Source organism: Miscanthus floridulus, chromosome 19 (assembly GCF_019320115.1).
Source record: "Miscanthus floridulus cultivar M001 chromosome 19, ASM1932011v1, whole genome shotgun sequence".
Taxonomy (NCBI): Eukaryota; Viridiplantae; Streptophyta; class Magnoliopsida; order Poales; family Poaceae; genus Miscanthus; species Miscanthus floridulus.
In genome coordinates this window covers 7003099-7289973 of record NC_089598.1, presented here as the reverse complement: position 1 = coordinate 7289973, position 286875 = coordinate 7003099, and the positions used below count along the sequence as shown (strand labels likewise).

Here is a 286875-nt window from a genome sequence, read left to right as displayed (position 1 = left end):
CGACCAGACACATCCGGTTGCCACACTGGACGTGTCCGGTGTGAATCTGCATGGTTGAAGTTCTGTGAACGGTCGACTGAACGCTGGCAGCATCCGGTCATGGGTGACCGAACGCGTCCGGTCGGACCTAGGTGCTTACTAGACTCGACCAGACACAGTGGCTCAGCATCCGATCATGTCTGCTTCTACGTTCGGTGTGAGCGTCCAGTTGGACATGTTAGAGAGCCGTTGTGGCAACGGCTAGCTTGAATGGGACATGTGGCGGTCAGGCGCTACCGGACGCGTCCGGTATGCACGTCCGGTGCATCCGGTGCTATGTCCAGTCAACCCGAAAAACGCCCAGGGAAGGGGTAATGGCTAGTTTACCCCTTGGGCCTATAAATAGAAGTGGCCCTCAGCCATGGCTGGTGTTGAGCACCTTGGGGGACTTTGTGTCCATGCTTGAGAGTGCTTAGGAGCCCTCCATCTCACACATACTTGATAGTGATCATTCGATTGTGTGAGTGAGCGATTCTAGTGCGATTGCATCGTGAGGTTGCATCGAGTGGCACTAGGTGATCGAGTTGCAAGCCGGTGGTGATTGTTACACTTGGAGGTTGCCACCTCCTAGACGGCTTGGTGGTGGTCTCCGTCGAAGCCCGCAAGAAGATTGTGCGGCGCTCTGGAGAAGAGCTTGTGAGGGGCATTGTGCTCGCCCCACGGGAGTCGCGAAGAGCAACTTTAGTAAAGCGTGTCATTGAGCTACCCTCACCTTTGGGGTAGGTTCTTGTGGCGCCTGACGTGCGGGCTTGGCGGGTGATGCCAATTAGCCGCCGAACCACCAAGTGAGCGGTCGACACAATGGGGACTAGCGTGTTGGCAAACACGTGAACCTCGGGAGAAAAATCATCGTGTCAACCTTGTTCTTCCCATTGGTTTGCATCCCCTTTACACAAGCTTGCGATTACTTTCATATACATTAAGCTTATGTTGTTGCTTTTGTAATTAGTTAGCTTGTGTAGCTTGCTAGTTACCTTCTTGCTTGTGTAGCATAGAAGTAGCTCCCTTGCATGGCTAATTTGGTTTGTGTAACCTTGTTAGTCACATTGCTTAGTTTGTGTAGCTAAGTAATTACGCTCTTTAATTTGGCATTGGTTGCCTTGTTATTGAGCATTGCTAGTGAGCTTATGTGGCTTTGTGCTTTTGCTTACTAGCATGTGTAGGAGCTCCCTTGTAGCTTAAAGCACTAGTGGCATAGGTTTGTGTGACCTTGCTTCTAGAATTGGTTAGGAGAGCTCTAGCTAGCCCGACACCTTTGTTGCTTGATAGTATCTTTGCAAGGTGCTAGTGAACATAGATAGAGGGGTGTAGTCTTGGCTAGACCGATAGTTTTAATTCCACACTTGTTTCTGTTAGCCAACGTGATTAAGTTTTAAAAATGACTATTCACCCCCCTCTAGTCGCCATCTCGACCCTTTCAATTGATATCAGAGCCCGGTCTCTCATTTGTGGTCTTCACCGACCTGAGAGGATGCCGAACTTTGGGCTAGAAGTTGTTTGTGACACACACATTTTTTATGGCACACACTATGCACGGTGGAAACGTCATATGCTTGATCATTTCCATGAATTGGGTCCCAAGGCATGGCGGATCATTGTTGTTGGTTTTTCTCGTGATGCCTTGGATAAGGATAACCTCACCCAAGCACAAGAGGATTGCTTACAACTTGATCATCGTGCTCTTTATTATCTAACGTGTGATATACATGATGATATCTTTAGACGTGTGTGGGACTTAGAGAGTGCTCATGATATGTGGCTAGCACTCCAAGCCTTTTACGGTGACTCCTCCACATGGGATGATGGTAAATTCAAGGAGGATGAACCAAAGAAGGAGGCGCATGAGTGTGTTGAGCATAACCACAATTTGGTGATTGTGGAAGATTGCTCCACCTCATGGTCAAGTGATGATGATGACGATCGATCAACTACAAGTTCACTTGACAAGGTTGATGATGCTACCACAAGTGTTGCAAGTGATGATGCTACCCCATGCACACTTGATGGTGATGATGGTTCATGCTCAAGCCATGATGATGCTACTACAAGCCCATCCACTACACCACATTGTCTCATGTCACAAGATGACACCAAGGTATCAAATGATGATGTGGTTGATCATGTTGATTCATATGATGAGCTTGTTAGTAGACTTGCTAGCATGACCATGTCTTTGGAAAATGAGAAAGCTAAAACATTGAAATTAGAAAATGAAAACTCATTTCTAAAGAACTCTTGTGAAGAACATAAGAAATTACTTAATGCTTATAAATCTTCACTTGATGAGCTAAAATTGAATCATGAGACACTACTAGCATCTCATGATGATTTATTAGAAAAACATGCTTCTCTCATTAAAGTGTTTACAAAGAAAACTAAAAATAATGAGAGCTCATCACATGGATCGAATGATAAATTGCATATTAAACCCTTGTGATGTAGGCAAGAAGCATGTATCCACCTCTTGTGATGATTTATTAGATATGCCATGCTCTTCACATATAGATGCTTGTTCTACTTCTATGTCTTGTGAGACCAACCTTTTGAAGGAGAACAATGAGCTCAAAAATGAAGTGAAGAAATTGAGCAACAAGTTAGAGAGGTGCTACAACTCTTAAGTCACCTTTGAGCATATGTTGAAGACTCAAAGAAACTTTGGTGACAAGAGTGGAGTCGGCTTCAAGACTAGCAAAGTCAATCATCAAGAAAGCCGCAATGACACAAGTGACATTAGCTTCAACAAGAGCAAGATCAAGGGCAAAAGATGGGGCAAGAGAAGATATGAAAGAGAGATGAAGAAGCAAGAACAAGAGAAGCTCTCTCATTTCATGTGCTTCAAGTGTCATGAAATGGGACATCTTGCAAATGGTTGCCCCAATGAAGAAAAGCTCAAGTTGAAGAAAGAAGAAGAGAGGCTAAAGCATGTCAAGTGCTTCAAGTGCCGCACTTGGGGTCACCTTACCTCAATATGCCCAACCAAGCAATTGGTGAAGCAACTAAAAGAGCCTCAACCAAAGCCACAAGTTGAGCAAGAGAAGACACCCCAAGAGCAAATCAAGATCAACCATGAAGATGGTGATGCTTTGATGATAAAGAAGAAGAAAACAAGAAGGGGTGGAAAGGCAAGGCATCCAATGCAAACTCAAGATGCCAAGATGGTGAGCAAGAATGAAGATGAGAAGAAAGATTATGCTCACATCAAATGCTTCAAGTGTGGAAGTACGGGACACTTTGTCTCTAAGTGTCCTACCAAGCTTGAGAAGAAGGCTCAAGCAATTCATGAGAGGCAAGGCATTGAGAAGCACCACATGAGCAAGGAAGAAAAGGCTCAATCAAAGAGAAAGTGTTACTCATGCCAGAAAAGGGGACACATGGCACATTCATGTCCCCTAGGTAAAATTTCTAAGCCTATTTCAATTGATAATCATGATATGCTTAGAAAGGATGGTGATGGTACCTCTATGGTTGCTATTGCAAAACATCCCGCTACTCATACTAAAGCATCGCCTAAGTATGTTGCTCCTAACTTGAGAGGACCCAAACTTGTTTGGCTACCATCAAAAAGTGGATGATTGATTGTAGGTACCATCGGCATTGGAGGCTTGGTTCAAATGATATTCATCTTGTTGATCATGTAGTTGAGCCAAGTATTGCTAAGTGATGATCATTATCCCAATGCCATGACAAATTGAATGAAGTCCAAATATGCTACAACATACAAGTGAAAATTTCAAGTTGTTGGTGATTCATTGGATATATTTGATGACTTGCAAATATTTGAGTTGAAGCTTGCTAATTAGATGATCATGAGCTAACCAAGGTATATCTCTTATTGATCATTTCATTTGGGTGCATATGAGTTGATTGAATTGTATAAATATACAATGTTGCTTGCTATGAGAGGTTTGAATGGATATATGTCTTATGGAAGTATTCAAACAAGTTAGTTTCAAGTTTGATTCATATTTGATGAAGTATAGCTCAATTGTTGAAATCTGTCCTATATTGCAAAATCTGAGCTAGCTGTGATCTTTGCCATGTTTGAGTGATCAAAACTTGTTGGATCGGCATGAAAATTGGTGTACACGCTCTAGACTTATGGTATAAGATGCTGTACAGTTTTCATGAGAATTAGATAAGAAATGCTTCTGTTTTGGAGTTGATCTTGTCAGCTATAGTGCAGCAGTTTTCAGCATGTAAAAGTGGTGGAAGAATTGAAATATGGCAGCAATCTAGAAGTCAAATGAAGCGAAAATTTTTACAGCTGCTAGATAACTTAGTAAAGAACATCTCCACCAAATTTCATGGTATTTGGATTTGTACTTTGGAAGATATGCTCATTTCTTTGAAGGGTACAAAATCTATCAGAAAAGTGACAAATGTTGGATTGATCTAGAGTCACTTTGATTGAAAGGTCCTCAAGTTGAAAACATGCTTACAAGTGTTTGAGGTACCTAAGTTTGGTTTTGAGATGATCTAGAAGCATGACAATCAAAGAGTACAAGGCTATTTGATTGTAGAAGTGTACTTTGCACACATTCGGTACTCAAGATGAAGATCAAGATCAAACTCAAGTTGAAGATAAAATTTAAGTTCTAGATATGATTGGAGATCATTTAGTAGAAAGAAAAGGACTTAAAGAAGGAATCAAGGTTACTCACCAAGTTAATTCCATCACTTGGATCAATCAATCAAGTCATTTCAAGTGAGTATCAAGAATGATTCTTGGAGAGAGGTCACTTCTCCCTAGTGTAGGGGCTTGCCGCCTATGTGTAGCTGAACCAAGTGTGGTACTTGGAAGGCTAACATGGAAGTGGTGATCCGAGGAACATTTGAGATGCTTAGTTGAAGCAATCAAAAGGGTTGATCAAGAAAAGCAAGCAACACCCAAAAGAGAGCTAATCATGATATTTCAAGTGGTATTCTCAAGTTAATGCTCTCATGCAAGCAAAGATCAAAAGATAAAGCAAGCCAACCACAACAAGAAAGTGCACTTGATCATAAGTGGTATTCATTCCATATGGGTGAATAATGAAATTCAACATGGTATCTATTGGTCTTCATCAAGCTTATAATTGGACTTCACATTGCTATTGGAGTAATGAATTGGAATCTATGTGACTATCCTCTACTCCAACATAGCAAAGGTATCATTGTAATGTGCATGATTATTTCATCCCTTACTAGTATGCGGTTAGTGCATATAGTACATGCTTTATAGGATCATGCATAACAAATAAAATGTTTAAATTCATAGCCTACCACTATTGTTTGAATGATTACTTGATCTAGTGGTTAGTACATGAATTTGTTCATGAGCTAGTGAACTCAAGTACTTGACTTAATTTGGATTGCTAACAAGTGACAAGTACAACATTGGCAAGATAACCCTTGCAAGAGGTGTGAAGAAGCTTGTCATTGGTTCAAACCGGACTTGGAAGCTTAGGCAAATCAATTTAGTTCAAGTCAACCATAGAAGCTCATGATAGTAATAAGAGTACAAGCACAAGACAACAATGCAAATTGATATCTAGTTTGTTTGTTTCAAATAGTATCTAGACTCAAATATTTTATCAAGAATCTACAAATGATGTCTAGATCAACTCACAAGTGATATCCTATAAGTGGTACTCATGAAGATAGCAAATGTTCAAGAAATGGTTTTTATTGAAAAATCCAACAAGTGGTTCCATACTAGAAGATTCTTTCAAGTGATATCACATCTACACATAATATCAATCATGCAAGAAAATGGTTCCACAAGTGATCCTCAACTTTAAGTGATCATCAAATGAAGAATACATCCCTCACCTACAAGAGCTCAAGTGTATCAAATGGATGACCCATGCTATTACATAGGGGGAGGTGTACCACAAATTGATATCAAGATCAAAGATCCTATGTGTGGTATCTCAAGAAGCCCTACACAAGATACAAGTGGTATGAGTTACAAGTGGTATCTATAAGTGGTGTCATTCCAACAATCAAGTGATGTCCATAAAAATGCAAGATTCAAGCCTCAACCATCTACCCCAAAATGCATACCTTTGCATCAATGAGAAGCACACCTTTTATGGAAATTGATGACAAAGGGGGAGAGATTGTACAAAGATATGAAAGCTTGATTGAATGGGGGAGAGATTAAGATTGTACAAGGGGAGAGATGAGATATAAAAGAAATAGAGGTTGGCTATGGACATGGACAAATAGGGAGCAACATTGAAGAAAATAGATGGATCAAAATTCTTGGACAAGAGAAGCACACAAGTAGGGGGAGCAAGCTCATGAACTTTGATTGATTGCATTTGATATGTGCATATTCATGTGCTTGCTTGCATTGCATAAGCTTTCAAATTCAATATGCATGCTTGTGTGGTGTATGCTAGTTGTAGAACTTGAATGATGATTTGATAACTAGCATGCATAGGATGATAGCTAGACACTTGATATGCTTTTCAAGTAATGCTAGTACCTTGCTTTTAATGTTGATCTCACAAGGTATCTAGTGCTTTTATTTCCAAGTGATATCTAGCTAACCATGGTGCTAAGGATGAACTTAAACGTGCAACTCCGATTGGTACACGCTTCAAAGGTTTATTCTATACACCTTAGCATCATTTAGTAGTAATTACTCTCCCACAATTTTAATCTATGCATATGTGCGAGCTTCAAATCAAACACTCTAGCACATATGTAGGGGGAGCTAATACTACCATCTCGGGTTTGTGGTACTTGTCCAAAATTATTTACATATGGTAAAATTGCTTGGGCAAGCAACATGAATCCAAAAGAGCTTAATTTATATATCTTTGTAGAGTTGTCATCAATTACCAAAAAGGGGGAGATTGAAAGGTCCTTGTTTGGTTTTGGTAATTGAGTGACAACTTAGATGGACTAATTGTGTTTATGTGAGATACACAGGTGATTAGTCCATAGGTATATGTGTGTGAGCAACATATGCCATGGAGGTGAAAATGGCTTAGAGATGTTGTAAAGCTCACACATGTGATGATGAAGGAGCTTAAATGCACATGAGACATGACATTGAGTCATGTGATCAAGGTGGAGAAGATCAAGACAAGACTTGCCTTGATGGACTAGTTGCAAGCGTGAAGGGCAAGTCGAAGGCTTTGGAGTGATGGACTGCGTGGCGGTGAAGCTTGAGCAAGACTTGGCGCCGATGGACGATGGCAACGGTGAAGAGCAAGTGAAGTCAAGATCGATGAACCAATATGATCACGTGATGATATGAAGTGGATTATATCATTGTTGATCATGTTGGTGCATGTGTTCCATCGATGTTGGAAGAGATGGAATGGAATGCGCAAGGCAAAGGTATAACCTAGGGCATTTCATTCCACCGGTCATAGGTGTGTAGAGAAGTTTATGACCGGGTTTAGGATAGATGGCCGTACTATCAAGAGGAAAAAACTTGTTTGCATATCGGTCATCTAAGTGCCACTCGAGTGATCTAACTTTGCATCGTCGCTAGGATTGAGTGGCGTGGCAAGTTGAGTGGCTAACCCTTGGGGAAATGATTGTGAAAAGCTAACACACATACACATGGTGGTGTACACTTGGTGGTGTTGGCACATTTACAAAGGAGATGAAGTTGGAGTTGATGTGGATCAACTTGGCGAAGAAAAGGAGTGAGTCGCGCTGGTCAGAGAGTGAGTGGACGCATCCGGTATGGTGACCGGACACGTCCGGTATCAACAGGCGAACTCAGCGACCGGACGCGTCCGGTCGCCACACCGGATGTGTCCGATGTGAATCTGCATGGTCGAATTTCTGTGAACGGTCGACCGGACGTTGGCAGTATCCGGTCATGGGTGACCAGACGCGTCTGGTCGGACCTGGGTGCTTACTGGACTCGACCGGACGCAGCGGCTCAGCGTCCGGTCATGTCTGCTTCTGCATCCGGTGTGAGCGTCCGATCGGACATGTCAGAGAGCCATTGCGGCAACGACTGCTTGAATGGGACACATGGCGGTCAGGCGCTACCGGACGCGTCCGGTATGCACGTCCGATGCGTCCGCTGCTGCGTCCGGTCAACCCGAAAAACGCCCAATGAAGGGGTAACGACTAGTTTACCCCTTGGGGCTATAAATAGAAGTGGCCCTCGGCCATGGCTGGTGTTGAGCACCTTGGGGGACTTTGTGTCCATGCTTGAGAGTGCTTAGGAGCCCTTCATCTCACACATACTTGATAGTGATCATTCGATTGTGTGAGTGAGCGATTCTAGTGCGATTGCATCGTGAGGTTGCATCGAGTGGCACTAGGTGATTGAGTTGCAAGCTGGTGGTGCTTGTTACTCTTGGAGGTTGCCACCTCCTAGATGGCTTGGTGGTGGTCTCCGTTGAAGCCCACAAGAAGATTGTGCGGCGCTCCAGAGAAGAGCTTGTGAGGGGCATTGTGCTCGCCCCGCGGGAGTCGCGAAGAGCAACTTTAGTAAAGCATGTCATTGAGCTATCCTCACCTTTGGGGTAGGTTCTTACAGTGCCCGACGTGTGGGCTTGGCCGGTGATGCCAATTAGCCGCCGAACCACCAAGTGAGCGGTCGACACAACGGGGACTAGTGTGTTGGCAAACATGTGAACCTCGGGAGAAAAATCATCGTGTCAACCTTGTTCTTCCTATTGGTTTGCATCCCCTTTACACAAGCTTGTGATTACTTTCATATGCATTAAGCTTGTGTTGTTGCTTTTGTAATTAGTTAGCTTGTGTAGCTTGCTAGTTACCTTCTTGCTTGTGTAGCATAGAAGTAGCTCCCTTGATTGGCTAATTTGGTTTGTGTAACCTTGTTAGTCACATTGCTTAGTTTGTGTAGCTAAGTAATTGCGCTCTCTAATTTGGCATTGGTTGCCTTGTTATTGAGCATTGCTAGTGAGCTTAGGTGGCTTTGTGCTTTTGCTTACTAGCATGTGTAGGAACTCCCTTGTAGCTTAAAGCACTAGTGGCATAGGTTTGTGTGACTTTGCTTCTAGAATTGGTTAGGAGAGCTCTAGCTAGCCCGGCACCTTTGTTGCTTGATTAGTATCTTTGCAAGGTGCTAGTGAACATAGATAGAGGGGTGTAGTCTTGGCTAGACCGATAGTTTTAATTCCGTACTTGTTTTGGTTAGCCAACGTGATTAAGTTTTAAAAGGGACTATTCACCCCCCCCCCCTCTAGTCGCCATCTCGACCCTTTTCACAGAGGCAGTGCAAGTGGAACCCCCTGCTATCGCTATCGTCGCCTCCCCATGGTCCGACGAGTCAGAGGAAGTGCCACCCCCTCCTATGTGTAGGCCCACCGCCTGGTCGTCCTCATCCACCGACGGGGTGGCAGCCGGCTGCACCCTCGTCCTTGGACAGCCACGAGGGCGGCCGGTCCTCATCCTCCTTGCCGGCAGCTCTGGCAAGGGGTCCTCCTCAGTGTGGGGTGGTGAGTGCTCCCTCATGTAGAGGGAGTTGACCCCTCGACGGGCCTGCCTTCCGCCCGGCATTTTGTCGAGTGCCTGCAATTTCAAAGAGTAAACCAATTAGCACAGTTAAATTACAAGTACTTATAAAGAGATGCAAAATGAACAAAACATAATTGCAATAATAATAATAATAATAATATAGTATTACATGAATTAGAAATATTCTTCACGATCGGCAGCGGCTGGATCATAGGTGTCATCATCACTATCAATATTGTCGAGTAAATCGGGCTCATCGCCATCGTTGTCATCATTGTCATCGCCTAATTGTAATCGCTCAAGCATGCATTGTAAGTCCTTAGCATTTTGCACCACTTCTCCATCATCCTCATCTCCATCATCCTGATCAATGTCATTGTCTACTTCCATGCCCATCAGTGAAAACATGTCTATGTCAAACCTCCCTTCTAGCCCCTCTGGTTGATAGAACTCCTGTGTGTTTGGGTCAAAGTTGTAATCCTCATCGTTTGGGACAGGCAGTTTACCATGCGGCGATACCAACTACACAAGGTACCAACCGATAAGATTGGGGTCTTTTTGGCACACCCATGGGAGATAATAAACTTGCGTGGCCTGTTGAGCCACAATATAGACATCCTCTCCTTGATAGACAGAATCCTGTCGAATTTCGACTTGTCCAATTGCAGGGGTTGTTCTCGTGACATTAGGATCGAACCAATGGCATTCGAATACGACTAGATTAGGAGCTTTGCGACACTCAAAATTGAGCTCGTATATTTCTTCTACTATGTTGTAGTAGTCGCGCTCATCGGTGTCGGGCGTACGAACTCCGGTATTCGTGGTTTTCCGATTGGGCCGACTCCGCTCGTAGTTTCTTGTGTGAAAGCGATAGCCATTCACATCATAAACGGTGAATGACTTGACCTTGTAGGCGAAGCCTTTGGCGAGCCCTTTCAACTCAGCATCCATTTCCGCATCCTTGCGGGCCTACAAGGTGAGGCCGGATAGACCGTTACATTACTCGCTCGTAGGAGCAAAGTGGGATGTCAAAGATTGAACGAGGTAAATTGGACAGTACCTTCATATCGAACCAAGATATGAAATCGGGCACACCATCTTTGAGAAGACTATCTTCTTCTTGAGGGGAAGGAGCCATATTCCCTCTCCAGTATTTATTCAGAAATTCCCTTAAAAACAAGAGATAAGGGGGTTGGATAGATGGAGGATAGTGACAAGGGCGTATGTAACAAGCTCATTGAGAACTTACTGCACATAAGGCTTCACTTCGTCAAGGTTCCACAACACATACAGCATGATAGTGCGCCACTCATCATGCCGCAAGGTCTTGGTGCCTGATGCGCTTGCCTTTCCGAGTTGCCCTTTGAAAAGGCTAAGGTTCGATGAACTCTCATCCGCGTTGTAACGAGGGGGACGATTGTGCACGCTGGGAAGGCCATCCTTATAGTATGTTGTTGTGAAGTTTGACACCTCCTCCAGAATGAATGCCTCTGCCACAGAAGCCTCAATTTTGACTTTATTTCTACACTTTTTCTGAAGAATCTTTAGACATCTCTCAATTGTATAGCACCAACGGGCTTGCATGCCCTCCCCCATTCGTGCCTCGTACGGTAGGTGCAAAATCAGATGCTGCATCGCTAGGAAGAAGCCGGGTGAGAAGATCTTCTCCAACTTGCAGAGCAACACAGGTGCCACTTTCTCCAAGTCATCAATCACGTCCTGAGATAACTCCTTGGCATAAAGCTGGTGAAAGAAATAGCTCAACTCTGCCAGCACGTGCCACACATGCTCAGGGGCGTATCCCCGGGTCATCGTAGGAAGGAGCCGCTCAATCCATATGTGGTAGTCATGACTCTTCATCCCTAAGACTCGCATAGTGGACAAGTTCACTCCCCTACTCAAATTCACCGCATGCCCATCAGGTAACATTAACGTCTGAATCCACTGCAGTACTTCCTTCCTTTGGTCCTTTTTTCAAGATGAAATCGACCGGAGTCCTTCTCCATTTCTTGCCGGGCGCGGGAGGCTTCATCACTTGCTTTGGCCTATCGCACATCGTTGCCAGGTCCAGTCTAGCCTTAACGTTGTCCTTTGACTTATCATGAATGTCCATGAGTCTAGGCTTCATCACTTGCATTACATCAATGTTGTGTGGAAGAAGAAGGTCATTGAAATAGGGGAGCCTAGTCAAGCCCGATTTATGAGTCCACTGGTGTTCCTCACCATATCCAATAAAACCACCTTTCTCTTTATCATCTTTGAGAGCCTCTATCTCAGCACGGACCTCGGCACCAGTCATCATCTGAGGTGCAGGGTCGATGACTTGAACCCCTTTCCTAAAGTTCTTGATGTCTCGTCTGAATGGATGGTCAAGAGGGAGGAATTGATGATGTTGGTCAAACAAAGAAAACTTGCCACCCCTCTTTAGCCAAGTGAACCTCACAGCTGTCTTGCATATTGGGCATGGGAACGTCCCGTGAACACACCACGCGCAGAATACGCCATACGCTAGGAAGTCATGTAGGGAGTAGTGGTACCACACATGCATTGTGAAGTTCTTCTTTGTAGCTTGGTCGTATGTCAGTACCCCCCTTTTCCCAAGCAAGGATCAATTCATCAATGAGAGGCTCCATGAACAAACCCATCTTGTTCCCTAGGTGTCCAGGAATTATCAGTGACAAGAATATGTTCTTGGGTTGAAACATGATGCCGGGGGGGGAGATTGAGGGGGATCACGAACACGGGCCAACAAGTGTACGGGGCCGCCAGCAATCCATAGGGGTTGAACCCATCTGTTGCCAGCGCTACATGTACATTCCGAGCCTCCTCAGCTTTACCATGATGTATGCCATCGAAATGGGTCCATGCATCACCATCCGATGGGTGTACCATCTTGTCAGCATTGTATATTTTGCCATGTTTGTGCCATGTCATCTGTTTCGCGGACTCCTCTGTCATGTACAGCCGTTGGATCCTCGATATGATAGGAAGCTATCGTAGGACCTTCGTGGGGATACCAAGCTGTTCCTTCTTGCCATCACTAGTGTCGACCTCCAGATACCTAGAGGATTTGCACTTTGGACAGTGCGTTGCTTTCTCGTGATCTTTTGTAAATAGGACGCAACCATTCGGACAAGCATGGATGTGCTCATACGGCATCTTAAGGGCACAAAGAAGTTTCTGTGACTCGTACAAGTTCTTCGGCAGAATGTGACCCTCCGGAAGGAGGGATCCAACAACTGCCAACATACCATCGAAGTTGTCTCGACTCATGCTACACTGTGACTTGAATGCCATTAGGCGTCCAATGGCATCTAGTTGCGAAACCATTGTCTTTTCGTGAAGGGGCTTCTGTGCCGAAGATAGCATATCGTAGTACGCCTTTGCGGATTCCTCTGGCTCGTCCTCTAATCCTTCACCGAACCGTGCCTCCTGAAAGTCATCCATCCAGTCTGCTACCCCGGCATCTCCATCAAAAGCCTCGAGGCGTGGTCTCACCACCTCCTCTCTAATACGATCGGCTTCACCATGGTGGATCTAGCCGGTATAGTTTGGCATGAATCCATACTTGCAAAGATCTTCCCCCATGTTCTTCCTATTCTTTCTTACACGGTTGTCACATTTGCTGCAAGGACACGACATCCGACTCGACCCTCTAGCAGCCTCGCCAAATGAATGCTCCAAGAAAGCATTAGTCTTAGTCATCCATTCTGAGGTCATACTTGCGTGGCCCGTGTACATCCAATCACGGTTCTCCATCCTCTGGCATATACATATGTAAGCAAGTAATATAACCAGCAATTGCATCTGCACGGCGTTCCTACCATCTAATAGGTGAGGATAGGTCCTAATCCCACCTGCGGATGCGTAGATGAGGTCAGTTTCAATGCTCCGCTCCTATCCGAGATAGAATTTCGGCAGCACCTCCCCGCTATTCTCTCGATACATGTCCTGCAAGGGAGAGTGTGTATCCGGAGAACAACAGGGAGGTGATACCAAAAGTCTGTCTCGGACCGGAGCGAACCATGGAAACTAACCTCATCTACGCATCCGCGGGCTGTCCAAAATATGTGGACAATCCGAAAGAGATACGGTCGTAGATATGCAAAGATCTATATACCTCCGACCGTATCTCTTTCGAACGGGAGACGCCTAACTGGGCTACGTGACCATATAAAACATGCATGCAAAGGAGGAGGGGGTTATACCTAGGGTGGCAGTGGAGTCAGGCTAGCGGGGCAGTGGCATGTCGGTGCAGTGGCGAGGCGATGCGGTGCAGGCAGACCAACAGCGCCGATGAAGACGATCAGGGTCGTCGAGTCCCTCCCACGGGTCCTTCTCCTACATAAAAAGGCAATAGGTTAGAATCCATTGAAAATTTCGGCAGCACCTCCCCTGCACGGGGAGGTTTCCAAAACCTGCAAGAAATGTAGGCACGATGGCCAACAACCACATATATGCGCGATGGCCAACAACCACATATATACCAAACATAGGCATGAAGGCCAACAAACATATATATACCAAGACGAGCCATGTACTTTAGTTCTCTTTCCATGCAGATGAAAGTATCGAAGTAGTACAACAACAAGTACTACTACTACCACTACCACTACAACTACTACTAACACTAACACTACTACTACTAACACTACTACTATCACTACTTACTACTAACAATACTACTAACACTACTAACTACTAACTACTACTACTTACTAAGTACTACTACTAACTACTACAGGTGTAGGGCATACCTTCGCGACGAGAATGGCAACAACGAGGGTCGGCGACGACGGCGGGGACGACTGCAGCGGCGTGAGGGTCGACGGGCCTAGACCGGCACCTTCCTTCTCCTCTCCTTCTCCTTCTCCTCCTCTCTTCTCCCCTTCTCTTCTCTTCTCCCCTGCCTCCTCCTCTCTTCTGTAGTGGCGCGGTGGCCGAGGCGGGGAGGCGCGGTGGCCGGGGCGGAGGCCGCGGGGGCCTACGCGGGGAGGCGCGGTGGCCGGGGCGGGGAGGCGCGGTGGCCGGGGCGGGCGCCGCGGGGGCCCGCGCGGGGAGGTGCGGTGGCCGGGGCTGAGGCCGCGGGGCCCGCGCGGAGAGGCGCGGTGGCCGGGGCGGGGAGGCGCGGTGGCATCGTACGTGACAACGTGCTCGAAACTTTTTCAAATTTTTTCCATGGCATACACATACGATACGGCGACAACTCGACAAGTTTCATGATTTTCAGAATTCGTTCGCATTTTATACAATTAAAAAACCACTCCCACGCAAGTTGGCGGCGTTGCCCCGTGAGCACGTTGATCGAAATTTCGAGACAGATCCTAGATTTAGCCTAAATTTACACTAAGAAACAAGGATAACATTTTTTGAACGAATGTAATCTATTATTCGATGCACCTGCAGTTCAAACTTACATTTTGTGGAAAAATTCAACAAAACAAAATAAACTATAGAAATATGCCAAAAGCCAATGAAAATGTCCCAAATTTAAACATGTTGTTTGTGGTAGTGTACTAAAGCTTCAAAAAAAAATTGGTGGCAAAAAACCAAAAAAAAAATTTTGCCGAGTGCCAAACGGGGGGCACTCGGCAAAGAGGACGCCACTGGATGCCGTTAGAACCCTACCAATCTTTGCCGAGTGTCTACCTTTGCCGAGTAACTGGCACTCGGCAAAGGCCTCTTTGCCGAGTGCCATATTTTGCCGAGTGTGGCGCTCGGCAAAGAAGGTCTTTGCCGAGTGCCCGAAATTTGGCACTCGGTAAAGATTTTTGCACTCGGCAAATCACGTTTTTCCCGTAGTGTGGATTAGATGGGCTAATGACCCAGTTATCTTTATTTGCTATTTCTCTCAATAGGATATTTGTTTCTTAAAATAGAATTATGTAGAGAGGCTATTATATATATATATATACATATATATATATATATACATATATATATAGATACATATACATATATATATATATATATATATATATATATATATATATATATATATATATATCTTGTAAACAATTATTGGAGAATTAAGCAAGGCAAATATCTTGCCTGGCCTCAAGGGCTATCTACGTGACTTTCCTGCCTCCCTTCTCTCTCTCACGTGAGCTCCTAGGGCAGCCACAGCAAGCAGCCGCCGCCGCTCCTTCTCGCCGCCACGGCTCCACGCCGCCGTGAGATCAAGCCCCGACCTCCCGTCTTCCATCTCTCCGCACTACGCAGCCAGGGTAGGATCAAGGATCCTATCAGAACGGGTGCCAGAGTGCAGAGTAGGTGTACCAGGGACTCATCTCCTACTTTTTAAGTAGGAGAGATAAGCGAAATCGATAAAAGTATTCAACTTAAACATAGTCACCAGGCAGCGTAGGATGGTTCTTAAAGCATGCTTTATACGTATTGTGCTACACTCAGTTACTTGGAATAATGTGCTGTTGAGGAAATGAGAGCAACACATAAACTTTCCTCACCCTTTGGTTTGTCTGCACATGCTCTCCGGTTGCAACATACAGCTGCCTGCCTAAAAGCCTTTTGACAACTGCATGCGCTTCAAGTGAAGCTCTCGGCAGTCTCGGAAGCGCGGTGCCAGCCTTTTGCTCTCTTTTTCATTTCTTTTCTTCTTTCTTGTTTACTGTATTTATTATTCTGCTATGCAATGTCAGTATACACTGCTCTGAACACATAACTTAGCAATCAAAATTCCTCCGCTTGTATTGGATTTGGACGCAGTGAGCGTGACGCCTTGCTCATGAGGAAAGCCCAAGATGCTCTCTGCCACTACAATGCCAGGCACAAGGTATGCGCTTACTTCGAATATATATTTTTTTCATATGGTGACTAGGCTACTGCTTCCTGCTGCACCAGCAACCTGGATGACATGCATGCATGTATTATCTCTGCAGGGTGGCGAGTTTGATGCTGTGAAGCCCCTGATGGAAGCCGTGTTGGTTTCAGGGACCAGGTGTACGTGGTTCCACCTCAACTTCTGGGCTCGCAGCCGCAGCGCCAACAAGATCAAGCGCTTCTTCGCCGAGGTGCACTATAAGCCATCCTCTGATTCTGATGACGCCACCATCAAATACCCACCTCTAACTCCCATCGTCGAAATATATGTACGTACACTTCCGTGCTAGCTTGACTCCCTTTTATTATTATGTTTCTCTTCTTAAATCTTAACCACTAACTGGAATGCATGCTTCTATACATGTTAACCATAATGCATGTTACTTAGTGGAGCAATAATCTGATGTTAGTGTTGGTTCAAACATAATACAATGCCTGCAGAAGATCCTCTTTCCCAGTACAGGAGGGCGTGTGCGTTTTGTGCCGCCAGTTGCGACACTTTGCACCCTATCATATCAGGGGTGCCGCAAGTTTGTTTGCGGGCAACGACAAGGACCGGTTCGAGCAACGTCTCTTGCGATGTGCATCGAGCCACCATTCAGTTGCCCCGCCAAGATAGAAAGGCAGGGCCTGCCTCATCGCTCCTCATCGTACAATAACCTCCCACCCCACTTCAGATTGATGTCCCTCTTCTCCAATGTACGTCAGTCCGGAATTACCTTTGAACAATCATAGCTGATCTTACCAGAAAGTAGGGGTTGTATATATATCCAATCTTGAGAAATGTCATAAATTTTGTTTCCGTGTGCTTGATTGATTACTATTACTCTGCTCCGACGGCAAGAAGGAAGTGTCTAAGTTAGACCTTGTCCCATGCAGTACGTCCCTTGTTTAAATTTTGACATGGCGCCCAGATTTCGTTTTTGCGAATTGGTGAGGCGGTACAAACTGATGGAGAGGAAAAGGGCGCTCAAATTTCGTTTTTGTTTCCATCGGTTAGAAGGGGTAGTACGGAGGGAAACAGAAGTGCGAGATATCGGCGGGAAGCAAACTGGGCTGCGGAATCCTAACCGAAACCGGGATTAAGAATGACTCGTGGCCGGCGGCGCGGCGCTATTCGCGACGTACGTACTTAATGCGCTTCGCATGCATACCCCCGTGTACTCCTTGGTATCTGTAATCCGGGCTCTCACACCGGGTAAAACACTTACATATTGCTGTGTTATGTTATCTCAAAAAATATATACATACATACATCAAGAGTTTGCTCGCTGGCGTGGATGAATCTCTAGTCTCGACATTGTGCATATTCTGAGCTATGGCGGTATCTTATTCACTGTAAACTCAATTGTTATCTGTGACATCGTTGGTGCTACTCATCCCCACTGTTGGAGATTGCCACCGCTCGGGTCTTGCCTCAGTCGCCTGCTAGATCATGGTCAAACGCATGGGCATGGGGTTGCTGTGTAAATTCAGGAACAGTTCGAAAAAAATTGAAGATGTTCTGGTTTATAAGCATCGTACGTGACAACGTGCACGAAATCTTCTGAAATATTTATCATAGCCTCCACATACGTGCACGAAATCTTCTGAAATATTTATCATAGCCTCCACATACGATATCACAACATCTCAACAAGTTTCATGATTTTCGGATTTCGTTTGCTTTTTATAAAATTTAAAAACACTTCGCACGCAAGTTCGCGGTCATGTTTCGTGAACAAGATGTCCGAAATTTTGGGTTCGTTCCTAGATACAGCCTCACACTACACTCAATAACATGACTATCATTTTTTGAATCATTAAATTCCATTATTCGTACCACGTGCGGTTCAAATTTATATTTTTTGAAAAAATTCAAGTAAACGAAATAAAGTAACTAAATATATCAAAAAGCCACAAAAAATCCTCAAATTCTAACGAGGAGTTTCTGGTACTTTAAAAAGGCTGCACAAAAAAAATTGGAGGCCAAAAACAAAAAAAAACTTTGCCGAGCACCAGGACATGGCACTCGGCAAAGAGGGTCGGCAAAGGGGTCTTTGCCGAGTGCTAAGAATAAGGCGCTCGGCAAAGAGGATTTTTGAATTTTTTTAGAAATTTCCTCTTTGCCGAGTGCCTTCACAGGGGCACTCGGCAAAGTCATTTAAAAAAAGTAATTTTTTAAATTCCTATCTTTGCCGAGTGCCAAATTAGTGGGCACTCGGCAAAGACATTTAAAAAAAATATTGAATCTTTGTCGAGCGCCGTGTTAGGGGCACTCGGCAAAAAAAAATTCCAAAAAAAAAACGTTGCCGAGTGCCAGATCTAGGACACTCGATAAAGAATTTTTTTAAAAAAAAAAATTCTTTGCCGAGTGCTAGGCTAGGTGACACTCGGCAAAGAGGCGGTTAAAAAAATTTAAAAACCTTTGCCGAGTGCCAGATCGGGGGCACTCGGCAAAGGGGGGATTTAACCCCGCTGGCTGGGCCGGCCCATACACCCCGCACACACGCTCGCGCCGCCCGCCACCGCCCGTGCCGCCCGCCCGCCACCTCCTGCGCCGCCCGCCACCTCCCGCGTCGCCCGCCACCGCCCACGCGCCCGCGCTGCCCGCGCCACCGCGACGCTAGGCCACCCGCGCGCCCGCCAACGCCGGCGGGTGGAGGAGGGGAGGAGGAGGAGAAGGATGGGGAGGAGGTGAGGAGGAGGCGAGGAGGAGGAGGAGGAGGAGGAGTAGGAGCCGGCCCTGCCCCCGGCCGCGCACCGTGGACCGCCCGCCCCGACGCCGCCCGTGCCCGACCCCGTTCCCGACTCCGGTGACCCCGACCCCGACCCCGACGCGGCTCGCCCCTACCCCCGGTGCCAGTCAGGTATGCCCTCTCTCTTGTTGTTGTCGTGGTAGTGATAGTTGTAGTAGTATTAGTTGTAGTAGTAGTGCTAGTGGTAGTAGTAGTATTAGAAGTAGTGATAGTAGTAGTATAACTAGTGGTAGTAGTAGTAGCAATAGTGGAAGTAGTAGTAGAAGTAGTGGTACTACTTGGATATATTCTTCTCCATGGATTGATATCCAAACTACATGGCTTCTCTTGAGACATATGTGCTTGTCGGCCATCGTGCCGTTGTTTTTTTCAGGTTTTGGAAACCTCACCGTGCAGGGGAGGTTCTACTGAATTTTTTTAAATGAAAGTTTTTTGTTCCATTTTTGTAGAGAAGAGCCCGTCGGAGCCGAGTCGGAGTTCCCGTCGCCGTGCCGGTCTGCCTGCACCGCGTCGCCTCGCCACTGCACCGACCTGCCACGGCCCCACTAGCCTGACTCCGCCGCCACCCTAGGTATAACCCCTCTTTCCGTATCATGGTCGTAGATCACATAACCCAGTTAGGCGTCTCCCATTCGAAAGAGATACGGTTGGAGGTATGCAGATCTTTGCATATCTATGACCGTATCTGTTTTGGATTATCCATGTTTTTTGGACAGCCCACGGATGTGTAGATGGGTTAGTTTCCATGGTATGCTCCGGTCCGAGACATAGTTTTGGCATCACCCCCCTGTTGTTCTCCAGATACGCACTCTTCTTTGGCAGGACGTGTATCTGGAGAACAGCGGGGAGGTGCTGCCGAAATTCTGTCTCAGATAGGAGTAGAGCATAGAAACTAACCTCATCTACGCATCCACGGGTGGGATTAGGATCTATCCTCACCTATTAGATAGTAGGAACACCATGTAGATGCAATTGATGGTTACATTACTCGCTGATACATATGTTAGAGGATGGATGACCGTCAGTGGATGTACACGGGCTGAAGAAGTCAGAGTGATTACACCACGGAATGGATGAACAAGACCGATGCTTTCTTGAACAATGCATTTGGCAAGGCTGCTAAAGGACATTGCCTAGTTTTGTGTCCCTGCAGCAAATGTGGAAACAGGAGAAGGGCAAATAAGGTGGAAATGGGTAAACATCTTGTGAAGAATGGATTTACGCCGGACTACACCCGGTAGGTCCACCATGGTGAAGCCTATCATATGAGAGAGGAGGTGGTGAGACCACGGGTGGAGGCTTTTGATGTTGATGCTAGGGTAGCAGACATGTTAGATGACTTTCACCAAGGATAGTTCGATGAGGGACGTGAGAAGGAGAAGATGGAGGCAGTCGCACAGGCGTTCTACGACATGATGGACTCGGCACAGAAACCCCTTCATGATCGGTCAATGGTGTCTCAACTGGATGCCATTGGATGCTTAATGGGGTTGAAGTTCGAGTTAAACTTGAGTCGAGAAGGCTTTGATAAGATGTTGGCCTTGATTGGCACCCTGCTTTTGGAGGGCCACATTCTACCAAAGAGCATGTACGAGTCACAGAAACTCCTTCGTGCACTTAAGATGCCGTATGAGCAGATACATGCTTGTCCGAAGGGGTGTGTCCTATTTAGGAAAGAACACGAGCATGCAAAGTTCTGTCCAAAGTGTAAATCCTTCAGGTACCTAGAGGTAGACTCTGATGATGGCCAGAAGAGGCAACTTACGATCCCCATGAAAATCCTATGGTACCTTTCGTTCCTACCGAGGATCCAACGGCTATACATGACCGAGGAATCCATGAAACAGATAACATGGCACAAAAATGGCAAACGGTACAATCCTGACAAGATGATACATCCATCCGATGGTGAAGCTTGGATCCGCTTTAATGACAAACATCATGACAAAGCAGATGAGGCTCGTAATGTACGTGTCGCACTGGCAACAGATGGGTTCAATCCTTATGGAATGATGGCTGCCCCATACACATGTTGGCCCGTCTTCGTTATCCCCCTTAATCTCCCCCCCCCATGTCTCCTTTCAACGACATAACGTATTCTTGTCGTTGATAATTCCTGGACACCCAGGGAGTAATATGGGTGTGTTCATGGAGCCCGTGTTTGATGAATTGGTCCATGCTTGGGACAAAGGGGTATGGACATACGATCGAGCTACAAAGACAACCTTCAAAATGCACGTTTGGTACCACTACTCCCTACATGACTTCCTAGCGTATGGGATATTCTGCACCTGGTGTGTTCACGGGAAGTTCGCATGCCCAATATGCAAGGAAGGTGTGAGGTTCATTTGGTTGCAGAAGGGTGGCAAGTATTCGTCGTTCGACAGACATCGTAAATTCCTACCTCTTGACCATCCATTCAGACAAGACATCAAGAACTTTACGAAAGGTGTCAAAGTGACAAACCCTACACCGTGGATGATGACTGGTGCCGAGGTTCATGCTCAGATAGATGCTCTCGTGCCCAATGAAGAAGGTGGTTTTGTGGGATATGGTGAGCAACATATGTGGACTCATATCTCGGGCATGATGAGGCTCCCCTATTTCGACGACCTTCTTCTGCCACATAATATTGATGTAATGCACACTGAAAAGAATGTTGCCGAGGCACTTTGGGCAACACTCATGGACACTAAAAAGTCTAAGGACAACCCTAAGGTTAGAGTGGACTTGGCAACGTTGTGCGATAGACCAAATCAAGAGATGCAACCTCCTAGTCGTGGCAAGACCTGGAGAAGGCCTAAGGCCGATTTTGTCTTGAAAAAGGACCAAAGGAGGGAAGTACTTGAATGGATCAAGATGCTAATATTCCCTGATGGGTATGCAGCGAATCTAAAGAGGGGAGTGAACTTAGGCACTCTGCGAGTCAATAGGATGAAGAGTCATGACTACCACATATGGATTGAGCGGCTTCTTCCGGTGATAGTTCGAGGCTATGTCCCAGAGCATGTCTGGCAAGTGCTGGCGGAGTTGAGCTACTTATTCCGCCAGCTTTGTGCCAAGGAGCTCTCTTGGACCATCATTGATGACTTGGAAAAAGCGGCACCCGTGTTGCTCTATAAGTTGGAGAAGATCTTTCCACCCGGCTCCTTCTTGTCGATGCAGCATTTGATTGTGCACCTCCCGTATGAGGCACGGATGGGGGGCCCGTGCAGAACTATTGGTGCTATCCAATCGAGAGATGCCTAAAGACTCTTCGCAAAAAATGTAGAAATAAAGCCAAAGTTGAGGCTTCCATTGCAGAGGCATACATTCTAGAGGAGGTGTTGAACTTCACAGAGAAATACTACACTGAGAACCCTCCTAGCGTTTATAATCTACCCCCTCGTTACAATACTAACGAAAATGAATCGAACCTCAACCTTTTCCAAGGGCAACTTGGAAGCGCAAGTGCATCGACCACTAAGCAATTGAAAAATGAAGAGTGACGCAGTATCATGCTATATGTGTTGACCAACCTTGTCGAGGTGCAGCCGTTCATTGGGTAAGTTCTGAATGAACTTGTTTCATTTCACCGTATGTCCTTGTTTCTTCGTCCAACCCCCTTGTTTCTCGTTGGTACAGGGAATTTCTTCGTCAATCCTGGCATGGATCAAGGCAACCTACCCTGCAAGAAAATGATACCCTTCTTTCACAGGGTGCAGGACCAGAGAGCCCCGATTTCATTTGTTGGTTCAAACAGAAAGCCTAAACTGATGCGCCTATAAGTGATGAGCTGAGACAGGTTGCAAATGGCTGTGCCATTAGGGTCAAGTCATTTACCGGTTATGACATGAATGGATATTGTTTTCACATAGCAAGCTACGAGTAGAGTCGGCCCAATCGAAAAACCACTAACAGTAGAGTTGTTACGCCCGACACTGATGGACTCGACTATTATAGAAGAATTGAAAAAATCTACGAGCTATCATTCTATGGTTCCAAACCTCTTACTCCTGTCATATTCAAATGCCACTGGTTCATCCTGGAGTAACGAGACAGACCCCTAAGCTTGGTCTAGTCAAGATTCGACAAGATTCCGTCTATCCAGAAAAAGATGTCTACATTGTGGCTCAACAGGCCGTCCAGGTTTATTATACGTCATACGCGTGCAAAGACGCCGAGCATCTTAAGGGTTGGTCTATTGTGCACAAGGTATCGCCACACGGTAAACTACCTATCCCAAATGATGAAGATTACAACTTCAACCCAAACACATATGATGGAGAATTCTATCAAGAAGAGGGGCTATAAGGGAGGTTTGACATAGACTTAACCGAAGAGATAGGAATGGAAGTAGACAATGAAAGGGATGATGACGAGGACGCTGGAGACGAGGTGTGAAATCTGAAGGACATACAAATGCTTGAGCGATTATGTTTAGGCAATGACAATGAAGACAACATTCCTCCTTTGGATAGGGTTGATGAGTTGGACAATGTTGATAGTGATGACGAGACCTATGATCCAGCTAATCTCAATCATGAAGATTATTTCTAATACATGTAATACTATATTTTTTGTAATTATGTTTTGTTCATTTTTGCATATATTTATAATACATGTATTACTATGTTTTTGTAATTATGTTTTGTTCATTTTTGCATATATTTCTAATACATGTATTACTATGTTTTTTGTAATTATGTTTTGTTCATTTTTGCACCTATTTCTAATTACGTCTTGTTTTTCTTTTTTATTGCAGGTGATTGAACAAAGATGGCGGGCGACCATCATAGGTCCACGAACTCGATTTACCAAAGACCACGCCGGCTACAGGAGGAGGTGGAGGGGGCGGCGGAGGGATCGGACAGGAGGAGGAGGAGGACCGCCAGCCGTAGGATTGGGCCATCTCCTCCCATGACGCGTGAGGAGGAGCTGGAGGAGGAGGTGGCACCCATGGACGAGTTGGACAAGGAGCTGGTTCGACAGATGGACGAGGAGGAGGAGGAGGGGGAGGCGGCAGGCACGGGTTTCGCTTCCTCCGACTCCTCTCGAGTGTCTACTTGCGAGGTCCCACGAGCCTTCCACAGGTTCCGCTTCCTCACCAACGCCCAGTGATTCGCCCTGAAGGGCAAAAGTAAGTAACTTTATATGTTATCACCACTACTTCATATGATATGATGAAAAAAACTAATAATTTTTCTTAATCACTTATGCAGGAACCGGGTGGTTGTGTTGAGGGGTAGCGCACGGCTAGTCAACGGCATCCTGGGTCTTCTGTGCAGGCAACACTTCCCCGGCATTGTCACGTACGCATCGAAGACGGAGCCGGCCTACTCGTTTGACCACTACGCCGTCGCCCTCGATGCGGAGTACCCCAACAAGGCAGCGTGGGTGAAGGCAGAGTTTTGGGTAAGTCTCCCTCGTACAACATTGCTCAATACGTCTCATTCATTGGACTTTTCTTGAAATAATTAATGGATACATCGCTTTTGTATACAGACTTATTACAGATGCAAGGAGGGATTTGAGGCCAGGGCGGAGCAGGTGACTACCAAAGCCTGTAAAAAACTCGTCGCCGACATGCATCATGAGGTGCGCATCCAAGCCATCGTAACCTACTACGGGTCGAAGCTTGGAGAGAGGAAAACCAAGAAAGACGCAAGAGAGATGTAGCTGACCCAGGAACAGTACCTTGAGGTAAATGAAGAACATCAATATTGATTTGTTTTGAGATTAAGTTGGTCAAATTTGATCTTCTTATATGTCCAATACTTGATGATGTGTAGATGATTCCCTGGTGGTGCCAAGCATATCCCGAGTGCTGGGCGATGATGGTGGAGAGGTGATTCACGAAGGAGTACCTCAAGATGCACAGGGATGCCCGAGACCGTCGTTTGCAGATGCAAGGTCCAGCACACCATCAAGGTAGCCGCAGCCTCGCCGGATACAAACAAGTATGGGTATGCGAATTCATTTATCTATTGTGATGCTCAGTTCTGCCTGATTTCTAATCATCATGCTGTCTTTCTCGCAGTCGGCGTCACATAGTGGTCAGGCCTGCTCGAACTTCCAGGCATGGTGTATGGCCCACAAGGGCAAGGCTACGTCCGACGTCTCCTTCAACCTGGAGGACCCGCCTGAGGCATACATGAACCCGAGCGTCCACTCTCGCATCAGTGAGTACACTGAGGTGGCGAGGTCGCTCCATGGGTTAGACCACGATCCGAGCACCCAGGACTTCGATGGAGAGGCCATCATGAGGGAGGGGCAAGGTAAGAAGCATGGGCGGCTCTGGCTTGACGACGACGTCATCGACACAGCCTCTACTCCCTCTCTCTCTCCTAGATCCGAGCATGGAGCACGAGCGAGAGCATGGCCATTCGCACACGCCCGACCGCTGCACAGCACCGGGTCGATGCACTCGAGGTTATTCCTATTTTACTCATCATACATTGATCTTTACACACCTTAATTAGCTTTGTATTACTAAAACATTGGAGTGAAATATTGCAGGCCCGGCTGGAACAAGAAATGAAGCAACATCAGGAGCTAGAGGCCGGGCAGCAGAGGCTGACGGACATTACGGAGTTCCTACAAGGGCTTGGGCAACGTGTGGGCTTCTCTCTGCCAGCTGGGCTATTGGTTCCACCTCTGCCTCCGCGTCCTGCAAATGCAGCTACTCTTGGGAGTATGAAAGTTTTTTACTTTCGCTTGTGCTTTGCTTGTATGGCCTCTACCTTCCTAGATTAGCTATCCAAATAATCTTGTCTCACATGCAATCTTTTCTCCTTTGTGCAGTCTCCATCTGACGGTGGTTCGAATAATCCACCTCATACACCTCCGAATGATGGAGCTATTATAGCCCTATTTATACCCTTTCTCGGGGACGGGCCTTACAAGCTCAATAAATTGTAATTCTTCACCTTTTCCTCAGACAGTGGGAATGAATTTTCTTACTTGATTGACATTGACAGATATGTGTACCACACCGAACAAGCAATATGTCATATGCTTGATGTACCGGCCAAGCCAGCTCTTTTTTTCTCCGTTCCCTTATCCTTAGCGCTAAAGTAAAAAGAAAATGCAAGAGAGTTTGTATTTGCAAATGAAAATGAATATGGATCTCAAAAAAATGATATAATCAATCAATAAATAATAATTGGAATAATATAAAAAAATATCCTTCGCCCCTTATGGTATTCGTTTATGGCCTTCACCACAGTCGCAGTGGCCGAGATGAGTACACGTTGTATTTTTTTCATTTGTTGTTCACTTGGTGATGGACCTGTGATATACTTGTGATGCACTTGTGGACTTTGATGGACTTGTGGATTTATTTGGATGGATTTGAGCACTTATTATTATATATGTGATATATATTGTGATGGATGTGATATGTGCGGATGGATGTGTGGATGGATGAGATATATGTGATGGATGAGATATATATGTGATGAATGAGATATATATGTGATGGATGAGATATATATGTGATATATGTTTGTATGAATTTATTTGTCATGATGGAATGTAAAAAAAATTAAAAATTACCGTTTTGGGACACTTTACCGAGTGTTGCACTCGACAAAGGACCCCGTTGCCGAGTGACATGGTCACAGCACTCGGCAAAGCTGGAAAAATAGGCGCTCGGAAAACCATTTTTCCAGCTTTGCCGAGTGCCATGACCATGGCACCCGACAAAGATTTTTTTAAAAAAAATTCAAACTTTGCCGAGTGCTGGCCAGAGGGCACTCGGCAAAGATTTTTTTAAAAAAAATTCAAACTTTGCCGAGCGCCGGCCAGGGGGCACTCGGCAAAGAATTTTTAGAAAAAATAAATAAAACATCTTTGCCGAGGGCCGGATAGAGGGCACTCAGCAAAGATTTTTTTAAAAAAAATAAAAAATCTTTGCCGAGTGCCTGCAGGGTTGGCACTCGACAAAGCGACCGTCAACGGGGCCGGCGCCGTGACGGTCGCTTTTCTTTGCCGAGTGCCCCCGGGGCTCTCGGCAAAGAGGGCTTTGCCGATCAATTTTTTACCATGTATTTTTTGCCGAGTGCAATTTGGCCTTTGCCGAGTGCCTCAGGCACTCGGCAAAGAATCTGAATCCAGTTGTGGATGTTGGCCTTGTTCTAAGCAACTAGGTAGGTAGGCGCGCTCCGCCGCGCTCGTATACTCTAAAGTCACGGTGATAATCCTTTGTTGCATGCTATTTGGCGTTGAGTATCTTATGAAGAGCTTCAGCGGCACATAGACCTGGCATAGCTTGTTTCACTATTGCCTTGTACAACATTGAGATGAGTAACAATCAGAAATTGACATGAGAACAATGCAAGAGGAAAATAGTACAGCTAGGCTAATCTATTCCACAAGGAGCATCAGGCATACTAACCGGGAAATGCAGATGCCTGATATAACTAACATATACACAACAGTCGCATGCTTAGCCAGGCAGTGACAATACATGATATAATTAACATATACATAGCAGTGGTTTAGCCAGGAAGTGCCTACTTGAGTCAAACAAACGCAAGAAATGGATGGTCTCAAGTCATCTGTGAAGCTTATCAGGAGTGGTTAGCATTATTTGACCCTGTGTGAACCTTGCAAGCTATGCCGACTTAGCCATAGCAACATTAGGCGCTATCTGCATATGTCATATCTGCACGAATAAATCAGGAAATGTCATTTGTTTGATGACAAAGTTGAAATAATATTCAAGAAAAAAACTTACTATATATAGCTTGGCATGCATAGTTATGTTCGGAGAAATCCTATAGCTGAGCCTTTTCCTAGTGTGAGGTTTCCTATGGCCATATGTAATCCCTGCAATTGGCATGCAAGTGCAAATCTCTGAGTGACTAAAGAAGGAAGCTATGAGAAACGGTAGAGGTTAGAAAATGAGCACATATGGTGCAAGAAGTGATCTGTATAGACTCCCAAAAGGACAGATATAGCAAAAAACTTATAACCAGTGCATTAGAAAATATATAGGATAGTTTGGTTTCCATAGAGATAAGTTGCATTAGGAACATTTAGGTATTTTAGGCTGTGAAAAATCATAATCAGATGACAATGTCTGAGCATAAAGCAAAGTGGGCAGTTACAGTTTTTTTTACTTTCAAACTTAACATGTGCACAGTAGAAGGTATTGAACAATAGAGGCTAATTTTGTTTGTGGTTGAGCTATGTGAGTAGTCATAGGTAGGAATGAGACACATATTGGAAAGTATCACCAGCTTCGTTGTGCAATTTACATAGTGGATGCCTCAGGGGAATAATGTAGAGAGGCATAGCTAACTATCTCTATGGGTATGAAATGAGCCTGTCATGAATATAAGGGCATAGGTACATGACCTACTAGTTGGATAAGGGCAGATGGCAGGAGGGCTCCATTATTGGGACTGCCAACAATGCCATCAACTTAGTAGGCTTCACTTGGTGATCACTGCATTGAAAGAAAGTAGACTGAAGCAACTGGAGGCAATATTGAGGAATTTGACACTACGTTGGCCTATACAATTCTGAAATATTGAGGCTGTGTAGAGCATGCAGAACAAAATTAAATTTTAGATTAGGCTAACGTAAAATTTAATTACAGATCAGGTTAACATATAGAATCCTATAGCCTATAATTGTAAAACTAAAAATAGCTATTTAATGTGCATACTTTGGAATATATACTTTGGGAGATAGAGGTGGACATGTCTTTTAAATGTTGTTTTCACTATTTTGTAAGCAATCGTGCATTTATGCAAATAAGCTGATCCGTAATGGAAAAGAATAGTTCACAATGAGAGCAATTAAGGTAATATCACTAGAGGCTAAAGAAACTAACGGCGAAATTTTGTAGGGACAACCTTTCAGTAAGGCTACATCCTTTCGTATTAAAGTTTTCCTAGACAAATTTTACTGATTAACATTAACATGGAACCTAGGAAAATTTAATAGCCTGTATCTCGAATTTGTATGAAAAAATGGTGGTCTCAAAATCATGTAGCGTTTTTAGCATGATTAGTAAATGGAACAACGCAAGCCGAAAGCAAATGCAATATATGCCAATAATTTACACAGCAAGAATCCTTACCATTCCATAATGTGTTATTATGCCTTTTAGTGGATTCATTCAGTGGAGCATATTGTCATCCATATATTATAGAAAAGATTAGCAGCAGCAGTAGCTCCCATATTAAGCTGCTAGCCTGAAAATGAAAGACGTACCAGACGCAGTAATAAGGAAATAGCCAAAAAAAGAAGGAAAATGGACTAATGTGACAATAATGATGTAATATATGATCCTACTGCAATTCATATAAAAGGCACCAAATATGTGGGAAAATACATCTAGGGCCCTACGATTACAACGACTTCGGACACACGAATTGTGTTTGACCTGACCAGAGACCATTCATGAGCCACGCTCGTCCGTCAGTCCCAACCGGTCTACCTGGAGACGGAACCACGTGGCTGACAGGGGCTGGACCCACCGTACATAAACAGAAAATAGGATTGTTGTAAGATCTCTTGAGTTGAGTTTGTCATTTGGAGGCATATAATGTAAATGAACCATTCTGTAAGAACCATCTTCAGTATAGTAAAGCCCCATATTAGAATCCAGACTGCACCAAAAATGGGTGATAAGTTTACTTACTTCAGTAATTAGGCAAGACCAGAATATGATGCCTGTTGTTATACTTATTGGATTTGAAGGAACAAAATGTATGTTGAGTAGGAATTGCACTTGCCTACCAACTTCCTCACTGTCTCCAGTTTGGATGCAACCTTTTTTGCAAACTGTGAAAAGAACAGCATTGCCATCAATTCCAAAAGAATAAGAGCATGCTACAGCAAAGATGAGGAAACTTTAGGATGCATTTGTGTCTTGAGGTGTACACGTAGCTAGTAGGGATATCTATTTTTCAAACAAAGGAATAGACTGATAGTATAAGGAAAAGGGGCCCTATAAAAACTTATTACTCCCTCCATCCGTAAGTCTCCATCATCTGAGAAAAAAAAATTCCAAGAATCTCCATCATATTAGCTCGGGACCACGGTTGGCCTCGTCTACGCGTGCCCGCGACTCCTGGTACGCGCTGCATATTTATTGCTTCGTCCGTTCTCCAGTCACGTTAAATGTCTCTCCGTCACCTCCCGTTAGTTATCCAGCCAATGATGCCCTCCACCACTATGTACGTGAGTGGGCTAGATCGAACGGACGTGAGCATGCAGAGTTACGTGGGTCATTAAAAGGACTGCAGTCACTGTGCCGAAGGCTAAAACGATAAAGACAGACTTGTTGACGGAGGGAATATGTAATAACACAGAATCTGTTTTTCCTTAAAAAAAAGGTACACTACGCTGTGGAAGGTGAACACCATAATCCGAGCATATCATGATAAGGATACTGAAATAAGTAGAAGGAATGAGATTTGCAGTCATAAGGAAAACATATACTGATACAGGCGAATCGACGCGGAGGTCACACTAAGGGCCCGTTTGGCCAAGCTCTTGTTGGCTCCGGCTTCGGCACTGTGCAGGCACTGTATGTCAGAGGAGCCAGATCCGACGGAGCTACAATTTCGGGCTCCGGTGGCTCTGTGAGTGAGGGAGGGATGAGAGAGGAAAACAGCTTCTGCAAACAGTACACATATAGTACATGAACAGTAGCATGTCGGATGGAGCTGGAGCCATCCGAAGCTCCACCAAAGAAGCCCTAAAACACTCCATGGTACTGTATGGCCCACACCAAACATAAGAAAAGAACAAAGTCAGCAATGTTTGGTTGTTTGATAAAAAAAGTATATGTATACAACCTAATAACGAAGGAAAATGCATGAGATGTTCAGGACTTACATATACAGATTGGTCATGATGCGACCTATGTATTGTCTATTGCTAAATAGGTTGTCCTAACTAACAGAAGCATTCATTAATTATGGGCAAATGCCGAGTAATCAAACTGCATCATGTATATAAAAGCCCAAAATGAGAATAGAGATTTATACAGGGAAAACTGACCTTCAAATTTGGAGGGAATAGGCTGCACAATGAATAGGTTGGTTCATATGAAACAAAGTAAAATAAAATGAGGTCTGCAGCTCCAAATCCAGAAGTAGGCAACCTGTAAGAAACCAAATGCTCTCTGCATTATGGAATCAAGTGCGACCTCTCAATGTACTGGTACAAAAATACTGTTGAATCTATGAACAATTGGCATCTAACCATAACAAAAATTTAATGCAAACAGAAATGGCAGGATGAGTATCTTAAATTCTAAAAACACTATTAGTATCACTGTCAGGTACCATAAAACGGGGTACCCCGAACGTTTACCGAAATAATCACTTAAGCCCTATCAAAGACAAAGCCAAAAGGTAAACCATCGGTTGACCTCCAGCATTGTCCGAGCCCACTGGCTCTCCGCCTCGCACGAGGCCTCGCACGGGAGGCCTCGACGGCCTGCCAAATCTCTGCCTCACGCGAGGCCTCGCACGGGAGGCCTCGACGAGGAACCAAATCTCCGCCTCGTGCGAGGCCCCGCGCGTAAAGCCTCGAATGAGACAGCGATTCTCCGTATCGCTCGAGGTCGGCTCGGCAATAACCCGTCGCTTCTGCCTCGGCAGGGCTCCCCGACAGAGCGTCACGTCCCATTAATGCGCCAACCACTCCCGCAATCTCAGCCGGACGACGGCTCGACAATGCAGGGTGGCCGACGAGACAAGAAGTCGCATCAACGCCATACCGACTAGGACAGGGCGCGGTTGGGATTACCGGCCACTGTGCTCTGGTGCTGTGCCCACGATCAGCGCCTGCACTGCACTGTGCCACGTAACCCCCGCCTTGGAGACAACGCGGCATGGGGAGTCAAGTCCGGGTCACCATAGCCTCGGAATCAGCGTACGAGACCAACCGCTCCTTCCAAGCCTCGACAATCTACTCCAGGGTCTCGGCAACCTCGGGATTCACGTCTACCGAGACCCCCACGATGGCTCGGCCTCGGCACCAACTGAGCCTCGGCCTCTCACGCAGTCAACACACAGTGACTGGCACGTCGACCGCCACGCCCCGCTTCAAGATAACACTGGAGCCCCACGACGCACAGGATCGGATGTGACCGGCGCGTTGCCCCAGTACTTCAAGGACGAGACCACTCCGTCGCCCATGCCGCCATAGTAACAGGCTACAGGGCTCGAACATGCCGCCTCCGTTCGCACGACGCCATGTAGCTAGCGCATGTATCACCCTTGTCTCCCCTTCAACTATAAAAGGGAGGGACCAGGGCCGTTTCTAGGATCAGACACTTACGATTAGGCTACGCCCACACGACGAACTCACGCATAAACGCACGGACGAACACACGAGCTTCCCCGTTGCTTGAGATCAACATCTCAAGCAATCCACACCGCTCCACACGGAGACCTGGGACAAGCTCCATCTCTCGCCCTGCTTGTAACCCCCTACTACGAGCATTTCAGTGCAAGGAATATAAGATCGAACTCTCAGACTAGACGTAGGGCACCCATTGCCCGAACCAGTATAAACCTTGTGTCTCTTTGCATCACCATCCGGGATTGGGAACACGCAGTACAAATTTACTAGTTGGTTGAGGGCCCGCCGGTCCGAAACACCAACAGTTGGCGCGCCAGGTAGGGGCCTCTGCGTGTTAGCTTCGCCGTCCCAACAAGTTCCGGATGGCAGACCCCGTACGACCATTGCGTCTCAGCATAGTGATCTGGTTTGGGAGCCTAGAGTTCATATCTCTAGGGCATGAGTACGACATGGTACTCCTCACACCCTAAGCTCCACCGACCGACGACGACGTCACGCACCCGCAGCCCAGGCGCAGGCGACGCCCGGGCGACCGCTCTCATCGCGCTCGCCAGGCACGACGCGAGCGGGGCCACCCCGACACCACGCGAACTCAGGACGACACGCCGCTCTCCACCAGTATCCCACGCCCAGCTGTTGGCACAAGGTCCTTGGTTGGGGACCAGTCTAGCCTGAGCCTAGACTGGGGAAAGATGCCGGTGGCGCACGACGACGCCTCAGCGTCAAGCTCTGCCCCGCCATGTCCTGAGGAGCCAGCTCCGGCGGAACAGAACCCGACGATGGCACCATCCCCGTACCCCTTCGGGTTGAGAAATGCCGCCGCCTGCTACACTTACGCCTACGCTTCCGCTCACACGGATCCCTCAGGACGCCGCTAGCGCTTCGCCCTCGACTTTGACATCACGGCTCCGACCCACACCCACGCTGACTCCTCAGAGGAGGACGAGGCATGGGCCAGAGCAGATTTCTCTAGGCTTCGCGACCCTGAAGCCATGCGTCGCTTCCTGGCCGCGAGTGACTATTGCTTTGGCTACTCCGACTCTGACGGCGAAGGCACTAACGATCCCACTCGTGAGTGTTTCCACGTCGGACTCAAGATGCCAAGCACGGGCGATGAGGACGAGGGGGCAGGCAACCGTACCCCGCTTCGCTAGGGAACAGGTGATGCCATGCCCTCACGCATTGTCCCACCAGCAGCGTGGAATGAGAACCTTGCCCTCGGACAACTTCGACGCCCAAACCTGGAGAAGCTCCATGAGCTTCAGGCCAAGGTCGAGCAAGACCGACTCCTTCTACAGCAGCTTTGAGACACTCTCAAGCAGGAGCAGCGAGGTCGCGGCGATGGCAGAGGAGCCCGACGGAGGGCCCGTGATGTCCACCACCGCATCAACGACAACGAAGGGAGTGAGCAACCCCCAATCTTCAATCGCGCTAGCCAAAACGTCGCGGCTGCGGTGATGCTAGTTCGCACGATGCCTGAGCCCTCTACCACGAAGGGGCGACGGGTCCACGGCGAGCTTCGGGATCTCCTTGAGACCGTCGTGGTGCAGCAGGCCGAGAGTTCCACCTCCTGACGGCGTGGAGGCACCTCGGACCTTCCCACGGCACCGCATCGGTAGGATAGGGAGGCCTCGGTTTGCCCCAAGCCTACTTGGGCGCCGACAATCAATAGGGTGCCCTTGCTGCACGACCGCCTTGACAACCGACGCGACGCACGGGACGACCACGAGGTGGTCAGTAGGCGACAATGCCACGACAATGAGGGGCCCGCCCACAGCTACCATCCACACTGAGGCAGCCGCTATGACAGTGGGGAGGACCACAGCCCTTCCCCCGAACCGCCTGGCCCCCGAGTTTTTAGCAGGGCCATCCGCTGCGCTCAGTTTCTAGCCTGGTTTCGCCAACCGACCAACCTCACGAAATACAGCGGCAAAACCAACCCCGAGCTTTGGCTGGCCGATTACCGCCTGGCTTGTCAGCTAGGTGGCGCGGACGATGACCTGCTCATCATTCGCAACCTCCCCTTGCTCTTGTCAGACTCGGCATGAGCCTGGCTCGAACACCTTCCTCCCTCATAGATCCACGACTTGCACGACTTGGTTAGGATCTTCGTCGAGAATTTCTAGGGCACATACGTGCGCCCTAGAAACTCCTGGGACCTTAAGAGCTGTTGCTAGAAACCAGATGAGTCTCTCCGAGACTTCATCCGGCGCTTCTCCAAACAGTGTACCGAGTTGCCCAGCGTCGGCGATTCGGAAATCGTCTAGGCTTTCCTCTCCGGCACCACCTGCCGAGGCTTGGTCCGAGAGTTAGGCCGGAACGTGTCGTGCTCGGCTATCGCGCTCCTCGACATTGCCACCAACTTTGCCTTGGGCGAAGAGGCAGTTAGGGCCATATTCCCCAACAACAACGCCAAGGGGAAGCGGAGGGACGAGGCCACCGAGGCCTCGGCTCCCCACCTCCCTAGGAAAAAGAAAAAGGGTCGCCAGGGGAAGCAGGAGATCCTTGAGGCTGACCTAGTCACGGCCACGGAGCGCAAGAATCCCCAAGGCCCCAGGGGCCCCGGGCTCTTTGACAACATGTTGAAGAAGCTCTGCCCTTATCACCAGGGCCCGGTGAGGCACGCCCTCGAGGATTGCACCATGCTCTGGCATTATTACACCAAGCTCAGGCTCCCCAACGACGATGCCAAGAAGAGGGGCGCCGGCGACCAGGACGACGACAAGGACGAAGGGTTCCCCGAGGTGCACAACGCCTTCATGATCTTTGGTGGACCCTCGGCGTGCCTTATGGCGCGCCAGTAAAAGAGGGAACGCCGAGAGGTCTTCTCGGTTAAGGTGGCCACTCCCCAATACCTCGACTGGTCTCGGGAGGTGATCACCTTTGATTAGGATGACCACCCCGACCATGTCCCAAATCCCAGGCAGTACCCACTCGTTGTCGACCCGATCATCGGCAACACCCGACTCACCAAGGTGTTGATGGACGGAGGCAGAGGCCTCAACATCCTCTATGCCAACACCCTGGAGCTCCTGGAGATCGATCGGTCGCGGCTCTAGGGTGACACCGCGCCTTTCCACGGCATCGTGCTAGGGAAATGCATGCGACATCTTGGGCGCATCGACCTTCCTATTTGCTTCGGCACACCCTCCAACTACTGCAAGGAGGTCCTTACCTTCGAGGTGGTTGGGTTCAAGGGAACCTACCATGTCGTCCTGGGGCGGCCGTGCTACACCAAGTTCATGGCGGTCCCCAACTACACCTACCTCAAGCTCAAGATGCCGGGTCCCAACGGCGTCATCATGATTGAGTCCACGTACGAGCATGCATACGACTGCGACGTCGAGTGCATCGAGTACACCGAGGCTCTCGTAGAGGCCAAGACCATCATTGTCGACCTCGACCAACTCGACAGCCAGCTGCCCGAGCCCAAGCATCGAGCCGGGACTTTCGAGCCCATGGAGGCCGTCAAACTCGTCCCAGTCAACCCCGCCTGCCCCGATGACCGGGCACTGAGGATCAGCGCCACTCTCAACATCAAATAGGAAGCTGTGCTCGTCGACTTTCTCCGTGCAAACACCGACATGTTCGCATGGAGTCCCTCGGACATGCCAGGCATACCGAGGGAGGTCGCTGAGCATGCCTTGGACATCCGGGCCGGCTCCAGACCAGTGAAGCAGCGCCTGCGCTGATTCGATGAGGAAAAGCGCAGGACCATCGGCGAGGAGGTGCGGAAATTTCTAGCGGCCAGATTCATCAAGGAAGTATCCCATCTAGAGTGGTTAGCTAACCCTGTGTTAGTCAAGAAGAAAAATGGGAAGTGGAGGATGTGTGTAGATTACACTGGTTTGAATAAAGCCTATCCATAAGTCCCCTTCCCATTACCTCGAATCGATCAAATCATTGACTCCACTGCGGGATGCGAGACCCTGTCTTTCCTTGATGTGTATTCCGGTTACCATCAAATCAAAATGAAAGAGTCCAACCAGCCCGCGACCTCTTTTATCACACCATTCAGCATGTACTGCTATGTGACTATGCCTTTTGGCCTCAGAAACGTAGGGGCCACATACCAGCGGTGCATGACCCAGGTCTTTAGCGAGCACATCGGGCGAACCATCGAGGCCTATGTGGATGACATCGTGGTCAAGTCCAGAAAGGCCAGGGATCTCGTTGATGACCTAGAAATAGCCTTCAAATGCCTTAGAGAGAAGGGCATCAAGCTCAACCCCGGGAAGTGTGTGTTTGGGGTCTCCCGAGGCATGCTCTTGGGATTCATAGTCTCAGAACGTGGCATCGAGGCCAACCTAGAGAAGGTCTCGGCCGTGACTAGCATGGGACCAATCTAAGGCCTCAAGGGAGTGCAAAGGGTCATGGGATGCCTTGTGGCCCTGAGCCGGTTCATCTCACGCCTTGGTGAAAAAGGCTTGCCTCTGTACCACCTCTTGAGAAAATCTGAACGCTTTTCTTGGACCCCCGAGGCCGAAGAAGCCCTCGCCAAGCTCAAGGCACTGCTCACCAATCCTTCCATCCTAGTACCGCCAACCAAGGATGAGGCCCTCTTACTCTACGTCACCGCAACGACCCAAGTGGTCAGCGCGGCCATGGTAGTGGAGAGGTAGGAAGAGGGGCACGCTCTACCCATCCAACGACCTGTTTACTTCATCAGCGAAGTGCTCTCCAAAACCAAAACACGCTACCCCCACATCCAGAAGCTGATCTACGCCGTAGTCTTGGCTCGGCGCAAGCTGCGTCACTACTTCGAGTCCCACCCAGTAACCGTGGTGTCGTCTTTCCCCTTGGGAGAGATAATCCATAACCAAGAGGCCTTGGGTAGGATAGCCAAGTGGGCCATCAAACTCATGGGGGAAGCCTTGACTTTTGCGCCTTGGAAAGCGATTAAGTCTCAGGTCTTGGCCGATTTTATGGCTGAGTGGACCGACACCCAACTGCCACCTGCTCAAATTCAGACAGAGTGTTGGACCATGTACATCGATGGGTCCCTGATGAAGACTGGGGCAAGCATGGGTCTGCTCTTCATCTCGCCCCTCAGAGTACACATGCGCTACATGGTTCGGCTCCACTTCGCCGCCTCCAACAACGCAGCCGAGTAATAAGCTCTCGTCAACAGCTTGTAGATCGTCATTGAACTTGGAGTACGGTGTCTCGAAGTCCGGGGCAACTCGCAACTCATCGTCGATCAAGTCATGAAGGAGTCAAACTACCTCGACCCCAAAATGGAGGCATACTGTAAATTGGTACGTCGCCTAGAAGACAAGTTCGATGGTCTCGAACTCAACCACATCGCGCGGAAATACAATGAGGCCACGGACGAACTGGCAAAGATGGCGTCGGCACGGGCTCCGGTCCCCCCAAATGTCTTTGCTAGAGACCTCCACAAGCCTTCCATCGACTACGCCTCGGCAGCAGAAGAGGGCCCACCGGCCGAACCCATTGCAGGGCTCGACGCCCCCTCTACCGCCGAGACTCCTTCGGCTGAGCTCGAGGTCATGGAAGTAGACATGGAGCCTCCCTAGACTGACCAGGACATGGACTGGCGAGTCCCGTTCCTTGATTGGCTCGCTCGGGAAGAGCTTCCTACTGACAGGACCAAAGCCTGGTGGCTTGCGCGACAAGCCAAAACTTAAGTCCTCTACAATGGCGAGTTGTATAGGCGAAGTCCATCTGGCGTCCTCCAAAGATGCATCACCACCGAGGTAGGTCAGGCCCTACTTTGGGACTTGCACGCAAGGGCCTATGGGCACCATGCGGCGCCTCGGACGCTCATCAAAAACGCCTTCTGCCAAGGGTTCTATTGGCCGATGGCGGTTGCCGACGCCACCAAGTTAGTACGCTCCTGCGAGGGATGTCAGTACTACGCACGGCAGATGCACCTCCCGGCCCAGGCCCTCCAAACCATCCCCATTACATGGCCGTTTGCCGTGTGGGGGCTCAACATGGTCAGGCCTCTACAGAAGGCCCCCGGGGGCTACACCCATCTGTTGGTAGCAATCGATAAGTTCTCCAAATGGATCGAGGCTCACCCGATCAATCAAATCAAATTAGGGCAAGCGGTGCTGTTCTTCATGGACATCATCCACAGGTTTAGGGTTCCGAACACCATTATCACCGACAACGGGACACAGTTCACCGGCCAAAAATTCCTGACATTCTACGATGACCACCACATCTGTGTGGCCTAGTCGGCCGTAGGACACCCAAGGACAAACGGTCAAGTAGAACGTGCCAACGGCATGATCCTACAAGGCCTCAAGCCAAGAATTTACAACCAGTTGAAGAAGTTTGGCAAGAAATGGCTTGCCGAACTCCCGTCAGTCATCTGGAGCCTGAGGAACACTCCAAGCCGAGCCACAGGGTTTACTCCAAGCCGAGCCACGGGGCTAGATGGGGGATTCCCCCCTAAGTCCCACACACCATTTTTTAGTCGTTTTTCAAAAAAATTCCTACGCCAAAACTCTCTAGCACGCTCTGATGAATCGGTTGTGAAAAACCCAAGGACCGAAAGTCTGTCGCAGGGCCAGAAGGCTGGTAGAGTTGCGAGACGGCCTACGCCTCTGGGCTACGGCACTCCCTCACCACCTTTCGCCCGAGGGACGGCTTAGGTTCCAAGGGGGCTTTTTTTGCAAAAGAAATCTAGTCAGAGACAACAGAGGGCAGAGGCTCGGAAATACAAGAAAAACGATTAAGAAGCACGAGTACTTTAAAAAAGGCCTCAACGGCCACAAGCGTTATGATACAAAGTTAATCCCTATTCTATTTACATGGCCTCTTGGGCCTAGGTCAAGGCTCAGGGCCTCTAGCATCGGCGGACGGCGGGGGAGGGATCACCTCCTCTTCGAATAGCTTGGCCAGCACCGTGCTGGGGGCCTCCGCCGCCTCCATCAGCTTCGTGACCACCTCATCGGCCTCCTCGTCATCGTCGAGCAGGACGTAGCCATCACTAATGGCTTGGAGGTCAACGCCGATGTAGTGTGAGGCGATAACGGCCAGTGCGCGCTTGACACCCATGTGCAGTGCTCCTCGGAGCCGCTCGCGCACTTGGCCGCTCAACGTAATCAGGCGGCTCTCGAGGGAGCTGCCTGACTGGACCCCCTCGACTTCTAGGGCCTTGCAGGAGGTATGAGCGGCACTTTTCAGCGCGTCATGCTCCCCAATCTCAGTCTCGAGCACCACCTGCATCACGACGGAGGCCTCGGCTGCCCGGGTGACCTCCGCCTCCAACTCTGTGCCAAAGGAAATGGAATGGGGTTGAGCGCAAAGGAAAACAAGCTAAATAGGGATGAAAGCCTACGGGGCTCACCCTTGGCCTTCTGCTCCTAGTGTCGGGCCTCGACCCAAGAGACCTCGGCGTTCTCTCCGCAGCACTGGGCCTCGACCCGAGACACCTCGTCCTTCTCCTTCAGGCGCTGGGCCTCAACCTGAGAAGCCTCAGCCGCCCTAGAAGCCTCTCTCCCTAGCTCTGCATCACACTAGGGAGTTAGGGAGCGAACACAAGAAAAGCGAATAAAACGAGGGGAATAGGACTCACCCTCGGCCTTTCCCTTCCAGACCACAGCCTCGGTCCAGGAGGCCTCAGCCACCGTAAGGGCCTCATCCAAGGCGCCTTTCGTCAGCTAGTGTGCATTCTGCTCTGCCCCTAGCTGCCCAGCAAGGACCTTGCCTGAGGCCATGGCTTCTCTAGCCCAGGACCTGAAGGCGTCCAGATCGCTAGCCACCCGAGCCAGCTCCTCCTCCAACTCCTTGACCCACGCCGCCAAAGGGGTGGCCTGCTCCTAAGACGTGGCCGCCTCGGCCTTCGTAGTACTCTCCAGTCCCTCTAGGAGCGACTGTAGCTTGGGCTGATCCTCCCTCGGGATGCCATACTTCCACCTCTCCGGGTAGCTCCCCACGATCCGCCCGGTGTAGGGGGGAAGTCCACTGTCATCATTGCGAAGATAGAACCAGCTCGTGTACCAGCGGCGATTGGTTGACGCGAGCTGGGCTGGGATGTAGAGGTGCTAACGATCCTGGCGCACTTGGAGAGTGTAGCCGCTGGCCCTCACCGCCTTCCTCATGCCTAATGTACCCGTCGGCTTGGTGGTATGCCCCGCCCAGAAGAGGTGGAGCCACAGCTCCCAATGGGGAGCAATCCCCAGATACCCCTCATAGACGGCGACGAAGATGGCCACCTATGCGATGGAATTAGGGTTGAAGTTGTGGAGCTCCACACCGTAGTAGTGCGGGAGAGCCCGCATGAACCGGCCCACTGAAAGGCTGAGGCCATGCTCATGAAAAGACACGAAGCTCACGATGTAACCATCGTGGGGCCTCAGCTCCGGCTCGCCCGATGGAGCGATCCACTCCGGCCTGTTGGGGTCGGTAATTGGATGAAGAAGTCCGCCATCGATGAGCGACTGAAGCATCTCCACGGTGACGTCGGACGGACCCCAAGGGTCCGCCTTGATGACAACGACATTGTCGGCCATGAGCACGGTGGAGAATTTGACTACGGCGGTGAGTCTCTCCCCCTCTCTCCTTCTATGCCTCGCCCTTCTCCCTTCCTCTTCCTGGTGCTCTCTGCTCTAGCGACGGCTCAAGGGCGGCAAAGGCTAATGTAGGCAAGGTAAGGGGGAGGGGGGAGGCTCGTCGTGTATTTATGCAGGAAGAAGGTGAAACAGACAGGTGACGAAATCGGAGAAGTTTCCCTTAGATCCGGCACAGTTAATCTAGATCTGATTTTACCGCCCATGTGCCCACCTTTTCCTCATTAATCGCGCGAACAGTTATGTTCCATCCGCTGACACGATGTCACATCCAACCGCTGCAGCGATAGGCGTCGTTCCGCCTCCCCGAGAAAATCGCCTCAAAGGGCGTGCCTGCTGTTGTCAAGCCAATGGGGGAGATATCCCCCCACCCTATTCCTTTCAGACGAAGGAACTAGGCACCGAGCCCGTTATAGTCTAGGGGTTTGAAGGCTGGGCCCCTAAGGGTTTCGACAGCCGCCCTAGGGCAACAGAGTCAGGGACGACCGCAGGTGAGCCCATATGGGGCCGAGGCCCACGCAAGCGAAACGCTTGGGACGCCCAAAGTCATGTTCGAGACCGGCAGGGAGGTCTCCGAATGGGATCCCACCGTAGGGAGGCACCGAGCCATCGGGGCCTAGCGAATGGCCTCAGCACCCACTAGAGAAACCCTCTAGTACTCTTAGAGTGTGTCTCTGGACCGCTAGCCGACCCCTAGCGAACAGGGCATGGGCCTCCACTCGGACTTACCCGATAACAGCTCACCAGAAGTGCCACCGCTCGCGCCCATCGAGGGTAGCCCGGCATATTCCACCCCTCCTTCTAAACAAAAAGGAAGCGCGAGGGTCGTACAAAAAGCCAGGGGAACCCCTGATAGCCCTCTTGCTCCATGCAGAGGCTAAGGGGCTCTTCCAGCAACCTTGCCGAGACCCAGCGACCTAGGCTCGCATTCGAGGGGGCTCGGCAAAACAACCCCTCCTTCCGAGCAAAAAGGACGTGCGAGGGTCGTACAAAAAGCCAGGGGAACTCCTGACGGCCCTCTCGCTCCGTGCAGAGGCTAGGGGCTCTTCCTGCAGATATGCTGAGACCCCGCAACCTAGGCTCGCACCCGAGGGGGGCTCGACAAACAAACCCTCATGTGCGAGGGGCGTACAAAAAGCCAGGAGAACTCCTGATCGCCCTCTTGCTCCGTGTAGAGGCTCGGGGGCTCTTCTTGCAAGTTTGCCGAGACCCAGCGACCCAGGCTCGCACACGAGTGGGCTCGACAAACAACCCCTCCGTCCGAACAAAAAGGATGTGCGAGGGTCGAACAAAAAAGTCAGGGGGACCCCTGACTGCCCTCTTGCTCTGTGCGGAGGCTCGGGGGCTCCTCCTGCACCCAAGACAAAGACAAGCGACCCAAGCCCGCACTTGAAGACTCAAAAAACATGATAAAGGGCATCGAGCCCGTTACGGTCCAGGGGTTCAAAGGCTGGGCCCCTAAGGGTTTCAACAGCCGCCCCAGGGCAACAGAGTCAGGGATGACTATGGGCGAGCCCATATAGGGCCAAGGCCCAAGCAAGCGAAACGCTTGGAATGCCCTAAGTTGTGTCCGAGACCGGCAGGGAGGTCTCCGAATGGAATCCCAACGTAGGGAGGCACTGAGCCACTGGGGCCCAGCGAACGGCCTCGGCACCCACTAGAGAAACCCTCTAGTACTCTTGGAGTGCGTCTTTGGACCGCTAGCCGACCCCTAGCGAACGGGGCACGGGCCTCCACTCGGACTTACCCGATAACAGCTTACCGGAAATGTCACCGCTCGCGCCCAACAAGGGTAGCCTGGCATATTCCACCCCTCCTTTCGAGCAAAAAGGAAGCATGAGGGTCGCACAAAAAGTCAGGGGAACTCCTGATCGCCCTCTCGCTCCGTGCATAGGCTCGGGAGTTCTTCCTACGATCTTGCCGAGACCCTATGACCCGAACTCACACTTGTGGGCTCGGCAAATACGATAACATCCCTCGGTCAACATGAGAAAAAGACCCTAGAGGAATGAATCCACTCCCCCAGGGCCTCGGGGGCTACACCCGGCGGGTGCGCTCGCGCGCACCCACCGAGGCCTCGAAGTATGAAACACTATTCCACCAGGAGCTACCGCAAGTCAAGCCTCGTCAAAACCTCAAGAAGAGCGCTCACACTCTCCCTGAGGCTTGGGGGCTACTGTCGAGTACCATAAAACAGGGTACCCCGAATGTTTACCGAAAGAATCACTTAAGCCCTATCAAAGACAGCCAAAAGGTAAACGATCGGTTGACCTCCGGCATTGTCCGAGCCCACCGGCTCTCTGCCTCACACGAGGCCTCGACGGCATGCCAAATTTCCGCCTCGCGTGAGGCCTCAACGAGGAACCAAATCTCCGCCTCGTGCGAGGCCCCGCGCGTAAAGCCTCGAACGAGACAGCGATTCTCCGTATCGCTCGAGGTTGGCTCGGCAATAACCCGTCACTTCTGCCTCGATCGGGCTCCCCGACAGAGTGTCATGTCCCATTAATGCGCCAACCACTCCCGCAATCTCAGCTGGACGATAGCTCGACACTGCAGGGTGGCCGACGAGACAAGAAGTCGCATCAACGCCATACCGACCAGGACAGGGTGTGGCTAGGATTACTGGCCACTGTGCTCTGGTGTTGTGCCCACGATCAGCACCTGCACTGCACTATGCCACATAACCCCCGCCCCGGAGACAACGCGGCATGGGGAGTCAAGTTCGGGTCACCATAGCCTCGGAATCAGCGTACGAGACCAACTGCTCCTTTCAAGCCTCGGCAATCTACTTTAGGGTCTCGGTAACCTCGGGATTCACGTCTGCCGAGACCCCCACGATGGCTTGGCCTCGGCACCAACTGAGCCTCGGCCTCTCATGCAGTCAACACACAGTGACTGGCACGTCGACCGCCACGCCCTGCTTCAAGATAACACTAGAGCCCCACGATGCATAGGATCGGATGTGACCAGCGCGTCGCCCCAGTACTTCAAGGACGACACCACTCCGTCGCCCACGCCGCCACAGTAACAGGCTACAGGGCTCAGACATGCCACCTCCGTTCGCACGACGCCGTGTAGCTAGCGCATGTATCACCCTTGTCTCCCCTTCAACTATAAAAGGGAGGGACCAGGGCCGTTTCTAGGATCGGACACTTACGATTAGGCCTACGCCCACACGATGAACTCATGCATAAACGCACGGACGAACACACGAGCTTCCCCACTGCTTGAGATCAACATCTCAAGCAATCCACGCCGCTCCACACGGAGACCTAGGACAAGCTCCCTCTCTCGCCCTGCTTGTAACCCCCTACTACGAGCATTTCGGTGCAAGGAATACAAGATCGAACTCTCAGACTAGACGTAGGGCACCCATTGCCCGAACCAGTATAAACCTTGTCTCTTTGCATCACCATCCGGGATTGGGAACACGCAGTACAAATTTACTAGTTGGTTGAGGGCCCGCCGGTCCGAAACACTGACAATCACGTTCTCATTACTGAAAGAAGAAAAGTGGAGACCATAACCAGCATGAGGTTTCACTGTGAATCAAGATCTTGCAAATCTCCATTGGCATATAACTGTAAAGATAAAGGCCCTGTTCGTCTTTTTTAGCTTGTTTTTTCAGCTGAAACAACGTTTTTCTCTCACAACAAATCAGTCGGAATAGTGTTTTGGCTTGTTTTTTTAGCGAAGCGAACGGAGCCAAAGTGATTTGTAGCATAAACCAACAATAGGGAAATGCTATAAGTTGCATTGTACATATAAATATGGCATGTACATACATAAATATGGAAAAATAGTATAGGAGATAATCCAAGTCAAATTGGTATGCAGCAACCGAACCATCATTGATCAATGTTTTCTGAAAAAATGGAAATGGTTTGGACAGTGGCACCGCTGCCTGGAAGAGAGGGCATCAAATCAGAAAAAACGAAATCATGTAGCATATTTGCATATTTGCCTTGGTGCCGTGGTTGCTCACGTTTTTGGCTGATCATCGCCCTGTTCGTTTGGTTTATAAGCCGTACTTTTTCAGCCAACGAACAGTATTTTTCTCTCACAACAAATTAGCCAACAATACTTTCAGTTATGGCTTATCAGCCAAGCGAACAGGGCGCATATCGGGCTGACATCTGAACTGACAACTGCATAAAGTGCAATTGGGTATATGTTCATCCTCAGCTCGCTGCTCGAACACTAGTAGAAAAAAGAGCCTTTTGCCGGTGTGCCATTATAAAAGATGCTCCACACCTATAGGCCACTAATAAGTTCGACAATAGCACCTGGGTGCTATCGTCGAACTTTTTTTTCCTCCACGCCATTCTGTCCACTTTGACCTCTGACAGTGTCAAACATACAATTGAAATGACCATTTTACCCTACTGTGGGGCTAGTTTGTCAGCCACCCAAACCTCCCTCTTTCTCTTCTCTTCAGCGCCGCCCCCGGCCGAATCGACGGCGCCCGAAAGACGCAGCGCGGCGTCGTAGAAGCGGCTGAGCCCGTCGCTGTAGTGCTTCGTGCCGTGGACAAGGAACTCCTCATCTTGGCGTTGGTGTCCAGCTCGAAGTCGGCGTGGAAAGCGTGGTTAACGAAGCTCTTGAGTTTCGGGCCGGGGCTAGAGGGGCTGTGGAGGTGGCTAGCCAGCGCGCGCGAGGTTCCGCACGGCGGCGCGCGCGGTCCAGATGGCGCGGAGGAAGGAGTCAACGTGGAAGGCAGTGGCGACCGCGGGTGTCAGGAGCGTTCCGGCCCTCAACAGCACGCGAGCGAGCTTCGCTTCATGGCGGGGGGCGCGGCCGGTGGCGGGACGCGCAGGCGGAGGGGGGCGCGCACCGGCGGCGGCGCGCATAGCCGGCGGTGCGGCGCATAGGGGCGGCGGGCTCTAGGGCAATGGGCATGGCACGGAGCTGCGTGATAGCCGTGGCATGGTCCCCCGTGCGAGCCAGCGCCGAGAGGATGTCGTTGTAGCCGGAGACAGTGAGCTCGGCGTCGTCGCACGGCAGGAGGTCGAGCACCTTCACCGGCTCCTCCACGGGCAGCTCCATTCCATGATCCGCTTCGCGCAATCCCGGTCGTAGAAACACGATCTCTTGCTCCTGCCGTCGCTGCCCTGTTCGTCGGATCGCGAATCGAGGACTTGGGGCGGTGCTGCGTCTCCGTGGAGGGTGCCGTTGCAGTTGGACTGTAGAGCGCGGCGGAGCTCCGGCGGCGGGGCGCGCAGGGCAGGGCTGGAGCCAAGGATCCCCAAGCTACCGGCGACGAGCTATGAGTGGGCAGCGATGGCAGGATGTCGCTCCCCTTTGCAGTTTAGCGCGCTCGTGCGGTCCGCCTCTGAACATGGCCTCTCGGCTTCGTCGCCCTCGCCCATCCACCGCTCCACCTTCCCTGATCCGTGGCGGCGCGATGTCGCTCCCCTTCCTCGACCTTCGGCGAGGCTCGGCAAGGGCCACGACGGGAAGGCAAGGGCGGCGAGGTTGGGAGATTGCACGAACTTTTTAGTGGCACGTAGCTCTGGAGCATCTTTTATAATGCTCTAGAAAAAACTAATTAGTCCAGGGAAATTTGACAGAGAGCATTGGCGAAGGAGCGATGAAGGGATCTAGCACCTGAGAGAGAGGGGATGTTGAGCCTGAGCACTTCTCGGACGTGGAAACCACACAAAGGCAGGTAAGTAAGACCTACCCAAACACCGAGTAGATGAAGATCGGACAACAGATCGAGATGGAGGAGGAGGAGGAGGGGGCGTGAACCTCAGTGTTAGGACGGCGGCGAGGTACAGTTGGGGAGCCCATGCTTGCTGGCAGAGATGAGGACAAGGGCGGCCTCTTATCGTCGCTTCTGCCCCGCGGATGCTGTCATCCCAAGCGCACACGCACGAGGCCACGTGGTAGTAGGAGATTGGTGAACAGTAACTAACAGTAGTCAAAGCATTCTTCTTGCGCGGATTCTAGGAGCTATATGTAGTTTAATTTAATATATACTGGAATATTGTGGGGCCTAGATATAGTCAGCCTGTTCGGCAGGCCGTAAACGATCGTGGATTATTTACTGCTGGCTGGTTTGGTGTGAGAGAAAAATATTGTTCTGGCTGGAAATTTACGATCGTTTACGACCAAGCGAACAGGCTGAGTAATGCGAGAAGGCAAACAATTCCTTACAGGTGGGGGCATGCCAGATCCGTGGAATGAGACTGACTATTGCAGCGTTAATTCCAAAGATCCCCGGTCCAGAAAAAAAAAATTGAAGGACCTGAGACCCATTAATTAGATTATGCAATGTGGTGCCTCAAAAGTACTTGCAAATCGTCTTAAGCAAATATTAATTCTCGGACGGACGGCTTATAACTGATAATGTCTTGTTACTCACCTATGAATCTAGGTATTACATGCATTATATTTATATTAATCTACTACATGCATCACTTGACCCGACATATATACGATGGTCTAAAACTAAATAAAAACGACATGATAACAGGAGGTCTCTACTGATAAGGACTAGCATTCCCTCTTCTCTTCTTGTTTTTGCCCCTCCTGAGTGGTGGCGGCCGGTGAATGGCATCCCCACAGACGGTACACCGTACCGGCGTTGCACTTCACAAGCCGTTGATACGACATCTTGTCCTTGTCGTTCCCACACACGAACTTGGGGTGTAAGATGTCACAGTGGCCGGGACAAAAGGCATATATGATGGTGCATGTTTCAGCGATAGGAACTGGAGCTGCAACAAGTGGCGAGTCGGCGAAGCTGCTCAGGGGTAGTGGCTTGTAGTGGACCTCAGCAAAGAAGCGCTTGATCTTTTTGCTGGTGCGGCGGCGAGCCCAAAAGTTGACGTGGTACCACACCTGGCCCTTGAATCCCACGCGACACTCCATCAAGGGCTTCACTGCATCGAATTCGGCACCCTGCGTGCACCATGGCGCTCTTAATCCAGAAACTATTAGGATAGTTTCTTATGTTCATTAGTTAAGATGTTAATTAAGTATAGAATAGTGATATGGCATTGGAATTAATTAAGAAGGGAGACAGTCTTCGATAATCAAGAAACTATATCTACACAAGAACTAAGACATGAAAGAGGTCACTACCGGATTCAACTTCTTTGCCGAGTGCCTCAGGCACTGGGCAAAGGCTGATATACACTCGGCAAAGGGCGCTTGGTAAATAGTTTATCGGCAAAGACCTCTTTGCCGAGTGCACTTTATCGGGCACTCGGCAAAGCCTTTGCCGAGTGCAAATCTGACACTCGGCAAAGAAAAGTCGCCGTGACGGCAAGCGCCACCGTGATGGCGGCTTTGCCGAGTGTCAAGGTCAAGCACTCGGCAAAGGTCGCCGCTTTGCCGAGCGTCGTTGACTCAGACACTCGGCAAAGGTGGCCGTTGTACCGAGTGCCACCAGCAAGACACTCGGCAAAGGTAGCCTATAGGAGACCTTTGCCGAGTGCCTTGCACGTGGCACTCGGTAAATCTGTGATTTTTGCCGAGTGCAATGGCCTTTGCACTCGGTAAAAGCATGTTCTCAGGTAGTCACTTTGCCGAGTGTCATGGCCATTGCACTCGATAAAGTGACTGAAAACAGTCTTTTTATTTGTTTTTTACATCCCATCCAAACAAACAGAATATATATATAACAAACATCACCAACATCACATATATATCATCAACAGCACATATATATCACCAACACAACATATATATATTATAAACGTCACATATATATCACAAGCGTCACATGTCTCACAATATAACACAAATAAGTTCACAAGTAATCCAAGTGCTCCATCATCTACAACCACAATTGCAAATAGAAGTACCATTAACAACTACAAGTATCATCATCAAGATGGCCAATGAGACTGATTTGGTGAAGGATTTGCTAAAGCATGAGGATCGTTCGATGCCACTCGGCAAAGGGTTAACGGCGGCTGCCAGTCGTTAACGGCGGCGGCCCTTTGCCGAGTGTTCTGGTTTGCTGAGTGTCGGGCACTCGGCAAACCTGGTCTTTGTCGAGTGTTATTGTTTGCCGAGTTCTCGGCACTCAGCAAACTACCTCTTTGCCGAGTGTCAGTTGTTTGCCGAGTGCTTTCTCTCTGGCACTCGGCAAATAGCCTCTTTGCCGAGCGTCCGATAAAAAACACTCGGCAAAGAAGCCGTCTCCGGTAGTGGGTATGCATGATAGGTAGATAGATAATAATGGAAAAAGAAGACATGATTTCTTAGATATATGTCCATTAGATCATTGACACGGTTCACATTACTGTTAATTAGCACTTTGACTTGCTAGCAATATGAATAAATAAAAGTGTGTACATATTATCTTGAATAGAAATGATGCACGGTATATTGTGAAATTGTTCTTCATCATTCAGGATCTAGTAATACCATGCAATCCTTATGTATTGGCGGTCAAAGTTTGAAAAGCTTGACTTAGGCCAAATCTAATGGGCTATTTATTTATATGTATATATATGAATAAAGAGAAGGACGGAAGGAGGTGAAGTGCAGACTACATGTACGTACCGGGTGTCTGACATTGTAATGGTGGCGAGCATATATAGTGGACGTGATGGACAAGTCGCGCTCCCTGCATTGTTTGACATCCAAAACATGCCATTTGAGTTAGTAATTAGCTAGACTGATGTCAAATTTTGATTAGTTAATAAGTTTGCCGCTCAAAGCAACAAGCAAATTAAATAGAGAACCCTGGACTTGTAGTGGATCGATGGAGATTAGATTTTTGGAGCTAAAGATAACTATATCTCAGTATATAAAATTTACTGGACTTGATTGAGAATTCAAAACAAAATATCATAAACAAGTGTGTGTGTGTCTTCACTGCATCGAATTCGGCACCCTGCGTTGCATGCACAAGTTATGTTATGTAAGACCATCCGTTTCTGGATTATGCTTCGATATATAGTTGCCCCTTATATATTGGTTTCAGCCAGGACTTATTAGCCAATCAATAGTGTTTTCCTCTCACAACAAATCAGCACCAATCGAGTTTATCAGCCCAGAAACCAACCAGCGAACAGGCTCAGCAAAGGCAAAAGTTATAAAATCTTGACTTTGTTCAAATCTAATTGTCTTATATTTATGATTAGAAGAAGTATATACATGAAACGAAGTGAAGGTTCAGCTGGGACGTACCGGGTGTCTGACATTATAATGGTGGCGAGCGTAGTGCACCTGCGGAATGATGAACGAGTCGTGCTCCCTGCATTTTATACCATTCAAAAAAGCATGCCATTATATTGAGTAATTAGATTGATGTCAAGTTGATAAGTTATACTAATTATAGTAGACCCAGGTAACAAGCAAATAGAGAAACCCAGACTTGTAGTGAATGGAAATTATACTTTGTTGTGGAGCTAACAATTTCTCAGTATAACAAAATTTATAGGACCCAACTGATAAACTAAAATAGTTTAACTGTTTTTCTAAGAAAAGAAATAAATGGTATGATATCGATCGGTATAAATTGTCCATACTCCTTCTGTCCCTAAATAAATAGATTCCTAGAGTTATCCTAAGTCAAACATTTTAAACTTTGATAGAATTTCTAGCAAATCCCGTAAAGATTTATAAACTAAATTATTATTATTATTATTAGATATACCATCAAATATATTTTCGTAATGTGCTCAATTTATGGCAAATATGTTGTTACCCTCACTACGTAGAAAACGATTTGTAGCAACGGTTCAATTTTTTTGTAGGAGCGGCTGGTGATGGAGCCGCCCCTACAATGACATGCTCGGGTGCCCAGACACCAGCCGCCCCTACAAATGGAACAGCAGGGGCGGCTGGTGATACGAGCCGCCCCTACAAATGGAGTATGATTTTTAGGGGCGGCTCAATCACCAGCCGCCTCTAGAAATGGTATTTGTAGAGGCGGCTGGTGATTGAGCCGCCCCTAAAAATGGCCCGTATTTATAGCTTCTATTTGTAGGGGCGGCTCAATCACCAGCCGCCCCTACAAATGACCCCCATATAAAACTGAAGCAGCACCTTCTTCCTCCTCGGGTCATTCACTCCAACCCGTGAAAGAAAGTTGGAGAGGACTTGGGCACCTCCCAAAAATTGCTCTACTAAGGGGGGAAGGTTTTGGTCTCAAATCCTTTGGTGGAGAGGTTGTAGAAGGTAAGAAAATACTATTCCACACTTTTTTTTGAAATTTTAATGGTTGATTAGTGAATAATTAGAGTTTTGTTTTTCTCTCTCTTCTATGGTGCTTGAGCTATTTATGAGCAAATTAGACCCAACTTTTAAATGTACTAGGGTAAATTAGGGAGGGGAACAAGATCATACCCTTATTTGGTCCATGTTTCTTGATTTTAGTGAACCATTAGTTAGTTTTATGGATGTTTTATGTGCATGTGATCTAGATCTAGGGTTTGGTTTTTTTATTAATTTCGTTTTTGTAAATTTATGTTTGATAAAATTGGACTAGGGTTTATACGAAAGATATTGTGTCAAGTATAATTATTGCTAATTGTTGTCTTTGAAATTGTTTATTGTAATCAATAAATATGTATTTTAATTATTTATGGATAAATGGGCCATTAATTAATTTTCCTCTACCATGGTGTGTTTGTATGCTTCATGTAATTATATTAGATTTATATTCATATATATCTGAGGTATATACAATTATTCTCAAATAATTATTACTTTGATTAATTTTTATATATATCTGAATAAGTAGTCCTTTAATGTTTATTTTGTTGTTGTTGTAAAAGATGGAGTACAGGAACTCTTGGATGTATGGTTCGTTAAGGTTCAAGGTAGGTTTCCGTAAAGAGGTGGATAAATTTATTAAAGCCGCAACGAAGCATGCAACGACATTGAAAGAGAATAAGGATACAATTATTTGTCCCTGTAAAGATTGCAAGAACCGTATGGCATGGACAGATGTGACTATCATCAGATCACATTTGATTATACGAGGATTTGTTGAGGACTACACAGTGTGGATTCATCATGGTGAAACGGTTATTGTTAACGACGAGGATGAGGAGGAATACGATGATGAAACCATAGAATCCCTATCCCAATATTCAGCCGAGCTTGATGCACAAATGGATTTTGAGTTTGGCAATGAACAAGGTGGTGATGCTGGTGGTTGGGATGGTAACGACGAAGGTGGTGCCAATAATGATGGTGGAGCACGTGTCGGAGTTGAAGATGATTTAGATGACATGATTCGAACCCTTGGACCAGAGATTTTACTAAATAGCCTGAAAGGTCTAGAAAATTTGGAAAGAGTGACAAAAGCGTCGAAGGAGACTGTGTATGGTGTTGAAAAGGGTTGTCCGACACATTGGACATTGCTACGTTTCGTGCTTGAGCTGCTCATCCTGAAGGCTAAGTACGGCTGGTTAGACTGTAGTTTCAATGATCTATTGCATCTCCTGTCATGGGTGCTGTCACAACCAAACTCAGTTCCCGCCAACACATACCAAGCGAAGAAGATCATAAGTCCATTGACAATGGGGGTTGAAAAAATATATGCATGCCCCAACCACTGTATACTTTTTCGTGGTGAAACATTCAAGTCATTGGATAAATGTCCCCGGTGTGGGGCCAGCCGGTACAAGAACAATGACCTTTACGGTGGGGACGAACCATCCACGGGGAAAAAAAGGAATAAGAAGGGTACAAAAAATGTGGTACAAGAATCTTAGCCCCCAGAGGACACTCCATTAGGCAACGATGCAAAGCAGAGAAGAATTCCTGCCCTGGTAATGTGGTACCTGCCAGTGACTGACCGCTTGAGACGTATGTTCCTAAACCCTAAAGAAGCTGCACTCATGACATGGTGGGATGATGAGCGCAAGATGGATGATGATAAGATTGCACACCCGGCTGATTGTAGTCAGTGGCAAAGGTTTGATGAGAAGCACAAAGAATTCAGCGATGACCCAAGGAATGTACGGTTTGGCCTGAGCACCGATGGAATGAATCTCTTCAATGAGAGGATGAGCAATCATAGCACATGGCCAGTGATCTTGACCATGTACAACATCCCAACATGGTTGTGTCAGAAGAGAAAGTACCTTCTCCTCACTATTCTTATTTCTGACCCTAAATAACTAGGCATTGATATAGACGTGTTCCTCGAGCCCTTGATGCAAGAAATGGAGAGACTATGGAGGCATGGGGAGTAGATGTACGATGCGTTCCAAAAGGAGGACTTCATATGTAGAGCAATAATATTTGTTACTACCAATGATTACCCCGCGTTGTTTACTTTGTCTAGACAAATCAAAGGGAAGACAGGATGCTTGGTTTACTTGGATGGTACTACATGGGTGTACCTGGATGCATCCAAGAAGATAGTTTACCTAAGGAACCGACGCTTCTTAAAGACAAGTCACAAGTACCGCAGCAAATTATTCTTTAGATTTTATGACAACGCCCTGGAGATTGAACCCCCTCCGGAGAAACATCATAACGGAGAACATGTGTACAGAATGGTGAAAAATATACGCATCGTCTATGGAAAGAAGAATCCAGATGGGACGAACAGAGATAGAAGCACACCTCCTATCGAAGGCGTACCTTTCAAGAAACAATCGATCTTCTTTCAGTATCTGCGTTATTGGCCAGACTTGGAGGTCCCCCATGCCATTGATGCTATGCACGTACAGAAGAATGTCTTTGAGAGTCTCATTGCTACCTTGATGGACACAGGCAAGTCAAAGGATGGTCTGAAAGCACGGAAAGACATGGTGCAGCTAAACATGATGCCACAGCTTCACCCGATACCTGAGGCTAATGGAAAATACACTCTGCCCACGGCGTGCTTTAACCTAACACCAGACAAGAAGAGAGCTATATGCACTTTCCTGAGGGGGATCAAAGTCCCAACTGGGTTTTCAGCAAATGTGAAGAAGCTAGTGTCGATGAAGGACTTGTCAATAACACACTATAAGGCTCACAATTGCCATGTGATGCTGACAGTGTTTCTACCTATTGCAATCAGGGCTATAAAGCCAGAGTTCTTGAAAATGGCCATCACCCGCATGTGCTACTTCTTTTCAAAGATCTCACAGAAGACGATTGGCAAGGAAGAGCTGAGTGACCTACATGAATTTGTGGTGGAGACACAAAACCAACTGGAGATGTGTTTACCTCCTGCTTTTTTTATATAATGCCATATCTCATAATTCACATGGTTCACCAGATACAGGCGCTTGGCCCTTGCTACTTGCATGAAATGTGGTCCTATGAGCGGTTCATGTCGGTTTTAAGTCGATACGTGCATAATCGAGCATACCCAGAGGGCTCCATGATAGAGGGTTACAGTACTGAAGAAGTCGTCGAGTGCTGTCAAGAGTACCTAAAAGTACAGAAAGGGATTGGTAAACCCAATTCTCGTCATAAGGGTAGGCTGGCTGGGAAGGGCACCAGTGGTAGAAAAGTGTTCATCGACTATGATTACAAAGAGGTGAGTCGAGCGCATTACAATGTCTTGCAGAGTACACAACTGATGCAACTGTATATTGATGAACACTTGGCTATCATTATGGCAGAGAGAAATGGCCGTTCGGATGATTGGGTCATGAAACAGCACAAGCAACGACTAACTATATGGTTGAAGGACCAAAACATACCGCCTGGAGAAACCATAGACTCTATTACCATCAGTAGGTTGGCGGAGGGGCCATCGAGACAAGTTACATCTTGGAATACTTATGATATCAATGGGTACACGTACTATACCCACGCAAAGGATAGTAAATATATGAACCAAAACAGCGGCGTTCGAATAGAGGCTCTCGATGGATTAGGGCGAAAGATCCAATACTTTGGCATCATTGAAGAGATATGGGAACTTGACTATAGAAGGGATATAACGGTGGCCCTGTTTCGATGCCGCTGGATCAAACAACATCAACTGAACGAGATCGGATTGAGAGTCCTGGACCACGAGAATCTAGGCTACCAAGATGACCCTTGGGTGCTCGCTTCACATGTCGCATAAGTTTTCTATATGTCTGACCCACAAAGTAACCTCCCCCCAAAGAAGAAGACAAAGCACGTGGTTGCCTCCGGGAAACAATACATTATTGGAGTTGATGGCGTGGATGATGTTGAAGCTTACAATAACTATGATGAGATGCCGTTATTCACAGACTTTCCTAAGAAGGTCAGTGTTGTGGAAAAGAACATCCCCAAAGATATAATGCCATGGGAACGAAAAGGTGTCAATGGGAAAGTCATTACAGCAGGCTAGCTAGTTGTGTGTGTTTGTAAGGCTTCATTTATGCATGCGTGTGAGACTATATATTTGTGTACGCGTGTAAGACTACATATTTTTGTATGTGTGTGATACTACATTTTATGCATGTGTGTGAGACTACCCTTTGCAACATCCAGATGACTCTATTTGAACATCCACTCTATTGCAACATCCAGAAGTCATTTAGAGTTCATAATGAGACACTAATTTGACCAAATTTGACTTGGTCAAACTTGCTCAAATGAGACACTAAATGACCTCAGATGAAAAAACTCTGAATAACAAGGTTGTTCATCTCATCAAGATCTACAATCCTTACATAGCTTATTTTCCTATTTGAGAAAGTTTTATCAAACACTAGTCATAAATTCTTGAATCTCATATAGACTTTCTGAAACTATGTCACACACTTGTGAAATTTGATCTACATTTTGTTCAAACTTTCTCAAATGAAAAAATGGACTATATAAGGATTGTAGATCTTGATGAGATGAACAAACTTGGTATTCAAAACTTTTCAATTTGAGATAACCTAGGGTTCCGAAAACTAGTTTGTAGGCGTCGAAATTTAAAAATCACAAATTTAAACCATCCAAACTTTCTCAAATGGAAAGTTGACCAAAACAACAATTGTAGATCTTGCTGCGATGATCAAACTTGGTATTCAAAACTTTTCAATTTGAAGTTATTTAGAGTTCATAATACTAGAGTCAAAGTGTTGTTTTTTCATTTGACCAAATTTGACTTGGTCAAACTTGCTCAAATGAGACACTAAATGACCTCAGATGAAAAAACTCTGAATAACAAGGTTGTTCATCTCATCAAGATCTACAATCCTTACATAGCTTATTTTCCCATTTGAGAAAGTTTTATCAAACACTAGTCACAAATTCTTGAATCTCATATAGACTTTCTGAAATTATGTCACACACTTGTGAAATTTGATCTACATTTTGTTCAAACTTTCTCAAATGAAAAAATGGACTATATAAGGATTGTAGATATTGATGAGATGAACAAACTTGGTATTCAAAACTTTTCAATTTGAGATAACCTAGGGTTCCAAAAACTAGTTTGTAGGCGTCGAAATTTAAAAATCACAAATTTGAACCATCCAAACTTTCTCAAATGGAAAGTTGACCAAAACAACAATTGTAGATCTTGCTGAGATGATCAAACTTGGTATTCAAAACTTTTCAATTTGAAGTTATTTAGAGTTCATAATACTAGAGTCAAAGTGTTGTTTTTTTATTTGACCAAATTTGACTTGGTCAAACTTGCTCAAATGAGACACTAAATGACCTCAGATGAAAAAACTCCGAATAACAAGGTTGTTCATCTCATCAAGATGTACAATCCTTACATAGCTTATTTTCCCATTTGAGAAAGTTTTATCAAACACTAGTCACAAATTCTTGAATCTCATATAGACTTTCTGAAACTATGTCACACACTTGTGAAATTTGATCTACATTTTGTTCAAATTTTCTCAAATGAAAAAATGGACTATATAAGGATTGTAGATCTTGATGAGATTAACAAACTTGGTATTCAAAACTTTTCAATTTGAGATAACCTAGGGTTCCGAAAACTAGTTTGTAGGCGTCGAAATTTAAAAATCACAAATTTGAACCATCCAAACTTTCTCAAATGGAAAGTTGACCAAAACAACAATTGTAGATCTTGCTGAGATGATCAAACTTGGTATTCAAAACTTTTCAATTTGAAGTTATTTAGAGTTCATAATACTAGAGTCAAAGTGTTATTTTTTCATTTGACCAAATTTGACTTGGTCAAACTTGCTCAAATGAGACAATAATGACCTCAGATGAAAAAACTCTGAATAACAAGGTTGTTCATCTCATCAAGATCTACAATACTTATATAGTCCATTTTTTCATTTGAGAAAGTTTGAACAAAATGTAGAATTTATAATTGTGTTTTTATGATATAAAAAATATAGAATTTATAATTTAAAAAAAATATTTGTAGGGGCGGTTGGATCAGGAACCACCCCTAAAAATGTATTTGTAGGGGCGGCTGGATCAGGAACCGCCCCTACAAATGATACCTAGTATAAATTGGAGGGTAGCGCACGGGAGTCATTGTCTGGGCGCTGTCTTCTTCCTCCGACGCCGTCAGGCTGCCTAGGGTTTCCACCGCTACCCACGCTGCCGGCCCCGCCGCCGGTCCCGCGCCCGCCCACACCAGCCCTCGGCGCTCGGCGTCCCGCCCCCGGCCCCTGGCGCCCGCCCCCACGCGCCGACGACGTAGGCTCCCGGTGCCCCGCGCCCGGCCCCGACGTCCTGCCCCCGCACGCCGACGACGCAGGCTCTCGGCGCCCCGCGCCCGGCCCCCGCACGCCGACGATGCCGGCTCCGGCGCCCGCCTCCCGCACCGCCCTTGGGCCCCACGTGTCGCACGGATCAGCGACAGTGAAGGTCGCCCACCTCCTTCCCCTCCCACTTCCCCTTCCCGGCGCTGAGGAAGATAGGCTGGCACCATCCCCTACTGTTGTCTTCGGCGTGACTTCCCCCGGCAGTGCAGACTCACCAGGCCCCTATGACTTTCCGGCAGCGCAAACTCCTCCAGCGACCTCGTCCTGTCTCAGTCCCCGCTCTCTGCTCCAGGTATGCCTCCGCTATCTGCTCCAGATCTGAACACGACAATATACTTGAGTGGCATTTAGCTTATTTTCCAGCCATTTATATATTACCTGAGTCAACAGGGACTATGATATATTCATATATCTATCATGAATCTCCTTGGAGAAGTAACTGCATCAACTTAAGTAATTTCTGAGGATTTTGGGCATGTTTTGTTTTTTTGGTTGCTATCTTATAGTTAACACATGTTGTTCTCTCCCACTTGGTATCAGTTTTAGTTAATCTGGATAATAGAGCGTAAAATACTGTGAGGATATTTATTTCAATTAAGCATTGCTTGTTGGCAAACACAGATCACTTTCAAGCAAAATAAACACAAAAAACTTGCATATGCCTATAGTGTTGTACTTATATGCTCAAGGTTTAGTAGATTGAACTAATGAGTCAATATATTGATCCTGAGTATACTGATTAAAGCATCTGAGTTCATGCTGACATTATTGCCATGCGTGACAGAGTGCTTGCTTTGAACGGCAAACAACTGTAACATTCGTGCATTAGCAAAAAAAGATAATTCAAACTTTCAATTCTGAAATTTCCCTTAGGAGATTATTGACAACCAATGCTTTTATTCAGTAAGCCATCCATTTCAGTTTTACTAGTAGCCCCTGATAAACTAGCCGGTAATCATATGAAAAAGGTAGATCAACAGTAAGTGTTTGTGTTATGATTTGATCCCCTGTTGTTAATTTCTGGTATTCAGTTAACAATCTTTAGTTCCTCTTGTTATACTCCGGTCTTTCTTTTGTGAATTTTACAGCTTGGTATTGGGTTAACAATCTACCAGCTTACTGTTGTATGGTACAAGTAGAAGATCTCTCTCTTTTTCTCCATAGGTCACTACTACTACTACTACTACTCCTACTGCTGCTCCTACTGCTGCTCTTCTTTCATTGATGCTCCTACTACTACTCCTAAGTGGCTGCTTCTCTTACTCTACTACTACCACTCTACTGCTACACTTACTCTACTCTACTACTTTCTACTTACTACTACTACTTGCTACTCCTAAGTGGCTGCTGCTCTTACCCTACTACTACCACTCCTCTATTTTTTTGCTTATATACTGCTGGTGTGTAGTGGCTGCTGCTGCTGCTACTGCTACTGATACTACTACTCCTACCACTACTCCTACTACTAATCCTCTTACTACTTTCTACTTACTACTACTACTTGCTACTTCTAGCTACTAACTATTGGCTGCTGTTGCTTTTTTTGCCAAATCTCCCAGGACTCGCCCAGGACTTGTTGTCCTGTATTTTTCCATCAGCTGTTGCACTATGTTTGTTAAGCAACAGTTGCTTTTTTTTGCCAAATCTCCCCTCTCCTCTCCTCTCCTTTGTTTTGTCGATGATGAAATTATCCAAGTCCATACATTATATGGAATATGAGCTGATGATCAAGAACTTATGAGGAACTTGGCATCACTAGCAGCCGCCCCTACATTACCTTCTCCTCTCTTCTCTGTTATGATGCCTTGATGCTCCAAGTTCAAGATCAGATGATGATTGACATGTTTCTGAGGCCTCTACCACTGCTACTTCTCATTTTTTTATATTGTTGTTTTATAGGACTACTTTGGTTTATAGACCTTTTTGATTTCTTATACCTTCTCGCGTACCTAAAGCACACTTTCTTGCATCTTTTAGAACAAAGCGCGAAATAATATCGTGGACAATAGACCGTGTAGCTCGATGCCCCGAGCATGATGAGTAGCCAACCCTTGAGGAGCAAGCACTAGAGGACCAGCTTACTCAGGAACAGTTCGATAATGAGGTAGAAAAAGATCTAGAAGTGATGCTTACTCAGGAGGAGTGTGACGAGGAGGAAAGCCCTGAAGGAGAGGCTGCTGAAGGCGAAGAAGAAGAGGATGATGAGTCAGAAGAGGGATATGAAAGTCCCGAGGATCCTTTCCCACCTGAAGCAAGAAGGAGGCCAACGGAGGAAGATTTGGACAAGGATTTTGACCCGAACGAGGAGGTAGGGAAGAAGCCTTAGCTTATAAATTTTGCTAAAGCTTTGGCTGTGTTACCTCTGCTAACACTTTGACCTGTCCTATATACAGGTCCCTCCTGAAACTTAGAAAAGACGACATCGACGTCCGCGACATCTCGCTGGACAAGACGGAGTAGAGGAAAGGAGAGCAGAGGCAACAACCACAGAGACGAATCACGATGCCTCTGCTCCACAAACTCAAGACACAACCATGACTACCAAGCCTAAGAGGAAACGAGAGGATAGAAAAGGAAATCTATATCCAGATAAGGCTTGCTATGTGATAACGGAGGTTGGGCCAGCAGGGGAGATCCTTGAGCCGAAGGAATTAAGAGGACGATTCTGTAATGCGATCGGGGCCCTAGTAAGAGATAAATTGAACCCAGCAATCCCTAACTGGAAAGAGGTACCAGAGAACATAAAGAATGCACTATGGGATAGGCAGCTGAAGGTCAATTTTAGATTTTCGGAGGGTAAGCACGAATTGGTAAAAAAAATGCTATCAAGATGATGGGAGAGTCATTGCGATGTTGGAGGTCGGAGCTTAACATGAAGTATATCTAAAAGGGGTTAACTTCCTTCAACGAGTTCGGCAAAATAACTCCTAGTCAATGGGAGGAGCTCGTGGCTCAGAAGACTTTAGCGGAGGCATTGGAGCTCAGTGCTCATAACACCAAGCTAGCGAAGAGGAACAAACACCACTATCATCTAGGCCCCGGTGGCTACTATGCCAAGGAAGAGCAATTTAGAAAGATGGATGAAGAGGCCGCAGCTACTGGGAATATCGATGTGACGAAGTTGAAGGTACGCTCAAGGAACTGGATATATGCGAGGAGTACAGAACCATCCGGCAGTAATCTTAAGTTTGATAAGCCAGAGACCCAAGAGGCGGTATCAAGGATACTGAAATATGCTGAAGACAAAGAGAAGGGCTCATTCAATCCTTCCAGAGAGAGGGACGAGCTTAGCCTTGGCTTGGGAAATAAGGAGCACACAGGCCGCACCAGGGGGCTAGGGAAAAGGATGACTTGGAAGCAAGGATTCGAAGAGGACAGGCACATGTACAAGAAACATGGCCGAGACCGGGAGACTAGTCTTGAGCTCCAAGTGAAGGCTCTAGTTGCGAAGGCGCTGGAGGAGCAAGGAATGTCTATGGAGCCACGTATATTAGTGACGCCACCGGGAGAACTGGCATTAGTTGGCAGCCCTCCGAAAGTTCCTAGCAGCCAAGGTTCCACTGCAGCCACAACCTCAGTCGATCTCATACGGGAACCTACTAGTTGCACCTTGGTGTTTCTCAGCGGCCGGCAGAACACTGTGATGGAGGTGGCAACGGGTGTTGCACATCCTCCCGGTGGCTTACACCACAATAATAACATATCGCCGGACTACACTAGGGTCAAGGTGCATATAGTGAAGCCCGAGTTTATGCAGTGGAGGATAGACTACGCAACTCCCGAGGGGCTGGTGTAACTCGGAGACGTTATGGGGCAGTTCATCCTCTGGCACAAACGGGACATTATATTGACTGCTTCTTCGTCGTCTCCCCCTCTCCCAAATTTGGAGCGAGTTATTGAGGCCGAGGAGATATTTTCACCATCTCGTGACCCCCACATTCCTGAGATGCCACATTCTTCCCCGCCTCCTATCGAGCATGTGCCTGATGAGATGCCACAACCTTCTCCAGCTCGTACTGGGCAAGTGCATCATGAGATGCCACAGTCTTCTCAACAAGCACAACCGATACATGAACAATGAGTGCCTCCTGAAGAAGGTGATGCACAAGAAGATGAGGACGTGCCTGAATGGGAACTCCGAAAGAAGATTCCAATCCACATAAGGCCAGTTTATGTTCTGATCAAAGACGTCTCATCGGTGTCCAAGTGGTATTCCCATGATCAGTTCAAGCCTGAAAACCAAGTTAAAAAAGTCCCATTACGGGGTTCTGAGGAGGCCGTCAGTAGCAAACTTCACCAAATTGCAAAGCAGTATCTAAATGTTGATGCCATCGAATGATCAAAGGATTGCCCAAAAAAATATGAAAGAGGCAAGCCCTTCCTACCAAACCAGGACATCCAGCGCCTACCACTTGGAATGAGAAGGTTCCATGATTAGTACTTGCGTGTTCTCCCAACGAGCATAGATATCATACAAGCATGCTTTCCCACCGGCACATTTGGAAGCCCAGCCGAGAAAATTGTCTTTGACTTCAATGACATGCACACATGCTTTCACCTAGGAGAAATGGAGATGAATCTAATTCGCACGTGGTGCCTGTAAGTCCTTGTCCTCCCGATATGATATGAATGTAATCTTTGAATTTTGTTGTAACTAACCCACGCCGTGATTTGTAGAATGCAAGTGCACATTGTCAAACAAATGCCAAGTGTGAAAGCCGGGTATGTAGACCCTCAAGCTATAGCCTAAACAAATTTTAATTACCCTAAACGGTAGACACTGGATGCCAAAGAGCTAGCAGCTGCAAAGACTCTTTGGGAGAAAGAGCGCATCCGTAGTGCGAAGCTAAGGGAAGAGTCCCTTAAGGTTGCGACATACATTGCTCTGGCTTTCAAAAATCTCCAACAACACTGTACTATATGGCTACCATACAACTTCGAGTAAGTTCAACTATAACTTAAAGCTATGTTCGATATATTTTATTCGATGTAAAAGAGCTTATCTAGTTCTATGATTAAATCCATGCAGCAACCACTGGATTTGTATAGCCGTCGATGTCGGGAAGAGCATGGCATGGGTCTTTGATTCAATAGATAAGGACCCGGCGACATACAAAGACTTCATATTGATTCTCAAGACGTATACATATCGACAATCCTCATTAGCTTATATGTCTGTATACATACTTGTAACGTTCACTTATGCATACTAACAAGTTGTATTTGCTAAAATAATTCGAACAGGGCATTTAGGTTCTATGTCTCTCATCATCACGGAAGGCATGATCCAGCGAGGAAGGAAAAGCTGGCTATAAAAACATTATGTGCGGTAAGTGTAACTTACTTCTTCAGTACTCCGTTACATGGCTGTCAAAAGCATTACCTAATATTTTCATATGCAAAACACACAGTGCCCCAAGCAGAGGCCTGGGAGTGTACATTGTGGATACTATATATGTTCTATGATGAGTAACACCGGTGCCTACAGGAGACACCCCTTAAGGGTAAGTTTGAACCTCTTCACCCGTAGTATAAAAACTTCATAAATGGTATGAAATACTAAACTGAAACTTGTTTTCTTGTAGTGGAGAGAAGAGAAAGGAATGAAAAGAGACCCATACAAGGATAACCAACTCTTAGAGCTCGTCGGCGACCTTTGCAACTTCATATTGAACCAGATTGTACACGTCAGAGGCGCCTACCATGATCGAGAGTCTGACTTAGGTACAAATCCTCAGTACCAACACCTTCGTGAGACTGAAAGGCTAGCTCTAGGACATTGATAACAATGTGTATGAAATTTGTATATTTAATGATGGATTGTATATATATATCATTACGAATTGGACTTGTAATTGTACTTTATATAATACTATTGTGCTTGTAGTCGCATTCGGAACGTTGGTCGCGTGGCGTTCGGCAACGCGAACGCGGTTCGAAACGTTGGTCGCGGGGCGTTCGGCAACGCGGATGCTGGATGAAATACGCAGAAACAAACAGTTCTGGTCGAATTTGAATTGTAAATTTGAATTTTTTTTTGCGGGAAAACGTACTGTAGGGGCGGTTCTAGATTGAACCGCCCCTACAAATAGGTATTATAGAGGCGGCTGGCACTACAGCCGCCCCTACAAATAGATTTGTAGGGGCGGTTGGTTCTTGAGCCGCCCCTACAAATAGATTTGTAGGGGCGGTTCGTAATACCAGCCGCCCCTACAAATCTATTTGTAGGGGCGGCTCAATCACCAACCGCCCCTATAAATCGATTTGTAGGGGCGGCCTGGGAACCGCCCCTACAAATGCATGATTTGTAGAGACGGTTCGGTAGGGGCGGCTGGCCAAACCGCCCCTACAAAGGGTTACCAGCCGCCCCTAAAAATGCTTTTTGTAGTAATGCCTGTTTCTTATAAAGTTAGTCAACGGATTTTAGGAATTGATTTATTTAGGAACAGAGGGGCTATCATACATCAAAGGGAACTATACATCACAAAGCAAGCGCTTATATACGACAACAAAGCTTATATCAAATAAATTGAATAGAGGATTCATTCAATCAGAGAATATATGACGATTTTGTTTGGAGATAAAACTTATCAGACGTACCTGATGAATTTTCTTTGTGCACAAGAAGAAGAAGAAGAAATCGTTCCTTATTGACCAACTAATTACCAAGCAATCAGATCAATCAAAAAGTTGAGAGGGCCTACTGTTGTTACCGTTCCGAGGACACGGGAGGTAACGGAGGAGATTGCTTGTTAGGCCACTCTCAGTGCAGAGTTTTATTGTTCAAGACTGCCGTGTCATATAAAATGAAATGAAACTTGGACTAAACATTCACTTTTAATGCAAAGTTTTATTCCATGGTTTCATAAACATTTAATTTTAAAACTCATGGAGAGTTGGTAATCTTACCAAGAGAATTTCATTTCCATGAAACTCATTTCTTCTCTCTCGTTAAAATATTATCATGTTATCAAAAATACATATGTCGCAGGGTACTAGATGCAAATGAAACTCTCCGCTGAGATTGGCCTTATTCACTTCCAGATGCGCTTGTGCTCTCACCAGCGGAATTGGTTTTGCAACCGCAGCTGCTCCTTGCGGGACAGATCCGGCAGCAGCTCCTCCAGCGGCAGCGCCACGAATTCCATGGCCATGGACATCGCCATCGAACTCATGCTTTCCTTTTGAGCTAGTTTTTGACTGGAAAAAGGCACTTTCTCTGCTGAATTCTTGTCTTGTTGCCCGTAGCAACTAATCCTCTGATGGAGACGAGACCCCTCTTTCAGTTCTCCCTCTTTCTGTCCTCGAGGCCGGCCCCGTTTCTTTTTCTTTTATTATATATTCGTTAGCCAGTTACAAAATAAGTTATTCTATAGTCACCTTTATTTACGATAATTTTATATATTAATTTACGATAATGTCTATACATATTTACGATAGTTGGGTTACTATAATACATGGGGATATTTACCATAACGTTATAGTAAACCACCTAGTAAGGAGTTACTATAATCTCATAAATTAATATAGTAATTATCGTAATTTAGAGTGACTACAGAATAAATTATTTTATAGCTGTAATTATATATATACTTCGCAACCTCCTCTCTCCGGCTGACAGGAGAGGAGAGAGGAGGTTGCGAAGTACATAATCCCGAAACGGAAAAGAAATCCAGGGAATGCAGCGTGACCAGCCCAGCAAGAAAATGCGTTGGGGCCCAACCAACCCAGCCCAACAGGAACAGCAGCTCTGTTCTCCTCAGTCCCCAATCAATCTCCTTCACGGCTGGCTACACGCTGTTGGCCGGAGCCCCGGCGCCAGACTCGCCGAGTGCCCGAGCCACTGCAGACCCCTCTGCCTGCGCTTGCTGAGCCACTGCAGCCAGCCACCACGCTTCTCCACCGCCCGGCCACCGAGTTCTTCACCTCCTCCACCGCTCGCTCGCCGCACTCCTCCAAATCACTGTGCGGCCGCGCCCACGCCCAATCCCACGGAGAAGGCAAGGCAGCAGGCTGCGTCTGCGGCCCTCGCCCTCCAGGCTCTGTGGCGCTCACGTTCACCTCCTGGCTCCCTCCATCCCTCAGTCTGCTGCGTCGTCGGGTCGGGTCGGGTCAGGCTCAGGCCGCTGTCTTTGCTGTCGGGCGGGCTCTCCACGTCCCGACCCCAACTTGCATTTGCATTGCAGGGACCAGCAATCGCAGCATCCGAGGGAAAAAGGAAGGGAAGATGATGACTGCCTCTTGCTACTTCTGCCGCTCCGTCGTCCGAGCTCCTCTGCTCAAGTCCAGGAGCGCAGTGCGCTGCCAAAGCGCCGCCCCGCCAGGTGCCAGCGGTGCCAAGGTAACCCAAACGGCCACACCCACTACGTGTGCTTCACAATTTTTATACCTGGAGCCACCAGCAGAGGGAAATGTCATACGTCGCTTCTTTTGGATAATAATAATAAAGAGTGGGGGATCATGTATAAGCTTAAACTACTGATTCACTTGTCTATCTGGCGCTGGTCGGTTCTCGTGTGTGAAGCTTGTCCTAGAGGTGAAAGAACGGCTAGCGAGGGAGAACCCAGGCCTCCCCACGGGCAGGAATGGGAGAGACGATGACGACATGGTCCTCTGGTTCTTGAAGGACCGCAAATTCTCCGTCGATGAAGCCGTCTCCAAGCTCACCAAGGCAATTGTATCCTCATGTTTGAATTTATTAGATGTTCTCACACATTTTTGTTAGAGGGGTTTTCATCCTTGGTCTTTGAACCAATATGCAATTTTGATATATAAAGTTATACCCTTCACACCTCATTACCTCAAGCTGATATTTACCAATATGCAGTTTTGATATAAACTGATACCCTTCACACATCAAGATTCATGTTTTGCCACATCAAGATTCATGTTTTGCAAGATCATGGGAAACCTAATAATTTACTCACTAAATTCCTGGTATTGTAACAGAATCTATATAAGCATTGGTATCTTCAGTTTTCCTTTCAACTGCATTAGAAATGGCGCCAGGATTTTGGTGTTTCAGAGTTATCAGAAGAATCAGTGAAAGGCCTCTACCAAACTGGCAAGGCATATGTACATGATTCTTTGGACGTTTACGGCAGACCTGTGCTAGTTGTAGTGGCAGCCAAACATTTCCCTTCGGTGCGTTCCTTTTGTTTCCCAATCTTGATTTGGAAATGTTCAACAGGGATAGTGGCTACACCTACAGTGTTTCCAATTTTTAGAATAGCACAAAGAACAAAAGAAGGCAGTGGCATACTATCAGTATTACTTCATAGCAGCTCCAAAATTAAACTACATGGCTTAGCTAGCTGACTTGTAACTTAAAGATATCTCTTGTATTCGATAAGCATTTGCTCTTAATAATACTGATGATCCATGTATAATATGCTACTGCAGACACAGGATCCAGTTGAAAACCAGAAGCTATGTGCCTATTTGGTTGAGAAGGCAGTAAGCAGACTTCCCTCAGGAGCAGAGAATATACTTGGAATCTTTGATCTGCGAGGCTTTCGTGTTGAAAATGGTGATCTCCAGTTCCTAAAGTTTTTGGTAAGTTTGATAGCTTCAAGGCATGACTAAGCATCTCTGATTACCTTTTGTGCTGTTCAGTGGCAGACATGCATACTTTTATTTGCGATGATATAAACAACAACAACAACAACAAAGCCTTTTAGTCCCAAGCAAGTTGGAGTAGGCTAGAGTTGAAATCCAACATGAACCCCTAGTCACGGTTCAGGCACGTCAATAGCTGTTTTCTAAGCACTCCTATCCAAACAGAGATCTCTAGGTATATCCCAACCCTTTAAATCTCTTTTTATTGCCTCTCCCCATGTCAGCTTCGGTCTTCCTCTACCTCTCCTCATTTGCGATGATATAAAAGAATGTGAAAAGAGAGCAGTGTAATGCCACAGGAAAACATTAGTAAATCATTCATGTAATGTATACATCATCCATTGCAAGGAGTAATTCCAAGCAATAAACTATTTCTACATAAGCCAATTTTCATGGAGATTATCATAGCAATGTTCTGGGCAATCTGGACCCTCCGAAATGATGCTATCTTCAGGAATGTTCAACACTCAATTCAGTCTTGCAAATTCATCATCAGACGGGAGTTAGCCTGGGTTAAGCTCAGAGCTAAGAATGCTCACAAAGCTTTGATAGATCTATGGCTAGACAACTTTGTGTAATTCTTTCTATTTTCTTTGTATCTTTCTTTGTTTCTTGATTTTTTGTATCTGGAACCTTTTAGTTCAGTTATAATAAAGCTCAGTAGGGGGAGACCCCTCCTGTTTCCTTAAAAAAAAACTATTTCTACATACGAAAACTGTGATGAGGCACACCAGTTAGAAAAGACAAATGGCGTGTTCATGATCTCAGATGGCAAAAGAACAAGTTTATCTAATGGATTAATTCAAATCACATATGGATTTCCTGCTATATGCTGCAACTATTATATATATATATATCTAAACACTTTTTTTTTGGTATATGCGTCGCAATTAATGCCCCCTCCCCTTCCCAGATTGATGTTTTTTACTATTACTACCCGAAGCGGCTTGGCCAAGTTCTTTTTGTCGATGCTCCATTTGTTTTTCAACCAATGTGGCAGGTTGTCAAACCTCTGTTGAAATCTTATGCCTCCCTGGTATGCTCTCCCTCTCTCTTAGGTTAGTGCTTCATCAAACGATATGGATAATCTTACAATCTACTGCTATGTTACCCCTGCTAGGTAAGATTTTGCGATGCCGAGACTGTGAGGAAGGAATACTTCAAAGAAGAAACTGTGCCTCTTGATTTCCGCAATTAGGTGCCACGATTATTTCTTCAGTAACTGCAAGTCAGTTCATCGTTAAAGAGCTCTTGTGCCTCACGTGTAGTAGTCTTTTCATTCCGCTTGTCTATTGTGGTTTCTGCCACTTCTTGCCGGGGTGTCTTGGTGGTGGTGTTGTTCCTTCCTAAACATTTGTAAAACATATAACCAGCCGTTTTGGGCTATAATATATATTCAGGTGGGGAGTAATTCCCCCGGTGACATTTCAAAAAAAAAAAAAAAACTGCAAGTCAGTTCTACCTATGCCTTTGTGCCACGATTAAAGATCAAAATTGTGCAGATTATTTTTAGTTCTTCCAATCTCTCCTAAAAACTATTTTGCAGAAATGTGCAGGTGGTTTCGGAAACAATGGCCTTTAATTGATCGAGAATGGATTTGGCACCCGGGGGGGCTGGCGCCTTCCCTATCTGTTCCGTTGGATTAACTTCTCAAAAGTTGCTGAGACGGAGACTAACGGCAGCAAACGTTTGGAGGGTCCAGTAAAAGAATGGCCCCTGTACTTGTATAACTTCTGTGGAGCAGAATGCTCTGTTTTAGGCTGCTATCTGGAATGGTCCTGTACCATATTTTTCTGGTTCTGGATGAAGCTATATATGGACTTCATTCATCTCCGTTGAACAATTGCCAATTACATAACTTGTGTATGCCCAATTCCATGGTGTAACTTTTCAGTTGCAGACAACACATGTATTCCATTTTTTTCAATCAAAGTTCTATCTGCTATAAAATTGAATCATGGCTTAGTTTGTAGACTTCATAAAGAAACACAAACTAATCAAACCAGCTTTTGAAGAGTCTGCTATGGATAGAAAAGTTTCAAAGCAAAATAAGATACAAAGTTGTATTACATAAAAACCAGGTATGCATCAAATCAGTTGCATTCATAAAAATCAGGTTTACATCAAATCAGTTGCATTCTGGAAAACTAATCTGCAACAAAAGAGAAAAAATCGAGCAAGTGGGTCCGGTGGCACGAATCATGGAGCACAGAAAAGACCAATGAACATTGTTGCAAAAGACCACAACCACTTGCTTCTCATCTCCTTTCTCCTCCGCCTTCCACTCATCTTTCCCCCTGCCGTCGTGTATCATCTCCGGCCAGGCCGCCTTCATTCCTCTCCCCTCCCCTCCGCCTCCGGTCCGGCCGCCTCCACTTTTCGCACCCCAGACGTACGCCACTGTGTAGCTGCTGCTGCTGCTGGCCGCCATGGCCACTACAGTCATGGCCGCGGCCGTCTCCTTCCCGTCCTCCTCGGCCGCCTCTGCGGTCGTCAAAGCGTCGCCAACGTCGCCCTGTACCGCCCCACACTTCCTCTCCTACCGCCCGAGGGCCGCGCGGGCCGCCATCCGGGCGCAGGCGTCCGCCACTGACACCGCCGTCGAGGCGCCCGCCAAGTCCAAGAAGGAGTCCAAGAAACAGGAGGAAGGCGTCGTCACCAACTTGTACAAGCCCAAGGAGCCGTACGTCGGCAAGTGCCTCCTCAACACCAAGATCACCGGCGACGACGCGCCGGGTGAGACGTGGCACATGGTCTTCAGCACCGAAGGTAGGTTACTCTTGTAGTCTTGTTGGTTTGTTTGTTCTCAGTTCCTTCGTCCCATGATGACAGGTGCCCAACTGTTGTACACGCACTGCACGCAGGCAAGATCCCGTACAGAGAGGGCCAGTCCATCGGCATCATCGCCGACGGCGTCGACAAGAGTGGCAAGCCGCACAAGCTCAGGCTCTACTCCATCGCCAGCAGCGCTCTCGGCGACTTTGGCGACTCCAAGACAGTCAGTAGTCCTCTCCTCTGCTCTGCTCTCTCTGAACCAACCATTCTCCATCATTTTCTTTGTGAGCATTTCTTTCTGGCGAGACGAGCAAGACAGAATTAATCGCCTGACTTGTGCTTCGTCTGCAGGTCTCGCTGTGTGTAAAGAGGCTCGTTTACACCAACGAGGCCGGAGAGATCGTCAAGGGAGTCTGCTCGAACTTCTTATGTAAGTCTCGTCACTTTCCGCCTGCACTGCGCTGCATTGCATTCTTCTTCTCTGCATCTCCTCCTTCTCAAGAATTGGTTTCTTAGAATACAAGTCGTCAGGATTCAGATTTTGACTTCTGATTCTCATGACACCGGCTTTTACTGAATGTGGATGACACTGACTTTACTAGCTGCTTCATTATCTTCTTCTCTTTTTTTTTTTCTGAAAAGAGTTTTCCTCTGCTTTTAAGAAAGCAATATAGTTTGATACAAAGTCTGCTGGGACTGCCAGCTCTCCAAACAAAACCAAAAGAAGGACCCTGTTAAACCTTAGATTTCAACAGTGTCTGAATCTAGAACAGCCAGAGGGTCCACTCCAACACGATCGCCATTATCTTGCCAATCCTGTCTTTGTCCACCGGCTTAAGCAGTACCAGCCACTTCTACAAAAAGATTAAAGCATGAAAAATAATCTCAGAAGGCTTATCCATTTTTTTTTCAATAGCCATCTTATTCTGCGCCTCATTATTTTCTTCTTGTGCATAGTTACTGTCCCATTAAATCAATGGTACCCTTGGCCTTCACACATTACTGTTATATTTAATCCACTAATCCTGACCTGACTTCATTGAACTGACACGGTACCAAACTGGAAACCATGAATGTGGTCCTATACCAGCACCTTGTTGTGGCATCCATCCATAATCCTCATTTCATTGACATGTATCTGGATCTACGTATTATATATGATCCTTCACTTTAAAGGTTGACACCTGAATGCCTGATCCAACTTGTTCCCCTGTGCTCATATCATAATGCAGGTGACCTGAAGCCAGGTGCTGACGTCCAGATAACAGGACCAGTTGGCAAAGAAATGCTCATGCCCAAAGACCCCAACGCTACTATTATAATGGTAAGCTTGAGTGCCAACTCCTGTTGATCAGCGCCTAATAACTGACGACAGCCAGAGATTTCACAGTCATGCCAATTTCTTCCAGCTTGCCACCGGTACAGGTATTGCTCCATTCCGCTCGTTCCTGTGGAAGATGTTCTTTGAGAAGCATGACGACTACAAGGTACAGCAGTGTTCTACTTTATCCCGGCAGTATCAAACTAAAATCACCCATATCTCTTAAAGTAAAGTTCACAGAGAAAGACTAAACAAACGAACAATGTGTGAACTCTTGTGCAGTTCAACGGTCTGGGATGGCTCTTCCTGGGTGTTCCAACGAGCAGTTCATTGCTCTACAAGGAGGTCAGTACATCGATCTCTGCTGTTTTCATGAGGAACTGCACAAGTGCTACTCTCCTCTTATTTGTTTTCATGCGGCACTCAACCTATGTAGTTGCACTGCATTTGTGAATGGACATTATTCAGGAGTTTGAGAAGATGAAGGAGAAAGCACCGGAGAACTTCCGGGTTGACTATGCCGTCAGCAGGGAGCAGACAAACGCGGCGGGGGAGAGGATGTACATCCAGACCCGGATGGCAGAGTACAAGGAGGAGCTGTGGGAGCTTCTGAAGAAAGACAACACCTACGTATACATGTGTGGGTTGAAAGGCATGGAGAAGGGTATTGATGACATTATGGTGTCACTAGCTGAAAAAGACGGTATATATACTCTATAGATAATATTGTGAACCTGTTCTCCTTAATTTGAGCCGTTCTTGCTGTGAAACTAATGGTGCTGACTTGTGTTGCATTGCTTGCACAATGTTAGGAATTGACTGGTTCGACTACAAGAAGCAGCTGAAGAAGGGAGAGCAATGGAATGTGGAGGTCTACTGACCGTTCAATTTTGCATCTGACATTTGTGTTGTGTCATTGTGTGTATCTGTACGTGAGGCCAAAGTGTACTGCGTATATAATGTAGATAGTGAGTTTGTTCTGTGTATTACTATGGTTGTTTCTTTGGGGTTTTATATGTACTCTTATATTATGTCTATTCCATTTTTGGTATGAGCAATGTCATCAGTACACATGAAAAGAGTGATGAAGTGGCTCAGAATTTCTGTCCCCACAAAATTTTTTTTGTAAAGCTCTTGTAGATCTTTTTAAAAATTTGGTTTATGTCAAATGCAGGAGAAGTTTTATTTTACATTGAAATTGATATCTACACAATGAACATTTGCCCCTGACAACCAACAAAGTTACACAACAAACTTACAATACATATCCGTACTGTATTTTCTGCACATTTCTTGGACCATTTTTCGTGCAGTAAATAAATATACTAATGCAGAAGTATACATACGAAAAGGTGAACAACTGCTTATATTTGCAGAAAATTTCTGCTCTCCGGTATTGCCCACACTCTACTCTGTATTTCTCCAGGGGCCTACAAAATGGCTTGCTGGTAGTGGTGGTTCAGTATGTGATGTTGCTATCATCAGTAAGTAGGAGTACTGTATTTAAGACCATTCTACTGTTTGAATTAGAATCTAAACACTTTGTTGGCACCAGACTGATCGATCTGAGAAGGAAGGAAGGAACATTGCCCACCCTGAGACACCAAAAGGAAAAAAGAAAAGGAGTCAGGCAGAGATCTTATTGCTGGGACTGTTACAACCAAACGACCAACAGTCAGAGGATGCTGCTGTCCGTCTTCAGTTGTGCTGCACTTGCTGCTGCTCTTTGTCAGCAGCGTCTTCTTCGGCAACCTTTGGAGGAGGAGGACAGTGCAGGGCCTCCTGCCTCTTGCCCCACAGCAGAAGATACAGGCCACCTATCACTAGCACTGATCCCAGCACACTGCATGCACAAAGGGCACCGGAGGAGCAGAGCAGAGCAGGTGACTTCACTTTCGATCAGGTGGATTGGATTCAGATATTCAGTGATGGCATGGCATGGTACCATCAGTGTCCGTCCGTACCTTCCGAGGTAGAGCTGCTCGTGCAGGATGGAGAAGTCGATGGCGGAGACGATGATCTGCACCACCGGTATGAAGGCGGCCACGAACACGGCTCCCCTCTTCTCGATGCACCATGTCACCAGCACGAACGAGACGCCGCAGCCGACGATGCCCTGAGGAAGTATGAGGATCATTCATTTATCAGAATGATAAATTGATAATGGAGCTAGTTGAGAGTTTCAGACTTGATAAATGATGAAGCAGTGATGCATGGCAACGAGGAGACTGAAATAAACAAGGAACAGTGAGTGAGCAAAGCAAGCAGGTACGGCGTATAGGACGGTGAGGATGTTGAACTTGCTGGTGATGATCCAGGGGGAGATGCTGCGCTGGGTGCAGAGGCCGACGACGGCGACCTGGAGGAAGCTGAACAGGGACATGAGCGCGTTGCAGGAGTAGACGTGCGGGTACTTCTTGGCGAGCCGGCCGTGGAGCAGGAACCAGCAGGAGAGGCAGATGCAGTTGCCCAGGATGGCCACGGTGCCCAGCGTCCACTTGCCGCGGCTGGCGGCGTCGTCCGCGGCGGCGTGCGTCGGCCGGTGGGACTGCTGGTGCGAGGCCGCCACCGCCGCGTGGGTGAGCGCCACGCCCTTGTAGATGGTGAGCACCATGGCGCCGGCCAGGGACACCAGCGTGCCCAGCAGCTTCGCCATGCCCGTCCTGCTCTTGAGGTCCAGCGCCTCTGACCGCGTGGCGACGGCGAGGAGGAAAGTGAGCACGGGGGCGATGTTGGAGAAGGCTGTCACGAAGGTGGCCGTGGTGTAGCGCAGGGCCACGAAGATCATGTACTGACGCAGAGCTGCCCTGCAATGGCGCAGGTTGGTTCATCAATGTGCTATAGCTTCATGAGATGAGCTTCGTTCTCGCTTTTTGTTTCAGATTCAGACATGGTGGAATGGATGGTTACTCTCGGAAGAATTGAAGCAGCTTCTTCATGAAGATGATAGGGATACATACCCGAGCGCCGCACTGACGAAGATGTAGGCGAAGATCTCCAGCGTCAGCTTCGGCCTCGACTTCCTGAAATCCAAATCAATCGAATTCAGGGAGACTTGCAGTTGCAGCAGCAAAAGACAATCTCATGAAAACAAAAGACATGCTGAGCTGAGCTTGCAAAAAAATAGTACATAAAATAGAATGCATATATACCCATGCTGCCCTCCTCTAGGCTCTAGCTTCTTTTTCTTGAAAAAAAGAAAAGAAGATTACTTAAAAAAAAACGAAGAAAGGTGAGTGGGTCACAGCCTTGGATCATCTTGCTACGATATGCTGCTTACCTCTCCTTGAAGAATGCGATTGGCGCGAGGAAGACGGCGGCGGTGAGCTGCTGCAGGGTGACGATGACGAGCGGGTTCATGCCGCCGTTCATGGCCACCTTGACGAGCGACACCATGACCGCCGCCACCACGTTGAGGCAGAGCATGACCACCACCGGCAGGCCGCCGCCGAGGCAGGACCGAATCATCATCATCATCCCCACTCTCCACTGTCCACTGGATTGCTTGCTTGCCTGCCTGCCTGAGAGCTCGTTCATCAGACAGGGATGATCCCAGTTCGCAGGCGGCGGAAGGTCTTTTATAGTGTGGCTCGCCGGCCCCGAGTCCCCGACCAGGCGATACAAATTGCGATGCGATCCGGCCAGCGAGCGGCGAGGTAGCTAGACACGATGGCTGGAATGGATCGGTGAGGAGGAGGAGAACGCGGCAGGACGGATGAGATGCAATGCAAGTATGCAGCGGAATGGAATGCGGTAATGCGATTATGCAGGGAATCGTTTCAGGTACGCCTTTTTTCTCATCTTCTGACGAAGGGAAGGAAAAAAGGAAGGAAAGAAAAGATGGGTGAGATTGGTTACAGAAACCTAGCTGCCATAGCTGCTCTGCTGCTGCTGGGGTAGTGCAAGGGAGCTGTAGCACGTCTCCCTTTATTTCTCTCTTGCTGATTAGCTTTTGGTGTGTGGGCAATGATGCAGTTGCCAATGGTGTTGGCCTGCCTGGCCACACACCCAGACCCAGCAGCAGCAGCACAACACTGAACACAAATGAGGATGTGGCCACCTCTCTTTCTTTCTCAAAGGCGCCCTTGCGCCTTTATTTGTCACTGTTTGACATGGTTGATATACATATATGCCTTTATCAGCTGCACTTGCAATGATAAGTATACATAGCACTTTGTGTCTTTGAGAGAGAGAGATACCCAGCAGGTTATTCTCATTCCAGCCCGGTACTCTAGATTGTGCTCCCTGAACTTATACACTTATACTATTGAACTTTTTAAACTTATTCTAAGTTCTCGTCTCGGTCCCGATACTTGCAAAATACGCACTCAAATCTCTAAATTTGTACTATTCTACAATCCCAACCACCACCACACCCCACCACCACCGCACTGCGCGTGGTCGCACTACGCAACACCGCGTTCGTCCACCCTTAGCGTCGTAGGTCATAGCGCATGGGGGCTGGGACGTGTGGCTGGGTCTTAGGCACGATGTACCGCCCTATAGTAGTGAGAAGCTAGAGGAAATTAGAAGGGGTGTCCTTGCCCTATAGGTGCGAAAATTCGAGTTACAACTATGGTGACCCTAGTATTGGTTTTTTTTTGCATCTGCATTCACAACCAACAACGTAGCTTCACCATAGCCAATCTAGATTTCTAGGACCGCCACACACACTTGGCCGCCCATACCATGCTTGTCCTACTACATGTCACGGCCGAGCCTTCATCGTCGTGGCCCTCCTTGCTTCCGCTCGACTCGCTCCTGCTCCACCTTGCTGCAGTGCTGACCCCCACACCGTGGTAGATGCACTTGACTCGGCCACCATTACCACCGCGCTCCTTCCTCTTCCCCATGGCGCAGAAGCTCGTTCTCGTTCTCGCCATCTCCTTGCACTCGTTTCCCACCCTCCCAGCTTTCTTCGCCTCCCTTGACAAGGGCAAGGCCGTCACTGTGACCAGGTAGGGCAAGTGTAGCGCATGGCATGGCGGCGCGGACGGGCACAACAGGGCCTAGCGTAGCAACGTGGGTGCAGCATCACGCCGAAAATGCAATGCTAGGAGGCATGAGGTGATAGGGCGAGCGGTTGCATGGGTGAGGCGTGCGTGTGCGATTTGGTGGAGGCAAGGACGGTGCGGTGCAGGGTTGAGTGTACAATTTTCAAGTACTACCAGCGCGCAAACTCGGGATAAGTTTAAGAAGCAGCAATTTGCAAGTACCAGATTAGAATGAGAACTCAAGACAAGTTTAGGGATCTGAACGTGCAATTTACATAGCAGCGCCTGAATGGGATTTTTTTTTTGAACGAAAAGGTAAAAGCTCCGCCGCTCAATTAAGAAGAGCACCTAATCAGAATTTGGGAGAAGTTTAAGTAACACTAGTGGTATCTGCTTTGTATATATTATACTCCTCTTTTCACTAACTCTGCCTGACATGCAGAAGCATCTGTACTTGATGAGGCAGAGAGGCACACGCATCATCACGTATATAAGAAGCGGTTAAAGTGAGCGAGTGAGTGAGCAAGGGAATATAAGCATAGCATTTCTGCTCTCCTGCATGCACTCGTGGAGCTGGAATAATCAGCTGAAATATAAAAACCTTAAACTACTACTAGTAACATTTACCAGAAAACTTTATGAATGATTCGATCCCTTGTGGCGTCATGTTGTCGGCGAAACATTAGATTATTGTTATACGAGCAGACTGGACTGAAGATGGAATTGTCCACCTCAAGGAGGAACCAACTGTGGATTCATTTTAGGGAGAGGTGAGAAAAGAATGGTTGGAGTGGAGAGGAAAAGGAGAGCTAGCTAGTGTATGACCTCGCAATTGCTGCCACTTTAGTTTGTGTGTGTGGAGAACTGAAGATGAGATGACCTGAAACGAGATGAAAACAACCCCTTGAGGTGAAGGGCTCCGTTATGGGCACGGGGCAGAATTGCGGCTCTCCTTTTTCCCTGGGCTGGCTGGGGATACGATAGTGCTAGACTGCTAGTGCATGAGAGAATCAATCATCGGTCAGTCAGTCACTGGCCGCAACTAGCTCAGGCTCAGCTAGCCGCACCTGCTGTTTTGCTGTCACTCAGTTCCATCGCGGCTGGCAAATTGCCATGGAAAGAAGGAAAGAAAGAAAGAAAGAGATAGCGAGCGATAGATGGGGACGCCATGGATGGATCTGATGCTACACCGTACTCTCTTTCTCTCTCTGTCTCTCTCTTTCTTTAGCCGAGATTATCAGTCAGGGAAAGGAAAAGGAGGATGACGAGTCAGCCGAAACGACGTCTTCGGTCCATGCTTAAATCGCTGTACTGTCATCCATCAGACTATCATTCATTTTCATTCATAAAAACACACAAAGATATATGGATGTGAATGAATCCGTCTCTCTTCTCCCCCTGCCCCCTTTCCTTTTATTAACACAGAAACTTAACTTCTTGATCTTGATTGCATTGCTGTTGAGATTGTTTCAGGACTAATAATTTGATTCGAGCTAATTAAGCTGCCACCTTTGATGTGTTGCTGTATGAAAGCAACTTTTTCGCCGCCGCCGCTCTGATTCAGATTCACCACCGACTCGACTCGACTCTTGTAATGTCAGCTTGCCTTTCCTCAACCTGATCTCTAATTCAACAGCATGGAACAGCAAACAGTGGTGATGTGAGATTTCCTTCCTTTTCTTTTTTCTTTGAGGGAAAAGATTTTATTCTGTCTCTGTCTGTCTAATAGAAAAAAAAAGAGATAATCTCTGAATTATTGGAGTTATGTTTGATGACTAATAATTTAATTTCCACCTAACTAAGCAGTACCTTTGATTTTTCTTTTGGGTGTATACTATATAGAACTTGGCCATCATAGCATATCACCTCTTTGATCTGGTTTCTGAAAGCAAGCAGCTACAGGGACACTCTTCTATCTCTCTCCTCACCGACGACCCTTGTCAGTTAGCCTTTGCTCTCCAGTCTCCTCTTCGAACTGAATCCAGCGAGCCTGCTTCCAGTCCTGGTGGCGTGTACGGTTTGCAAACACAGGAGAACCGCTGTGTCTTTGATGGAATCCAACCGGAGATCAACATGGTGCTTCAAGCAAGCAGCAGCTGAGCAGCAGGCTTTGGAGCAGATAAGGCAGTAGTTGTCTGTTTGGGCTGCTCAGTGTCTTTCAAAGGGCGCCAATGTATCTAAAAACAACTAACCCGAGCCATGGAACCACCATGTAATCTGAGTATCTGACTGTTTTTGTACTTGTAATAGCGCAGTTCTCAAACACTTCCACCCACTTAATTACTCTGCAGATATGCTATGCAGAGCCTGAAACTTCAGACATGAAACGCGTGGGAGGCAGGACCAGGAGAAGCCGTGACCAACACAAATGCTAAGCTCTTGTTACCCTGTTATCATGTTCAGACCATGCATGCATATCCATGAGAGCGACACGTGATCTCTTGGATAGCTAGCTAGCTAGTCCAGCATGTACATGGGGCAAGTCAAGTTCTTCTCCTCTAGTCCCGTGTGCATGACCAGCAGTAGTGCCTCAGCTCCATCGGTCGCCATTCTGCATCTGTGTGTAGGAGTTCTTCTTTTGCGACTCCGATCGATCCTCTTTTGCCCAGCAAAATATCCTGGGTGGATTCGGCACACAAAGACAGCTACCTGTGCAAAGAACATGCATGCATGTGTAGGTAGAGTTGCTGCTGCTTTGCCTCCTACTCATCGTGCTGTGCTGTGCAATGCGTAGTTAGCTTGTATTGGTATTGCAGAGTTGCATGCCGTGGTATAGGTAGACGACCGACCCATGCCATGATCGTCCAGCGCACTCTCTTCCATCAGCAGCAGGTTCAGTTCAGGGCCACCTCGCACTGTCTCCTCCTCGATCGCTCCCTCGTTTTTCCAGCGAGACATCAACCTTCGCTTGTTGCTTTTCGCGTGCCTGCCTCGCTAGCTGTACGTACGTACATAAAGTCATGCGCATAGTGTTGCCAAACCACACACCCAAAAAAAAGTCATGTATACTATCAGGCAAAAGAGAGAGTCGTGTATATAGTCTCCCTCAAATGATATGCACTGCTACTCAAAGTGCATAGCCTTTTTTTTCACAAGATTTGTTTTTATTTTGTTTTTCTAATCTATCGATATCATAAAAGTATAGCGATTTCGAAAGATTTTCTCCTTTTCTTTTGTACTAGGAAAGAGATTGTCTTATACAGTAAGAAGGTTGCCTAGAATCCTAAGAAATGGTATTGTAATATGGTAAAGTTGGGGTGGGGATGGGGTTTAGAAACAAGCTATAAATATGTCAGTACTCCATCACGTAAAGGTAGAGAAATGAACATTTGGACGCGAAATGTGTCCACAGAAGAGTGATTGATTGGTTGAGATTTGCCCTTTGTCTTGGACTCAGAAACTCTACTTTTTAGTTTTCGTCCGAAACTCTATTTTTTAGTTTTGGTCCAATTATTTTGGTTTGATCGATAAACACTTTTTTGCACTTTTAAATCTAATAAAATCCTACATGCATAGCCTTTTTCACAAGTTTTGCTTTCATTTATTTAAAAAAAAAATAGGTATCCTAAAAGTATAGTGATTTTTGAAGATTTTTCTACTTTTCTTTTGTACTAGGAAATAAGAGATTGTGCTGGAAGCCTATAAAACAGGAATATTTACTTTTATCTAACTCCATGCATGTACATGTCTATGTTTTTTTACTTTACTCTCAACAGTGATGAAGGTGAACGTCGTTTGTCGAGATTGATGGTGATGACTCATACAATGTGAACCTCAAGGAGTGAAGGTATTTAGAGAGAGAGAGAGAGCTTGTCGAAAGGCCCATATGCTACAGCTCCCCTTAACGACAGGTGGCGCCTCTTTTTTAGCTGGATGTGCATGTAGAAAGCCATATACCAACAGATAGACTATGATTGTCGTATAAAGTAAGAAATTGCCTAGAATCCTAAGAAATATTATTGCAATATGACAAGAAGGCGCTATTAACATTACTCCATAATGTAAAGATAGAGAAAGTAATATTTGGACGCGACATGTGTCTAAAGAAGAGTGGTTGATTGGTTGAGATTTGCCCTTGTCTTGGAACTAGAAACTCTACTTTTCAATTTGGGACCAGTTATTTTGGTTCAATAAATACTTTTTTGCACTTCTAAATCTAATGATATTGTTCAATGTAGTGTAAGGAATCATCCATATTATCAAAAAAGAAAAGAAAACCCTACCGTTCAATCGGAATTGAGCGTCCCCAAACTCTTTCGAGATGAGTGTCTTTGTGACCATAAGGATGAAATCGAGTTGGGTAACTAGTCATGAGCTTGATTCAATTGGTGGTTGGGTTTGTCGTTACCACTAGGGTCATTGGTTTACTATTGGTGTTATAGTTAGGAACAGAGAGAATGGATGACAGCAGGAGATAGAGATATGGATCAAGGGGATAGGGAAAACTTAGTTTTGATGGATTGGGGAAAAATATGGGAGATGTAGGGAAGAGGTGGCACCCGCCACCATTGATGTGGTTTATGCAGTTTAAGGTTGAATGGAATGGTAGATGTAGGGAAGAGGTGGAACGCGAAAGAGAGGCTTGGGAAGGTAGATGTTGAAGCGAGTGTGTTCACCTGTGATCCATCGTTGTTAGATGATTAGCAGTGAAATATCTGTACTAGTAGCATGTTTTGGTAGGAGGAAAACAAAGAATGAATAGACCGGGAAGGGTTGCTACTTCTAGAGTGGGGGAAAGGAGCTCTGGGGCTCGGCGCAGTGGAGGTGTCGGGTTCATAAACCGGGGGTCCCTCGTGGACTGGCTTCCACGCCAGGGCTTGGCTCAGGAAGACGACTTCTTTTCTTCTGGACCGGCCCGAGAGTCTAAATTTGACAGACCGAAGCACTCGCTTCGGGCCCTGGCCGCCTTCGACCCATCTTACAGACCGGAGCGCTCGCTTCAGGCCCTGGCCGCCTTCGACCCATCTTTCCGACCGGAGCACTAGCTCAGGCTCAGGCCAACTTCGAACGGCCTCTCCGATCGGAGCGCTAGCATCAGGCCCCAGCCGCCTTCGCACGGCCTCCACTCGGAAAGCCTGACCCAAGGACCGCCTCCGATTCTGACCCCGTGTCTCCGACCGGGGTTCATAGAAAACCCTGCCCATCGCTATTCTTCGACTGGCGCATCAGAACTGACTAGGGCCATCCGACCGGGGATGCCCGCTCAGGAAGAACCAGAAGGCGTACGAAGGAAGGCAAGACGGGGCTCACAAGTCAAACCACGGCACCAGGGACCATACCCTGTGGAACAGTACTTTACAACCGCCCTGCCACAAACAGTATTGTAGGCGCCAATGTTTACCTCTACAGTATTATAGGCGCCGGTCAAAACACCCGTACGGTAAGACCCCCCATGTGCCTCTGGGCATCAACAGTATTGTGGGCGCCGGAATTCACCGTACCAGTTGAACGTGGTAAAGCCATGCCTCCAGTCAGTGAGACAACATTTTTGCAGGTACCGACGTCCTCCAGTCTTGAAGAAAGCAGCTCAACCTCCCACATGTACCTAACATTCTGCAGTGACATCAATAGTATCGCGGGCACCCACCATTGTCCCGTCCCCGTCGGTGTGGGCAACAAGGCTTAGAAACGTCCGTACTCTCTCTCCCTCTCATTTGTAAAGCCATCCCCTTCTTCTATAAAAGGGGATGTGCTCCCTCCAAGCACAGGCAGTTCACCCAAGTCAACCTCTTCAAGTTCAAGTTTAGGGTTGGACACTTCGTTCATAGCATAGCTCCTATCGATCTCGGCCCTTCCAACCGGACCGACCGGACACCCCATATATCTCTCTCTCGTTTGTAACCCCACTACAGACTTTGAGCACCTAGGCTCGGAAATAAAGTCACCAACCGACCCACACTGGACGTAGGTGAAAGGTCCTAATGGCTAGAGGGGGGTGAATAGCCTAATAAAATTTCTACAACAACACTTAACAAAGTGGTTAGACAATTATGAGGCGAAATGAGTGTTGCGCTAGCCTACTTAAAATGCAAGCCACCTACCACAATTCTAGTTTAGATAGTGTCAACACACAATAGCAAAGACACTATTCTATGTTAGTGTGCTCTCAAAGACTAACTAAAGAGCCACACCAACCAACCAAGCAAGCTCTCACAACTAGCTACACTAAAGAGCTTGTCAACTAGTTTGCGATAAAGTAAAGAGAGTGATTACGATAGTTATACCGCCGTGTAGATGAAGTACCAATCAATCACAAAGATGAATAACAATGGAGACCAATCACCTCGGAATCAAAGGATGAACACAATGATTTTTACCGAGGTTCACTTACTTGCCGGCAAGCTAGTCCTCGTTGTGGCGATTCACTCACTTGGAGGTTCACGCGCTAATTGGCTTCACACGCCAAACCCTCAATAGGGTGCCGCACAACCAACACAAGATGAGGATCACATAAGCCACAAGCAATTCACTAAAGTACCTTTTGGCTCTCCGCCGGGGACAAGGTCAAGAACCCCTCACAATCACCACGATCGGAGCCGGAGACAATCATCACCTCCGCTCGACGATCCTCGCTGCTCCAAGCCGTCTAGGTGGCGGCAACCACCAAGAGTAACAAGCAAAATCCATAGCGAAATACGATCACTAAGTGCCTCTAGATGCAATCACTCAAGCAATGCACTTGGATCACTCCCAATCTCACTATGATGATGAATCAATGATGTAGATGAGTGGGAGGGCTTTGGCTTAGCTCACAAGGTTTCTATGTCAATGAAAATGGCCAAAGATGTGAGCCACAGCCGGCCATGGGGCTATAAATAGAGCCCCAATCAAATAGAGCCGTTATACTCCTTCACTAGGCAAAATGCGCTCTGACCGGACGCTCCGGTCATACTGACCGGACGCTGGCCCTCAGCGTCCGGTCGCCCGATGGATACCACGCGTCACCAGCTTCAAACGCTGTTCATCAGATTCCAACGGCTACGAGGCTGACCGGACGCTCCGGTCAAAACTGACCAGACGCTGAAGCCCCAGCGTCCGGTCGTTTCCAGTAAGCTCCCCGAGGCATGTTTTTTCGACCGGACGCGTTCAGTCCACCTTGACCGGACGCAGCCAGCGTCCGGTGCTCAACCCTGGCCTACTGTGCCGTCTAACAGCTTGACCGGACGTAGCCTTTCAGCGTCCGGTCGCTGAGTGACCCAGCGTCCGGTCAGTAGACTGACGCCAGCATCATTTCAACCAACTTCATTTCAACTCTAACTTCTTCACCCTTGCTCAAATGTGCCAATCACCAAGAATTTTGCATCCGGCACAATAGAAAATAGACATTTTATTTTTTCAAAAGCGCCGAATCCCGCCGAGTTTGCGAACACCTTGTGCACATGTGTTAGCATATTTTCACAAATATTTTCAAGGGTGTTAGCACTCCACTAGATCATAAAATGCATATGCAATAAGTTAGAGCATCTAGTGGCACTTTGATAACCACATTCTGATACGAGTTTCACCTCTCTTAATAGTACGGCTATCAAACCTAAATGTGATCACACTCTCTAAGTGTCTTGATCACCAAAACAAAATAGCTCCTACAAGTTATACCTTTGCCTTGAGCTTTTTATTTTTCTCTTTCTTCTTTTCAAGTTTAAGCCCTTGATCATCTCCATGCTATCACCATTGTCATGTTATGATCTTCATTTGCTTCTCTACTTGAAGTGTGCTACCTATCTCATGATCACTTGATGAACTAGGTTAGCACTTAGGGTTTCATCAATTCACCAAAATCAAACTAGAGCTTTCAGTAGGGCACGTTGCCTGAACCAGTATAAATCCTGTGTCATTGAGTGCTAGGCCACCTCCGATCACAACGTACAACAAAACTACAAATATTTACTAGTTTGCCACTTTCTGTACCGACAGGAGGAGTTTCTTGATGGCACACTTTAGTTGTGGCGGGTCAATGAATCAGGTAGTGGAGGAGTATGGTGGTGCAAAACCAACAATGTCACAATGCTATGTCATTTCTTTAGTCACGCATGGGGCAGATTATTTTGTGTGTAGGGTTTTTTTTGCTAGGTTTGCGTTGTTTTTATTGATTCATTTGTTATTTCTCAAATAAGGCCTTGTTGGTCAAAACACTTAAAATAACTAATGTCCTGGCTCATTTCTTTAATGGTCAGCTGATTTCCTCTGTGGTGGTTGATTTCTTTGATGTGAAGACTAATAGAGTTCCTCCGTAGCTGATTTCTTTGATGTGTGTGAACACTAGTAGTCTAATTTTGCGCCACTCGTTAGTTGGCATGCTGAAACACACAGGCGCATGTGGTGGTCAGCTGTGGGTCAAAACAATTACTCCTGTAGGTTATACATGCGAGTGGACAGTTGCCGCTCCTTTCCCTTCCCTGGCTTTGTTTCCGATCCCCTTGTGCCTTTGAGCTATTCGCTCGGCTATCTGCTAATCCCACCTACACTTCCTCGCCTCTTCTCTAGAGCAATGGGCGCCTCCTCACCTACACTTGCCCCGCCTCTTCTCTAGAGCAATGGCCGCCTCCTCCTCGGGCGCCGCCGCTGCCGACCAGCCGCACCCACTCCAGATCACCAGCATGGCTCACTCACTCAGCCTATGTGAACTCCGCTGCGGTAGGGCGGGGGGCTCCTGCCCCCTCCACGCCCACCGCTAGATTATGCAATCAACAGCGGGTGCGATATAAGTTTGATGGATTCCACGTGTCAGCCTCACAAATAAACAAAATTGCATCCATTCATACAGTTCACCGAACAAAATCTCAGTATTTTTTTACACCCATCCGCTCATATATCTCACCAATCACACTCTCCTTAGATTTTGTACACCTTATAAGCCTGTCCAAAATAACAAGGTACAAGTCCACGTCGAGCAACCTTCTTCTCTGAGGAATCCACTCTGCGGCCCATATGGTCTGAAAGCCCATACGAATGGCCCAGTAGTAGTAGTGGCCCACCTGACCTCTCGGCTCGCAAACAAACCCTAAGCCACCGATCCGACGGCGGGGATCTCCCGATCAACCCACAAAACCCTACCCGTCACCGCCCCCTTATATAAAAGGCTCGCCCCCAGCGCGCCGCCGTTCCTTCGCGCACACAAGCAAACCCTCCTCCCCTCCGCCGCCCGCCGCCCGCCGACCGCCCGCCCGAGGAGGAGGAAGAGAAGACGAAGGAGCAGCATCACCGGGCAAGATGAAGACGATCTTGGCGTCGGAGACTATGGACATCCCGGAGGGCGTCACGGTGACGGTGGCCGCGAAGCTGGTGACGGTGGAGGGCCCCCGCGGGAAGCTCACCCGCAACTTCAAGCACCTCAACCTCGACTTCCAGCTGCAGGAGGGCGGGCGCAAGCTCAAGGTGGACGCGTGGTTCGGCACCCGCCGCACCATGGCCGCCATCCGCACCGCCATCTCCCACGTCGAGAACCTCATCAAGGGTGTCACCAAGGGGTACCGCTACAAGATGAGGTTCGTCTACGCTCACTTCCCCATCAACGCCTCCATCACCAACAGCAACACCGCCATCGAGATCAGGAACTTCCTCGGCGAGAAGAAGGTACCCATCTTTGTTTCGCGTAGCAGATCAGATCTGGGAGGGTTGTGGTGTGTTCTGACTGGTTGGTTTTCCTGATGAACCCGGGATCAGGTCAGGAAGGTGGACATGCTTGAGGGCGTCACCATCCTGCGGTCCGAGAAGGTCAAGGATGAGCTCGTCCTCGATGGCAACGACATCGAGCTCGTCTCTCGCTCCGCCGCCCTTATCAACCAGGTGAGTACCTACCTGTTGATTGCATCCCGTCTGTCGTCCCTTATCATCTCTTACTGGTACATATACGAGTTGGCTGCTATATGTAGTGCCAGATGTGCTTTGATGTGGTAGATCATGATCCTTGCATTTATTCCTCATTATTGCTCTGTTATGAAGCAAGTATTGCTGGTGTAGATAAATTTTACCAATATCAAATTATAGGGTTTTATCACATTGGCTGTTCTTATATGGTAGGAACCACAGGTGGTTTCTGCTTGAAATGTCCAGGTAGATCACATTTTAAGTTCATATGACACTAGTGCTGTCAAATACAAACTAGAACTGTAGTCCTGCATCTCGAGATGTATAAATATCCATCATTCATGTGTTCAGCAATTTCAGTTTATGATTTTGTGCTCTCAACAAGTGTAGCATTTTAAGGCTCTGTATTTACAACAACAACAACAACAAAGCCTTTAAGTCCCAAACAAGTTGGGGTAGGCTAGAGTTGAAACCCAACAGAAGCAATCAAGGTTCAGGCACGTGAATAGCTGTCTTCCAAGCACTCCTATCTAAGGCTAAGTCTTTGGGTATATTCCATCCTTTCAAGTCTCCTTTTATTGCCTCTACCCAAGTCAACTTCGGTCTTCCTCTGCCTCTCTTCACGTTACTATCCTGACTTAGGATTCCACTACGCACCGGTGCATCTGGAGGTCTCCGTTGCACATGTCCAAACCATCTCAACCGGTGTTGGACAAGCTTTTCTTCAATTGGTGCTACCCCTAATCTCTCACGTATATCATCGTTCCGAACTCGATCCCTTCTTGTATGACCGCAAATCCAACGCAACATACGCATTTCCGCGACATTTAGCTGTTGAATATGTCGTCTTTTCGTAGGCCAACATTCTGCACCATACAACATAGCAGGTCTAATCGCTGTCCTATAAAACTTTCCTTTTAGCTTCTGTGGTACCCTTTTGTCACATAGGACACCAGACGCTTGCCGCCACTTCATCCACCCTACTTTGATTCTATGGCTAACATCTTCATCAATATCCCCGTCCCTCTGTAGCATTGATCCTAAATATCGAAAGGTATCCTTCCTAGGCACTACTTGACCTTCCAAACTAACATCTTCCTCCTCCCGAGTAGTAGTGCCGAAGTCACATCTCATATACTCAGTTTTAGTTCTACTAAGTCTAAAACCTTTGGACTCCAAAGTCTCCCGCCATAACTCCAGTTTCTGATTCACTCCTGTCCGGCTTTCATCAACTAGCACTACATCGTCCGCGAAAAGCATACACCAAGGGATGTCCCCTTGTATGTCCCTTGTGACCTCATCCATCACTAAAGCAAACAAATAAGGGCTCAAAGCTGACCCTTGATGTAGTCCTATCCTAATCGGGAAGTCATCCGTGTCTCCATCGCTTGTTCGAACTCTAGTCACAACATTGCTGTACATGTCCTTAATGAGCCCGACGTACTTCGTTGGGACTTTATGTTTGTCCAAAGCCCACCACATAACATTCCTTGGTATTTTATCATAAGCTCTGTATTTAGTGACAGCGAGAACCTAATGCCCGGATAATGTTATGATTGATCTTAGTCCTAACTGTGGAAATGCACGTGTTGTAGATTACCTATGTGATGAATTCAGTGAGAAACTATTGTTGTCTTATTTCATTTTTGTACTTGTTGCTGACATTGTGATATTTTACACATGGTATGTCACTTTCTAGTGCAATGCATATGTCAACTATTGTTCCTGCTTCTATCTATTTTGATCTTTGTTTTGCTCTTTGAAGCGCATCTTGAATTTACTAGTTTTGTTGATTTTTGTTATATAATTCTCATTACTACTGGTGGATTGGATTGATGTGCTATGATTTGTGTTACTGAACGAGTTTTCTCCATTTCTCTACAGAAATGCCATGTCAAGAAGAAGGATATCAGAAAGTTTTTGGATGGTATCTATGTCAGCGACAAGGGTGTGATCGAGGAGGAGCAGTGAGCGACAAAGTAGCTAAAATGCCTGGAGATGATCCAGAGGTGCTACATCTGCCTGCCGTGTTGCTATTATCGTTTGGGTTGCAATTTTCCGAGACTGAATTTTGTACTTGGTTAGGATGTGTTATGGAGCATGCTATCTTATCCTACATATTGTTGTCTCTGTTTAAGAATATGAACCTTGTTTCTCATTCCCTAAAGATAGTTGACTGCCAGTGTTCGTGGTTGAAACGAAAACCGGAGGTTTATTAACTGAATTTGCGTATTCGATTGGATTGCCATGCTGACTGCTATGCTTTTATCTTGTTTTGAATTTTGCATCTCAGTTTAAATTCTATTATCCCAGGAAAGGCTTAGCCCTTGCTGTTTTTCTATTTCATGTTACACCAACACGCTGAATGCGGTTGGAACTCGGATTGAGATTCTGAATGGGCACTGATATGCTGTTTTACTTTGATTTGATTCGTTTCAAATTTCACATTCACATTGAATGTTTTGTCTAAATTTCCTAATTGTAACCTGTACGTGTATTCACACTTTCGTGCATAGCAATATTGGCAAAATATTTCATGTCCTTAAAAGGTATGGACATTGCTAATGCAAGATTGCAAATTACTAATGTCTAAATGGGTCCACCTATCATTAGCAGTTCAAAACTTCCATAAGGCTCTGTTCGGCTTACCTAACATCCGGCTTGATCGGCTTTTTTTTCAGATTTTTTTTTCAGCTAAAACAATGTTTTTCTCTCACAATATTTTCGCTGTTTTTCAGTCAATTTCAATCAAAAGATTCAGCAAGCGGCCTTAGTTTATGAACCCTAGCGAAACCTGAGTTTTTTCAGCAACTCTATAAAGCAAGCATTCTTCTAGCGAGTGTGCGCCAGAAAAACACAAAGTTCATGTTGAGTTCAGCCGCAGATTCTTCTGAGCACGAACATGCCATATCCGATGCCAAGAAACGTGGCAATGGAGATCCCGAAGATGCCGACGAGGATTCCGGGCACGACGAGCGAGGTCCAGCCTTTGGCCGTGGCCATGGCAGCGGCCGTGGTGGGCCCGCCGACGTTGGCGTTGGAGGCGATGAGCAGCGGCTTCCTATCGATCCCCATGATCCTGCCGGCGGCGAGCACGACGGCGAGGTGGACGGACACCTGCACGAGCGCGAAGGCGAAGACGCTGGGCGCCCGGGTGACGGCGTCCACGACGTTGCCGTTGGCCCCGACGACGGCGAAGAAGAGCTGCATGAGGATGAGCGCCAGGGACTCGCCGGCCGGCGCGAGCCTGCCGAGCGGGCCCGGGAACGCCGTGGCCAGGAACACCACCAGCGCCGTGACGCACGGCAGCGTGCCGCCCTGGAGACCCAGCCGCGCGGCCATGGCCGACCCGGCCTTGCAGATGATGAATGACAGCGCGACCGCCGCGCCGCCGTTCAGCACGAACAGCCGGCCCCCGCCGCCCTCGTCGGGCTCGCCGTCCTTCTGCGGACTCGCCGTCGCCGTCTTGGGCTCTGCTGGGATGTTTGACGCCAGTGAGAAGAGCGCCATGAAGTAGAGCGCCGAGATGAGGTTGTCCGCTGCGACGCCGGCGGCGAGGACGGACGGCGTGAGGCCCAGAGCCTCCGAGATGGCGACGTAGTTCACCGCTGCTCGTTGCAGTCGATGATGTCATCAGTGGGCAGTGGCAGTGATGATGAGGTGAGTAAGCAAAGCATTTACATTATTACCTCCGCCAATGTAGCTGCCCATGAGTGCAGCTGCGATCTTCCAGCTATCTTGGCCCAGCGATCTCATGGGGATCAGCAGGTACGCCACCGTCGTGCCGATTACAGTTGCGACTGCACACCAAAATGTTCAACATTCATTCGATTGATTGATAGATGAGCCTGAGGCCTACGAAAAGAAAAGAAAAAAGATGCGATTTTGTCCGCAACCAGATCCGAGAAGGAAGGCCTTGAGGAGGTCGCCGGTGGTGCGGACGACGCGGCGGAGGTCGGCGCCGAGGAGCAGCAGCGGGACGGCGGCCGGCAGCAGGTACTCCATGACGGCGTCGTGCGCGGGCGCGCCGGGGGTGACGAGGCCGACGGCCGTGGCGGCCAGGCCGGCCATGATGCTGACCAGCGCCCCGCTGAGCGTGGCGCCCCACGACGTGTTCTCCTCCGCCCTTCAGTTGGCGAGCAAGGCAAGCTCCGGTCAATCGGTCATCGGTGACAAGGCCATTGCTCGGGTCTCTTACCATGTGCCGAACGCGGCGGCGGAGAGGAGGAAGGCCCAGTTTCCCCAGTGGTCGCCGGGCGCGATGGCTACCGTGGCTGCGGCGGCGGGCGGGCGGAGGGCGTGGCGAAGGCGAGGGGAATAGGAGGCGCACTTGTCGTGGCCGTGGTAGTGCCGGGTGGTGCAGGTGTGTAGGCGAGGCGGCAGCGGGCGGCGGAAGAGGAGGGGGAAGAGGCGACGACGGTGCGGCGGCGACGGCGAGGGGTCGTTGGAGAGGAGGAGCTGAGCCTGAGCGGCGGGTGGCGCCATGCCGCCCCCCACCTCACCCGAAACAATATCCTCTGTCCTGTTGGGGCGCGCGCCTGGGCCAAGTGTTTCATTGCTGCTTCTTGTGCACTGGACACCGGTGCTGCCGGCCGGCCGGCCATTTGCTCCTGCTCCCACTGTATTTTTCTTGACATTTTACCTGTCCTTTTAGAACACAATTTTTTGTTTTCTCGCATGGAGAAAGTGACATGGAGTCTCATGATCATCTTTATTTTATTCTGCTGATGATGTTAAAATGTTTGTGACCTTTATTTTTTTCGTTTTCTTCTTCAGAATAAAGGATTTTATACGTATAGGATGTTTTCCTCTTTAGAGAAAAATGAATTTTACTAATCTACGAGAGTCAAGATGCCCAATCAAGCCGACTGAATCCCTCCAAAATTCCAAAGATGCAGGCGGCCGAACCCGGACCAATATTCGGCTGCATATAGATGTCAGTGTGACCATGTTGCCACTTGTCAGTTGCCCCTGTCCGTTCCACCGATTTCCAAATGTTTGGTCCCCGGCGATGCACATCATGAGTTCATGACAGCATCTAACCTCGATTAGCACTGCTTGACTACCACTCGTTTCTTTCATCATAAAAAGGGTTCGCTTTGAAAGAAAAAAAAGATATAAACCATGATGTAATGACCGGAGAAGTTGATGTTGCAGCATCGTTCAGCTGTATGAAGACTGTAAACACGTCTACGAATGAATGGGTTTCAGAAAGCGACGTGATACTGAAACACCACAAGGAGACACAGAAGACCAGAAGGTCCACGAAGCTTCTTCTTCTCCATCGGATCCAGAGTCTCTCAAGCAGTCAAGGGCCAATCAGCATATCACAGGTAAGGTAGGACTGCAAGTCTGCAACTGCCACACAAGGATCATGGCAAAACTAATGCAAATGATTAGCGCTAAAGATGGAGACGGCCTCTTGTAACCGCTCCTGCAATAAACAAGCATAATCCCAAATGCCTGTCTCTCTCGTGCAGTGGCAAAGCACTCAGGTCTGGGGGCACCACAGCCTGGCACCATTTCTCTGCTCCTCACAAGCTCAGGATTCTGATACATGCACATGACATCACAGGTGGCACTTGCCCTCTTGTCTGTTTTGGTTTTCTTTTTTGAAGGAAGTCTGTTTTGGTTTTGGCATGGCTCTCATCTCAATCATCTGCCGCCAAGAAAAATATAGTCACAAATGCATCTTCTGTTCATCAACACAAATATTCAGGTTTTGGGGGACATACCTACCAGATTGGCAACAATTCCATGCATTTTGAATATACATACGTACGTACATATAAATACACATAAAGGAGTACGTGACGTGCCAGATGTCATACTACCTTTCAAGCCAATCATTTGTTGTTCATAGGATGCATACGTGTCTGCTCTGAACAGAAGCGTATGGACAGCACCAAGTCAAAGATTTGCAGATTCGCGCACACGTACAAACAGACCAATCATGACTCAAACATACACACCAGCAGAGGTTTGCCATACCTACAGACACTGCAGGGTTATTATAAGGAACAGCATTCCGTTGATACTACACAGAAACAAGAATTTAGCTGTCATGTCTTATGTTCAGATAAACTCCTCGGCGTCTATAAATAGACCACAGTAGCACGAAATTAAGCATAAGTGCAACCAGCTCCCTAACATCTCCTCCTTCATCTGTCTGCTTCCTACTCTCTACAAAAGAAACATCTCCTTCGTTTGACAAAGATGGCGGAGAAAGCAAGCGCCGCTCGTCTCATCAGAGTTTACAGGGCTGAAAGGCAAAGGAGAGTTCGTCCGCTCCCACGGCGTGGACAGATTAAGCTCAAGATAGCACACATTGTGGTGCGCTCCATCGCTTCCGCACTCCTCAGGGCCCTTTCGCCACCCCCAGTTCTCAATCAGAAATGAACGTGACAAAATTGTAAAGTTAGTTTCTGCTCTAGGTTTGCTCCCTGTGTAATCTGTTTATCAGAAAACGGCAGTATGTAGAGGTCTTTCCTCTCTCTGCGGTATTGGTGTGAGTGAGCTTCATGAATGGCCCTGTGGTCTGTTATTCTCATTTTTCGTGCCTTGCTCCTGTGTTGCGTATTTAGCTTGTTGCTCAGCGTTGTCATTGCTATTAGGCCCATCGCCATCTGATTCTGATTCACTCTCAGAGCTATCGCTATCCGAACTATCTACGCAGACTAGACTCTTTGACGGCTTCATAGTCATACCAACGATACTTCTGATCCATGCCCCCTCGAAAAGAGAATTTCCTGTCGAGGTTGAGCCACCCGTATCCTCCGCATTCGATGAGCTTGACGATGTGCCAGTCAAGAATGTCGAGGCTGCTTTGCAAGCAGTCACGATTTCCTTTTTCGCTTGTTTCAGCTGTGTGCAGAGAAAAAAGATCGATGAGATTCAATATGTGCCAATTTTATAAACTAAATTAATTTGGACAGTATTGCCAATGGATAAGGCTACTGCTACTGTTTCACATAATGGCATAAATTCCTTTGCATCAAGATTTTTAAGAAATATATTTCCAACACAATCTGACAGTGTACCACAACAATTTTCTATTAGATTTCCTTGAGCTAGAAAGAATGCACATTAATTTCTGAGTCTTCCCCATTCTGTTTCAGTTTGGTTAACATGATGGCATGGTCTACTTGCTATCAAGTTTTCAAAGAGTGAGATGCGGAGCACAAAAGTCTAGAAGGTACACATAACTTGAGGGGAAATACATCAAATTCCAATGGTACAACAGGAGATGACAAAACTTCAAGAGAAACATAAAAATAGCAGAAAAGTCCAGAATGCATACCTTTACTGCTGTAGTTTCAGCAACCTCTAGAGCAGCATCACCCGCATTTGCAAAGCGATTGACCCAACCTGCACATAATCAATCACTTTGGAGTCATAAATCAGTTTAATTTTGAAGATGTTTTCATGACTGGACTTCAGTTCAAAATAAAGGGCTTATATTTCAGCAGCCATTATAGACAAGGAACAACCAAATAATTTGTTTACGAATCAAATGGTAAGAAATCATAAGAACCTGGAAGTTTCGGTACTTCAAGCTTTTCGCAGAAGGTATTGCAGAAGTGATTACAGTTTCTTGACAGGAGTTCATATGACTGTCCAGGCCACTCCCAGCTCAGTTCCCTTAGTATCTGATTTACCTTGAGGATACAGCAGTTGGTCTTCCCCAGCACTATGGATTCACGATAAGTGTACATGGGATTTTTGCATGGGGGGCAACTAAAAACCCCGGTGCCACGGTCGCAGTAGCCAAATGACCATTCTTCATCACCGTAGACCTGCTAGTCGAGATGCTCAGGAGTTGATCACAGTAGTGCCTCAACAATAAGCACCTACTAATGAATAAACATGCTAGGAATCCAATCGCAAATAAAATCATTGATACCAATACCATGGATGACTAATTTCCGTAGGATGAATCTACAAAAATTCATTAAAGAGAGCAGTAAATTAGCCTAACAATCAGTGCTCATTCTAGAGGGCCAGGAGGAGCTAAGCAGTTCACAGAACAAGGAGCAGAATGGTTATAAAGAATAAAGAGTGTTTTTTCTTTTCACAATTCATGGCATCATCGTTAGGACGACACAGAGATCTATCTTTTAACACAAGGCTGCATTCAACCCCACTGGATTAATAGGAAATCTCCAAGCCCCCATTGAGAACTACAGTTTGACGCCACACCCTCTTCAAGTAGCACGGTATCAGGACCCAGGCCAAATGGTGACTACTGGCTAGTAGTTACATATATGTATCAGAAGTACAGTTTGTACGCTTGTCAATTCCAACGAAAAATCAAGTTAAATTCTTCACAGGAGCAATAAAAACATAATCGACCCCATTCAGTACCAACAGCATTGAATTAAGATTTGGGGGTAAAAAAACAATTGGACGCATTATATAAAAAAGAACCGATTTCTATCTCTCCAGAAGACGAACCCGCTGGAGTCGTGATCCAATCTTTGCGGGCGTTGCAGGCATCCCAAATGGAGAAAAAAATGGCGGTTGGATCGGGACTCGGGAGGAGAAATGGATGACCTGGATGGCGGTGTGGAAGATGCCGCCTAGACCGATGGCATCCTTGAAGAAGCGGTTGATGTGGAGCACGGTGGTGTCGGAGCCGGCGGTGGCGACGTCGTAGACGTGCGCGACCACATCCTGGCCCATCCCCCGGCGCGGCGCCTCGCCGCCGGAGATCGCTGGAAGGCAGGCCTTTTGCCGTAGTCCAATCTTTTTGCCGGAGAAGATGACGAACCGGGCCCACCTGTCGGACGATCACCGGCTGGGTCCAGGCAGGCAGTCTACACTTTGGATGGCGCCTATTTTACGTTTTCGTTCTCTCGCTCTCTTTTGGGCCTCGCTCTCTTTTGGGCCTCATTTAAATTCAGACCGTGTCACATCAGTTATCATACGAGGGCACTAATAAAAAACTAGACCTGCGAGAATATGACCACCTCAGGTATCGCATTAATAAGAAGATCTTCTCATGTAGGTTTAAAAAACCTCCTAACATCTGCCCCACCTTTACACAGCTGCACCGTCGCCCTATGAGAACGGGTCCGGTCCTTAGACCTATGCTTTGACGTGGGACAGACGAGGAGATTTTTTTAACCCCAGCCTGAAATTCGCTCCCACGGGGAGTCGAACCCAGGACCTGAGGAGTGCCGCAAGGACGCTCTAACCAGTTGGACTAGAATCTATCAGTAATCCGCGAGACAAAGTTATTAAGCCTAATTAATCCATTATTAGCACACGTGTTACTGTAGCACCACATCGTCAAATTATAGACTAATTAGGTTTAAAAGATTTGTTTCACAAATTAGTTGCAAACTGTGTAATTAGTTTTTTTAGTCTATATTTAATACTCCATACATGTGTCTAAACATTCGATGGAATAGGAAGTAAATTTTAGAGGGAGAAACTAAACAAGGCCTTACTCCAAATTTTAAGTCATTTTAGCTTTTTAAGATACAGTATACATTTTGTTATATATCTAGATATACATTATGTATAGATACATATTAAAAGCTACGTATCTAAAAAGCCAAAATAACTCAGAATTTAGAACAGAGGAACACTTACAACGACTTGTTTTTCTCTGTACGGCGGTTTTGCACTCTCCACGCTTGAGTTCATTGTGCATTTAAAAAACTAATGTTTTGACCGCCTCTATCGCCATTTCATTTCATTTATGTTTGGTGTGCATTTATCCTCACTTATAAGCTACTCTCGTAGCTTGGCTAAATTCTCTGGTAACATTATGGCCAAAGGGTTAGATTCTAAAGTTTTGTGATTTGGATTCACTGTTGAGCGTAGAGGAGCAATTATGGTTGACAAATGTCAATCATTTACATGGCAACTTAGATTTGTTATAAAAGGATATATATGGCCATGTTTGGCTTACCCCATATTCGACTTGTTTGGCTTTTTTTTTTCAGCCGAAACAGTGTTTTTCTCTCATAACAATTCAGCCGGAAACGGTGTTTTTCAGTCAGTTTCAGACCAGCGAACGGGCCCTCTCTAGCCCCCCATGTCTTCGCCCCTGCAATCAATGAAATGATGGCAACAAGTCTTATATTATATAGGACCACAAGGTGTCATCGGGCCATCGAGGTATCACTACCACGATGGTGAAGAATATGTATGTACTATGGTTGAGATAGAAATGGCAATGAATACAACAACAACAACAAGGGTGAAAGGTAGCATGACGCTTGACAAAATTGTACCATGTCACGGCTAAGATCTAAGCAATACTCTAAAATAAAGATGGCAACGGGTAAAATCCGCGCGGATACGAGGTTCAATTATCCATATCCGTGAGCTAAAATCCACGCCCGCGCCCACACCCGTTATCCGCCACGGGCAGAAACCGCGTCCGCGCCCACTATCCACGGATAGCGCATGCCCGTGTACCCGCATAGCATTTATACAACAGACATGCAACACATAAATACAAGTATAGAACTCTCAATTCTAGTTTTTCACCATGTTAAAGAACCATCAGGCAAGAGAGAAAACTCATTAGATAAAATTCTAAGCAAGCAAATAAATAAGTCTTACACACATTAGCATTAACAGTCTTACACACATTAACAGTTGGGGCCACATGTCAGGTATTGGAGTGGGTCTGGCGGGTTTGCGGGTGCGGATATCATTTTTTCACGCCCATGAGCAAATATCCGTTGGGTTTAGGGTCATGCACGCGCCCGTACCCGCGGCACATACTTAGACCCATATCCGTGCCCATCGGGTTTCATATCCGCGGGTTTACGGGTATTTTCTACGCCAACTTTACTCTAAAATGGCTCGGCTAGGCCATGGTCTGATCCGACTTTTGCTCAGGTTTGGTCAGTGTCTATAGGAAAAACAAGATGGGAGAAGAGCAATTAATACGAAGAAGAAATGAGATTAGGCTAATGGGATAAAAAAAGTTAAGAAAATCAAATGCTATGCCCTAGTAGAGCTGAGCGTAAATGAAAATGATCATGCAGAGGCCGAGCTTTGGATGGGCCTAGGCTGACTACAGGCCACGTCAAGCCATTCACTACCATGGGCAGCGCTTGAACACCATTCCGTTACCTTGAAAAAAATGATCTTAGACTGAATTTTGCCTTGAAAAAAAAAACGCACCCTAGGATTTTAACTTGCCGGGAGCACATGCACGATTTTAGACTGAATTATTTTACAAAGCGTTTAAGCCTTGTATACGTCGTCCCAAATGTTGTAGATATAATGCATTTTGATACCCGGTGTGTCAGAGCTTAGTTTTGATCCGTCGTCCGCCCTCAACCACTGAGAGAAGGGAATTGAAACTAAAGAAGAAGAGAGGGCTAGAGAGAGAGAGAGAGAAAAAAAAAAGAACGATGAAGCCCATGTAATAAGATTTATAGTACGTATATGTTTGGTTGAGACGCCAAACACTTTTATTTGCATGCCAGGCAGCGGTTTCATCATGTCGTTGATTTTGGTCGCCTGGTGGCAGTGCCTATAAAAACTAATTTATATATGCTGATAAAAACTACTGAAGATATAGAGATGGGAACAGCAGCAGGAAAAAAAATATAATGGAAACAAGTGGCTGCCATATATCGACCGACCGATGGCGATGGCGACAGCGACGGATCCATGCGTGCGTGCAAGTAAAGTGCACGCATTCATGTGTCGTAGTTCCATCGGAGAGAAAATATGTGTGATGTAGGGTTGAGTGCAGGTCACAATTGGACTGAGTTCGTTCATGCGTCGTCAACGATGGATATGCATGCATATGCATGGATTATTACGTTACTGTGGCCTCATTCGCGTGTCCTTAAACCTGGCTTGATCCGCTTCTTTTTTCATTCGAAACAGTGCTTTTCTCTCACAAATTCCTCCAGATTCATCTAGATTTCTTCAGATTACTCTAAAATTCCTCCAAACGAACGGGGTCTGTATATTATATTTGTGTGCATGATGGAGTGTGTGGATGGATAGAAAAGGGCGGCCGGCTAATTGGTTTGGTTTCCGGCCACCACCGGCATACATATACGTATAATAATGCATGATCTCGGCCTGCAGGCCTTGCTTTTACACTGTTATTACTCGTGACACACCGTTGACAGAAAACGCTACAGATATTTTTCAACCGTATTCAAAATCAAATCTGTTTAGAGGAGTTGAGATCTGTCCGTATCCAAATCCAGATATCCAATATCCGATACCATATCTATATCCAAATACTCAAATTACATATTTACGATGCCCATATCAATGGACGGTGAGCTTTGGGAGATCGGCAGCCGGCGGGGGACTGCATGCAGCCTGCAGCAGGGATGGATGGATGTAGGGCCGGTAAATTAAAAAGGCCAGGAAAACGATGGAGCACTAGCGCACGTCGATTGTCGACCACAAAAATTCGATCGGTGAAGATTATCGACGGTGTGCAGCCTACAGTTCTAATGCCCACACAACCAAAATTAAGCATTCTCGAACAATTTTTATTTTTATAACTGTTATTTTCTGAATTTATGCAACAATCTCATATGCTAAATGTTTACACATACACACATGCAGTGTATATACACTGCACCAAATTAGAGGTATGTAGATCCGAAGTGGGCAGGCAGGCAAGCATGGATGCAGAACTAGCTAACCTTTTTTTCTTTTTCTTTTTCTTTTTTTTTTAAAAAAATTGGACCGAAAGTGCCCCCACCGGGGTCGTCTCTGGCTAGCCCCACTAGGCCACTACGACTAGCAAGCTATCTAGCTTCTTTCAATTTCTGTTTATTTGGGCTGATTTGGCTTATAAGCCATGACTGAAAGTACTGTTGGCTGGTTTGGTGTGAGAGAAAAATACTGCCCGTTCACTAATAAGCTATGGTTATACGTCAAATACGACCCAGCGAACATGCTACGTATTGATCTTACATCTCTAAATGTGCTCTTTGTGTGTCTCTCGAGTCTCGACGGTGGACAGTCGCCGCTGCCACCACCGACCCACCCACCCCAAGAAGCAACCCACGTACGCGCATCAGTAATTCATCCTAGTAATTCCAATGGATCCTCTTTTTCTTTTTTTTCTCTATAAAACCATCTATTAAAAAAACTGAATTTGTGTTTTTAGCGAACTATTCCAGCAGTAAAATGAGAAACCCATCCCCTTTCTATTTGGGTGGGACCCATCTATCAATGGCTAAAAGCATCTTCTCCTCTCCGTCTCCTCTCTCAATCTCTCTCGCCCGTTCAGTGTGTGCCCAAGATGCCAGTGATAGAAGGGAAAAGGGGGGATTGGAAAAAAGGCTGCTTACTCGGTTGCTCCCCTTTATGTGAGGGATTAAGGTGAGGTTTTTAAGGGAATGTGAGAAAAAAAATATAGAGAAATAGGATTGAGAAAGAGAATTTGTTGGAGCAGTTTTTTTTCACCTCATTTTTCCTCTATGGCAGTTTTTAAGGAAATGAGTTTGTCTTTCTCAATCTGCTGGTGGAGTTGCTCATAGCTAGCCAACATTACAACTTCCTAGCCCACCTTAAAATAGCATGCACGTTTTAATTTAGCCTTTTTCTTCCTTTATTTTTTACACAAGCGAATGCAAGCTATTATTCAACAATTTATACGTGCGCATTGTATCCTTTTACTTGTTACTTATTACGTGCACAAATCGAAGACAATCTATATTATCTGAAGTTGAAGAGACTATATGTTTCGTCAAGGACTGGTTAAAGCTCGCTTGGGCATACTGTCTTGAACACCCTCTAAGCAGCCCTAGCTAGGAGCACTTGGGTGAATCCCAAAACTAATAGGCTTCCTTTGGAAGACCTGATCCACGGGGTTATCCCGGCCTTTTTCCCTGGCAGGGGGCGTGGAACGTAGCCCCGGGTCAAATTGGTTTGGCGTTTGGAAGTACATGCGAAGGGGGGGCGAGCAGACCCGACACATGCCATTTCCCGGGGTAGCGCTTCCCCATCTCTACCGTTCGGGCGCGGCTTCCCCGTGCGGCGCGAGACGTCGCGACCAACTCGCCGCCACAAGCGTCTCCCTATCTATCATGTCTCCAAACAAATAAGTAGGGCACGAGGGAATGCTGGCCTGGGAACGGACCATCCGCTGAAATCCCCGTGCGAGGAATCTCCTCCCTAGGCTAGTCCGGCCCTGCTTCCAAAGGAAGCCATAGTGTATTAGGATCCTAGCTAGCTACTGGTTATTAGAGTATCTCTACCAGATATCCTATCCAACCTCCTATAGCCAAAAAGTAGTAGTTTAGGAGATGAAAATGTTACGACAGATCTCCTATCTCATCTCCTATACCTATAAATTTTAAGAAATCTGCTAAAAAGCATCATCTCTCCTAACGAAGGAGACAACCCTCTCTCCCCTATCCTAAAACAGTACAAGAGGAGACAAGTTGTAGGTAATCTGCTGTAGCAGTACTATGCTACATCGTACTCTTCTAAAGCAACTTATAGGAGATGCAATATACATTATCTGGTGGAGTTCCTCTTACTAACTAAGGCCCCGTTTGCCAGGGCTTCTCCACTGGCTCCAAAAGCCGTTTGGAGCCGCTTTCTGCCAAACAGGGTAAAATGAAACAACTTCACGCAGGGAGCCCCTTAAAACATCCTAAGACAAAGGATAGACGATTGGCCGCCGGGGCATGCGACCACTAGAGCTCTCGGCCATCGGGGCGCGTAGGTAGCTGAAGCGCGCAGGCCAGCCTATGCGCTCGGCTGCAGGGGCACGCATGCCGCCGGGGGGGGCACGTCTGCCTAGGCACGCGGGCCGCCTGTACGCTTGTCGTCGGAGCAGGCGGGTTGAGGGAGTGGCGGACACGGTTCCTGAGGTTCCTCGTGTTTGTCAGGCAGATAGACAGGGGAAGAAGAAGACATGGATAGAAAAAAAGAAAGGCATTTTGATCTTTTTATTCGTTTTGTCTACTCTAAAGAGTTGTTTTGCTAAAAGGGGTACCAAAACAGCTACAGGTCCACTAGAAGAGCCATTCATGGAGCTGAAGCCCAAGAAACTGCTTCACTAGTGAAGTGACACTACTACACTCGCACCTTTCATAGTCGCGTCGTAACCCACATCGCAGTATATGTACAACAGTGGGTACGCAGCTCTTAGGCTTTAGGCGGCGGGAGTAATGGTGATTTGACGGCCTTGGAAGTTGAAGAAATTCAACACTCACGCGGAATTTACTGTTGGTTGACGCCGGTGGGCAAAATGTGTAACCCAGTCGGCCCGGCTTTTCATACGACGGAGGAAATGCAACCCCAATACCACTGCCGCATCTATCGTTAACCCGTCGGTGGTAGAAGTCTGAACTGTCGGTTGAGGCCTCGCTGTCGTTCCAACCAACGGTGCAAGTATCACACCGTCGTTTCTATCACTACGGCAGTGAAAGTGGTGACACTGATACATCAATTTGTAGTGTGAAGCTATGCCAAACGGTGTCTAATAGTACCACCAATGGATTCCAGCACCCCAGACCCATCTAATAATAGTCCAACTCATCACAGCTTAAAATAATAACTATCCATCCAACAAAAAGTTAATTTAATTGGCTTTTCCAAGCAAGTTAAGAAAGGCTGATTATTAGTTGAAGGATCCAAACAGGGCTCACCAAGTGGCTAGGTCACCTCTTCAGCCGCAGCCCTTTTTAGGGTGGAGGGAGTAGATCGAAGCTTAGATAGATAGATAATCCAAGAACACGTACATAGAGTAGCGCACGCAGGCACGCTTCAGCCGCAGCTCGTGAGATTAGGTGGGGATAATGCATTGCGTAATGTGAAGGCCGAAAGCTAACCAGCAGAGAGTGATATATTCTTCTTCACTGGGGCTGCCAATGCCAATGCAATAATGCAGCAGCACGCCACGCATGTTATCAGAGCACTAGCTAACCTCCCTCTGGCCCGTGATCCATGGCTGATGGCTCCATGCATTGGGATTATGATTCACTAGTAGTACCATGCTATTTGGATTTGGAATTGGAACCAACGACGATCGACAAGCAATAATCCTCATCGGAGTTGGAGATAGATGCATGCACGGGCACGGCGACCCGCGACGACTGTCCCTCTGTTTTTTCCCTCTGATTCTGACCACAATGCTACAAACAACACACCAGCCGACGAGGCAGCAGCACTTTACCAAATAAATATACTCTACTATACTGCTGACTGACTAACTTTTCATCTCCGAAATCAATCTATCCATCTCACAGAAATTTCAGACTCAGCACGACGTTCATCAACCAGTCAGTCACCATGCTAAACTAAAGTTGCTAATTGACGGGCAGTGTCAGTTATTCAGAGCTCATAGCCTACTAATGCTAGTAGTATTCAGGAAGAGAACAGGGCAGCTCATATCAATCGATCTACAATATTTACGGCTGGCTATACGGGTGAGCAGGTATAATAAGCCTAAACCAAAACTACTAAATTAAAGGCAGTTAACTCAAACTAAAGTTTCTACATACGTTTTCCGTAGCACTAAGCCAATATAAAACATAAGAAATTAACTTTCTTCTTCTTCTTATAAACAAGCAATTAAGTGAAGGGCAGTAATTAGGATTGTACATACTTCTTCCGTAGCTGGGAATGACATATGTGCATATATACTGCTAATGGTGTGTTTAGTTCGCGAAATGAAAATTTTTGAATGTCACATCGGATATTTTGGGATGTCGGAAGGGGTTTTCTGATACTAATAAAAAAACTAATTACATAGCTCGCCTGAAAACTGCGAGACGAATTTATTAAGCCTAATTAAGCCATCAGTAGCGCATGTTAGTTACTGTAGCACTTATAATCATGGACTAATTAGTCTTAAAATATTCGTCTCGTAATTTCCAACCAAACTGTTCAATTAGTTTTTTTTCGTCTATATTTAATACTCCATGCATGTGACGTATTATTCGATGCGATAATTTAGGTTGAAAATTTTTTTGGAACTAATACAGGCCTAACATGTAAGTAGGCCGAACCGGTGAAAAGCGATTCAGGCAACCGAAAGAGCTAGTCAGCAAAAGATACATACTAGTAGTAATTTATTACTACCACGGTTTTAGATGTCTCGCTAAAACTATCGCTCCATATCTTTAGAACGAAGTAGCTGTTTGAAAAAAGGTCTAGCTAGTCGTTGTACAATTTAGCCTTAGCTGTTTTTAGGCAGATCGTTGGCTCTGTTCGTTTGGCTTATAAGACGTATTATTTTAGCCAACGAATAATATTTTTTTCTCACGATAAATTAGCCAACAGTACTTTCAGCTATGACTTATTAGCCAACCGAACAGATCACATAGCTCAAAATTTAAAACACTGTTACCTAAATTACATATACGTATAGTAGCACGCACAAAGACACTTCTTAATTATTTTCTTTTCATATCATAGTGGTAAAAAAGTATAAGTCTAAGAAAAGGAGGCACTTGATAGTGGTACAAAAAAGAAAATGCAGGAAAAGGCAGTTGTGGACTTATTAATGAAGGAGATCTCAATTAAAAAAGAAGAAAAAAGGAAGCTTATTAATGAACGAGATCTCAAAGAAGAAGAAGGAGGGAAAAAAAACTTACTCTATTAATGAAGGAGCTAGAGCTGAACAGTGCAGCAAAGGACTCCTATAAATTGGCTGCCGCTACCATCCAATCCACTCCATCATCCCGTGATCTCACGAGTGAGTCACTCCAACACTACTGCGGTTACCAGCACCAGCAGCAGCAGCAATGGCGCTGCGAACGCTCGACCTCGACGCGCCGCCGCTCCTCCATGTACGAAACTCACCGCCTCCATCCTCTCCTCTCTGCTAGTACTGTCATATCATTCATCCATTGCAGCAAAGTCGCGGCGGCCGCGTGCGCGTTTCTTCCTCTTCTTCCTGCGCTAGCTGCACGGTTCTGCTCTTCAATACTCCTCGTGTCCTGCAAATCCCATCCCCCAGCTGTTGAAAGTTGCAAGAGCCAAGAGCGGAACATCCTCTCTGTTCTGCTCTTTCACGCCTTTTTAGTTCTGCGTTCTTCTTCCCGTCATTATGTGCACAATTAATGATTTTTCCTCTTCGGTCGCAAGTTGCACATGGAGGTGTCTCCTGAAATGGCGCACTGAAAAGTGCCGTCTTTTTGCCTCACAATGGGTTAGGTTAGGTACTGCACCGCACTGCAGCAATCTCTCTCGGATTACCAGATATGCTGCTACTTTCGCATGCACAACCAAAGAATTTCGGTGTACTTCTCGTTTTCCCCAACAGATTTCGCACATATTTTCCGAGAATTTTCAATCGAAAGATCAATCTTTTGCCCAAATCGAATTCTACCCAGTCCAGCAATCCAGATCAGCTCATGTATGTAGTAGCAGACAATTTCTGAAGCATACACACTGACGGCCTCCTGTTTCCTGGAACAGGTTCTGCGCTCGCTATGCCTCCTCGTCCTCGCCGCGTCGGCGGCGGTGTCGGGGCGCCACCACGCGCCCTCCCCAGCGCACGGCACCGGGCAGAGCATGTACCTGGCGCCGGCCTGCCGGGCACACACGGCGTCGCTCGCGGACTTCGGCGGCGTCGGCGACGGCACCACCTCCAACACCGCGGCGTTCCGCTCCGCGGTGGACCACCTGTCGCAGTACTCCGGCGAGGACGGCGGCGGCGCCATGCTGTACGTGCCCGCCGGGAAGTGGCTCACGGGGCCATTCAACCTCACCAGCCACTTCACCCTCTTCCTCCACAGCGACGCCGTCATCCTCGCCTCCCAGGTCCGATACGAATTCGGTTTTGATTATGATGATAACTGACCGGATATGACAAAACCGATGTGCCAAATATTTCAATATTCGTACATATGGTGCCTGGCTAAAACGATTTGGTCATCTCAAATATTTCAATTTTTTTATCAGTTTAGATATGCTGCGGTGTCCTGGGCACATCATTTGGTAGTTGCACAAAGTTGTCACCAGACAACAAACAATTCTAGAAATGAATGAGAACATCTTGATTTACTTACTTGTATATACTACTTTCTATGCACTGACTAACCGTTATTCTTGATGCTAGTATCAGAAAAAAAAAATCTTGATTTAATGATTCAATACATAATAGTACACGCGTATTCAGATATTTTGTTTTTTCAGTTCTACATTTTGATAACAAAGCAAGTTTGGTGGTGCAGGACATAAACGAATGGCCGATCATTGATCCCCTGCCTTCGTATGGAAGAGGGAGGGATAAAATTGGAGGAAGATTCGCTAGCCTCATCGGTGGATCAAACCTGACCGATGTAGTCATTACTGGTGAGTGGTCAGAAATGTTCAGTGTTCAGACTGAATGAAAGATGTTGTTCATATCTTCAGTTTCTTTTTTCTCATAATAAGAAACAAATATTCAGAGCCTAACTGGAGCAACGGATAGTTAAACCTGCATATGCTTTCCTGACCCCTCATCCCAAAAAACGTTGTCAAAGTTGTCACCATTCACCAGACGACAGATAATGACTAAACTAGATCCTGAAAGCTGTTCAGTGTTCAGGCTGAAAGGTGTTCATATTCAGAACTCGGTTTGTCTGAAGAAATAAATGTTCAGAGCCTGACCAAGCACTGGATAACTAAAAGAGCACATGGAAATGCTTTCCTCATCCTTCATGCTAAAAAATGTGTTCCTTTTTTCCATTTCAAGACACAATCGATGTAGCACAACATATCTGACTTGGCTGTGGCTGTGATGTCCAAACGTTGCGATTTCATGTTTCAGGTAACAATGGCACAATCGATGGACAGGGTGCGATGTGGTGGTCGAAATTCCACAAGAACAAGCTCAAGTACACGCGTGGGTACCTGATCGAGCTGATGCACTCGGAGACCATCTACATCTCCAACCTGACGCTGCTCAACTCGCCGGCGTGGAACATCCATCCGGTCTACAGCAGGTTGGTGATTTGCTTGTGTGAGGAGGCTTTCGTCTCGTCTGTCGGGAACTAACTAGTAAACTTTGTACAAGCACCTGAAGTCAGAAATGATTTGGACAGCATGCTTATGTGCTGACTTCTGACATCATTGCTCACTCACTCCTATAAAACTGTTATAACGCAGCAACATCGTGGTGCAAGGCATCACCATCCTGGCGCCGACGAACTCGCCCAACACTGACGGCATCAACCCTGGTATGGTATAAGCTCCTTCATTGAAGGATGCAGAAGCTGCTGATTCAGTTAGAAATTATAGTAGAAAGCAAAACTAAGCAGAAATTGATGATGCCTGTCACACACATGGACATGGCCTGACATGGTACGAATCGATGCAGACTCTTGCTCGCACGTCCGGATCGAGGACTGCTACATCGTGTCCGGCGACGACTGCGTGGCGATCAAGAGCGGTTGGGACGAGTACGGCATCTCGTACGGGATGCCGAGCCAGCACATCGTGATCCGTCGGCTGACGTGCGTGTCCCCGACGAGCGCGGTGATCGCGCTGGGCAGCGAGATGTCGGGCGGCATCCAGGACGTGCGCGCGGAGGACATCACGGCGATCAACACCGAGTCCGCCGTGCGCATCAAGACCGCCGTGGGCCGGGGCGCGTACGTGAAGGACGTGTTCGTGCGGGGGATGACGCTCACCACCATGAAGCGGGTGTTCTGGATGACGGGCAACTACAAGTCCCACCCGGACGACAAGTACGACCCCAACGCCATCCCCGTTGTGGACAACATCAGCTACCAGGACGTGGTGGCCACGGGGGTGTACAAGGAGGCGGCGCGGCTCGAGGGCATCCAGGGCGCGCCGTTCCGGGGCATCTGCGTCGCCAACGTCACCGCCGAGCTGTCCAAGTCCAAGAAGTACCCCTGGAGGTGCGCCGACGTCGAGGGCGTGTCGGTTAACGTCAGCCCGGCGCCGTGCGAGCCGCTCCAGGGCGCGCACGGCGGCTCCTGCCCGTTCCCGACCGACACGCTGCCCATCGACCAGGTCACCGTGCAGCAGTGCGCCTACGACGTCCCCGGCGGCGGCAACTAGCAGCTCAAGTCATCTGCGGTATGGTTGATGCAAGGACCAAGGAGTGTATGTGGATGTGGATCACCAGCTAGCAGCCTCGTACAACTTGTAGCGCTGCTCATATACTTAGTCGTCCTGATGCAATGGAACGAAGTATAGTAGTCTGAAGTCTGATGAATGAACACAATAGTCCATGTGAGTGGCGGCAACTAGCAGCTCTAGTCCAAGTAGTAGTCTGAATCTGAACACAGTAACGAGGGAGATACTCTATCTACTGTTCGGCTGATAAATAAGCTGGCTGAAGCTGTTTTGTTGTAAGAGAAAAATACTGTACGTTCTAGCTGATAAGTTCAAGCGAACAGGGCCATGATCTATATCTGCTGATAGTTGAAGATGGTGGCTAATTTTCATGTGAGTTTGTGTCAAAACAAATCAGCTGGCCTGGAATGTCATTTAGATCCGGCTGTTGTTGAGTTTGCTATTGCTTATACAAGCTAGTCTATATCTATATCTGTACCCACTAAAAAGTGACACGGTTTTGGGAGTGTTTGGTTGGCGACCAACCAACGGATGCCGCGCCGCGCCGCAGTTGCGTCGTGTGGTTGCTTTGCTGCCCCATTTGCTCGCCCGTGCTCGTCCAGTTCAATTTGGCTGCCGCACATTCGGCAAGCCAGCCAGAGACTGGGCACGGCATCTTTTGGACACCGTCCAAACGGGGTGCGACAATCCACCTTCGCTTCGCTTCACCCGGTGCGAAAAAAAATGAGCTTCCCACCTCCGCTCTGCCCGCCCGTGCGATCTCCTCCAATCGCGCGAGCACTTCCGCGTTCACCCCGCGCCGCACCCACGTCGCCGCGACGCTGACGACCGCGCCCGCATCCCGCCGCCGCTGGCCCACGTCCGGCTGCCGCCCTCGGCCCCAGGTCCACTCGCGTGGCCTCCGCTCCGCCCCGAGGCACCACCGCCCTGCGCCGCCGTGCCGGGCCAGCCGTCACACGACCGGCGCGGGAGGGAAGGGGGCAGAGTGCGCGCGCGCTCTACCGAGTGGCGGGGGTGAGGCTTGGAGGCCGGCAAGGTAGGGAGAGAGAACGAGGAGGGCGCAGTGGATGGCCGTGGTGACGGCCGTGACAGTACAGTCCACAGCCAGCCGGAGAGAGAGGGCGCCCCGATACTGAAGGAATCCAAATTCAAGGTCTATTTACTGCTGGAACGGTAGGAGTTCATGATCTCAGCGAAAATTCAGTGTGATTTCACTACAAATCTGTCGGTGCTCTGCTTGTTGGAGTTTCAGTTCGTGTTTTGTACACTAAAGGGCTCAAGAAGATGACAATGTCCTCCTGAACTTGATATCTTGCCCAAGTAGTTCATATGTGTGCAGGGGGATCCTCTATCCCTTCTTTGTGTTTGCTGTAGATTTATTGCAATCAGTTCTCAACAGGACAAAGGAGCAAGGGTTATTCAATCTCTCAATCCCTCTTCGATATACTAATGACTTTTTAATTCTTCAGTACGCTGATGACACTCTTATTTTTATGGAAGGATGTGCTAGACAATTGTTTGTGATGAAAGCCCTTCTAAACACTTTTGCTGATTCTACTGGTCTAGAGGTGAACTTCTCTAAGTCAATGCTAGTTCCAATTAATCTCTCGGAGGAAAGGTTTCAACATCTTGCTGCCACCTCCACTGGTAGTCTGCCTTTCACCTACTTGGAGCTCCCATTGGGTACTTCTAAACCAAGGGTCGAAGACTTGCCTTTGGTGACTAGATGTAAAAGGAGGCTGGTCAGCACCCCCTTTTTCTTTCTCAAGCTAGGAAGCTTCAGATGACCAACTCTGTCTTCACATCCCTTCCCATGTTTTTCATGAGCACTTTCCATTTTCATTCAACTGTCACGGAGCAAATTGACAAATACAGAAAGCACTGTCTTTGAAGAGGGTCTGAAGAAAACAACAGAATCAATGCCAAGGCTGCTTGGCCCATGGTGACCAAGTCAAAAGAAGAAGGTGAACTTGGGGTGCTGGACATCAAAACCCAAAATGAGGCTCTACTCCTAAAAAACTTTCACAAGTTTTACAACAGAGCTGACATCCCCTGGGTGCATCTTATCTGGGAGAAATATTATAGTAATAGTAGACTCCCTAATAATGTCAAGAAATGATCATTCTGGTGGAAAGATGTCTTGAAATTGTTGGATAAGTTCAAAAGCATGGCCTCAGTTTCAGTGAGAGATGGTGCTTCTTGCCTTCTCTGAAATGATTGCTGGATGGGTCAACCACTAAGATTAACATTTGCTGAATTGTTCTCTTTTGTCAAGAAGCCTCTCCTTTCACTCCAATGTGCAGCCTCAGTTACTCGCACCTTCAGTCTGTTCAGCCTTCCTCTTTCAACAGAAGCCTTTGCACAATTTCAGCAGTTCAAAATCATCCTACAAAACCTTTAGCTGTCTGATGGTGTTGACACTTGGATGTATATTTGGGGCAGCTCCATTTTTACCTCCAAAAAGGCTTACTGTCAGTTGCGTGGAAGAAGTTGGTCACACTCAATCTATAAATGGATTTGGAAATCCTCTTGCTAGCATAAGCACAAGGTCTTCTTCTGGTTGCTCACTAATGACAGGCTGAGCACCCGTAACATTTTGAGGAGGAAGCACATGCACCTTCCTTCTTACAATTGTGTGCTTTGTTCTTCGAATTCTGAGAAAACTGTTCAGCATCTTTTTTGGGAATGTGAAATGGCTCAAGCCTGCTAGAATCTTGTTGGCATCACAATTAATTTAGCTCTAGACCCTTTACAGATCTTTGAGAGCTTCAAAATGCAGCTAAATGTCAGTTTTTATATGGAAGTTATCATCATTGTGAGTTGGAGTATCTGGAATATTAGGAACGATGCCATTTTCAGAGGACTCCATGTTACCATTCAAAGGGCTTCAGCTGTTTTCAAGATGACTTTTGCCTTGCTCCTGTGGAGGGCTAAAAAGAAATAATTTCCTTCAATTGAATTATGGCTAGAGCACTCTCTGTAATTGTCTTAATTTTATTTGTTTCTTTTTTTGTTTCCTGATTTTCTTTCTGCCTGCTGTCTTCGATGTAACCTCTTGTAAAACTTTTGTTTTTTTGTTGTTAACCTCCTTGGTTACTTTAATAAATTTTCAGTAGGGGCTTCCCAAGTCCCTTTTGTTCCTAAAAAAGTTGGATTTACTATAAACACAGTCCCGATTGCTATGTTTACACTAACCCCTGAAATTAGTCTCCACCTGTCTAGGATGACTATTGCCAAACTGCTCCTGTTTCTTTCTCACAGACCAATATTGAAGCAAACAAATAAGATTGCATGTGCATAGATGAATGCCTCTTAGGAACTGGTTTGGTCTCAGTTGTTATTATGGCCGCAACCTGCGTGTGACATGACGTTAATGTTTAGGCCCTTTCCATGTATAGGCTGGCTTTGTAGTTTTTGTTACCCAAAAGCAAATGCCAATGCCTTAATGTTAACTAATGTGTCGTTTAACGGTACTCCTTATCTGGAGGGTTCAAGTTTCGATCGATATTTGTAGTGCAAAGTACATAGGGCCTTGTGTAGTAGCTGAAGCTTTTATTTCTGTTCTGAATGCCACAATGTCCAAAAGTGTGAGTGACACCAGCACCTCTTTGCATTGAGAGCAAATAACCTTATTGTAGATCGCTGGCAACACTTCTATGTTATCAAATTTATAAATATTGTAGATCACTGGCAGCACTTCTCATTTTTTTAAAGGTAAGCTGCAGCCCAAATTTATATATATGGTACCAGATTTGGCCAGTGCAGTCTAACTGTTTGATGCTATGCAAAATTCAGCAGCTTTGGTTTATGTTCTCTGTTCATATTTGATATATATGTGAACATATTTTTACAATTTTTGCTCATTCAACATTGTCGTGTCTTCTTTGCAGGCTCTCAGATTATTCTTTGCCGTGTCTTCTTGGAAAATTGCAGGTATGTCACCTTGAGTAGGCAATTTCAGTTAATGTTATATGAGAGCTTGCAGGTTTGGTGTTAGAGATGATTTCTCTGTTGGCATCACTATATGGTGTTTCTTTTCTGGATAGTTTCGATGCAAAGTTCTATGCTTAATAATGAAAATATAATATTCTTGTTATTACTAAACTGTAAGGCTTGCAAGTTGAAAAATTTAGTACGTGACTATGTGGGTATGACTCTTCGTGCATATGACTGATAATTTTAGTATGCAACTCTGCACAAATACTAATTAACCCATTTAACCAACAACCATGGATGAATTTCAACATGTTTATCATACAAAAAGAATTACTTTCACTTTGAAGAATGATTTGTAGGTTTTGATTCCACATGAGGACCTTGTCTGGAATAGGCAGGACGAGGAAACCATCAGGACCACCTCTCAGGTTGGTTTCCTCACACAGTCACACCCACCTGAGATTGATCCCTCTCTCCCCCCGTCTTGGATTGCTCGCGAATGTGCTCAGGTCTTTTGTCCATTGGTTTTGTGTCTCTGAAACTAAATGTTGCAGAATTGACCGTGTGAGTTGAAGTGGACTGTGTTAGTGTTGTGGTGACAGGATAAATTAGTATCAGCAGGGATGATTCACCCTGGTTTTATCCATATCATTTTATCAATCAGATGGGTCAATGATATATGATTTTGAACTTGTGTTGCTTTGTGCAGGTTCAAATATGTGATTATGAACTTATCTTCTTTGAGCCTGCAATGCTGAATTTTTTTCTAAATTTTTCATGGTAGAAAACATTGTGCATTCCTTTTGCTTTTGGATTATTATATTACCTGAAATTGAGATCTTGAAATAGTCATATCTTTGGATTATTGGGGTTGCATAAACACTTTTGATATGAGCTGATCCTATTATAATTAAAGTGGTACAAAATATAGTCTGCATTCCTACTCAACCATGTCCCCTGCGCCTGCCAGGAGTTGATCTTGTGCCCGTGCAGCGCCGTCTGAATAATGCACTGTTTTAGGTAAATGCATGGGTCTCTTGTCCCCAAGATGTCTTCCAGTGAGGTCTTGTTAATTCATTTGGTTTATGAAAGCTTTGATGTTAGTGTTGTGGTCTAAATAGTGCCTTGTTTGATCAAGTTTGGTAGTAAACTTAATCTGTTTTTTCATTCATGAATTTCTAATTCCCTACATCATCTGCTCTTTTTTCAGATTAGTATGCTCTTGTATGCTAACTTTGATTTTATTTATTACTTGTAATATTTGCATGGTTAGAAATCTCGGTTCATTAACTTTGTACTATCAAAGATTTCACAAATAAAATAGTATCCCAGTTAATGAACTGCAAGTTTAGTAACCTTGAGCAGTACTTGAACTATTTGTAAGCTTAATTAATTGAAATAGTGGCCTGTAGAAAGGAGTATTACTTGTGATAAATTTAATGGTCAAACACTCAAACCACCATATTGTCTAACTAAAAAAAAGACCGGTATCGACAAGAGTCTGAATATGCAGCACATCAGGTTAAGATTTTCTTACAAGTTGCACTAGCTGACTGAAGAGTATTATTGGTTTTCCTTTGGTTGGACATAACGGTGCTATAAAACAATTGATTGCAGCATTTCTGATTACATTTGAATTAGTTGCAGGACAGCGATGGAATCAATAGGTCTGCAACGCTGGCCTCCACGAGCTGCCATCCTACCCTCCTTACCAGCTCTGCCTTGGATGAGCTCAGGATGTTGGCAACCTTGAGGAGATTGAGCAGGAAACCGCATAGGAGATGACATCCCTCTCCGCCGGCAGCATTCACAGGCTCACGATCTTCTCGATAAGGTGGCAGTGCTTAGTGAGGATACTTCAAAAAATGGAGTCTAGTTTAAAGACTTTGCAGTGGACAATATCTATTTTGAGTGTCTTAATAGTTTTTGATAGTTTTTGTTAGGAACCTTACTAACTTTATACAAAGGTTCCGATTGTATCTATGTCATCCAAGTTTTCTGTTGCAATAAGTTTTCGTCGTACTTCCTCTAGTTTGCAAATATTTGACGTTTGGACATATTAGAAAAGGTTTGAAATATTATTGGAGCCACAAGTTCATGCTGCAATACTAGAGAGGGGAGATGGGTTAGTAGGCATTAACTCGCCATGTGCCCCTCGTGTACGTAACTCGCCATGTGTCCCTCGTGTATGTAACTCACAATGTGGTTGTGTGGCTGCTAGCTGGTCTCGCCTTACCGAGAACAAGTCAAACTCTTGTGTATATGATTGTTGTTTCGTTGCAACGGACATAAACCTAGGTTTCTTTGTCTTCCCAATGTTTTTACATAGCCAATTGAATGTAGCGCTATCTATATCCATAGCAAGATCTAACATCAGGATCTTGACCATGTTAATTGTTGAGAAGAACATGAACAAGGGGAAGCAACTTATAAATGATGATATTCCCAATGAATATCATCTATAAAGAGGTTTTAACTCTGTAGACAAGATAATATTGCCTGTTAATACCTTTTTCATGATAATCAAAAGTACCTTTATTAAACAACATTGTTAACTTATCGTGCGATCCATATGTTTTTAATACAAAAGTTTTGTTGTTTAGTAGCAACGCACGCACATGCTACCTAGTCTAGTATTAAAAAACCAAAGTTTCTACCAAATTTTTTGCTTTTTTTTGGTTATGCATGCAGCCTGCCTCCTCCCGTGTCCTTTATGTCCTCTCTTTTTTTTCTCTCCTCCGGTTTTGTCCGCGTTTTGGACTTTGGTCCACCCGGGTTCCGTCCGCGTGCGCGTGGCTCTATTTGCTCTTCCGCTGTTCGTAAAGCATAGGCCAAATCTAAACCAAAACAAGGATGGCAAGATGAATACCAAATCAGATCAGATGGAGGCCACCGTCGACAAAATCAGACCAAATTAAAAAAATTGGACAAAACAAATCATTGTGCCTATACGCTGCTCGCAGTCGTGCTTGCAACGCTGCATGTCACCGACTGGCGCGCCCGTGATGCTGCCCCACGGTCCTTGCTGCTGGTGGTTTCACACCACCACGTCGTGTCCCACACTGGCTACATCCATGTCGTGCACCACACTCGCTGCCGCTACCACAGCCCTCCGCATCGGCCGTGACCAGCGCTTTCACGGGTCATGTTGGCCGTGGCCTTGGACGCCACAAGCTTGAGCAGCCGGACGCCGTGTGATGAGCATGCCTCCCTTTGTGAGAGGTATCCGAGAGCAGAACATGACAAAGTAAGGAATAGAAGTTGAGAAAGACTAAAAAAACAATGGAAAAAGTGTTTCTGGTTCTGTAGAAGGTTGTGGCGGACTCCACGAGACCAGGGCATGTGGGGTCCATGTCGTAGAGTGGTGGTGTACATGGTACACGAGGAGCAAGAGAGGGCATGCATGTGATTGTGCAACGGCTTGGTGCATGGTGAGACGAATAAGAAAATTGTCTATATTGAACCAGCATGAAATAAACTTATCATAACCAAATGTCAACAAGTGAAAACAAACAAGCTCACTTCCAAATTGACATATTTATACAAATCAACAATCTGGCATGTGCCTTTGACAATTAACTGATCTGGTATCTATATTTGTGAAAACAAACAAGCTCACTTCCAAATTGACATATTTATACAAACCAAATGGCAGCGGAAGCATCGAAATTAGCAAGCTAACTACTCATAAGCATTTCACCGAACTTCTTATGTGCATACAACAAAACAGCCCCTTAGTATCGATTCTACAAACATGGTGTTGTCTAAATGTCAAAGATTAGCTCACTAACACATCAATCCTCATCATCAACATATCAAAGAACCCATTTTCTGCCTCATATGCCAACTCAACCATATACCATGAACTTGGACAAAATAGCACCAATAGCAAGCAAGACAGAAACCAATCAACAAGTATGGCAAGATAAATATCGAATCATAAGTAGACACCAAGATTCACGTGGAAACACCTTGCGGGGGAAAACCACGTGTGGAGACAATTAAGCAAGCATTCCACTATGAAGATGAAGATACAAGAGGTGGGAGGCTCCAAATCCCCATCAATTTCACTCTTCATAGTGGTGGATTTGGTAGATCAAAGCTTCACCCTCTCCACTCTCAAACCCTAGCTCCCCCCCCCCCCCCCCGCTCAAAACCAAATGAGCAAACCATATAAGAGAGAGCTTGGATAGCCCTTTGGGGCTGGTTTGGGCACTTCGTAAAAAGACCCTTAAAGTTGCAGAATATCATAAATATGTCCCTAGACACCTAACAAACATATAGTAGACAACATTTTTCATAATGCAGTTGATCAAATGAGCCTCAAATGATGTCATTTAGGAGCTGAACAGCACATACATGCATGCATACATAGATACCGATAAATGTGGATAACGCCGATAGATACATCATCACAGTACCTTAACCTTGCCCACTTTCGGATTGCTGGGAGGCCCAAGATTATTATGTACGACCATAAGTGGTCCAACCAAGGAATAGTCCAGCCCAACACAACATCAATCAAGGAATAGATCCCTCTTTGTACCAACCAAATTATGTTATGACTAAAAATGCAAAAAACCCCCACATCCAATAGATCACATAAGCATATCAATCAGATTATGAAAAAAGATTTTTACGCCTAAAACTTCCCTTATTTATTCTATTTTCCAAAAAAGAAAATTAAATAAATATATATTGCACCTATTACCCCCTAGGAAGTAATAGATGGTTTTACCATTCGATATAATTAAAGAAACGGCTCACAGTCATTTGGAAGTACGACACCAAAGCCCATTAAGGATGACTATGCCACATAAAGAGGGATTCTTACTCAGTACTCCAACCTTCTTAGCAGAGACGAAGCTTGAGCTCCAGTCAAGGGGGAGCCGGTCTCATTAATCGTGAGTAAAATTCATGAACAGTAGGCAGTGGTGGCCAGGGCCCCCTCTAGCCCCAATTAAGCTTCGCCCCTGCTTCCACTAGTAGAGAACAGACCTTCGGTTCAGCACATTAATCTCGGCTAGAATTGGGCCCGAGATTAATGTGGCGTCAGAAGATCTTTAGTCCCGATTGGTGTTACCAACCCGGACTAAAAGTCCTCCGACAGGTTAGTTCAAAAGAAAAACATTCCAGCCGAATAGTTACATGTGCTGTGTAGGTGAAGTGAAAAGGTACGCGCGCGATAAGGATACACACACTACTAGGGCACCGTTGGTCTTGTAGATCAGGATCCGACTCAAGGGGTAGTTCATGATGGCTGATGAGGTTCCTCTTGAAGACTTTCAAGGGCGGGTGAACTCGATCAAGGAGTCAGATTTAAGTTTTACAAGAATTTAGCAAAACAAAAATTAGGATGCTAATATGCTGTATTTAGGGCTTGTTTAGATCGGACCTAGAGAAAATTGCCTGGCGCGAGCACAGCTCCCAGGTGTTCGATTTCGAACCGGACGCCTAGGACTAGGATGGCTGCCTGGCCTAGAGCTTGCTTGGGAGGCCGCAATCCAAACATGCGCTTATTAAGCATAGCAATAGAAAAATTGAGTTTAATTTGTACATTGTTCTAAGAAGGACAATTGTTTATGTGACATAGATAGACGTGGGATAATAATTAATTAATTTATAAACAATAGATGCCAGCACTTAAATGTTGTGTTTAAGCTTTTATAAACAATATACATATAAGCAATACCTTGGTATGTTACAGTATAACCAATCAATCAATATTATAAACGAGCGACCCGTGAAAATTTCCTATACAGATTGACAGATGGACCCACGAGATAACAACGTCAGGAACATGTGAAAGATGCGTGTTTCTCTCTTCCCGCGCCTGCTCCCTTCGTTTTTTTTTCACCGGCTATTCTATACCCGCCCGCGCACCGGGGAGGTGGCGGCGCGAGCCTGCGGGCGGAGCCGCGGATGTGGAGGCAGAGGGATGGCAGGCTCCGGCACGCCACAGGCGAGAGGCGACACTACGGCGGCTGGGCCTGACCAGCCGGCTGCCCGGGAAGGTAGAAGCAGCAGAAAGCAGACCTCCTGGTTTGATCTGCTTCACCTCCTGGATTACTAAGATCTACCCTCTTCCCTCTCCGATTCTGACATCACGTATTGCTCATATCTGACATCTCCAACTTCGGTGTTTGCTCGTACGTCAGGGACTTCGTGCCCGTGGAAGAGATGTGCCCCTGTAGCACCACTCACAAATGGGCATTCCGGCATTCAAGTAGGTTCAGTAGCCATGTAGGGGAGGTGTTTGTCGAAATTTCCCAGAGAAATGTGCTTGCGGTTTTTACCTTTTGTTCTAATGTTTATCTTTTTTTTTCTTTCTGGATATTTGAGCTGGATCACCCAAACATGTTCAAACAAACATTATGTTGGATCCAATGAGTATATACTGAATATATGTCGATTGAGGATCAGCTGCGATTTCTCAGACAATATGTATGTTTTCCCACCATTTATATAGTTTCAATGATAATGTTTGTTTTTCCCAATTGACATATGTTAGAAGACTAAAAATTATGGGCCGAAAGCTGTCCATAGCCAGTAATTTTTCCAGTTCCCCTATCATACTCATTGGTTTTGTTCACTATTACATTTTAATTTTATTTTGACTAGATAATCTAATAGGCAAATGCTGCTTCGATGGTAAAACAAAAACATATTATGTTCTGACTGCTATACTAACTAATCCTAAATCACTTGTTGAGTGCAGTGAAAGTCTGAAACTGTTCGATGGAATGCATGTATTGGATTGCACGGGGATGTATTTAAAAAAAAGCTGAGATGTTTCTTGCATTCAGTTTGCTTTTTAGTTGCAAGAACTCAATTATTCATGCCAATACATGCCTCTAAGCCACTACTGCATTCAGGTACTGCAATATAAATCTTTATGCCAAAATCATGGAACTCTAGAAGAGCAGGTTAGTGATCTACAACTCTACATATACATATCTGCACTATTTGTGTGATCGAATTCACTAGATAAAGCTTGGTAATTTTTTTCAATACAAATACAAAAATGACAAAATTTACCTCTGTTAGCTAATCAGGCATGACTAGAAAAAACAAATGTAACCTACAAAAATCTTCATTCAACTCTTATCAAATGCTTTATGCATATCTAATTTCACTGCACAGAGACCAGATTTTCATTTTTTTTTCTATTATTAATAGCATGCACACACTCATAAGCCAAAAGAATGTTATCAGTGATCAATCGTCCCGGCACAAAGGCACGTTACTGTTCACTGACGATGTCTGGTCAGCCTATTTGCGAGTAATTTTGCTATCACCTTATAGACTTGTATTACATAGACTAATAGGGTACAGAGAAAGTATGCTCCTTGGTTATTTAGTTTTGATATTGCTTGTTAACCTATATCAGCAAGACCAAAACTGGATTGATATACTATTAGATTATTTAGTATTTAACCCCTGAGTAACCAGTTGTCTACGAGAACCAAAAGTCAAATCAAAAATTTGTTTTTTTCCGTAAGTCTTTCCTACAGCTTCGTTTTTCATTCTGTTGATGCCTTCACGGCAAATGAAATATAGAATATAATTGCTTCCATTTACCAAGCTCTTTGACAACACATGTTTAAGCTAATCTTGGTAGTATATTGATTCTTTGGTCATCGATGCTGTTGTGTGGTACCGGATTATGTATTTGTGGGATCTAGCGTCATTGTTAGATGTATTGATCCAAGAGAATGTAATCCTAAATGACAGTTTTTTTCTATCAATTGAAGATCCAAATAGAAAGGTATCTGAAGGCATGGTTACACTAATTCATTTTGAGATAGACAATGTGATCGAGAAAAAAGGTATATTTCCCTCTTCTACTAGACATCTTGTGGTGGTTCAAAATTCTGCTTCTTATCCAATTTTAGTAAGTGTTATACACTATAGATTGAAACAAATTCCTAGCAGTTCGTCCAGCAATGAGTCTTTACGAATTTGTTAATACCGTGGAACCATTTCAATATGATAATATCTTAACAGAGCAATGTGTCTACTACCAATTACAATTTCAATGGTGACGTGAAGTTGCAGCCTCCAAAAGTGACCAAGGATAAGGAGAAGTACCATCGGTGACTACTGTACACCGGCCACATAGGTGACGATTGTTGTAGGGTATATCTTTTGTATTTTCTTGGACAAAGATTAAGGTCTGGCATTGGCAACTTCTCTAATGTGATCGAAGTTTATTAGTGTCCAGATTGCTATCCGGTGGATGCACAAATCTTTTGACATTGTATAGCAAACTGAGAACTAGCTGCTTAGAAAAAACCTTAAAAAGTTCATGACAATTATGATAGTTCTGTTGATCTATTTATCCTTTCTATCTTTACCACATCGATTCTTCTTTCTCTAAAACATACTTGATTACTCGTAAATTCTTGGCTAATTCATTAAGTTTTGGATTGTTATAGGTATGGGCAAGGTTATCGCTCGGCCCTTACCGAGTCGGTGAGCCTACAACGCCGCACTCTCCGTGATGGTGTTAATTTCACTAATTTTGTTTTTTGGATTAAATGTCACTTTAACATTTTTACAATATTGTTATTTTATCGTGTGATCCTTGTGTTTTTAGTACAAAAGTTTTACTGTTCCATAGCAACGCACGGACACGCTAGTATGTGTAGAAGGCCAGAACCTAAAGTGCGTCGTGGTGACAAACGCTCTGAGGGCCAACACTGAGGTGATATTGTCGCTACTTGGGCTGAACAATGAGCTGATGTTGTCACTGCCTAGGCTCACTGACTTCATGGTGCTCTTCATCGGAAGCTTGTACGACTAGGTTAAACCGCTCCATGACCCGTACCCTGAGTGTTGAGCCTAATTGCCCTTTCCGCACTTTTGCTGCATTTTTTCCTAGGACACGCAATGCAACACGTTGAAGTGTTCTATTTTCTTTTATTAAGGATGTAAATATAATATATTGCATGGCCCAATCTTGCCTGTCGTCATGCCTCTCCCTACATATCTTTTAGTTGCAAGATTTTCACAATATTAGTTTTAAGGTTTGTATCGACCCCGTACGAACTGGTTGCAGCCGAGGCACTCTTCTGCGGTGGTCCTGAAAAGGATTTGTCAAACCTTTTGTAGCAGCGCACAAACGGGTGTCCATCCTTGCCGCAGAGTTGGCAGAAGACCCCGGATTGGAATCGTCCTCCACCGCGGCCTCCTTTCTGTCCACCACTGCTAGAGCCGCCGCGGTAGCCACGACCACCACCGCGGCCGCCATTGTTGGAGTAGTCGCGGCGGCCGCCCTTGGCGGCCATGTTCGCCGAGGAATGTTGTCCACCGCCTCGGATCTCCAGTCGCTGCTCATGAGCGACAAGCTGGGCGAAGAGTTCGTTCACGGTGATGGGTTCCACGCGTGTTGACACCGCCGTCACGACCGAATCGAACTCTGAGTCCAATCCGGTCAGGATATAGGAGACTAGCTCCTCGTCCTCCAATTTGCGCCCAGCGGACGCCATCTCATCTGCCAACGATTTCATCTTAGCGAAATAATCACTTACAGACGTCACGCCCTTGGACGCGGTGGCGAGCGCCATCCTGGTGCTGATGACCCTCGCCCTTGACCGGGACGCATGCAGCGTCCCGATGGCAGCCCATGCCGACGCCGCCGTGGTCACCGTGGTGACTTGCGAGCCGATCTCTCGCGAAAGAGATGTCAACAAGTAGCTGAGAACTTGCTGATCCTTGGCCACCCACTTCTCGTACTCGGGGTTGACGACGGGTGGTTCATCATCCGTCTTCTTGTCGCCCTTTGGGGCGAGGTACTTCTCCGGCGGCCGAGCCGCCGGGTCGATGAAGTGTTCGGCCTGAGCACCTCTCAGGGCAGACAGGACTTGCGCCTGCCACATGGCGTGATTGCTCCTAGTGAGCTTTTCGGTGACTAGAAGGAAACCGAGGGAAATGGCGGCGAGCACCGTAGAGGAAGATGGGAACGCCATACTACGACTCCGTTAGGAATAAGGCTCTGGTACCATGTGAGAATAGGTGGAATCAGGTGCCGTGCTCAGGCCCTGGGTTGCGTGTTATATAGGCTAAGGAAAAAGCCTCTCGACGGTGGCATGTACACATATATGGTTACAACAGGATTACAAAGAAATCCCTACAATCAAGGATCACCTCCTATCTATAACAACCGAAAGGATCAGATCTAAGTACAAAGAACCTGGACGTACCAGGGAGGTTAACCACACATTCTAACACTGCCAAGTTGATTCCGGTCGCGCCGGCTCTGGAGATCCTCGACACGCAAGCTGATCACATGGCCGATGTCTCTCCCACACAGATCATCGCGCCAACCTCGGCAGAGATCGAAACGGGTGCACGGCAGACGGATGACTGTGGATGCATCCAGGCCTCCACCCGTTACGGCGACCGTCTCTTCCGGGGAGGCTGCTCCGGGTGTCTCCGGGGACACAGCCCCTGCAGGAGCCTACACCTACACGATGGGCGACCTTTCTGCTGGTACTCCTACACCGCGGGAGGCTGCCCGACGCCTTGCCGAGTACACCAATAAGGTGAAGAACACAGCGCAATCACCGCTACGGAAACTGAGCTTGCCGATCCGGAGCTCCCGCATTGCAGCACAAAAGATGGACCACATTCCGGCATCTAAGAGAGGCGAAGTTCTCCTGATGAAGAAAACGGGTCTGGCGCCGCCGTCCTCGGCGGCCAAACGCACATACAAGGGTCCCTCCGCTTGATTCCAATCAGGTGGCAGCGCTCAATGAGCTGTTCCCAGCCGTTTCCAACAGGGCTGGTAGAGCTACTCGTCGCGGCGGCTTGATCGCCCGGCATCGTGCACCAGTTGTTTCATTCAATGTATGTATAATACACCTATTATCTCTTGGAACGCGAATTGATGCTGCAAAGCTGGGCAGCAACAAGAATTGGCGAAATCAAGGCGCAGCTCTTGATGGCACGCGAGCTGATCCTTCAGTTGGACATCGCCCAGGAGTCTAGAGGGCTTACGGAAGAGGAGGCCGGGCTACGGAAACGTACCAAGATGAGATGCCTCGGCCTGTCGTTCCTGGAAAGAACGATGGCAAGGCAGCGGTCACGAGTGCCAACACGGCGTACTTCCACTTAATCGCTCGGGGACGCCAGCGCCGCAACTACATCCCAGCGCTGAACGTGGGCGGCTCTACCATTGCAGACCATACAGCCATGGAGGTTACACGAGCATTTCGCCGGCGTCTTCGGCACGGCGGCTGATGGTCGAACCACTTTAAACTTCCAGGCGCTGGGTATTGAAGTCATCGACCTCTCGGAGTTGGAAGCTGAAATCTCTGAGGAGGAGGTCTGGGATGCAATCAAGGCGCTGCCGAGTGATAAAGCACCGGGCCCGGACGGATTTACGGGTGCGTTCTATAAGGCGACATGGCCCATCATCAAGCCAGAAGTCATGGCGGCTATCCAGACCTTCACGCACGCTGACAACCGTTCCAAGTCAAGACTGAACAACGCTCTCATCGTCTTGCTGCCCAAGAAGGTCGGGGCGGCGTGTCCTGGTGATTTCAGGCCTATTACCATGATACATAGCTTCGCCAAGCTTGTATCCAAGATTCTGGCACTGCGCTTGGCGCCAAGAATTGACGACCTCATTGCCAAGAATCAGAACGCATTCATCAGAACCGGAACATCCAAGACAACTTCAAATTCAAATATATACAACGAGCGGCGGTTCCGATAAGAAAAAACAAAGTGCCCATGCTGCTCCTCAAACTCGATATCTCTAAAGCCTTTGACACCCTGTCTTGGCTGTTCCTCCTCAACGTCCTGTAAGCTCGTGGATTCGGAGTTACTTGGCGTAGATGGATTGCTACCCTGCTGAGCACGGCATCGTCCAGGATCATTCTAAATGGTCACCAAGGGCCTCCAATCGCGCATCTGAGGGGAGTTCACCAAGGAGATTCGATGTCGCCTCTGCTATTCATAATTGCTATGGATGTCTTGCACAGGATGTTCCAAAAAGCATGCAGAGATGGAGTAATCAGGAGGATGCAACCGCATGAGATCAAATATCAGTGCAGTATTTATGCGGACGACGTTATGCTCTTCGTCAGGCCAACAGTGCAGGAAGCGACCGCGGTGAAGGAGATCCTGACCATCTTTGGGGAAGCCTCCGGGCTCAAGACAAACATGGCCAAATGCTCCATCACTCCTATCTATGGAGAGGATGAGAACCTGGAAGAAATCATCAACATCCTAGGGTGTCAGGTGCAGCCGTTCCCAATCAAGTACCTTGGTCTGCCTTTGAGCATCAAACAAATCCCCAAAGCTCAGGTGCAGTCCGTTGTCGAGTATGGCGCGAAGTGGGCAACTCGTGTGGATCAAGTCAGTACTGCGTGCTGTCCCTATTTACGCAATGATGGCTGAAAACCTTCCACAATGGGCTAGGAAGGAAATTGATGCAATATGCAGGAAATTCCTCTGGGTGGGCAGCGACGCCTCTGTCCGCGGGGAGTGCATGGTGGCGTGGCCTGCGGTCTGAAGCCGACTGAGTTCGGCGGCCTGGGGGTCAGCGACCTCAAGTTGCAAGGCTACGCCCTACAAGCTCGTTGGCTATGGTTGCAAAAGACAGACAGTGACCGAGCGTGGAGTGAGTTGCCGATCAAAACGGCTCCTGAGGTACAGGCCTTCTTCCGTGCTTCCGCATTCTACCGGGTTGGAGATGGGCGCACTGCCTTGTTCTAGGAAGACAAGTGGATCGTCGGGGAATGCATCTGTGACATCGCACCGTGCCTCCTACAGCTAGTCCCAACACATATTCAGCATCGGCAAACTGTCAGGGAGGGGCTGCAGAAGCAGAACAGGCAGTGGGTGCGTGCCATCAACGGCGGCATGTCACAGACAGCGGTGATCGAGTATCTTGAACTGTGGAACACCCTCCAGCACATCAGCCTCAATGCTCAGCCGGACAAATTAATCTAGCGCTGGACACCAGACGGCGCCTACTCAGCAAAGTCGGCATACAACATGCTGCATTCAGGAGCAATTCTTTTCAGAGGACACAAGTTGATTTGGAAAGCATGGGCGCCGCTTCGTGTGAAGATCTTCTTGTGGTTAGCGATGAAACGCAGGCACTGGACTGCTGATCGACGGGCTCGGCACGGTCTGGATGCACGAGATCACTGCTACCTTTGCGACCAAGCTCCTGAAACAATTGACCACATCATTGCGTGCTGCCCATTCACAAGGGAGGTATGTCACTTCGTTTTGTAGGCCGTTGGCTTACATCTGCCCCAAGGCGCTCACACAACCATCTCATGGTGGAGGAAGCTGCGTAAACTTGCCAATGGCCAGCAGCGTAAGGGGATCAATTCTCTATTTGCTTTGGTATCTTGGCAGGTCAGGAAAGAACGGAACACAAGATGTTTCCGAGAAGCCACGGCGACGATCGCTGAACTGCTCCAAATCATCAAAATGGAAGCGGATCGCTGGATCGAAGCCGGAGCTATGGGATTGAGAGCTTTGGCTGAACGGCATCAGCCTAGCATCATTTATCTTCCGGTTGTTTTGTTTCTCAATATAGCTCCACAGTGCCACCGGCTAAGCCGGATACTCTTGTAACATAAACTCTAATCTTCTTAAATGCAATGATACGCAGCTCTCATGCGTATTCGAGAAAAAAAAAACAAACAGGCAATTATAGTGCGGTCAAGTTAGAACACAACCCGACAGTGATATATTGCTGTCGTTTAGAGCCGCAAACCGGCAGTTACAGTGTTGTTGGGTTGGAACACAACCAGACAATGATATATCGCTGTCGTTTAAAGCCACAAATCGCATTTGTAGTGGGGATATCATTGTTGGGTCAGAGCAGAACCCACAGTGATATGCCAATGTCGGGTCATGGCTTGATCCGGCAGTGGTAACACGACATCCCTAGTGGGTTGTGGTGTGACCTAGAAATGTTCTACTATCATAGGGTTCACCTACCACCAATTACTCTATTCTCCACTATCGGATGCAACCACCACCATGACGTAAACGCGATTGTTTATCCTTTACTGGTTTGCTCGTAAACATCGTCGTTCTCCACCACGTAAGTGTGATAGCTATCATTTCCTGAGCGAAACCTAGGGAAATCCTTATCCGGCAGGGTATAGGTCGTCTAATCCTCGGCTAGGCCGACTTTTTGGCTCCTACTTGGTCTAGATTGGCCTGGCCAGCCTTGTGATCGGCTAGGCCGACCTTGTGTGCATTCACTGAGCTGTTCAATCTGTTTGTGACCGGTGCAATCTAGCACTTGTGGCATACATGACCGATCTTCGCGTCAACAATACTGAAACCATGTTCTGCCCTAGATAGGGAATGGAAAGGAAAATGGATTAAATAGCGCTCGAACGTCTGGCCCCAGGCCCGCGTCCGGACGCACCTCCCGCGCTCCCGTCACGCATCACTTCCACGCGCTCCCATCCCGTTCCAAATTAGTGCCAAATGTCCAAAATCGCACCCCTGTGTCCATCCCGCGCCCCGCATGGCAAAAATCGTGCCCCCGCGCCCATCCACCGTTTGCACGGTGGAACCTCGCCCCACGCCCACACGGCGAAACTAGGACCCCAACCCACCTACCCTGCTTGCACATGCACGCTGTTGAGTTGTCTGCAGGCCTCAGGCTCCGGCATGTGAACCACGGCGGCACACCAGCAGCTGCAGGCAGATGGCGGCATGTAACACCCGATCTACTTTCAAAACATCTTGATGAAGCATTTGCAACGTAAACCTAAAAACAGATGAAACACTTAAAACATATGCTTGAAACATACGTATGTAGCCATTGCAACATAATGGGGATGGGTTCCCGATCTTCCGTCAGGTTAAGATAATTATCGATTTGGTGGAGAGCGATGAGCCGACGACACACCGATCCGACTTCAAATCACAAAGACCCAGACCCTGCTACCTTAGCACCACATCTTCTCTGGTTATCAACCATGTCACAATCCGGTTGACCTCGCCAAGAAGGCTAATCCCTGCTGCGAATCAAAAAACATAAGCAAAAACAAGATAACACGCAACTCAAGTATAGTGACAATTGCAGATATATGATTAAGATCTCGAATGTGGGGTTTCATAAACCGATAACGACGACTGTTCAACGACAGATTGATCTAAAGCAAAAACCCAATCCTAACGTAGGTGACGGCTACTGATTATATAGGCTAAGGGGCGTCCAAGGACCTCTCTTCATGTCTACATCGTGTCCCAACACGTTACAAGGCCCAAAAGACGGCGACACAGCGCCCTGATAGATTCTGGATGTCAACTTGTTTCGACGATTCCTGTTGATTCTGATGGAATTTTGATGTGGGACCACTTTCATTAGTTACCTTATCAAATTATATTTCCATTCATATGTGGATCATCGAAAACGGAGTCCGTATGCAACCTGGGCGTCCGTTTTACTACACGCTGCTCCTGAAGCCCGAGATGAACTCGAACTTGACTTGGATTGGAACTCCAACTTGTCTTGATGGCCTTGCTTGTCTCCTAAGGTGGTGGCCAAGGAGGAGGATGTCTTTGGTAATCTCTTAGGTGTTCTCCATCTTCTTGGGGCGTGCTCTAACTTAGGCCTGGGTCCCAAGTGTGAATAACAAGCCCGCGACGACATCGTAGCACCCGACAGAAACAACGGCAGAATGTATTGACGATTTTAAGACTTTGCTGATGTGATATTGAGGTGCTACCAGATCTATTTGAAAGTTCATCAAATAAGCTTTCCATCAAGTGCTTATGGACCTCAAACTCACTCCGGATGAAAGAGTTATGGCCTTCCCAATGGAGTATTGTCGGGCTACCGATGACCTGAAAGTTCAATTTTGATGGACTTGCACGTTGAGACACATTTGTACCTACAATCAAATAATGACATGTACATGTGCAACCAAGTGAATTGTATAAAAAATCACTATGCAAATGTAGGAATGAGCTCACCTTATAATCAATGGTCTTATCCGAAGGTGTCACGTAATCATCACAACATGTGCAACACCAAGATCTACTTTTGAAACACCCAGATAAAACATTTACAACATAAGTCTGAAATAGATGAAACACTTAAAACATGCGTGTGTAGCCTTGCAACATGTGCAACTCCAAGATATACTTTTGAAACATCCAGATAAAAATATTTAAAACAAACGTCTGAAACACCTGAAACATAGACCTGAAACACTTGAAACACGACGTCGTTGGCGGCCATGGCCTGCCAGGTGGGGAACACCCAGCAAGCTTTGGAGAACGAGGATGGCTGCAACCTCAACTGCAAGCGCTGCCGCGTGTCCTCTCGCACAACCACCGCCGGGATGCGGAACCGGAGGCGGCGCCCACTATCAGGGACCAGGAGGGGGGCATGGGGAGTGAACAGCAGTGGCTCGATGATGAGATGGAGCGTCGTCGCATCCGCATTAAGGACTGGCAGGAGAAGCTGCCGCGAGCAGCAAGGTGCCACTGGGTCCGAGCCTTAGCCGGGCGACGGTGCTGGGGTGGGGAAGAGATGGACCTTTGAGGTGAGGAATCTGATGAGGGAAGAGGATGGCACGGATCTAGGCAGAAGGGATAAGGGCAGTGAAGCTTCTTTTTAGAGAGAGAGAGAGCGTCAGAGCGGACGAGTGGAGGAGTGGAAGGGATAAGCGCAGGGGATTTTTTTATTTAAGAGAGCGAACGGCAAAGCGGACGAGTGGAGCAGCCGCGTCTGGACGGGACGGGTGACCGTGGCCAAGAATTATCGGAAGGAAAATGGAATCAATCAATGCATGGTAGCTCTTTGTATACCTGATGCGGTTATAATGTGCGACAAATGGAAGGTGCAGGAAACCTTTCAAGTGATGCAGCAGAAACTATATTTTTTAAAGAAAAAAATAGATTTACCAATAAAAAAACAGTTTTATTGACAAATAATACAACAACATAGCTGGTTCCATTATCTAAAAAGTACAGCTGGTAACAAAGGATAATATATATATTGAGCAGAGGAACAAATGGTACGGTACTATGAATGTGATTAGCTAGCTCTAATCAATCTTGGCACATACTATAAAGTAGTGTTATCTCGCCAACACTTGAGAATTGCTGGGAGACCGAATATTATTATGTAGGACCCAAAGTTTACCAAGGCACCAAGACTAATTACTGCTGTGAAAGAGCATACCACAAGTCGTCGCATTCCAATCCGAGTGCGGGCCGTGTTTGCCACATGAGCAACCTGCAGAGCTCCCATGTTCCCATACAGCGAAGTTGCGAAAACAATAGCACAGACAGCAACTGCAGTCTTGTAATCAACTGGAGCCAGGACGACGTACAACTGTACAAGGCCAAGCCAAAAGCGGCCACCAAACTCCTCGCTGCACTCTGCAGCAAGACCGCCGAAACGTTGTAGTAGCAGTTGCGGATGGAGATGTCCATAATCGGCAACCCGGCATAGACGAGAGAACATGTAGCCGCCATGGAGAAGATGAATGCCAGCGTGTCGGCGAGGATAAACGCGTCGAAAGCATAGCTCTTCCCAGCAAGCACTGCCGTGCCTGCAGCAGCAGCGCCGTCTGCTCGGTAACCTCCAGGCAATGTGAAAGCCGAGGCAAATGCCACAGTCGCGATAAGCGCAGTAACAATGCTCGTCACCTGCGTTGCCTCTGTATATTTCTTTGATTCCTCCACTACGTCTCTTTCGCTGCTGTGTTTTTGCCGGCCTCCACCATGAGGAGCTCCTGAATAAAGCAATGACAGGTGTACAACATTTGGATTAGCCTTTCTGTACCACGTGTGATGTGTTACTACAACTTAAAATTTTGAATTACCCAGTGAGTGCCTACATTAGCATTTCAAAATCATTTTATTTTAAGTGCTGAAAAAGTATATCCAAATCAAATGTTAAGATGGTATGGTTTTCATTTCTTCCAGCATCAGTTTCTTTTTATAATATACTTTAGTCCAGAGTTGCTTTACGTAGATGATGATGGTGCTATTCAGTAGGAAGTAACATACACCACCAACTATCTGCTGATGTTGAGTTCATTTGACAACTCATTCCACTTTAGATATTACTATTAGTATATGTCTATTTGGTGGTATGCTGAAATATTAATTACTTCATCTTTGTAAGTGCAACATTAAGAAGGTGGCTGCAGAGTCTACCAAAAACCAGAGCAGATGCATGCCTGCTGTTGTTCAGTTGCCATGAACATCTAGATATTGCAACTGACATACAGCAGGAGCTCTTGCTTCCACTGCCTCCACTTTCGACCAGATCACCGATAAGATCGTAGTCCAAAAAACAAAGTAGTAGTTGGAGAATTGCTGGAGTTAAAATCTGACAGGAAATCCATTAATCCTAATCCATGTAAACATGTTATATTATTCTCTTAAAGTTTTGGTCCAATTGTCGAATTAACCATGTACAAACACAAAGCAAATCATCTTAGGGATCCTGACTTCCAGTCAAATAGCCTACATTGGACAAGTATTTGGCACTACAGTCCGAACTCTCAACTGTTGATAACAGCTTTCATAGTTAGCTAGAAAGATGCAGGATATGCAGTTCCTAGCTGGTATTTAGAAAGGACAGATATAGCATGGCGCTCTGGCCATTTCTAAGATGTCTCACTTTTTGCATTCATGCTGTGTAAAAAATTAATTCACTCACTTTATGCTTGATTTGGTGGAAGGACCTGAAGACAACTTCATTTTTTTAACAACCTCTTTTTAATATTCTGGTAGATAGCTGTTGATTTTTTAAAGAATCTGGTAACTCATACGTTTTCACTACACTGATACAATTATTAATCCTGCTTGATTAGCCTTTCTGCACCACATGACTGCTTTCAAACAACGAAATGCATTTGCTTTTGCTCCACCTCTGACAATCGTTATGACTACCACCATGTATGTAATTTGGATTACGTTTGCAAATCGAAAGGGACAGCTAGGTGCTTATGCAAGGTTGAATATTTCCTAATATCCAGCTAGTAACTTGGCATTCTATCTTGTCTAGGAAAACAAAGGCATAAAGCATAGACTTGGTCACATGTCTTGTCCATTGAACGGAGTTTGGAGAGGCGATAGTTGTACAAATCTTAATTGCTGAATTTGCTTTGTTAAGGCAAAGAAAATTTCAGCACCACCAACATATTGCTTACAAAGATGTATATGTTCCCTGTTAGTATCTGGGAATCACAACCAACCCCCTCACAGATGGTTAAGGTATTCCCTATAATTATCCTCACTGAATGTCTCCGTCAAAGCCGCTGGCTGTATATTTTTGTTGCCAATATATGTCAGGCTGAGGTTTGTTCCTACACGACTCACTATTTTTGCCCATGTGTACAGAAAAGACGGTCAACAGACCCAAGAGGAGTTACAGAAGAGGAACCTTAGGGAGGAACTTGAGGAACGTGAGCACAAGCACTACTCTTCCAAGGATAAGTCCTATGCTGGTAGACCTACTTTCTCTGTCTCGTTCTTTTGTGTTTTCTGTACAGGGTAAGTTTGTAACTGGTATGTATAATCAGTAACAATATCTATCTTCTTGCCTGCAGAAGAAAGAGACCGACGGAAAAGTTCAAGCCAGCTACTCTTAGAAGGTTGGTGGAACGAACGCTGCATCAATATCTGTTTATGCTGTGGCTTAGTGACAACTTATTCCTTTCTTGCTGTAACTCATAGGTTCAAAGAGAGAGGCGGAGGATAAGATAGTTCCACGAGAAATTGATGCAGATGACTCCGATGTGGAGCCTAAAAGTGATGATGAGAGGTATGTATCATTGTCCATCTCATTGATGGGTGTTTATGAACCCTACTTTTGTGAAATGCTTCTGGGATTCTTCTTTCTTTAGCAGGCTGAACTGCACTTGCAACTGCATTAATTATTTTGTAGAATGGCTTCAAATGTTTTTTTTCCGTGTCAACTTCAGTAAAAATTCGTATGGCGGTATGGCCACAAGGCTACTCACTTCTGGAGTAGTGGTTAATATCCACTATTGTGCATTGCCTAGCGTAGTATCACAATTAGCTTCAGCTTCCTGTGATAAGGCTGCTTTCACTTCAAATGGGCAGAGAAAATAAGGCAGCGCCTTTCTTGACATTGTTTAGAGCAAATATCTTATTTCGGCTGTGTTTCCATAATTTAGAGCACTACCACCACTACTGGAAACGCGTACTTTGCCGAGGGCCTGAGTCTTTGCCGAGGGCCAAATATCGGGCACTCAGCAAAGAGACTCTTTGCCGAGGGCCAGACACAGGAGCCCTCGACAAAGAACGGCCCTCGGCAAAGAGGCCTTTGCCGAGGGTATGACCCTCGGCAAAGACAGGCCCACGGCAAATCAAATCTTTGCCGAGGGCCTTGGCCCTCGGCAAAGATGCCCTCGGCAAAGTAGGCCCGTTGGGTCACGGCGGCCATTTCCCGTCAAACTTTGCCGAGGGCCACCCGTTAGGCCCTCGGCAAAGGTTCGGCAAATTTTTTTTTAAGTCTTTGCCGAGGGCCCCAGACTAGGCCCTCGACAAAGATTTTTTAAAAACCAGTTTTCGGCCAAATTTTTTTTTTTATAAATCGGCTTTGCCGAGGGCCCGAGGCTAGGCCCTCGGCAAAGAAGACCTTTGCCGAGGGCCAGGATAGGCCCTCGGCAAAGATTTTTTATTTTTATTTTTAAAATTCTTTGCCGAGGGCCACAGGTAAGGCCCTCGGCAAAGAGCCCTCGGCAATTTTTTTTGGTTTTTTTAGCCCAGTTTTTTTGTGGTGCTATAATACATTGTTTTGAACTCAATTTTAAAATTCAGGCCAATTTTGATTTTGTTTTGTATATTTCCTTAATTTATTTCGATTCTTTGATTTTTTTTGAATATGTCAAATTTGAACTGCAGGTGCATGGAATATTGCAATGTAGTGTTTTGAAAAATGTTATTCATGTTAATTGGTGCATGTTGAGTCCCTATCCACGAGCTCGCATCAATTTTTCACGCATCTTGTTCGCGTAACATGGCGACCGACTTGCCGGGAAAGTGTTTTAAAATTATATAAAATCCATACGAAGTCCGAAAATCACGAAACTTGGCGAGATGTCATGTTATCGCATGTGTAGGCTGTGGTAAAAAATTCAGGCCAATTTTGATTTTGTTTTGAACCCTTCTCAATTTTTTACCACAGCCTACACATACGATAACATGACATCTCGCCAAGTTTCGTGATTTTCGGACTTCGTATGGATTTTATATAATTTTAAAACACTTTCCCGGCAAGTCGGTCGCCATGTTACGCGAACAAGATGCGTGAAAAATTGATGCGAGCTCGTGGATAGGGACTCAACATGCACCAATTAACATGAATAACATTTTTCGAAACACTACATTGCAATATTCCATGCACCTGCAGTTCAAATTTGACATATTCAAAAAAAATCAAAGAATCGAAATAAATTAAGGAAATATACAAAACAAAATCAAAATTGGCCTGAATTTTAAAATTGAGTTCAAAACAATGTATTGTAGCACCACAAAAAAACTGGGCTAAAAAAACCAAAAAAAAATTGCCGAGGGCTCTTTGCCGAGGGCCTTACCTGTGGCCCTCGGCAAATAATTTTAAAAATAAAAATAAAAAATCTTTGCTGACGGCCGTGGATCTGGGCCCTCGGCAAAGGACCGAACACTAAAAAAATTGCTGAGGGCTCTTTGCCGAGGGCCTTCCCCGTGGCCCTCGGCAAAGAATTTTAAAAATAAAAATAAAAAATCTTTGCCGAGGGCCGTGCATCTGGGCCCTCGGCAAAGGACCGAACCCTAAATCGGGACGCAGCCCAAATTCCCGATCCAAAATTTAAAAAAAAAACGTCGACCGTCTCCCTCCCCACGGGCCCGCTCGAGGCCGGCCCCCGCGCGTCCACCACCGCCGCCGCGCACCCCGCCGCCGCGCGCCCGCTGCTGCGCGCGCCGTCTGCCCCGAGCCTGGCCGCCCCGCGCGCACACCCGGGCTGCCCCGCGCCTCCAGCACCGCCGCCGCTAGCCCCGCCGCCGCGCGGCCGCCGCTGCGCGCCTGGCCGCCCCGAGCCCGGCAGCCCCGCGTGCCCCACCGCCGAGCGTGCACGCGGGTCGCCCCGCGCCTCCACCACCGCGCCGTGCGCCTCGCGCCGCGTGCCCGCTGCCGCGCCGCGCGCCCGCGCCTCGCGCCGCGCGCCCGCCGCCCCGCCCTCGGCCGCCCAGCGCGCCCCCGCCGCCCCACCACGCCCAGTGGCGGCCGAGGTCGCACCCTTCCTCCGTTCCCCGTCTCAGTCGAGCAAGGGGAGGTCGACCGCCCCGGCCAGCCCTCCGGTGGCTCCCCCTCACCGGCCTTCCCGCCCCGACCCCAGCCCCCAGGCCACCTCCGTCGCTGGCTGCTGTTGGAGGGGAGGAGGCAGAGGGTGAAGTTGGAGGAAGAAGAGAAGGAGAAGAGGAGAAGGAGGAAAGGGAAGAAAAGGAGAAGAAGAGGAGAAGGAGGAAGGGGAAGAGAAGGAGAAGAAGGGGAAAAGGAGAGAAGAAAGGGAAGAGGGGGAGAGGAGTACTCCGACGCCGCTCGACCTCACCGGAGAAGAAAGTGACCTCCGCACCGCGACGCCTGACTCCACCGCAACCCTAGGTAAAACTCTCGTTGTCGGCCTTCGTGCCGTATGTGGTTGTGTGGGCCTTCGTGCCGTAAGTTGTTATGAGGGCCTTCGTGCCGTTGTGGTTGTCGGCTTTCGTGCCATTTTGGTTGTGTGGGCCTTTGTGCCGTAAGTTGATATGAGGGCCTTTGTGCCGTTGTGGTTGTCGGCCTTCGTGCCGTTGTGAATGTCGGCCATCGTGTCGTTTTTTTGCAGGTTTTGGAAATCTCCCCGTGCAGGGGAGGTGCTGCCGAAATTTTGAACAAAAAATAACCTATTGTCTTTTTATGCAGGAGAAGAGTACGTCGGAGGGGACCCGGAGGACCCCGATCGTCTTCGTCGACGTCGCGGTTCTGCCGTCACTGCGTCGCCTCGCCACTGCGTCGATTCGCCACTGCCCCGCTAGCCTTACTTCACCGACACCCTAGGTATAAATAACCTCTTTTTGCGCATGTCTGTCGTAGCCCGCGTGTAACCCAGTTAGGCGTCTCCCGTCCGAAAGAGATACGGTCGTAGGTATGCGGATCTTTGCGTATATGCGACCGTATCTGTTTCGGATTGTCCACATTTTTTGGACAGCCCGTGGATGCGTTGATGGGTTAGTTTCCATGGTCCGCTCCGGTCCGGGAAGGAGTTTCAGCAACACCTCCCTGTTGTTCTCCGGATACACACTCTCCCTTGCAGGACGTGTATCGGGAGAACAGCGGGGAGGTGCTGCCGAAATTCTGTCTCGGAGAGGAGCGGAGCATGGAAACTGACCTCATCTATGTATCCGCGGGTGGGATTAGGACCTATCCTCATTCTTTGTGATTGCAGGTGATTGGACAAAGATGGCGAGTAGACGTCCACGCCGTGACACGCCCTCGGTTTATGGGAGAGACCGCCCTCTCCTTCGAGGTGAGGGGTCGTCGTCCGGGGTAGCGTCCGCAGAAGGTGACGAGAGGAGGACCAGGGGCAGCCGCCGCAGGAGGCAGCGGTCTCCTCCCACGACACGTGACGAGGTGCTAGAGGAGGAGCACGTGATGGCCACAGCCTCGTCCTCGTCCGAGGACGAGAGGGGTCAGCAGACGGGCGAGGGAGACGAGGCGCTCGAGGGCGAGGGAGGCGAGGCACTCGAGGGCAAGGGAGGTGAGGCGCTCGAGGGCGAGGGAGAGGGTACCGCTACCCGGACTCTCTACGAGCGAGGTCCCACGAGCCTCCCTCCGGTTCCACTTCCTCACAACCGCTCAGTGATACGGCCTATGGCAAAGAGGTAAGTAACTATGGATGTTATCACAACTACTTCATAAGATATGTTGGAAATCTTAAGAGAAACTGATAAATTTTCTTAATCACTTGTGCAGGGCGTGGTTGGTTTTGTCGGGTACTCCAGCACGCACCCCCGCAAGCATCCTTGGTGTTTTGTGCAGGAAATGGTACCCCGGCATTGTGCAACTGTCCGAAGAGCCGGTGGTGCGGGAGCCGGCCTCCAACTGGGATAGGTACGCGCTGGTCACGGATGACACTTACCGCAACAAGCAGGAGCGAGTATTGGCGGAGTTTTGGGTAAGTCTCTCTCGCACAATATTGCTTAATACATCGCATTCATTGGTTAAATCTTTTATTGAAATAATGAATGGATACATTGGTTTTGTATGCAAAAATATTTCAAGGCCGAAGAAGGACTTGAGACCCAGGCGGATCGGGCGGCTGCCGCAGCTTGTAGGAAGTATGTCACCGAGATGCACCACCATGGGCGCGTCCAGGCCCACATAGACTACTACAGGTCGGTACTTAGGCAGTTCCTCCCCAAGCCTCAAGCAAGACGGATTACGCTGACCCGGGACCAGTACCTTGAGGTAGGCGAATAACATTCATAATGATTCGTTCTGATATTAAGTAGGTTCAATTTCTTCTTATATGTCAAATACTCGATGACTTGTAGGTGATTTCCTGGTGGTGCCGATCGTATCCTGAGTGCTGGGCCATGATCGTGGACAAGTGGTTATCACAGGACTTTGTTGACACGCACGAGAGGCAGCGGGAACAGCGTCTGATGAGGCAAGGTCCAACTCACCATCAAGGCAGTCGTAGCCTCCCCGGATACAAACAAGCATACGTAAGTGATTTCTTTCATTTATTTTGACGCTCAATTCTATTTGATTTCTCACCATCTTCCCGTCTTTCTCGCAGGAGGCTGCGCACCCGGGCGAGGAGATCTCGGAGTTCTCTACGTGGGCTATGTCTCACATGGGCAGGGCGTCGTCCTTTGTCTCCTTCGACCCGGCTGCCCCGCCCCAGGTGTACTCCAACCCGAACGTGTACACTAAAGTCCAAGAGTACACGTCAACAGTAAGGAGGATCTATGGGGAAGATTACAATGTGCGCACTGAGCCCATTGATGCAGAGGCGATCATGAGGCTCGGAGGAGGCAAGAAGCACGGGCAGCTGTGGATTGCAGACGGCACCATCGACTCCACCACTGTTCCCTCCCTTGACGCTATCCGAGCACGGAGCACGAGCTCCAGCCAGCCCATACGTCCACGGCCATCTCCAGCACTGCAGCAGGTCCAAGCACTCTAGGTAATTCATGTTTTACTCATCGTGCGTACATATTTAAACACCTAAATTAGATTTGCATTACTGATACATTGGAGTGAAATATTGCAGGCCGAGCTGCAAGAAACAAAAAGGCAAAGTCAAGAGCAGAACGCGGAGCTGACCGCACAGCTGCAGGCCCAGAAGGTCGCGTTCGAGGCTGCGCAGAAGCAGATGGCGGAGATGATGGTGATCATGCAAAGTCTTGGGCAAGCATCGGGTGTACCTGTGCAGTTTTCAGCTCCTCCACCTCCTACTCCTGCAGCTACTCCTGTAAGTATGAAAGTTCACTTTTCGCTTGTGCTTTGCATGTATGTCGGCCTTCGTGCCGTTGTGGATGTCGGCGTTCGTGCCGTCGTTTCTTGCAGGTTTTGGAAACCTCCCCGTGCAGGGGAGGTGCTGCCGAAATTTTCAATTGAGTCTAATCTTTTTGTATTCCTACAATACTAGATGCAATCTCTAAGTTTCAAAACTGTTTTCCCGGATTACTCACACATGCAATCTCTGCTCCTTTGTGCAGCTTCAGTCCGCGGGTTCCAATCAACCCGCTAGTGCGTCACCGGGTGATCCTGCTTTTCCTTCACCATCGTCTCATAGGCTAGCTTGATGAGGACTCGTGCTAGGTGATGTGGTTGGACTTTAGCGTGATTTGTGATTTATGGTTGTGACTTGTGCTTGGATTTTATTAACTTGTCGTAATAAACATGTGAATGATGATGAACATGTGACTTGTCGTTGTAATATATTGTGATTTGTGGTTCACAATTATGGTTGTCATATATTGTGAGAAAATGAGTTCTGTGTGATATATATATGTATATATATGAAATGCTTGTGTCGATGGAATGCAAAAAACCAAAAAAAAATTTAAATTTCTGCCTCTTTGCCGAGGGCAATGACCAAGGCCCTCGGCAAAGAAGTGTCCTTTGCCGAGGGCCAAAGCAATAGCCCTCGGCAAAGATTTTTTGGAAAAAATCCTGCCAATTTCTTTGCCGAGGGCCAGGGAGTAGGCCCTCGGCAAAGGGTTAAAAAATTCAAAAAACCATTTCTTTGCCGAGGGCCGGCCCTCGGCAAAGAATTTTTAAAAAATGCTGCCAATTTCTTTGCCGAGGGCCAGGGAGTAGGCCCTCGGCAAAGGGTTAAAAATTCAAAAAACCATTTCTTTGCCGAGGGCCGGCCCTCGGCAAAGAATTTTTAAAAAATCCTAAAAATTTCTTTGCCGAGGGCCAGGGAGTAGGCCCTCGGCAAAGGGTTAAAATTCAAAAAAACCATTTCTTTGCCGAGGGCCGGCCCTCGGCAAAGAATTTTTAAAAAATCCTGAATATTTCTTTGCCGAGGGCCATAGAGGAGGCCCTCGGCAAAGATTTAAAAAAAAATAAAAACTTTTATTTGCCGAGGGTCGGCCCTCGGCAAACAAATTCAAGAAAAAATCCATTTCTTTGCCGAGGGTCGGCCCTCGGCAAAGAAACCGCCTACGGCGCCGGCATCTGACGGCGTCTTTTCTTTGCCGAGGGCGATCCTGGCCCTCGGCAAAGGCTTTGCCGAGTGCCCGATAAAGGGCCCTCAGCAAAGACCCCTTCGCCGTTTAAAAATTCCCCGAGGGGTCTTTGCCGAGGGCAGCCCTCGGCAAAGCCTTTGCCGAGGGCAGCCCTCGGCAAAGCCTTTGCCGAGGGTTTCTAGTCCTTTGCCGAGGGCCAGAGGCCCTCGGCAAAGCATGCGCCTCCAGTAGTGCACTTCACTATGCTTGGTTGCTCTTACACATTAGTGCCAAATTGTGTTCAGCGATGAAGATGATGACGATGACACTGAAGCTCTAATGGCGGAGCTTGAGAGGATTAAGAAAGAAAGAGCCGAGGAGAAGCTTAGAAAGGTTTGTTATCTTTGCATGTCTGTCGTTGAGTCATGATTTTAGGTTTTTGTGTACATTTGGATTATGGGGATGTAACGAGAATTGTTCCATTTCAGGAGCGGCAACAAGCAGAAGAGGAGGCTAAGATGAAGGAGGCTGAACTGATGCGAGGAAACCCTTTGATTAATATCAACAATCCAGGCTCCTTCAGTGTTAAGAGAAGGTAGGATGCTGGTGGTGAGGTTGTTGTGTTATATAGTATGTTTTTTTGTCCTGATTGAAACTACACGTGGGTTATGTCGAGCTTAATCTCGGGTGTTTGTGGTTTCCAGGTGGGATGATGATGTGGTATTTAAGAACCAGGCACGCGGAGAGACCAAGACACCGAAACGGTTTATCAACGACACCATCAGGAGTGATTTCCACCGTAAATTTCTGCAGAGGTACATGAAGTGATGGTACTGTCCTGTACAATTTAGATGTCCTCCGTGCTGTGTATGGCAGGGCCTTGGTTGATTTGGGGGCTATCATCGTTATTATGTTAATGTATGATGAGTGAAGGTCCATTATTGTGTTGCTGTATGAAACGTGTATAAACACGTGCCGGCATGCTCACTTGACACCCATGACCAAAGACATGTAAGACCATGCAAACATTTATGTCATTTGAAATTACTATAATGCCCTTTGCCCTCTTATATATGTATAAGAACCTTTCTTGTACACATGTAAATAAGTATGGTGGAGGCTCTAGAAAATTCTCATAAACAAACAAATTAAAAGTCAACTGTTTCATGTTTGGCCCCAAAAAGGGAAAAATTGATTAAAGATTGGCAAGAAGTTTTACAAAAGAAAATACGAGCATATATGTGAAGGTACAAATTACTTGAAAACAGGAGGGATGTAATTAATAGACAGATCAAGCACTATTTTGTTTTTTGTGAACATGTAACAAACATCACCTTGTTGGAATATAAACAACAAATAGAGGTGTACATAATAATTGATAGAAATGTGGGTGTCGATGGGTGCATTATCTTTATCTATGTAGTATAGTAGTACCTTATCATGCATGATTAAGGTAACTTTGCCCACTTGTGAATAGCTGGGAGGCCGAAGATTATTATGTAGGACCAGAAGCGGTCCAAGGCATAAATGATCCAGTATAACAGAACGTCCCATATTGACGGCATCCGTCTTGTTCTTCCAATCACGATCATAGATCTGATGCCCTCTGAATCCTTGACGAAGCCAACTGCAACGACACCAACCAAGACAAGAACCGCAATAGCGATGGTGCGAGCGACTGGAAACAGTACGACGTAGAGGCCCAGGGCAAAAGCGGCCAGCAAGCTTCTTCCAGCTTGCCACATCAGGGTGTATGCAGCATTAAGAGTGGCAAAGCGCTCGGTGAGCGTCCCATATGGCACCCCGGCGTAGAGCAGGAGGGAGGTGGCGTAGAGAGAGCAGAGAAATGCCAGAGCGTTAGAGAGGACAAACGCATCAAAAGCGTAGCTCCTCCGTGGCCCAGCGAGCACTGGTGTGCCGGCCACACCACCACCACCGTCGCCAGCTGATCGGTAGCCTCCAGGCAACGTAAAAGCCGATGCAAATGTCGCGGTTGTCATGAGCACGGAGAAAAGGCCTAGGACTTGTGCTGCCGCTGTTAGATTCGCCGACATCTTGTCCTCGTCTTGTTTCGGGAGGATGTACTTTTGGTGAAAGAGGTCGCCCCGAGTTTCACCGTAGGGAGCTCCAACTCTTAATAGATATTTCCGTATGTGTATTCTTGGATCCTGCAACAACGAATATATATAGAAGTAATTAATCAATAAGGTACTAGCTAGTAGTCATCCATGCATAAACAAGATTAGCTTGCTATAGACATATATAGGTCGTCGTCGCCTAGAAAACAAGAAAAACACGTCGTCTGTCATCGTGCCCCATGAAAATTCAACAGGTCTATATATATAATAATATATCAGAAAATTAAACATAGAAGGGAAGGGATATGCAATAATAATGGGTAATAATTTCTCTCTTCGGAGACATCCGATAATGGGTAATAATTAAGGAGCTTGCTTAATGATTAGTTAAAAATCTCTTACCCATGCATAATAAACCTTTAAAGGCATCTCTCTCCATGCAACATCAATAGGTGTCATGCCCTCCTTGTTCTGTACATCCAAACGTAACCTTTGATTCCGAGCTAGACAGAAGAAGACTGCCCAGTTCCCAGCGTGGACAGCGTGGTGCAGTGCAGTGTCCCCGTTGATGTCCTGCGCATTCAGGATCGAGGACAACACTCGTGAAACTGCAGCATCAGCAGGGCTCTTGTGCTGCCTGCTGCCTGCTGCCTTGGCTCTGTTGGCGCACATATCTGACCACGTTGTAGTGACCCTCCTCGACAGCGATGTGGAGGAACGTCCTTCCCTTGGCATTTCGCAGGGTGGCGCAGTCTCGGCATCTCCACAGCAGGGCCTCACCACGCGGAGGCTGCCAGCCCCCGCAGCGACGTGTATGGGATACAACCCTCCCTTGTCCGGCTGATACGCCATCGACTCGTTAGCATCCAGCAGAAGCCTCGCTGGTGACCCTGACCATCCCCAAAAGTGAGGATGCGTTTTGTACATAATAAATGGCGACGGTAAGCCACCCAGATAAAAGTCCTAGTTTGATTTTGGATAATTGATGAAACCTAGCATTAACTTTTGTCATGAGTTATGATATGAGTTAGGTCGGTGCAATCTAAGTGTGGAGCATGTTGACACTCAAGAGATGGTGATGATCACATGAAATGATGAGATAGTCACATGTGACGATGATCAAATGCTCAACTTGAAAAAGAAGAAAGAGAAGAAAAAAATCGAGAGGATCAAGGCAAAGGTATATGATAGGTTTTTGTTTTGCACTCAAGACACCATAGAGGGTGTGAGCGACTTAGGATCAATAGCCGTACTATAAAGAGGGAAAATCTTTGGCTAAACGGTTTATCGAGTGCCACTAGGTGACATGACTTTTGCATATGCATTTAGTAACCTAGTGTGCTAACTTTGTCCCTTATAAAATGCTTTGAAAAATACTAACATACGTGCACACAAGTTCTACACTTTGTGGTTAGCAAGTTGAAAGTAAGGGCGAAGCGGTTGTGGAGATAGAAAAAGAAAAAGCGGTGTCGGTCCCTGACCGGACGCTGCACCGGACGCGGGACCTGACCCTAGGCAGTGTCCGGTCACAAGCAGCAGAGAGGGCATGGCTCATCTTCACGATCGGACGCTGATAAGTTCACGCGACCGGACGCGCAGGGCGCGTGTCAGGTCGAGCGTGACGTACACTGACGTAGCTGAGCTATTCGCGGAAATTATTGATCGGACTCACCGGCGCGTCCGGTCACCTAGGACCTGACGCGTCCGGTCATCGGCGTGTGCGGGCGCGCGAAGGCAGCAACGGTCCGATTTGAATAAAGGAGACGTGGCGCGCTGGCAGGTGCGACCGAACACACCTGACCGGACTCTGGGGTGAGTCCGGTCACAACGTCCGATCACCCTCGAGCTGTGTAACGGTTGGATTTTCTTGGAGGGTCTATAAATAGACTTTGGATAGCCCTTGGCTTTATCCCTTGGCACTTTGACATACTTGATATCCTTATGAGCCTAAGCAAACACCTTCTATTCATCTCCATCATTAATTCATCATCATAGTGAGATTGGGAGTGATTCCAAGTGCATTTACTTGAGTGATTGCATCTAGTGGCATTTGGGAATCGTTGTGGCTGCGAATTTCTTGTTACTCTTGGTGGTTGTAGCCACCTAGATGGCTTGGAGCAGCGGAGGAGCTTCGGTACGTGTTTGTGATTGTTCGTGGTCGGCTCCGGTGATTGTGAGGGGTCTTGCACCTTCGCTGATGAAAAGCCGCAAGGTAGCTCTAGTAAATTGCCCGTGTCATTAAGTTACCTCACTTGTGGATAGGTTCTTATGGCGCCTCTTGTGGTGGGCTAGGTGTGTGATACCTATTAGCCGCCGAATCACTAAGTGTTGGTCGACACAACGGGGACTAGCGTGCCGGCAAGCACGTGAACCTCGGAAGAAAAATTGGTTGTCTCTTACCCCTTGGTATTCTTCCGGTGATTGAATTGGTGTTCATCTTGTGATTGGTTCACTCCTCTACGTGATGATATAATCACCCTACTCACTCATTTACATTCTCACAAACTAGTTGTCAAGCTCTTTAGTGTAGTTAGTCTTTTAGAGCTTGTTAGTTTGGTTAATGTGGCTCTTTAGTTAGTCTTTGAGAGCACACTAGCTTAGTGAGTAGTGACCTAGCTTGTTGTGTGTGATAGTGATCATAGCTAATAGAATTGTTGGAATAGGTGGCTTGCAACCCTTGTAGAGCTAGAGCAAAATTGCATTATGCCATTTGTTGTACTAATCAATTACTCTAGTTGGTTTGTAAATCTTTAAATAGGCTATTCACCCCCCTCTAGCCATATTAGTACCTTTCAAGTGGTATCGGAGCCGTGATCACCGTTTGATTGAAGGCTTAACAACCTCGGTGTCAAATTATGGCTCAAGTTGTGTTCAACCATGTGGAGGGCAAACCACCGTTCTTTAATGGCACATGCTATGACTATTGGAAGAGAAAGATGAAGATGTATCTTGGTTCAATCAATGATCAAGTGTGGGATGTGACCAAGAGTGACTATGTGATTCTTGATCCGGATAATCTCACCAATACCGACCAGGGCAACAAGCAATGCAATACAATGGCTCTCAACACTATCTACAATGCCATTGATTTCAAGGTGTTTGAGCAAATCAAGGATTGTAAAAAAGCTAGTGAAGTGTGGAAGAGATTGGAGGAGACCTATGAGGGCACACCGGTAGTGAAAAGTGCCAAGCTATACATCCTCAAGGACAAGTTGACAAGCTTCAAGATGAAGGATGATGAGAGTATTCCGGAGATGTTCCATAGATTGCAAGTAATTGTCAATGACTTGAAGGCTTTGGGAGAGAAGATCAATGATGACGATGTCTCTCATCGGTTCTTGATGTGCTTACCTCCTAGATTTGAGATATTGAGATTGATCATCATTAGAGGAGGATTGAAGCAACTCACCCCTAACCAAGTACTAGGTGATGTCATGACACAAGAGACATACCGTGTGGAAAGGAAGGGGGTTGACAAGGATGAGAAGAAGGAAGATGAAGACAAAAAAAGAAGAGTGTAGCATTCAAGGCTAGCTCATCATCCAAGAACAAGGGCAAGTCAAAGAAGCAAGAATCAAGTGATGATGAAGATACTAGTGACATTGATGATGAGGCCATGGCTCTCTTTGTGCGCAAGTTTGGAAGATTCATGAAGAAGAAGGGCTATGGTGCAAGAAAGAGAAGAGATCATACCAAGAGCAAAGAATATGTGAGAAGATGCTACAATTGCAAGAGTCCCGATCATGTTATAGCGGATTGTCCCTACAATAGTGACAATGATGAGGATGAGAAGAAGAAGCAAAAGAAGGAGAAGGAGAAGAAAGAGAAGAGGGAGAAAAAGATGACCTTCCAAAAGAAGAAGGGTGGTGGCTATGTGGTGACATGGGATAGTGATGCTTCTTCAAAGGATGATGACTCAAGTGATGATGATAAGAAATCCAAGAAGAAAGAACTTGCAAGCATAGCCATCAGCAACAAGCCTTCTATCTTCGACACTTCATCAACTTGCCTTATGGCAAAACCCACCATGGTAAAATATGATGAAAGTGATGATGATGCTTATGAAAGTGATGATTGTAGGAGTGATGACGACGATGATGATGACGAGGATGACTCTAAGGAGGCTCTCATGGACATGTTGGAGAATGCCCACACTTGTCTTGAGATGAAGAAAGAGGAGTGCAAATAATTACACAAGAAAGTCAAATTTCTTGAGCAATCCTTTGATGAGCTCAATGCCACTCATGAGAAGCTAATGGAAGCCCATGAGAAGATTGGCAAAGCTCACTCCAAGCTTGAAAAGGCTCACTCCTCTCTCATCGAGCAAGTCAAGAAGGAGGAAGCCAAGAAGGAGCAAGTGATTGCGTCTTGTGATGTGGGACTAACATGTGATATTATTGTTGAATCATTTTATAAGCCCATTGTTGTTGCTCCCACTAACCCCTCTTGTAGCAGTACCACTTCTACTTTACCTTTGAGTAATGGTTTCACTTGTGATGCCTCACTAATGGTGGAAAATAAGGCCCTCAAGGAGGTGAATGAGCTCACTCGTGCCTTAGGCAATGCCTATGGTGGAGATGTTCGCTTGCTAAAGTGTTTGGGTAGCCAAAGGTTTTCTCTCAATAAAGAGGGATTAGGCTATACCCCCAAGAAAGGAAAGGCGGCCTTTGTCACTCCCAAAGTTAGCTTTATGAAGGATAATTGTTGGTTTTGCAATAGATGCAAGCAAGGTGGGCATATAGAGCAATATAGCAAGACTAACAAGAACAAACAACCTAATGTATCCTCAATTAGATTTGATTCTTGTTACATGCTTGTTAAGGGTGTCAATGGTGTGAAGGCTAAGTTCATTGGTACACCAATTGTGGTCCCAAAGAAGAAGGCCATTTGGGTACCAAAGACCATGGCAACTAACCTTTAAGGACCCAAGCAAGTTTGGGTACCTAAAAAGAATTGATCTTCTTTTGTAGGTCAATTATAAAGCCGAAGGAAGGCATTGGGTGCTTGATGGTGGGTGCGCACAACACATGACCGGTGATTCAAGAATGTTCAATTCAATCAATAAAAATGATAGCAATGGGATTGATAGTATCACATTTGGTGACAATGGCAAAGGCAAGGTCAAGGGGCTTGGTAAGATTGCAATATCCGATGACTTGAGCATTTCTAATGTGCTACTAGTAAAGAGCTTGAACTTCAACTATTGTCGGTAGCTTAATTATGTGATCTTGGTTTGAAGTGCATATTTGGTGTGGATGATATAGAGATCATAAATGTAGATGGCTCTAACTTGATATTCAAAGGATTTAGATATGAGAATCTATACTTGGTTGATATTTCAATGCTAGAGAAGCTCAATTGTCAACATGTTTGCTCACTAAGTCTAGCATGAGTTGGTTATGGCATAAAAGGCTTGGTCATGTTGGAATGAAACAATTGAACAAATTGATTAAGCATGATCTAGTTAGAGGCTTGAAAGATGTCACATTTGAGAATGATAAGCTATGTAGTGCATGTCAAGCCAAAAAGCAAGTTGATAACACACATCCTAAGAAGAGCATGATGAGTACATCTAAGGCATTTGAGTTGTTGCACATGGACTTGTTTGGACCAACCACATACACTAGCATTGGTGGAAACAAATATGGATTTGTGATTGTGGATGATTTCACTGGATATACTTGGGTGTTCTTTCTTGTTGACAACAGTGATGTATTTGCAACCTTCAAGACATTCATCAAGAGAATTCACAATGACTTTGCGACCACCATCAAGAAAGTGAGAAGTGACAATGGAAGTGAGTTCAAGAACATAAAAGTTAATGATTTGTGTGATGAGTTTGGGATTAGACATCAATTTTCGGCTAAGTATACTCTACAATCAAATGGCCTAGTTGAGAGGAAGAATAGAACCTTGATTGACATGGCAAGATCAATGTTAAGTAAGTACAATGTGAGTCATTCATTTTGGGCCGAAGCAATCAACATGGCTTGCTACTATAGAAACCGATTTTATTGTCATCCCATGATGGAGAAGACACCATATGAGCTCTTGAATGGAAGAAAGCCTAATATTGCATACTTTCGGGTTTTTGGTTGCAAATGCTATATATTAAAGAAAGGCACAAGATTGAGCAAGTTTGAGAAGAAATGTGATGAAGGTTTCTTGCTTGGTTACTCAACTACTAGCAAGGCTTATAGAGTTTGAAATTTGGTTAGTGGTACTCTTCAGGAGGTGCATGATGTGGAATTTGATGAAACTAATGGTTCACGAGAGGAAGATGAAAATCTAGATGATGTGAGAGGTACTCAATTGGTCAATGCAATGAAAAACATGGACATTGGTGACATAAGGCCTAGAGAGGTGATTGATGTTGAAGATGACAAGAATCAAGTGCTCTCTAACTCAAATGTGCAAGCTAGTGGTTCTCATGATCAAGGTCAAGCAAGTGCAAGTGATGATAAGGTGCAAGATCAACAACAAGTGGCTAGTTCATCATCTCAACCTAGTGATCAATCAAATTCAAGCAATCAAGTGCAAGTGCTCCAACCAACCAATATTGCACGAGATCATCCATTGGATTCTATAATTGGTGATATCTCAAGAGGTGTGCAAACAAGATCAAGATTGCCATCATTTTGTGAACACTTCTCATTTGTGTCAACCAATGTTGCACGAGATCATCCATTGGATTCTATAATTAGTGATATCTCAAGAGGTGTGCAAATAAGATCAAGATTAACATTATTTTGTGAACACTTCTCATTTGTGTCATCCAATGAACCAAAGAAGATAGATGAAGCTTTGAAGGAGTTGATTGGGTAAATGCCATGCATGAAGAGCTAAACAACTTCAAAAGAAATCAAGTATGAAAGCTAGTTGAGAGGCCTAAGGATCATAATATGATTGGAACAAAGTGGGTCTTTTGAAACAAGCAAGATCAAGATGGGATAGTTGTAAGGAACAAAGCAAAACTAGTGGCTCAAGGTTACACTCAAGTTAAAGGTTTTGACTTTGGAGAGACATATGCCCCGGTTGCAAGATTGGAAGCAATTAGGATCTTGTTAGCCTATGCTTATGCCTATAACATCAAGTTATACCAAATGGATGTGAAAAATGCATTTCTCAATGGGTACATCAATGAGCTTGTGTATGTTGAGCAACCTTTTGGTTTTGAAGATGAGAAGAAACCCAACCATGTTTACAAGTTAAGAAAGGCTTTGTATGGCTTGAAGCAAGCACTAAGAGCATGGTATAAAAGATTGAGAGATTTTCTACTCTCTAAAGGGTTCAAGATGGGAAAGGTTGACACCACTCTCTTCACCAAGAAGATAGGCAATGACTTATTTATATTGTAAATCTATGTTGATGACATCATTTTTGTATCAACCAATCAAGATTTTTATGAGGAGTTTAGAGAGCTTAGTTACTTCCTTGGTCTTCAAATCAAGCAATTAAAGAATGGTACATTCGTGAGTCAAGGCAAGTACATCAAAGACATGCTTAAGAAATTTAAAATGGAAGATGCAAAGGCCATTAGTACACCTATGGGGACAAATGGAAGCTTGGATAGCGACGCAAGTGGCAATATGGTGGATCAAAAGATGTATAGGTGTATGATTGGAAGCCTACTCTATGTGACCGCATCAAGGTCAGATGTGATGTTTAGTGTATGCATGTGTACAAGATTCCAAGCCTCACCAAGAGAAAGTTATTTGAAGGAAACAAAGAGAATATTGAGGTACTTGAAGCATACACAAAATGTTGGTTTGTGGTATCCCAAAGGTGCAAGGTTTGAGCTTATTGGATATTCCAATTCGGACTATGCGGGATGCAAAGTTGAGAGAAGAAGCACATCGGCGACATGTCAACTATTGGGAAGATCACTTATTTCTTGGTCATCAAAGAAGCAAAATAGTGTTGCACTCTCAACCGCCGAAGACGAATACATTGCCGCCGGTAGTTGTTGTGCACAAATTCTTTGGATGAAGGCCACTTTGAATGATTTTGGAATCAAGTTCAAGCATGTGCCATTGCTATGTGACAATGAAAGTGCCGTGAAGCTCACCAACAACCCGGTTCAACATGCAAGAACAAAGCACATTGATGTCCGCCATCATTTCATAAGAGATCACCAACAAAAAGGGAATATTTGTATTGAGAGTGTGGACACCGATGATCAACTTGTCGATATCTTCACCAAGCCACTTGATGAGAAAAGGTTTTGCAAGCTAAGGAATAAATTAAACATACTTGACTTCTCACATATGTGTTGATGCACCCCCATTATATGACATGCCTCTCCTTCGAGCAAAGTAAGGTAAAGTTGATTGACATGTCACCCATCCATTGCTAAGGACTTGTTTAGTGCATCTAGTTATTCCTATCATGTCTTAGGATCATTCATGAAAATCAAATGAATCTGAAGCTTGTATGGTACCACTATTTCTTATATGATTGATATGGTTTAGTGGTAGCATATGACATGTGTGGGCTTGTGAACTGTGGCAGAACCTCCGAAATTATAGGGTCCACATGCACCTATCATTGTCTAATGACTTCTGACGACTATGCATATGTTCCCGGTAACTTAAGAAGCCTATCGGGTGTCCTCAGGAAACCCGAATCATCCACGATTTCTTCCGAGCAGGATCCATTACAGAGTCATTGCAGTATTACAATAGTTTATTCATTAATTTACATCAGAGTAAAATAGCAGAAGTCTTACAATAACTTAGTTACAAAACAGTTGTTTCACAAACCAAGTACGATTATTATTACAAACCATAGTAGTGGAGTAGCCTAAGTAACATAAAACAAAATACACAATTCAAGTGCCCTGCCCAAGGGCCACACATTTACTTGTCATCTTCGATTTGAACAACTGTCATGCAGCACGGTCCAAGGCAGACCTGCTCATGAGGCTCACCTGCAACAAGGGTTAAAGAACCCTGAGTACAAAAGTACTCAACAAGACTTAACCGACGTAAAAACGGAGAAGACTCAGGAATGCAGGCTCGGGGATTTAAGGTAAGGCTTTAGCAAAAATCAAAGTTCTTTTGCATAAAAGCTCTCTAACAAGATTCTTTCTTTCAACATTGAAATCTTTATACAGATCATATATAAAGCTGACATGATCCATATTGAGATCATGAACTTCATATCAAACTCTTTCTTAAATCCTACTCAAGTTCCATTTGTTAACTACGATGATGAAAAGTGAGTTGAGTCTCCATAACCGAGGAGCAATGATGATTTGAACCAATTATAACCCAGCTGGGGATTCCCAACCACACGACATATGTAGGTCCCTGACCTACATATACAACCTACCCTCAGATTCTCTAAAACAAGAACGGGTCCGCACCACTCGAGAGCATAGTACTCCACCAATCCAGCCCATTGCCACGTGGGTACACGCTACTCTCGCATCTCTCCACTCCCAGTGCGCGAGTAGCTATTCTCGTAATAGAATAGCCAAGTCTAGGCTTACCGGAGTATGTGGCCAGTACTACAAAGTCTTACCTCATGCAATTCAACAACGGACGGTTCTTAACCAACACAGGTGGAAAGAACCCACTCACAAGACATCCATGTCTTGTGGCTCTCATACACCGAGTCCGCCCGGTCTAGATTTATTACTCCACATGATTATATCTCGTAGGTGACAGGTAATCACCCGACTTTTATTGGTCCAAGCGGCAACTACGGTTCGGCTAGGTTCGCAAGGAGCAGGCGAAGCGATGACATGCTCAATTGAGGCTAGGAGAGCTTTGTGACTCCGGCGCGAGCTCGTCGGAGCTGGGCGATGTTGAGGGGAAACAGAGGAAGGGAGAGAGCGACGGGAGGGAGCTTATCAGGCGAGCAAAGAGCGGCGAAACAGGTGCTCTCGACACGTTATGGCAACGTGGACATGTCAAAGCAGGAGGTGGCGCTCGCGGACGCGCGTGGAAGCCGGTGGAAGCTGGTCGGTGGCGAGAGCTGCCTGCTTGCACTGTTCAAGTAAATTACCGAATTGCCACTCGCTTCATTTCTCAAATTACTCTCAAATTTGTATGGAAACTCAAAAATCTCCAAAAATAAAAGTTGCTCCAAATTCAAAGTTCTACAACTTTACTTTAATAACCATACCCAAATTCTGTCTACATTTGAAAATGCAAGTTTAAAATCAAAAGGGGACGCTTTAAGAATTTATCCTCTTTCAAATTACTTCAAATTTTATATAACAACTTTGAAAACTCTAAAAACCAACTTTGTACACATTGACAAGCTCTACATTTTTCCTTTTAGGCTCAACCCCAAAATGTGCTTAGATTTTGAATTAGGTTTTCCAGGGTAGAATTTAAATGCTGGAATTAGGGTTTTGGAATCCCAATTTAACACTAAAGTTATGAACTTGATTCATCCCTTACAAGTCAACACATATAATCATAAAGTAAACTTGTTTTAGTGAATGCATATCAAAGTTTTCACTAACACAAGGATGATGTGCAATGCATATGATGACATGGCATATTTTAGTGTTTAAAACACCAGAGGTGTTACAACCTTTCCCCCTAAAAGAAATCTCATCCTGAGATTTAAAGTCCTAGGATAAAGTAATGGAAAAGGAAATGTGTCAAGAAAAAACATTCTAAACTTGACCATAAAACAGCTAAGGTCCTTTCATAAAACATGGTTCGTAAAGACAGAGTACAACTAATAGTATTTTATATAGAAGCAAGGAACTCCAGAAACTATTCTAGCAAGTAATCTTCGGATTCCCAAGTAGCTTCTTCTTCGGAATGTTGATTCTATTGTATCTTGTAGAACTTGATTGTCCTCCTTCGAGTGACACGGTCTTTCTAATCCAGAACTTGGATAGGATATTCGGAATAGGTCAAATCAGGTTCAAGTTCTACTCCTTCAATATCAACATTTTGATCAGGCACTCGAAGACATTTCTTTAATTGGGAAACATGGAACACATCGTGTACAGCTGAGAGATGTTCCGGTAACTTCAAGCGATATGCCACCTTTTCACACCTCTCCAAAATTTGAAATGGTCCAATATACCGAGGTGCCAACTTGCCTTTAACACCGAAATAGTTGACTCCCTTCATTGGTGATACCTTCAGATATACATAATCTCCCTTCTTAAACACCAATGGTCGACGTTGTTTATCTGCATAACTCTTTTGTTGGGACTGAGCTATCTTCAAATTATTTTGTATCTGCCTAACCTTCTCTTCTGTTTCTTTTACAAGGTCAACTCCAAAGAACCATCTTTCCCCGGGTTTAGACCAATTTAGCGAGGTTCTGCACCTACGACCATAGAGTGCTTCAAATGGAGTCATCTTAATGCTCTCTTGATAACTATTGTTGTATGAGAACTCAGCCAAAGGCAAATATTCATCCCACTTATTGGAATAGTTAAGGACACAACACCTTAACATATCTTCAAGTACTTGATTTACCCTTTCAGTCTGACCATTAGTCTATGGATGATAAGCGGTACTATACAGAAGTTTGGTACCCAACGAAGCATGCAAATGTTTCCAAAAGTTGGAGACAAACTGTGTACCTCTATCCGACACAATGGTGTTTGGTACACCATGTAAGCTCACGATTCGTGCTAAATACAACTTGGCATATTGGATAGTGGGATATATACTCTTGACTAGAAGAAAATGTGCTAACTTAGTTAGTCGATCTACAATAACCCATATTGAGTCAAAACCTTTTGATGTCTTGGGTAGACCGGCGATAAAGTCCATACTAATATCCTCCCACTTCCAAGCTAGAATAGGCAATGGCTGTAACTCTCCAGCGGACTTCAAATGTATAGCTTTTACTTTTTGACAAGTATCACACTTGGCTATGTATCGAGCAATCTCTATCTTTATTTTGGTCCACCAGAATCTCTGTTTCAAGTCATGGTACATTTTATTACTTCCCGGATGAATAGAGAACCTGGTGGTATGAGCCTCTTCAAGAATCGACTATCGCAACATAGGAACCTTTGGTACCACAAGGCGATTCTTGAACCATAGCACACCTGCATCATCTATTCTGAAGCATGCCGCTTTTCCATTCCCGACTCTTTCTTTGATATGGGCTATACCCTTGTTTTCTTTCTGAGCGGCAATAATTTAGTCTCGAATAGTTGATTCAACAGTTATATTGGTCAAACTACCTTGTTGAATTATCTCTATGTTCAACTTTTCCATCTCATGACATAAAGTTAGATCCATTGTCTTCACGGTCATGCAATTGCAATGACTCTTACGACTGAGTGCATCTGCAACCACATTTGCCTTACTAGGGTGGTAATGCACCTCCAAGTCATAATCTTTAATCAATTTCAACCATCTTCTTTGCCGCATGTTCAATTCTAATTGAGTAAAGATATACTTTAAACTTTCGTGATCTATATAAATATGACAAGTATTACCAAGCAGATAATGCCGCCAAATCTTCAAAGCATGGACAACTGCTGCTAACTCTAGATCATGAGTTGGATAATGTTCTTCATGTCGCTTAAGTTGTCTGGAAGCATAGGCGATGACTCGATCCTCTTGCATCAATACACATCCAATACCAATACCAGAAGCATCACAATAAACGTTGAACGACTTCTCAATATCTGGCTGTGCTAACACTGGTGCAGTGGTTAATAATCTCTTCAAAGTCTGGAAAGCTTCTTCACAATTAGGTGACCAGACAAACTTAGCTTGGTTTTTCAACAATCTAGTGATGGACTTGGATACTCTAGAGAAATCTAGAATAAAACGATGGTAATAACCCGCCATTCCTAGAAAACTTCGAACCTGATGAACAGTGGTTGGTGGTTTCCAATCTAGTATATCCTTAACTTTGCTTGGATCTACAACAACTCCTTCAGCTGACAAGACATGTCCTAAAAACTATACTTCCTTTAGCTAGAAGTCACACTTACTGAACTTGGCATATAACTGATGTTCTCTTAGGCGTGTCAGAACAACTCTGAGATGTTCAGCATGTTCTTTCTTGTTCTTGGAATATATTAAGATGTCATCAATGAAGACCCCTACAAACTTGTCTAGCTTAGGCATTAACACTGAATTCATCAGATACATGAAGTGAGCTAGGGCATTCGTCAAACCAAAAGACATTACCGGGTATTCATATAATCCATATCTGGTGGTAAATGCCATTTTGGGAATATCTTCAGGCTTAATTTTGATTTGATGATAACCTGACCTCAAATCAATATTGGAGAAAACCTTGGCTCTAGCCAGTTGACCAAAAAGTAAATCTATCCGAGGTAAGGGATATTTATTTTTAATTATCACTTCATTCAATGGACGATAGTCAACACATAATCTCAGGGTCTCATCTTTCTTTTTCACAAAAATTGCAGGACATCCCCAAGGTGATGAACTAGGTTGGATAAAACCTTTATCAATCAACTTTTGCAACTGAGTCTTCAACTCAGCTAATTCCTTGGGAGGCATCCTATAAGCTCTCCTAGAGATCGGAGCTGTTCTAGGCTTTAGATCTATTCCAAACTGAACATCTCTATCAGGTGGTAGACCGGATAAATCTTCAGGAAAAACATCTAGAAATTCACAAACTATAGGGATATCTCTAATCTCTTTGATGAAAGTTGCATAAACTTTTTCCACTGATCTCTTTAAGATTGGAAGTTAGATAAGAAGCTGAGAATTACTGTCTGGCAAACTCAACCTTATTGTCCTATTCAAAGTATCTACAACAGCCTTATGCTGATGCATCCAGTTCATACCTAGTATCACATCTATATCCTGATCTTTTAAAATAATCATGGTAGTGGGAAAAATGTGCCCACCCAAATTTATGGGGACCTGGTACACCATTTTCTTAGTACACAGACGTCCCCCGGGCGACTGTATATAGAAATTTTCCTTTGTTTCCCCAATTAGAATTTCATGCTTTATGACAAAGGTTCTATTGATGAATGTATGAGATGCACCAGAATCGAAAAGCATAACTATAGGATGATCGGCGATAGGAAACATACCCAGCATCACGGGTTCCCCTTCTGGAATCTCCCTTGCTTGAGTATAGAAAACCCGCCCCATCTTCTTTTCATTTTTTCCCTTCTGAGCATTTTGGTTGTTGTTCTTGTCCTGAGCTTAACCCTGTTGTTGATTTCTAGGAGCCTTCTAAAAATTTGGATTGTACTGCTTAGGATACGGACATTCCCTAGAGAAATGACCTGACTTCCCACAATTAAAACATGGGTAATTGTGGCCTTGGGGTGTTGGAGCACGAACACCAAGAATACTTGTCTGTTGTGAGTTCGGGTAAGTTATGGCAGGACAGACATTTGGTCATTGCCTGGCTTGGAACTATGGTAGGCAATAAGGAGGACGGTAGTGATTCACTAGATGATAAATTATCTTCTGTCTCTTCTGATTGCCACCGAAAGACGTAGATGGCATGCTCTTTTTCTTCTTAATTTCCTTATGCTGCCGATATTTCTCCTCTGAAGCAATAGCAATGTTAACTGCCTCATGATACGTGACATTTGTGCAGGTAGTCATCATGGTCTAAAGTTTGGTATTAAGACCACACATGAACCACTTATTTTTCTTGGCATCTGTGTTAACATGCTCAGGTGCATACTGTGAAAGGTGATTGAACTTGCCCACATACTGCATGACTGTTTGATCACCTTGCTTCAAAGCAAGAAACTCATCAAGCTTCATGGCCATAACTCCATCTAGAATATAATGGGCACAAAAAGCAGTGTGGAACTTGGCCCAAGTTAACTGAGTACCGGCTGGTTGCATGGCTACAAGATTCGCCCACCAAGCACCTGCTGCACCTCTAAGCTGTTGGGCAGCAAAAACAGGCTTCTAGAACTCAGTGCATGGAATGAGGTCGAATTTCTGCTCTATGGTACGGAGCCAATCATCAGCTTCGAGTGGTTCATCAGCCTTGGAAAATACTAGTGGTCGTGTATTCGTGAAGTCAACATACGTAGCTTCTTGCCTTAGATGATTACGACCACGATTCCCTTGCATCATATTTTGATTGCTTTGAGCTAACTCCCAAAGCAATCGAGCATTATCTACGGTCACATGGACCAGTGCCGTAATAGCATCAGCCAAAGTTGGCGGAACTAGTGGTGGATCAGGAACACCACCCTCGTCTTGCGAAGAACCAGGAATATCCGAAGCCCGAGTACGAGGCATCTGTTCATGACAAACCAAACTTTACTCACAAGCATTTATTGAACTATTAAAAGAGCTTACTACACACATTACATTGGGTTCACTTATTTATACACAAGTCTGCACTTAAGCAAGACTACCCAACTTGACCAGAACTCACTATATTACAACTCTACTCTTCTCCTCGATCACATCAAACCTCATGATCGGTATCCATTCCAGAAACATTTCCGCCTTCATCATCACTTTCATTGACCACCACTACTTCTTCTGGATCCTCTTCTTCTTCCTCTTCAGGTTCATCATCATCTGCTATGATGACACCTAGGTCCAGTGCATCTGCTTGAGGTTCATGATTTGGATTCAGAAGATTGTTCAGCCTATAGACTTCTTTATGCAGATTGGTATAATATTCTTCTAAGTCTTCTACATAGAACTCTAACTCATGAACTCAGGCTCTAGCTATATATTCTCTATGCCAAGCCTCATTTCTTCCTTCCACCATACGAACTAACATACGCTCACAGTTTTTATGAGCGGCGGTGAGATGCCTCAATTGATCCTGTAACTCGCCCACCTGGATGGCATCCAAGGCCCTATCTCTAGTAGCCTGTGCTAACTTTGCTGAAAGCCTCTATACCTCAGCCTAGGGATCAGGCCTAAAGCTGCTACTGCTAGCACCATCACTCCTAGGGGCAAGCTGGTGACGAGGAACTCCTTTGGGTCCAATGGACTTACGGGGCGTTATCTTGGTACGAGCCATACTGTAGAAAGCAAGATTTAATAATAGTAAGGAAATCTAAGAAAAGTCTAAAGAGTAGCAAGAATGGAATTTATACTACTCCACCTAAACTAAGAGGGAAAGTAATTAACAAGTGGATTAATCATGATGCATGAATCGTCCTTACGAAACTTAAACATCAAAGCTCCTATGGTACATAAATAATAGTTCTTATTATATAGGGCATAATAAGATTACTACTCCACCATATAAAGCCTTTTTAATCAAATAAGGAATTGCGAGAATGAATTAAGATAGGTCGGAAGCAATTTGGATCAAATTAACAGGTTAAATTTATTTGCCCCAAATCGTTTTGAAGTTTTTGTAAAACAATACTACAAAAAACTTTATAATGGTCGCTCTGATACCAGTCTGTGACAGAACCTCCTAAATTATAGGGCCCACATGCACCTGTCATTATCCAATGACTTCTGACGACTATGCATATGTTCCCGGTAACTTAAGAAGCCTGTCGGGAGTCCTCGGGAAACCCGAATCATCCACGATTTCTTCCGAGCAGGATCCATTACAGAGTCATTGCAGTATTACAACAATTTATTCATTAATTTACATCAGAGTAAAATAGCAGAAGTCTTACAATAACTTAGTTACAAAACAGTTGTTTCACAAACCAAGTACGATTATTATTACAAACCATAATAGTGGAGTAGCCTAAGTAACATAAAACAAAACATACAATTAAAGTGCCCTACCCAAGGGCCACACATTTACTTGTCATCTTTGATTTGAACAACCGTCATGCAGCACGGTCCAAGGCAGACCTGCTCATGAGGCTTACCTGCAACAAGGGTTAAAGAACCCTGAGTACAAAAGTACTCAACAAGACTTAACTGACGTAAATACGGAGAAGACTCAGGAATGCAGGCTCAGGGATTTATGGTAAGGCTTTAGCAAGAATCAAAGTTCTTTTGCGTAAAAGCTCTCTAACAAGATTCTTTCTTTCAACATTGAAATCTTTATACAGATCATATATAAAGCTGACATGATCCATATTGAGATCATGAACTTCATATCAAACTCTTTCTCAAATCCTACTCAAGTTCCATTTGTTAACTATGATGATGAATAGTGAGTTGAGTCTCCATAACCGAGGAGCAACGACGATTCGAACCAATTATAACCTAGCCAGGGAGTCCCAACCACATGACATATGCAGGTCCCTAACCTACATATACCAACCTACCCTCAGATTCTCTAAAACAAGAATGGGTCCACGCCACCCGAGAGCATAGTACTCCACCAATCCAGCCCATTGCCACATGGGTACATGCTACTCTCGCCATCTCTCCACTCCCAGTGCGTGAGTAACCATTCTCGTAATAGAATAGCCGAGTCTAGGCTTACCGGAGTATGTGGCCAGTACTACAAAGTCTTAACTCATGCAATTTAACAACGGACGGTTCTTAACCGACACAGGCGAAAAGAACCCGCTCACAAGACATCCATGTCTTGTGGCTGTCATACACCGAGTCTGCCCTGTCTAGATTTATTACTCCACATGATTATATCTCATGATAACATAAATAACCAATCGTAGCCAAAAATCCATTTATATCTCGCAGGTGACAGGTAATCACCCGACTTTTATCGGTCTAAGCTTGGCTAAGCATAATTAGGCATTCTCGAATTAAAACTGGTAACAAGGTTGATATAGAAAAACAAGGTTGGTAATGCACCAATTAGGTTTCCACTCAACTCATAATCACTTAATGCAAAATTTAATAATAAAAGTGATATAAATTTATAAAACACAAGGTAGGTTTAAATGCATCTAGGGCTTGCCTTGATTGTCGGAAAAGTCAGGTTCCGGAGATGTTCCACAGATATCAAACCCGACCTCAACCGGTGGGTTGACTTCCTCAACAACTTGGTTGACTACCAAGTCCTCACTTTCGTTCACTACATGTAGTAACAATGCCATGTTTAATATGATGCGAGATATAAAACATGATGCTTGACTATGGATGCAAAAGTTAATAACTTGAATACAACTTTCCTTCACGGTATAGTTACAAACTAACAACTAACTAAACCTTCTCTAGGGTTTACTTAGATTACACTAATGACTTTAGTGAGGTTATACTAATTAACATTTCTTAATCACAACTTGATCATAAACTCAAATACTTACTTAAAGTGCCAAGGATCATTTTATGCTAATGACCCAAGGTCATCACTCAATCCCAAATTCAAACAAAACATAAGTTATTAAGGTTTACTATTTGTTTTAATTAATTAATTAATTCAACATTATGATATAAATCAACTTTTTCCAAATGAGCTCCAAATTTTTGGGAATGCTCATCACATGATAACTAAGTGGAAAAACAATTTTCATAATTTTTGGATAATTATTTAAACCTAGAAAAATCATGGAATCCCATATATTAATTAATTTGAGCAATTTTTATCATACTCAAAATGTACTGAAAAGTAACATTTAATATTTTTCCTAAATTGTTCACATCTCAGAGAAGTCACACAAAAAATTTCATAATTTTTGGAGCCCTATTTATTTCTACACAAAATAAATAATTAACTGGTCATTTTAATTATTTCTGGAAAAAGAATAAACCGAAAACACACTGTTTCACTCTCTCTCACACGCTGTCACTGACATGTGGGTCACCCATGTCGGCATAGTACCCCCGTGGGTGACGGTGACGACCGGCGCTTTGACCGGCGATTTCTCGCCGTCGGTGAGGTCTCCGGCCACGACCGAGGTACCGACATGATCTCTACGGCAAGGCGCACATAATGGTGGTATTAATTGAACCAGTAACGGCTCAACCCGAGCTCGACGCCGGCCATGGTGGCCACGGCGGCACGGTGGTGTTATGCCGGCGAAGTAAGGCCATTAGCGGTTAAACTAAAGGCTTGGGAAGTCTCAGTAGCTCACCCCAAACTTGCTCGAGCTGATGGTTGAACCAGAGGAGCAATAGAGAAGCTTGTCGACGATCAAGGCAGATACGGCGGCACAAGCTGGCATCGACAATGGTGTTCTGGCGTCTGTAGTGGATGAACGGATCAACCAATAGGCCATAGAGCACCATGGCAACACGGTGAAGATGAAATCAGGCTTGAGAGATCAAGAAGGCTACCGGAGCTTGCTAGCCACGATGAAGTGAGCTCGATGGCGATGCGGCCGGCCGCGAGGAAGAAAGACGACGCGCGGTGGCCTCCGACGAAACCAAGCGGCAACTACGGTTCGGCTAGGTTCGCAAGGAGCAGGTGGAGCGGTGACATGCTCAATTGAGGCTGGGAGAGCTTTGTGACTCCGACGCGAGCTCGTCGGAGGTGGGCGGTGATGAGGGGAAACATAGGAAGGGAGAGGGCGACGGGAGGGAGCTTATCAGGCGAGCGGAGAGCAGCGGAACAGGTTCTCTCGACACATTACGGCAACACGGACATGTCGAAGCAGGAGGTGGCGCTCGCGGACGCGCGTGGAAGCCGGTGGAAGCTGGTCGGCGGCGAGAGCTGCCTGCTTGCACTGTTCAAGTAAATTACCGAATTGCCACTTGCTTCATTTCTGAAATTACTCTCAAATTTGTATGGAAACTCAAAAATCTCCAAAAATAAAAGTTGCTCCAAATTCAAAGTTCTACAACTTTACTTTAATAACCATACCCAAATTCTATCTACATTTGAAAATGCAAGTTTAAAATCAAAAGGGGACACTTTAAGAATTTATCCTCTTTCAAATTACTTCAAATTTTATATAACAACTTTGAAAACTATAAAAACCAACTTTGTACACATTGACAAGCTCTACATTTTTCCTTTTAGGCTCAACCCCAAAATGTGCTTAGATTTTGAATTAGGTTTTCCAGGGTAGAATTTAAATGCTGGAAATTAGGGTTTTGGAATCCCAATTTAACACTAAAGTTATGAACTTGATTCATCCCATACAAGTCAACACATATAATCAAAAAGTAAACTTGTTTTAGTGAATGCATATCAAAGTTTTCACTAACTCAAGGATGATGTGCAATGCATATGATGACATGGCATATTTTAGTGTTTAAAACACCAGAGGTGTTACATGAACCTAGTGTTTAATCTAGAAAATAAGCTATAAGTGTTTAACTCAATATGGTGCATGGTAACCCTTATTTAGAGGTGTGAAGAAGTTTGCCCTTGGATCAAACCGAGTTAAATATCTTTTGCAAGTGATCTAGATTGAACCAAATTGGGAAAATGATCCTCACTTCATATGGTTTCACCCCAACCTATCTAAAATTTGAGCTCACCTATCTAATTAATGACAAAGGGGGAGAGAAATTCACAAAGATCATAAAGGTAGGGAGAGGAAACAAATAAAATGACATTGTAAGGGGATCAATTAAAATTTAAAGCACACAAGTAGGAGGAGCAAGCTCATAAACGTGTATGTTGCATTTGTATGTGCATTACATATGTTTGCTTGCATGGCACAAGTTCTAAATTCCCTATCCATGCTTGTGTGGTATATGCTAGATTATAGAAAATGATTGATGAAATGAAAACTAGCATGGATAGGATGATAGTTAGATGTGCCTTGCATGTTTTACAAGTGGTACTAGAGCCTTACTTATAATGTTGATCTCATGAGGTATCAAGTGTTCATGTTTTGCAAGAGCTATCTAACTAACCATGGTGCTAAGGATGGTATTCAAATGGCAACTCCGATTGGTATCACGCTTCAAAGGTCCATTCTTTACACCTTAGCATCATTTGATAGCTATTACTCTCATAAACTTCCAATCCATGCATATGCGCAAGCTTTCAAATCCAAACTCTTAGCACATATGTAGGGGGAGCTAATACTACCAATTTGGGTTGATTGTAACACCCTAGGTGTTATGAACTTAATAAAACCTTGATCATGATCATTATCATGCATAAGCATTGTGGCATACATACATTCCATGTTTCATTTATAGCATATATATGTTGCCTATGTAGTGTTTTATACGTTACATGAAATGTTATCAATGTTAATAACATTAGTAATTAAGGAACTTTGTGAATTTGTATATGAGAAATTGTTTAAAATAATTAAAATTTTGTTAATATAAAGTTTGTTATTTAAAGTATGCTCTATAGTATAAAATCAAAGTTTATTAGGGTTTTCAATTCAAATAGGTTTAAAATTGAACTCAAAGATTGGATTTAAGGTTGATTTTCTAACTTAGTTAATTTTTGCCCAAGTCCTTGGAAGTAGTTTTAAAGTTCAATCTTTGGTGAATTTTCATAAATAAAACTTGTTCAAACTTTACTTCCATTGATTGTTGTAATGCTTAAGCTATGATAATGTGCAATCAGTTGCGATGTTTGACTAGTAATTAGTTGTCAATTAATTGTCCAAAGTTGCTTAATTAGAACTGTTTTCAAAACCTAAAACTGAATCTAGTTTTTTAGTTTCATTGTACTTGTGTTCAGCATTCAAAATCTCAAAATCCTTTGATCTTATGTGGTTGATCCTTAAAGCAATGTTGGAGAGCTTAGATCGGAGAACAACTTTTGTTAATGGAGTTGATCAAGTTTGCCTGCTCACCGCCGTCCAGCGTCTTCGCGCCATTTCGCGCACGTGGACGCACGGGCGTCCGTGTGGCTAAGCTTGTGCAGGAGCTAGCGAAGCTAGACTTCGCGACCTCGCCCTTTAAAACGCGACGCTGCCGGCCGTTTCTTCTTTTCCCTTCTCTGCTCCATCGTTGACGAGTTCGACACGCCGGCAAAATTCACCGTGCTCGCTCCATCTCTGCCCAATAGCTCTTGCACACAACTCCGCCTCGCTATTGTGCACCTCCTTGAACTGCTCACGCTGTCTCTTCTCGCCGGAATCGGCCATGGGCCAGATTCCCGCTGCGGTGGCTCGCCATGGCCGCTGAGCACCACCTTACCATGGCCAGCTCGTCCCGCTTCACCTCCCTTCCTCCTAGAGCTTGTTTTGGCTCCGCCTTGACTCGGTGATGCTCATCGGATCATCGTTCTTATCTCTACCATGCAGGGCGCACCGGAACGCCACCACCTTCTTCGGTTCATGCCGCCGCAACCACCCTCACCGTCGGCAGCCACGTCCACGCCGCCTCCGCTTCAACCATTAGGCCGAGCATGCTCGCGGTGAGCTCCTGGTGCTAACTCGAGTCCTAGCTAGGTTGCTACCACAGCACCGTCACCACTTCGCCGCTGTGCCGACGTGCCTTGTGCCGCCATGGCCATGGTCAAGCTTGGTGGAGGTCCTAACTCGTTCAACTAATACCCTAGATCAATGCGTGGGTGGATGGAGATCACGTAGGTGCCACTCCCATCACCGGCGCGCCCATGGTCAAAGGTGGGCAGGGTCAGTTTGACCCTAGCCCCATGCGTCAGTGACTGTGGCTGGCTGAGGGTGAGTAAGAAAAGGAATTTTTGTCCTTTTGAATTTCTAAAAATGAATAAATGTGCAGTTTCTTGTTAAATTCATAAGTATTTTTAGGAGTGTGATAAAATTGTGAAAATTTTTGTGTAGCCTTGTCATGATGTGATCTACCTAGCAAAATATGAAATGGTGAAAATCAAAAGTTTTTATATGTTTAAAAAATTAACTCTTTTAATTAATAAATGCTTGTTCCATGATTTTTGTAGGCTAAAATAAATATCCTTTAGTTGTAAAACTTTTTGTGTAATTGTTTTAAGCTACGATCAACCTATACAAAAAGTTTGGGATTAATTTGATAATGTTTAATTATATCCTTAATTATATGCTTGGTTAATTAGTTAATAAATATTAAAATGATTAGCATAAATCATAATAAGACTTGGGTGTAATTGTGGAGTTGATTGTAGGCCATGAAACACATTCACCCCTACTGTTTCATGGCAAAGTAATTACTATCTTGTTATGATCATAATCAACTTGAGTTAATGAACACTAAAAATGCTTTTTAGTTAATTAAGCCTTTCTTTGGTGAATGCATGTATGTGATCTTGATTGCTTCTTAGATACAACCTCTTGGGTAAAATGATTAAGCTATGTATGTTTCTCCATATCCAGGTCTTAATCGTCTAAGTAAATATATATCTTTTGTAATAACTAGAAGGCATGTGTTGATGTAGCTTATAAAGTCTTGCTTAGCTTTACCTTGGATGCATCATGTCATGCATTCCATCATGCTAAAGCATGCATCATTCGTTTACATGTAGTGCATATGTGAGTGAGAAGGTTCGTGTTGATCAAGTGTTGGAGAAGGTTCATCCACCAGTGATGTTGATGTCAAATTCGACTTCGGTGATCCTTCTGCTGATTCTATCATTCTCTGCAACACAGGCAAGCCCCGGAGCATACAAACCCTTCCTTGTTGTTTACAAATGTTATTATAATTCAAGATCTATAATATGTGCATTAAGTGATATAGGAATTGGTTGTATACCAATTGCTGCATGATTACCTTGAAATTTCAGCTATTTTCCTTGTCACCACACTAGCATGTGTAGGTCGAAACCTTTGATGCTTAGTAATGCTTAGGCTCCGATAGAAGTCGAGCGATGGTTTCATCGTTCGTGACAAATAGGTTTTATCCTTGTCCTTCTCGGCTCTTGCTCATGGGTTGTGAGAATACCATGATGATGGTGATACTTAAATCGAGATTGTGCGAGTTAGCTTGCATTGAGAATGGAGTCTCAAGGTAGTGCTTTGCCTATGTCGATTAAGGACCATTCCAATCATAGACTTGATGATCAAGATTGAAAGTACTTAACTCCATGCCTTTGGTAAGCTTGAGTACCTCAACTATTCCATCATGCAAAAGGACAACCGCACACTGGGAGTGGAGAGATGGTGAGAGTAGCATGTACCCACCCTACTGGAATAGGGTAGGGCGATGGTGTACTGTGCTCTCGGGTGGCATGATCCCGTTCATGTTTTGGAGGATCCGAGGGAGTGGTTGATATATGTAGGTCTAGGACCTGCATATGTCATGCTGGTTAAGGTTTACTCTAGTTGGATGTACATCGATTCGAATCGTCGTCTCTCTCGGATAGTGAGAAACTTGATCAGTGCTCTGCATCGTAGTAAATCAATGGAACATGGTGACTTATGGTTATGAGATGAAAGGAGATAAGATGCTTAATTAAGTGATTGGTTTAGATCAGGTGCAAACTGGATACTACTGCTAAACTTAATACAAAGCTAAAACATTGAAGGTAAGGATCCACTTATAGTAAGCTTTTCTGCAAATGTTATTCTTGCTTCTACCTTACCTTTAAGCATGCATGCCCTTGGAGTGTTTTCTTTAGTCGAGTAAGTCTTGTTGAGTACCCTCAAGTACTTAGGGTTTGTTAACCCCTGTTGCAGGTTCTGACTTGTGCTGCTAATTAAGGTCATGTCGGTGGGCTCGACATGATCTAGAAGTCTCTTCTACCTTAGATGCTTTACCTAAGTTGCTTCCGCAATTCTACTCACTGTTTTGATCTCAAGTTAAGTTTTACTTAAATATGTTTTGTAAACTAATGTTATAAGTCTTCCGCAACTCCGATGTAAGTTATTTTTGTATTAATGTTGTAATGTTGTGGTAACTCCATTGTTGATCATGTATGAGTTGTAAAACGTGGATGATTCAGGGTTCTCCGAGAACACCCGACAGACTACCTGATTATCTGGCTTTCGTGTATAGCAGTCAAAGGTCTTCAGGACAATGACAGTACACGTGGGCTAGCATAATTTGGGTCGTTCTGCCACATTGATAAAACTTGTCCATAATATTTACACATGGTAATATGCTTGGGCAAGCAACATGAATCCAAAAAGATTTCACTGAATATCTTTGTAAATAGGTTGTCATCAATTATCAAAAATGAGGAGATTGAAAGCCCAAGTTTGGTTTTGGATAATTGATGAAACCTAGCACTAACCTTTGTCATGAATTGTGATATGAGCTAGGTGGTGCAATCCAAGTGTGGAGCATGGTGACACTCAAGAGATAGTGATGATCACATGAAATGATGAGATGGTCACATGTGATGATGATCAGGTGCTCAACTTGGAAAAGACGAAAGAGAAAAACAAAAACCGAGATGATCAAGGCAAAGGTATATGATAGGTTTTTGTTTTGCACTCAAGACACCATAGAGGGTGTGAGTGACTGTAGCACCCCTAGTGTTACGAGCTTGCTAGGCACCTAGGTTAAGGCCTAGGAGGAATTAGCAAAACAAGTTCTCGAGTTTTAACAAAAAATTAAAACACACATGGAATGATAAACAATCCTGTGTGACTCACTTTTGTGGTTGAGAGAAATCAAATAAATAACCAAGTTAATTTACTTAGTGCGTAAAAGTGCTAATGAAAATCCTAACGAGAAAATAGAATAAGTAAATAATTACGTCTCTACGTTACATCCACACATATAATAGGAACGAAGATGGATCGCGGAATCATCTAGAGTAGTGGAAAAGATGGTGCCTTGATGATGGTGTCACCATGATAAAATGCTAACCTTTGGTTATATCTTACCACGCAAGCCCCAGTGCATAACCCTTATTTTTTATAATCACCATATATATATATGTGATGTGCATTTACGTTACAGGAATTTTATGGAAACCACATGCATATATATATACATATACATATATATATATATATATATATATATCTGTTCTAAGAGACTTACTAGTGCAGGTTCGAGTAGCTGCTATGCTTAGGCTCATTGGTAGCGTGGGTAACCTGCCATTACTCACAAGTAGGTGAATATTGCTATTATTACTCTCATGATAATAGAATGGAAAGAAAATGGTGACCGGGTATGGATATGGCATGGGTTATTGGTGGGTGTAACAAGTTGTGTCCCGTGGCCATGGGTCTTAGCTTGGTTACATTGTTTTCCCTGTCTGTGTTGATTGAGAACCATCCGTTGCTGTGGATGGTAGTCAGGTCACAGATTTATTATCCTGAGCACATACTTGCTTATGGGAGCGGGAAGGCTCATTACTCTCTTGCCGTGGGTTCTGACTCTTTCCGGACCGACTGATTGGAGGCGGAGAAAGGTGGAGGTCTAAGCATCACACTGAGACCGGGTCTCAAGTGTGGGGGCTTAGAGTCCAAGTTTGGATCGGGACCTGGACCCCTCGACAAGAGAGGAATGGGTTAGTCTTGTTTGTGCCTAGGGTACAAGTGAGGCGTGTGTTTCGGGGTACTTAGCTGGGATACATTGGTTCATGAATCACCGTTTCCGTGAGACGGTACGACTTGGCTATGGTCTAGCACCGTAGTAAGAACTAGAACATGGAAGGAGATAAATGGTTCTGATTGCTTACCACATGCTTGAAAGTAGCATAGGTGCTTACCTAGAATGATTAACTAATTAACTAAAAATAACTACTAAAAACTTTGAACATAAGGATGCACTATTAGTAATGCTTCTTGTAAATGCAATAAACCAGCAAGCCAAATAAGCCTGCATATCCTTGAAGTCTTTTATTTTACTCCTGTTGGGTAAGTCTTGTTGAGTACAATTGAGTACTCAGGGTTTGTTCTACCCTGTTGTAGGTGACAGGTACGGTTGAGTTAACAACTTGTGTGTGGAGCCCTTCTGGTGGGCTCAGAGAGGATTTCTTTCACACTGCGATCGTAGTGTTTATTTAAAACCCTCACTAAATGTTTTACAAAGAAAAGACTTACAATATGTTACCATTCCATGTATATAAAGGTCCATCATACTGCTGCTTAAACTTGCCATTAAATCAATTTTTTCTACCGCTGAAACTCTGATCACATGATTTATTCCGCTGATGTAATTATATTATGTATCATTCAACTGTTGTATTTAGTGATGTAAGAAATGGCTAAAAATATTATAAGCTTTATCCTCTCATTTATGATCTTGATGGAAAAATATGGATTTTCGAGTTCTCCCTTCGGGTGTGTTCGATAGAACTGCATAGTTTAGTGTTCTCGCTTGAGTACTCAGTGTCTAATGGAAGACAAGTACTCTTGGGAGGGCATTGGATTAGGCGGTTCAGCCACAATGACTTAGGATCGATAGCCGTACTATAAAGAGGGGAAATCATTGGCTAAACGGTTTATCGAGTGCCTCTAGGTGACATGACTTTTACATATGCATTTAGGAACCTAGTATGCTAACTTTGTCCCTTGTAAAATGCTTTGAAAAATGCAAACACATGTGCACACAAGTTCTACACTTTGTGGTTAGCAGGTTGGAAGCAAGGGAAAAGCGGTTGTGGAGATAGAAAAAGAAAAGGCAGCGTCGGTCCCTGACTGGACACTGCACCAGATGCGGGACCTAACCCTAGGTAGCGTCCGGTCACACGCAGCAGAGAGGGCGTGACTCATCTTCACGATCGAACGTTGATGAGTTCACACGATCAGACACGCAGGGCGCGCGTTAGGTCGAGCATGATGTACGCTGACGTAGCTGAGCTGTTCACGCAAAGTATTGACCGGACTCACCGGTGCGTCCGATCATCTAGGACCTTACGCGTCCGGTCAAGAAAAATCATCTCTGGTACCTTACTGGAGTCGATCTGACGCTGGCGAATTCTTGAGTCCGGTCGATCAAGCGACGCGTCCGGTCATCGATGTGTGTGGGCGCGCGAAGGCGGCAATGGTCAAATTTGAATAAGGCAATGTGGTGCGCTGTGGCTGGCTAGCAGGTGCGACCGGACGCACCTGACCGGACTCTAGGGTGAGTCCAATCACAGCGTACGGTCACCGCCGAGCTGTGTAACGGTTGGATTTTCTTAGGGGTCTATAAATTGACTTTGGCTGGCCCTTGGCTTTATCTCTTGGCACTTTGACATACTTGACATCCTTATGAGCCTAAGCAAACACCTCCCACTCATCTCCATCATTGATTCATCATTATAGCGAGATTGGGAGTGATTCCAAGTGCATTTGCTTGAGTGATTGCATCTAGTAGCACTTGGGGATCGTTGTAGTTGCGGATTTCTTGTTACTCTTGGTGGTTGCCACTACCTAGACAGCTTGGAGCAATGGAGGAGCTTCAGCATGTGTTGATGATTATTCGTGACCGACTTCGGTGATTGTGAGGGGTCTTCCACCTTTCCCGGAGAAAAGCCGCAAGGTAGCTCTAGTAAATTGCTCATGTCATTGAGTTACCTCACTTGTGGGTAGGTTCTTGTGGCGCCTTTTGTGGTGGGCTAGATGTGTGATACCTATTAGCTACCGAACCACCAAGTGTTGGTCGACCCAACGGGGACTAGCGTGTCGGCAAGCACGTGAACCTCGGAAAAAAAATTAGTTGTCTCTTGCCCCTTGGTATTCTACCAGTGATTGAATTGGTGTTTATCTTGTGATTGGTTCACTCCTCTAAGCGACGTTATAATCATCCTACTCACTCATTTATATTCTCGCAAACTAGTTATCAAGCTCTTTATTGTTGTTAGTCTTTAAGAGCTTGTTAGTTTGGTTAGTGTGGCACTTTAGTTAGTCTTTAAGAGCACACTAGCTCAGTGAGTAGTGACCTAGTTTATTGTGTGTGATAGTGATCATAGCTACTAGAATTGTTGGAATAGGTGGCTTGCAACCCTTGTAGAGCTAGAGCAAAATTATATTACGCCGTTTGTTGTACTAATCAATTGCTCTAGTTGATTTGTAGACTTTTAAATAGACTATTCACCCCCCACTGGCCATATTTAAACCTCTCACCGGCGATGCAGCCAGTTGAAGAGGTGTTCTCCCGTTGTCCTTGTCCCTCTGCCTAGTCAGCTGCGACAGGAGACGGTGAGCAACCCCATGGTCTTCTTGTTGCTCTATGTCATTGGCTGTCGTCGGCGGTTCCTTCTTGAGCCATTCCAAAACCATAGGCAGCGTGCTGCTGCATCATGCAGGCACTTTGCATTATTGATTCATTTATATTTATATTTATATTTATATTTATATTTATATTAACTGGGATCATTTCTGTCTTTTCATTACTTAACAGTTATCAGGTTTGAAAATTAACTTTTATAAAAGTAAGCTTTTCTGTTATGGGGATGCTAGGAATATGAGGACCAATTCAGCCTGTTCGGTTGGCTGGTTCGTTTCGTTGCTGGTTCGTGAAGAAGTACTGCTGGCTGGTTTGTGTGAGAGAAAAATACTGTTCTGGCTGGAAATTTACGATTGTTTACGACAAGCTACAGCCAAACGAACAGGCTTTCACAGATCTTTAGTTGTGTGGTATGGGAAATTATCCTTTTAGATACATGGGTATCCCTATGAATCCTCGAAGAAGACTCACAAATAAAGATTGGAAAGACATTGTGGATAGATTTGAAAAAAATTAAAGCAGTTGGAAAGGAAAACTTTTGTTTTGTGGGGGACACCTTGTTCTAACTAATCCAATCTTGAGCAGTTTACCGATGTATATGATGTCCTACTCTGAAGTTTTTAGTTAATTAAGCCTTTCTTTGGTGAATGCATGTATGTGATCTTGATTGCTTCTTAGATACAACCTCTTGGGTAAAATGATTAAGCTATGTATGTTTCTCCATATCCAGGTCTTAATCGTCTAAGTAAATATATATCTTTTGTAATAACTAGAAGGCATGTGTTGATGTAGCTTATAAAGTCTTGCTTAGCTTTACCTTGGATGCATCATGTCATGCATTCCATCATGCTAAAGCATGCATCATTCGTTTACATGTAGTGCATATGTGAGTGAGAAGGTTCGTGTTGATCAAGTGTTGGAGAAGGTTCATCCACCAGTGATGTTGATGTCAAATTCGACTTCGGTGATCCTTCTGCTGATTCTATCATTCTCTGCAACACAGGCAAGCCCCGGAGCATACAAACCCTTCCTTGTTGTTTACAAATGTTATTATAATTCAAGATCTATAATATGTGCATTAAGTGATATAGGAATTGGTTGTATACCAATTGCTGCATGATTACCTTGAAATTTCAGCTATTTTCCTTGTCACCACACTAGCATGTGTAGGTCGAAACCTTTGATGCTTAGTAATGCTTAGGCTCCGATAGAAGTCGAGCGATGGTTTCATCGTTCGTGACAAATAGGTTTTATCCTTGTCCTTCTCGGCTCTTGCTCATGGGTTGTGAGAATACCATGATGATGGTGATACTTAAATCGAGATTGTGCGAGTTAGCTTGCATTGAGAATGGAGTCTCAAGGTAGTGCTTTGCCTATGTCGATTAAGGACCATTCCAATCATAGACTTGATGATCAAGATTGAAAGTACTTAACTCCATGCCTTTGGTAAGCTTGAGTACCCTCAACTATTCCATCATGCAAAAGGACAACCGCACACTGGGAGTGGAGAGATGGTGAGAGTAGCATGTACCCACCCTACTGGAATAGGGTAGGGCGATGGTGTACTGTGCTCTCGGGTGGCATGATCCCGTTCATGTTTTGGAGGATCCGAGGGAGTGGTTGATATATGTAGGTCTAGGACCTGCATATGTCATGCTGGTTAAGGTTTACTCTAGTTGGATGTACATCGATTCGAATCGTCGTCTCTCTCGGATAGTGAGAAACTTGATCAGTGCTCTGCATCGTAGTAAATCAATGGAACATGGTGACTTATGGTTATGAGATGAAAGGAGATAAGATGCTTAATTAAGTGATTGGTTTAGATCAGGTGCAAACTGGATACTACTGCTAAACTTAATACAAAGCTAAAACATTGAAGGTAAGGATCCACTTATAGTAAGCTTTTCTGCAAATGTTATTCTTGCTTCTACCTTACCTTTAAGCATGCATGCCCTTGGAGTGTTTTCTTTAGTCGAGTAAGTCTTGTTGAGTACCCTCAAGTACTTAGGGTTTGTTAACCCCTGTTGCAGGTTCTGACTTGTGCTGCTAATTAAGGTCATGTCGGTGGGCTCGACATGATCTAGAAGTCTCTTCTACCTTAGATGCTTTACCTAAGTTGCTTCCGCAATTCTACTCACTGTTTTGATCTCAAGTTAAGTTTTACTTAAATATGTTTTGTAAACTAATGTTATAAGTCTTCCGCAACTCCGATGTAAGTTATTTTTGTATTAATGTTGTAATGTTGTGGTAACTCCATTGTTGATCATGTATGAGTTGTAAAACGTGGATGATTCAGGGTTCTCCGAGAACACCCGACAGACTACCTGATTATCTGGCTTTCGTGTATAGCAGTCAAAGGTCTTCAGGACAATGACAGTACACGTGGGCTAGCATAATTTGGGTCGTTCTGCCACATTGATAAAACTTGTCCATAATATTTACACATGGTAATATGCTTGGGCAAGCAACATGAATCCAAAAAGATTTCACTGAATATCTTTGTAAATAGGTTGTCATCAATTATCAAAAATGAGGAGATTGAAAGCCCAAGTTTGGTTTTGGATAATTGATGAAACCTAGCACTAACCTTTGTCATGAATTGTGATATGAGCTAGGTGGTGCAATCCAAGTGTGGAGCATGGTGACACTCAAGAGATAGTGATGATCACATGAAATGATGAGATGGTCACATGTGATGATGATCAGGTGCTCAACTTGGAAAAGACGAAAGAGAAAAACAAAAACCGAGATGATCAAGGCAAAGGTATATGATAGGTTTTTGTTTTGCACTCAAGACACCATAGAGGGTGTGAGTGACTGTAGCACCCCTAGTGTTACGAGCTTGCTAGGCACCTAGGTTAAGGCCTAGGAGGAATTAGCAAAACAAGTTCTCGAGTTTTAACAAAAAATTAAAACACACATGGAATGATAAACAATCCTGTGTGACTCACTTTTGTGGTTGAGAGAAATCAAATAAATAACCAAGTTAATTTACTTAGTGCGTAAAAGTGCTAATGAAAATCCTAACGAGAAAATAGAATAAGTAAATAATTACGTCTCTACGTTACATCCACACATATAATAGGAACGAAGATGGATCGCGGAATCATCTAGAGTAGTGGAAAAGATGGTGCCTTGATGATGGTGTCACCATGATAAAATGCTAACCTTTGGTTATATCTTACCACGCAAGCCCCAGTGCATAACCCTTATTTTTTATAATCACCATATATATATATGTGATGTGCATTTACGTTACAGGAATTTTATGGAAACCACATGCATATATATATACATATACATATATATATATATATATATATATATATCTGTTCTAAGAGACTTACTAGTGCAGGTTCGAGTAGCTGCTATGCTTAGGCTCATTGGTAGCGTGGGTAACCTGCCATTACTCACAAGTAGGTGAATATTGCTATTATTACTCTCATGATAATAGAATGGAAAGAAAATGGTGACCGGGTATGGATATGGCATGGGTTATTGGTGGGTGTAACAAGTTGTGTCCCGTGGCCATGGGTCTTAGCTTGGTTACATTGTTTTCCCTGTCTGTGTTGATTGAGAACCATCCGTTGCTGTGGATGGTAGTCAGGTCACAGATTTATTATCCTGAGCACATACTTGCTTATGGGAGCGGGAAGGCTCATTACTCTCTTGCCGTGGGTTCTGACTCTTTCCGGACCGACTGATTGGAGGCGGAGAAAGGTGGAGGTCTAAGCATCACACTGAGACCGGGTCTCAAGTGTGGGGGCTTAGAGTCCAAGTTTGGATCGGGACCTGGACCCCTCGACAAGAGAGGAATGGGTTAGTCTTGTTTGTGCCTAGGGTACAAGTGAGGCGTGTGTTTCGGGGTACTTAGCTGGGATACATTGGTTCATGAATCACCGTTTCCGTGAGACGGTACGACTTGGCTATGGTCTAGCACCGTAGTAAGAACTAGAACATGGAAGGAGATAAATGGTTCTGATTGCTTACCACATGCTTGAAAGTAGCATAGGTGCTTACCTAGAATGATTAACTAATTAACTAAAAATAACTACTAAAAACTTTGAACATAAGGATGCACTATTAGTAATGCTTCTTGTAAATGCAATAAACCAGCAAGCCAAATAAGCCTGCATATCCTTGAAGTCTTTTATTTTACTCCTGTTGGGTAAGTCTTGTTGAGTACAATTGAGTACTCAGGGTTTGTTCTACCCTGTTGTAGGTGACAGGTACGGTTGAGTTAACAACTTGTGTGTGGAGCCCTTCTGGTGGGCTCAGAGAGGATTTCTTTCACACTGCGATCGTAGTGTTTATTTAAAACCCTCACTAAATGTTTTACAAAGAAAAGACTTACAATATGTTACCATTCCATGTATATAAAGGTCCATCATACTGCTGCTTAAACTTGCCATTAAATCAATTTTTTCTACCGCTGAAACTCTGATCACATGATTTATTCCGCTGATGTAATTATATTATGTATCATTCAACTGTTGTATTTAGTGATGTAAGAAATGGCTAAAAATATTATAAGCTTTATCCTCTCATTTATGATCTTGATGGAAAAATATGGATTTTCGAGTTCTCCCTTCGGGTGTGTTCGATAGAACTGCATAGTTTAGTGTTCTCGCTTGAGTACTCAGTGTCTAATGGAAGACAAGTACTCTTGGGAGGGCATTGGATTAGGCGGTTCAGCCACAATGACTTAGGATCGATAGCCGTACTATAAAGAGGGGAAATCATTGGCTAAACGGTTTATCGAGTGCCTCTAGGTGACATGACTTTTACATATGCATTTAGGAACCTAGTATGCTAACTTTGTCCCTTGTAAAATGCTTTGAAAAATGCAAACACATGTGCACACAAGTTCTACACTTTGTGGTTAGCAGGTTGGAAGCAAGGGAAAAGCGGTTGTGGAGATAGAAAAAGAAAAGGCAGCGTCGGTCCCTGACTGGACACTGCACCAGATGCGGGACCTAACCCTAGGTAGCGTCCGGTCACACGCAGCAGAGAGGGCGTGACTCATCTTCACGATCGAACGTTGATGAGTTCACACGATCAGACACGCAGGGCGCGCGTTAGGTCGAGCATGATGTACGCTGACGTAGCTGAGCTGTTCACGCAAAGTATTGACCGGACTCACCGGTGCGTCCGATCATCTAGGACCTTACGCGTCCGGTCAAGAAAAATCATCTCTGGTACCTTACTGGAGTCGATCTGACGCTGGCGAATTCTTGAGTCCGGTCGATCAAGCGACGCGTCCGGTCATCGATGTGTGTGGGCGCGCGAAGGCGGCAATGGTCAAATTTGAATAAGGCAATGTGGTGCGCTGTGGCTGGCTAGCAGGTGCGACCGGACGCACCTGACCGGACTCTAGGGTGAGTCCAATCACAGCGTACGGTCACCGCCGAGCTGTGTAACGGTTGGATTTTCTTAGGGGTCTATAAATTGACTTTGGCTGGCCCTTGGCTTTATCTCTTGGCACTTTGACATACTTGACATCCTTATGAGCCTAAGCAAACACCTCCCACTCATCTCCATCATTGATTCATCATTATAGCGAGATTGGGAGTGATTCCAAGTGCATTTGCTTGAGTGATTGCATCTAGTAGCACTTGGGGATCGTTGTAGTTGCGGATTTCTTGTTACTCTTGGTGGTTGCCACTACCTAGACAGCTTGGAGCAATGGAGGAGCTTCAGCATGTGTTGATGATTATTCGTGACCGACTTCGGTGATTGTGAGGGGTCTTCCACCTTTCCCGGAGAAAAGCCGCAAGGTAGCTCTAGTAAATTGCTCATGTCATTGAGTTACCTCACTTGTGGGTAGGTTCTTGTGGCGCCTTTTGTGGTGGGCTAGATGTGTGATACCTATTAGCTACCGAACCACCAAGTGTTGGTCGACCCAACGGGGACTAGCGTGTCGGCAAGCACGTGAACCTCGGAAAAAAAATTAGTTGTCTCTTGCCCCTTGGTATTCTACCAGTGATTGAATTGGTGTTTATCTTGTGATTGGTTCACTCCTCTAAGCGACGTTATAATCATCCTACTCACTCATTTATATTCTCGCAAACTAGTTATCAAGCTCTTTATTGTTGTTAGTCTTTAAGAGCTTGTTAGTTTGGTTAGTGTGGCACTTTAGTTAGTCTTTAAGAGCACACTAGCTCAGTGAGTAGTGACCTAGTTTATTGTGTGTGATAGTGATCATAGCTACTAGAATTGTTGGAATAGGTGGCTTGCAACCCTTGTAGAGCTAGAGCAAAATTATATTACGCCGTTTGTTGTACTAATCAATTGCTCTAGTTGATTTGTAGACTTTTAAATAGACTATTCACCCCCCACTGGCCATATTTAAACCTCTCACCGGCGATGCAGCCAGTTGAAGAGGTGTTCTCCCGTTGTCCTTGTCCCTCTGCCTAGTCAGCTGCGACAGGAGACGGTGAGCAACCCCATGGTCTTCTTGTTGCTCTATGTCATTGGCTGTCGTCGGCGGTTCCTTCTTGAGCCATTCCAAAACCATAGGCAGCGTGCTGCTGCATCATGCAGGCACTTTGCATTATTGATTCATTTATATTTATATTTATATTTATATTTATATTTATATTAACTGGGATCATTTCTGTCTTTTCATTACTTAACAGTTATCAGGTTTGAAAATTAACTTTTATAAAAGTAAGCTTTTCTGTTATGGGGATGCTAGGAATATGAGGACCAATTCAGCCTGTTCGGTTGGCTGGTTCGTTTCGTTGCTGGTTCGTGAAGAAGTACTGCTGGCTGGTTTGTGTGAGAGAAAAATACTGTTCTGGCTGGAAATTTACGATTGTTTACGACAAGCTACAGCCAAACGAACAGGCTTTCACAGATCTTTAGTTGTGTGGTATGGGAAATTATCCTTTTAGATACATGGGTATCCCTATGAATCCTCGAAGAAGACTCACAAATAAAGATTGGAAAGACATTGTGGATAGATTTGAAAAAAATTAAAGCAGTTGGAAAGGAAAACTTTTGTTTTGTGGGGGACACCTTGTTCTAACTAATCCAATCTTGAGCAGTTTACCGATGTATATGATGTCCTACTCTGAAGTGTGTACACGCATTCTAAAGAAGTTAGATTATTTTAGGTCAAAATAATTTCCATCTTTGTATAATATTGCCAGGAAGAAACATGCAACCGTTTCTCAAGTCTTTAGTAGCGTACCTTTAAATATATCATTTCCCGGAACTTTAGTTGGAGACAAATTAACTAAGTGGAATGAACTAGTCGCGGAAGTTGCATTTGTACGACGTGATGATCAACCGAACACTTTAAAATGGAATCTTACGAATCATGATGTTTCTACAGTACAATCAATAATGTATGACAATTATATAAATAGCAACTTTGTACCTACAAATAAACATATTTGGAAGTTAAAATTACCTCTTAACATTGAGGTATTTGTTTGGTTCTTAATCAATGGTGTAATTTTAAACAAAGACAATTTATTAGTAAAGCAAAATTGGATTGGGAGCTATAGCGTTGTTGTTTGTGTACCAACAATAAAACTATCTAACACTTGTTTTTTCGATTGTTGTGTTTCATATTTTATTTGGAGAACAATCCAAGATGCTTTTGGTTTAAGGCCACCACATAATGTAACTCATATATTTGGGAACTGGTTGCAAGGTATAGACCAAAAAAACACGCTTCCAAGTTTGGGTGGGAGCGAGTGCTATTTGTTGGCCTATCTAGCTAAGTTGGTATGATATTGTTTTTGATAAGAGAAGAATACAATTTTATATGCAGATTATCTTCATAGCTAAAATTTAAATTGGACTCGATTTTGGTCCCAGTTATATAAGGAAGGCGTTCGGACGACCATGAAGTGGGCTTACCGTTTTTTTTAAATAACTGTGTTGGAGATCTTTGTCAAGTATGGGTGGATGCTTTCTAATAGGCTTGAGGCTTAGTTGGCCTTTTGAATTGTCTACTTTGTTTCTAACGTCTTTTTTTTTTTTTGCTTTTTGTTAGTTTAGTTTTTTTTTTTGAATAAAGGCTACAACGTTGTAATAATAGATGGTTATGTGCAAAACTCTTGCAGAGTCAGGAATATAACTAGCTTATTCTTAAAAAAACAGAAAGAGAGAGAGATGAAGCTGCATGCAGCAAGTAACCTAGGTTAGTTTAACTCTTAAGAGTTAAATACATGGTAGGTCCATTAACTATTGGTGATGTGTCGTCTAGGTCTATCAACTTTCAAACTGCATTTTTGGGTCATTAACTTTTCGTGGAGTGTCATCCAGGTCCATCAACTTTCAAACTGTATTTTTGGGTCCATTAACTTTTGGTGGTGTGTCATCCAGGTCCATCAACTTTTAAATTGTATTTTTGGGTCCCTAAACTTTTTAACTGGTTCACCGTAGGTCCATACCCCTTCGTTTAGCGAATAGATCTGACATGGCACGCCAAATAAGCAGCCACCGTGGAGTAGGTGATGAATTCATAGCTCCTCAAGATGTTCATGGAGACTTGTCTAGCAATAATTCAAATGTAGTAGCTGGTAATTTGTTAATATCCTCTAGTCTTAAATTTGAGACTATTATTTTTAAGGATAAATATATTGTGGACATGAAGAAATTGACAACTGTTGGAGTGTCAGCAAAGATATTTTATAGAGGTGCCTTATTATTGCGGGGAAAGGAGGAGAAAATAAAGCCAACAAGATACATCAGTACTAATTCTAAAGAGGTGGAGATCATCAATGGAATTTTTCCAATGTGATTAGCATCCTTGCCGTAGTATTTTATTATTTCCATGCATTAGTTTCCTATCTACTTGTGATACACGATCTTTTATTTAGCATCTTGCTTTTAGTGCCTGCGTGCACCTATGTACGTGAATTAAATTGGTGGCTGCGTTTGGACGTGCCATGCATGTTAGCCAAATCAGGGACTCAGGGTCAATCGGTCCTAGTTGGGCTAGTGGAGGCCGAGTTTTGCTTGGGTCAGATGATCTGCGTGTCTATACCTGTGGCCTTCGGCCTTGTACCGGGTAGATTAGACTGGATTTTATGTTTGGTTGACCGGCCACGGTGGTTGCTTTTTTGGCGTGCCATGTCAGATCTATTTGCTAAACGAAGGAGTATGAATCTACGGTGAACTAGTTAAAAAGTTTAGGGACCCAAAAATACAATTTAAAAGTTGATGGACCTGGATGACACACCACCAAAAGTTAATGGACCCAAAAATGCAGTTTGAAAGTTTGATAGACCTGGATGATATACCACCAAAAGTTAATAGACCTAAAAATACAGTTTGAAAGTTGATGGACATAAATGACACATCACCAAAAGTTAATGAAACTCTTAATTTTATCTTGGCCATGATGAACTGCTGCATGCAAGACGTTGCAGCCATCTGTTCCGGAATAAGACACCTTGCCTTTACCACTCTTGCTATATAAGGTGTCGTGCAATGTCGACTTCACCCAGTGAGATAGCCAAATACAATGGGGAAGCACCAGCATCCTGATGTGGGATGCAGGCAAGCTCGGAATCCATGGTCATCAGGCTGTCGATGCAGGCCACGTTGTTGTTGGCAGCGCGGATGGCCTGGTGCAATGCGGTCTCTCCACACTCGTTCTGCGTTCTCAGGAACGACTTCTTCACCACTGCCCCCGCCTGTTCGTCGTCAGTGGTGGTGACGATGAGATCGATGAGGCAGGAGATCATGTCGGCGTTCCCAGCACCGGCGGCGCAGTGCAGGGGCGTGTTGCCCTTGCGGTTCCGCGCTTCCAGGGCTAGGCGCACTGCAGCTGCACCGCCCTTGTGCTTCTTGTCGCGGACGATCATCTTGGCGCAGCGGATGAGCTCCTGGGTGTCGCCGCTTTCTGCAACCACGTGGAGCAGGGTGTCCCCCTCCGAGGTCACCCCATCGTCATCAAGTGGTGGTAGTGTCGTCGCCGGAGCAGCAGGAGGACGTCGCTCATCAGGGGCGACCTCCAGGTCCATGATGACTTCCTCTGATGCTGCTGCCGACTCCACAATAATGCCGCCATTGGCATGCGACTCCATCTCCACCTCCTCGATGTTGAGCCGAGGCAGGTCCTTGATCCACTCGCTGTCGCCGCGGCGAGCAGCCATCAACAGCTGGGGATCTAGTACTAGTTTGGCTGGTGGATCAATTGCATTATCACTACTATCACTTGCAGCAGCAGCTTGGTTGGTTTTGTTAGCGGCTACGGCCACTGCCATTACCGACCGCTACGCAGATAATTTCGTATCTAACTCGATAAAGCATGCGCAGACCTATAAATAGGGAAGATTACGCTAGTATTCACATGACCCAAATTGTCAATAGACGCGCGCAGTTGCTCGTTGCATGCATTGGGTAGGGCTGAGGTACTGTGCATTATATTACCTGGTATACGTGTGTGTATGCATACTATTATTATTCAAATCAAACGTAGGTTAGTATTCCTTTTGCGCGGCCAGCACGCGACGAACAGTATGCTTTTGATTTTCGTATTGTTAGCTTGTCGAAAGCAATTGCATATAAAAGGATAATGGAGGTAGTTAATCACTATTTTTTTTGGGTGGCGAGAAAGGTGAGGGAAGGAATAATCCAACGGGACAAACGAATACGTACACGCAGCACGGCAGATGCTCGAGAAAGTAACGAATCCCGTAAAAACTTATTAACGAGGCAAACAATATATATACAAGAGGAGTGAGGTGAGGCATTGCGTGATTGCTTGCGTCGAGATCGATCATGTCTGCTTATGCAAGCTAAGCACCGTATCAACTAGCTACAACGTGATTAAAGATTAATTGCTTGTGTCCATATCTGCTTATGTAAGTTAAGCATCGTTTCAACAACTAATATAACTAGCTAGAAGGATACCCATGCATTTGCTACAAAACTTTCTTAAAAATAAAGCTGTTTGCATGGGTTAGACCTATGTATATGTTCTTGCATCGGTTCTTATCAAATTAAAATTAGACAAGGCGGTCAAAGAATCCAATAAAAAAACTAATCTACTATACCTAACTAGGATGAACCCACTACAAGAATTCTCTGAAATTTCAGCACCCCACACATTGATGCGGGAACTAGATGATGAAACTTAGGTAGTCATTAGATGAAAGTAGAAACCTTGTTGAAAAAATTGTCGAATTGACAAGAAGGTTTCCACACCTTTTTCTATAGAAAAAGAAGAAAAAGATTACAGGGTGATAGCCATCAAGGTGGCACTGGTAGAGAACCGAGCTTTACTCCCGGTGGGGAACCCCCTCTAGTCCCGGTTCTCCACCCGGGAGCAAGCATCCGGGACTAAAGGGGGGTCCTTTAGTCCCGGGTCAGGAACCGGGACTAAAGGAGGACCTTTAGTCCCGGTGGGTAACACCAACCGGGACTAAAGGTGCCTCCTGACATGCCACAATGGCCGGCACCTTTAGTCCCGGTTGGTAATACGAACCGGGACTAAAGGTTTTTTTCTTTCTTCTTTTCTTTTCATTTTTTTGTTTTCTTTTCAAAATAGGTTTTCGAAGTCGTATTGTACGCTGCTAATTATACATTTATACGTGCATATAGTATGTTTCGGTTCAAGCACAATGAACGTATTAAATCACACAATTCAAGCATAGAAATATATATATATATATATATATATATATATATATATATATATATAATGCATGCATCATATATATATTTACATGCATGCATGCATATGTGTATTTTACATTATATTATTTCATGTGCATATATTACAAAAGATTGCATTATAGTTGTTGTGACATAACAAGTTTCTTCTCATCCTCTAGCTTGGCTTCAATGGCAGTGTTGGGTCGAAGTAGAACTCGCCCTTGGAATCGATGACCTGCTCATTAAAAAATCCGGCTATAGACTCTTGAATTGCTTTGATTTGGTCTTGCCGTATGACCTTTTCCTCCAACCATCGAGTCTACAGGTTTGAATTAAAGGAAAATAAATTAATATATGTACATATATATATATAAAGACATAGTAACACAATCAATAATAATAATTAAATGAATATATAGTGTATTTTTAACGTACTTTGAGTCTCTCTGTAGGAGTTCTTTGGGAGAGCACCTTGATAAACTTGCAAACATAGTAACCACAGTAGTTGTTCCCCTGTTCCTGCCTCAGACACCACTTTACGAGAAAAAGATTTGTCATCCAATCTGGTGATCCGGTGAAAGCTATATGTTTAATTAATAAAGATGATGCGATTCAGGGGACTTACTTTCAATGGGATTACATTCAGTGGCGCTTTGCATTTTTCCATGTGTTGCTTCTCAATAAAGGTTTTCCAAACACTGCCCAATAAAAAATTTACAACGTCATCAGATATAGTTAATCATCATATTTGTGTGTATATATAGTTGCTAGAGATCCCGAAATTACCTCTGGATAATATCTATCATATCTTGGTAGTCTTGTTGTGGTTTTCTCATCGAGTCATAGATTATCAAATGACTTTTCACCAGATCGATGTCCATCAATATCCAGTGATTACTGCATGTGTTTATAGGATATAACGCATAACACTCATTAATTAACTAGAATCAACATATGAGCCATTAAGGCTATGATCGACATGATTAACACTCACTTGAAGTTATAGGGAAAGAGTATATCCTTCTTGTGGCGTTGGTTCACTAAGAAGTTCATGAGGTTACTCTCTGACTCAGACTTCCAATTAGTCTTTGGAGTAATTGGGTCTTTGAATACTATATGGGGATCAACAAAACCAATTTCATTGCAGCCTTCCTTTCTGAGCTCTGTTATTGTAAATCTGCATATATATAGTACTTGTTAGGATAATTTATATGCATATACACACATATGATGAGTTTAATAATAGATCGAAAGAATTATTACTTACAGGCAATAGCAGCTAATGATAACTTTGTCCAGAGAGGTCAGGTGGCATAGTTGATGAAATTCTGCAAAGTCAACATACATAACATCATCGCCACGGAACCAATGTTCGTCTCTAATTCTGACACCAACGCAGAAGTCTCCACTGGTAGACGCCTGCATGTACCACTTGTTTAGCAGGTACATTTGCGTCCCCAGATCAGATAAGGCTTGAGGGTTGTATAGACTCTGGCCTAGTACAAATTTTTTCTTCCAAATATCAACCTCCGCCGCACTCTCAATGTTTCCATCACCAAACATCTGGTAAAGGTCGAGACCAGTCTCATCAAGAAATTCACCAAGGTGATCCAAATCGACATCCGGAGGTATGTTTGCCTGATGCATTAATCCTAAATTCGAACCATATTCATTACCAACAACTAGCGGGGGGATTGATTGGTGCGCTTGTTGTCCGAGTTGGGCAACTCCTTTCCCTGCTCGCTTCTTTTTCTGTGCCGCCTCAATTGACTTGGTGAGAGTGCGGTCATAGTCTGATAACGTTGATTTGGACGGCTTACGAGATTCCCGCTATTGTTGCTGGTAAGAAGTCACCTTTTTTCTTAAAATATCCGGAGCTACGAAGAAGTACGGTTTCTCTGGGTTTCTCCTTGCTTCTTGATTCATTTTAAGTTTGTCATAGAATCTAGACATGTCTTTTTTATATGCATCAGTTCCTTCTTCCTTCTCTTCAGATATTATTTTGGGAATAGCCCTTGGTTTCACGGTGACTTTCTTTGAAGGCGGGGACTGGTTCTTCGTTTGAGGGGCTGGCCTCTTGCTAGGCTTCTTGGTAGGCGGGGGCGGGGGAGGCGTTGGAGACCTCCTTGGAGGTGTTGGCAGCGGCGTTGGAGACCTCCTTGGAGGTGGCGGCTGTGGCGTTGGAGACCTCCTTGGAGAGGGTGTGGATGCAGCCTCGTCTTCCAACACAATGTCATCGTACAGAGCACTATGATGATCTAGCGATTGAACAATTGGATTTAGGTTGGGGGAGGATCTGCTACAAAAAAAGAAATGACATATTATTATGAGCAGATTGTTAATTATTTAAGCCAATACAAATTAATGATGTAGTGTTTTCATCCGCACGTACCTATGGTGAGGTAGTTCAGGAGGAGGTGGAGCCGACATCCCTGGAATGATGATGTAGCGCTTGCGCCATAGAATGAATATCTTCTCCGCTTCTCCTAGAGTCTTCTCGCCATCACCTCCAGGAATGTCAAGAGGCAAATCACTAAAACCTTTTTCAGCTTTATCTACCGAGATGGTAGCATATCCTTCTTGGATTATATTCCCATGAATCCTTGGTGTCTTGGTTCGGTCGATAGGATTAACAAGACCGATAGCCACCTTGATTGTGGAATTCTCCTTCGGAATGTGTAGCTCACACGTTGTACAAGGTTTAGTGACGTCATCCACAGGGAAGCGCAGTCCTGTGTCCCCTTGATTTGGTATCTCCGTGGAAGCGCAGCTGCTTTTCAACTGAACAGATTGGCTAATGTTGATTCCTGGCTCTGATGCCTGCTTGCTTGCACTCACTGCTATTTGCACTTGCCTTTTGATTTCCTCCTGCATTCTCGCTTCAAGGTTTTTTTCCCGCTCCTGTGCTTCACGCACCGCTTCCTCCAACCTCTGGAGCCGGTGTGCCTCTTCTTCCTTCTTTCTCTGGCGACTTCTGTAGGAAGGTCTGTCCTGAGGGAATCCATGCTCCCACGAGACACTTCCTTTGCCTCTAGTTCGGCCACCATGTTCAATAGTCCCGATGGCGTATGTCAGCTCATCCTTCTCTCTGTTGGGCCTGAACGCACCACTAGCAGTAGCTCTCTAAGCATAAAACAATCTTTCTACTGCTTCTTGCAGTCTTGCGCCATAAACGCACTTCCCTGTCTCCTGGTCTAGTGTTCCCCCATGAGCGAAAAACCAATTCTTTGCACGTTCTCCCCACTCGAGTGATTCTGGTCTGATACCCTTGGCAAGAAGGTCTGCTTCCATTTTGTTCCACTTCTTAATGGTAGTCGGGTAGCCACCTGATCCCAAGGTATGGTGGTATGTCTTCTGTTGGGCATTACGTTGGTTCTTTATCACCCGACTCACACCCTCTTCCGAAGTCTTGTACTGTACAAACTCATCCCAATAGGGCCTCTGCTTTGAGATCGGGCCTAGGACAGTAAAATCTGGTGCTATGTTCTTCTTGACATACGTCGTGTATAGGTGTTTCTTCCAAGTCTGAAACTGGGTGGCCATCTTCTTCATTGCCCAATCCCTAACTCGCTCCTTCAATTCATCACCATCTATTATATCATTATAATCATCTGTTTGGAGCGTGAAATGTACCAAGACATCATTCCAAATTAACGCCTTGTCACGATCGGAGACAAAACTGATATGAGGAGCATTGGTCTTCTTCTTCCATTCACGGGTACTAATCGGGAGCCGGTCCCGTACAAGGTAACCACAGTGGTGCACAAATTTCATTTTATTCGGCCCCCCCGGTTCTCCTGTATCCACATTGAACTCCGAGATGATGAAGCGACCCTCCAATGGCTTTTTGGGACCTCGAACATTTTTACTCTTCGTTGTAGTTGTTGATGTCGATCCAGAGGGCTACAAAACATAAACATTATTTTTAATGTCATGAGCACACATAAGACATATGATAATATATATATATAGCTAATAATAAAAAATATATACTTGGCCAATATGTTGTTGCTCATTTTGTTCAAGAGCTAAGTACTGACTCCCGTCATCTACATCCTCTTGCACGTTATTTTTAGCACCATCATCGCCGGCAACTTGAGTGCCAGTGTTGATCAAATTCATCATCAACTCCTCCTCATCCATATTTCTCGGGTCGGCCATCTAGCTTCAAAAAACAAAACCAATATATAGTACATCAAATCTTTGCTTATTACATGCGTAAAATCTACAAACAATATGCATTATTAAATCTTGCCCCTCGATCACGGACGCAATTCGCCACACTAGGACGAACTACGTCGGTACTAGGGCGAATTAGGGCACGAGAAAGGGTGGTGTGACAAGAGTGGCGGTGCTCCACTCCGCCGTATATATGTCTGTACACATGGGTGAACGAGGGCGGCGGTGCTCCGCCGTATACATAGAAACGCATGGACGAAATACATATGAATACAAATGACGTATATATACGTGTCGGCGCGGTGGCCGGTGTGCTGACGACGATGACGTGAGGCGGGCCGGGGCGGTGTCGGTGCGTGATGTTGTGATCCTATGTACCATGTGAACCATGTAGTCATTCATCATATGAGAAAATTCTATGTTAATAATGTAAGTATAAGTCATTATGAAATGTAAGTATATGTGTCTTATTGCTCATATAACCATTACTATTTCCGAAATGATAAGAATTTATTTTCTTCTTCTACAGGCGATCTCTGATGCTATGATATAAAGTTTGAAGATAGTCTTCCCGGAAAAAAATATGTAATGCTCATATTACTTTAGCAACATTAATATATTATATCTGTATATTCAAAGTTCACAAATGAAGAAACATTGAAGTTTTCCTTCATTTGTCTGTAGCCATGCATGCAAGTCCAACAAAAACTGCTAACATCATCACATGTGATATTTTTGATAAACTAAAAAATGCTTAGTTTACAAACTGGGTATCAAAATTGAGTTCCTATTTGACCATTATATATCCTACAACAAATCCTTCAAAAAAAAGACCCTACATGAATATATTTGGATAAAATTTCGTTAACAAACATTGATCTATGAAGATAGAAAAAATTCTTCTATTGAAACTGCATCTTGAAATAATGGCATATCATATAGTGATGAATATATGGCGGTTGATGGGCTGGATCATTAGCGGATGGTTCGTAGCGTTGTTTCCAAATAATATATAGCGTGTTTATTATACAAGCCATGGATTTACATCGATCTAATTAATTTCTAAAGTAATTTCATTGGTGATCCTTAATTATACTTGTCATTTAGAGTTCCAAATATTCAAAACTTGCCTTAAGATATGTTTTTATTTAAAATCATTTAGAGTTCCAAATATTCATTTTTAGTTTCTAGATTTTGTGATTCAAAATTTGGAATTTTCAATCGACCTCGACCGTTGACATGGCTTACACCAAAGTTGTAGTTTTCGACGTGATCTATAACTCGGCAGTGGAGGGCTCGGACGAATGTACAAAGAGATCGACGAATATATCACCTCGATCAAGCTCGGCAGTGTACGTACTGGAGGGCCTCGGGCCGGCGCGGTGGGGCAACGCGCGGTGGAGGGCCTCGGGCGCGGAGGAGGGCGCGGTGGAGGGCCACGGGCAAGCGCGGAGGAGGGGCACGGGCGCGCGCGGTGGAGGCCGCACGAGGAAGAAGACGGCGGCGCCGGTGTCACGGAAGGCGAACGGATGCGGCGCGAGGAAGAAGAGGGCGGCGGTGTTCGACGAGGAAGAAGACGAGCGGATCGATCTGCCAGGCGCTGGAGGTTATATAGCAGAGGAGAATTACTCCCGGTGCCAGCCACCAACCGGGAGTAAAAACCCTTTACTCCCGGTGCGTATTACCAACCGGGAGTAAAGGCTTTTTTTTGGCGGGCCACGAAACTGCAGCCCACCTTTACTCCCGGGTGGGCTTCCCACCCGGGAGTAAAGGTGGCCTGCAGTTTCGTTTCCCGCCTGTTTTAAGCAATAGTCTTGTTAAATACAATAGAAATGCAATAGTTTTTATTAAATACATAGTAAATTAAATAAAAGGCATAAAATTATTTTGTTAAAAATATGAATTTTATTTTTGTTTATTGCACATAGGAAAAATCGATAACCTAACTTTTTTATTTTTTGTTAGAATTATAAAACATAATGTAACTAATATTTATTATTTCGTTAATGCAAAAATGTAGTGTTTAATTAAAATTATTAAAATTATTGGTTTTGGACAGGAAATTTGTTTTCACATCATTTTAACGTTAATATTTTAATTTTTCATCACTCAGTATCCTAATTTACCTTTTTGAGAGAGAAATCCCACCAAATCAAACATTGATTTAATTTGAAACATGACATAATAAACATCTGAATTCACAATTATTACATAATATCTCAAACACACACTATATTAAATCACTATATCATCAAGTGGGCACAGCAGTGAACTTCTTCTTTACGTATGTCCCTTGGTTATGATCGCTTCGTAACCATGGAGTGTCCTCATCATTTACCAAGATGCTAGGGTCTTTGTTCACTTTGAAGGGCGGAATTCGGTCATCCTTTTCATATTCTTCTGACATGTCCGACTTGTCCTCAATTCCCACGATGACTCTTTTCCCTAAAAGAACTATGTGGTGCTTTGGCTCTTTGGTTGAGTCATTATCGTTTTTCCCTCTTTTTGGTTTGGTAGACATATCATTGACATAGAACACCTGATTCACATCCTTGGCAAGGACGAATGGTTCGTCTTTGTACCCAATATTACTAAGGTCTACTGTTGTCATTCCATACTCGTTGTCTACTGTTACCCCGCCTCCGGTCACCTTGACCCATTGGCACTTGAACAATGGGATCTTCAAAGTAGGTGCATATTCTAGTTCCCATATTTCATCTATGCGTCCATAATATGTCTGCTTATTCCCATTCGGGTCTGTGGCATCTATGCGGACACCACTGTTTTGGTTGGTACTCCTTTTATCTTGGGCTACTGTGTAGAATATGTTCCCATTTATCTCGTACCCTTTGTATGTGACGATATGCCATGATGGTTGCATAGCCAATAAATACAGTTGCTCATGGATGCTCTCATCACCTTGACATTTTTTTCGCAACCAACCGCCGAAAGTTTCCATGTGCTTATGCGTAATCCAAGCTTCAGTCTTCCCTGGAAACTCGGATCGTAAGAGATCCTTGTGTGTCTCAATATACGGATCTACCAAAGAGGAGTTCTGTAGAACTGTGTAGTGCGCTTTATTGAAATAATCATCATCCGTACCAATATATGTTTTCCTCCCTAGTGTCCCCTTTCCGCTTAGTCTCCCCTCATGTCTCGATTCAGGAACACCAATCGAGTCAAGGTCGGGAATAAAGTCAACACAGAACTCAATGACCTCTTCTGTTCCATAGCCCTTGGCGATGCTTCCTTCTGGGCGAGCACGGTTGTGAACATATTTCTTTAGGACTCCCATGAATCTCTCTAAGGGGAACATGTTGTGTAGGAACACAGGACCGAGAGTGAAAATCTCCTTGACTAGGTGAACTAGGAGGTGTGTCATAATATCAAAGAAGGAAGGAGGGAACACTAACTCAAAGCTGACGAGACATCTTCTTGACTAGGTGAACTAGGGGAACATGCTCGCAGATCAAAGTGTTCCTGTTTGTACTCATCCCACACACGTACACCTTCTTTATTCCACAAAATGAGAAGTTCGTCAATAAGTGGTCTCAGGTACACATCGATGTCATTGCCAGGTTGCTTCGGGCCTTGGATGAGCACAGGCATCATAATGAACTTCCGCTTCATGCATAACCAAGGAGGAATGTTGTAGATACTTAGAGTAACAGGCCAAGTGCTATGACTACTGTTCTGCTCTCCAAAAGGATTGATACCATCTGTACTTAAAGCAAACCTTAAGTTTCTTGCGTCATTTGCAAACTCCGGGAATTCTCTATCGATTGCTCTCCACTGGGACCCATCAGCAGGGTGTCTCAACATATTGTCTACCTTACGGTCTTCTTTGTGCCATCGTAACAATTTTGCATGTTCTTTGTTTCTGAACAGACGTTTCAAGCGTGGTATTATAGGAGCATACCACATAACCTTGGTAGGGATTTTCTTACGTGGACGTTCGCCCTCAACATCACCAGGGTCATCTCGCCTGATCTTATACCGCGACGCATGGCATACCGGGCATGCATCCAATTTCTCGTACTCTTTGCCACGGTATAGGATGCAGTCATTAGGACATGCATGTATCTTCTCTATTTCTAGCCCCATAGGACAGACAACTTGTTTTGCTTCGTAGGTAGTGGCGGGCAATTCATTGTACTTCGGAAGCATCTTCTTTTGAATTTTTAGTAACTCTCCAAATCCCTTGTCAGATACACCATTCTTTGCCTTCCATTGCAGCAATTCTAGTGTGGTTCCCAACTTTTTCTGCCCTGCATCACAAGTTGGGTACAACAATTTCTTGTGATCTTCTAGCATCCGCTCGAACTTGATCTTCTCCTTTTCACTTTCACATTCTCTTTGTGCATCACGAATGACCTGACAAAGATCATCAGCCGGCTCATCTTCTGCGGCTACCTCTTCTTTAGCTTCTCCCATTGCAGTATCATTGAAGCACGCACCATCAGGAATAATATCATTGTCGTCCCATTGTTCTTCTTCATCTTCTTCCATTACAACACCGGTTTCTCCGTGCTTTGTCCAACAAATATAGTTTGGCATGAAACCCGACTTGAACAAGTGTGAATGAAGAGTCCTTGAGCAAGGATATTCCACCGTATTCTTACATATGGCACATGGGCAGCACATGAAACCATCGCTTTTGTTTGCCTCGGCCGCACGTAACAAAGAATGCACGCCGTCAATGAACTCTTGTGAGCGGCGATCAGCATTATACATCCAATGACGGCTCATCTGCATTACATGACATAAATATCATATTAAAACCTAGATCATAATTAATTATTTATACAACATGCGTGCCACCACAAAAGATACAAATTTATGAAAGCATCGCTACAATGTAGACAATCCCAACTACCACTAAAAGAACTAAAGCTAAAATACATTTCAGGAGCACAAGGATTTCGCGACCAATCTCAACTAAAATAGACAGATCCCCCGATTGTGCAACATCTTTGGGCTTCTTCGGCTGGATCACTACCTCATTAGCCGCCGTATCTGCCTGTTGTGCAAGATATTTTTGCACGAGTTCAACATACTCTTCCTCCCAGTAGAAGCCTGAACATCGTCCACTGCCATCCCACTGAAATTAAAACAAAAAATTAGAACTTTAATCACAACCATCATGAAAATAGGTATAAACTAACCATAATCATTAAATACGATAAAATAACTCACATTGCGATCCGGACACTTGTAGAAGATACGATCCTTGTTGGGACCCTCCTTCTTCACTCGGTACTCCATCACAATCTTCGTCTCATCACGACACTTGCCGCATGGAATGAGAGGAAGGCCCGGCCTAAGTCGCTTTGGAAACCCATGAGAGGCTGAGGACCCGGAAGCAGTTGCCATCTACTCTCTATACTCATTTTTTAATACACTATAAATTTCTTCTTTTATAAACAAATAAAATTAACAAACTATAAAATTATCTAGATCTCTAAACAATGATATTTTTAATGGTCATTGTGTTCTCGTCTTTTACTGCGGCAGGTAAGTAATTCATATGATATTTCCGCAAATTAACAGAAGAATGGGAATGTACACACATAACAGACTACTACGACGATATCGGGACGTGTGAATAAATAACCATCCGTACTAGTTGACCTTGCTTACGTGATCATCTCGGCGAGCATTTCTCCACCGGACAGCACCGTACTTGGTCAAGGAAGAGCTCCGATTCTATGAGGAAGGGAACACGGTCTCCCACGACCGTTGTCGCTCTCCCTCGTAGAATCAAAGCTCCTCCTTGATGTCCGTTACCGCTCGACAGAGAACATGCTTGCCGAGCTGAACACGGTCCGCAAGTTCAACTAGTACGGATTTTCTATAATTTTCTAACTATTTTCTAAGTTTTTATTTATATATACTACGTTTAGGTACGGTGATTGACAGACTACTACGACGATATCGGGACATGTGAATAAATAACCATCCGTACTAGTTGACCTTGCTTACGTGATCAGCTCGGCGAGCATTTCTCCACTGGACAGCACCGTACTTGGTCAAGGAAGAGCTCCGATTCTACGAGGAAGGGAACACGGTCTTCCACGACCGTTATCGCTCTCCCTCGTAGAATCAAAGCTCCTCCTTGACGTCCGTTACCGCTCGGCAGAGAACATCCTCGCCGACCTGAACCCGGTCCGCAAGTTCAACTAGTAAGGATTTGCTATAATTTTCTAACTATTTTCTAACTTTATATTTATATATACTTTAACCTTCTTTCATGTAAATATGCAAGCTTAAAGTGATTTTGAGCTCAAATTGCTTACAAATGAAAAAAACCACAATAAAGAACCATAAATATATATAGTGAATAAAATGGCATAAGAAAATGGTAAAAAATGAGAGTATGAGATTGGTAACCTTTACAACTGAAGAATCGACGGAGGAATCGAAGAAATCGACGGAGGAATCGAAGAATGGATGGAGGAACAATGGAGGGAGGGAGGAAGCAAGAACACTACTGCAGTGAGCTTCAAAATGTGCTGAGCTCGGGCTCGGGGAGGAAGGAGGAGACGGCCAATTTATAAAGGGAGAACATTTAGTCCCGGTTGATAGATCCAACCGGGACTAAAGGTAACTATCCAACCCCGGGCGCAGCCACGGCCCGAGAGTAGACCTTTACTCCCGGTTGGAGCCACCAACCGGGAGTAAAAGTATACCTTTAGTCCCGGTTGGTGGCTCCAACCGGGACTAAAGGTCCCTACCACCTCTGTCTGGCGCAGTAGCCGTTGCGCAGGGACCTTTAGTCCCGGTTGGAGCCACCAACCGGGACTAAAGGTATTTCTAGTCCCGGGGGCAAAAAATTCCGGGACTAGAGCCCATTTTGGCCGAGGATCAAAGGTCTGTTCTCTACTAGTGTGGATAAGCATGCCAATACAAAGTGGATCAAACCAATTTGGATGGGTGCCTAAGGATATCATCTTAATCATGTAGAGCAACAAAAAGGTTTGGGTCTCTAAGGGGAAGTGAGGAGTCTAAAGGACACTATACATGAAATTTCGAGACTTAGTAAAGTTGGGGTGTATGTCATGGGGTACACTAAGTTGGACAACGAAATTGCTAAGTGGATTAGTGAAGACAATGCACCCTAGTTCCCTACCCATGTTAGGTAAGTAGATATAAATTCATGCAATTCCTATTAGCATCTAGTTGTCTTAGGTTTGCATAAGCACGTTTAAAATTCTTGATTCATGGACTAGGAAAATCTTATATGGTAGGGATTGCTTGTGCTAATTTCACTCTTATTCATGATCAATCCTACATGGTTTAAATCGTTTAAGAGCATGGCACATAGCTCATCTTTCATTTGATATATCTTATATGTGCCGAAGTTCAAATTATAGACCTCTTCTCCCATTTATCACATTTAATTGGTATGAAGTCCAATTGGTACCTATTAAGTGGTAAATTGACCTTAGAAGTCAATGTGCATGTCTCTCACAAGTATTCGATACTTATATGCACACTTTTAGGGGGAGATCACCTTGTACTTTGAGATCTTTGAGACTAACAACATCTTCAAGTCTATCATGTGTGTAGCCCCACCGTAAGAAAAATGGAGTCTCTGGAGACAAGCAAGGACCATATTCCATATCCTACAAGTAGTATCAACCGCAACTGGATTACTTCAATTGGCATCACTTCAATTCGGTATCAATTTCATGTATTTCAACTGGTATATCTTATAATTGCTTTCTCCCCACATTATATAGATTGTTAAACTCCTTTGTGCTTTAAATAGCCACTTATGCATATTCTTTGCCTTCCACCATATATATGCATACACTTAGTGGGAGTTCAGTCTATAATGCAAGAATCAAGTTTTGTGATCCTTGAATCTCTCTTGTGCTAGTTATATCTTCCTTTTCGATGTTTGATCCCAAACAAGGAGAATTTGTGGGACCAAAAGCAAGCGCAACCCATAATAAATACTAAAATCAAATTCAAAAAGTGTGTGGTATTTGAAGGGACGTTCACAAGGGTTCACTTCTTCATTGGATGCCTTTTTGCCTGCGTGTATGGGAACTTGTTGCGACCTGGAGCAACTGTCACAACCTACGTCCATCCGAGTGGACTGAGGCTGATATGGTTTATAAAAAGTATATCGGACGAAGATAGTTTTTATATGAAAATTGTAGTTCTCGATGAGATCTACAACTTTCTAGTTTCGTGTTTTTTTAATTAAACAAGGTTGTTAAGATGCTCAAAAAATTAAACAAGGTTTCAGCAGTATATTAATTACGTACAAGTGCTTGTCGCTTAGAAAAATCATATCTTTCTTATACGGCGTCAAATGAAGATATTTTTATATGACAGTTGTAGCACTTGTTAATTGTTATATGCACTTGATCATGAAGTTGTTAATTGTTACGGGTCGGTATTCCATATTGATTTTTCGTATACCGACCATGTTCGACATAATTCCGCTCGAATTAGTTCTTTTTTGAGATTCTCGATATTCCGTAAGTTCGTGTTTATTTTCATGTCCGGTTTTATAGCTCGTTTTCGTTTTCGTATTCAAATGTAGAATCGAAAACGGTTGAGGGGTTTTCTTTTCATCCTCATATATTTGTCGATATTTGATTGTAATCATATTTAAGTCCATATATAGGAGAAAAGATGAGCTCCCCAGAACACGTTCTCAAAAACATTCCAGTGATTTAAAGGAACCTCTGGTATATATCTAGGAACTATACAAACAACGTCTGCACGCTGCTACCTTGCATATTTGAGTTTCATCATGTCATTTTAAATTCCGGTGGAGGTTTAAATACTACGTCTGCCAGTTGCTGCTCTTACTATGCCTGCGGTGTGAATGTTACTAGTGTGTGTGTATATATATAGTTTGTCGAAATGGCAACAAGAGTTCCACTAGCGCGCTTTCAGTACCCTAACTGACTGCAGAAATGGCGTGAAGCCTGTAATGCGCCAGTACACACGTTGCTTGTATTAAGTTCTAACAAGTAACAATAGACAAGAGCTTCATGTGAGCCAGGAGAGATATGAGATATACTCCATAATAACAATATACATGATGCCAGCATATAAATGATGTGCTTAAGTTTTTAGTGACACATAGGAAAACATCATCTTGTTTGGAAGTACTCTCCATCTACCTACCTTAATTAAGGTAAGCTTGCCCAGCTGCGAATGGCTGGGAGTCCGAAGATTATTATGTAGGACCAGAAGCGGTCAAAGAAACAAACGATCAAGGTGAGCATGGTGCCCCGTACTGACGGCATTCGTTGGCTTCTTCCAGTTACAGTCATAGAATCGATGCCTTCCGAACCCTTGACGAACCCATATACACTGATAACCATCAAGACACCGATGGCGATGGCAATGGTGCGGGCAACCGGAAGCAGCACGACGTAGAGCCCCAGGGCAAACGCAGCCACCAGGCATCTTCCAGCGTGCCACATCAGAGTGTATGCATGATTAATAAGGTCGAAGCGGTTGGTAAGGGTCCCATAAGGCACTCCGGCATAGAGCAGGATGGAGGTGGCGTAGAGAGAGCATATAAAAGCCAGAGCATCAGAGAGGACAAACGCATCAAATGCGTAGCTCCTCCCGGCAAGCACCGGTGTGCCGGCCACACCACCACCGTCGCCGGCCGATCGGTAGCCTCCGGGCAATGTAAAAGCCGATGCAAATGTCACGGTTGTAATGAGCACGGAGAAAAGGCACAGGACTTGTGCTGCCGCTGTTAGATTTGCCGACATCTTAACCTCATCGTGTTTCGGGTGGATGTACTTTTGGTGAAAGAGGTCGCCCCGACTTTCACCGTAGGGAGCTCCAACTCTTAATAGATATTTCCGTATGTGTAGTCTTGGATCCTGCAAGAACGAAGATACTTATCAGTTGGTCGTTATACAGGCCGCTGCGCTTCATGTATCTGTCATCGTGTGCTTCATGAAAAATTATAATATTTGTCTTATAATATATATCAGAAAAATACGTCCGTCTTTCATGCAAGTGAAATAGTGGGCCATCTTTTGCAGTACATAAAAAAATATTTCCCTTCCTAAATACTGTATAATGAATGAATGAATTTCATTTCATATATATCGAACGGAGAAGGGGAAGGCATGCAATATACTCCCTCCGTTCTAAATTATAAGTCGCTTTAACTTTTTTGATTCATCCATTTTACTATGTATCTAGACATATTATTTATCTAGATGCATTGTAAAATGGATGTATCAAAAAAGTTAAAGCGACTTATAATTTGGAACAGAGAGAGTACGCGCGTGTAATTATTATGGAGCTTAATGCATGATTAGATCTCTTACCCATGCATAATAAACCTTTAAAGGCATCTCTCTCCATGCAACATCAATAGGTGTCATGCCCTCCTTGTTCTGTACATCCAAACGTACCCTCTGATTCCGAACTAGACAGTTGAAGATTGACAGGTTCCCAGCGTGGACAGCGTGGTGCAGTGCAGTGTCCCCGTTGATGTCCTGCGCATTCAGGATCGAGGACAACAATCGTGCAACTGCAGCATCGGCAGGGCTCTTGTGCCGCCTGCTGCCTTGGCTCTGTTGGCGCACATATCTGACCACTTTGTAGTGACCCTCCTCGACAGCGATGTGGAGGAACGTCCTTCCCTTGGCATCTCGCAGGGTGGCGCAGTCTCGGCATCTCCGCATGCGCAGCAGGGCCTTCACCACGCCGAGGCTGCCAGCCCCCGCAGCGACGTGTATGGGATACAACCCTCCCTTGTCCGGCTGATACGCCATCGACTCGTTAGCATCCAGCAGAAGCCTCGCTGGTTCCCCTGACCATCCCCAAAAGTGAGGATGCGTTTTGTACATAATAAATGGCGACGGTAAGCCACCGCGGCCTGCCGCCAAGTGAAGAGGTGTGCTTCCGTTCTCCTTGTCCCTCTGCCTAGTCAGCTGCGACAGGAGATGAGCGCGCCCTCTTGGCCTTCTGCTCGCTGCTGCTGCTGCATGTCGTCCGCCATCGCCTTAGGATCCTTCTTGATCAGCCATTCCAAAACCATAGGCAGCGCTGCCGCTGCATCATCATGCATACACAAGCACTTTGCATTATTGATTATTCATTTACGAGTAAAGTTCTGTTCACCCCATCTAAATTAGTCGTTGAATTAATTTGAAACACCCCTCGAACTTTATTAATGACGGACAACATACGCATCTTAACTTTAGAAACCGGACAGAACACCCTCCCCCTAACCATTTCAAATTAAAGTGGCTTCTTGGGTGGTTTTATTGACATAAGAGTAGGGCCCACCTATCATTTGGTTAATTTCTTAATTGGGTGCTGTTATTTCAATGTTGGCAACTACAAAGTTATAGATATATTTTACTAGAACTACAACTTCGATATAGACTATATCAACATCCAAGATCCTATATGTATATATATAGTTTGTATTAATTTTACCTTGGCCACGATGAACCGTTGCATGTAAGACGTTACGGCCATCTGGTCCGGAATAAGACAGCTTGCCTTTGCTCTTGACATAGAGGTGCTGCGCAATCTCTATTTCACCCAGTGAGATAGCCAGGTACATTGGAGAAGCACCAGCATCTTCCTCCTCCTGATGTGGGAATGGAAGGCAGGCCAGCTCTGGGTCCACGTCCATCAGGTGGTCGATGCAGGCCACCTTGTTGGCAGCAGCGCGGACAGCCTGGTGCAACGCGGTCTCTCCACACTTGTTCTGCATTCGCACTAACTCCTTCACCGCCGCCTGGTCAGCGGCGTTGGCCAGCAGACCAACCAGCCAGGAGATCATTCTGGAGTTCCCGGCAGCTGCCGCGCGATGCAAGGGCGTGTCGCCATTGCTGTTGCGCGCTTCCAGGACCATCCCCAAAAGTGAGGATGCGTTTTGTACATAATAAATGGCGACGGTAAGCCACCGCGGCCTGCCGCCAAGTGAAGAGGTGTGCTTCCGTTCTCCTTGTCCCTCTGCCTAGTCAGCTGCGACAGGAGATGAGCGCGCCCTCTTGGCCTTCTGCTCGCTGCTGCTGCTGCATGTCGTCCGCCATCGCCTTAGGATCCTTCTTGATCAGCCATTCCAAAACCATAGGCAGCGCTGCCGCTGCATCATCATGCATACACAAGCACTTTGCATTATTGATTATTCATTTACGAGTAAAGTTCTGTTCACCCCATCTAAATTAGTCGTTGAATTAATTTGAAACACCCCTCGAACTTTATTAATGACGGACAACATACGCATCTTAACTTTAGAAACCGGACAGAACACCCTCCCCCTAACCATTTCAAATTAAAGTGGCTTCTTGGGTGGTTTTATTGACATAAGAGTAGGGCCCACCTATCATTTGGTTAATTTCTTAATTGGGTGCTGTTATTTCAATGTTGGCAACTACAAAGTTATAGATATATTTTACTAGAACTACAACTTCGATATAGACTATATCAACATCCAAGATCCTATATGTATATATATAGTTTGTATTAATTTTACCTTGGCCACGATGAACCGTTGCATGTAAGACGTTACGGCCATCTGGTCCGGAATAAGACAGCTTGCCTTTGCTCTTGACATAGAGGTGCTGCGCAATCTCTATTTCACCCAGTGAGATAGCCAGGTACATTGGAGAAGCACCAGCATCTTCCTCCTCCTGATGTGGGAATGGAAGGCAGGCCAGCTCTGGGTCCACGTCCATCAGGTGGTCGATGCAGGCCACCTTGTTGGCAGCAGCGCGGACAGCCTGGTGCAACGCGGTCTCTCCACACTTGTTCTGCATTCGCACTAACTCCTTCACCGCCGCCTGGTCAGCGGCGTTGGCCAGCAGACCAACCAGCCAGGAGATCATTCTGGAGTTCCCGGCAGCTGCCGCGCGATGCAAGGGCGTGTCGCCATTGCTGTTGCGCGCTTCCAGGGCTAGGCGCATCGCAGCAGCGCCGCCCTTGTTCCTCCTGACGCGGACGATCGTCTTGGCGCAGTCGACGATGAAGTCATCGCCGTCCCCGCATGCTGCAACCACGTGCAGCAGGGTGTCCCCCTCCATGGTCACCCCATCGTCAGGTGCTGCCGCCGGGGCAGGAGGGCGGCGGGGGACGACATCCACGATGACGGCTTCTGATGCTTCTGCCGCCTCCACCATGTCATGCGCATATTGATCCTCGCCATTCACCCGGAGCAGTTCCTTGAGCCGCTTGCTGTTGCCGCAGTGAGCAGCCATCAACAGCTCGGGATCTACTTGTTTGGCCTGTGCCCATGCGTTGTCACTCTCCCTCGCAGCAGCGCCTTGGTCGGTTTCGTTTCCGGCTACTACGGCCATCACCACCGGCGATGGGTCGCTAGCTTTACCTATGCTACCTACGTTACTAGCTGTTCCCTTGCCCCTTGGCGCGCTTTCTGCTTGTTGCTGTTCTACGATGCATACTTACCTGTATAATATAGCCGTGTCCTCCTGTCCATCGCCGCGCTCGAATATATTCTTTAATTTGCGGCGGCCGGACTACACGCAATTAATTAAATAAAGAATATATAAAGATGCATGCGTGCATGCCAAACGCACGCAAGCAAAGATGCATGGCAAGAGCGTGAGGTCCCGGTCCTTGTTAATCACGATTTGATCCAACTTTTGTGATGACAACGAATGAGGAGAATAATTTAACTTTTGTGCAGCCCAATCCAACGGAACGAATCAACGCTGAGGGATCCAAAATCCAAGCTCCATCTCAATTAGGGCATCTGTGTGGCTGTGTGAGTAATATAAGAGGGCCCTTAAGCGAGTTAAGGTCAACCGGCCTTTCACTAAACCTGATCATAAGCTGGGTTAGGTACTTAGGGTGTGTTTCGTACGGCTTTTGCACCAGCTTCACAAAAAAAAAAAAAAAAATCAGCTTCTTCTACCAATAAAACACCTTCTCCCTAGAATCTATTTTTTTTAGCTTCCCCCTCACATGCTCAATTCCCTAAGTGAGGTTCGGTGAAGCTGAAAATACTACATTCTCCCAACTTTTCCTATGCTATCTTGCCTCCGAACTTTTTTTAAAACAACTTTAGTTTCTCTGGTGAAGCTGCTTTAAACACACCTAATGCAAAAAACTGATTCGCTGTGAAGCTAAACTGTACCAAACAGGCCCTTAAGTGGGTTCAAGTAAGGAAACCCGATCCTTTTTTTCACTAGCCCACACTCAACCCAACCCGACCATCCAGCTAGAAATCATGGCCTGAGTCCGCCTATCGCTTGGCCCAACGGTCTGTGAGTTGGCCCATTGGCGAGACAACACAACACAGGCCAACCAAGGCAACTCGCCGGATGAAGGCACATCACTCACCATTGCCTTGTGTAGCGGCGCCGAGTCTAGGGACGAAGAGAAGGCAGGGATGGGGATAGGAAGAGAGCACCAAAGAAGGAAGAGGGAGCCGAGGCTGTCCTACTCAGCCTCTACGCGGGCATCGCCGCATCGGCGAGATGTATCTTAGAGCCGAAGCGTCGTGAGTTCAGCTGCGCCCCGCAGCTTCATCAGGGTTGTTGGATGCAAAGGAGGAGAGGTATGTGTCCACACTTCCCTACGTTTGTGTGTTGGCAGTTTGATAGAAGATAGGGTTTGCACACGTCTAGATTTTGCGCATGCAATTAGTGTTGTTACTCCGTTTCATGTCAAAGATAGTCAAAGAATATTGGAAGGCAGTATAGTGGATCCTCTTGTACCTTCAAGGCACAAGAGCAAATATGGTTTGATGTTTGATCAAAGGGCAGCAAATCTGGGACAAGTTATTGCTTATTCTAATTCTAACTATGTTGGAGATTTGATGAGAGGAACTCTCTCACCAGCCATATGTTTTAGCTTTACGGGTCTTGTGTTTGCTACAGGCATTGGTGAGCTTGATCGAAGTACTAGGAGGGGCTAGTCTCTATAATTGAGTACTAATCATGCATAAATAGCAAAAAAATTATATTTAGCAAAGGGAAAGTGAATTGGGCAGGGGGCATGGCCCAGCTTGTCCTCGACCAAGTTTTGCCCCTGCCTAGAGGGCAACCTTGCAGCATACAATTTCATTATCAAGTACTAAAGTTGAGTTTGTGTCTTTGGCAGAGGCGATGAAGGAGGTTATTTGGTTACATGGTTTTCTTGGAAATTTGAGCATTGAGCAAGTTGATCATGTTGTCTTTTGAAATAATCAAAGTTTAACTTACCTTGCAAAAGATGAAAAGTTTCATGAGAGAACCAAGCACATTGATGTGCGGTATTCCTTAATTTGAGTTCATATAAAGAAGAAGGATTTGTGTCTTGAGAAAATTGGCACAAAAGACAACTTTGCTGATATGTTAAACCAAGTAGTCCCGGAGGCCAAGTTTGAGAATTTCTTGAGCTTGGTTCATATTCGTTCTTGCTCGAGCTAGCTCTATGTAGAGCTTTAGCAGCGATGAGTTTTGTTACTTGTTGATTTGTTCGCTCCATATTGAAACATTTGAAGATTAGGCATTTGGTATCAAGAAGCTTGTGCATTTGTTTCATGGGTCAATTGTGGTTGAGGTGGAGGATTGTGATAATTGTGGATCCATTTGTTGAATGTGTGGGGGTTTATTTGTAATATCTCACAACCTTGAGGACTATGCAATATGACAAAACTAACCCAAAAGGGTAGTCGTGCCCCTTCTCCTAGCTAGAGCTCATTTTGTTATATATATATATATATATATATATATATATATATATATATATATATATATATATAGAGAGAGAGAGAGAGAGAGAGAGAGAGAGAGAGAGGTTTAGGGAAGAGGAGATTGTTTGATCCACCACTAAAATAGAGAGAATTGTAGGGGGGTGGAGCCTCTCCTCATTTGTTGGCCCCCCACCTTGTGTATTGCTTCATTTTATAGTGGATTGCTCGTCGTCGCACACGGTTTTTCCCCATAAGGGGTTTCCCACCTAAATCCTTGTCTCCACTCCTGTTTAGTATTCTCCTTGCCATGTTGCTTGATTGATCACCGGATTACTTGCTATTTGAGTCATATTCAAGTGGTGCTTGAGATATTTGGTTGGCTTGAAGTAGAGGCTTGAGTTCTTTGATGTGTTGATGGAAATTAAAGGATTGGCTAGCTAGCAGTTGCTAAAAGTAACTTGTGTAGAAGTGACACGCAAAAATTCATCTCAAAAAGGTCAAAAAATGACTCCAAATATGTGTGTTGATTCAAACTTCTGGACTTTGCTGCGAAACTTCCAAATAAATTAATGTGTGGAAGTTGGAGACTTCGCACATAAAGTGTACGTGTTCTGGTTCCTTCATTCTATCACCTATTGTCATTTCTACTGTGTCCCATTGACACCACGATATAGGTTTTAGCTAGGAACATAAAGGAAATTCTTTGATGGTAGAGGTGACAACAAGCAGAAGATGAGGCCAAGATGAACGAGCCTGAATTGTTGTGTTATACTGTACACTTATGCCCTAGCATTTGATTGTTTGAAATCACAAGTAGGTTATGGTGAACCTGATGTTATTGGGCACATGCGTGCTCTGCAGGTGGGACGATGATGTGGTACTCAGGAAGCAGACACGCAGGGAGACAAGGCACCCAAGTGGCACACCAACGACACTATCAGGAGTGATTTCCGCCGCAAATTTCTACAGAGGTACATGAAGTGACGCTACTGACGTCACTACTACAGAATTCTTTAATGGAAGCATGCATTTTTTTTATTTATGAAGACGGGCATTGCAACCGCCTCCATTCAAAGGCCTCCGTTAAGCATTTTTTGGTGGATCTAGATAAAAGCATGTTTTTACGGATTAAGGCATCTTAAGGTGCCCGTCTCTGTTAATGTTCTCAAGAAAAACCGTTCAACGCTACCATATCTTTACCACTACACCACACATTCATTCATGTCTATAGATAATATGCTATCTTTTTATATCAATATTTCGTAATCTTATATTGGATATTTTGGCTACTAAATGAACTCAAATGAGAAAAGCTTTTTACTACAAAGTTTTAAATCTTGTCATGTACTACAACTTTGGTATAGGATGTACATCCATCAGAGATAGTTTGAAAATTTCAGAAATTTGAGTCTCAAAACCCGTGAATTTGAAACACATATTTGAGACTCTAGATGACTCTAAATCAAAAACTTGTCAGTATCAAACATGTAGATCAGGTCGGCCACTAGAATCTTGGTATTTACTATATGAACATTTCAGATCGTTTAGGAACTCTAAATTTTAAATTTCAAAATATATAACATTCGAACACATATTTGGGACTCTAAACATCTTCAAATTAAAAACTTTTCAACTACAAAGTTGTAGATTCATGTCAACATCCGAGATTGTTTGATAATTTTTAAATTTCAAACTTTAAAATCTGTGCACTTACAACAATATTTTGCCCCTATGTGGGTTCTGGTGAATTATGACATCCAAATTAGGGACTAATGAGATCTTAATAAGATATATTGCAGCTTTAGTCCCTTGAAAGCTTTAAAAGAGTTGATCTAAGATGAAATGATATCCCTCAATTCTTCAAGTGCAAAAAGCGGACAAACTCAAAGCACTCTCCAAAGATTTTATGTTTTGTTTTGGGTTTAAGTATGCCGTACTATAAAGAGGGATGCAAGTTTAAGTGGTCTAAGGAAGATAGAGTGTTCAAGCATAAAAATAAAATCAAAAAAGAGACACAAAATCACCTCACGAACACTTGTACATAGTTTGTGGACTTTTGGTAGTCGAAAGTCCCGACGTTTGGTGCCGAAAGTCCTGGCACTTGTCAACTTAGCCGCAGCCCGCCTGCGCACCTTCACCCGTTGGAAGTCCCGGCTCCCGCCGGAAGTCCCGGCGCTTTGGGACTTAGTCGCCTGGCTCGCCATGTCTGTCGGGAGTCCCGACGGAAGCCAGAAGTCCCGGCGACCGCCGGGAGTTCCGACGATATGCGAGCAAGCCCAGTGGATTGTCTGCGTGAACAGTGTTTTTGCGTAGAGCCCGAAGTTTCGGCGATCTGTGTCAGAACTTTCGACTCAGATCTGAACGGTTGGATTTGCTTTTGAGTATAAAGAGCTCTCTCCTCTCTTCGAACCATGATCCACTCATTCATTGCTCACCAATATTCATCCAAAATAGCTCCTAAGCATTCAAGGTGCCCCTCTCCTCTCCCCTTTGCTCCAATCTTCGATTCCCCTAGGGTTTTGAGTGAAAGGAGAGTGGATTGAGTGAGAGAATCACTTTGACAAGCTTGAGCACTTGATTTCTTCGTCAAGCCGGTTGGATTTGCGTCTATTACTCTTGGGTTCTTGGAACCCTAGCCGGCTAGGCGTCACCCAAGAGCTTCCATCTTGTGGAAGAGCCTTGGGAAGTTTGTATTACCCTCGATTTCTGAGTGAAAAGCTCAAGTAGCCTTTGTGGTTGCTTTGAGAAAGGCAAGGAGGTGGAAGAGACTCCGACCTTTGTGTTCACCTCAACAACGAGAACGTAGGAGCTCCTTTGTGGGGTTGACGAACCTCGGGATAAATCCTTGTGTCCCCCATGCTTACTGTTGTTGTGATTTGTGCTATCATATTTGTTCTTGTTGGTTTGTCTTCCTCCCAGACTCTCCTTTTAGGGTTTGGACTCGATCTACGGAGTGGTGACCTTCCGGCGTCAAAGGAGCAACCCCAACACTTCATCTTACCACTAGGGAGTGGGTTGTAAGATATTTTTCACTCAAAGTTTATTTTAGCACTTGTAGTGAAATTCTCATAGGTGCCGGAACTCCCGGCGGTTTGCGTCGGAACTTCTGGCTGCCTGAAGTTCAGGCCCAAACTGTTGGGACTTCCAACTGTCACTGACATTTGACTTTGAGATTACGCAGAAATTTTTAGATACGCCTATTCATCCCCCTCTAGGTATTGTTTAGATCTTTTCAGGGACCCTACACATTTTTAATTCAAAAACTTTTCAACTACAAAGTTGTAAATCTCGTCGAGAGCTACAATTTTGATATAAGGTTTGTCTTCATCCGAGTTCATATGAAAAAGTTATGAATTATTTTTTTTGTTGCAATAATTAACTGAGTCGGTCATCTTAAGACGGGGGAGGACGCTTAGAACGACCGCCCCGAAAATAGTCGATTAATGGAGGCGGACGTCTTAAATTACCCGCCTCCGTTAATGATTAACCGAGGCGGACACTTGGCCCGCTGCCCGGTCACTGATTAACGGAGGCGGGCAACCAGCCCGACCGCCTCCGTTAATAAAATCGCACTGCGTTGTGTGCCATGCACGATTTAAATGTCTCTGTGCCATGTCCCATGTATGTGTGGGCTTTGTTTCGGGGCTTGTGACATGTATGTGTTGAGTGGTAGACCAGTGATGTTGTATCAAACAAGAGTTTAAACATCTGCAAGTCTGAAATGAAACTCGAGTCGGTCTGTTCAAGATGGATGGCACCACTACAACTTTTTACTATAGCGGCAGCTGGGATTCCTCTATCGAGGTGGTTCTGCCAGTGCCTCTACTTTTTTGCCTCTACAAATTGGCTGTGGATGAGACAAGCGGGGGTGGGGCGGATGCGGACAAGATGGAGGTTGAAGATGCGCGGTGATGAAGGGTGCCCCGCGTTACGGCTAGCTCCACTGAGTAGGCGTGGATGTCAAGGTCGGCATGCGAGGCAAGTGGCCTTGACGGAGGAGCTGCATGTTGGCACCAGAGAGCGTGCAGTCGTCGGCATGGTCGGCGACTCATCAGAGGGATTGGGATGGATCTGCGGGAGAAAAAGAGGACGATGCAGCCATGTGTTTTGGTCTTTTGGATAAGCAACAGAGGCAGAACCGGCAATATGAAAAATGCAATAAGGTCCTGTTTGGATCTTTGAAATTAATTTATTTTAATAATCATAATTTAGACAGATTAATTAAGATAGTATGGTTGTATATGGAATATATTTATATATTATTGTGATCCATACGAGAGAGATACTTATGTGTTGTATTTATACCATAGGAGAGCGAGTTGAAGTGCATGTTATAAGTTGCAAAGTAGAAACATAGCATGGTGATCTATAGAATCAATTTTCATTTCTCATCCTATGAATTTAAGATTGGTTTATATGTGAACTTTGGAATGTCGTGGAATATCAAATTCTCAGCTAAATAGCCTAGTCTATTAAGTAGATTCCAATCCCCAAAATGAAATTATCCAAACTGCCCCTAACGTTTTAACACCATAACCATTGACCTTGGTTGGAAAATAAACAGGCAATGCAGTGGCACAAAAGGGAAAGAAAACTAAAACCAAACGCAAAAAAGAAAATGTTGTTAATAAATCATTTTGCACACACAAGAACTAGGACAGGGAATGGAGAGAAAATGAGGGTTCTTTGTATTTCATTTTGTTTTCTTGCATTACATCAGATGAAAGTGACCACTCGGTTGCCCCTGTCCACATGTGTGATATATGATTGTGCGTTAATGTTCCATGCAAATATAAGAAAAGGGAAAAAAAAAACAATGCCTCTATTCTTCATGCCAATGTCACATTATGTCGAACAAGGTCCTCCAATATTAGAAGCATCAAGCCATCAATCCAGAGTTACATATTTCTTCTACACTATCACAACAAATGAATCGCTCTAACCTAGAACAAAGCAAAGCCAAAACGTAAAGCATTTAGAAACTCCAGATCGCAAGCCTGTACACCATCTACAGTCTAAACTCAACAGCTGAACTCCAGACTCACCTACCCGAAGAACGAAAAGAAGCCGCCTTTCTTCTTGGGCCTCTCCTGCTCCTCGACCATGACTGCTGTCATCGCATCTCTTTCCACCAATCGCCAAGTAGCCTGCTCCAGAGCAAGGCCCGCAGGCGTGGGTGGGTCGTTGAGCACCAATGGCACGCCCCTATTTGTGCTCCGGATCACCTCTGCATCTTCTGGCACCACTCCTAGCAAGGGCAACCCGAGCATTTCCTGGACATCAAGCGCTGACATCATGTCCTCCCCCTTCACCAGGTCTGGTCGCACTCGGTTGACAATAATCTTGATATCTTTGATGCCATCGCACTCTAACAGTCCTGCGACACGGTCAGCATCGCGGAGAGCCGTAATGTCAGGGGTGGTAACGAGCACCGCCTCTTCTGCAGGTGCAATGGCAGTGACAAACCCGGCATCAACACCTGCAAGACAAACACCAAGAAGATTTACATAACAGAAGTAGAACATATTGCATATTCTAAATTCACCACCATGACTTCTTTTTTGTAACCACAGTTGATACTTTAAGACAACCAGTGTAACAAGCCATAATGTATGACTGGAATAAATATGGCAGTGCTTAAGGTTCCACGCTTCCACTTTGACCACAGTTGATACTTTAAGACAACAAGTGAGCAGAAGTCACAAACCAAATTAGGCATCATCTTCGTTGCTGATAGCCTGATACTAGCAATGTTTGTGTTCCACAAGTTCAGAAATGTACTAAGATACGGCATTCTAGGAGATTAGGACAAACATCTTGGCAAGTGGATCTAAACAGTTTTTTTTATATTTCTTTTACACAGTAACAGGTCTGGAACATCCCACTATAATAACAATGGACTCGGATCATGGGAAGGATGCAAAGTGCATCCTGGTTCAGAATTCAACATCCCAAGCAAATTAAGGGATACTTAGCATCTAGATTCTTCGACAGAATATTACCAAGTATAGAAAATTAGACCATCATGAATTTTTTATCCTGGCTTTCAAAACATCTTGATGAAACATCTTGATCCCGAAAATTAGACCATCTAGAAAATTAGACCATCATGAATAACACCCGATCTACTTTCAAAACATCTTGATGAAGCATTTGCAACGTAAATCTAAAAACAGATGAAACACTTGGAACATATGCTTGAAACATGCGTATGTAGCCATTGCAACATAATGGGGACGGGTTCCCGATCTTACGTCAGGTTAAGATAATTATCGATTTGGTGGAGAGCGACGAGCCGACGACACACCGATCCGGTTTCAGATCACAAAGACCCAAACCCTGCTACCTTAGCACCACGTCTCCTCTGGTTATCAACCATGTCACAATCTGGTTGACCTCGCCAAGAAGGCTAATCCCTGCTGCGAATCGAAGAACACAAGCAAGAACAAGATAACACGCAACTCAATATATGATTAAGATCTCGAACGTGGGGTTTCACAAACCGATAACAGCGACTGTTCAACGACAGATTGATCTAAAGCAAAAACCCAAACCCTAACGTAGGTGACGGCTACTGATTATATAGGCTAAGGGGCGTCCAAGGACCTCTCTTCACGTCCATATGGTGTCCCAACACGTTACAAGGCCCAAAAGACGGCGACGCAGCGCCCTGATAGATTCTGGACGTCAACTTGTTTCGACGATTCCTGTTGATTCTGATGGAATTTTGATGTGGGACCACTTTCATTAGTTACCTTATCAAATTATATTTCCATTCATATGTGGATCATCGAAAACGGAGTCCGTATGCAACCTGGGCGTCTGTTTTACTACACGCTGCTCGTGAAGCCCGAGATGAACTCAAACTTGACTTGGATTGAACCTCCAACTTGTCTTGATGGCCTCGCTTGTCTCCTAAGGTGGTGGCCAAGGAGGAGGATGTCCTTGGTAATCTCTTAGGTGTTCTCCATCTTCTTGGGGCGTGCTCTAACTTAGGCCTGGGTCCCAAGTGTGAATAACAAGCCCGCGACGACATCGTAGCACCCGACAGAAATAGCGGCAGAATGTATTGATGATTTTAAGACTTTGCTGATGTGATATTGAGGTGCTACCAGATCTATTTGAAAGTTTATCAAATAAGCTTTCCATCAAGTGCTTATGGACCTCAAACTCACTCCGGATGAAAGAGTTATGGCCTTCCCAATGGAGTATTGTCGGGCTGCCGATGACCTGAAAGTTCAACTTTGATGGACTTGCACGTTGAGACACATTTGTACCTACAATCAAATAATGACATGTACATGTGGAACCAAGTGAATTGTACAAAAATCACTATGCAAATATAGGAATGAGCTCACCTTATAATCAATGGTCTTATCCGAAGGTGTCATGTCCTCATCACAACATGTGCAACACCAAGATCTACTTTGAAACACTCAGATAAAACATTTACAACATAAATCTGAAATAGATGAAACACTTAAAACATGCGTGTGTAGCCTTGCAACATGTGCAATACCAAGATATACTTTTGAAACATCCAGATAAAATATTTAAAACAAACGTCTGAAACACCTGAAACATAGACCTGAAACACTTGAAACATGACGTCGTTGGCGGCCATGGCCTACCTGGTGGGGAACACCCAGCAAGCTTTGGAGAACGAGGATGGCTGCAACCTCAACTGCAAGCGCTGCCGTGTGTCCTCTCGCACCACCACCGCCGGGATGCGGAACCGGAGGCGGCGCCTACTATCAGGGACCAGGAGGGGGGCATGGGGAGTGAACAGCAGTGGCTCAATGACGAGATGGAGCGCCGCCGCATCCGCATTAAGGACTGGCAGGAGAAGCCGCCGTGAGCAGCAAGGTGCCACTGGGCCCCAGCCTTAGGCGGGCGACGGTGCTGGGGTGGGGAAGAGATGGACCTTGGAGGCGAGGAATCTGATGAGGGAAGAGGATGGCACGGATCTGGGCGGAAGGGATAAGCATAGGGAAGCTTCTTTTTAGAGAGAGAGAGAGAGAGAGAGAGAGAGAGAGAGCGCCAAAGCGGACGAGTGGAGGAATGGAAGGGATAAGCGCAGGGGATTTTTTTTATTTGAGAGAGCGAGCGGCAGAGCGGACGAGTGGAGCAGCCGCGTCTGGATGGGACGGGCGACCGTGGCCAAGAATTATCGGAAGGAAAATGGAATCAATCAATGCATGGTAGCTCTTTGTATACCTGATGCGGTTATAATGTGCGACAAATGGAAGCTGCAGGAAACCTTTCAAGCGGTGCAGCAGAAACTATATTTTTTAAAGAAAAAAATAGATTTACCGATAAAAAACAGTTTTATTGATAAATAATACAACAACATAGCTGGTTCCATTATCTAAAAAGTACAGCTAGCTCTAATTAATCCTGGCAGTGGCACATGCTATAAAGTAGTGTTATCTCGCCAACACTTGAGAATTGCTGGGAGACCGAATATTATTATGTAGGACCCAAAGTTTACCAAGGCACCAAGACTAATTACTGCTGTGAAAGAGCATACCACAACTCGTCGCATACCAATCCGAGTGCGGGCCGTGTTTGCCACATGAGTGATCTGTGGAGCTCCCATGTTCCCATACAGCGAAGTTGCGAAAACAATAGCACAGACAGCAACTGCAGTCTTGTGATCAACTGGAGCCAGGACGACGTACAAGGCCAAGCCAAAAGCGGCCACCAAACTCCTCGCTGCACTCTGCAGCAAGACCGCCGAAACGTTGAAGTACCAGTTGCGGATGGAGATGTCCATAACCGGCAACCCGGCATAGACGAGAGAACATGTAGCCGCCATGGAGAAGGTGAATGCCAGCGTGTCGGCGAGGATAAACGCGTCGAAAGCATAGCTCTTCCCAGCAAGCACTGCCGTGCCTGCAGCAGCAGCGCCGTCTGCTCGGTAACCTCCAGGCAATGTGAAAGCCGAGGCAAATGCCACAGTCGCGATAAGCGCAGTAACAATGCTCGTCACCTGCGTTGCCTCTGTATATTTCTTTGATTCCTCCACTACGTCTCTTTCGCTGCTGCGTTTTTCATAGGAGAGGTCCGGCCGGCCTCCACCATGAGGAGCTCCTGAATAAAGCAATGACAGGTGTACAACATTTCTTGGATTCTGCAGTACGGTGATACAACTTGCCTAAATTAGTGGCGTGTGCACAGAGAATGAAGAGAAGGGAGATGCGGGTAGGGATATATAAGGTGGTAGAACTTCCAACTTATTAGTAAATAATATACTTACAAATGCATAACCAAACCCTGAAGGGAGCGTAGTCCATGAAAGATCAAGAGGTGTCATCCCATCTTTATTTGCCACGTCCAAGCGTACCAGCCGATTCCTAAGTAGACTTGTGGAGCCGGCAAGGTTCCCAGCACGGACAGCGCCGTGCAGAGCCGTGTCCCCGTTGCTGTCCTGCGCATTCAGAATCATCGATGACAATTGCTGTGGCATTTCACCACAGACATATTGAACCACAGCGGAAGCACCGCTGTGGTTCTTCATCTCGGCAGCAACATGGAGGAAAGTCCGTCCTTTGCCATCTCGCAGGGTGGCGCAGTCCTGACGACGATGACGACTCTCCATGTCGTCCAGCAGCACCTTCACGACGCCAAGGCTGTCAAACGCTGCAGCGACGTGTATGGGGTACCATCCTTGGTCGTCCGCCTGGTACGCCGTGGATTCGTTAGCATCCAGCAGCAGTGTAGCCACTGATTCCGCCGTCGGCCAAACTTTTGGAAACCGTCTGGAAAGAAACCCCGCGCCTGGCCACCCGTTCAACGACGCGGCCAAGTGAAGAGGGGTGCTTCCCTTCTGCTTCCTGTCCCTTTGGCTAGTCAGCCGCGAGACAAGACACGCATTACTACTGCCTTCTTTAGGCTTCATGTCCTTGATGAGCCATTCCAAGATCATAGGCAGCGCTGCAGCCAGACAATTACTAGCACTACGTACGTACCGTGCATGCATAGCAAGTATTAATTAAACTAGCTTAGTTTAATCTTACTTACCTTGGCCACGATGAACATGAACCGCTGCATGCAAGGCGTTCCGGCCATCTGGTCCGGAATAGGACAGCTTGCCTTTGCTCTTGACATACAGGTGCCGCGCAATCTCGAGTTCACCCAGTGAGATGGCCAAGTACAACGGGGAAGCACCAGCATCTTCCTCATCATGATGTGGGATGCAGGCCAGCTCGGGATCCATGGCCATGAGCTGGTCGATGCAGGCCACCTTGTTGTTGGCAGCGCGGACAGCCTGATGGAGCGCGGTCTCCCCAACCTCGTTCTGCATCCTGATCAGGGACGCCTTCTTCACCGCTGCCACGGCCTCGTCACCGGAGGTGTTGGCGATGAGATCAGTGAGGAGGCATCCGATCATGTTGGCGTTCCCAGCACCGGCGGCGCAGTGCAGGGGCGTGTCGCCCTTGAGGTTGCGCGCTTCCAGGGCTAGGCGCACTGCATCGTCTGCACCACCGCCGGCCTTGTGCTTCTTGTTGCGGACCATCAGCTTGGCGCAGTCGAGGTACTGTTGCGTGTCCCCGCATGCCGCAGCCACGTGCAGCAGGGAGTCCCCATCCATGGTCATACCATCCTCATCAAGGACTACCGGGACTGGCGGCGGCGGTGACGACGATCCAGAGGAGGGTGGTGCAACAGCGTCATGAGGAGGAGGAGGAGGTCGAGGATCGACTTCCACTATCGCGTCTTGTGCTCCCGCCGTCACGGACGATGAGCCTTGCTGCTCGTCGCCGTCCTTGAGCAGCAGCAGATCCTTGAGCTGCTTGATGTCGCCGCGGCGAGCAGCCATCAACAGCTGCGGATCAAGCGTGGCCGCCGGCGGGCAGGAAGTTGCCGGGCCGATCGGTGTTGTTGGCTCACCGGCACCAGAAGCAGCCTGCTGCTCGCTTTCGTTAGCGGCTGCCATGGCGGATATCGATCGATCGATCGCTGTGTGCCTGTGTGTGAATCAACTATCGGCCGGATATATGTGTTGGTACGGTGATTCACTTGGGTTGACCCTTGGCCGTTTACCGGAGTCTGTGCTGTTACACCGGCGTTGACTTGTACCATCAACAGCTCCTTCGTGTAAATACGGCTGACAGCACAGATTTCCGGCTGACAGCAGCATCGAACCAAACATGTCGTTGTTTTTGTTTACTTCTTCGCTTCCCGTCTAGCTTGCGTCGTCGTCGGCTTGCTGACAACTCCTCATCAACTGAACCATCTGCGAATTGTACGTCTGTTTGACTGATGCAGACGTCGTGTGACTTCGTTTACTTGGACGCACTGCCGCGCGCGTGCCATCACCCGCCGTCTGTTCGTTTTGGCTTATTTAGCTGATAAGCCATGACCCAACTAACATGCCAACCATCCTTGAAAACAGGAGGGGGGGAGGGGGGGGGGGGCATGGGGTACGGGACTCTCCCATACGCGGCACCGTGCAGCTGCCCACTCAGATGACGACGTGTGGCAAGCTCGGTAAAATTGGCTTGGCAGGCACACAACTGAAGATCCACGTATTGCCGATTTATTGTAGGTTGTTTTTGTTGAACTGTAGATTTATTTACTTGTATGCTTGTTAAAAATATTTATAAATCTAGAACTAAGTTATACAAGATCAAATGAGTATGAATTTTTTACTATAGTTCAAACATACAATAATTATTCCATCATAAAAGTTTCACTATAATTGGACCATAGAAACTGCAGCTACGAATTAATTACAGAAAAAACATAAATCTAAAGCTACAACAAAACATTTGTACTAAAGTTGTCGGTGCAAAAAAAAAACTACAAGTGAATATTTGTAGTTTTGTCGTACGTTGTGATCGGAGGAACCCATATTTCCAACAGGTGAGAGCGTGGAAAACTCCAACGAGCCGAAACGAGTCGTATCGTTTGAGCCCGTCACGCCGAAGATGTCAAAGCGCTCGGTGAGCGTCCCATGTGGCACCCCGGCGTAGCGCAGGAGGGAGGTGGCGAAGAGAGAGCAGAGAAATGCCAGAGCGTTAGAGAGAACAAACGCATCAAAAGCGTAGCTCCTCCGTGGCCCAGCGAGCACTGGTGTGCCGGCCACACCACCACCACCGTCGCCAGCTGACCGGTAGCCTCCGGGCAACGTAAAAGCCGATGCAAATGTCGCGGTTGTCATGAGCACGGAGAAAAGGCCTAGGACTTGTGCTGCCGCTGTTAGATTCGCCGACATCTTGTCCTCGTCGTGTTTCGGGAGGACATACCTTTGGTGGAAGAGGTCGCCCCGATTTTTACCGTAGGGAGCTCCCACTTGTAATAGATAGTTCCGTATGTGTATTCTTGAATCCTGCAACAACGAATATATATAGAAGTAATTAATCAATAAGGTACTAGCTAGTAGTCATCCATGCATTAGCTTGCTATAGACATATATAGGTCGTCGTCGCCTAGAAAACAAGAAAAACACGTCGTCTGTCATCGTGCCCCATGAAAATTCAACGGGTCTATATCTACAATAATATATCAGAAAATTAAACATAGAAGGGAAGGGATATGCAATAATAATGGGTAATAATTTGTCTCTTCGGAGACATCCGATAATGGGTAATAATTAAGGAGCTTGCTTAATGATTAGTTAAAAATCTCTTGCCCATGCATCGGTGGACGAAGTCGATGAAACAAGCGGCCCGATCAGTGGATCGGTGGAGAAGTCCGAGCACCAGGTGATCCGATCACCTAGACGATGACCCTGCAATGCAAACATGTAGAACGGGTAGTACATGATATAAAAATATATGAACTCCGAAGAAAAAATAGCGTATGTAGCTTGACGATCAGTTGGAGCGAAGACGTATTTAATATAAACCGCCCGAACAGTTAGTGTATAGCTGAGTCTCCAGCTCTAGCTATCATGTTAACCATAACGCGGAGCGTGGAGCCCGTGCACGTGTAGGAGGAACAAGCGTCGCTAAGGAGCCGCTGCCGACCACCCATAACGTAGAGGGCAGACGCTCATCCACGTGTAGGGAGGAGCCGGAGACAGGGCCGTCTCTGGAGACGTCCGAGCATCAACAGGACTGTTCGGGGGTTCAGAAAATCGTTTGGAGAGCAAACATGGAGAAAACAGTTCGAAGAAAGATCATGGCAATATACAGAGATTGGAGAATATTTAGGAAAATATTAAAGCGTGACTTAGCTTTAGACAGAACGACTGGTCGGCGGCGTACGGCGCTATCGGGTCGGCGAGAGGATGGACGTCTTCAACCTGGTCGGCGAATCTGCCCCTCAGGACATGTTGGTAAGCGGCGACGGCATTGACGAACCCGAAGGGTAGGGCCGTAACCCCTGGAGTTTCCCAAGCAGCCTCCGATAGATCTAGATCAGAGGGTGGTCGGCGTTGAACCAGAGTGTCCAGAGCCGACTCGGCGATGGAGAGGCAATCGACGAGCTTCAGACCGACCCGATCGATGGATACGATCAGATCGTCGTTGTTGATCTGCCTCCTCTGGTAGCAAGGAAGCGGGCGGCGAGTTGTTGATGAAGGTGACCTCGGAGGTGGTTCCGAGATCAGATCTGCTGTCGCGGGGGCTGATGTAGCCAGCGATGAATCGTCGTCATAGACCGGCACGGATCTCCACGAGATTGATGACGAGAACACGTTGTTGATTTGAGGTCCATCTGGCTCGCCATGGATCAAGCGCACACCCCTACCTGGCGCGCCAACTGTCGACAAAAGATGTTCGGCAGTCCACCGAGGGGTATCCCACAATGGTAGATTTGTCGTAGAGGTGAGCGAGATCAGGAGCGAGATGGTAATACAAGCACCAAGACACAAGATTTAGATAGGTTCGGCAATTGGTATGACGTAATACCTATATCCTATGTTCTGATGTATTGCATTGAGATGTATGGATCATGTAGATGTATGTATCTTGTCCGCTAGGGGACCCCTGCCTCTCCTTATATACTCTAGAGGGGTAGGGTTACAAGGAAAGTAGCCTATTTGGTACTATACAATATCTTGCGGTGCACGCCGAGCAGCATTGTGCACGCCTTGATCTTGTGGGCTGGGCCACCTCCGATGGTGCGGCCCATGTCTTGTCTTATGGATACCGGGGGCCATACCCCCACACTAGGGCCTCCCGCGCTCACATCGCGACCGCCATCAAGCTCGCATCCGCATCGCAACCACCATCGAACTCGCATCCGCCCCCCTCCCAGTCGTTTCAATGGAGCCGTGGAGCGGATCCAGCATCACCCCTCATCGCCTGGAGGGCCTCATTCGTCGTGGCCTCCTTCGCCCGCTGATCGCCGCCGAGGAGTGGCGGCTACCCAGTAATGAGGACGTGCCATCGCCGCCCGAAGGGTATGTCATGTCCTTCGCTCACTTCCATGAGCGAGGATTTGCCATACCCCCTCACAAGTTCCTTCGGGGGCTGTTGGATTACTACCAGGTGGAGCTGCAGCACCTTACCCCCAACGGGATCCAGCACATGGCGGCGTTCGTTGCCCTGTGCGAGGGGTTCTTGGGGATTGATCCTCACTTCTACCTGTGGCGGCATCTCTTTACCATCAATCTTCTGAAGAAGCGGGTCGGCAAGCAAGAGCTGCACGCACCGGTGGGATGCGCCAGCATTCACCTCTGCAACAATCGGGCAGAAGCGTACCCGTTAATGCTTCTGTCGACCTCCAACAAGGGGTGGCATTCGCAATGGTTCTATGTCAAGGATGACGCCGCCGCCCCCTGCCAGTTTTCTCTGGGCACGTCATCGAGGAGACCCCGGGGTCGTGGAAGTGGGGCGTCCCGGTCAAGGAAAAGAAGAACCTCAATGACCTTCTCGCTGCCCTCCAAACTTTGAAGGATAGGGGCATGAAGGGATCAGGGATCATTGGCGCTTACCATGCGAGGAGGGTGGCGCCGCTGATGGCGCGCGTGCTTCCCCTACACCAGATGGCGCCTGAGGCATTGTTCGAAGGGACGGCGCTTGTCGGCGAAGCGCTCCCTCCCTTCGAAGTAGTGCAGCGCATCAAGGAGGCGATGGAGCCTTCGAAGGACACCGCTTGCGTTGTTCTTGATTTTGTTTTTCTGGTGCGGGGCATCCCCCAATGCGGCCAGAACTAGGGTTTATTGACTTTGTAAGTATTCTTTCTCCGTACTCCTTTTTTACTTGAATTTCTGACCCCTTGAAGCTGACCTTGGGATGGCGGGACTAGCTGAGGGTACTGTTCTTCAAGGAAAGCCCGGCTCCATTGCCGAAGGATCAGACCCTGGCAAAAGCGAACCGTATTGCGGCCGAGTGGGACAAAAGAACGAGGGAGCTCAGGAAGAAGGAGCTGCTACAGAAGCAGCAAGCGCGTGATCGAGGAGAGGAGATAGATAGTGATGACAACGACAACGACGACGACAATGAGGTAGCTACCGACGTGGATTGGGATGTCCTGGAGGACGAGGATACGCTGACAGACGCCCATCGGTCCATGCAGGGACCCTTCCCATTCCACGTGGAGGGGAGCGAGTCTGTGAGGTCGGTGGAGACAGCCCATCCTTAGGTCCGGTGGGAGCCGGTGGATCCGCCGCCACACCCGGGGTGCCGGCGGAGGATCGGTGGATGGGAGGGAGTGGATCTGTCGCCGTCCCCGAGGTGCTGATGGAGAGGGATGGCTCTGTCGCTGTGCCCTTAGAGACAAGGGAGATGAGCCCCCCTACCCGAGAGCAGGGGGTAGGCTCGAAACGGTCCTGCTCAGATGAGTTGGGGTAAGGGTCCAAGGGTTCGTCCCCAAAACGTTCCCGCCGCCCAAAGGTGTCAGAGTAGGTCACTGATTCCCCTATTTTTTCTCCCTTTTTATTCTTCTATTTTGACCCTATGCCTTTTACCTCTTGCAGGGTCTTGCGACGGGGCCGCTCTCTGGGGCTGGCGCCCAAAAAGAGCCTTGCCCTTCAGGTGGGAAGGACATTATTGCTCGATGTCGCTCCTATTTTGGGCAGGAGTGGCGCTGATGCTGCGGCCTCGTTGGATGGTCTGGCGCAGTCGGTGGCGCCCGCACCCTCGGTGGTTGTCGAGCAAGCGGTGGCGGAGGTGGCTCTGCCATCTGTGTTGGAGCGAACGAAGCTACCGTCCGTGCCGGTGGCGTCCTCCGTGGCGGGCATGGCATCGCAAGCCAAGGGCCCGGTGTCGCCGGTGGAGGTGGCTGCGACTGCGCCAAGGCAGGAGCAGCCGGACGCAGCCACGGTGGTGTCCAAGGGGGCGGCAGAATCTGCGCCACCGGAGGCCCAGGCGGATGTGATCGTGACCGCGACAATCCTGGTGCCGCTGGATGTAGCCACAGTGGCGTCCGAGGGGGCGGCGCAATCCATGCCACCGACGGCCCATGTTGCGGTGCCCGAGGCGGGCCGGACGACGGAGGACGCGGTCGGAGGATCTCCGAATGTCATGGTGGTGGTGGAGAGGCCCAGCGGGGGGTTGCCCTCGGCCCTGGTGTCGGGGGCAGCTGCTCGCCCGCGCGGGGTGAGTCGCCGCTCCACTGGATGGATCCCTAAGACCCAACATCGACTCTCTTCTCGCTCGACGATGCTGCTGAGAGCATAGAGCACGGGAGTCTTGACGAAGGGATCTCAGCGATGATGGGCATCCTGGATCAGGCCTGGGTCATCCTACGCAATGTCATCATTCCCAATGGTCGGGTATCTATTTGATCTTTCGTCTCGTTTTCTTCTTGTCTTCATGTTTTTCGTATTTTTGACACTGAGTCTTCTTTTCAGTCCCTCATTGCTCGCAGTCAGAAGAAATCCCGGTTCCTCCGTGAGTAGAAGGTGGAATGGGACCGCCTCACCAAGGAGGCCCGGCTGCGTGGAGATTTGAGCGCCTAGCTCACCGTCGCCCAGCAGTGAGAGACCGAAGTGCGTCGGGACGTAGAGGAGATCCATGGGATGTTCAAGGACCTATCGGCGAGGGTGAAGCTAGATGAGGAGGCGGCCGCCAGGGTCCGAAAGGAGTGGGACGAGCTGCTCCAGAAGGACGCCGATGCCCGCCAGCGGGCCGTCGAGCTCCTGGAGGAGCTAGAGACAGAGCGGGATCTCAAGCTGAAAGCCGAGGACAGGTCCACGGTGCTGCAGCAGAGAGTGAACCAGGATGCCAAGGTGATTGCGTGGCTACGCAGGGAGTGGGACGAGCTGCTCCGGACCGAAGAAAGACTTCGCTCGGAGCGCAGCACGGCCCACGATGAGCGCGACTGGGCCGTTCGAGAGCACGATGAGGCGTGTTGGGAGGCTAGGGCCCTCCGGGCAGATCTTGGAGATGCGGTGGCTCGAAGGCTAGAGGCTGAGGAAATTTTCTGCCGGGCTAGGCACGAAACTCGCCGAGGTGCGGGGGACCCTTCTGGTTGAAAGCGATCAGCACGATCTTCTGTGCTCTACCATCGTGGTGGTATGCGATGACCTACATGTGGCGCAAGAGGAGGGGACCAGCTCCCTTGTGACTCGTGCCGCTGGTATCACGGCGTGGGTGGGCCAGCTTGTGGAGGACGCCTTTCACGCCGGGATCACCCAAGCCTTCACTGTTGCCCATTCTCATTATGATCGAGAGATCAACTTGGAGGTAATGAGCCAAGGCTTCGCGCCTGGCTATGAAGACTCCGAGCTGGACGAGATTGAGAAGGCGGTGACTCCCATTGCGTGGAACCTGGCGGATAGGCTGAAAGACATGGTTCTCCCTTCGAGGAAGTAGTTAGTTAAATAAGTTAGTTAAATATTTATTTGTAATATATGGACAAGTGTCGGTACTTTCGTGTTCGAAAATAGATTCGTGACTTTGTTTCGTAATTTCGTTTTATTTGTTTGATCTGACCTTTTTCCCTTTTTTGCGATTAAAAAAGATTTTTGCGATCTGACCCTTCCGCTCGTTAAGACTGTAGGGCATGAGGTGTTCATAGGAAATTTTGATTGTGCTGGTGAGCAAAACTACCATAGTCGTCTGGGTGTGGGCTTTTGTGGTCTTATCTATCTGTTCCCCCGAACCTTACCGCCAGTCTCGATGCGAGGAAAAGGTCTGATATAATGACTATTTCGAAAAAAGAAAGGAGGTACTCGTACCTTTGTCAGCCCCTGAGTGAGATCTGACCCCTTGTGGTTGCTGGGGCCAGATGTTACTGGAGACCGGGGCGAGGGTAGGGAACTTAGTCTTGCACGTACCCTTTACTTGGGATTTTGGCGATCGCTGCGTGATCATGCGTTTTGGTCTTATTTCTGGCCCGGCCTTCCCCAAGCCCTCGCGCATGGTGGGGATTTGGTCAAGGGCCGGCTCATTTTGTGACTGTCGCCCCGTTTGTAGTTTTCGTAACTAGAGGGGTTAAGGCGACATCACTTGCCTCGATGGCTCAAGTGACGCGCTTTATGAGCTCGCTAATGGGGATGTTCGGACGGAATCCGATCCCGTTTGCTTTGCGATAGGGTCGGCAAAGCCCTCGGGTGGTGTTCCATTGCTCCTTGACCCACCTTCCAACAGATTCCCCCTCAATGGGGATTCTATGGGCTTGGCTAGAGGCTGGATTGAACTAGAAGGTTGAGATGACCCTTCCCGCCTTAATGCGGGTCAGGCAAGGGCCGCTGAGGCTCATCTGTGTTTTTCTCCCCTAGCTCTTGTTGGACACGAGGCGGCCTTAGACCCTTCATGGGTCAGCCTTCAAACCTTGGTCTCTCGATCATGGATCGAGCGGCTCGAGCCCCCGGGCCCGTTAGGGTCTGTTAGGGGTCGGCCGTGTTTCACGTGTTACCCCATCCTCGGTTTCCGCAATTGGAAGGGCTGAGTTGACGACACTTGCCTCAACGGCTCGAGTGTCGTGCTCAATGAGCTCGCTAACAGGCGTGTTCGTGTGAAATCTGGGTCCATCATTCGCTGATGGGGTCAGCAAAGCCCTCATGTGGCATTTCACTACTTCTTAACCCGCCTCTCGACAAATGACTGAGCTGTTCGATAGGCTCAAGTGGCCCGTTGGCCTCTGCTCGACGGAGATTCTATGGGTTTGGCTCAGGGCTAGAATCGAACGAGAAAGGGCGAGATGTCCCTGTCCGCTCCTGAGCGGGGTCGGGCAAGGCCATTGGGGCTCATCTCGGTTTTTCTCTCCTGGCTCTGTTTGACGTGAGACGGCCTCGAGCCCTTTGTGGGCTGCCCTTTGAACCTCAGTCAGTCACCGCTCATATTGAATAAGGCGGCTGCCGCTTCGTGATGCAACACGAAGCATTGGAATGCAGCGATTTGCATTTGCAACGTTTGGATGTATGGATTCAATGTATAACTTAATTGAAACGAAAGCAGGGGGTCGGTAATGTTACCCTGGTGGTGTGAGCGATGGGAAGCTCTTACCAAATATGTTAGTGCGGGGTTCGGGTCCGACGTTTGCGACGAGGTCGGTGTAACCTGCATAAGCATTGCCATTTTTTGTTTCTGTCTCTCGACGGTGATCCGAGCCGTTCGATTGATTTAGGCGACCTGACAGCTTCTCCTCGAAGGAGATTCTGCAGGAGGAACCCCCCCAAACCCTTCTCGGGAAGGCAGGAGCTAAAGCTTGTGGTGCGGGGAACTATGAATTTGATTATGCTAGTGAACAAAAACACTGTAGCCGTCGAGGCGTAGGGTCTGGCGGTTCGTCCAGTTGTATTCAAAGTTTTATACCCGCACATCGTGCTTCTGGTTTTAGATGTAAGGAGGGGTCGGGTGAAGAGGATGTCTAAATAGGTAGACACCCTCGGCAGCCCCCGAGTGGTGTCCGTGCCCCTGCCATTGCTGGGGTCAGAAACTCGGTAATGAAATTAACGCGCAAAGTAAGAAAACAGAGGTGCTTATCTTTCTATGGTTGTTCGTTCGTCGTTTTGTCTGGGTCGTCTGATCGACCTAGGAGGCCCATTGGCCCCCCCTGGATGGGGGTTTCATCATCGGGTCATTCTATGGTCCTGCCCGGGGAAACAGAGAGTCGCCTGCATGTGGGTGTGCCCTAGTTCTCACGCCCGACGTGCATTAGTGGTAGGCCACTCCCAGGCAACGTCCTGTTTGACCAGGCGATGTCTCGTCGACCAAAGCGCGTCCTGTCGGTTCTGGCGTGTCCCCTTGGGTTCCCGTTGGCATTGATTTCTCATCTGTATTGAATAAAGGATGGAAGAGGGTTTTTCGCCCCAACCTTTCGCCTTTCCTCAGCCATCGCGCCTCTTCCTTAAATAGGGAGGGGGAGGGAAGTTCTCATCCCATTCTCTCACCTATTCTTGGGCCGCTACCTCTCCTCCTTACTTTCCACCGAATGCGTTCCTGTGTCGCGGTGGGTCCTAAGTGAGAGGGTAATGCCAGGGAGAGAAAATGTCACAGATCCACTCATGAATCTAGAGCGTGATGTCGAGCTAGAGGTCATCCAATAAAGATGAGGTGGTAAAGGCCACCTCTACTGAGAAGGGGCCACTGCTGCCGAAGGAGGAGGGGCATTAGAGGGTGCCGAGCATCGTTGGCCTTGCCATCGTTTGTTGCGGCCTTTCCTCAGCGGGAGACGCCCCCTGCCTAGGTGCCGTTGTCAGGGTTGTGGCTAATGATGATGGCGTAGTCCCTGGACACCCCGAGGAAGGTGCCGTTGTTAGGGTTGCTGATGATGATGATGGCGTAGTCCCTAGACGCCCCGAGGAGGGCACCACAGTCGCCGACGTGGGGCTTGATATTGCAGATGACGGTGCCCTCGAGGATCCCACATAGGGGTAGGGCATCGCCGATGGAGAGCGTGGCACGGCGACCGTAGCAGTTCTCATAGTAGGGCTAGTCAGAAACTGTAATTGAATAAGTTTGTGGGGGAGCCCCCGAGTGAACAGTCTTTTGTATTTATGAATACATTAGTCCTTTTCGTGATGGGATCACTTTGTAAGCGGTGAATTTATGCAAAAATGAACAAATTTTCATCTTTTGTTACGACAAATAGTTTTTTAGATTCCTCTTTTTTTGTGGAAGAGGTTTCGATGCCTTCCGACCCTTCCCATGGTTCAGGTCACAAAAACTAGGAGTGCGGGTGAATCAATTCTGATCATGCTGGTGAGCAAGGAGGTCGTAGCCACTGGGGCGTGGGTTTTCCGCAGTCCTACCAGTTGTACTTAGAATTTGTTCCCGAAATCTTAGCCCTTATGACTTGTTATGAGAAGAATGGAAAACTTAGATAATGTTTGCAAAGGTAACACAGGAAGTGTTTGTAAGATAAACGTACTTATATCGCTTATATCAGCCCCCGAGTGAGGTCCAACCCCTCACAATTTGCAGGGGTCGGATGTCACTAAAGATCGGGGATTTCTGAAGACAAAAACTAATAAGGGAAAGTATGCGTTTATTAAGGGAAAAAATGGTATAGCTGCTCAATGTTCTAGGCGTTGGTGAAGACCTCGCCGTTGATGGTTTTCAACTTGTAGGCGCCTGGCCAGAGTACTTCTGCGACGATGTACGGCCCCTCCTAGGGTGGGGAGAGCATGTGGCGGTCCTTGTTGCTCTGCACAAGGCGGAGAACTAGGTCCCTGACATTGAAGGCTTGGTCCCGCATTTGTCGGCTGTGGTACCGACGCAGCGCCTGCTGGTATTTGGCCGAATGGAGGAGGGCGATGTCACAGGCTTCATCTAGTTGGTCCATGGCATCTTCGTGGGATGCCTCGGCTCCCTATTCATTGTATGCTCTGATTCTTGGCGCTCCATAGTCGAGGTCCGTCGGGAGGACGGCCTCAGAACCGTAGACCATGAAGAAAGGTGTGTAGCCGGTGGTTCAGCTAGGAGTTGTCCTCAGGCTCCAGAGCACCACAGGGAGCTTAGTGACCCAGCATGCGCTGAACTTCTTTAATCGGTTGAAGATCCTGGGCTTGAGGTCCTGTAGGAGCATGCCGTTTGCACGCTCGACCTGTCCGTTCATTCGGGGGTGCGCGACGGCAGCCCAATCGACTCAGATGTGTTGTTCATCACAGAATCGAACAAATTTCTTGCCGGTGAACTGCGTGCCATTATTTGTGATGATGGAGTTTAGTACTCTGAAGCGATAGATGATGTCGAGGAAGAATAGCACAGCTTGCTCGGACTTGATCGCGGAGATCGGCCGGGCTTTGATCCATTTTGTGAACTTGTCCGTGGTGACAAGCAAGTGGGTGTAGCCCCCGGGCGCCTTTTTGAGAGGCCCAACCAGATTGAGCCCCAGACCGCAAAGGGTCATGTGATGGGGATCATCTAGAGTGCCTGGACCGGGAGGTGAGTCTACCAAGCATAGTACTGACACCCTTCGCAGGTGCGTATGATTTGCTCGGTGTCAGCTACTACAGTGGGCCAGTAGAAGCCCTGTCGGAATGCGTTCCCAACCAAGGTTTTTGGTGCGGCATGGTGGCCACAGACCCCACTGTGGATGTCGCTCAGCAAAAGTTTTCCCTGTTCGATGGGGATACAGAGCTGCAGGATCCTGGTGTGGCCCATTTGTAGAGTTCACCCTCCATAAGAACGAAGGATTTAGCGTGACATGTGAGCCATTGAGCCTCCATCTTGTCCATTGACAGCATGTCGCGGAGGAGGTAGTCGAGGTAGAGTGTTCTCTAGTCGTCCAGAGGGTCGGGCTCTGTCGTTGGATCCTCTTCAAGCTCCATGACACTAGGGCCGAGCGGAGCCCTCGATTGGTCAGCCCCCGGGGCTGGATTAGATGGGCCATCGTTGGCCCGCTCTGACCCTTCGTAGCGCACTGAGGGTTTGTGTTGGTCGCTAGAGAAGACACCTGCTGGCACCAGTTTTTGTCTAGATGCCGCCTTCGTAAGTGCGTCGGCCACCTCGTTGAGGTGCCTTGGGATGTGATTAAGTTTGAGGCCGTTGAACTTGTCTTCTAGTCATTGGACTTCTTGGCAGTACACAGCCATCTTGGCATCGTGGCAGCTTGACTCCTTCATGACTTGGTTAACGACCAGCTGAGAGTCACCCCAAATGTTGAGGCGTCGGATGCCCAACTCGATGGCAATGCGTAGGCCGTTGACGAGTGCTTCATATTCAGCCACATTATTTGATGAGGGGAAATGGAGCCGAACCATGTACCTCATGCGGACCCCAAGGGGTGATACAAAGACCAGCCCCACGCCGGCCCTCTTTTTCATCATTGATCCATCGAAGTACATTGTCCAGTACTCTTGATCGATGACCGCCGGTGGTGTCTGGACCTCGGTCCATTCGGCAATGAAGTCAGCCAATACCTGGGATTTGATCATCATTCAGGAGGCATATGTGATGCTTTGATCCATCAGCTCAAGTGCCCACTTTGTAGTTCTTCCTGTGGTGACCTAGCTATGGATGACCTCGCCGAGGGGGAATGATGTCACAACCATCACGGGATGTGACTCAAAGTAGTGGCATAGCTTCCTCTTGGTGATGAGGACGGTGTAAAGGAGCTTCTGGATTTGGGAGTAGCGTGTTTTGGAGTCGGATAGTACCTCATTGATGAAGTACACAGGGCGCTAGACCTTGAGGACATGCCCCTTTTCCTCCCGCTCTACTACCAGGGCGACGCTGACCACCTGTGTGGTGGCCGCTATGTATAGCAGGAGGGATTCTACGTCGCTTGGAGGAACTAGGATCGAGGGCCTTGTTAGAAGTAGTTTCACCATGTCAAGCGCCTCCTGGGCCTCGGATGTCCACTCGAAGTGGTTGGCTTTCTTCAGGAGCCGATAAAGGGGGAGTCCTCGTTCGTTGAGGCGCGAGATAAATCAACTGAGGGTGGCGAGGCACCCTATGATTCGCTGAACCCCCTTTATGTTCTGAATCAGGCCCATCCTTGTGATGGCTGAGATTTTCTCTAGGTTGGCTTCGATGCCACGCTCGGAAATAATGAAGCCGAGCAGCATACCCCTTGGGACCCTGAAAACACATTTCTTGAGATTGAGTTTGATGCCATTCGCTCGGAGTTTCACAAAGGTTTGCTCAAGATCGGCAATGAGGTGGTTATCCCGTTTGGTCTTAACTATGATGTCATCAACGTAGGCCTCAACGGTCCGCCCGATGAGGTCCCCAAAGCATCTGAGCATACATTGCTGGTACGTTGCCCCAACGTTCTTTAGACCGAACGACATCGAAACATAGCAAAACGATCCAAAGGGGGTGATGAAAGACATCGCGAGTTGGTCGGACTCTTTCATCGTGATTTGATGGTAGCCGGAGTACGCATCAAGGAAGCAGAGGGTTTTGCACCCTGAGGTAGAGTTGACTATTTGGTCTATGCATGGCAAAGGAAATGGATTCTTTGGACATGCCTTGTTGAGGCCCGTATAGTCAACACACATCCTCCATTTCCCGCTCTTCTTTCATACAAGGATGGGATTGGCTAACCACTCTGGGTGGTGTACTTCCCTGATGAATCCGAAGGCCAACAATTTTGCTATGTCCTCACCGATGGCCCTGCACTTTTCCTCGTCGAAGCGGTGCAGGCGTTGCTTCACCAGCTTGGAGCCTAGATGGATTTTCAAGGTATGCTCAGCGACCTCCCTCGAAATGCCTGGCATATCCAAGGGTTTCCACGCAAAGATGTCTTTGTTGTCGTAGAGGAAGTCGACGAGCATGCTTTCCTATTCGGAGGAGAGCGTGGTACCAATGCGTACCATTTTACCCTCACAACTGCTAGGATCTATGAGGACCTCCTTGGAGCCCTCTACCGATTCGAATGACCTGATTGACCTCTTTGCGTCAGGCGCTTCTTCGGTGACCTCCTTCTTGAGGGCGGCGAGTTCCCCAGAGGCGACGATTGTCGTGGCGTGGCCACAACACTCGACCTCACACTTGTAGGCGCACTGGAAGGAGGTGCCAATGGTGATGACCCCATGGGGGCCCGGCATCTTCAGCTTGAGGTACATGTAGTTGGGGATGGCCATGAACTTTGCGTAGCATGGGCGTCCTAGGATGGCGGAAGGTTCCGTGGAACCCAACCATCTCAAAGGTGAGGGTCTCAGTCCTGTAATTGAACTGATCCCCAAAGGTAATGGGTAGATTGATCTATCCGAGTGGCATGGCCTGCTTCCCAGGCACGATGTCGTGGAAAGGTGCTCAGATGGGGCGAAGGTGCGTTCGGTCGACGCCCATCTCGTCGAGCATCTTTGCGTACATGATGTTGAGGCTGCTGCCTCCGTCCATTAGAACTTTGGTGAGGTGCTTTGGGCCGACGATCGGGTCGACCATAAGCGGATACCTTCCTAGGTGTGGGACGACATCCGGATGGTCGGTTCGATCGAAGGTTATGGTGGACTCTGACCACCGAAGAAAGGGAGGTGTGGCCGGTTGGGTCATGTAGACTTGGCGGCATGCGACCTTCTGACGACGTTTGGAGTCATAGGCCGATGATCCCCTGAAGATCATGAGGCATCCATCTGGCATTGGAAAGCCGTCGTCCTTCTCCTCGGCGTCGACCACGGTGGGGGTAGGTTCCTTCCCCTGCTCCCCTTTGTTGGAGCCTCTAGACAAGAACTTCCACATGAGGCTATAGTCCTTGAGCGGATGCTTTACGGGAAAGGCGTGGTTCAGGCATGGCCCCTCGAGCACTTTTTTTGAAGTGGTTCAGAGCGCCCTCTGTGGACTTCCGACCACCCTTGCGGTCAGCAGCAGCCACGAGCGGATCCTCGTGCCGTTGCCTCTTATTTTTTCTTTTAGCGGAACGATTGCAGGTGCCTTCACCGGCACCCTTGTCCCGCCTTGCCTTGCCCTCGAGGCGATCAAAGATCGCTCCGACCACCTCTTCTCCTAAGGCATGGTTGGTGGTGATGTCCAGGAGCTCCTTGGTGGTCCGTGGGCCCTTGCGTCCCACCTTATGAACCAAGGACACATAGGTTGTCCCGGACAGGAAGGCTCCTATCACGTCGGTGTCGATGACATTAGGGAGCTTGTTGCACTACCAGGAGAAGCATCGGATATACCCACGGAGGGTCTCACCGACCTTCTGGCGGTAGTTCTTGAGGTCCTATGGGTTCCCAGGCCATTTGTACGTGCCCTGGAAGTTTCCCGCAAAGATCTCCTTCAGATCCGCCCAACTCTGGATCATGTTGGACGGCAGGTGTTCCAACCATGCCTGAGTCGAATTGGCCAAGAATAGTGGAAGGTTGCGGATAATGAAGTCATCATTATCCGCACCACCGGCTTGATAGGCAAGCCGATAGTCTTCAAGCCAAAGCCCAGGGTTTGTCTCCATGGAGTACTTAGGGATATTAGTAGGTGGTCGATACCTTAGCGGGAATGCAACGTTGAGGATGTGCCAGCTGAAGGCCTGAGGCCCTAGGAGGCTATCGGTGTTTGATCATCGATAGCCTACCACAGGGGTACCCGAGGCAGTATGTTCGGGCTTCAGCGTATGCGGAACTCGATGGTAAATGCAAGAGATAGTCGATTTATCCTGGTTCGGACCCTTAATCTTCGATCGAGTAATAGCCCTACGTCCAGTCGACGTTAGCCTTCGCGTTGGATTGATTGTAAAGTGTTGTGTACAATTACTCTCCAAAAAATCTCCCAATCCAAGGAGCCCTGCCCTCCTTTATATAGTCAGGAGGCCAGAGTCCTAGTCGGTTTACAATGAGAGTTCCTAGTAGGATTACAGAGTAATACTACTACTAAGATTACAGGGAAAGAATCCTAGTTAGACTAATTCTCCCTTCCGTGCGGGGTATCCTGTGGGTCCCTCACCGACAAGCCCTCGAGCACTTCATGGTTGAGCTCTGGAAGCCTCGTTTTGTTCCTTCAGGTCTTGTCGAGTAGGAACAAGCGTCGTCCGAGTGATTTCTTGAGTGAAACCATGTAACGCTTCTTGGGATCTTCGAGTGGTGAGTGCTTTTTGAAGAAAAAGTACATCCATCTGGGTGTAGCCCCCGAGCCTCTTGCTGTTTGGCACAAAGGAGCTCGAGGGTCTTTTCTTGAGATCGCCTTGATTCTTCGTCGAAGGGCTCCCGAGCGTGTATCCGGGTTCTTTGTCGAGAAGAGCTCGGATATAGCTTTTTTCGGGTTCTTTTTGTTGTGTGGCCTTGAAGTCGTTTGTCTTGAAGAAGTCTTCTAAGTGATGTGTGTTTTTTTTGAAAAAAGTGCATTCACTGAGTGTAGCCCCCGAGCCTCTTGATATTTGGAACAAAAAGTTGGAGGGTCTTGAATCTTTATGCTATTTGAAAATTCCTTTTTGAGTGTAGCCCTCGAGCCTCTTGCTAGGGTCTTGACTTTGAGTTGTTTAATGAATTGAAAATTCCCCTGATGCAGCCCCCGAGCATTGTTCAAAAAGAGCTCGGATACAGGATCTTGGCATATTCTTTGGTAGTCTGCTGTTGTCAGATGTAGTTGTATGGTGGTGGTTGAGTGTAAATGCCTTTTGTTCATGGGTTGTACTATGTTGGTATATTCTCCCAAATATGCTTGTTGTTGAGTACTGTTCCTTCATGCCTAAGTTCCCTTTCATTATTGAGTTCTATCTTTTCACTGTGTCCTTTGTTAGGCTTGTTCTGTTGGTGCTCCTGGTCCATGTGCACCGCTCCTTCGGTCTATAAATACCCTCCTGGAGTGCTGTTTTGATTCATTGGGCATTTTGTTGCTTGTTCTGAAGTCTCTATAGTCATGAATATGGTAGTTTGTGAGGTAGAGCAGCCCCTGGGTTTATTTTACAGTTCTTGTGTGTCTTTGCCGTAGCTGGAGGGAGTTTTGTGATAGGGATTAGAGGTAGGCTAATCCCACAGTAGCAATGTACCAGGATGTATGTGATAGTAGTTGGAGAGAGTCTTATGATGTGGGCTTCGTTCCTTCATCTGGCAGTTCTGGGTTGATCCTCGCCGCTTGTCTTGAGATTGTCCGATGCAGATCAACACCATATCCAGCATCACATCGGACTTGGGTAGACAGATGCCTACCGGCCTTCTCTGCTCCATGTTGTCCTGTCGTTCTGCTGATTTCTGCCTTGGGTGCACTGCGTCCATCCTTTGAAGAAAATAGTGTAGCCGAATGCGGTTTGTTCTACCGAGTAGCGATTTGGAACACATAGTCGTTCCAGAGCCTAGTTGTTTCTGGGTTCCTTTTTGCTACTTGCTTGTCGTAGTTCTGAGTTTGTTGGGTCTTGTAAGATGTGTAATCTTGTATCCTTTGAAGTCATTTGTAATAGAGAGAATCTTGTCTTCTAAGTTGTCATTCTTTATTCTATTGATTTCCTGGTTGTTTATGAGATTCCCGAGTTCTTTATGTTAGAACCAGGTTGTTATGTTCCTTGTGAGGTAACCTCCCGTTGCTTCATGGCTGATGAGTTCTTTCTGCCTGCTTATGGTAACTCTGTCATTTTGCTGGATGGATAAGTCTAAAATCTGCCCATTGAACTGTACCGTTGTGTGGATTTGTGCCTTCCGTCATTTTAGCTGTGTTAGTAAATGGATCGTTGCGTTCTCACACCATGTTTTAATTGGGCCTGGTGGGCTGTGTTTTTACTGGTGTAAAATCTATTTAAAGGCCTTTGTCCTCCTTTTCTTTGGTACCCTGCCTTCGCCTTGAAAAAAACCTAGCCTTTGCAACTCCGCCATTGCCATTGCCGCCGTCAGAGCCTTCTCTTTTCCTAGTTCTTTTTGCTTTTGTTAGTACATGGGTAGGAAGAAAGCTGCGAGCAAGTCCTAGGCAACCTTCATGGATGAGGAGTCATCTCTTTCCGTGATTGAGAACCAGGAGTTCGTGGCCATGAGGGCTGCCTAGAAAGCTTGGCCAGCTCCGACAACAACTGAAGACCAGCTTCGCGAGCTTGCCGATGATGGTCTGATCCAGAGCAAGGGCATTGCTGAATGGAGAGTTCCAGGCGAGCATCGGGTCCCTGCTCTAGGTCCTAGTGAGATTATCCTTTTTGTCTCCTTTATCCGTGCCGGACTTTGCCTTCCTGCTTTCGCCTTCCTTCATCAATTTCTTGGTTATTTTGGGGTTAGTCTGAACCATCTAACTCCCAATGCCATCCTCCATCTTTCTATTTTCATACATCTCTATGAAGCTTTCCTTGGAATTCCTCCTTCTCTTTCTCTTTTTCGTCACTTCTTTCATTTGAAGCCTCAACCCCGTCGTGAAGACACCAATGTTCTTGGCGGCTGCGGGATTCAGTTTCACCAGGATCTTAAAAGCAAGTTCTTTGACTATGACCTGGTTGATTCTGAGGGATTGGCATGCTGATTGGTTCTATGCCGCCAATTTGATTCCTTCTCTTACCATACATTCTGGATCTGGTCCCTCGGTTAACGACCGGTGGGAAAAGAACTCCCTGACGCCAGACGAGCTCCAGGCGATCCAGCTGTTCCTTGAGCGGATAAGCACTCTAAAGCAGCAGGGCTTGACCGGTTTTGGAATCGTCTCTAGTTTTCTTCGCCGTCGTGTTTAGCCTCTGAAGGAGCAAGAGAACTTTGGCTTCGAGTACTCTAGGGCTGAGGATCCTTCACGCATGGTCTCTGCCCTTGAGTTGACCGACGAAGAGGTACTCAAGCACCTTCAGAAGATGCTGAAGGGAGCAAGCGTCGTCCCACTTACCGTCTCCGAGTACTGTGCAAAGAACCCGCCTCCAGCTATAAGTTGTTTTCTCTTTATGGGGGTACTTTTTGTGTTTATTTTTGTTGTATCTACTTTCGCTTAATCTTCCTTATCTTATTCTTTTCGTAGGCAGTGGGGCGTAACTTTGTTGACCCGATTCCCCTTCACGACCTCCCTGCCATTGTGGGGGCTAGGAGTAGTCTTACTAGGGCTTCTTTAACCAGTAAGTCGCAAACCACCGTAACACTCCTTGGTGTTTCTTCCGCATTTTTTGACTTATATGAAGAGTACATTCCTCGTTCAGTTCCCCGAGCTGCTCGTAGCATCGGCAAGAGAGGGCGAGTGGCTGGTTCTTCTTCTGGTGTGCCCGTTGCCAAGAAAGCTCGCCAGTCGAGTACTTCTCTAGGTACTCAAGTTATAGCTAGCATGCTCTTAGGTGAGCACATTAATATGCTCTGTCCTTCTGTTGCTTGTTTCTGTCTTTAACCGAGTACTTTTGTCCCTTTTTAGCTGGTGCTATGGTGGCCTTGGTCGAGACTGAGGAAGAAGAGGATGATGATGTACCCCTTATCATGCGGCGGTGAGTTGTTTTCTTATTTCCTTATACTTGAAACCTTTTTGTTTTGACATTGGTCTTGATCTCTTTGTAGTAAGCGGTCGTCGGATACTAGTTTTTCTGAAGCTCCTACACCGGGTTCTTCCACAGCTCTAGTACTGAGTTCTTCCATAGCTCTGGTACCGAGTTCTTCCGGGGCTCCGGTTCCCGCTACGCCGCTCCTGCCGCCGAGTGGCGGGGATGTTTTTGCTGCCTTGGTTCCCTCAGCGAGGTCTTCTTTTGGTTTAATGAGGAAGAAGATAGCTAAGTGAGTGAATTCTGGTTTTATTTCTCTGCTTCTATTCTTCTTTTTTCTTATTCTTTTCTTGATGGGTTTCCTTGTCATCTTTCAGGCCTTCATCTTCCCCTAGCCTCCAGTCAACTTCTTGTCAAACTTCTAGTGCGCCCTTACGTGCTGAGTCTTAGGGCTCGGAACGCATGAGCGTCGAGGTGGCCGTGATGGGGACAGAGTCCGCAGCTGCTGATTTGCCAGCTCCCGAAGTGACCGTGGCCATAGCGGCGGGTCCATCTGAGGGATTGGCCTTGGCTTCCTGGGAGATTGCTCTGGTTGTGCCTTCTTCGCCTTGGCCGGCTTCTCCTTCTCCTTCTCTTGCCTTCGGTGGTCCATCCTTTGCTGATGACATGGTGCAGCAGTTTGATGCCACTCATCGACTATCGGAGTTAACTGCCGCCTGGGGAAGCTTATCGACACTTGCGACTTCTTTTGGGGAAAAGCTCTAGGTAAGTTTTTTTGCCATTCCTTCTTTGGATGTTCGTTTTTCTTCCGTCCTTATGTCTTGTTTTTCTTTGTCTCTTTTTTCTCAGTCCTTCTCTCATGATCATACTGGCTTCTTTTTCTCGTCTGAAAATGAGAAAAAGTTGTCTTCTGAGGTGAGCGCCCTGAAGGCCGATCTTGACCTCCTCCGGGCTAAGTTGGAGACTGAGCGCCAAATGCACCAAGAGGAGGAGAAGGCCCTTTGTGCCCAGGTGGTAGAGGTGGAGAAGCAGAAGGATGCTGCGGTGGAGTCCATGAAGAACGAGTGCAAAGGTATTGCGGGTTCTGCTTGTTTCCTTTCGTATTTTGACTTCCTTTTTTGCTGACTTGTTTTTGTTGCTTCACCTAGCTCTCCGAGTTGAAAAGCAGAAGCTCTCGGAGGGTATCAAAGAGATGAAGACACTCGTCCGCACTAACCACAACAAAGCTGAGGAGGTAATTACTCGAGCTGAAGAAGAACTCGCGCTTGCTAAGTTGATTAGGCGTGGAGCTGACAGGGATCTTATGCAGGCCCAAAAGACTATTCAAGACTTGACCGGTAGGTTGGCAACGGCTACTGATAACTGGAATGCTTTATGGAAGTCTTTCCGGTCAGTAGCCAGCCTTCTCCGAACTCTAGTGGATGACGGTCAATCTTGGGCTCAATTTATTCCCCAAGTGCCAACTCATTTCCAGGGGTTTGTGAAGAGGTGTGCCCATCTATGTACCAGGAACATCCTTGCCTAGGTCCGGGTTCTTTCTCCGGACATTCCTTTGTCCAAGGTGGCCGATGAAACCGAGAGCCAAGAGTACCTTGATGCCGTTGAGAGGTTAGAGCCCGAGGTCGATGACTTAGCCAGGAAGATTGTAGATAATCTCAATATTGATGTTTCTACTCTAGATGATAATGCTTGAATGTAATCGACCTCTGTACTCTGGCTTTTGTAACAGAATAGTTATTCTCTTTCTTGAATGAAGATCCTTTATCTTTGTTGATGTCTTCTTTGTCTGGATGTCTAATCATTGCTTACTCTTTAAATGTGTTGTCCAATTGATCAGAATTTTCCCTGGGTAGCTATCTGTTCTGATTCTTATCTGCGTTGTATAAACCACTCGCTGTATGTAGATCGTTGTATTTTGATAAATTTTCTTGATTTGTCGAGTACTTGTCTAGCATTCGTCTGTGACTTGTAAACAACTTGGTATAGCCCGTTGTGTCGACAAACTTTGCGTTCTTGTTAGTACTGAAAAGATTTAGGATATCTCTAGCTTCTTCTTCTTGGCTTAGCTCGTAGTGTGGTTAGCATATGGTCCTATCTCTGGTTGCGAAAGTATCCTCAGACCGGCAAGCCCCCGAGCGCTTTATGGTAGAGCTATGGAAGCCTTGTCTTATTTTTTCAAGTCTTGTTAAGCAGGAACAAGCGTTGTTTGAGTGCTTTCTTGAGCGAAACCATGTAGCGCTTCTTGGGATCTTCTGAGTGTAGCCCCCGAGTTCCTTGCTATTTGGAATAAGGAGCTGGAGGGTCTTGCCTTGAAATTGCTCTGATTTATGTTTAGGCTTATTTTTAGTCATTTTTCTTTTTGGTTCGGGTGTTAGCTTATTAGCTACCCTCATCGGCGGCCTCAAGCATGTTTTCTGCTATTTTGCTCTCGGCCGGTATGCACAGGCGTCTTTTCAGCCATTTTGCTTTTTGTTCGGGTGTTAACTTATTAGCTACCCTCATCGGCGGGCTCAAGCATGTTTTCAGCTATTTTGCTCTCGGCCGGCATGCTCAGGCGTCTTTTCAGCCATTTTGCTTTTTGTTTGGGTGTTAGCTTATTAGCTACCCTCATCGGTGGGCTCAAGCATGTTTTCAGCTATTTTACTCTCGGCTGGTATGCTCAGGCATCTTTTTAGCCATTTTGCTTTTTGTTCGGGTGTTAGCTTATTAGCTACCCTCATCGGTGGGCTCAAGCATGTTTTCAGCTATTTTGCTCTCGGCCGGTATGCTCAGGCGTCTTTTCAGCCATTTTGCTTTTTGTTCGGGTGTTAGCTTATTAGCTACCCTCATCGGCGGGCTCAAGCATGTTTTCAGCTATTTTGCTCTCGGCCGGTATGCTCAGCCGTTTTTTCAGCCATTTTGCTTTTTGTTCGAGTGTAGGAAACAACTTGAGGAGAGCCATAATGAGACATATGTTTTTTTGAGAAAAAACCATCTTTATTGATCATGAATATTGATAGGTCATAATGGTACATATGTTGCTGGTGAGCGCTATCTTTGTTGATCATGAACGTTGATCTTTTGTATCTTGTATACATATTTTCCCTTGAGTTGTTTTCATGCGTAGAATCTTCGTAGCTGACTGATGTGCCATGTATTGTTGACTTCTTTTCCATCTCCAGTTATCAGCTTGTATGTGCCCGGTCCGATGACTTTTGTGACGATAAAAGGACCTTCCCATGGACTGAGTAGTTTGTGGCGTTCGTCGGTTTTTTGTATTCTTCTTAGTACTAGGTCTCCGACTTGTAATGATCGAGACTGGGTATTCTTGTTGTAGTGGCGTCTTAGTCCTTGGAGGTATCTTGCTGATTGCAGGGTACCATTTACTCTGACTTATTCTGTATTGTCGAGTTCTAATCTTCGGGTGTGTTCTGCTTCTCCTTCGTCGTATTGCTCTATCCTTGGTGACGTCCAGATCAAGTCTACGGGTAGTACGGCTTCTGATCCGTACACCAGGAAGAAAGGTGAGTTCTGGTGGCTCTGTTTATTTGAGTCCGTAGCCCCCATACAACCTTGGGTATTTTTTCAATCCATTTTGATCCATAGTCTACTAGTTCTTCATACAATCTTGGTTTTAATCCAGCTAGTATGAGTCCGTTTGCCCTTTCGACCAGTCCATTGGCCTCTGGATGTGCGACTAATGCATAATCTATTCTAAAACCGTAGTCCTGTGCCCAACTTTGGAATTCTGTGGCCATGAAGGGAGAACCCAAATCCGTGATGATTCGATTGGGCATGCTGAAGCGGTGCATAATGTATTGGATGAACTCGACTGCTTTGGATGTGCTGTATTTTGCTAGTGGTTTGAATTCAATCCATTTGGTGAACTTGTCAATTGCCACGAAGATGTACTCGAAGCCGCCTTTTGCTTTCTTGAGAGGCCCTACTTGATCCAGCCCCCAGCAGGAGAAGGACCAAGCGAGTGGTATGCAGATGAGGTTGTGGGCTGGCACATGGGCCTGTCTCGCGAACATCTGACAACTTTTGCATCTTCTGACGAGTTCTTCTGCGTCTTTCAAAGCGGTTGGCCAGTAGAAACCGGTGCGGAATGCTTTGCCGACTAGTGTTCTTGAAGCGGCATGATTTCCACAGCAACCTGAGTGTATTTCGTCTAGGATTTGTTTGCCTTCTTCAAATGAGATGCATTTTAGGAGTACTCCTGATGATGCGGCTCTTTTGTAGAGTTTGTCTCCTACTAGGACGTAATTCTTGCTTCTGCGAACAACTCGGGTAGCTTCCTGTTTTTCCGCTGGCAATTTATTCTCTTTGATGTAATCAATAAAAATCTGGGTCCATGAAGTGGTGATTATCAAGATCTGGGTGCCTTTAGCCGAGATTTGAGGGGTTATCTCACTGGGTTGTTTGATAGAGGGAGCTGATAACTCCTCTATGAATACACCGGGTGGGACCTTCGCCCCGTCTGATCCAAGCTTGGCAAGGACGTCTGCCACAATATTAGAATCGCGCAGGACGTGTAGAATTTCTAATCCTTGAAAATGTTTTTTGAGCTTTCGTATTTTAGTACAGTAAGCGCCCATGTTTTCTTTGGTGCAGTCCCAATCTTTGTTGACTTGATTGATTACCACTGCTGAATCGCCGTAAATGAGTAAACGCTTGATTCCGAGGGTAATTGCCACTCGTAGTCCGTGAATGAGGGTTTCGTATTCTGCTTCATTGTTTGTAGCTTGCCATAATATCTGAAGGACGTACTTGAGTTGTTTTCCGTCTGGAGAGATTAGGAGGACACCTGCACTGGCTCCGCCTAGCTTGAGTGATCCATCAAAGTACATCTTCCAATGATCAAGGCTGGTGCTTGACACGGGTTGTTGAATTTCTGTCCATTCGGCAACAAAATCAACCAGGGCTTGAGATTTAATTGCCTTCCGTGGGGTGAAATCAATATTGAGAGCACCAAGTTCAACTGCCCACTTAGATATGCGCCCTGTTGCATCTCTGTTGTGTAGGATGTCTCCGAGTGGGAAATCTATCACCACGGTAATCCTGTGGCTTTCAAAATAGTGGCGAAGCTTGCGTGAAGTGATCAAGAGGGCGTAGAGTAGTTTTTGCACATGTGGATATTGGATTTTTTATTCTGACAGTACTTCGCTGATGTAGTATACGAGACGTTGTACTTTATATACACACCCTTCTTCTTCTCTTTCTATGATAATCGCAGTGCTGATCACCATAGAAGTTGCCGCAATGTATAGCATCATGTCTTCGTATTTCTTCGGATGTGTGAGAACTAGTGAAGAGGAGAGGTATGCCTTGAGCTTCTTGAAAGCTTCGTTGGCTTCTTCTGTCCATTCGAACTTGTCTGTCTTCTTCAGCAATTTAAAGAAAGGTAACCCTTTTTCGCCCAGTCTTGATATGAAACGATTGAGGGCCGCCATGCAGCCTGTTAGTTTTTGCACATCTTTGATACTTTGAGGAGGTCCCATCTCCGTTATGGCTCAAATCTGCTTGGCACTTGCTTCGATTCCGCGATGACTGACCAAGAATCCGAGTAGTTGTCCTGAAGGAACTCCGAATACACACTTGCTTGGATTCAGTTTCCACCTCCATCTTTTTAGGTTTTCGAAAGTTTGCTTTAAGTCTTTGATTAGTGTATCCGGGTTCTTTGTCTTTACCACTACGTCATCTACGTATGCTTCTATGTTTTCACCGATCTGATCTCCGAGGCATGTTTGGATAGCTCTTTGGTAAGTTGCACTAGTATTTTTTTAGTCCAAATGACATGGTTTTGTAGCAGTAGGCACCGAATGGAGTGATGAAAGATGTCTTGCTCTGATCTTGTTCTTTTAATACAATCTGGTGATATCCTGAATAGCAATCAAGGAAGGATAATAGGGCAGATCCTGCTGTTGAATCAACTATCTGATCAATGCGTGGTAGCCCAAGCGGATCTTTTTGGCAGTGTTTGTTGAGATCTGTGTAGTCGACACACATGCACCACTCGTCCGTATTCTTTTTCTATACCAGAACTGGGTTTGCTAGCCAATCTGGATGGAGGATTTCTCTGATGAATTCGGCTGCCATTAGTTTTGTAATTTCCTTTTTAATTGCTGCCTTCTTATCGGGAGAGAATTGTCATAGTCGTTGCTTCACAGGTTTGGAGCCTTCATTGATATCAATTCTGTGCTCAACCAACTCTCTTGGGACCCTGGCATGTTAGCTGGCTTCCAAGCGAAGATATCTTTGTTGTCCCAAAGAAAGTTGGTGAGCGCGAGTTCCTATTTTGCCGAGAGGTGGGCGCTGATGGTTGCCGTTTTGGAGGGATCGCCAGTGCCCAGGTCGATTTGCTTGACGTCGGCTTCTTTTGTTGGTGCGAGGATGCTGGGCTTTTTAGCTGGTATCTCTAATTCTTCTTGGCTTATTTCTACGGCAATAGTGGCTATTTCTTTTCTACCATTGTCGGCTTGTGCTTTTGCTGCAATTTGGATTGCCTGAACATCATAGTCAAATGCGTGCTTCAAATCACTCCAAAGAGAAAGAACACCTTTAGGCCCTGGCATCTTAAGCAACAGGTATGGATAATGTGGTATTGCCATGAATTTTGCTAGTGCCGGGCGCCCGAGGATCGCGTGATATGATGAATCGAAGTCCATGACTTCAAACTTGATGAACTCTATACGGTAGTTCGAGGGAGTCCCAAAGGTAACCGGTAGAGTGATTTGTCTAAGTGGCATTACTGCCTTGCCGGGTACTATGCCATAAAAAGGCGTGCTTGTTGGTGTGATCATCCCGGCGAGTTGTAGTCCCATCATCCTTAGAGTTTCTGAAAAAATGATGTTGAGTCCGGCTCCTCCGTCGATTAGTACTTTTGTGACAGTCATACCGGCAATGGTTGGATCTAGAACCAGTGGGTAATGGCCTGCATTTCCTACGCTGGTCCATTGATCTTCTCTTGAAAATTGGATTGGATACTCTGACCAATTGAGATATCTTTGTGTAGCGGGTTCTGCTGCCATGATTGTTCGTAACGCTAGCTTTTCTTGATGTTTGCTTCTAGAATCTGGAACCCGACAAAGATTACTGCCACTATCCCCTTGGATTTTTGGAATCCCTTGTCTTCATGGTTGTCATCTTCTTTTTTCTAATTGTCTTCCTTATTGTTCCCCTTACTATCTTTCTTTGTGTATCTTTCATTGAAGGTGTAGCAATTTCCGATGGTGTGCTTTCCATTGGGGTGTAAGAGGCAACGTATGTTCTCAATGTCATCATATCTTCTGGGTTTTGAAAACTTCTTTGATTTGTTAGCCATTGCTACTATGTTGTCCGGACCATGCTTTCTCTCCTGATGTTTGTTTTTTGAGGATTTTGCCTATCCGGGTTGTCTCTGTTGTTTCTATCCGGGAATCTTTCTCGTGTCTTTTCCTCTGCGGTAATCATCTTTTCCACTGTTCGTCTGAATTCTTCATTGTTTCTTGGGTTTTCTTTATAGAAGTCTTGAAATTGCCACCTAGCCATGATTCTGTGAGAGAAAGCTTCAATTACTTCCTGTTGTATGATGTCATGTACTTGAGCTCGTAGTTCACCAAATCATCGATAGTAATTTCTGAGACTTTCACCTCCTTTCTGTTTGAGTCCTTTTAACTCTGCGTGGGTGATTGGGTGTGTGATAATACCTGCGAAATTTTCATAGAAAGCTCTTTGCAAGTCCTCCTAATTTCTGATTGATCCTGGATTCAATTTGTCAAACCATTGAAGTGGCATAGTTTCTAGGGCCATGGGAAAGAACAAGGTCTTGATGTCATCGTCCCCACCGGCCAATTCAATCGATTGCGAGTAAATCTTGAGCCATTGCTTTGGTTCGGTCTTGCCATCATACTTGGAGTGGTTGGATGGCTTAAACTTGTGAGGTAGTCATATTGAAGCAAGTCTGTTTGCAAAATAGGGGAATCTATCGTGCATTCTAGCTTCTGTATATTCTGATTCTGCGCCCCCTTCTTGCCAACTGTTGTCTTGGTGAGAGTAGTTTTGTGTGGCTGTCTGAGTAGGTGCTTTGCTTCTAGCCTTTCTTGTTTGTTCGACCCAGTCATTTTGACTATGATTCCTTCTACTTTCTCTGTTGTGACTTCCACTCGGTCCAAGTCTTTCGAAAGTGGACTTCCTTTGATTTTGATCTTCCTGTTCATGAGACGCTGACCTATCCGGTAGTCTTGAGTGGGCCCTTCCATCGTGCGTCCTTAGGACTGTTGATCGGAGGAAGTCCCAGAGCTGTTCTTGTTTTTCATTGGGATGTGAAGTTGCTCTGAGTTCTTCTAGTGCTTCTCGGATCTTGTCGTAGGGTGTATTCGCTGCTCGTCCTTCTTTGACCTCTCGCTCTGATTTTCTTCTATTGTACTCGGCTAGGTCTGATTCATATTTGATTCAAGTGTCCTTTCGTTGCTTAGCATGACATTGACGCCCTTGTTTCAATTTGTTCTTTCTCTCTCTAGCTTGCCTCTGACTCTCAGTCTCACCATCGTGCCCCTAGATAAATGGTGATATGTTGGATTCAGATTCATCTGAAGATCTGACGTCGGGTGCTTCTAGAGGGACTAATGGTGATCGAGGATGGCGAATCATGAATACTTCTCTAGTGTGAGTTGTTCTATCATCGTCGTTGATTTCCGTACTGCTAGAGCTATTGATAACCTTAGTAGAGGTTTCACAGTCACAGATCAAGTCTCCTTCTTGGTTGGGTAGAGTTATTGTTGTCGTATCGTCTACTAGTTGGGTGCCGTCATCTTCAGGAACGGAACCTGGCCGATGGATGATACAGTCTTGAGATGTTATAGTTAAGACGAGACCTTCCTAGGCTCCCTTCAGCAGCATTCTAAGCACGGGATATGTGGATCCTTCGGGTCATGTCTGATAAGATGTTGCCATGTTGTGGAGTCTAAACGGAAGAGGACCCAACTTCTTTGAAGTACTCCGAGTGTACTCCGAGTAGTATTCTTGATAGATTGACGTCGTGGTCCAGAGCCCTATCGGAAAAGAACTCGGTTTTCCGAAAGAACTCAGATAAGACTCCATCTCAGAAGCGGAACCTGAGTTTGAATCGGATGCGTGAAGTCACGAAATCCGAGTTGGATTAGACATCACGAGCTGCGCGAATCTTCTGGCAAGCTAATCTGTCGTTGTCACCGAAATGAAAAAGTCCTGATGATGATCTGAATCTTCGAGGAGACGGCCTTGGAGCTTGCCATCATCGCCTACCTTGTAGATCCATGAACCGAAAATTAAGGTTGATCCCTTTGAGAAGATCATGTTGTCAAGGTCCATCGAGCTCTCGGATGCAAAGTCGCCGAAAGCCCCTACCTAGCGCGCCAGCTGTCGGTGTTTGATCACCGATAGCCTGCCACGAGGGTACCCAAGGCAGTATGTTCGGGCTTCAGCATATGTGGAACTCGATGGTAAACGCAAGAGATAGTCAATTTATCCTGGTTCAGACCCTCGATTTTCGATCGAGTAATAGCCCTATGTCCAGTCGGCGTTAGCCTTCGCGTTGGATTGATTGTAAAGTGTTGTGTACAATTACTCTCCAAAAAATCTCCTGATCCAAGGAGCCCTGCCCTCCTTTATATAGTCAGGAGGCCAGAGTCCTAGTCGGTTTACAATGAGAGTTCCTAGTAGGATTACAGAGTAATACTACTACTAAGATTACAGGGAAAGAATCCTAGTTAGACTAGTTCTCCCTTCCGTGCGGGGTATCCCATGGGTCCCACACCGACAGAGGCCGAGGCTTGGGCTTCAGTCCTCGCCGCTGTCGTAGCGTCCGCCGTGTCGAGGATGATAGCCATAGTAGGCTCCTTCCCTTGGGTCGCTGTAGATGCGTCTACGGGCGTCGAGGGTGCTACGGGCGTCATGGTTGCGGCCGAGATGTTGATGTACAGGGATTGCAGTGCGCTACCCGCCTGAAAGCTCTAGTTTGGTTTTGGTGAATTGATGAAATCCTAAGTGCTAACCTAGTTTATCAAGTGATCATGAGATAGGTAGCACACTCCAAGTGATGAAGCAAATGAAGATCATGACATGAAGATGGCGACGCCATGGTGATGATCAAGTGCTTGGACTTGGAAAGATGAAAGAGAAAAACAAAAAGCTCAAGGCAAAGGTATAAATTGTAGGAGCTATTTTGTTTTGGTGATCAAGGCACTTAGAGAGTGAGATCACATTTAGGTTTGATAGCCGTACTATTAAGAGGGGTGAAACTCGTATTAGAATGTGGCTATCAAAGTGCCACTAGATGCTCTAACTCATTGCATATGCATTTAGGATCTAGTGGAATGCTAACACCCTTGAAAATGTTTATGAAAATATGCTAACACATGTGCACAGGGTGATACACTTGGTGGTTGGCACATTTGAGCAAGGGTGAAGAAGTTAGAGGTGAAAAGGAGTTAGTCTCGCTGGTCACAAGGTGACCGAACGCTAGTCCCAGAGGAACCGGCGCATCCGATCAGTTGTAACAGCAGAGATGCTGGCGTCAGTCAAACGACCGGACACTGGGTCGCTCAGCGACCGGACGCTGACGGAGAGTGATCAACGAGGACTAGCTTGCCAGCAAGCAAGTGAACCTCGGTAAAAATCATTGTGTTCATCATTGATTCTGAGGTGATTGGTCTTCATTGTTATTCATCCTTGTGATTGATTGATTCCTTCATCTACACAGCGGTATAACCTTCTTGATCACTCTCTTTACATTACCACAAACTAGTTGACAAGCTCTTTAGTGTAGCTAGTTGTGAGAGCTTGCTTGCTTGGTTGGTGTGGCTCTTTAGTTAGCCTTTGAGAGCACACTAACATAGAGTAGTATCATAGCTATTGTGTGAATAGATACTATCTAAACTAGAATTGTGATAGGTGGCTTGCGTTTTGAGTAGGCTAGCGCAACACTTGCTTCGCCTTATAATTTTCTAACCATTTTGTTAAGTGTTGTTGTAGAAATTTTTATTAGGCTATTCACCCCCCCTCTAGCCATTAGGACCTTTCAATTGGTATCAGAGCCGAGGTCACCGTGATTTGAGGCTTAACAACCTTCGGTGTAAAAATGTCTCAAATCAACAACACCAAGAAGCCACCCCAATTTGATGGCACAAATTATCCGTATTAGAAATCAAAGATGACCACACATATCAAGTCAATCAACAGAAAAGTGTGGAAGGTGGTAGAAACCAAAATTGAGATTGGTGATCCGGAGAATCCCACCGTGGCCGAAGAAGTGCTTCTCCAAAACAATGACATTGCTCTAAGTGCTATTCATGATGCAATTGATGAACATTTGAGCAAATCAAGAATATTGAGATGGCTCATGAGGCATGGAAGAAGTTGGAAGAATCATTTGAGGGCACTCAAGCCGTGAAGGGTGCAAAGGCCTACATTCTCAAAGAGAAGTTTGCAAGCTTCAAGATGAAGGAGGATGAGAGTGTGCCAGAAATGTTTCATAGGCTTCAAGTGCTTGTCAATGATCTCAAAGCACTTGGAGAAGAGGTGAAGGACAAGGACTTCTCCCACAAGTTCTTGAGATGCTTACCCTCAAGATTTGGCACATTGGTCACTATTCTAGTAAGAAGCGATTTGGACACCATGACACCAAACCAAGTTTTGGGGGATATAATGACCGATGACACATATAGAGATGATGATGAGAAGGAAGAAAAGAAGGAGAAGAAAGATGAGAAGAAGGATGACAAGAAGAAGAGCATGGCATTCAAAGCCACATCATCCAAGGGCAAAGCTAAGCAAGAAACATCAAGTGAAGAAGATGAATCTTAGGATGATGATGATGATGAGAAGATGGCTCTCTTTGTCAAGAAGTTTGGCAAGTTCATGATGAAGAAGGGCTACCGGGCTAGAAGAAAGAAGTCTTCATCCAAGAACAAAGAAGAGTCAAGAAGGTGCTTCAAGTGTGGAAGCAAAGATCATCTTGTTGCTCAATGCCCATATAATAGCGACAATGATGATGATGACAAGAAGAACAAGAAGAAGGACAAGAAGGAAAAGAAAGAGAAGAAGGACAAGATGGCATTCAAGAAGAAGAAGGGTGGTTCATATGTAGTCACTTGGGATAGTGATGCCTCCTCAAGTGATGATGATGATGATAGTGATGATAACAAGATCACCAAGAAGAAGGTTTTTGCAAGCATTGCCATCAATGAGAAGCCTTCTCTCTTCGAATCTTCATCATGTTTCATGGCTAAGGCCACTGTGGTACAATCTTGTGGTGATGAAAGTGATGAAGAACATGAAAATGAAAATGATAGTGATAGTGATAATGATGAACCTACTAAGGATGGACTATTTGACATGCTAGAAGATGCTAAAGAACACTTTGACATCAAGAGAAGGGAATGCAAAAGCTTGCGTAAGGAACTAATAGCCCTTAAGCAAGCCTTTGATGAGCTCAATGTATCTCATGAGAGGCTAGAGGAAGCCAATGAGAAGCTTGGCAAAGCTCACAAAAAGCTTGAAAAGGCTCATTCCTCTTTGCTTGATGAGCAAAATAAAAAGAAGCATGTTGAAACTTGCAATGTAGGTTTAACTTGTGATATAATTGATGAATCACTATCTATGCATATCATTGTTGCTCCTACTAACCCTTCTTGTAGCACTTCCACTTCTACCTCATCTAGTAGTGATGGTCTCACTTGTGATGCCTCACTAATGGTTGAGAATGAGAACCTCAAGAACGAGGTCAACAAGCTCACTCACACCTTAGCCAAAGCTTATGGTGGTGAGGACCGCTTGCTTATGTGCTTGGCTAGCCAAAGAGCTTCTCTCTATAAAGAGGGATTGGGCTATACCCCCAAGAAAGGCAAGGCGGCCTTTGCTCCTCACAAGACTAGTTTTATGAAGAACAATGGTTGGTTTTGCACTAGTTGCAAGCAAGTTGGTCATAAAGAGCATGAATGCAAAAACAAGAGCAAAAATGCTAATGTATCCTCCATTAAGCTTGATTATGTCTATATGCTTACCAAGGGTGCAAATGGTGTAAAGGCTAAGTTCATTGGTAAACCATGGATGGGCTCAAAGAAGAAAGCCATTTGGGTGCCAAAGAGCTTGGTCACTAACCTTCAAGGACCCAAGCAAGTTTGGATACCTAAAAGAATTGATCTTCTTTTGTAGGTTAATTATAAAGCCAGAGGAAGGCATTAGGTTCTTGATAGTGGGTGCACTCAACACATGACCGATGATGCAAGAATGTTCAACTCAATCAACACCAATGACAATGATGGTTATGATAGTATCAAATTTGGTGATAATGGCAAAGGCAAGGTCAAAGGGCTTGGTAAGATTGCAATATCCAATGACATAAGCATATCCAATGTGTTGCTAGTAGAGAGCTTGAACTTCAACTTGCTATCCATAGCTCAATTATGTGATCTTGGATTCAAATGCATATTTGGGGTAGATGATGTAGAGATCATAAGTGTAGATGGCTCTAACTTAATCTTCAAAGGCTTTAGATATGAGAATCTATACTTGGTTGATTTCAATGCTAGTGAAACTAGGTTATCTACATGCTTGTTCACTAAGTCTAGCATGGGTTGGTTATGACATAGAAGGCTTGGTCATGTTGGAATAAAACAATTGAATAGATTGGTTAAGCATGACTTGGTTAGAGGTTTGAAAGATGTTGTGTTTGAAAAGGATAAACTTTGTAGCTCTTGTCAAGCTGGCAAACAAGTTGGAAACATCCATCCTAAGAAAAGCATGATGAGCACTAGTAAAGCATTTGAGTTATTGCACATGGACTTGTTTGGGCCAACACAATACACTAGCATTGGTGGTAACAAATATGGCTTTGTGATAGTGGATAACTACACTAGATATACATGGGTATTCTTTCGAGTGGACAAAAGTGATGTGTTTACAACATTCAAATCATTTGTCAAGGGCATTTACAATGAGTTTGAAACAACCATCAAGAGAGTTAGAAGTGACAATGGTAGTGAGTTCAAGAACACTAGAATTGATGAGTTATGTGATGAATTTGGAATTAGACATCAATTCTCGGTTAAGTACACACCACAATCAAATGGCCTTGTTGAGAGAAAAAATAGAACACTTATTGATATGGCAAGGTCTATGCTTAGTGAGTACAATGTGAGTCAATCTTTTTGGGCCAAAGCTATCAACACGGCTTGCTATTGTAGCAACCGCCTCTATTGTCATCGATTGAAAGAGAAGACACCATATGAGCTCTTGAATGGTAGAAAGCCCAACATTGCATATTTTTGGGTCTTTGGTTGCAAATGCTATATCTTAAAGAAAGGCACTAGATTGGACAAGTTTGACAAGAAATGTGATGAAGGATTCCTACTTAGTTATTCCACTACAAGCAAAGCATATACAGTTTGGAATTTGGATAGTGGTACTCTTGAGGAAGTTCATGATGTTGAATTTGATGAAACCAAGGGTTCACAAGTAGAGAATGAGAACTTAGAAGATGTTAGGGGCATTCAACTTTCAAATGCCATGAAGAACATGGATGTTGGTGAATTGAGGCATAGGCAAGTGAATGATGATGAAGATGATCAAGTGCAAGTGCTCTCCAACTCAAATGTGCAAGATGATACAAATCAAGTTAGTGCAAGTGGATCTCATGATAATGAACAAGATCAAGTGGCTAGTACATCATCTCAACCCAATGATCAAGCAAGTGCAAGCAATCAAGTTCCAATCCTCCAACCAACCAATGTTGCAAGGGATCATCCATTGGACACTATCATTGGTGATATTTCAAGAGGTGTGCAAACTAGATCAAGATTGGCTTCATTTTGTGAGTATTTCTTATTTGTGTCATCCATTGAACCAAAGAAGATACATGAAGCATTGAAGGATGTTGATTGGGTAAATGCTATGCATAAAAAATTGAATAACTTCACAAGAAACAAGTATGGGAGTTGGTAGAAAGACCAAAGGGACACAATGTGATTGGAACCAAATGAGTCTTTAGAAACAAGCAAGATCAAGATGGGATAGTAGTAAGGAACAAAGCAAGATTGGTAGCACAAGGCTATACACAAGTTGAAGGTCTTGACTTTGGAGAAACATATTCCCCGGTGGCTAGATTGGAAGCAATAAGAATCTTGCTAGCCTATGCTTGTGCCCACAACATCAAGCTCTGTCAAATGGATGTTAAGAGTGCATTTCTCAATGGTTACATCAATGACGAAGTATATGTTGAGCAACCTCCTGGTTTTGAAGATGACAAGAAGCCCAACCATGTGTACAAGTTGAAGAAGGCATTGTATGATTTGAAGCAAGCACCTAGAGCATGGTATGAGAGATTGAGGGACTTCCTACTCTCTAAAGGGTTCACAATGGGCAAGGTAGACACTACTCTTTTCATCAAGAAGATTGGAAAAGATCTATTTGTGTTGCAAATATATGTTGATGATATCATATTTGGATCAACCAATCAAGATTTTTGTGATGAATTTGGAAAGCCCGCGTTGTGCCCAGTGAAGGGGTACAATGACTCTATTTCGTGGGTGCTTCTATTTAAGCCCTATGGCCGGTTGAAGCTCACACTCTTGGCCATTTGCATTGACATAGCAACCTTGTGAGCTTAGCCAAAGTCCTCCCACTCATCTCCATCATAGATTCATCATCTTTGTGAGATTGGGAGAGAATCCAAGTGCATTGCTTGAGTGTTTGCATCTAGAGGCACTTGGTGTTCGTGTTTCGCTGTGGATTTCGCTTGTTACTCTTGGTGGTTGCCACCACCTAGATGGCTTGGAGCAGCGAGAATCATTGAGCGGAGGGTCATGATTGTCTCCGGCTCCAATCGTGGTGATTGTGAGGGGTTCTTGACCTTTCCCCGGTGGAGAGCCAAAAGGTACTCTAGTGGATTGCTTGTGGCTTGCGTGATCCTCATCTTGTGTTGGTTGTGTGGCACCCTATTGAGGGTTTGGCGTGTAAAGCCAATTAGCGTGTGAACCTCCAAGTGAGTGAATCGCCACAACGAGGACTAGCTTGCCGGCAAGCAAGTGAACCTCGGTAAAAATCATTGTGTTCATCATTGATTTCGAGGTGATTGGTCTTCATTGTTATTCATCCTTGTGATTGATTGGTTCCTTCATCTACACAGCGGTATAACCTTCTTGATCACTCTCTTCACATTACCATAAACTAGTTGACAAGCTCTTTAGTGTAGCTAGTTATGAGAGCTTGCTTGCTTGGTTGGTGTGGCTCTTTAGTTAGCCTTTGAGAGCACCCTAACATAGAGCCTTTGAGAGCACACTAACATAGAGTAGTATCACAACTATTGTGTGAATAGATACTATCTAAACTAGAATTGTGATAGGTGGCTTGCGTTTTGAGTAGGCTAGTGCAACACTTGCTTCGCCTCATAATTGTCTAACCATTTTGTTAAGTGTTGTTGTAGAAATTTTTATTAGGCTATTCACCCCCCCCCTCTAGCCATTAGGACCTTTCACCGCCACCTCGCGGTGCTTGGTGGACCGATGTGTCCCTGGCGAGGCGCACTGAGGGCGTAAGCTGGCTAGCGTTGGGCTCATGTCGCCGAGACAACAAACTCTCCGCCTACTACGCTGCCGCAAGCTCAAGCAGCGTGCGAATTTCACGGCGGACCCGATGATCCTCGGGCGTCGCAGCCTCTGGAAGGCCATGAAGTAGGGTCGTTGCGGCAGCGATGTTCTGGCTTGCCCGAACGAAGTGAGGAAGGATTTCACCATCGGCGATGATCCTTCAGTTTATGTCGTGGGCCACGGCGCGTGCGTGCCCACCATCTCTGCGGCGCCTGATCTCCTCATCGACCTCCATGTACTCCCAAACAAGTTGTTGTCTAGCCTCATCTATTTCCTGCTTTTGGGCACTCAGCTGCTCCACCCCTACATGAGGTGGGGCTACTGTCCCCCTCTTAGTTGCGTCGCCAAGGTTGCCTGCCAGGGTAGTCTTCTCTATGGAGACACTTTCGACGTGTCCCTCGGAGGTTTCTGCCATGAAACATTCTTGGGAGGGATGATGGCTCCCCCTACCGGAATCAGAGCCAGAGTCCGACCCCGGCCCCTCCGCGAGGAGGCCGTGGAGGGATTCTGTAACACTTTCGATCATCCCTAAGAACTCATTGTTCATGGGGGATGGGATCGTGCGCTGTGCCACAAGGTGGCTAACGGTCGTCGTGGCGTTGCGGAGACCGAACGGAAGCGCCATCAGGGCGCTCTATGTGGAGTGTTTCGGAGAGAGGGTGAGGCAACGTGGGTCCTCCCTGGATGGTTGTGGTCCAAGGGAGACGCTAGGCTGGTGCTCAAGCCTCCCATAGTTGAAGTTGATGGGGGGGGGAGACTGGACGGCTGTGTGGGCCAGCGCCAACTCTCCTCCCAGCGTGATGATGAAGTCCAGGTCACCGAAACACACGTCCGAGGCCTAATTTGGAACGCACAAAGGCCCTTACCTGGCATGCCAACTGTCGGTGTTTCAAACAAACACCAGCTAGTAAATTTGTAATTGTTGCGCGTTAGGCTCGGATGGTGCACTAAAGGACACGAGGTTTATACTGGTTTAGGCTAAATGTCCCTACATCCAGTCTACTGCCGCTCATGTTATTAGTACCAGAAAAGGTTTGTAGTAGGGGGTACAAACGGTCAAGAGAGGAAGAGGTCCTAGGTCTCTGATGGAATGGTCGAAAGGGCATCAAGAGCTCGGTCGCTGCTTGGCTGTATGCGTGACGCATTGTGTATGTTGAACTAATCCCTCAAGAGTCAGTCCCCTTAGCGGGGGGCCCTACCCTCCCTTTTATAGACCAAGGGGGAGCAGGGGTTACAGATGGGAGAAAGAGGAAAATGCCGAAGGTATCGAAGGTCCTTTGAGGGAGCCGGGTCCTCCTTTTTCCTTGGGCTTGCCCTGCTTAACATGGTAGGCTATGTCAGAGGTGGCGTGTTTGCTGATCTTCATAGGCCATGCCCTGGCCTCATTTAGCAAGTGGGTGTGTCCTATCCTACATCGGTGAACGATGCGGCTTGCCGGAGAGCCGAGCTGTGACCCCTCGGGTGGTAATAGGGGAAGTGACCATACGTCTGTCACTGTAGATGATGTGGTTTCTGTCTTAGACCGTAGTGGCTGTCGTATGTCTGTGTTAGTATTTGCACCCGAGGACTGAAGGCGGCGCCTACTACACTGTGGGACAAAAGTCGGCACCTACAACACTATTCGGGCACTGTTACGTCGAAAAGGGCTTAAAGTGCCCATCCCATCGTATCCTGACGGTACCTTCCTGTAGGCGTGCAGGGCATGGTCCTCGGTACTGCGTTTGACTCGAATGTCCTATCGTACCCTGTGCTTGTCATCATGAAGGAGCAGGGTGCAATCGTCGGGCGAGGCAAAGCCCGCCCTCGGACGTCGAGCGAGGCGAAGCCCGCCTCGAGCGTCGAGCGAGGCGGAGCCAGCCCTTAGCCATCGGGCGAGGTGGAGGCCAGCCCTCAGGGGTCGGGCGAGGCAGAGCCCGTCCTCGGGCGTCGGTCGAGGCGGAGTCAACCCTTAGCCATCGGGCGAGGCGGAGGCCAGCCCTTGGGGGTCGGGTGAGACAAAGCCTGCCCTCAGACGTCGGGCGAGGCGGAGCTAGCCCTTAGTCATCGGGTGAGGTGGGACCAATCTTCCGTCGTTCGGGCAAGAAGCGTAGTAGTGTTCTTCTCTGACTAGAAGCGTCAACGTTCGATGGTTATTAGTCCCACCTCATCGGGTACCCCGGTATTAGGTCCTCGACAAGGGGGCATATGGATGAGAAACATACCTTAATTGTTGAATTGCTCTCGTCGGGGTCGGATAGACATTTTATAGCCGGCCTAGAAGGATAAATCTAAGTGCCTATGAAGCAATGATGCTCTCGTAAATGTTTTGAAGCATAGGCTCATGAGCTGACATAGACGACGACAAACAGTAGACCCCAGATCAAGATTCTCTACCCATGACTACGGACCAATCAGGGATACAGACGTGATAATTTTGGAATAAAATTACTTTTATCCTAAAATTGGGGGGCATGTGTTTACACCAAAATTTGGAAGAAGAGTCATAGGGACTTGAAAGCTCCCAAGATCATGTCATCAAGGAATCAATCACGCGTAGGTCGGTATCAGCTGATTCGAATGCAAAACTGGAATCAGCTTTCTTCAGATAGCGCCAGCAGATAACGACAAAGGCTATGATCGGCGCCGGGACAAGACATGTTGGACTCTACAAAAAGGGAAAGATTGGAGTCCAAGTTATCTTAAATTAGGAATGTTTTCTCTAGGGTCAAATATTGTGATGAGTCGTACTTAGATAGGAGTCATGCATAGGTACCGGGTATAAATATCAAACCCCGGCTATTATAAAGGACACACAATCATTCCAATACAAGTTACTTACTTTTTTCGGCTCCGGCCACCCCTTAGGAGTAGGAGTAGAGTAGATCTCGGTGAGTTCTTCAGCGAGTATGGCTGCATCAATCCGGTCAACCTCCACTGCTTGTCTGTAAGTACCGTCATGGCTTATACCTCTGTTCGTACGGCTGCATAGATCCGGTTGACCTCCACTGCGACTCTAGTATAAGTTAGTTATCGATTCTTGTCTAGTTCAAGTAAGGCTGTATCGATCCGGCCGACCTCCACTGCTCAAACTGGATTAAGGTCAAGTTATCGGCTCTATCTAAGGGTGGCATTCCTTCGAATAGATTCATTAAGTTACCGATATTGCTTATTGCCTCCATTATTTATTTAATTACAGCAATATCACTTCGCTCGATTGGGATTGATCTAGATCGGCCTTATATCTTGTTTAACCCATCGTTTGTTAATCTAAACTGATCTAATCTACACTTTAAACGATGAGTTATGTTTTATCGGCTATTTTATATCAATCTTGATCGTGCATAGCGTGCGGTTAAGGCATGTCTGATCTTGAGTAGATCTATTGGCTAGCGAAACTGTTCCATGGCTCGTTATCATGGCCTGTGTGATTCTGCCTCACACCCCACTGTTAGCACCGTGGAGTGAGGATCGTTATTTGGTAGATCTGTTCCTGAGAGGACATGACTTTAACTGTGCGCTATGTCTGAATCGGTTGTTTTAGCTGATATCGAGCGCTTTCATGAATAGTTCATGTCACGAGATCGTTGAAGTAGGGATAGGTTGAAAGATGTGTTAGCCCCATGATCTTATTATTGTATTACGGCCTGCATGATTCTACCTCATGCCCCACTGATATTAGTAATAAGTTAGGGTCGTTGAATCTATTGTTGTTTCTACGGCCAGCATGATTCTGCCTCATGCCTCACTGGTCATAGCGATAGATGAGATCTAATATGTTCATTAGATTTATCTTTATTAAACGGTTGAATGATGATGAACTGTTTCTTCTATATAAAAGGGGTTCGGTTACTTACAGTCATTGGCTTAGCATAAATTAATCATTGTTGACATCCTTTTGCCATTGACCAATATTTATCTAAATAATGATATTCATCCTTAATGATAACCGATTCTTCTTACACAACCCCATGAGCTTTAACTGATTTTTTCTTATGAATATGCTGGAATCTACTATTTAGTCGATCTCCTTTCATATTGGCTCTCAGAGCCGCACATTCGGGACTGTCTGGCAACACCGGCACGTTCCGCCCTAAATTACTGATAAACTTTCTCTCCTTATCAATTGTAGGGTCAAATTGACTAGCACGTCTTGAGAGGAGTGCGCAGGATCGACCACCCCTACGCTGAAGCTAGGTGGATCTCTAGCTCCATCGAGCGGACCCTTCTGACTTGCTCGTGTGCCCTCAGCACGGGACGAAATTTCTATGTCGACAGGAAGATAGAGTGCTCAAGCATAAAAATAAAATCAAAAGAGAGACACAAAATCACCTCACGAACACTTGACATAGTTTGTGGACTTTTGGTAGTCGGAAGTCTCGACGTTTGGTGCCGGAAGTCCTGGTGCTTGAAAACTTAGCCGTAGCCCGCCTGCGCACCTTCACCCATCGAAAATCCCAATGCTTTAGTACTTAGTCGCCTGGCTCGCCATGTCTGTCGGGAGTCCCAATGGAAGCCAGAAGTTCCGGCTCCTGCCGGAAGTCCTGACGCTTTGAGACTTAGCCGCCTGGCTCGCCATGTCTGTCGAGAGTCCCGATGGAAGCCAGAAGTCCCGGCGACCGCCTGGAGTTCTGATGATATGCGAGCAAGCCCAGTGGATTGTCTGCGTGAACAATGTTTTTGCATAGAGCCGGAAGTTCTAGCGATCTGTGTCAAAACTTCCGACTCAGATCTGAACGGTTTGATTTGCCTTTGAGTATAAAGAGCTCTCTCCTCTCTTCGAACCATGATCCACTCATTCATTGCTCACCAATCTTCGTCCAAAATAGCTCCTAAGCATTCAAGGCACCCCTCTCCTCTCCCCTTTGCTCCAATCTTCGATTCCCCTAGGGTTTTGAGTGAAAGGAGAGTGGATTGAGTGAGAGAATCACTTTGATAAGCTTGAGCACTTGATTTCTTCATCAAACTGGTTGGATTTGCGTCTATTACTCTTGGGTTCTTGGAACCCTAGCCGGCTAGGTGTCACCCAAGAGCTTCCATCTTGTGGAAGAGCCTTGAAAATTTTGTATTACCCTTGATTTCTGAGTGGAAAGCTCAAGTAACCTGTGTGGTTGCTTTGAGAAAGGCAAGGAGGTGGAAGAGACTCCGACCTTTGTGGTCACCTCAACAACGAGGACGTAGGAGATCCTTTGTGGGGTTGACGAACCTCGAGATAAATTCTTGTGTCCCCCGTGCTTGCTGTTGTTGTGATTTGTGCTATCATATTTGTTCATGTTGGTTTGTCTTCCTCCCCAACTCTCCTCTTAGGGTTTAAACTCGATCTACGGAGTGGTGACCCTCCGGCGACAAAGGAGCAACCCCAACACTTTATCTTACCGCTAGGGAGTGGGTTGTAAGATATCTTTCACTCAAAGTTTTATTTTAGCACTTGTAGTGAAATTCTCGTAGGTGCCGGAACTCCTGGTTGTTTGCGTCGAAACTTCCGGCTGCGTGAAGCTCAGGCCCAAACTGTCGGGACTTCCAACTGTCACTGACATTTGACTTTGAGATTACGCAGAAATTTTTAGATATGCCTATTCATCTCACTCTAGGCATTGTTTAGATCTTTTCATGGACCCTACACATTTTCAATTCAAAAACTTTTCAACTACAAAGTTGTAAATCTCGTCGAGAGCTATAATTTTGATATAAAGTTTGTCTTCATCCGAGTTCATATGAAAAAGTTATGAATTATTTTGTTGTTGCAATAATTAACCGAGACGACCATCTTAAGACGGGGGCGGACGCTTAGAACGACCGCCCCCGAAAATAGTCGAATAATGGAGGCGGATGTCTTAAATTGTCTGTCTCCATTAATGGATTAATGGAGGCTGCTTTATTGTGACCGCCTTCGTTAATGATTAACCGAGACGGTCACTTGGCCTGCGGCCCGGTCACCGATTAACCAGCCTGTTCGTTTGGCTGTGGCTTGTCGTAAACGATCGTAAATTTTCAGCCGGAACAGTATTTTTCTCTTACACAAACCAGCCAGCAGTACTTCTTCACGAACCAGCAACGATACGAACCAGCCAACCGAACAGGCTTAACGGAGGCGGGCAACCAGCCCGACTGCCTCCGTTAATAAAATCGTACCGTCTTAAAAAATCATTTGTGTGTTGTGTGCCCTGCACGATTTAAATGTCTCTGTGCCATGTCCCATGTATGTTTGGGCTTTGTTTCGGGGCTTGTGACGTGTATGTGTTGAGTGGTAGACCAGTGATGTTGTATCAAACAAGAGTTTAAACATCTGCAAGTGTGAAATGAAACTCGAGTCGGTCTGTTCAAGATGGATGGCACCACTACAACTTTTTACTATAGTGGCAACTGGGATTCCTCTATCGAGGTGGTTCTCCCAGTGCCTCTACTTTTTTGCCTCTACAAATTGGCGGTGGATGAGACAAGCGGGGGTGGGGCAGATGCGGACAAGATGGAGGTTGAAGATGCGCGGTGATGAAGGGTGCCCCGCGTTACGGCTAGCTCCACTGAGTAGGCGTGGATGTCAAGGTCGGCATGCGAGGCAAGTGGCCTTGACGGAGGAGCTGCATGTTGGCACCAGAGAGCGTGCAGTCGTCAGCATGGTCGGCGACTCATCAGAGGGATTGGGATGGATCTGCAGGAGAAAAAGAGGACGATGCAGCCATGTGTTTTGGTCTTTTGGATAAGCAACAGAGGTAGAACCGGCAATATGAAAAATACAATAAGGCCCTGTTTCAATCCTTGGAATTAATTTATTTTAATAATCATAATTTAGACAGATTAATTAAGATATTATGGTTCTATATGGAATATATTTGTATATTATTATGATCCATACGAGAGAGATACTTATGTGTTGCATTTATACCATAGGAGAGCGAGTTGAAGTGCATGTTATAAGTTACGAAGTAGAAACATAGCACGGTGATCTATAGAATCAATTTTCATCTCTCATCCTATGAATTTAAGATATGTTTATATGTGAACTTTGGAATATCGTGGAATATCAAATTCCTAGCTAAATAGCCTAGATTCCAATTCTCCAAATGAAATTATCCAAACTGCCCCTAACGTTTTAACACCATAACCATTGACCTTGGTTGGAAAATAAACAGGCAATGCAGTGGCATAAAAGGGAAAGAAAACTAAAACCAAACCCAAACGCAAAAAAGAAAATGTTGTTAATAAATCATTTTGCACACACAAGAACTAGGACAGGGAATGGAGAGAAAATGAGGGTTCTTTGTATTTCATTTTGTTTTTTTGCATTACATCAGATGAAAGTGACCTCTCTTTTATTATAGTAGCTAGCAAACTAAAGGAGAAGGCTAGTATGAACATATAGGACTTTGCAAATGTGAATCCTCAGACTTTCATCTTTCTCATTAATTTGGCCACCATCAAAGCTTTCTGTTCATATTTGTTTTTTACTTCGATTTCATAACAAATGTATAATTTTAGATGTCACATAAAGGATGACTATATATAGATTATAATGGTTAAGAAATATCCTCAATAAGAACCTATGGAGTTTTCATCATGTTTTCTGACGCAGTCAACTAAGCACGCACAGCACCTTTGCTATCTCGCATTCCATTTGGCATTAATTAGCAGCACACGCACAAAACAAAAGGCATACTCCATACAATACAGTTGCGATTGGGATCCACCATGTGTGATAAATTATCCAACAATATAATTCTCAAACAACATGCACCACTCGGTTGCCCCTGTCCACATGTGTGATATATGATTGTGCGTTAATGTTCCATGCAAATATAAGAAAAGGAAAAAAGAAGAAGCAATGCCTCTATTCATGATGCCAATGTCACATTATGTCGAACAAGGTCCTCCAATATTAGAAGCATCAAGCCATCAATCCAGAGTTACATATTTCTTCTACACCATCACAACAAATGAATCGCTCTAACCTAGAACAAAGCAAAGCCAAAACGTAAAGCATTCAGAAACTCCAGATCGCAAGCCTGTACACCATCTACAGCCTAAACTCAACAGCTGAACTCCAGACTCACCTACCCGAAGAACGAAAAGAAGCCGCCTTTCTTCTTGGGCCTCTCCTGCTCCTCGACCATGACTGCTGTCATCGCATCTCTTTCCACCAATCGCCAAGTAGCCTGCTCCAGAGCAAGGCCCGCAGGCGTGGGTGGGTCGTTGAGCACCAATGGCACGCCCCTATTTGTGCTCCGGATCACCTCTGCGTCTTCTGGCACCACTCCTAGCAAGGGCAACCCGAGCATTTCCTGGACATCAAGCGCTGACATCATGTCCTCCCCCTTCACCAGGTCTGGTCGCACTCGGTTGACAATAATCTTGATATCTTTGATGCCATCGCACTCTAACAGTCCTGCGACACGGTCAGCATCGCGGAGAGCCGTAATGTCAGGGGTGGTAACGAGCACCGCCTCTTCTGCAGGTGCAATGGCAGTGACAAACCCGGCATCAACACCTGCAAGACAAACACCAAGAAGCTTTACATAACAGAAGTAGAACATATTGCATATTCTAAATTCACCACCATGACTTCTTTTTTGTAACCACAGTTGATACTTTAAGACAACCAGTGTAACAAGCCATAATGTATGACTGGAATAAATATGGCAGTGCTTAAGGTTCCACGCTTCCACTTTGACCACAGTTGATACTTTAAGACAACAAGTGAGCAGAAGTCACAAACCAAATTAGGCATCATCTTCGTTGCTGATAGCCTGATACTAGCAATGTTTGTGTTCCACAAGTTCAGAAATGTACTAAGATACGGCATTCTAGGAGATTAGGACAAACATCTTGGCAAGTGGATCTAAACAGTTTTTTTTTATATTTCTTTTACACAGTAACAGGTCTGGAACATCCCACTATAATACCAGTGGACTCGGATCATGGGAAGGATGCAAAGTGCATCCTGGTTCAGAATTCAACATCCCAAGCAAATTAAGGGATACTTAGCATCTAGATTCTTCGACAGAATATTACCAAGTATAGAAAATTAGACCATCATGAATTTTTTATCCTGGCTCCGAAATTACCAGTACTCTGAACACCACATCACAAAACATGAACTAGCATTGTGAAACCATGGAAAGGATGCCACCTGCATACTGACTCTGAATTATTAGCCTGTAGAAATTGACAATAAAAAATGTGGGGAAACTATGATGCATGGATGTTGGAATCAGAATCCCAAGCAAACCAAAGGACACCTAGTATATACTCCCTCCGTTCCAAATTATAAGTCGTTTGGCTTTTCTAGTTACATAGCTTTTAAAGTGTATCTAAACATAAGGTATATCTAGATTCGTAGCAAAAGCTATGTATCTATAAAAACTAGAATGGCTTACAATTTGGAACGGAGGGAGTAGATTCTAGGGGCTTCATTATAAGCTCCTAAATTGTACATTTAAACATGGTGCCATTGTCCCCATTTCATACCAGTATCTGATGGAACAACAGGTATTCTTAGATAGGAAGCTACTGAGCATCTAAAATTAGTCCCTTGAACCTTGGCTCTGAAATTAGCAGTTTTCTGAACATCACATCATAAACATGAACTATTATTATGAAACCAATGAATATACTGGCTCTGAAATCCTTGTTGATATTGGATAACCAATGCTGATGAATGTAGGAAAGCTGAGCAACATCCCAATTGCTGCCTACTAGCATTAGTTCAGGGACTAAAGCCCCCAGACCATACGTTTGAATAAATGGAAATTACTAAATGTGATTAGAGCAAGGCTCCTGGAACATCCCAATTCAGTTCAGTCTATAACAATTACTCATATGGCTACACAAGAGTACAGGTATTCTTGGAGGCGGAGATTACCAATCATCTAAAATTAGGTGAAAAGGTCGATTAAACCCATACAAATGGCTCCTTAATCTGTTGGATCGAGATAATAATTCATTACAATCGGCATTGGATGCGAGAAATGCAATGCAGGCCAGGCCAAAATGCCGGGATCAGGAGTGGCAGACCTGCGGGGCAGTCGATGAGGATGAAGGCGGGCGGGTTGGGCGAGCGTCGCAGCGCGTCCGCGACCCAGGTGAGGGTCTTGGATCCGAACGCGAGCGGCAGCTTGGAGCGTGGCTTGGAGAGGCAGAGTAGGTGGAGGTCCTGGAGCGCGCGGTGGCGGACGAGCGCCTGGTCGAGCCTGCAGTCGCCCGCGAGGACGTCAGCGGCGGTGAGGTGGACGCGGTTCTCGAGGCCGAGCAGGAGGTCGAGGTTGCGGAGGCCGGCGTCGGCGTCGACGGCGACGGCGGGGAGTCCGAGGCGCGCGAGCGAGGCGGCGAGGTTGGCGGTGGTGGTGGTCTTGCCGACGCCGCCTTTTCCGGAGGTGACGACCACCACGCGCGGGGTCGGGCCCGAGAGCTCCGGCGCCGTGCGGCCCCCGTGGTGGCGCGCCGAGACGGCACGCGTGGATTCCGCCGCCGACGGCGGAGGGGGTAGCGGGAGGAGGCGCGGCGGCGCGAACGCCATCAGCGGGGTAGGGGCGGGTTGGTTAGGGTTCTGTCTGGGAGTCGGAGGTGGTGAGGTCAGTCCGAGTCGGAGGTGGTGGCGGCGGCCGCGACCATGGCCGATGCTACAGTACCGGGGTGGGGGCTGAGGAGGCGGGGACTGACGATGATTTGTGCGCACTTGTGCCACCACGTCTCTCATCTCTTGGGGACCCACGTTCAGGAACGGGGACAGACTTTGCACCGACAACTCGAGGCCCCTTTCAAACGCATGGATCAATCAAATTTTATTTTTTATAAAAAAAACATAGGAAATAGGAAACAAGAAGAATCCCTAGATTTCAAATGGAGCCTCAAGTTTCAGTCGGCATGTATTAGGATGTATCAGCCTAGCTTATTATTAGTCATGGTACCTCGTAACAAATTAGTATCAGACGATTTATCCGCTGCGGAAACCATCGGCCACACAGGACGAATGTTTTGAGAGACTAGAAACAAAGAACCTTCAGCCTGTTCGGTTGCTGGTTCGTGAATAAGTATTGCTGGCTGGGTTGTGTGAGAGAAAAATACTATTCTAGCTGAAAATTTACAATCGTTTACGACAAGAAAATGGGATGGCTAAGCCAAGGGTCATAAGGGCCCCCCAACTCGTGGGCTCATATATATGGATCATATACAGGTTCTTTTAAGAATAGGGCTGAATCGGATTGGATTATCCTTTAGAAGGAATGGCACAGATCAGATCATGGACGTCATGTGCAGATCGTGAGAATGGATCATCCCGCGGATCGTAATGGAAGGACCTTCCTATCCTATCGATAGCAGACTCACAATAGAGCATTAGGGCCAACCGGCTGGGTGGGGCGTGTGCTGTGAGGTGTTAAATTTCATTGTATTTTAGTATATGTGCTGGCCCTTGGATCATTGTCAGTATTGACTTGCTTGCTTGCTAGTATATTTGAATATAATAAGTGCTGACCCTTGGATTGTCAGTACTAGATCGGCCTAGGATCTAAAAGGATCAGGAGTGGGTTAGGATAACGTGAATTAAAGGATCGGATTAAATCGGGCTATATACTATAATTTCAAGACTTACAACCTAATCACACAGAATTGGAGTGGGGCTCGGATCACGACCTATTTCCCACAGCAGCACACCACCCACGATTAGGGATGAAAACAGATCGGATATCAACGATATTATATTTGGTTTCATATTTCTGTCCAGATTCGGATTCGAATACGGATAGTGTCAACTACGTCGGATATGATACGATTAGATATCGACATCATAAATATGCAATTTGAGTATTCGGATACGAATACGGTATCGAATGTTGGATATCCGGACTCGAATACGGACAGATCTCAACCCCTCTAAACGGATTCGATTTCGAATACGAAAAATATCCTTACCATTTTCGTCCCGACCCACGATCAACACACCAGCTGCTTCTGTCCAGCAGCACTGTCCAGCAGCACTGCAGCTGCCAGCAAATAAAGTGAGCCATCCACCCACGATCAACACACCACCCGACCCGGAAAACGAGAGCTGTGTGGGGTCCGCGTAGCAGTGTGTGTAGAAAACTTGTGGACAGGAGAAGAGCCGGCGACCACTCTTCACCACCCGTTCCTCCTCTGTCCTCTCCTGCCTCACGTCTCACACCAGCAGAAACGCCAGGCGCCTGCAGCAGCGGACCACCACCACGCCGCCAACCCTAGGGTCTACGAGGAAGGAGGAGGAGGGAGCAGCGCAGCGCCAGGCCGATGGTGTCTATGAGCACGACGCCGCACCCGCTGGATCCGTCGGTCCCGGCCGTCGCCGGGGGCGGAAAGGAGGAGGAGGAGGCGCGGGAGGCCGCCGCCGCCGCCGCGCCCACGGCCGTGCCTGTGCCCGTGCCGTCGGTTGGGAACGACGACGAGGAGGAGCCCCGGAGGGTGCGCAAGCCGTATACCATCACCAAGTCGCGCGAGAGCTGGACCGACCCCGAGCACGACAAGTTCCTCGAGGCGCTGCAGCTGTGAGTCCCGCTCTCTCCCCCGTCCTATTCCTGACCACCACCTCCGGCGGCGCTTACCTCTGACCCGTCTGCTCTTCCTTCCTCTCGATCGCTGGAGTTTGGTTCACTAGTTGGGTTTGTTAATCTGCGAATTGTGCTCACGTTTGCGTCTTCCTGTGCTTTAGTGGTCAGTCGTTGGTCAAATGGTAGATCTAAGGGCCTGTTTGGATACCCGAGCTAATTGCTAGCTAGCTTAAAAAATAGCCAAAATTAGCTCTAGCTCATTTAAATAGGTGGGCTAATTTTTTAGCCAAATCTTCAACTAGTTGTTAGCCAACTAGCTAGCTAATTTTTTAGCCCAGCTAGTAACTAGCCCTGGCTCATCCAAACAGGCCCTAACTATCGTTATGCTACATCAGAGGTCCATCACGATTGAATCCTGCAGTGTGGTGGTTAATAAGTGAGCGCCTGTGTTCCCGCATAGCTGCTGCTAAATTTGTATAAATATAGTCAGAATCCAAACTTATTAGAACTTGGTCCTTGCGCGCCATTCCACTGACCACTGTTACTTGATCCATGTACAGGTTTTGGCGTATGTAGTTCTGTACCACCTGTAGGGGTAGTTGGGATCCTTATAAGGTCTTCCTTTCTCGTTTGATACTTGTTGCATTGATGTAGTAGTTGAGTTCCCAAGTGTAAGTTATATGGTATGTCTGTTGGCCTAGTACACCCTAGAGTCTCATCTCTGGGGGGCAATCACTCTTTATCCCACTGTGGAACATGACTGGCAGACATCCTAAATTGTTCGTTATCGTCCCGTAGTTAGATTCTGCCTAGTTGCCTTTAGGATTTCACCCTACTAAGTTGTTCTGAATGGCAATGTCTTACCCTAAGGATAGCCGTTAGGATTTTAGTCACATGTATCTAATCCATTATTATGGATCCTGGTCGCATAGATGGCTTGTCACCTAAACAGATGCTTTAGCAGTTTATGGACATTTCATACTTGTAGAATGCCTCGTGTCACACATCTGGAGCAGCTTTCTTATATATTAATCCTTCTTTCTTTTCATGTAACAGCTTTGACCGTGACTGGAAAAAGATCGAAGCATATGTTGGCTCCAAGACAGTAATACAGGTATAATTAAATCTGTCCTTGGATCCTCAAATCTGTGCCATTGTCTCCCTTTGTAGTTGACTGGCTTTGTCACACAAGGTTTTAGGCTAGTTACGGTTTTTTAGTCACACTGTTTTAGGTGAGGATATTTACATTTTTTTTAAGTACCAACTCCCAACATAGGATAAGGGATCATGCAGGCAACATTAAACCTCATGCTTGCTCTATACCATCCCACCATGCTACTTTTATGTTACTGCAAATACTGTATACTACTGGGTTTGAGTTTGAACTGGTCGCCACTGAATACCTGTGTTATTGAGGGACTAAAAAAATTCATCATTTTGATACTAATATTTTCCCCAACCACTGTAAACTTGCTAGTCCAAGACGTAAATTGGTTGCTGAATTTTTTTTTTTTTTTTTGTTATGCTGTTTGACGAACTGTGCATGATCTAAACAACAGCTTTTTTAACAGATCAGGAGTCATGCACAAAAGTACTTTTTGAAGGTTCAAAAGAATGGAACAGGTGAGCATTTGCCCCCACCTAGGCCAAAACGAAAGGCTGCCCATCCATATCCACACAAAGCCTCAAAAAAGGGTAAGCATTTTTCCTTATCTTGCATCTGGTTGCCATGAAATTATAGTTATATATCTAATTAGAAACATCGGGGATCATGCAGCCCTTCAAGTTGTCTTACCACAACAAGCTTCACATATAATGGAGCAAGGCTGTGGTACACCTATGGATACTGCTACTGTTGCTACGGACTCAAGTGCAAATGATGCTTTTCCTGTTCAACATTTCAGTCCGAGGCATACACAAGGTTTGTACTGTTCCTTTGTTGTGAACTCCATTTCGGATCAATTTCTTTATAGGAGATACTTATCACAGATGCTACATGTTCAGGTGCAACATATAATAACTCTAGTAGCATAGGTAGCCAATCTGGAACTTGGCCAACTTCTGAAGGCACAGAACAAGAAATCAGGCATCCAGCACTGAGTGGTGAGCTTCTCTTTCAACTCTGTCAGTTAAATGTTTTGTGGATCCTTACTTCCTAAGTATCTTGGACACACTGCACATTATCAGTGCAGATTGGTTTCCAATTGTTCCCCCTGATTATGTGGTTTAGTATAATTTGTGTTTGATACCCTGTGAGAAACAAACCTGGTTCTTTTTTCCTTGTGTTAAATGGAATGTACTTAAGCTTGTTACTCCTTTTGCTGGTATACATTCAAGGTCTATAATCTAAAGTTGATCCTATGTATCATTGCTTCAGATGTGAACACATGTGCTTAATTTAATGACTTATTGCTCCATGCACTGTTTTTTCCATTAAGTTACTTTAGCCTTGCTTTAAACTCTTTGCGCTCATTGCAACCTTGCTGCTATCTTAATCTCCTCCAACCATGAAAGTTAGAAGAGTTTAACATTGTTTTTTTTGTCGTTCTGCCTATATTAACATGGTAGATTTGTAGCTTCATCTACTTCAGTCCTCACTCTTACCTTACTGGTTGATGACAACTGTTGGCATCTTGGCATGTACACATTATTAGGATAGTTATTGGTATATTAGGCACTTGTCAGTCAGAACCTTTGGGTCTTCTTAGGAAAGTTAAGTTACGCCAAAATAACTTTCTTTACGCAGTCTCCATCTTGACTGCTCTGCTTTTTTTAACGAAAAGTTATTATGTTAGATCCATCTTCTGTCTGCATATCATAACCATAATGGGTCCTTCAAATTTTAGATGTGACCTTAATGCTTTGATGTTTGATTGGTAGGGGTCTACAGGCTCTTATGGCCTTATTACATCACAGTGCAAATGGGATCCTTACCCTGATACTGTTGTATTTTCCGTTTGGAGGTGGCATTGATATTATCAACTGTAGTTGTGTCATTTGTGCCCCTTAATTCTGACACATACTGACTTCTTTCTCCCCTCCCAATTCTGGTGACACTTGCAGCCATGCCAGACTTTGCTCGTGTATACCACTTCCTGGGAAGCATATTTGATCCAGAGACAAATGGACATTTGCAACAGTTGAAGGAAATGGATCCTATTGATGCTGAAACGGTATTTCCTTCACTCAGTTTCCATTTAAAATCGACCCAGATGTCCTTTTGTTACTCTTGTCTGCAGGCATGAAGCTCATACTTTAATAGCTTTTTCTGTATAGATCCATCTTTTTACATGGACAGCATACTTAATCTTGTTTTACATATTGAATGAAGACCTGGCTACGGTTCTAGTGCAAAATTATCTATAAGCTCCTCTTAAAACATCATTCTGGCAGTTTCTTTTTCTTTTGTGAAAAATGAGCTGTGCAGTACATATGTTATATCTATTACGTATGCAGTCTAGTGCAATGTTAATACATTTCAGCTTAATTATTGTAATTTATGCGTACTAATATACAATGTATGACTAAAATAAAATCATTGTCAAATGGATATCGTTCTACCACAAAGAAAGGATATCTGTCTGATCTTTTGGACATCACTGGCACTTTTCATGCTTCCATCTCTTGTATATACCTGCTGAGACCAAAGTTTTTACCCCTTTGTCATTACCCTTCATAATAAAGTAAGGCGTGCAGTTTATAGGCTTGCTATTTTTATTAATTAACTTATTGGGTTTGTGTAGACTTGTCCCAAACATGTTATCTTGGACAGGTTCTCTCATTGTGCATTACACTTTTACTTAGTAAATCTGTTTCTTCTATTGACACATACATTCAGCATTTGTTGATCTCGTCAGTTCACCTAAGGATATAACTTGCTGTGTTTGATGATCTTTATCTCCAGGTACTGTTGCTGATGAAAAACCTGTCAATCAACCTAACTAGCCCAAACTTTGAGGAACATGTAAGTACCTGTTCTTTTTCACCTCTTTTTTCCTTTTAAACTGACTTTCAGAATGTTTATTGTTGTATACCCAACAAGTTTTGAATGTATAGTATCTGGTACTAGTGTATAATTCATCATTTCTAATCCCAGTATCTGATTAGTACTCCCTTCCCATAATTCTAATCGATCCAGTTATCCTGGTGGAATGACTTGTAGCTGGAAACCATAATAACTTAAACCATTACTAATGAAGCACATGTATTAACAGTCCTGTAGAATATTTCCCTGAAATGCATTGTGTTCCTTGGATTCTGACCTACTGGCCGCCCCCTTACTGCTGCAGAGGAGGTTGCTCTCTTCACATGCCACAAGCATGGATCAAGAAATGGGCTCTTCTCACATTCATCTTCCATTCATGTAATTCTAGCTGTTCCCTTTCGCAATTTCTACTCCGCTGCCCGCTCCACAATATCTGCTTAATCTTTTCACTAAAACTATGTATCGCCATGATCTAGGATAACGAGCAAGTGAGAGAAGCTGGCTACCCTCAAGCCGAAGGCGTTGGAGTCACTCTGGAGCATGGCGATGTCCTTATTGGAGTGCTTGCTAGCCACTTGTAGTGCGGCATGTGTACATAGCTCTTAGTAATGCCCTAACCACCTTAGGCTAGACATGTTGTAGGTTATGCGCCTTTGATTCTTTGCCCTTCCAGTTTTGCCCCACTGTAACTTATAATATGCGTGCTTTATGCCTCTTTACCTTTTTTTTTTCCCCTCACAAGGATGAATGGGTGGCATGTAGTTTTTGCCGTGTGTGTATATAGCGTGCGGCTGTATGTGTACAGCAGGCGGCTATAGCAAACTGTTGTTGTAAGGCATAAGCTGATAGCGCGTGGTTCTATTCTACAGCAGGTCATGCCACATACTCCTCGGAATTACAATTACTGTCGTTTTGTATTGTATGATGAGGGCACATGTAGCATAAATAAAATATTCAGCCTGTTCGCTTGCTCGTAAACGATCGTAAATTTTCAGCCGGGAACAATGTTTTTCTCTCACATCAAACCAGCCAGCAGTAAATAATCCACGATACGGCCTCCCGAACAGGCCCTGCTGGTTGCAGTAACTCTTGTGGATCTGGAGTTTTATCTTTTGTTGTGTATTTGAACTCGATCTGACATGAGATTTACTTTGGGCTGTACTAATGTACTACTCTGTGCTGGTCCATTGCCGTAGTACTTCTTTATTGATGCTATTACTATGATATGGAGTATATATGCTATAGTACATCTGGTATACTTGTGATTAAGTGCTTGTTTAGTTCTAAAAATTTTTTCCAAAAAATGCTACAGTAGCCATCACATCGAATCTTGTGATACGTGCATGGAGCATTAAATGTAAACGAAAAAAAAACTAATTGCACAGTTTAGTTGAAAATCGTGAGACGAACGTTTTAAGTCTAATTAGTCTATGATTAAATACTAATTATTAAATAAAAACGAAAGTGCTACCGTAGCTAAAATTCCAAACTTCGTCCAACTAAACCAGCCCTAAGTGGCCGCATCATCAATCGATCGATAATACTGAATGCTCTGTCGCGTGCATGCGTGATGCGATTGCTTTGGCTGTTTGGCTTGCAATTGAAATAGTGCCTGCCGGCAAGATCACCAATTATACCGTATCTGTATGCAATGCAATCATCAATGCTCTCTTCTGAAGTGTGGATTTTATTTTCCTCCCGTGCGGCACCGCACACAGCTCTCGGTCGATATCTCGCATGCGTGCGTGTCTGAGACTGGCTGAGTGACACGATGTCCGCATGCGTGCGTGTTGGATGAACATGGAACAATCCGGCCCCTAGCTAGCTTTGTCTAGGCAGAGGCAGCCAGAGCCCAGAAGGCAGAAGCGTGACGCTAAGCCTAACCATGCATGGAGTGCAAGCAACAGGTGAAATCGATTGCATTGCATTGCATTGCACATATGGGAAGTACGTGTCAATAATAATGCAAGAGTATATATAGTGCGTATTGGATTGGAACAGCAAGTAGGCACCAGCACACTGTAGTGCAGTTGATACTTATGTTTAACGAGCTCCAGAGTGGTCAACTTATCCATTATACATAGCATTGCCTTAATATTAGCTTAGCTCCTACACGTTGCATTTTTACGTAGCTAGAGCCCTACAACAGGCTACAGTCCCGATCCAAGCAGCTACAACGATGTATGTCAATCCGATCCAACAGTAACCGTGACACAGGCATCTTAGCACTGTTAACTGAGTTCCTTTTGTTTGATCTGAATGTATATAAGTCGTTTTTTAGTTTTTTTTAATATATATATAGGTTTTTTGTTATTATTTTTCGTTTAGAGTAAAGCATGCACATACGTACCTCTCCGTCCTAAAAAGGAAAAAAATCATTGTTTTAAAAGTGAACCTACACAAGCACTCGTGTAGATTCATCTCTAAAACAACGTCTTTTTGGACGGAGGGGGTACGCCGGTACGTGTCGTCTTCCTGGAGCTAGCCAAACGCTAGCGATGGAAGACTCGTGTCGCTACAAAGCAAAAAGCACATGCCATGGACGGATCGTGTGCGCAGTGCCCAGTGCCACGCCTCCAGGGGTGTGCTCCTCGTGTCACCTTCCCAACTCCCAAATGAGGCTAGCCACTGCCACGTGTCTCATGCATCATCTCTCTTCTCCGTCGTCTTCCGGTGACATCCCCCTGGTGAGCACCTCCGTCCTCCTTCCAGAACCACGTGCCTCCCATCGTCAACGAAAAGATGCACCACCCCCAGTCCCGTACCCTCAAAGTCTTGTCGTTTGATTCCAATTTGTCTCACCCTTTAAGCCTTGTTTAAATTCTAAGACGTAAAGTCTTGGAGGTCACGTAGGGCTGTTGCATAAGGTGTTTAGATATTAATAAAAAAATAAATTATAGAATTCATTAGTAATTCGTAAGCTAATTAATTTATCATTAACACATGTGTTACTATAGCACTACATTGTCAAATCATAGACTAATTATGTTTAAAAGATTTGTCTCGTAAATTAGTCACAAACTGTACAATTAGTTATTTTTTAGTCTATATTTAATACGCCGTGCATGTATCTAAATATTTGATGGGATAAGGAGTAAATTTTAGAGGGAGTAACTAAATAAGACCTTAGTCAACAGATTGATGATAGTGGAAAAAGGAGTGGCCAGCACAGCATGCATGGAGGGTTATTGCGCGTATGCAGAGGAGACGAGTTCGGCTAATAAGTCGACTGATGCTTATTTATTGTAAAAGAAAAATATTGTACCATGCTGATAAGTAGCCAAGAGGGTGTTGTGCGTGTGCATATACACAACGCATTGATCTCTTGGTACTATGTCTCTGTTTGGATCAAAGAGCTAAAAATTAACCCACATTACGAAAATAGATTAAACATGAGCTAGAATACGGACCAACGGACTCTAACCACCAATTAACTATTATTAACTCAAAATTAACCTGTATTTAGTCTTTCTAATCGGTACAAAAAATATGTGCTAATTGTTAGCCCATGTATCTAAGACATGCTCTTCCGAACATGCTCTTATATATGCTTAGCTTGTAACATGGGTTTTCTAATGTCCATTATAGATTGTTAACGAAACAAAGAGAAGCTAATAAAGCTAAGGGCTTACTTGGTAGGGCTCCTCTCTAACTTTTTTTTGAAGGAGCGCTACCAAATATTTTATAAAAATAAGTCGCTTTTTTATAGTAAGAAACAGAGGAGCCGCAGCCCTCCGGTTTGCCGAACACCCCTAAGTCGGCCACGCTATAAATTAAATAAATAATAAATATAAGATGGCCGTACATCCATCCCCTTGGACGGCCTTGGTACACGTACAATATGATACAAGTAGTAGTAGTAGTACAGACGTAGCTCAGCATCAAGTCAAGAAAGTTAATTAGTAGAGCTACTGATGTATCGTTGCCGATAAGGTTAGTTGCCCTCAAACTCGAACTCGAACTCGAATTAGGGTTTCACTATTTTTATTTAAGGGCTTCGTTCCATTTTCTACTTGCCGGTGTCGAGGTAGGTAGCGGATCCGATTTGGCCGGCGGCCGGGGGCAGGACGGAGGGATGGGAGGGAGACGGCCGGATTTCAGGACGACCGGCGCCGTGGAAGTGACGCGTGGGTAGGAGCGGAGGCAGCAGATTTCGGCTATATTCGTTCGAGCTTATAAGCCTGAGTTAGTTTTATTTTTTTAAGTCATAAAATAGTATTTTTCTCTTATAACAAATTAGTCATAGCAGCAATAAGTCCTGCCGAAAAGAGCCTTGCTTTCCATACGTCTGAGACTTGAGAGAGAGTCTACTATTAGGCCACGTTCGCTTCTCTTATAATCCGTTTTTTTTAGCTTATTTTTTCAGTCAAAATAGTGTTTTTCTCTCACAACAAATTAACTGGAACAGTATTTCAGTTTGTTTTTTCAGCGAGGTGAACGGGCTAGACATACAGTAGGTCCTAAGTAGAAATGCCATCATAAATGAAAGGATACGTTAGAAATGTCATCATAAATGAAAGGATACGTTGTGGGAAAGGACTACCTGCCTATATAGTATGTCGGGTCTAATACTATCCTTGCATACACTACTCCTGCCCCCGAATATATGTAGTTTCCGCTTCCCGAGAAATAACTTTGATTAAATATATATTAAAAATATTAATATTTATGATATATAATTAATATGATAATCTTTGAATCTAGTTTTTAATAAATTTATTTAGAGATACAAATATTGAATATATTTTTTTATAAATTAAGTTAACGATGATAGTTATTAGTGGACGGTGGATGATGGACGGTGGCCCTGCTATAACTACACACGTACGTCACCGCTCGCATTCCACGGCCTGCTGCTATAACTACCTACCCTAGCAGTGAAGCAGGGCAGGTAGTGGGTTAAACTGAAAGCCAAGAAAGGCCACATTTTTCTTCTCTTGAGCAAGGAACGGAAGAAGCTACTCCGTTCGGCGTTACCATCCATCCAGGCCACCTACTCGCTCGCTCCATGATCCCTCTTCTTCCTCTCTGGCTTAACAAGAGTCTGTTGTTGATCCATATCATATCAGCTGCCATCACGTCGATCGCTTCTTCAATTCCTCCTCCGATCGATCTCTGTGGTGCCTAATAACATATATATATAGGAGTGAAGTAACATAGCAAAATGCTGCGGCGGCAAGGCGAAGAAGGCCAAGGTAGAATAAATTTGCTGGAGGAGGTGCTCATCGTCGGCGGCCTCCTGCTGGTGCAGTGCGTGCTCTCCGGCTACGTCGTCTTCACCGACCACCTGCTCGCCCTGGGCGCCGACCCGCTGGCCGTCATCGTCGTCGGCGGAGCCGCCTACGCCGCCTTCGGCCTCCCCTTCGCCGTCGCCCTCGAGAGGTCTTCCGCTCTCCTCTGCTCTGTTCGGTCGTCGTTCTTCCACTGACGTCTCGCCACGTAGCATGAATTATGAATATGATAATATACTTATCATAATTAACTACGGGTACAGGAAGCGATGGCCTTCCAAGGTTTCGGGGACTTTGGTTGCGCAATACCTGCTCATTGCTCTTGGAGGGTAAGTAAGATCCATTGACGTCTTTGCCAGAGCCTGCTCATTGCTCTTGAGCTTTTCTTCACTTTATTTATTTATTTATTACTATTACTGCTGCGAATCCATCATTTTGAAATATATTATCTCGTGGATTCAGAAGTAATAAGTTTATGAAATCAGGCAGGGCGGTTGATTCAGTGTAGCAGGCTTAACTACTAACTAGCTCATGCACGTACCAAGGAATACTCCTGCTACGTCTCTGTCGCCATGAACCATCTGCACGTACTCTGCTCTTTCTTAGCTCTACTACTAGTACGTAAAGAAGTAGTTGAGTGACGATGGCAACTTTTACCTGAATGAAGCAACCGGACAACTTAAAATTCTGCGCAAAATGTGTACGCACACGCAATTCAGTCAGTAAGCAACCACTATTGATTGGGATAAGAAAGGGGTGGATGGAGAACGTTATTTGTTGTTTGTCAATTAATCGTAGTGGATTTTTTTTGTGTGGGATTGATTGGGGGGAAATGGTCTTCAGTTCAGAGCCAAAATTTCCTGCAAATACTTATTGACTGACCAACGGATTGATTGGTTGATTGATTGTGTGTATTCATTCAATTCATCATCAGGACAACCGCGTTCCAAGAGCTGATGCTGCTGGGGATCAAGAAGACGACGCCGGCGATCGCTTCCGCCATGCCCAACCTCAGCCCCGGTCTCATCTTCATGGCCGCAGCTTGTTTCAGGTAAGCAGCTGTACATCTTCAGTCAGGTAGCATTTGAAATCTTTTTCTTTTTTTAACAAAAACTGAACTGTTCCTCCTCCTTTTGACAATACAAAACGAAACAAAAAAAAAGGCTGGAGAGGTTCGACAAGGCGTGCAAGTACACGCAGGCGAAGATAGCGGGGACAGTGGTGTGCCTGGCGGGGGCCGTGGCCATGAGCTTCCTGCAGAGCCCCTCCTCGTCGTCGTCCTCCTCCTCTTCTCCGACAGCAGTAGTGGAAGCAGCAGGATCAGCAGGCGGCGACGACTACTACGACTGGATCCTGGGCTGCTGCTGCCTGGTCGCGGGTGTCACCGTCTTCGCGCTCGTCACCGTCCTACAGGCCGCGACGCTCGCCAGCCTCCCGGCGCCGCTGACCATGTGCTGCGTCACCTCAGCGATGGGCGCCGCTCTCACCGCCGTCCTGCGGCTCGTCCTGGAAGGGAGGTTCCTCGACATGGGGTCGCCTAACATCGACGCCACGCTCGTCGCCGGGATCGTCATCCTCGGCGGCGGGGTGGTGGGCGCGTGCACGGCGTTCCAGGTGTGGTGCCTCGGCAGGAAGGGCCCCCTGTTCGTCTCCGTCTTTGGCCCCGTCCAGACCGTCTGCACCGCCATCCTCTCTGCTGCTCTCCTCCGACAGGTCCTCAGCCTCGGAAGGTACTTATTTATTAGGCAGAATAGTAAGCATTATTAGTATTTTTGTAAATATAAAATTAGGAGGTTTAGTATTTTTTTATAAACATAAGTAAAAAGTAAGTTAGATTTTGGAATGGTTTATCTTATGTTTGTCATAGAATTGAACTTTGGTTATTTTGGACGGACAAAGTTTAATCCTAAGATTTCGGGATTTTTTTTTAAAAAAAAAAGCGAAACACGAACTAACAAGGGAAATGAAAAAAAACAGCCTCGCAGGGATCGTGCTGATGTTCAGTGGGCTCTACATTGTCCTATGGGCCAAGAGCAACGAGATTTCGGCTGACGAGGATCAGTTGCAAGGTGGCGGCGATCACGACACCCAGAAGGCCCTGCTAGCCTAGCAAAATCCTTTTTTTTTTTCTTTTTTTCTCTCCAGATGTTTATATATATTAATATTATTGGTAGTAGTGAATATCACGCTCTGTATTATTATTTGTAAAAGGGCATGGTTTTAAACTTTTTACCCAAAGTTATGGCATACTAAGTGTCTACGTACCAATTTCTACATGTGTATATATACTCGAGAGAAAAAATAAAGAAGAGAAAATTGCCCTTAAAAAAATTCAGCTTAGTTTCTTAGCTCTATTTCTGTTGAACTTAGTTATTTGGCCCTGAATCAAATTTTGTTTAGTTCCTTGGCCCTCCCGTCCATTCCGTTCGCCTCTACCGTCAACCAGCACAGGGATCGCGTGAAAAGGCCCAAATATCCCTGTACCCCTTCGTCACCCACCACAGTCGCGTGTGCCTTTTGAGAATGATTTTAATTTCAAAACTACAAAAGCTATTATGTCAGATATAAGAAAAATAGATTGTTGTTTAAAAAAAGAAAAATAGATTGTGCTGGATTTCTAGCATCTATTAAGAAATTATATGATTTTTAGAGATCTTGAAGCTAGATCATTCGATTTTGGATTACATACAACAAGGAAAGATACGCAAGCGTTCAGCCTATCGGCTCTTCAAATGCCGACAGAGACATCAGATTCTAAAACGGCCCTTCAAATGCCGACAGAGCCATCGGATTCTAAAATTGGCTGTGCTGGTCCTAGTCGGTCTGTGGGAAGCCGACCATCCACCACGAACAACCCCGTAGGCGCCAGGAAAGGATGGCCGACTAGAGTCATGTCGGCTTCCAAGATGCCGATAGGCACCTAGGCCTGTAATTTTTTAAAATCGACAGCTAGTTTAGCAATTTTCTTTTAAATAATATAATTTCAAAAAAATCACCCTTTTCTGCAGAGGATTTCAAACCATTTTGAAGGATGGTCCATGGACGTCCGCAAAAGCAAAGTATCCAATTTCCAATTTGTAGCCCAAATCCCAGAACACACGAGCTCCGAGCTATCCCACCGCGTACCACCATCCGCCTCTTGGAGCTCACTTCGTTTACAAACTCATCGGCTGGGGAGCCAGATCTAAAATCCCCACAGCCCCAGCACTTGACGGGCGATAACCGACGTGCTCGAACAAACGAAGCGCCCCACACCAGCACCTCACCAATGAGTCACGGGATATTTAACTTTTTACCATTATAACGGATGTCACCTCTTTAGATAGCACTCTTAAAATTGCTCTTACATATTTACCATCGAGAGAGCATTTGATACATTCTTGCCATTTTCGCTGACGTGGCACGCCAACTCGATTTGACAGCATAGACCGACCATGGAAAATGACATTTTTGCCCCTCATCTATTTCTTCTATCTCCATCCCTTCCTTGCCCGAGCTCCGGCCATGGCCGACGATGGGGTCCATGGCGGCAGCAGACAGGACATAGGGGAAGTTGGGGGCGAGGCAGCCGGGGCCACGGCCTGTAGGTCCACGGCCGCGCCCGACGCCGGCGATGAACATGGCGGCACCTAGAGCACATGTAGGAGCACGGCCTCCTCGGCGCCGGCGACAAACATGGTGGCCCCATGCCTCCTCGTGCTCCTCTGCTTCCTCATCGGTCGAGGACACGCATCCCCAGCCACAGACGAGCTGCGCCGTGTCTCTTCGTGCACGGTCGCACCGGTACCAGCGAGCCAGCTTTCCCCGCTGGCGACGAACATGGTGGCACCTTGCTGGACCTAGGAGCTCGCGTGGCCATAAGGGGAGGAGTCGGACCTCGCGCGCGCTGCCGGGGATGGGGGAGCAACGACCGGAAGGGGAGGAGCTGGACCTCGCGCGGCCGACCATGGGGGAGGCACGCCGGGGATGGGGATGCACACGCGGTACAGCCCACGCGCGGTGGATCTCGTGCTTGCGTTCATCTGCTGCTACTCGCGTCTGGGGTGGTGCGCAGACCTCGCGCTCGCCAGCTTCATCTGCTGCTACTCGTGTCTGGGAGGGAGGAGGAGGCGGAGCTGAGAGGCGTGTAGACTGGGATGAATCTTTACCAAGCGATGAGGATGAGATGAACGAAGAAGAAATAGATGACGGGTAACAAAGTCATTTCGCATCCCATAAACACGCTGGCTTCCCTACGTGTCATGCCACGTATGCAAAAATGGCTTAAAGTTATGAATTCTTCCCTCTCGATGGTAAATATGTAGGAGCAATTTTAAGAGTGCTATCCAAAGAGGTGACATCCATTATAATGGTAAAAAGTTAAATATCCCGTCAAAGCGCAGTCGGAGGCGTCGCTAGTTTGGGTGTCTTCTGTCCAAACCCTAGAATTGGCGCTGGAGATGGATGGCTCCGACGAGCTTCCGCGTGGCGGATCCACCTGGGCCGGAGCCGGATCCACACCGTCCATGGCATAGCAGGGTAGCCCGACTGGTGTTAGGGTAGGCCGCCTACCGCGCGAATGAGGGAGCCACGGGGTAGGCTGCGGGCGCTGTAGGGATGGCCGCCGTCCGCAGCGGTGTTTATTGATTCTCTTTGGGGTGTGGTTTTTGTTTTCTCAGGATCTGGATGTCGCAATCGTGAGAGCCACCAACCACGTGGAGAGCCCGCCCAAGGAGCGCCACCTGCGCACTGCGTGGATTCCTCCCATGCTCTCTCTTTCCATTTTTTTGCTTATAACTTATAATTTGATTTTAGGAACTAGCCGGATCGTCGAGTGCTGTGGTTTCTCCAGCGTTTCTCGGTTTGAGTTTGTTGTCTGATGGGTTTGTCGGTGCCAATGTTGCAGAGATTGTGGCGGCGATGTCCATCGCGAGGCCACGGGCGGATGTCGCCTACTGCATCTATGCGCTTGCCCGACGACTCACCAAAACCAGGAACTGGATTGTAAGCAGTGCTGCACTCTGGTTTAGATTATTTGATTCATTCTGTGTATTTGATGCTCTGATGGTTGCTTTAGCTGCTAAATTGGAGCCGATCTTGTAACGGTATTGGGTGATCAAAGAATCTCAAATGCAATTTCGTTTGTTAGAAATGTGGGGAAAAAGAAAGAGACACAAATGAGGATTTTGTTATAAACTGCGGCAATCAAGATATTATACATCCAAGTTGAAATTTCTTTGCATAGCGTAATAAGCTTGTTTACAAAAGCACAGTGAAAATTCTACATTTAACACAATTCATCACTTTTTGTAGTCCCTTTTATTTGAACTGAGAATTGTTGATTTAAATTTGAAAGGATCTAATAATGCCTAGAGGGGGGTGAATAGGCGTATCTAAAAATTAACTGCAAATGCTAAGTTCAAATTTGTCAGTCAATGTCAGAAGTCCCGGTGTTTGGGTCGGAACTCCCGACGTTGTCAGAAGTTCTGACGCAAACGTCAGCAGTTCCGACGCCTACGTGAACTACAAAAGCAGTGTCAAATTTAACTTTGCGGATAAATAATCTTACAACCCCACTTCCTAGTGGTTTGGTGAAGATGTTGTGTCACTCCCTTGACGCCGTAATGCCTCCAAACCGTAGATCGAGTCCAAACCCTATAATAAAGTTTGGGAGAGAAAGAGACAAACACATACAAGTAATCTCTAGCAATCACAACAACAAGCACACGGGACACAAGGATTTATTCCGAGGTTTGGCAACCCCACTAAGGAGCTCCTACATCCTCATTGTTGAGGTGACCACAAAGATCGGAGTCTTTTCCACCTCCTTGCCTCTCTCAAAGCGACCACAAAAGTCACTTAAGCTTTCCACTAAGAAATCAAAGGGTAATACAAACTTCCCAATGCTCTTCCACAAGATGGAAGCTCTTGGGCAACGCCTAGCCGGCTAGGGGCAAAGCCCCAAGAGTAATAGACGCAAAGTCAACCGGCTTAACAAAGAAATCAAGTGCTCAAGCTTGCCAAAGTGATGCTCTCACTTAATCCACTCTCCTTTCACTCAAAACCCTAAGGGAATTGAATATTAGAGCAAAGGGGGAAGGAGAGGGGTGCTTTAGTTGCTTGGGAGCTGTTGAGCATGAAGTGGGCCAGCTGTGAATGAGTCCGTGACGGTTAGAAGTGAAGAGAGGGGTATTTATACCCCAAGTGAAAATCTAACTGTTCAGATCTACGTCAAAAGTTCCGACGCAGATCACGGGACTTTCGATGTCAACAGAAAGGACTGTTCACACAGAGTTAGAAGTCCGCGTGTGCAAGTTAATGTCGAAACTCCTAGCAAACGTCGGGACTTCCGATGGTCAGAACTTCCAACGTACGCTGGGACTTCCGACGTGTGCAGTTAAACAACCAGTAAAGCTCTAGGTGTTGGGACTCTCGACAAGCTTTGGGACTTCCGACGATTGGAAGTTTCGACGTACGTCGGGACTTTCGACGAGCACAGACAGCTAGACAGTCAGAACCACCGATGCCGAGACTTTCGGCTTGGGTCAGGACTTCTGACTGTTGGAAGTTCCGACTCACGTCGGGACTTCTGATGTCCACAGTCACCGCGTAGGCTAAGTGACTGGGAGTCAGAACTTCTGGCTAGAGTCGTGACTTTTGACTATTGAGAGTTCTGGCTTACATCAAGACTTCCGACACCGACAGTCATAGAAAAATAATCTACATGCTCGTGGAGTGCTAGAGTGTCTCTCTTTTGATTTAATTATTATGCTTGAGCACTCTATCTTCCTCAGACCAACTAAATTTGCATCCCTCTTTATAGTGCGGCGGATCCTAAAATCAAAAGCAAAAATAAAACCTTTGGAGAGCGCTTTGAGTTCATCCACCTTTACAACTTCAAAAATTAAGGGATACCATTTCATCTTTATCAACTTTTTTATTCTTTCATGGGACTAATAGCTATGACATATCTCATTAAGATCACATTAGTCCCTAATTTGGATGTCATCAATACACCAAAACCCACATAAGGGGTAAATGCACTTTCAATCTCTCCCTTTTTGGTAATTGATGACAACCAACTTAGGCTTTTATAAGAATGAAAGATTTTAAAACTTTTGAACCCCAAAATTTATAAAAAGCTCCCCCTTGATGTATGCATGGATTTGAATTTCAATTAGAATTATCTATACAAGATTTTGCATACATCAAGACAAAAGCTCCCTCTAAATTTTTGCAATTCATGGGGTGCAACAAGTGTGTGTGAACAAATAAATATGTGTGAAAAGAAATGCAATATGACATGTTATTTCACACAACAAGTAAAAGGAGTATGATGGCCAAGATTTCAAAGTAAAAACTTGAAGCAACACATGGCCATTCAAAAACATCCACCATCACAAGTGTAGACAAGTACAAGCAAATAAGGTAGATAGAAAATAACTTTACTTATCCTACAATCATTCATCACAAACACATATAAATAGATGTCTATCACAAAGTAGTCACCACATGACATAGTTCATACAAGTTAGAGGTTTTAAAGTCTCGAAATGAAATAACCAACTAACATATTACAAGATATCAAAGCCTAACACTCTCCCTTTGTCAACAAGTGCCAAAAGGGGTAGGCTGCATGAAAAAACAACTAGTCATCATCCTCGTAGTCATCATCCTCATCATGGTCATCGTCGTCACCACCGTCGTCGTCATCTTCATCATCGTCCTCGATGTAATCCTCATCTTCTTCCATCGCCTTGCCCTTGCCATGAGGGTGAGAAGTCGCATCGTCTTCATAGGCCGCACAAGCCTCATCATATAAAGCCAATGGATCACGAGGAGGCACAAACGGTGGCGGAGGAGAAGATACAATCCCTGCGTGTTGTTCCAACCGATATAGCCTCTCTTGCATATCGTGCTCATATTGAGCACTAGCACAACACTGTCCAAACATGTATGTCATTAGGAACTTGAACTTATTGGGCTTCTTTCCAGAGGAGGACGAAGAGAGGGGCTCGGTACTAGAAGAGCGAGCAGCAGCAGCAGGTGTTGAAGCACCATGGCGAGAGCGAGAACCCGAAGCACTTTTCCCTTTAGCTTTGGCTGCATTAGCTTTCTCCCTCAGTTCTCTAGCAGCAATGATGGAGGTCTTGTTGGATATCTTGAGGAGCTTTTGCTGAGTGTCATAGGGAAATCGGATGCCAGATACTTGCTCAATGACATGCATAATGTACAGTGCATAAGGAAGAGGGAGATTTATGATAACCGTAGATAAGGGACCGGGCTGGGTAAAAAATGAATTGGGCAACCGACTCAGCGTGGTCAAAAAGTTAGATCTACGTCGGAACTCCCGGTTTACGTTGGGACTTCCGACGGTCAGGACTTCCGACGTACGTCGAGACTTCCGGCGTACGTCGGGACTTCTGACGCAGGGAAACAGAAAACACCTCAACCTGCACTTACTCTACCATGTGGGGCAAAAATATGATGGACACTAACATTTTCACAAGTGACTAGATTTCATTCAACCAACACAAAGCAATAGTCACTCATGAAAATTATAAAATAGATTTTGAAAGTGTCACACAATATTTTCTTAATTCCTTTCTCCTAACTAGATCAAACAAAAGTGTGTGCAAGGGATCAAGCCACGTTACGAGAATCAATGATATTTAGTTCACTCCTCAAAGCACAAAATCTTAACTTATCTAGGGGCTTTGTGAAGATATCGGCTAATTGTTTTTCGGTGCTCATATGATGAATGGTGATATCTCCTTTGGCTTCGTGATCTCTCAAAAAATGATGCCGGATGTCTATGTGCTTTGTTTGAGAGTGATTTACAGGGTTGTTTGCTAACTTAATGGCACTCTTGTTGTCACACAAAAGTGGAATCTTGGTTAACTCATATCCAAAGTCCTTTAGTGTTTGCTTCATCCACAATAGTTGGGCACAGCAAGCGTCGGCCACCACATACTCAGCCTCGGCGGTGGACAAAGCAACAAAATTTTGCTTCTTAGAGCTCCACGACACCAAGGATCTACCAATAAATTGGCAAGTCCCGGTAGTACTCTTTTGGGTTACTTTGCAATCGGCATAATCCGAATTGGAATAGCCAAGTAACTCAAAAGTGGAGCCCTTAGGATACCAAAAGCCAAGATTAGGAGTGTGCACTAAATGCCAAAAAATTCTCTTAACGGCCATCAAATGACATTCTTTCGAATTAGCTTGAAATCTTGCACACATGCACACACTAAGCATAATATCGGGCCTAGATGCACAAAGGTAAAGAAGGAATCCAATCATGGAGCGATATACCTTTTGATCGACGTCCTTCCCTCCTTGATCAAGATCAAGATGTCCATTGGTTGGCATGGGTGTCTTGATGGGCTTGGCCTTGTCCAAGTTAAACTTGTTCAACATGTCGTTGGTGTACTTGGTTTGACTTATGAATGTCCCATCCTTGAGTTGCTTGATTTGAAATCCAAGGAAAAACTTCAACTCTCCCATCATGGACATCTCGAACCTATTTGTCATAATCCTACTAAATTCCTCACAAAAAGCCACATTAGTACAACCAAATATTATGTCATCGACATATATTTGGCAAACAAAGATATCATTATTGACTTTGCGAGTAAACAAAGTAGCATCGGCCTTTCCTATCTCAAAATCTTGTTTGAGTACGAAATCCTTTAAATAATCATACCAAGCTCTAGGGGCTTGTTTGAGCCCATAGAGCACCTTGTCAAGCTTGTAGACATGGTTTGGATACTTGGGGTCTTCAAAGCCCGGTGGTTGCTCTACATATACCAACTCAGATAGGGGGCCGTTGAGAAATGCACTCTTCACGTCCATTTGATATAGCTTGAAGTCATGATGGGTGGCATAGGCAAGTAGAATACAAAATGATTCTAGCCTAGCCACCGGTGCATAGGTCTTCCCAAAATCCAAGCCTTCAATTTGAGTGAATCCTTGAGCCACCAACCTTGCCTTGTTCCTTGTTACCATGCCATGCTCATCTTGCTTGTTGTGGAAGACCCACTTGGTTCCAATCACATTTTGCTTGGGCCTTTCCACCAAGGACCAGACTTCATTCCGAGTGAAGTTATTCAACTCCTCTTGCATGGCTATCATCCAATCTAGATCATCAAGTGCCTCTTCCACCCTACGAGGTTCCAAAGGAGAAACAAACAAGTAATATTCACAAAAACTTGCTAAACGGGAACGTGTAGTTACCCCTCATCGAATGCTCCCCAATATGTTATCAATAGGATGATCCCATTGAATGGATTGATGCACTCTAGGATGTGGCACTTGAGTTGATCTTTGGATTGGGCCATCATCATCATCATCATGGTCATGATCGATTGGAAGATCACAATCATGAGCTTGTGGAGGGTTGACTTTACTTCTTTCTTCATTGTTGAGTTGTGGTTGAGCTCGCTAATTGTTGACACCATCTTCATGAGAATGACCTTGTGCTTCATTTGATCTCCCATCTTGATTATTTCTTATTGCGGAAGCTTCACCATGTTCATTGGATGAAACATGATGAATGGTTGGATCAAGATCATCATGCACAACATGGTCTTCATCTTTGTCTTCAATGGACTTTACTTCACCAATAGCAAGCTTCTTGATTGCTTCGTGTGGAGCTTCTTCATTACCTACATTCTCAACATTGACTTGCTCTTTTTGAGAGTCATCGGTTTCATCAAAAGTCATGTCTACCGTGATTTCAATCAAACCGGTGGTTTTATTGAAAACACGATATCCATGTCCGTTAGTACATAACCAAGCATGAAACCTTCATCAACCTTTGGTGCAAACTTAGAGCTTTTGGATTTCTTATTAAGTATAAAATACTTGGATCCAAAAACTCTAAAGTAGTGCACCTTAGGCTTTTTACCGGTTAGAAGTTCATAGGCGGTCTTTTCTCTTTTCTTGTGAAGATATAAGCGGTTGATAGCATGGCATGCTGTGTTGACCGCTTCTGCCCAATAGTTGGTTGGAGTCTTGTATTCACCCAACATTGCTCTTGCGGCTTCTATGAGCGTTCAGTTCTTTCTCTCCACAACACCATTTTGTTGTAGAGTGTATGGAACTAAAAACTCATGCTTGATTCCTTCTTCATCAAGAAACTCTTCAATGTTAGTGTTCTTGAATTCTGTGCCATTGTCACTTCTAACTCTCTTGATTTTGATGTCAAACTTATTTTGGGCTCTTCTTGCAAACTTCTTGAAGATACCTTGGACTTCACTCTTTTCACGCAAAAAGAATACCCAAGTGAAACGAGAATAATCATCAACAATTACAAAACCATATTTGTTACCACCAATGCTTATATAAGCGATGGGTCCAAATATGTCCATGTGAAGCAATTCCAATGGCCTTTTGGTTGTTACAACATTCTTGACGGGATGTTTAGCTCCAACTTGTTTTCCCGCTTGGCATGAGCTACAAATCCTATCTTTCTCAAAAGAAACATTTGTTAGTCCAAGGATGTGTTCGCCCTTTTAAAGTTTGGCCAAGTTCCTCATCCCAACATGGGCAAGTCGGCGATGCCATAACCAACCCATGCTAGATTTTGCCATTAAACAAGTCTCGGGATTTACTCTATTTGATGTGAAATCAACTAGATAGAGTTTTTCTTTTAAATGACCCATAAATGCAATAGAAGAATCCTCCCCTCTATAGACTTCCACACCCTTATCCGTAAAGAGATAATTATAACCCATCTCACAAAGTTGTGAAATGGATAACAAATTGTATCTCAATGAATTCATAAGTAAAACAATGGAAATGGAATTATCATTTGATATAGCAATTTTACCCAAACCGAGGACTTCTCCTTTTTCATTGTCACCAAACACAATATTTTCACTTTGATCATGACTTGGTTGGAATGATGTGAACATGTCCTTCTCTCCGGTCATATGATTGGTGCATCTACTATCCAACACCTAACTTGTTCCACCGGAGGAATATTCCTACAAAGACAAATTAAGCTTTTATTTTAGGTACCCAAAAAGATTTGGGTCTTAGAGGGTTAGTCACATAAAACTTGGGCACCCAAACACTCCTCATAATTTCCTTTCTCTTTTGGGCACCAACATATTTAACCACAATCTTGTCATCCTTGCCCCCAACAACACATATAGTCACTAGCATAGCACCGTGGAAGTGGTGCTTGTGGCTTGGGGACATCGGATTGTTTTGTCTTGATTGTCTTGTTACTTGTAGGTTGGATCTTTGGAATGTAGACCTTGTTGTTAGCCTTGCATATTAGCTCATCAAGAGCAACGTCCTTGTTGAACTTCACACAAGGCACACCATTGATCATGTTCCTTCTATTGGCCTTTCCATCATACCTATTGTAGCCAATGCCTTCCTTGATTGATGGGTGCCTTGATGACTTGTATATAGTCTTGTTGGATTGCTCTTGATACTTGCACCCATTCTTTAATATCATCTTCAACCTATGAATCTCCTTGTCTTTTTTCTCTAACTCAACAAGGTTAGTTGTATATGCATTCACATCAATTTTATATCATCTTTTACAACCATCACTAGTGGAGACATTAGAGTCTTCGGTTGCCTTAGGAGAAGTTGAAGTGCTAGCCTAAAGAGTACTATAGTTTAGCTCAAGATTTTGATATTTTTCTTCTAAGCTTGTGAGGCTTTCTTGAGCTATACTCTTCTCATTCTTGAGGCTAGCTACTTGATCATTAACCGAGGAATGTTCCTTGGTCAATTTCCCAATTGAGTCATTGGCTAAAGACAATTCAACGGTTAACTTCTCAACCTTTATCTTTTCCTTGGCAATAGATGCTTCAAGAGCAAGATTTTTCTCTCTCTTGAGTGGTTATATCTCCTTGCATCTCTAAGCATCTATCCCTCTTCTCTAATTTTTTCATTAGTGTTTTTATTTTAGTGAAGGCCTTTTTACCAAATTTCTTTATCATGGTTGCTTCAATTTCTTCTATGTTATCATCACAACTATCATCCTCATCACTAGAGAAAATAGGTGTAGTATGTACCTTCTCCCCTTTTGCCATGAGACAAGCTGGGGTGTAGTAATCGTTGTTGATGAGGTTGGGGAAGAGCCTCGGTGGTGAAGATAGGTTGGAGAAGAGTTTTGGTGATGAAGTTGAGTCAGGGAAGATCATGGTCGGTGAAGAAGAGTGGTGGATGGTGATGTTTGCGGTTTCCTTCTTCTTCTTTTCATCATCACTTGAGTCACTATCATTTGACTCTCATTCTTCCCCAAGATGAACTTCACCTCTCTTCTTGCCTTCGTTCTTCTTGTCTTTATCCTTATCATGCTTGTGCTTCTTCTTCTCATTAGGACAATCAGCTATGAAGTGACCGGTTTGACCACATCCATAGCAAAATCTCTTTTTGAACCTTCTCTTCCCATCATCATAGGTCTTGCGGTTGCTCTTCTTCTTCATAAACTATCTAAGATTTCTAATCACAAATGCAACCTCTGCATCGGAATCTTCTTCTCCACTTGAGGAATCATCCTTCACTTTCTTCTTCTTTTCTTGACTTAAACCTTGACCTTCATGTTGTTGAGTTGCTTTAAGGTCTGCACTCTTGTTGAATCCCATTGCATTAGGATTTTGATTGTGAGCATTGATTGCATCTTCATCTAGACACTCATGATGCTTGAGTTTTGAAAGAACTTCTTGAGGTGTCATCTCATCATAAGCGGGCCTTTCCATGATCACGGATGCTAGCATGTTATTCTTGGCTCTATAGGTTCTCAACATCTTTCTAGCAACCTTGTTGTCATCCCATTTGGTGCTTCCAAGAGCTCTTATGCGGTTGACCAATGCCATGAGCTTATCAAACATGGATTGTGTTGTTTCATTTTGCAAGAATACAAATCTTTTCAATTCACCATAAAGTAACTCTATGTTGCCTTTTCTCACACTTTTATCTCCTTCAAATGATACTTTCAAAGTATCCCAAATTTGTTTTGCACTTTCCATTCCATTCACTTTTCTAAACTCATCTAGAGCTAGGCTTGACACAAGCAATGCTACGGCTTGTGCATTTTGATGGAGGTTGTGCACTTCTTTCAGAGTTATCTCTCTATCTTCATCGGTAGGAATCATCACACCAACATCCACAACTTCCCAAAGTCTTGCGGCAATGAGATGCATCTTCATCTTGTAAGACCAATCGGTGTATCTTGTTCCATCAAAGTGAGGTGGCTTGCCAATGTTGACAGATGGAGTATGTAGTGTTGAACCTTTTATGAGTTTTCCATAGTCAAAACTCATGTTTGAATATATTCCCTTTCCATGAGCATGCTCACCGGCTCTAATATCACTAGCGACATCTTTATTTGCTTTATTCTTGTTACTAGTATCATTCTTGTCACTTATTGCATCATCAATCTTCTTGCTCAATTCTTCCTTCATCTTGCTTATCTCATCTTGCATCTTTTTCATTTCATATTGAAAGAGCTTGGCTTGAGCACTCATCAACTCTTCAGCTATTTTCTTGGCCATTTCGACGGCAACGGCTTGCATCTTGTCAGACTCCGACATTGTTTCTTCTCATGCAGTGAAGCGCAAAGAGAAGACCTTGCTCTGATACCAATTGAAAGGATCTAACAATGCCTAGAGGGGGGTGAATAGGTGTATCTAAAAATTAACTGTAAATGCTAAGTTTAAATTTGTCAGTCAATGTCGGAAGTCCTGGTGTTTGGGTCGGAACTCTCGACGTTGTCAGAAGTTCCGGCACAAACGTCAGCAGTTCCGATGCCTACGTGAACTACAAAAGCAGTGCCAAATTTAACTTTGCGGATAAATAATCTTACAACCCCACTTCCTAGTGGTTTGGTGAAGATGTTGGGTCACTCCCTTGACGCCGTAATGCCTCCAAACCATGGATCAAGTCCAAACCCTAGAATGAAGTTTGAGAGAGAAAGAGACAAACACATATAAGTAATCTCTAGCAATCACAATAACAAGCACACAGGACACAAGGATTTATTCTGAGGTTCGGCAACCCCACTAAGAGCTCCTACGTCCTCGTTGTTGAGGTGACCACCAAGGTCAGAGTCTTTTCCACCTCCTTGCCCTCTCAAAGCGACCACAAAGGTCACTTGAGCTTTCCACTAAGAAATCAAAGGGTAATACAAACTTTTTAATGCTCTTCCACAAGATGGAAGCTCTTGGGCAACGCCTAGCCGGCTAGGGCCAAAGCCTCAAGAGTAATAGACGTAAAATCAACCGGCTTGACGAAGAAATCAAGTGCTCAAGCTTATCAAAGTGATGCTCTCACTTAATCCACTCTCCTTTCACTCAAAACCTTAAGAGAATCAAAGATTAGAGCAAAGGGGGAAGGAGAGGGGTGCTTTAGTTGCTTGGAAGTTGTTGAGCACGAAGTGGGTCAGTTGTGAATGAGTCCATGACGGTTAGAAGTGAAGAGAATGAGTCCGTGACGGTTAGAAGTGAAGAGAGGGGTATTTATATCCCCAAGTGAAAATCTAACCGTTCAGATCTACGTCGAAAGTTCCGACACAGATCTCGGGACTTTCGACATCAACAGAAAGGACTGTTCACATGGGGTCAGAAGTCCACACGTGCAAGTTAATATCGGAACTCTCGGCAAACGTTGGGACTTCCGACGGTCGGAACTTCCGACGTGCACAGCTAAATAGCCAGTAAAGCTTCAGGTGTCGGGACTCTCGACAAGCTTTGGGACTTCCAACGATTAGAAGTTCTGATGTACGTCGGGACTTCTGACGAGCATAGACAGCCAGACAGTCAGAACCACCAATGCCGGGACTTTTGGCTTGGGTCGGGACTTCCGACATCCACAGTCACCGCGCAGGCTAAGTGACTAGGAATCAGAACTTTCGACAAGAGTCGTGACTTTCGACACCGACAGTCACAGAAAAATAATCTACATGCTCGTGGAGTGCTAGAGTGTCTCTCTTTTGATTTAATTATTATGCTTGAGCACTCTATCTTTCTCAGACCAACTAAATTTGCATCCCTCTTTATAGTGCGGTGGATCCTAAACTCAAAAGCAAAAATAAAACCTTTGGAGAGCGCTTTGAGTTCGTCCACCTTTACAACTTCAAAAATTGAGGGATATCATTTCATCTTTATCAACTCTTTGATTCTTTTACGGGACTAATAGCTGTGACATATCTCATTAAGATCACATTAGTCCCTAATTTGGATGTCATCAATACACCAAAACCCACATAGGGGGTAAATGCACTTTCAAAATTGTGTGATTCTTTTCTGTTGACTCTCTAAACCCTGTTTGACACCCTGTAATGTTATGTCCTTGGATTAAACTCTGTTTTTATTGGTTAATTTTATCTTACCTGAATTGTATGGTGGAGTTCAGTTGAGATGGCACAACTCCGACTATTCTATGCTTATTTTTTGGTTTCCTTACAGCTATCCTTGCAGCAACTATCTCAAAATTATTTTGAGTTCTTGTAGCTGAAATTTTGTGTTACTATTAACTGCCACTTGGTTAGGAAACTAAATAGATGCTCTCTATCATACCAGCCATAGCTTGGAGATTTCAAGTAAGGCTAAGGGAAAACAAAATATATCTATCTCTAGGCTATAAAAAGGTATTTTTTTCTTCTAAATCTGATTTTTTTTCCATTCGACTATTGAATATTAAACTAACGATATTTGCTGCTGAAAATGAACTTTTGAAGGTCAAGAAGTGGCTCAAATCAGCCAGAAGCACTTTCCATCGAGTATCTCTCACACATGGAACAACCTGTGAAGGCTAAGGTTACAAAGAAGGTGGAACCCATAAAGGCCCCGTTCGCTTCGCTGAAAAAACAGGCCGAAACACTGTTCCGGCTGATTTATTGGGAGAGAAAAACATCGTCCCGACTGAAAAACGAGGTAAAAAAGACGGATTATAAGAGAAGCACTGTTCAAAAAGTATTTTACTTACTTTGGGAGATTAATGATAATAGACAGCCTGAGATGCATGTATGACTGTACTGTACATTGTATTAGTGTTTCATTTTGCTCCAGGGGTAAAAAGGTCATTTCACCTTGCTTTTAACACTGTCAACCAGTGAAACTAACGGAAGGGCCAAATTTCCAAATGAAATTTCATTCAGGGCCAAATAACAAAGTTCAACAGAAATAAGGCCAAGAAACTAATCTCAACTTTTTTTTAGGGCCAAGGAACCAATTTGCTCATTAAAGAAAAGGCCATGGCTAAATTTGTTCATAATTTATACCAGGAACTACTTTACTATAAGGCCTACTTTGGCAGCCCAGATTTCCTGCGGGATCTCAGCCTTTTCTCTGGGCCAATCTGCCCCGTGCCGGTCTTCCCCGGGCCAAATTTTTGCCCCCTTTGGCAGCCCACCAACCCGAGGATCGCAGCCCGCTTCCCTTCGTTTTCCGTGCAGAAGAAATCCACGAGTGATGAGGCCGGGAGGGCTTCCCCGTGCCGACCGCTCGCACAGCTCTTCGCCTCTTCCTCCGCTCACGTAGCCGCTAGTCGCGAGGCCGCCGCCGTCGCCCCGGCATCCTGTCGCCGCCTCTCCTCTGCCTTCTCGTTGCTTCGGCTCATGCCAACGGTGAGCCTGCCTCAACCTATCCCGCTAGGGTTTTGGTTTTCTTCTCAGACTGTTTATCGTAGTTGCTGGGGCTGCCGTGGCCACCTCGACGCGCGGCTACCTGAGCCTGATCCAGTGCCACCGCCTCCGCCGACGCGACCGCGTCGGCTCGATCTCCACCCCTGCTCCGTGACTGCCCCCACCTGGCCACCTTGCCTCATCCCAAGAACCGGTGAGCCCTTCCTCTCTCCTCCTTGTCCTCCCCAGATCTCCCCAGATCGAGCTCCTGCAACTTGGATGTGTAACTTTTACTCATTGGATGTGCTTGTAGTAGCATATTGAGAATATCATGTTTTGTCTGATGGTTAAAGAACTGCCTTAATCAGCAGTGCTTGCGACTTGGATGTGCAATGCTGAATTTATTTAACCTGCAGTGCCTTAGTCAGCGATGCTGTGCACGCATGAGGTTTATTTAGCATGTGTCAGAGCAAATTCTCCTGTTTTAATTAGCTCAATAGACTTTGCTGCTTGTTCCAAGTTAGTTCAGCTGCTCTCAACTCTGATGGACACATGTTTGAGTCAGTCAGTTAGCTCGGAATTTTCACAGTGTGCCTCGCAATCGCAAGGTCTAATACACAAGATCATGAGGTTTATTTAGCATGTGTCAGAGCAAATTCTCCTGTTTTAATTAGCTCAATAGACTTTGCTGCTTGTTCCAAGTTAGTTCAGCTACTAACTCTGATGGACACATGTTTGAGTCAGTCAGTTAGCTCGGAATTTTCACAGTGTGCCTCGCAATCGCAAGGTCTAATACACAAGATGCTGCTTATTAGAGTTTCTGAAAATTAAAGCCAATGTCTCTTTGTTTGCATCGCTTTTTTTCAAGAACTGTCAAATGTGATTATTGCTTTCCTGCAGTCCTGGGATCAACTCTGTCCCAGATTACCAATTCTCTCGCTCAAAAAATTGAATCATGTTCCTGTAGGTCCAGCTCCTAGGGAGCCATAGATTTCTGGTTTCTTGAACTAGTGTTGTCCCCATTAGAATGTGCATTCAGCAC

The 286875-nt window shown here is 45.7% G+C and overlaps 13 protein-coding genes, 2 long non-coding RNA genes and 3 pseudogenes across 20 annotated transcripts; 9 read left to right on the top strand and 9 right to left on the bottom strand.

Moving 5' to 3' along the window:
• Positions 1-65248: 65248 nt before the first annotated feature.
• On the top strand, positions 65249-68956 carry LOC136528285 (uncharacterized). 3 transcript variants are annotated; one of them, XM_066521225.1, is made up of 7 exons: positions 65249-65845; positions 66029-66181; positions 66502-66648; positions 66907-67059; positions 68036-68158; positions 68243-68320; positions 68679-68956. In XM_066521225.1, the coding sequence occupies exons 1-6, from the start codon at positions 65732-65734 to the stop codon at positions 68318-68320; spliced, it is 768 nt and encodes a 255-aa protein (XP_066377322.1). In that variant the 5' UTR covers positions 65249-65731; the 3' UTR covers positions 68679-68956. The 3 variants fall into 3 exon arrangements, with proteins under 3 accessions (XP_066377322.1, XP_066377323.1, XP_066377324.1); XM_066521226.1 differs by lacking the exon at positions 68679-68956 and having other exon boundaries at positions 65249-65610; positions 65691-65845; positions 68243-68597; XM_066521227.1 differs by lacking the exon at positions 68679-68956 and having other exon boundaries at positions 65249-65615; positions 65691-65845; positions 68243-68597.
• A 438-nt stretch (positions 68957-69394) lies between these two features.
• Positions 69395-72319, top strand: LOC136527398 (ferredoxin--NADP reductase, leaf isozyme 1, chloroplastic-like). The gene is made up of 8 exons (XM_066520117.1): positions 69395-69892; positions 69988-70121; positions 70250-70328; positions 71131-71222; positions 71308-71385; positions 71502-71564; positions 71688-71922; positions 72032-72319. The coding sequence occupies exons 1-8, from the start codon at positions 69553-69555 to the stop codon at positions 72097-72099; spliced, it is 1089 nt and encodes a 362-aa protein (XP_066376214.1). The 5' UTR covers positions 69395-69552; the 3' UTR covers positions 72100-72319.
• On the bottom strand, positions 72173-75158 carry LOC136527397 (WAT1-related protein At3g30340-like). Of its 2 annotated transcripts, none has more exons than XM_066520115.1 (5): positions 74500-75158; positions 74180-74242; positions 73408-74026; positions 73184-73335; positions 72173-73062 (listed from the first exon to the last, which is right to left on the bottom strand). In XM_066520115.1, exons 1-5 carry the CDS (start codon positions 74754-74756, stop codon positions 72918-72920), a joined length of 1236 nt encoding a protein of 411 aa, XP_066376212.1. In that variant the 5' UTR covers positions 74757-75158; the 3' UTR covers positions 72173-72917. The 2 variants fall into 2 exon arrangements, with proteins under 2 accessions (XP_066376212.1, XP_066376213.1); XM_066520116.1 differs by having other exon boundaries at positions 73492-74026; positions 74500-75154.
• Positions 75159-85310: 10152 nt separating this feature from the next.
• LOC136527636 (large ribosomal subunit protein uL6) lies at positions 85311-88268 on the top strand. The gene is made up of 3 exons (XM_066520427.1): positions 85311-85786; positions 85877-85999; positions 87905-88268. The coding sequence occupies exons 1-3, from the start codon at positions 85424-85426 to the stop codon at positions 87989-87991; spliced, it is 573 nt and encodes a 190-aa protein (XP_066376524.1). The 5' UTR covers positions 85311-85423; the 3' UTR covers positions 87992-88268.
• Positions 88269-88537: 269 nt separating this feature from the next.
• Positions 88538-90712, bottom strand: LOC136528706 (uncharacterized). Its single transcript, XM_066521682.1, has 4 exons — positions 90219-90712; positions 89917-90146; positions 89710-89820; positions 88538-89628 (listed from the first exon to the last, which is right to left on the bottom strand). The coding sequence occupies exons 1-4, from the start codon at positions 90503-90505 to the stop codon at positions 88895-88897; spliced, it is 1362 nt and encodes a 453-aa protein (XP_066377779.1). The 5' UTR covers positions 90506-90712; the 3' UTR covers positions 88538-88894.
• Positions 90713-92006: 1294 nt separating this feature from the next.
• LOC136529452 (uncharacterized) lies at positions 92007-94799 on the bottom strand. The gene is made up of 4 exons (XM_066522530.1): positions 94574-94799; positions 93555-93816; positions 93321-93388; positions 92007-92884 (listed from the first exon to the last, which is right to left on the bottom strand). The coding sequence occupies exons 1-4, from the start codon at positions 94700-94702 to the stop codon at positions 92540-92542; spliced, it is 804 nt and encodes a 267-aa protein (XP_066378627.1). The 5' UTR covers positions 94703-94799; the 3' UTR covers positions 92007-92539.
• An 8844-nt stretch (positions 94800-103643) lies between these two features.
• On the top strand, positions 103644-107354 carry LOC136527213 (probable polygalacturonase). Its single transcript, XM_066519843.1, has 6 exons — positions 103644-103776; positions 104408-104752; positions 105166-105286; positions 105744-105918; positions 106082-106152; positions 106293-107354. The coding sequence occupies exons 1-6, from the start codon at positions 103732-103734 to the stop codon at positions 106997-106999; spliced, it is 1464 nt and encodes a 487-aa protein (XP_066375940.1). The 5' UTR covers positions 103644-103731; the 3' UTR covers positions 107000-107354.
• Positions 107355-107701: 347 nt separating this feature from the next.
• On the top strand, positions 107702-113028 carry LOC136529116 (uncharacterized). 2 transcript variants are annotated; one of them, XR_010777207.1, is made up of 4 exons: positions 107702-108190; positions 110908-110950; positions 111313-111381; positions 112601-113028. It is a non-coding gene; the product is annotated as an uncharacterized lncRNA (long non-coding RNA). The 2 variants fall into 2 exon arrangements; XR_010777208.1 differs by having other exon boundaries at positions 112595-113028.
• A 14993-nt stretch (positions 113029-128021) lies between these two features.
• Positions 128022-129603, bottom strand: LOC136525474 (protein ACCELERATED CELL DEATH 6-like; annotated as a pseudogene).
• A 194-nt stretch (positions 129604-129797) lies between these two features.
• LOC136525473 (uncharacterized) lies at positions 129798-138469 on the top strand. The gene is made up of 7 exons (XM_066518447.1): positions 129798-129868; positions 130313-130419; positions 130522-130566; positions 130649-130736; positions 137947-138034; positions 138130-138236; positions 138346-138469. Exons 1-7 carry the CDS (start codon positions 129798-129800, stop codon positions 138467-138469), a joined length of 630 nt encoding a protein of 209 aa, XP_066374544.1.
• LOC136525285 (uncharacterized) lies at positions 136428-136929 on the top strand. Its single transcript, XR_010776476.1, has 2 exons — positions 136428-136560; positions 136685-136929. It is a non-coding gene; the product is annotated as an uncharacterized lncRNA (long non-coding RNA).
• A 620-nt stretch (positions 138470-139089) lies between the features above and the next one.
• LOC136526819 (protein ACCELERATED CELL DEATH 6-like) lies at positions 139090-178153 on the bottom strand (annotated as a pseudogene).
• Positions 178154-193402: 15249 nt separating this feature from the next.
• On the bottom strand, positions 193403-196041 carry LOC136527396 (protein ACCELERATED CELL DEATH 6-like; annotated as a pseudogene).
• A 12253-nt stretch (positions 196042-208294) lies between these two features.
• On the bottom strand, positions 208295-209881 carry LOC136529904 (protein ACCELERATED CELL DEATH 6-like). Its single transcript, XM_066522954.1, has 2 exons — positions 209159-209881; positions 208295-209032 (listed from the first exon to the last, which is right to left on the bottom strand). Exons 1-2 carry the CDS (start codon positions 209879-209881, stop codon positions 208313-208315), a joined length of 1443 nt encoding a protein of 480 aa, XP_066379051.1. The 3' UTR covers positions 208295-208312.
• A 33-nt stretch (positions 209882-209914) lies between these two features.
• On the bottom strand, positions 209915-210838 carry LOC136525472 (uncharacterized). The gene has a single exon (XM_066518446.1). It carries the CDS (start codon positions 210836-210838, stop codon positions 209915-209917), a length of 924 nt encoding a protein of 307 aa, XP_066374543.1.
• A 43460-nt stretch (positions 210839-254298) lies between these two features.
• On the bottom strand, positions 254299-257213 carry LOC136529453 (septum site-determining protein minD homolog, chloroplastic-like). Of its 2 annotated transcripts, none has more exons than XM_066522532.1 (3): positions 256545-257213; positions 254589-255018; positions 254299-254482 (listed from the first exon to the last, which is right to left on the bottom strand). In XM_066522532.1, exons 1-3 carry the CDS (start codon positions 257044-257046, stop codon positions 254419-254421), a joined length of 996 nt encoding a protein of 331 aa, XP_066378629.1. In that variant the 5' UTR covers positions 257047-257213; the 3' UTR covers positions 254299-254418. The 2 variants fall into 2 exon arrangements, with proteins under 2 accessions (XP_066378629.1, XP_066378630.1); XM_066522533.1 differs by having other exon boundaries at positions 254347-254482; positions 254585-255018.
• Positions 257214-258640: 1427 nt separating this feature from the next.
• LOC136529455 (protein REVEILLE 6-like) lies at positions 258641-264011 on the top strand. Its single transcript, XM_066522535.1, has 9 exons — positions 258641-259045; positions 260105-260162; positions 260620-260743; positions 260826-260969; positions 261053-261151; positions 262112-262221; positions 262953-263012; positions 263338-263411; positions 263510-264011. The coding sequence occupies exons 1-9, from the start codon at positions 258792-258794 to the stop codon at positions 263523-263525; spliced, it is 939 nt and encodes a 312-aa protein (XP_066378632.1). The 5' UTR covers positions 258641-258791; the 3' UTR covers positions 263526-264011.
• A 3908-nt stretch (positions 264012-267919) lies between these two features.
• On the top strand, positions 267920-270568 carry LOC136529454 (WAT1-related protein At5g47470-like). The gene is made up of 6 exons (XM_066522534.1): positions 267920-268075; positions 268178-268415; positions 268528-268593; positions 269199-269315; positions 269428-269994; positions 270242-270568. The coding sequence occupies exons 2-6, from the start codon at positions 268198-268200 to the stop codon at positions 270372-270374; spliced, it is 1101 nt and encodes a 366-aa protein (XP_066378631.1). The 5' UTR covers positions 267920-268075; positions 268178-268197; the 3' UTR covers positions 270375-270568.
• The last annotated feature ends 16307 nt before the right edge of the window (positions 270569-286875 follow it).

Excerpts from the sequence above, each read along its gene's own strand:
- LOC136528285 (XM_066521225.1), top strand. The coding sequence starts at position 65,732 with ATGATGACTGCCTCTTGCTACTTCTGCCGCTCCGTCGTCCGAGCTCCT. Across the intron at positions 66,182-66,501 it reads CCAAGCTCACCAAGGCAATT|AAATGGCGCCAGGATTTTGG; the intron begins GTATCCTCATGT and ends CAACTGCATTAG. Across the intron at positions 68,159-68,242 it reads TGAAATCTTATGCCTCCCTG|GTAAGATTTTGCGATGCCGA; the intron begins GTATGCTCTCCC and ends TACCCCTGCTAG.
- LOC136527398 (XM_066520117.1), top strand. The coding sequence starts at position 69,553 with ATGGCCACTACAGTCATGGCCGCGGCCGTCTCCTTCCCGTCCTCCTCG. Across the intron at positions 69,893-69,987 it reads CATGGTCTTCAGCACCGAAG|GCAAGATCCCGTACAGAGAG; the intron begins GTAGGTTACTCT and ends CACTGCACGCAG. Across the intron at positions 71,923-72,031 it reads GTCACTAGCTGAAAAAGACG|GAATTGACTGGTTCGACTAC; the intron begins GTATATATACTC and ends GCACAATGTTAG.
- LOC136527397 (XM_066520115.1), bottom strand. The coding sequence starts at position 74,756 with ATGAACGAGCTCTCAGGCAGGCAGGCAAGCAAGCAATCCAGTGGACAG. Across the intron at positions 74,243-74,499 it reads ATCGCATTCTTCAAGGAGAG|GAAGTCGAGGCCGAAGCTGA; the intron begins GTAAGCAGCATA and ends TTTGGATTTCAG. Across the intron at positions 73,063-73,183 it reads GAGCAGCTCTACCTCGGAAG|TGTGCTGGGATCAGTGCTAG; the intron begins GTACGGACGGAC and ends TTGTGCATGCAG.
- LOC136527636 (XM_066520427.1), top strand. The coding sequence starts at position 85,424 with ATGAAGACGATCTTGGCGTCGGAGACTATGGACATCCCGGAGGGCGTC. Across the intron at positions 85,787-85,876 it reads ACTTCCTCGGCGAGAAGAAG|GTCAGGAAGGTGGACATGCT; the intron begins GTACCCATCTTT and ends ACCCGGGATCAG. Across the intron at positions 86,000-87,904 it reads CCGCCGCCCTTATCAACCAG|AAATGCCATGTCAAGAAGAA; the intron begins GTGAGTACCTAC and ends ATTTCTCTACAG.
- LOC136528706 (XM_066521682.1), bottom strand. The coding sequence starts at position 90,505 with ATGGCGCCACCCGCCGCTCAGGCTCAGCTCCTCCTCTCCAACGACCCC. Across the intron at positions 90,147-90,218 it reads GCCGCCGCGTTCGGCACATG|GGCGGAGGAGAACACGTCGT; the intron begins GTAAGAGACCCG and ends CGCCAACTGAAG. Across the intron at positions 89,629-89,709 it reads GGGCAGCTACATTGGCGGAG|CGGTGAACTACGTCGCCATC; the intron begins GTAATAATGTAA and ends TGCAACGAGCAG.
- LOC136529452 (XM_066522530.1), bottom strand. The coding sequence starts at position 94,702 with ATGGGCCAGGATGTGGTCGCGCACGTCTACGACGTCGCCACCGCCGGC. Across the intron at positions 93,389-93,554 it reads TGAAGTACCGAAACTTCCAG|GTTGGGTCAATCGCTTTGCA; the intron begins GTTCTTATGATT and ends GATTATGTGCAG. Across the intron at positions 92,885-93,320 it reads CTGAAACTACAGCAGTAAAG|CTGAAACAAGCGAAAAAGGA; the intron begins GTATGCATTCTG and ends CTCTGCACACAG.
- LOC136527213 (XM_066519843.1), top strand. The coding sequence starts at position 103,732 with ATGGCGCTGCGAACGCTCGACCTCGACGCGCCGCCGCTCCTCCAT. Across the intron at positions 104,753-105,165 it reads CCGTCATCCTCGCCTCCCAG|GACATAAACGAATGGCCGAT; the intron begins GTCCGATACGAA and ends TTGGTGGTGCAG. Across the intron at positions 105,287-105,743 it reads GACCGATGTAGTCATTACTG|GTAACAATGGCACAATCGAT; the intron begins GTGAGTGGTCAG and ends TTCATGTTTCAG.
- LOC136525473 (XM_066518447.1), top strand. The coding sequence starts at position 129,798 with ATGACTGCTTTCAAACAACGAAATGCATTTGCTTTTGCTCCACCTCTG. Across the intron at positions 130,737-137,946 it reads CCTAAAAGTGATGATGAGAG|CGATGAAGATGATGACGATG; the intron begins GTATGTATCATT and ends AATTGTGTTCAG. Across the intron at positions 138,237-138,345 it reads TCCTTCAGTGTTAAGAGAAG|GTGGGATGATGATGTGGTAT; the intron begins GTAGGATGCTGG and ends TGTGGTTTCCAG.
- LOC136529904 (XM_066522954.1), bottom strand. The coding sequence starts at position 209,881 with ATGCATGCACGGTACGTACGTAGTGCTAGTAATTGTCTGGCTGCAGCG. Across the intron at positions 209,033-209,158 it reads CAGGGTTTGGTTATGCATTT|AATCCAAGAAATGTTGTACA; the intron begins GTAAGTATATTA and ends ACCGTACTGCAG.
- LOC136525472 (XM_066518446.1), bottom strand. The coding sequence starts at position 210,838 with ATGGCAGCCGCTAACGAAAGCGAGCAGCAGGCTGCTTCTGGTGCCGGT.
- LOC136529453 (XM_066522532.1), bottom strand. The coding sequence starts at position 257,046 with ATGGCGTTCGCGCCGCCGCGCCTCCTCCCGCTACCCCCTCCGCCGTCG. Across the intron at positions 255,019-256,544 it reads CCTCATCGACTGCCCCGCAG|GTGTTGATGCCGGGTTTGTC; the intron begins GTCTGCCACTCC and ends TTTGTCTTGCAG. Across the intron at positions 254,483-254,588 it reads GGCTTCTTTTCGTTCTTCGG|GTTAGAGCGATTCATTTGTT; the intron begins GTAGGTGAGTCT and ends GCTTTGTTCTAG.
- LOC136529455 (XM_066522535.1), top strand. The coding sequence starts at position 258,792 with ATGGTGTCTATGAGCACGACGCCGCACCCGCTGGATCCGTCGGTCCCG. Across the intron at positions 260,163-260,619 it reads GCTCCAAGACAGTAATACAG|ATCAGGAGTCATGCACAAAA; the intron begins GTATAATTAAAT and ends CTTTTTTAACAG. Across the intron at positions 260,744-260,825 it reads ACACAAAGCCTCAAAAAAGG|CCCTTCAAGTTGTCTTACCA; the intron begins GTAAGCATTTTT and ends GGGATCATGCAG.
- LOC136529454 (XM_066522534.1), top strand. The coding sequence starts at position 268,198 with ATGCTGCGGCGGCAAGGCGAAGAAGGCCAAGGTAGAATAAATTTGCTG. Across the intron at positions 268,594-269,198 it reads CTGCTCATTGCTCTTGGAGG|GACAACCGCGTTCCAAGAGC; the intron begins GTAAGTAAGATC and ends ATTCATCATCAG. Across the intron at positions 269,316-269,427 it reads ATGGCCGCAGCTTGTTTCAG|GCTGGAGAGGTTCGACAAGG; the intron begins GTAAGCAGCTGT and ends ACAAAAAAAAAG.